We start from the raw sequence: 288,358 nt of genomic DNA on the forward strand, positions 1-288,358 counted from the left end.
AGTCGGCATTGTCCCTTTTGCATTTAATTCCGATGCAATTTCTGTGTTTCTTCGTCAATAAGAAGGTCCAAGGGATACAGTAAACCTGAAGTGAAGCATCGGAATCTATAACTAGTGTCACAGGAATGGTTCAAAACATAGACAGTAGGAAGAGTCATTCTTCTTGTACTTAAATCGGCATTGTGCCTTTTGTATTTAATTCCGATGCAATTTCTGTGCTTCATCGTCAATAAGAAGGTCCAAGAGATACAGTAAACCCGAATTGTAGCATCGGAATCTATAACTAGTGTCACAGGAATGGTTCAAAACATAGACAGTAAGAAGAGTCAGTCTTCTTGTGCTTAAGTCGGCATTGTGCCTTTTGTATATAATTCCGATGCTATTTCTGAGTTTCATCTGCAATAGGAAGGCCAGAGGGATACAGTAAACCTGAAGTGAAGCATCGGAATCTATAACTAGTGTCACAGGAATTGTTCAAACATAGACAGTAAGAAGAGTCAATCTTCTTGTATTTAAGTCGGCATTGTGCCTTTTGTATTTAATTCCGATGAAATTTCTTTGTTTCATCGTCAATAAGAAGGTCCAAGGATACAGTAAACCTGAAGTGAAGCATTGGAATCTATAACTAGTGTCACAGGAATGGATCAAAACATAGACAGTAAGAAAAGTCAATCTTCTTGTATTTAAGTCGGCATTGTGCCTTTGGTATTTAATTCCGATGAAATTTCTTTGTTTCATCGTCAATAAGAAGGTCCAAGGATACAGTAAACCAGAAGTGAAGCATCGGAATCTATAACTAGTATCACAGGAATTGTTCAAACATAGACAGTAAGAAAAGTCAATCTTCATGTATTTATGTCGGCATTGTGCCTTTTGTATTTAATTCCGATGAAATTTCTTTGTTTCATCGTCAATAAGAAGGTCCAAGGATACAGTAAACCTGAAGTGAAGTATCGGAATCTATAACTAGTGTCACAGGAATGGTTCAAAACATAGACAGTAGGAAGAGTCATTCTTCTTGTACTTAAGTCGGCATTGTGCCTTTTGCATTTAATTCCGATGCAATTTCTGTGTTTCTTCGTCAATAAGAAGGTCCAAGGGATACAGTAAAGCTGAAGTGAAGCATCGGAATCTATAACTAGTGTCACAGGAATGGTTCAAATCATAGACAGTAGGAAGAGTCATTCTTCTTGTACTTAAGTCGGCATTGTGAATTTTGTATTTAATTCCGATGCAATTTCTGTGTTTCATCGTTAATAAGAGGGTCCAAGAGATACAGTAAACCCGAATTGTAGCATCGGATCTATAACTAGTGTCACAGGAATGGTTCAAAACATAGACAGTAAGAAGAGTCAGACTTCTTCTGCTTAAGTCGTCATTGTGCCTTTTGTATTTAATTCCGATGCTATTTCTGTGTTTCATCTGCAATAGGAAGGCCAGAGGGATACAGTGAACCTGAAGTGAAGCATCGGAATCTATAACTAGTGTCACAGGAATTGTTCAAACATAGACAGTAAGAAGAGTCAATTTCTTGTATTTAAGTCGGCATTGTGCCTTTCGAATTTAATTCCGATGAAAATTCTTTGTTTCATCGTCAATAAGAAGGTCTAAGGATACAGTAAACCTGACGTGAATCATCGGAATCTATAACTAGTGTCACAGGAATGGTTCAAAACATAGACAGTAAGACGAGTCAGTCTCCTTGTACTTAATTCGACATTGTGCCTTTTGTATTTAATTCCGATGCAATATCTGTGTTTCTTTTTCAATAGCAAGGTCAGAGGTATACAGTAAACCTGAAGTTAAGCATCGGAATGTATAACTAGTATCACAGGAATTGTTTAAAACATAGACATTAGGTAAAGTCAGTCTTCTTGTACTTATGTCAGCTTTGTGCCTTTTGTATATAATTCCGATGCAATTTCTGTGTTGCATCGTCAGTTAGAAGGTCCAAGGGATACAGTAAACCTGAAGTGAAGCATCGGATTCCATAACTAGTGTCACAATAATTGTTCAAACATAGACAGTAAGAAGAGTCAGTCTTCTTGTACTTAAGTCGGCATTGTGCCCTTTGTATTTAATTCCGTTGACATTTCTTTGTTTCATCGTCAATAAGAAGGTCAGAGGGATCTAGTAAACCTGAAGTGAAGCATCGGAATCTATAACTAGTGTTACAGGAATGGTTCAAAACATAGACAGTAAGAAGAGTCAGTCTTCTTGTACTTAAGTCGGCATTGTGCCTTTTGTATTTAATTCCGACGCAATTTCTGTGTTTCATCTTCAAGAGGAAGATCAGAGGGATACAGTAAGCCTGAAGTAAAGCATCGGAATCTATAACTAGTGTCACAGGAATTGTTCAAATCATAGACAATAGGAAGGGTCAGTCTTCTTGTACATAAGTCGGCATTGTGCCTCTTGTGTTTAATTCCGATGCAATTTCTGTGTTTCATCTTCAATAGGAAGGTCAGAGGGATACAGTAAACCTGAAGTGAAGCATCGGAATCTATAACTAGTGTCACAGGAATTGTTCAAAGATAGACAGTAAGAAGAGTCAGTCTTCTTGTACTTAAGTCGGCATTGTGCCTTTTGTTCGTAATTCCGATGCAATTTCTGTGTTTCATCTTCAAAAGGAAGGTCAGAGGGATACTGTAAACCTGAAGGGAAGCAACGGAATCTATAAGCAGTGTCACAGAAATGGTTCAAAACATAGACAGTAGGAAGAGTCAGTCTTCTTGTACTAAAGTCGGCATTGTGCCTTTTGTATTTAATTCCGATGCAATTTCTGGTTTCATCGTCAATAAGAAGGTCCAAACGATACAGTAAACCTGAAGTGAAGCATCGGAATGTATAACTAGTGTCACAGGAATGGTTTAAAACATAGACAGTAAGAAGAGTCAGTCTTCTTGTACTTAAGTCGGCATTGTGCCTTTTGTATTTAATTCCGATGCTATTTCTGTGTTTCATCTGCAATAGGAAGGCCAGAGGGATACAGTGAACCTGAAGTGAAGCATCGGAATCTATAACTAGTGTCACAGGAATTGTTCAAACATAGACAGTAAGAAGAGTCAATTATTGTATATAAGTCGGCATTGTGCCTTTTGTATTTAATTCCGATGAAATTTCTTTGTTTCATCGTCAATAAGAAGGTCCAAGGATACAGTAAACCTGAAGTGAATCATCGGAATCTATAACTAGTGTCACAGGAATGGTTCAAAACATAGACAGTAAGACGAGTCAGTCTCCTTGTACTTAATTCGACATTGTGCCTTTTGTATTTAATTCCGATGCAATATCTGTGTTTCTTTTTTAATAGCAAGGTCAGAGGTATACAGTAAACCTGAAGTTAAGCATCGGAATGTATAACTAGTATCACAGGAATGGTTCAAATCATAGACAGTAGGAAGTGTCAGTCTTCTTGTACTTGAGTCGGCATTGTGCCTTTTGTATTTATTTCCGATGCAATTTCTGTGTTTCATCATCAATAAGAAGGTCAGAGGGATACAGAAAACCTGAAGTGAAGCATCGGAATCTATAACCAGTATCACAGAAATTGCTCTAAACATAGACAGTAGGAAGAGTCATTCTTCTTGTACTTAAGTCGGCATTGTGCCTTTTGTATTTAATTCCGATGAAATTTCTTTGTTTCATCGTCAATAAGAAGGTCCAAGGATACAGTAAACCTGAAGTGAAGTATCGGAATCTATAACTAGTGTCACAGGAATGGTTCAAAACATAGACAGTCGGAAGAGTCATTCTTCTTGTACTTAAGTCGGCATTGTCCCTTTTGCATTTAATTCCGATGAAATTTCTTTGTTTCATCGTCAATAAGAAGGTCCAAGGATACAGTAAACCAGAAGTGAAGCATCGGAATCTATAACTAGTATCACAGGAATTGTTCAAACATAGACAGTAAGAAAAGTCAATCTTCATGTATTTATGTCGGCATTGTGCCTTTTGTATTTAATTCCGATGAAATTTCTTTGTTTCATCGTCAATAAGAAGGTCCAAGGATACAGTAAACCTGAAGTGAAGTATCGGAATCTATAACTAGTGTCACAGGAATGGTTCAAAACATAGACAGTAGGAAGAGTCATTCTTCTTGTACTTAAGTCGGCATTGTGCCTTTTGCATTTAATTCCGATGCAATTTCTGTGTTTCTTCGTCAATAAGAAGGTCCAAGGGATACAGTAAAGCTGAAGTGAAGCATCGGAATCTATAACTAGTGTCACAGGAATGGTTCAAATCATAGACAGTAGGAAGAGTCATTCTTCTTGTACTTAAGTCGGCATTGTGAATTTTGTATTTAATTCCGATGCAATTTCTGTGTTTCATCGTCAATAAGAAGGTCCAAGAGATACAGTAAACCCGAATTGTAGCATCGGATCTATAACTAGTGTCACAGGAATGGTTCAAAACATAGACAGTAAGATGAGTCAGACTTCTTCTGCTTAAGTCGTCATTGTGCCTTTTGTATTTAATTCCGATGCTATTTCTGTGTTTCATCTGCAATAGGAAGGCCAGAGGGATACAGTGAACCTGAAGTGAAGCATCGGAATCTATAACTAGTGTCACAGGAATTGTTCAAACATAGACAGTAAGAAGAGTCAATTTCTTGTATTTAAGTCGGCATTGTGCCTTTCGAATTTAATTCCGATGAAAATTCTTTGTTTCATCGTCAATAAGAAGGTCCAAGGATACAGTAAACCTGACGTGAATCATCGGAATCTATAACTAGTGTCACAGGAATGGTTCAAAACATAGACAGTAAGACGAGTCAGTCTCCTTGTACTTAATTCGACATTGTGCCTTTTGTATTTAATTCCGATGCAATATCTGTGTTTCTTTTTCAATAGCAAGGTCAGAGGTATACAGTAAACCTGAAGTTAAGCATCGGAATGTATAACTAGTATCACAGGAATTGTTTAAAACATAGACATTAGGTAAAGTCAGTCTTCTTGTACTTATGTCAGCTTTGTGCCTTTTGTATATAATTCCGATGCAATTTCTGTGTTGCATCGTCAGTTAGAAGGTCCAAGGGATACAGTAAACCTGAAGTGAAGCATCGGATTCCATAACTAGTGTCACAATAATTGTTCAAACATAGACAGTAAGAAGAGTCAGTCTTCTTGTACTTAAGTCGGCATTGTGCCCTTTGTATTTAATTCCGTTGACATTTCTTTGTTTCATCGTCAATAAGAAGGTCAGAGGGATCTAGTAAACCTGAAGTGAAGCATCGGAATCTATAACTAGTGTTACAGGAATGGTTCAAAACATAGACAGTAAGAAGAGTCAGTCTTCTTGTACTTAAGTCGGCATTGTGCCTTTTGTATTTAATTCCGACGCAATTTCTGTGTTTCATCTTCAAGAGGAAGATCAGAGGGATACAGTAAGCCTGAAGTAAAGCATCGGAATCTATAACTAGTGTCACAGGAATTGTTCAAATCATAGACAATAGGAAGGGTCAGTCTTCTTGTACATAAGTCGGCATTGTGCCTCTTGTGTTTAATTCCGATGCAATTTCTGTGTTTCATCTTCAATAGGAAGGTCAGAGGGATACAGTAAACCTGAAGTGAAGCATCGGAATCTATAACTAGTGTCACAGGAATTTTTCAAAGATAGACAGTAAGAAGAGTCAGTCTTCTTGTACTTAAGTCGGCATTGTGCCTTTTGTACGTAATTCCGATGCAATTTCTGTGTTTCATCTTCAAAAGGAAGGTCAGAGGGATACTGTAAACCTGAAGGGAAGCAACAGAATCTATAAGCAGTGTCACAGAAATGGTTCAAAACATAGACAGTAGGAAGAGTCAGTCTTCTTGTACTAAAGTCGGCATTGTGCCTTTTGTATTTAATTCCGATGCAATTTCAGGTTTCATCGTCAATAAGAAGGTCCAAACGATACAGTAAACCTGAAGTGAAGCATCGGAATGTATAACTAGTGTCACAGGAATGGTTTAAAACATAGACAGTAAGAAGAGTCAGTCTTCTTGTACTTAAGTCGGCATTGTGCCTTTTGTATTTAATTCCGATGCTATTTCTGTGTTTCATCTGCAATAGGAAGGCCAGAGGGATACAGTGAACCTGAAGTGAAGCATCGGAATCTATAACTAGTGTCACAGGAATTGTTCAAACATAGACAGTAAGAAGAGTCAATTATTGTATATAAGTCGGCATTGTGCCTTTTGTATTTAATTCCGATGAAATTTCTTTGTTTCATCGTCAATAAGAAGGTCCAAGGATACAGTAAACCTGAAGTGAATCATCGGAATCTATAACTAGTGTCACAGGAATGGTTCAAAACATAGACAGTAAGACGAGTCAGTCTCCTTGTACTTAATTCGACATTGTGCCTTTTGTATTTAATTCCGATGCAATATCTGTGTTTCTTTTTTAATAGCAAGGTCAGAGGTATACAGTAAACCTGAAGTTAAGCATCGGAATGTATAACTAGTATCACAGGAATGGTTCAAATCATAGACAGTAGGAAGTGTCAGTCTTCTTGTACTTGAGTCGGCATTGTGCCTTTTGTATTTATTTCCGATGCAATTTCTGTGTTTCATCATCAATAAGAAGGTCAGAGGGATACAGAAAACCTGAAGTGAAGCATCGGAATCTATAACCAGTATCACAGAAATTGCTCTAAACATAGACAGTAGGAAGAGTCATTATTCTTGTACTTTAGTCGGCATTGTGCCTTTTGTATTTAATTCCGATGAAATTTCTTTGTTTCATCGTCAATAAGAAGGTCCAAGGATACAGTAAACCTGAAGTGAAGTATCGGAATCTATAACTAGTGTCACAGGAATGGTTCAAAACATAGACAGTCGGAAGAGTCATTCTTCTTGTACTTAAGTCGGCATTGTCCCTTTTGCATTTAATTCCGATGCAATTTCTGTGTTTCTTCGTCAATAAGAAGGTCCAAGGGATACAGTAATTCTGAAGTGAAGCATCGGAATCTATAAATAGTGTCACAGGAATGGTTCAAAACATAGACAGTAGGAAGAGTCATTCTTCTTGTACTTAAATCGGCATTGTGCCTTTTGTATTTAATTCCGATGCAATTTCTGTGCTTCATCGTCAATAAGAAGGTCCAAGAGATACAGTAAACCCGAATTGTAGCATCGGAATCTATAACTAGTGTCACAGGAATGGTTCAAAACATAGACAGTAAGAAGAGTCAGTCTTCTTGTGCTTAAGTCGGCATTGTGCCTTTTGTATATAATTCCGATGCTATTTCTGAGTTTCATCTGCAATAGGAAGGCCAGAGGGATACAGTAAACCTGAAGTGAAGCATCGGAATCTATAACTAGTGTCACAGGAATTGTTCAAACATAGACAGTAAGAAGAGTCAATCTTCTTGTATTTAAGTCGGCATTGTGCCTTTTGTATTTAATTCCGATGAAATTTCTTTGTTTCATCGTCAATAAGAAGGTCCAAGGATACAGTAAACCTGAAGTGAAGCATTGGAATCTATAACTAGTGTCACATTAATGGATCAAAACATAGACAGTAAGAAAAGTCAATCTTCTTGTATTTAAGTCGGCATTGTGCCTTTGGTATTTAATTCCGATGAAATTTCTTTGTTTCATCGTCAATAAGAAGGTCCAAGGATACAGTAAACCTGAAGTGAAGTATCGGAATCTATAACTAGTGTCACAGGAATGGTTCAAAACATAGACAGTAAGAAGAGTCAGTCTTCTTGTACTTAAGTCGGCATTGTGCCTATTGTATTTAATTCAGACGCAATTTCTGTGTTTCATCTTCAATAGGAGGGTAAGAGGGATACAGTAAACCTGAAGTGAAGCATCGGAATCTATAACTAGTGTCACAGGAACTGTTCAAACATAGACAGTAAGAAGAGTCAGTCTTCTTGTACTGAAGTCGGCATTGTGCCTTTTGCATTTAATTCCGATGCAATTTCTGTGTTTCATCTTCAATAGGAGGGTCAGAGGGATACAGTAAACCTGAAGTGTAGCATCGGAATCTATAACTAGTGTCACAGGAATTGTTCAAACATAGACAGTAAGAAGAGTCAGTATTCTTGTACTTAAGTCGGCATTGAGCCTTTTGTATTTAATTCCGATGCAATTTCTGTGTTTCATCTTCAATAGGAAGATCAGAGGGATACAGTAAACCTGAAGTAAAGCATCGGAATCTATAACTAGTGTCACAGGAATTGTTCAAATCTTAGACAGTTGGAAGAGTCAGTCTTCTTGTACTTGAGTCGGCATTGTGCCTTTTGTGTTTATTTCCGATGCAATTTCTGTGTTTCATCATCAATAAGAAGGACAGAAGGATTCAGTAAACCTGAAGTGAAGCATCGGAATCTATAACCAGTGTCACAGGAATGGTTCAAAGCATAGACAGTAGGAAGAGTTATTCTTCTTGTACTTAAGTCGGCATTGTGCCTTTTGAATTTAATTCCGATGCAATTTCTGTGTTTCATCGTCAAAAAGAAGGTCCAAGGGATACAGTAAACCTGAAGTGAAGCATCAGATTCTATAACTAGTGTCACAAGAATTGTTCAAACATAGACAGTAAGAAGAGTCAGTCTTCTTGTACTTAAGTTGGCATTATGCCTTTCGTACATAATTCCGATGCAATTTCTGTGTTTCATCTTCAAAACGAAGGTCAGAGGGATACTGTAAACCTGAAGGGAAGCAACGGAATCTATAAGCAGTGTCACAGAAATGGTTCAAAACATAGACAGTAGGAAGAGTCAGTCTTCTTGTACTAAAGTCGGCATTGTGCCTTTTGTATTTAATTCCGATGCAATTTCTGTGTTTCATCTTCAATAGGAAGGTCAGAGGGATACAGTAAACCTGAAGCGAAGCATCGGAATCTATAACTAGTGTCACAGAAATGGTTCAAAACATAGACAGTAAGAAGAGTCAGTCTTCTTGTACTTGAGTCGGCATTGTGAATTTTGTATTTAATTCCGATGCTATTTCTGTGTTTCATCTGCAATAGGAAGGCCAGAGGGATACAGTAAACCTGAAGTGAAGCATCGGAATCTATAACTAGTGTCACAGGAATTGTTCAAACATAGACAGTAAGAAGAGTCAATCTTCTTGTATTTAAGTCGGCATTGTGCCTTTTGTATTTAATTCCGATGAAATTTCTTTGTTTCATCGTCAATAAGAAGGTCCAAGGATACAGTAAACCTGAAGTGAAGCATCGGAATCTATAACTAGTGTCACAGAAATGGTTCAAAACATAGACAGTAAGAAAAGTCAATCTTATTGTATTTAAGTCGGCATTGTGCCTTTTGTATTTAATTCCGATGAAATTTCTTTGTTTCACCGTCAATAAGAAGGTCCAAGGATACAGTAAACCTGAAGTGAAGCATCGGAATCTCTAACTAGTGTCACAGGAATGGTTCAAAATCATAGACAATAGGAAGGGTCAGTCTTCTTGTACATAAGACGGCATTGTGCCTCTTGTGTTTAATTCCGATGCAATTTCTGTGTTTCATCTTCAATAGGAAGGTCAGAGGGATACAGTAAACCTGTAGTGAAGCATCGGAATCTATAACTAGTGTCACAGGAATTGTTCAAACATAGACAGTAAGAAGAGTCAGTCTTCTTGTACTTAAGTCGGCATTGTGCCTTTTGTACGTAATTCCGATGCAATTTCTGTGTTTCATCTTCAAAACGAAGGTCAGAGGGATACTGTAAACCTGAAGGGAAGCAACGGAATCTATAAGCAGTGTCACAGAAATGGTTCAAAACATAGACAGTAGGAAGAGTCAGTCTTCTTGTACTAAAGTCGGCATTGTGCCTTTTGTATTTAATTCCGATGCAATTTCTGTGTTTCATCTTCAATAGGAAGGTCAGAGGGATACAGTAAACCTGAAGCGAAGCATCGGAATCTATAACTAGTGTCACAGAAATGGTTCAAAACATAGACAGTAAGAAGAGTCAGTCTTCTTGTACTTGAGTCGGCATTGTGAATTTTGTATTTAATTCCGATGCTATTTCTGTGTTTCATCTGCAATAGGAAGGCCAGAGGGATACAGTAAACCTGAAGTGTAGCATCGGAATCTATAACTAGTGTCACAGGAATTGTTCAAACACAGACAGTAAGAAGAGTCAATCTTCTTGTATTTAAGTCGGCATTGTGCCTTTTGTATTTAATTCCGTGAAATTTCTTTGTTTCATCGTCAATAAGAAGGTCCAAGGATACAGTAAACCTGAAGTGAAGCATCGGAATCTATAACTAGTGTCACAGGAATGGTTCAAAACATAGACAGTAAGAAGAGTCAGTCTTCTTGTACTTAAGTCGCCATTATGCCTTTTGTATTTAATTCCGACGCAATTTCTGTGTTTCATCTTCAATAGGAGGGTCAGAGGGATACAGTAAACCTGAAGTGAAGCATCGGAATCTATAACTAGTGTCACAGGAATTGTTCAAACATAGACAGTAAGAAGAGTCAGTCTTCTTGTACTGAAGTCGGCATTGTGCCTTTTGTATTTAATTCCGATGCAATTTCTGTGTTTCATCTTCAATAGGAGGGACAGAGGGATACAGTAAACCTGAAGTGTAGCATCGGAATCTATAACTAGTGTCACAGGAATTGTTCAAACATAGACAGTAAGAAGAGTCAGTCTTCTTGTACTTAAGTCGGCATTGTGCCTTTTGTATTTAATTCCGATGCAATTTCTGTGTTTCATCTTCAATAGGAAGATCAGAGGGATACAGTAAACCTGAAGTGAAGCATCGGAATCTATAACTAGTGTCACAGGAATTGTTCAAATCATAGACAGTAGGAAGAGTCAGTCTTCTTGTACTTGAGTCGGCATTGTGCCTTTTGTATTTATTTCCGATGCAATATCTGTGTTTCATCATCAATAAGAAGGACAGAGGGATTCAGTAAACCTGAAGTGAAGCATCGGAATCTATAACCAGTGTCACAGGAATGGTTCTAAACATAGACAGTAGGGAGAGTCATTCTTCTTGTACTTAAGTCGGCATTGTGCCTTTTGTCTTTAATTCGGATGCAATTTCTGTGTTTCATCGTCAAAAAGAAGGTCCAAGAGATACAGTAAACCTGAAGTGAAGCATCGGATTCTATAACTAGTGTCACAAGAATTGTTCAAACATAGACAGTAAGAAGAGTCAGTCTTCTTGTACTTAAGTCGGCATTGTGCCTTTTCTATTTAATTCCGATGCAATTTCTGTGTTTCATCGTCAATAAGAAGGTCAGAGGGATACAGTAAACCTGAAGTGAAGCATCGGAATCTCTAACTAGTGTCACAGGAATGGTTCAAAATCATAGACAATAGGAAGGGTCAGTCTTCTTGTACGTAAGTCGGCATTGTGCCTCTTGTGTTTAATTCCGATGCAATTTCTGTGTTTCATCTTCAATAGAAAGGTCAGAGGGATACAGTAAACCTGAAGTGAAGCATCGGAATCTATAACTAGTGTCACAGGAATTGTTCAAACATAGACAGTAAGAAGAGTCAGTCTTCTTGTACTAAAGTCGGCATTGTGCCTTTTGTATTTAATTCCGATGCAATTTCTGTGTTTCATCTTCAATAGGAAGGTCAAAAGGATACAGTAAACCTGAAGTGAAGCATCGGAATCTATAACCAGTGTCACAGAAATGGTTCAAAACATAGACAGTAAGAAGAGTCAGTCTTCTTGTACTTGAGTCGGCATTGTGAATTTTGTATTTAATTCCGATGCTATTTCTGTATTTCATCTGCAATAGGAAGGCCAGAGGGATACAGTAAACCTGAAGTGAAGCATCGGAATCTGTAACTAGTGTCACAGGAATTGTTCAAACATAGACAGTAAGAAGAGTCAATCTTCTTGTATTTAAGTCGGCATTGTGCCTTTTGTATTTAATTCCGATGAAATTTCTTTGTTTCATCGTCAATAAGAAGGTCCAAGGATACAGTAAACCTGAAGTGAAGCATCGGAATCTATAACTAGTGTCACAGGAATGGTTCAAAACATAGACAGTAAGAAAAGTCAATCTTCTTGTATTTAAGTCGGCATTGTGCCTTTTGTACTTAATTCCCATGAAATTTCTTTGTTTCATCGTCAATAAGAAGGTCCAAGGATACAGTAAACCTGAAGTGAAGTATCGGAATCTATAACTAGTGTCACAGGAATGGTTCAAAACATAGACAGTAAGAAGAGTCAGTCTTCTTGTACTTAAGTCGGCATTGTGCCTTTTGTATTTAATTCCGACGCAATTTCTGTGTTTCATCTTCAATTGGTGGGTCAGAGGGATACAGTAAACCTGAAGTGAAGCATCGGAATCTATAACTAGTGTCACAGGAATTGTTCAAACATAGACAGTAAGAAGAGTCAGTCTTCTTGTACTTAAGTCGGCATTGTGCCTTTTGTATTTAATTCCGATGCAATTTCTGTGTTTCATCTTCAATAGGAGGGTCAGAGGGATACAGTAAACCTGAAGTGTAGCATCGGAATCTATAACTAGTGTCACAGGAATTGTTCAAACATAGACAGTAAGAAGAGTCAGTCTTCTTGTACTTAAGTCGGCATTGTGCCTTTTGTATTTAATTCCGATGCAATTTCTGTGTTTCATCTTCAATAGCAAGATCAGAGGGATACAGTAAACCTGAAGTGAAGCATCGGAATCTATAACTAGTGTCACAGGAATTGTTCAAATCTTAGACAGTAGGAAGAGTCAGTCTTCTTGTACTTGAGTCGGCATTGTGCCTTTTGTATTTATTTCCGATGCAATTTCTGTGTTTCATCATCAATAAGAAGGACAGAGGGATTCAGTAAACCTGAAGTGAAGCATCGGATTCTATAACCAGTGTCACAGGAATGGTTCAAAACATAGACAGTAGGAAGAGTTATTCTTCTTGTACTTAAGTCGGCATTGTGCCTTTTCTATTTATTTCCGATGCAATATCTGTGTTTCATCTTCAATTGGAAGGTCAGAGGGATACAGTAAACATGAAGTGAAGCATCGGAATCTATAATTAGTGTCACAGGAATGGTTCAAAACATAGACAGTAGGAAGAGTCAGTCTTCTTGTACTTATGTCGACATTGTGCCTTTTGATTTTAATTCCGATGCAATTTCTGTGTTTCATCGTCAATACGAAGGTCAGAGGGATACAGTAAACCTGAAGTGAAGCATCGGAATCTCTAACTAGTGTCACAGGAATGGTTCAAAATCATAGACAATAGGATGGGTCAGTCTTCTTGTACATAAGTCGGCATTGTGCCTCTTGTGTTTAATTCCGATGCAATTTCTGTGTTTCATCTTCAATAGGAAGGTCAGAGGGATACAGTAAACCTGAAGTGAAGCATCGGAAACTATAACTAGTGTCACAGGAATTGTTCAAACATAGACAGTAAGAAGAGTCAGTCTTCTTGTACTTAAGTCGGCATTGTGCCTTTTGTACGTAATTCCGATGCAATTTATGTGTTTCATCTTCAAAACGAAGGTCAGAGGGATACTGTAAACCTGAAGGGAAGCAACGGAATCTATAAGCAGTGTCACAGAAATGGTTCAAAACATAGACAGTAGGAAGAGTCAGTCTTCTTGTACTAAAGTCGGCATTGTGCCTTTTGTATTTAATTCCGATGCAATTTCTGTGTTTCATCTTCAATAGGAAGGTCAGAGGGATACAGTAAACCTGAAGTGAAGCATTGGAATCTATAACTAGTGTCACAGAAATGGTTCAAAACATAGACAGTAAGAAGAGTCAGTCTTCTTGTACTTGAGTCGGCATTGTGAATTTTGTATTTAATTCCGATGCAATTTCTTTGTTTCATCTTCAACAGGAAGGTCAGAGGGATACAGTAGACCTGATAAGAAGCATCGGAATCTATAACTAGTGTCACAGGAATTGTTCAAACATAGACAGTAAGAAGAGTCAGTCTTCTTGTACTTAAGTCGGCATTGTGCCTTTTGTATTTAATTCCGATGCAATTTCTGTGTTTCATCTTCAATAGGAGGGTCAGAGGGATACAGTAAACCTGAAGTGAAGCAACGGAATGTATAACTAGTGTCACAGGAATGGTTCAAATCATAGACAGTAAGAAAAGTCAATCTTCTTGTATTTAAGTCGCCATTGTGCCTTTTGTATTTAATTCCGATGAAATTTCTTTGTTTCATCGTCAATAAGAAGGTCCAAGGATACAGTAAACCTGAAGTGAAGTATCGGAATCTATAACTAGTGTCACAGGAATGGTTCAAAACATAGACAGTAAGAGGAGTCAGTATTCTTGTACTTAAGTCGGCATTGTGCCTTTTGTATTTAATTCCGATGCAATTTCTGTGTTTCATCGTCATTAAGAAGGTCAGAGGGATACAGTAAACCTGAAGTGAAGCATCGGAATCTATAACTAGTGTTACAGGAATGGTTCAAAACATAGACAGTAAGAAGAGTCAGTCTTCTTGTACTTAAGTCGGCATTGTGCCTTTTGTATTTAATTCCGACGCAATTTCTGTGTTTCATCTTCAATAGGAGGGTCAGAGGGATACAGTAAACCTGAAGTGAAGCATCGGAATCTATAACTAGTGTCACAGGAATTGTTCAAACATACACAGTAAGAAGAGTCAGTCTTCTTGTACTTAAGTCGGCATTGTGAGTTTTGTATTTAATTCCGTTCCAATTTCTGTGTTTCATCTTCAATAGGAGGGTCGGAGGGATACAGTAAACCTGATGTGTAGCATCGGAATCTATAACTAGTGTCACAGGAATTGTTCAAACATAGACAGTAAGAAGAGCCAGTCTTCTTGTACTCAAGTCGGCATTGTGCCTTTTGTATTTAATTCCGATGCAATTTCTGTGTTTCATCTTCAATAGGAAGATCAGAGGGATACAGTTAACCTGAAGTGACGCATCGGAATCTATAACTAGTGTCACAGGAATTGTTCAAATCTTAGACAGTAGGACGAGTCAGTCATCTTGTACTTGAGTCGGCATTGTGCCTTTTGTATTTATTTCCGATGCAATTTCTGTGTTTCATCATCAATAAGAAGGACAGAGGGATTCAGTAAACCTGAAGTGAAGCATCGGAATCTATAACCAGTGTCACAGGAATGGTTCAAAACATAGACAGTAGGAAGAGTTATTCTTCTTGTACTTAAGTCGGCATTGTGCCTTTTGAATTTAATTCCGATGCAATTTCTGTGTTACATCGTCAATAAGAAGGTCAGAGGGATACAGTAAACCTGAAGTGAAGCATCAGAATCTATAACCAGTGTCACAGGAATGGTTCTAAACATAGACAGTAGGAAGAGTCATTCTTCTTGTACTTAAGTCGGCATTGTGCCTTTTGTATTTAATTCGGATACAATTTCTGTGTTTCATCATCAAAAAGAAGGTCCAAGGGATACAGTAAACCGGAAGTGAAGCATCGGGTTCTATAACTAGTGTCACAAGAATTGTTCAAACATAGACAGTAAGAAGAGTCAGTCTTCTTGTACTTAAGTCGGCATTGTGCCCTTTCTATTTAATTCCGATGCAATTTCTGTGTTTCATCGTCAATAAGAAGGTCAGAGGGATACAGTAAACCTGAAGTGAGGCATCGGAATCTCTAACTAGTGTCACAGGAATGGTTCAAAATCATAGACAATAAGAAGGGTCAGTCTTCTTGTACATAAGTCGGCGTTGTGCCTCTTGTGTTCAATTCCGATGCAATTTCTGTGTTTCATCTTCAATAGGACGGTCAGAGGGATACAGTAAACCTGAAGTGAAGCATCGGAATCTATAACTAGTGTCACAGGAATTGTTCAAACATAGACAGTAAGGAGGGTCAGTCTTCTTGTACTTAAGTCGGCATTGTGCCTTTTGTACGTAATTCCGATGCAATTTCTGTGTTTCATCTTCAAAAGGAAGGTCAGAGGGATACTGTAAACCTGAAGGGAAGCAACGGAATCTATAAGCAGTGTCACAGAAATGGTTCAAAACATAGACAGTAGGAAGAGTCAGTCTTCTTGTACTAAAGTCGGCATTGTGCCTTTTGTATTTAATTCCGATGCAATTTCTGTGTTTCATCTTCAATAGGAAGGTCAGAGGGATACAGTAAACCTGAAGTGAAGCATCGGAATCTTTAACTAGTGTCCCAGAAATGGTTCACAACATAGACAGTAAGAAGAGTCAGTCTTCTTGTACTTGAGTCGGCATTGTGAATTTTGTATTTAATTCCGATGCAATTTCTGTGTTTCATCTTCAACAGGAAGGTCAGAGGGATACAGTAGACCTGATGTGAAGCATCGGAATCTATAACTAGTGTCACAGGAATTGTTCAAACATAGACAGGAAGAAGAGTCAGTCTTCTTGTACTTAAGTCGGCATTGTGCCTTTTGTATTTAATTCCGATGCAATTTCTGTGTTTCATCTTCAATGGGAGGGTCAGAGGGATACAGTAAACCTGAAGTGAAGCAACGGAATGTATAACTAGTGTCACAGGAATGGTTCAAATCATAGACAGTAAGAAAAGTCAATCTTCTTGTATTTAAGTCAGCATTGTGCCTTTTGTATTTAATTCCGATGAAATTTCTTTGTTTCATCGTCAATAAGAAGGTCCAAGGATACAGTAAACCTGAAGTGAAGTATCGGAATCTATAACTAGTGTCACAGGAATGGTTCAAAACATAGACAGTAAGAAGAGTCATTCTTCTTGTACTTAAGTCGGCATTGTGGCTTTTGCATTAAATTCCGATGCAATTTCTGTGTTTCTTCGTCAATAAGAAATTCCAAGGGATACAGTAAACCTGAAGTGAAGCATCGGAATCTATAACTAGTGTCACAGGAATGGTTCAAAACATAGACAGTAGGAAGAGTCATTCTTCTTGTACTTAAGTCGGCATTGTGCCTTTTGTATTTAATTCCGATGCAATTTCTGTGTTTCATCGTCAATACGAAATTCCAAGAGATACAGTAAACCCGAATTGTAGCATCGGAATCTATAACTAGTGTCACAGGAATGGTTCAAAACATAGACAGTAAGAAGAGTCAGTCTTCTTGTGCTTAAGTCGGCATTGTGCCTTTTGTATTTAATTCCGATGCTATTTCTGTGTTTCATCTGCAATAGGAAGGCCAGAGGGATACAGTAAATCTGAAGTGAAGCATCGGAATCTATAACTAGTGTCACAGGAATTGTTCAAACATAGACAGTAAGAAGAGTCAATCTTCTTGTATTTAAGTCGGCATTGTGCCTTTTGTATTTAATTCCGATGAAATTTCTTTGTTTCATCGTCAATAAGAAGGTCCAAGGATACAGTAAACCTGAAGTGAAGCATCGGAATCTATAACTAGTGTCACAGGAATGGTTCAAAACATAGACAGTAAGACGAGTCAGTCACCTTGTACTTAATTCGCCATTGTGCCTTTTGAATTTAATTCCGATGCAATATCTGTGTTTCTTTTTCAATAGGAAGGTCAGAGGTATACAGTAAACCTGAAGTTAAGCATCGGAATGTATAACTAGAATAACAGGAATTGTTCAAAACATAGACATTAGGTAAAGTCAGTCTTCTTGTACTTATGTCGGCTTTGTGCCTTTTGTATATAATTCCGATGCAATTTCAGTGTTTAATCGTCAGTTAGAAGGTCCAAGGGATACAGTAAACCTGAAGTGAAGCGTCGGAATGTATAACTATTGTCACAGGAATGGTTCAAAGCATAGACAGTAAGAGGAGTCAGTATTCTTGTACTTAAGTCGGCATTGTGCCTTTTGTATTTAATTCCGATGCAATTTCTGTGTTTCATCGTCATTAAGAAGGTCAGAGGGATACAGTAAACCTGAAGTGAAGCATCGGAATCTATAACTAGTGTTACAGGAATGGTTCAAAACATAGACAGTAAGAAGAGTCAGTCTTCTTGTACTTAAGTCGGCATTGTGCCTTTTGTATTTAATTCCGACGCAATTTCTGTGTTTCATCTTCAATAGGAGGGTCAGAGGGATACAGTAAACCTGAAGTGAAGCATCGGAATCTATAACTAGTGTCACAGGAATTGTTCAAACATACACAGTAAGAAGAGTCAGTCTTCTTGTACTTAAGTCGGCATTGTGAGTTTTGTATTTAATTCCGTTCCAATTTCTGTGTTTCATCTTCAATAGGAGGGTCGGAGGGATACAGTAAACCTGATGTGTAGCATCGGAATCTATAACTAGTGTCACAGGAATTGTTCAAACATAGACAGTAAGAAGAGCCAGTCTTCTTGTACTCAAGTCGGCATTGTGCCTTTTGTATTTAATTCCGATGCAATTTCTGTGTTTCATCTTCAATAGGAAGATCAGAGGGATACAGTTAACCTGAAGTGACGCATCGGAATCTATAACTAGTGTCACAGGAATTGTTCAAATCTTAGACAGTAGGACGAGTCAGTCATCTTGTACTTGAGTCGGCATTGTGCCTTTTGTATTTATTTCCGATGCAATTTCTGTGTTTCATCATCAATAAGAAGGACAGAGGGATTCAGTAAACCTGAAGTGAAGCATCGGAATCTATAACCAGTGTCACAGGAATGGTTCAAAACATAGACAGTAGGAAGAGTTATTCTTCTTGTACTTAAGTCGGCATTGTGCCTTTTGAATTTAATTCCGATGCAATTTCTGTGTTACATCGTCAATAAGAAGGTCAGAGGGATACAGTAAACCTGAAGTGAAGCATCAGAATCTATAACCAGTGTCACAGGAATGGTTCTAAACATAGACAGTAGGAAGAGTCATTCTTCTTGTACTTAAGTCGGCATTGTGCCTTTTGTATTTAATTCGGATACAATTTCTGTGTTTCATCATCAAAAAGAAGGTCCAAGGGATACAGTAAACCGGAAGTGAAGCATCGGGTTCTATAACTAGTGTCACAAGAATTGTTCAAACATAGACAGTAAGAAGAGTCAGTCTTCTTGTACTTAAGTCGGCATTGTGCCCTTTCTATTTAATTCCGATGCAATTTCTGTGTTTCATCGTCAATAAGAAGGTCAGAGGGATACAGTAAACCTGAAGTGAGGCATCGGAATCTCTAACTAGTGTCACAGGAATGGTTCAAAATCATAGACAATAAGAAGGGTCAGTCTTCTTGTACTTAAGTCGGCGTTGTGCCTCTTGTGTTCAATTCCGATGCAATTTCTGTGTTTCATCTTCAATAGGACGGTCAGAGGGATACAGTAAACCTGAAGTGAAGCATCGGAATCTATAACTAGTGTCACAGGAATTGTTCAAACATAGACAGTAAGGAGGGTCAGTCTTCTTGTACTTAAGTCGGCATTGTGCCTTTTGTACGTAATTCCGATGCAATTTCTGTGTTTCATCTTCAAAAGGAAGGTCAGAGGGATACTGTAAACCTGAAGGGAAGCAACGGAATCTATAAGCAGTGTCACAGAAATGGTTCAAAACATAGACAGTAGGAAGAGTCAGTCTTCTTGTACTAAAGTCGGCATTGTGCCTTTTGTAATTAATTCCGATGCAATTTCTGTGTTTCATCTTCAATAGGAAGGTCAGAGGGATACAGTAAACCTGAAGTGAAGCATCGGAATCTTTAACTAGTGTCACAGAAATGGTTCAAAACATAGACAGTAAGAAGAGTCAGTCTTCTTGTACTTGAGTCGGCATTGTGAATTTTGTATTTAATTCCGATGCAATTTCTGTGTTTCATCTTCAACAGGAAGGTCAGAGGGATACAGTAGACCTGATGTGAAGCATCGGAATCTATAACTAGTGTCACAGGAATTGTTCAAACATAGACAGGAAGAAGAGTCAGTCTTCTTGTACTTAAGTCGGCATTGTGCCTTTTGTATTTAATTCCGATGCAATTTCTGTGTTTCATCTTCAATGGGAGGGTCAGAGGGATACAGTAAACCTGAAGTGATGCATCGGAAACTATAACTAGTGTCACAGAAATGGTTCAAAACATAGACAGTAAGAAGATTCAGTCTTCTTTTACTTAAGTTTGCATTGTGCCTTTTGTATATAATTCCGATGCAATTTCTGTGTTTCATCGCCAATAAGAAGGTCCAAGGGATACAGTAAACCTGAAGTGAAGCAACGGAATGTATAACTAGTGTCACAGGAATGGTTCAAACCATAGACAGTAGGAAGTGTCAGTCTTCTTGTACTTGAGTCGGCATTGTGCCTTTTGCATTTATTTCCGATGCAATTTCTGTGTTTCATCATCAATAAGAAGGTCAGAGGGATACAGAAAACCTGAAGTGAAGCATCGGAATCTATAACCAGTATCACAGGAATGGTTCTAAACATAGACAGTAGGAAGAGTCATTCCTCTTGTACTTAAGTCGGCATTGTGCCTTTTGTATGTAATTCGGATGCAATTTCTGTGTTTCATCGTCGAAAAGAAGGTCCAAGGGATACAGTAAAACTGAAGTGAAGCATCGGATTCTATAACTAGAGTCACAAGAATTGTTCAAACATAGACGGTAAGAAGAGTCAGTCTTCTTGTACTTACGTCGGCATTGTGCCTTTTCTATTTAATTCCGATGCAGTTTCTGTGTTTCGTCGTCAATAAGAAGGTCCAGGGATATAGTAAACCTGAAGTGAAGCATCGGAATCTATAACTAGTGTCACTGAAATGTTTGAAAACATAGACAGTAAGAAGAGTCAGTCCTCTTGTGCTTAAGTCGGCCTTGTGCTTTTTGTATCTAATTCCGATGCAATTTCTGTGTTCATCGTAAATACGATGGTCAGAGGGATACAGTAAACCTGAAGTGAAGCATCGGAATCTGTAACTAGTGTCACAGGAAATTGTTCAAAACATAGACAGTAGGTAGACTCAGTCTTCTTGTACATAAGTCGGCATTGTGCCTTTTCTATTTAATTCCGATGCAATTTCTGTGTTTCGTCGTCAATAAGAAGGACCAAGGGATACAGTAAACCTGAAGTGAAGCATCGGAATCTATAACTAGTGTCAGAGGAATGGTTCAAAACATAGACAGTAAGATGAGTCAGTCTTCTTGAACATAAGTCGGCATTGTGCCTTTTGTATTTAATTCCGATGCAATTTCTGTGTTTCATCGTCAATAAGATGGTCCAAGGGATACAGTAAACCTGAAGTGAAGCATCGGAATTTGTAACTAGTGTCACAGGAATGGTTTAAAACATAGATAGTAATAAGAGTCAGTTTCCTTGTACTTAAGTCGGCATTGTGCTTTTTGTATTTAATTCCGATGCAATCTCTGTTTTTCATCGTCAATAAGAAGGTCAGAGGGATACAGTAAAAATGAAGTGAAGCATCGGAATCTGTAACTAGTGTCACGGGATTGGTCCTAAACATAGGGAGTAGGAAGAGTCAGACTTCTTGTACTTAATTCGGAATTGTGCCTTTTATACACAATTCCGATGCAATTTCTGTGTTTCATCGTCAATAAGAAGGTCAGAGGGATACAGTAAACCTGAAGTGAAGCATCGGAATCTATAACTAGTGTCAGAGGAATGATTCAAAACATAGACAGTAAGATGAGTCAGTCTTCTTGTACATAAGTCGGCATTGTGATTTTTGTATTTAATTCCGATGCAATTTCTGTGTTTCATCGTCAATAAGATGGTCCAAGGGATACAGTAAACCTGAAGTGAAGCATCGGAATTTGTAACTAGTGTCACAGGAATGGTTTAAAACATAGATAGTAATAAGAGTCAGTTTCCTTGTACTTAAGTCGGCATTGTGCTTTTTGTATTTAATTCCGATGCAATCTCTGTTTTTCATCGTCAATAAGAAGGTCAGAGGGATACAGTAAACCTGAAGTGAAGCATCGGAATCTCTAACTAGTGTCACGGGATTGGTCCTAAACATAGGGAGTAGGAAGAGTCAGACCTCTTGTACTTAATTCGGAATTGTGCCTTTTGTACACAATTCCGATGCAATATCTGTGTTTCATCGACAATAAGAAGGTCAGAGGGATACAGTAAACCTGAAGTAAAGCATCGGAATATATAACTAGTGTAACAGGAATGGTTCAAAACATAGTCAGTAAGAAGAATCAGTCTTCTTGTACTTAATCCGGCATTGTGCCTGTTGTATTTAATTCCGATGCTATTTCTGTGTTTCATCGTCAATAAGAAGGTCAGATGGATACAGTAAACCTGAAGTGAAACATCGGAATGTATTACTAGTGTCACAGGAATCGTTCAAAACATACACAGTAGGAAGAGTCCGTCTTCTTCTACTTGAGTCGGCATTGTGCCTTTTGTATTTATTTCCGATGCAATTTCTGTGTTTCATCATCAATAAGAAGGTCAGAGGGATACAGTAAACCTGAAGTGAAGCATCGGAATCTATAACTAGTGTCACAGAAATAATTCAAAACATAGACAGTAGGAAGAGTCAGTCTTCTTGTACATAAGTCGGCATTGTGCCTTTTCTATTTAATTCCGATGCAATTTCTGTGTTACGTCGTCAATAAGAATGTCCAAGGGATACAGTAAACCTGAAGTGAAGCATCGGAATCCATAACTAGTGTCAGAGGAATGGTTCAAAGCATTGACAGAAGGAAGAGTCAGTCTTCTTGTACTTAAGTCGGCATTGTGCCATTTCTATTTAATTCCGATGCAATATCTGTGTTACGTCGTCAATACGAAGGTCAGATGGATACAGTAAACCTGAAGTGAAGCATCGGAATCTATAGCTAGTGTCACAGGAATTGTTTAAATCATAGACAGTAAGAAGTGTCAGTCATCTTGTACTTAAGTCGGCATTGTGCCTTTTCTATTTAATTCCGATGCAATTTCTGTGTTTCATCGTCAATAAGAAGGTCAGATGGATACAGTAAACCTGAAGTGAAGCATCGGAATCTATAACTAGTGTCACAGGAATGGTTCAAAGCATAGACAGAAGGAAGAGTCAGTCTTCTTGTACTTAAGTCGGCATTGTGCCTTTTGTATTTATTTCCGATGCAATTTCTGTGTTTCATCGTCAATAAGTAGGTCAGAGGGATACAGTAAACCTGAAGTGAAGCATCGGAATCTATAACTAGTGTCACAGAAATGGTTCAAAACATAGTCAGTAAGAAGAGTCAGTCTTCTTGTACTTAAGTCGGCATTGTGCCATTTCTATTTAATTCCGATGCAATATCTGTGTTACGCCGTCAATACGAAGGTCAGATGGATACAGTAAACCTGAAGTGAAGCATCGGAATCTATAGCTAGTGTCACAGGAATTGTTCAAATCATAGACAGTGAGAAGTGTCAGTCATCTTGTACGTAAGTCGGCATTGTGCCTTTTCTATTTAGTTCCGATGCAATTTCTGTGTTTCATCGTCAATAAGAAGTTCAGATGGATACAGTAAACCTGAAGTGAAGCATCGGAATCTATAACTAGTGTCACAGGAATGGTTCAAAGCATAGACAGAAGGAAGAGTCAGTCTTCTTGTACTTAAGTCGGCATTGTGCCTTTTGTATTTAATTCCGATGCAATTTCTGTGTTTCATGGTCAATAAGAAGGTCCAAGGGATACAGTAAACTGAAGTGAAGCATCGGAATCTATAACTAGTGTCACAGGAATGTTTCAAATCATAGACAGTAAGAAGAGTTCAAACATCTTGTACTTAAGGCGGCATTGTGCCTTTTCTATTTAATTTCGTTGCATTTTCTGTGCTTCATCGTCAATAAGAAGGTCAGAGGGATACAGTAAACCTGAAGTGAAGCATTGGAATGTATAACTACTGTCACAGGAATGATTCAAATATAGACAGTGGGAAGAGTCAGTCTTCTTGTACTTAAGTCGGCATTCTGCCTTTTCTATTTAATTCCGATGCAATTTCTGTGTTTCATCGTCAATAAGAGGGTCAGATGGATACAGTAAACCTGAAGTGAAGCATCGGAATCTATAACTAGTGTCACAGGAATGGTTCAAAGCATAGACAATAGGAGGGGTCAGTCTTCTTGTACTTAAGTCGGCATTTAGACTTTTCTATTTAATTCCGATGCAACTTCTGTGTTTCGTCTTCAATAAGAAGGTGCAAGGGATACAGTAAACCTGAAGTGAAGCATCGGAATCTATAACTAGTGTCACAGGAATGTTTCAAAACATAGATAGTAAGAAGAGTCAGTCCTTTTGTACTTAAGTCGGCATTGTGCTTTTTGTATCTAATTCCGATGCAATTTCTGTGTTTCATCGTCAATAAGAAGGTCAGAAGGATACTGTAAACCTGAAGTGAAGCATCGGAATTTATAACTAGTGTCACAGGAATGGTTCCAAACATAGACCGTAGGAAGAGTGAGTCTGCTTGTAGTTAAGTAGGCATTGTGCCTTTTCAATTTAATTCCGATGCTATTTCTGTGTTTCCTCGTCAATAAGAAGGTCCAAGGGATACAGTAAACCTGAAGTGAAGCATCAGAATCTATAACTAGTGTCACAGGAATGGTTCAAAGCATAGACAGTAAGAAGATTCAGTCTACTTGTACTTAAGTCGGCATTGTGCCTTTTGTAATTAATTCCGATGCAATTTCTGTGTTTCATCGTCAATAAGAAGGTCCAAGGGATACAGTATACCTGAAGTGAAGCATCGGAATCTACAACTAGTGTCACAGGAATGGTTCAAATCATAAACAGTAAGCAGTGTCAGTCATCTTGTACTTAAGTCGGCATTGTGTCTTTTCTATTTAATTGCGATGCATTTTCTGTGTTTCTTCGTCAATAAGAAGGTCAGAGGGATACAGTAAACCTGAAGTGAAGCATTGGAATGTATAACTACTGTCACAGGAATGATTCAAACCATAGACAGTGGGAAGATCAGTCTTCTTGTACTTAAGTCGGCATTGTGCCTTTTCTATTTAATTCCGATGCAATTTCTGTGTTTCATCGTCAATAAGAAGGTCAGATGGATACAGTAAACCTGAAGTGAAGCATCGGAATCTATAACTAGTGTCAGAGGAATGGTCCAAATCATAGACAGTAGGAAGAGTCACTCTTCTTGTACTTAAGTCGGCATTGTGCCTTTTTTATTTACTTCCGATGCAATTTCTGTGTTTCATCGTCAATAAGAAGGTCAGAGGGATACAGTAAACCTGAAGTGAAGCATCGGAATCTATAACTAGTGTCACAGGAATGGTTCAAAACATAGACAGTAGGAAGAGTCAGTCTTCTTGTACTTAAGTCGCCATTGTGCCTTTTTTATTTAATTCAGATGAAATTTCTGTGTTTCATCGTCAATAAGAAGGTCAGAGGGATACAGTAAACCTGAAGTGAAGCATCAGAATCTATAACTAGTGTCACAGGAATGGTTCAACACATAGACAGTAAGAAGATTCAGTGTACTTGTACTTAAGTCCGCATTGTGCCTTTTGTATTTAATTCCGATGCGATCTCTGTGTTTCATCGTCAATAAGAAGGTCCAAGGGATACAGTATACCTGAAGTGAAGCATCGGAATCTATAACTAGTGTCACAGGAATGTTCCAAATCATAGACAGTAAGAGGAGTCAAACATCTTGTACTTAAGTCGGCATTGTGATTTTTCTATTTAATTCCGATGCATTTTCTGTGTTTCATCGTCAATAAGAAGGTCAGAGGGATACAGTAAACCTGAAGTGAAGCATTGGAATGTATAACTAGTGTCACAGGAATGGTTCAAAGCATAGACAATAGGAAGGGTCAGTCTTTTTGTACTTAAGTCGGCATTGTGCCTTTTCCATTTAATTCCGATGCCATTTTTGTGTTTCGTCGTCAATAAGAAGGACAGAAGGATACACTAAACCTGAAGTGAAGCATCGGAATCTATAACTAGTGTCACAGGAATGGTTCAAAACATAGACAGTAGGAAGAGTCAGGCTGCTTGTACATAAGTCGGCATTGTGCCTTTTCTATTTAATTCCGATGCAATTTCTGTGTTACGTCGTCAATAAGAATGTCCAAGGGATACAGTAAACCTGAAGTGAAGCATCGGAATCCATAACTAGTGTCAGAGGAATGGTTCAAAGCATTGACAGAAGGAAGAGTCAGTCTTCTTGTACTTAAGTCGGCATTGTGCCATTTCTATTTAATTCCGATGCAATATCTGTGTTACGTCGTCAATACGAAGGTCAGATGGATACAGTAAACCTGAAGTGAAGCATCGGAATCTATAGCTAGTGTCACAGGAATTGTTTAAATCATAGACAGTAAGAAGTGTCAGTCATCTTGTACTTAAGTCGGCATTGTGCCTTTTCTATTTAATTCCGATGCAATTTCTGTGTTTCATCGTCAATAAGAAGGTCAGATGGATACAGTAAACCTGAAGTGAAGCATCGGAATCTATAACTAGTGTCACAGGAATGGTTCAAAGCATAGACAGAAGGAAGAGTCAGTCTTCTTGTACTTAAGTCGGCATTGTGCCTTTTGTATTTATTTCCGATGCAATTTCTGTGTTTCATCGTCAATAAGTAGGTCAGAGGGATACAGTAAACCTGAAGTGAAGCATCGGAATCTATAACTAGTGTCACAGAAATGGTTCAAAACATAGTCAGTAAGAAGAGTCAGTCTTCTTGTACTTAAGTCGGCATTGTGCCATTTCTATTTAATTCCGATGCAATATCTGTGTTACGCCGTCAATACGAAGGTCAGATGGATACAGTAAACCTGAAGTGAAGCATCGGAATCTATAGCTAGTGTCACAGGAATTGTTCAAATCATAGACAGTGAGAAGTGTCAGTCATCTTGTACGTAAGTCGGCATTGTGCCTTTTCTATTTAGTTCCGATGCAATTTCTGTGTTTCATCGTCAATAAGAAGTTCAGATGGATACAGTAAACCTGAAGTGAAGCATCGGAATCTATAACTAGTGTCACAGGAATGGTTCAAAGCATAGACAGAAGGAAGAGTCAGTCTTCTTGTACTTAAGTCGGCATTGTGCCTTTTGTATTTAATTCCGATGCAATTTCTGTGTTTCATGGTCAATAAGAAGGTCCAAGGGATACAGTAAACTGAAGTGAAGCATCGGAATCTATAACTAGTGTCACAGGAATGTTTCAAATCATAGACAGTAAGAAGAGTTCAAACATCTTGTACTTAAGGCGGCATTGTGCCTTTTCTATTTAATTTCGTTGCATTTTCTGTGCTTCATCGTCAATAAGAAGGTCAGAGGGATACAGTAAACCTGAAGTGAAGCATTGGAATGTATAACTACTGTCACAGGAATGATTCAAATATAGACAGTGGGAAGAGTCAGTCTTCTTGTACTTAAGTCGGCATTCTGCCTTTTCTATTTAATTCCGATGCAATTTCTGTGTTTCATCGTCAATAAGAGGGTCAGATGGATACAGTAAACCTGAAGTGAAGCATCGGAATCTATAACTAGTGTCACAGGAATGGTTCAAAGCATAGACAATAGGAGGGGTCAGTCTTCTTGTACTTAAGTCGGCATTTAGACTTTTCTATTTAATTCCGATGCAACTTCTGTGTTTCGTCTTCAATAAGAAGGTGCAAGGGATACAGTAAACCTGAAGTGAAGCATCGGAATCTATAACTAGTGTCACAGGAATGTTTCAAAACATAGATAGTAAGAAGAGTCAGTCCTTTTGTACTTAAGTCGGCATTGTGCTTTTTGTATCTAATTCCGATGCAATTTCTGTGTTTCATCGTCAATAAGAAGGTCAGAAGGATACTGTAAACCTGAAGTGAAGCATCGGAATTTATAACTAGTGTCACAGGAATGGTTCCAAACATAGACCGTAGGAAGAGTGAGTCTGCTTGTAGTTAAGTAGGCATTGTGCCTTTTCAATTTAATTCCGATGCTATTTCTGTGTTTCCTCGTCAATAAGAAGGTCCAAGGGATACAGTAAACCTGAAGTGAAGCATCAGAATCTATAACTAGTGTCACAGGAATGGTTCAAAGCATAGACAGTAAGAAGATTCAGTCTACTTGTACTTAAGTCGGCATTGTGCCTTTTGTAATTAATTCCGATGCAATTTCTGTGTTTCATCGTCAATAAGAAGGTCCAAGGGATACAGTATACCTGAAGTGAAGCATCGGAATCTACAACTAGTGTCACAGGAATGGTTCAAATCATAAACAGTAAGCAGTGTCAGTCATCTTGTACTTAAGTCGGCATTGTGTCTTTTCTATTTAATTGCGATGCATTTTCTGTGTTTCTTCGTCAATAAGAAGGTCAGAGGGATACAGTAAACCTGAAGTGAAGCATTGGAATGTATAACTACTGTCACAGGAATGATTCAAACCATAGACAGTGGGAAGATCAGTCTTCTTGTACTTAAGTCGGCATTGTGCCTTTTCTATTTAATTCCGATGCAATTTCTGTGTTTCATCGTCAATAAGAAGGTCAGATGGATACAGTAAACCTGAAGTGAAGCATCGGAATCTATAACTAGTGTCAGAGGAATGGTCCAAATCATAGACAGTAGGAAGAGTCACTCTTCTTGTACTTAAGTCGGCATTGTGCCTTTTTTATTTACTTCCGATGCAATTTCTGTGTTTCATCGTCAATAAGAAGGTCAGAGGGATACAGTAAACCTGAAGTGAAGCATCGGAATCTATAACTAGTGTCACAGGAATGGTTCAAAACATAGACAGTAGGAAGAGTCAGTCTTCTTGTACTTAAGTCGCCATTGTGCCTTTTTTATTTAATTCAGATGAAATTTCTGTGTTTCATCGTCAATAAGAAGGTCAGAGGGATACAGTAAACCTGAAGTGAAGCATCAGAATCTATAACTAGTGTCACAGGAATGGTTCAACACATAGACAGTAAGAAGATTCAGTGTACTTGTACTTAAGTCCGCATTGTGCCTTTTGTATTTAATTCCGATGCGATCTCTGTGTTTCATCGTCAATAAGAAGGTCCAAGGGATACAGTATACCTGAAGTGAAGCATCGGAATCTATAACTAGTGTCACAGGAATGTTCCAAATCATAGACAGTAAGAGGAGTCAAACATCTTGTACTTAAGTCGGCATTGTGATTTTTCTATTTAATTCCGATGCATTTTCTGTGTTTCATCGTCAATAAGAAGGTCAGAGGGATACAGTAAACCTGAAGTGAAGCATTGGAATGTATAACTAGTGTCACAGGAATGGTTCAAAGCATAGACAATAGGAAGGGTCAGTCTTTTTGTACTTAAGTCGGCATTGTGCCTTTTCCATTTAATTCCGATGCCATTTTTGTGTTTCGTCGTCAATAAGAAGGACAGAAGGATACACTAAACCTGAAGTGAAGCATCGGAATCTATAACTAGTGTCACAGGAATGGTTCAAAACATAGACAGTAGGAAGAGTCAGGCTGCTTGTACTGATGTCGGCATTGTGCCTTTTCAATTTAATTCCGATCAAATTTCTGTGTTTCTTCGTCAATAAGGAGGTCCAAGCGAAACAGTAAACCTGAAGTGTAGCATCGGAATCTATAACTAGTGTCAGACGAATAGTTCAAAACATAGACAGTAAGATGAGTCAGTCGTCTTGTACATAAGCCGGCATTGTGCCTTTTGTATTTAATTCCGATGCAATTTTTGGTTTTCATCGTCAATAAGAAGGTCAGAGGGATACTGTAAACCTGAAGTGAAGCATCGGAATCTATAACTAGTGTCACAGGAATGGTTCAAAACATAGACAGTAGGAAGAGTCAGGCTGCTTGAACTTAAGTCGGCATTGTGCCTTTTCAATTTAATTCCGATGCAATTTCTGTGTTTCTTCGTCAATAAGGAGGTCCAAGCGAATCAGTAAACCTGAAGTGTAGCATCGGAATCTATAACTAGTGTCAGACGAATGGTTCAAATCATAGACAGTAAGATGAGTCAGTCGTCTTGAACATAAGTCGGCATTGTGCCTTTTGTATTTAATTCCGATGCAATTTTTGGGTTTTCATCTTCAATAAGAAGGTCACAGGGATACTGTAAACCTGAAGTGAAGCATCGGAATCTATAACTAGTGTCACAGAAATGGTTCAAAACACATTCAGTAAGGAGAGTCAGTCTTGTTATACTTAAGTCGGCATTGTGAATTTTGTATTTAATTCCGATGCAATTTCCGTGTTTCATCGTCAATAAGAAGGTCAGAGGGATACAGTAAACCTGAAGTGAAGCATCGGAATATATAACTAGTGTCACAGGAATAGTTCAAAACATAGTGAGTAAGAAGAGTCAGTCTTCTTGTACTTAAGTTGGCATTGTGCTTTTTCTATTTACTTCCGATGTAATTTCTGTGTTTCATCGTCAATAAGAAGGTCAGAGGGATACAGTACACCTGAAGTGAAGCATCGGAATCTATAACTAGTGTCACAGGAATGATTCAAATCATAGACACTAAGAAGAGTCAGTGTTCTTGTACTTAAGTCGGCATTGGGCCTTTTGTATTTAATTCCGATGCATTTTCTGTGTTTCATCGTCAATAAGAGGGTCAGAGAGATACAGTAAAGCTGAAGTGAAGCATCGGAATGGATAACTAGTGTCAGACGAGTGATTCAAAACATAGACAGTACGAAGAGTCAGTCTTCATGTACTTAAGTCGGCATTGCGCCTTTTCTATTTAATTCCGATGCAATTTCTGTGTTTCATCGTCAATAAGAAGCTCAGATGGATACAGTAAACCTGAAGTGAATCATCGGAATCTATAACTAGTGTCACAGGAATGGTTCAAAACATAGACAGTAGGAAGAGTCAGTCTTCTTGTACTTAAGTCGGCATTGTGCCCTTTGTATTTAATTCCGACGCAATATCTGTGTTTCATCGTCATTAAGAAGGTCCAAGGGATACAGTAAACCTGAAGTGAAGCATCGGAATCTATAACTAGTGTCACAGGAATGTTTCAAATCATAGACAGTAAGAAGAGTTCAAACATCTTGTACTTAATGCGGCATTGTGCCTTTTCTATTTAATTTCGTTGCATTTTCTGTGCTTCATCGTCAATAAGAAGGTCAGAGGGATACAGTAAACCTGAAGTGAAGCATTGGAATGTATAACTACTGTCACAGGAATGATTCAAATATAGACAGTGGGAAGAGTCAGTCTTCTTGTACTTAAGTCGGCATTCTGCCTTTTCTATTTAATTCCGATGCAATTTCTGTGTTTCATCGTCAATAAGAGGGTCAGATGGATACAGTAAACCTGAAGTGAAGCATCGGAATCTATAACTAGTGTCACAGGAATGGTTCAAAGCATAGACAATAGGAGGGGTCAGTCTTCTTGTACTTAAGTCGGCATTTAGACTTTTCTATTTAATTCCGATGCAACTTTTGTGTTTCGTCTTCAATAAGAAGGTGCAAGGGATACAGTAAACCTGAAGTGAAGCATCGGAATCTATAACTAGTGTCACAGGAATGTTTCAAAACATAGATAGTAAGAAGAGTCAGTCCTTTTGTACTTAAGTCGGCATTGTGCTTTTTGTATCTAATTCCGATGCAATTTCTGTGTTTCATCGTCAATAAGAAGGTCAGAAGGATACTGTAAACCTGAAGTGAAGCATCGGAATTTATAACTAGTGTCACAGGAATGGTTCCAAACATAGACCGTAGGAAGAGTGAGTCTGCTTGTAGTTAAGTAGGCATTGTGCCTTTTCAATTTAATTCCGATGCTATTTCTGTGTTTCCTCGTCAATAAGAAGGTCCAAGGGATACAGTAAACCTGAAGTGAAGCATCAGAATCTATAACTAGTGTCACAGGAATGGTTCAAAACATAGACAGTAAGAAGATTCAGTCTACTTGTACTTAAGTCGGCATTGTGCCTTTTGTAATTAATTCCGATGCAATTTCTGTGTTTCATCGTCAATAAGAAGGTCCAAGGGATACAGTATACCTGAAGTGAAGCATCGGAATCTACAACTAGTGTCACAGGAATGGTTCAAATCATAAACAGTAAGCAGTGTCAGTCATCTTGTACTTAAGTCGGCATTGTGTCTTTTCTATTTAATTGCGATGCATTTTCTGTGTTTCTTCGTCAATAAGAAGGTCAGAGGGATACAGTAAACCTCAAGTGAAGCATTGGAATGTACAACTACTGTCACAGGAATGATTCAAACCATAGACAGTGGGAAGATCAGTCTTCTTGTACTTAAGTCGGCATTGTGCCTTTTCTATTTAATTCCGATGCAATTTCTGTGTTTCATCGTCAATAAGAAGGTCAGATGGATACAGTAAACCTGAAGTGAAGCATCGGAATCTATAACTAGTGTCAGAGGAATGGTCCAAATCATAGACAGTAGGAAGAGTCACTCTTCTTGTACTTAAGTCGGCATTGTGCCTTTTGTATTTAATTCCGATGCAATTTCTGTGTTTCATCGTCAATAAGAAGGTCAGAGGGATACAGTAAACCTGAAGTGAAGCATTGGAATCTATAACTAGTGTCACAGAAATAATTCAAACATAGACTGTAGCTGTGGTCTCGCTGTTCTAGGCGCGCAGCCCGGAACCAAGCGACTGCTACGGTCGCAAGTTCGAATCCTGCCTCGGGCATGGATGTGTGTGATGTCCTTAGGTTAGTTAGGTTTAAGTAGTTCTAAGTTCTAGGGGACTGATCAACACAGCAGTTGAGTCCCATAGTGCTCAAAGCCACTTGAACCATTAGAAACCATAGACAGTAAGAAGAGTCAGTCTTCTTGTACTTAAGTCGGCATTGTGCCTTTTTTATTTACTTCCGATGCAATTTCTGTGTTTCATCGTCAATAAGAAGGTCAGAGGGATACAGTAAACCTGAAGTGAAGCATCGGAATCTATAACTAGTGTCACAGGAATGGTTCAAAACATAGACAGTAGGAAGAGTCAGTCTTCTTGTACTTAAGTCGCCATTGTGCCTTTTTTATTTAATTCAGATGAAATTTCTGTGTTTCATCGTCAATAAGAAGGTCAGAGGGATACAGTAAACCTGAAGTGAAGCATCAGAATCTATAACTAGTGTCACAGGAATGGTTCAACACATAGACAGTAAGAAGATTCAGTGTACTTGTACTTAAGTCCGCATTGTGCCTTTTGTATTTAATTCCGATGCGATCTCTGTGTTTCATCGTCAATAAGAAGGTCCAAGGGATACAGTATACCTGAAGTGAAGCATCGGAATCTATAACTAGTGTCACAGGAATGTTTCAAATCATAGACAGTAAGAGGAGTCAAACATCTTGTACTTACGTCGGCATTGTGATTTTTCTATTTAATTCCGATGCATTTTCTGTGTTTCATCGTCAATAAGAAGGTCAGAGGGATACAGTAAACCTGAAGTGAAGCATTGGAATGTATAACTAGTGTCACAGGAATGGTTCAAAGCATAGACAATAGGAAGGGTCAGTCTTTTTGTACTTAAGTCGGCATTGTGCCTTTTCCATTTAATTCCGATGCCATTTTTGTGTTTCGTCGTCAATAAGAAGGACAGAAGGATACACTAAACCTGAAGTGAAGCATCGGAATCTATAACTAGTGTCACAGGAATGGTACAAAACATAGACAGTAGGAAGAGTCAGGCTGCTTGTACTGATGTCGGCATTGTGCCTTTTCAATTTAATTCCGATCAAATTTCTGTGTTTCTTCGTCAATAAGGAGGTCCAAGCGAAACAGTAATTCTGAAGTGTAGCATCGGAATCTATAACTAGTGTCAGACGAATAGTTCAAATCATAGACAGTAAGATGAGTCAGTCGTCTTGTACATAAGCCGGCATTGTGCCTTTTGTATTTAATTCCGATGCAATTTTTGGTTTTCATCGTCAATAAGAAGGTCAGAGGGATACTGTAAACCTGAAGTGAAGCATCGGAATCTATAACTAGTGTCACAGGAATGGTTCAAAACATAGACAGTAGGAAGAGTCAGGCTGCTTGAACTTAAGTCGGCATTGTGCCTTTTCAATTTAATTCCGATGCAATTTCTGTGTTTCTTCGTCAAAAAGGAGGTCCAAGCGAATCAGTAAACCTGAAGTGTAGCATCGGAATCTATAACTAGTGTCAGACGAATGGTTCAAATCATAGACAGTAAGATGAGTCAGTCGTCTTGTACATAAGTCGGCATTGTGCCTTTTGTATTTAATTCCGATGCAATTTTTGGGTTTTCATCTTCAATAAGAAGGTCACAGGGATACTGTAAACCTGAAGTGAAGCATCGGAATCTATAACTAGTGTCACAGAAATGGTTCAAAACACATTCAGTAAGGAGAGTCAGTCTTGTTATACTTAAGTCGGCATTGTGAATTTTGTATTTAATTCCGATGCAATTTCCGTGTTTCATCGTCAATAAGAAGGTCAGAGGGATACAGTAAACCTGAAGTGAAGCATCGGAATATATAACTAGTGTCACAGGAATAGTTCAAAACATAGTGAGTAAGAAGAGTCAGTCTTCTTGTACTTAAGTTGGCATTGTGCTTTTTCTATTTACTTCCGATGTAATTTCTGTGTTTCATCGTCAATAAGAAGGTCAGAGGGATACAGTACACCTGAAGTGAAGCATCGGAATCTATAACTAGTGTCACAGGAATGATTCAAATCATAGACACTAAGAAGAGTCAGTGTTCTTGTACTTAAGTCGGCATTGGGCCTTTTGTATTTAATTCCGATGCATTTTCTGTGTTTCATCGTCAATAAGAGGGTCAGAGAGATACAGTAAAGCTGAAGTGAAGCATCGGAATGGATAACTAGTGTCACACGAGTGATTCAAAACATAGACAGTACGAAGAGTCAGTCTTCTTGTACTTAAGTCGGCATTGCGCCTTTTCTATTTAATTCCGATGCAATTTCTGTGTTTCATCGTCAATAAGAAGCTCAGATGGATACAGTAAACCTGAAGTGAATCATCGGAATCTATAACTAGTGTCACAGGAATGGTTCAAAACATAGACAGTAGGAAGAGTCAGTCTTCTTGTACTTAAGTCGGCATTGTGCCCTTTGTATTTAATTCCGACGCAATATCTGTGTTTCATCGTCATTAAGAAGGTCCAAGGGATACAGTAAACCTGAAGTGAAGCATCGGAATGTGTAACTAGTGTCACAGGAATGGTTCAAAACATAGACAGTAAGAAGAGTCAGTCTTCTTGTACTTAAGTCGGCATTGTGCCTTTTCAATTTAATTCCGATGCCATTTCTGAGTTTCATCTTCAATAGGAAGGTCAGAGGGATACAGTAAACCTGTAGTTAAGCATCGGAATCTATAACTAGTGTCACAGGAATTGTTCAAACATAGAGAGAAAAAAGAGTCAGTCTTCATGTACTTAAGTCGGCATTGTGAATTTTGTATTTAATTCCGATGCAATTTCTGTGTTTCATCCTCAATAGGAAGGTCAGAGGGATACAGTAAACCTGAAGTGAAGCATCATAAACTCTAACTAGTGTCACAGGAATGGTTCAAAGTCATAGACAATAGGAAGGGTCAGTCTTCTTTTACATAAATCGGCATTGTGCCTTTTGTGTATAATTCCGATGCAATTTCTGTGTTTCATCTTCAATAGGAAGGTCAGAGGGATACAGTAAACCTGAAGTGAAGAATCGGAATCTATAACTAGTGTCATAGGAGTTGTTCAAACATAGACAGTAAGAAGAGTCAGACTTCTTGTATTTAAGTCGGCATTGTGCCTTTTGTATGTAATTCCGATGCAATTTCTGTGTTTCATCTTCAATAGGAAAGTCAGAGGGATACAGTAAACCTGAAGTGAAGCATCGGAACCTATAACTAGTGTCACAGAAATGGTTCAAAACATAGACAGTAAGAAGAGTCAGTCTTCTTGTACTTAAGTCGGCATTGTGCTTTTTCTATTTAATTCCGATGTAATTTCTGTGTTTCATCGTCAATAAGAAGGTCAGAGGGATACAGTAAACCTGAAGTGAAGCATCGGAACCTCTAACTAGTGTCACAGGAATGGTTCAAAGTCATAGACAATAGGAAGGGTCAGTCTTCTTTTACATAAGTCGGCATTGTGCCTTTTGTTTATAATTCCGATGCAATTTCTGTGTTTCATCTTCATTAGGAAGGTCAGAGGGATACAGTAAACCTGAAGTGAAGCATCGGAATCTATATCTAGTGTCACAGGAATTGTTCAAACATAGACAGTAAGAAGAGTCAGTCTTCTTGTACTTAAGTCGGCATTGTGCCTTTTGTATTTAATTCCGATGCAATTTCTGTGTTTCTTTTTCAATAGGAAGGTCAAAGGTATACAGTAAACCTGAAGTGAAGCATCGGAATCTATAACTAGTATCACAGGAATGGTTCTAAACATAGAGATTAGGTAAAGTCAGTCTTCTTGTACTTAAGTCGGCTTTGTGCCTTTTGTATATTATTCCGATGCAATTTCTGTGTTTCATCGTCAGTTAGAAGGTCCAAAGGATACAGTAAACCTGAAGTGAAGCATCGGAATGTATAACTAGTGTCACAGGATTGGTTCACAACATAGACAGTAAGAGGTGTCAGTATTCCTGTACTTAAGTCGGCATTGTGCCTTTTGTATTTAATTCCGATGCAATTTCTGTGTTTCATCGTCAATAAGAAGGTCAGAGGGATACGGTAAACCTGAAGTGAAGCATCGGAATCTATAACTAGTGTCACAGAAATGGTTCAAAACATAGACAGTAGGAAGAGTCAGTCTTCTTGTACTTGCGTCGGCATTGTGCCTTTTGTATTTAATTCGGATGCAATTTCTGTGTTTCATCTTCAATAGGAGGGTCAGAGGGATACAGTAGACCTGGAGTGAAGCATCGGAATCTATAACTAGTGTCACAGGAATTGTTTAAACATAGACAGTAAGAAGAGTCAGTCTTCTTGTACTTATGTCGGCATTGTGCCTTTTGTAATTAATGCCGATGCAATTTCTGTGTTTCATCTTCAATAGGAGGGTCAGAGGGATAAAGTAAACCTGAAGTGAAGCATCGGAATCTATAACTAGTGTCACAGGAATTGATAAAACATAGACAGTAAGAAGAGTCAGTCTTCTTGTACTTAAGTCGGCATTGTGCCTTTTGTATTTAATTCCGATGCAATTTCTGTGTTTCATCTTCAATAGGAAGGCCAGAGGGATACGGTAAACCTGAAGTGAAGCATCGGAATCTATAACTAGTGTCACAGAAATGGTTCAAAACATAGACAGTAGGAAGAGTCAGTCTTCTTGTACTTGCGTCGGGATTGTGCCTTTTGTATTTATTTCCGATGCAATTTCTGTGTTTCATCATCAATAAGAAGGTCAGAGGGATACAGTAAACCTGAAGTGAAGCATCGGAATCTGTAACCAGTGTCACAGGAATGGTTCTAAACATAGACAGTAGGATGAGTCATTCTTCTTGTACTTAAGTTGGCATTGTGCCTTTTCTATTTAATTCCGATGCAATATCTGTGTTTCAGTTTCAATTGGAAAGTTAGAGGGATACATTAAACCTGAAGTGAGGCATCGGAATCTATAATTAGTGTCACAGGAATGGTTCAAAACAAAGACAGTAAGAAGAGTCAGTCTTCTTGAACTTAATTCGGCATTGTGCTTTTTCTATTTAATTCTGAATCAATTTCTGTGTTTCATCGTCAATAAGAAGGTCAGAGGGATACAGTAAACCTGAAGTGAAGCACCGGAATCTCTAACTAGTGTCACAGTAATGGTTCAAAATCATAGACAATAGGAAGGGTCAGTCTTCTAGTACATAAGTCGGCATTGTGCGTCTTGTGTTTAATTCCGATGCAATTTCTGTGTTTCATCTTCAATAGGAAGGTCAGAGGGATACAGTAAACCTGAAGTGAACCATCGGAATCTATAACTAGTGTCACAGGAATTGTTCAAACATAGACGGTAAGAAGAGTCAGTCTTCTTGTACTTAAGTCGGCATTGTGCCTTTTGTACGTAATTCCGATGCAATTTCTGTGTTTCATCCTCAATAGGAAGGTCAGAGGGATACAGTAAACCTGAAGTGAAGCATCGGAAACTCTAACTAGTGTCACAGGAATGGTTCAAAGTCATAGACAATAGGAAGGGTCAGTCTTCTTTTACATAAATCGGCATTGTGCCTTTTGTGTATAATTCCGATGCAATTTCTGTGTTTCATCTTCAATAGGAAGGTCAGAGGGATACAGTAAACCTGAAGTGAAGAATCGGAATCTATAACTAGTGTCACAGGAGTTGTTCAAACATAGACAGTAAGAAGAGTCAGACTTCTTGTATTTAAGTCGGCATTGTGCCTTTTGTATGTAATTCCGATGCAATTTCTGTGTTTCATCTTCAATAGGAAAGTCAGAGTTATACAGTAAACCTGAAGTGAAGCATCGGAACCTATAACTAGTGTCACAGAAATGGTTCAAAACATAGACAGTTAGAAGAGTCAGTCTTCTTGTACTTAAGTCGGCATTGTGCTTTTTCTATTTAATTCCGATGTAATTTCTGTGTTTCATCGTCAATAAGAAGGTCAGAGGGATACAGTAAACCTGAAGTGAAGCATCGGAACCTCTAACTAGTGTCACAGGAATGGTTAAAAGTCATAGACAATAGGAAGGGTCAGTCTTCTTTTACTTAAGTCGGCATTGTGCCTTTTGTTTATAATTCCGATGCAATTTCTGTGTTTCATCTTCATTAGGAAGGTCAGAGGGATACAGTAAACCTGAAGTGAAGCATCGGAATCTATATCTAGTGTCACAGGAATTGTTCAAGCATAGACAGTAAGAAGAGTCAGTCTTCTTGTACTTAAGTCGGCATTGTGCCTTTTGTATTTAATTCCGATGCAATTTCTGTGTTTCTTTTTCAATAGGAAGGTCAAAGGTATACAGTAAACCTGAAGTGAAGCATCGGAATCTATAACTAGTATCACAGGAATGGTTCAAAACATAGAGATTAGGTAAAGTCAGTCTTCTTGTACTTAAGTCGGCTTTGTGCCTTTTGTATATTATTCCGATGCAATTTCTGTGTTTCATCGTCAGTTAGAAGGTCCAAAGGATACAGTAAACCTGAAGTGAAGCATCGGAATGTATAACTAGTGTCACAGGATTGGTTCACAACATAGACAGTAAGAGGTGTCAGTATTCCTGTACTTAAGTCGGCATTGTGCCTTTTGTATTTAATTCCGATGCAATTTCTGTGTTTCATCGTCAATAAGAAGGTCAGAGGGATACGGTAAACCTGAAGTGAAGCATCGGAATCTATAACTAGTGTCACAGAAATGGTTCAAAACATAGACAGTAGGAAGAGTCAGTCTTCTTGTACTTGCGTCGGCATTGTGCCTTTTGTATTTAATTCGGATGCAATTTCTGTGTTTCATCTTCAATAGGAGGGTCAGAGGGATACAGTAGACCTGGAGTGAAGCATCGGAATCTATAACTAGTGTCACAGGAATTGTTTAAACATAGACAGTAAGAAGAGTCAGTCTTCTTGTACTTATGTCGGCATTGTGCCTTTTGTAATTAATGCCGATGCAATTTCTGTGTTTCATCTTCAATAGGAGGGTCAGAGGGATAAAGTAAACCTGAAGTGAAGCATCGGAATCTATAACTAGTGTCACAGGAATTGTTAAAACATAGACAGTAAGAAGAGTCAGTCTTCTTGTACTTAAGTCGGCATTGTGCCTTTTGTATTTAATTCCGATGCAATTTCTGTGTTTCATCTTCAATAGGAAGGCCAGAGGGATACGGTAAACCTGAAGTGAAGCATCGGAATCTATAACTAGTGTCACAGAAATGGTTCAAAACATAGACAGTAGGAAGAGTCAGTCTTCTTGTACTTGCGTCGGCATTGTGCCTTTTGTATTTATTTCCGATGCAATTTCTGTGTTTCATCATCAATAAGAAGGTCAGAGGGATACAGTAAACCTGAAGTGAAGCATCGGAATCTGTAACCAGTGTCACAGGAATGGTTCTAAACATAGACAGTAGGATGAGTCATTCTTCTTGTACTTAAGTTGGCATTGTGCATTTTCTATTTAATTCCGATGCAATATCTGTGTTTCAGTTTCAATTGGAAAGTTAGAGGGATACATTAAACCTGAAGTGAGGCATCGGAATCTATAATTAGTGTCACAGGAATGGTTCAAAACAAAGACAGTAAGAAGAGTAAGTCTTCTTGAACTTAATTCGGCATTGTGCTTTTTCTATTTAATTCTGAATCAATTTCTGTGTTTCATCGTCAATAAGAAGGTCAGAGGGATACAGTAAACCTGAAGTGAAGCATCGGAATCTCTAACTAGTGTCACAGTAATGGTTCAAAATCATAGACAATAGGAAGGGTCAGTCTTCTAGTACATAAGTCGGCATTGTGCGTCTTGTGTTTAATTCCGATGCAATTTCTGTGTTTCATCTTCAATAGGAAGGTCAGAGGGATACAGTAAACCTGAAGTGAACCATCGGAATCTATAACTAGTGTCACAGGAATTGTTCAAACATAGACGGTAAGAAGGGTCAGTCTTCTTGTACTTAAGTCGGCATTGTGCCTTTTGTACGTAATTCCGATGCAATTTCTGTGTTTCTTCTTCAATAGGATGGTCAGAGGGATACAGTAAACCTGAAGTGAAGCAACGGAATCTATAAGTAGTGTCACAGAAATGGTTCAAAACATAGACAGTAGGAAGAGTCAGTCTTCTTGTACCTAAGTCGGCATTGTGCCTTTTGTATTTAATTCCGATGCAAGTTCTGTGTTTCATCGTCAATAGGAAGGTAGGAGGGATACAGTAAACCTGAAGGGAAGCATCGGAATCTATAATTAGTGTCACAGAAATGGTTCAAAACATAGACAGTAAGAAGAGTCAGTCTTCTTGTACTTGAGTCGGCATTGTGCCTTTTGTATTTATTTCCGATGCAATTTCTGTGTTTCATCATCAATAAGAAGGTCAGAGGGATACACAAAACCTGAAGTGAAGCATCGGAATCTATAATCAGTATCACAGGAATGGTTCTAAACATAGACAGTAGGAAGAGTCATTCTTCTTGTACTTAAGTCGGCATTGTGCCTTTTGTATGTAATTCGGATGCAATTTCTGTGTTTCATCGTCGAAAAGAAGGTCCAAGGAATACAGTAAACCTGAAGTGAAGCATCGGATTCTATAACTAGAGTCACAAGTATTGTTCAAACATAGACAGTAAGAAGAGTCAGTCTTCTTGTACTTTAGTCGGCATTGTGCCCTTTGTATTTAATTCCGATGAAATTTCTTTGTTTCATCGTCAATAAGAAGGTCCAAATGATACAGTAAACCTGAAGTGAAGCATCGGAATCTATAACTAGTGTCACAGGAATGGTTCAAAACATAGCCAGTAAGAAGAATCAGTATTCTTCTACTTGAGTCGGCATTGTGCTTTTTCTACTTAATTCCGATGCAATATCTGTGTTTCATCTTCAATAGGAAGGTCAGAGGGATACAGTAAACCTGAAGTGAAGCATCGGAATCTATAACTAATGTCACAGGAATGGTTCAAAAAATAGACAGTAAGAAGAGTCAGTCTTCTTGTACTTAAGTCGGCATTGTGCTTTTTCTATTTAATTCCGATGTAATTTCTGTCTTTCATCGTCAATAAGAAGGTCAGAGGGATACAGTAAACCTGAAGTGAAGCATCGGAAACTCTAACTAGTGTCACAGGAATGGTTCAAAGTCATAGACAATAGGAAGGGTCAGTCTTCTTTTACATAAGTCGGCATTGTGCCTTTTGTGTATAATTCCGATGCCATTTCTGTGTTTCATCTTCAATAGGAAGGTCAGAGGGATACAGTAAACCTGAAGTGAAGCATCGGAATCTATAACTAGTGTCACAGGAATTGTTCAAACATAGACAGTAAGAAGAGTCAGACTTCTTGTATTTAAGTCGGCATTGTGCCTTTTCTATTTAATTCCGATGCAATTTCTGTGTTTCGTCGTCAATAAGAAGGTCCAAGGGGTACAGTAAACCTGAAGTGAAGCATCGGAATCTATAACTAGTGTCAGAGGAATGGTTCAAAACATGGACAGTAAGATGAGTCAGTCCTCCTGTACATAAGACGGCATTGTGCTTTTTGTATTTAATTCCGATGCAATTTCTGTGTTTCATCGTCAATATGAAGGTCCAAGGGATACAGTAAACCTGAAGTGAAGCATTGGAATTTGTAACTAGTGTCACAGGAATGGTTCAAAACATAGAGAGTAATAAGAGTCAGTTTTCTTGTACATAAGTCGGCATTGTGCTTTTTGTATTTAATTCCGATGCAATCTCTGTGTTTCATCGTCAATAAGAGGGTCAGAGGGATACAGTAAAACTGAAGTGAAGCATCGGTAATTTATAACTAGCGTCACGGGAAAGGTTCAAAACATAGGGAGGAGGAAGAGTCAGTCTTCTTGTACTTAATTCGGCATTGTGCCTTTTGTACATAATTCCGATGCAATTTCTGTGTTTCATCGTCAATAAGAAGGTCAGAGAGATACAGTAAACCTGAAGTGAAGCATCGGAATCTATAACTAGTGTAACAGGAATGGTTCAAAACATAGTCAGTAAGAAGAGTCAGTCTTCTTGTACTTATTTCGGCATTGTGCCTTTTGTATATAATTCCTTTGCTATTTCTGTGTTTCATCGTCAATAAGTAGGTCAGAGGGATACAGTAAACCTGAAGTGAAGCATCGCAATCTATAACTAGTGTCACAGGAATGGTTCAAAACATAGACAGTAAGAAGATTCAGTCTACTTGTACTTAAGTCGGCATTGTGCCTTTTGTAATTAATTCCGATGCAATATCTGTGTTTCAACGTCAATACGAAGGTCCAAGGGATACAGTATACCTGAAGTGAAGCATCGGAATCTATAACTAGTGTCACAGGAATGGTTCAAATCATAGACAGTAAGAAGTGTCAGTCATCTTCTACTTAAGTCGGCATTGTGTCTTTTCTATTTAATTCCGATGCATTTTCTGTGTATCTTCGTCAATAAGAAGGTCAGAGGGATACAGTAAACCTGAAGTGAAGCATTGGAAAGTATAACTACTGTCACAGGAATGATTCATAACATAGACAGTGGGAAGAGTCAGTCTTCTTGTATTGAAGTCGGCATTGTGCCTTTTTGATTTAATTCCGATGAAATGTCTGTCTTTCATCGTCAATAAGAAGGTCAGAGGGATACAGTAAACCTGAAGTGAAGCATTGGAATGTATAACTACTGTCACAGGAATGATTCATAACCTAGACAGTGGGAAGAGTCAGTCTTCTTGTACTGAAGTCGGCATTGTGCCTTTTTTATTTAATTCCGATGAAATTTCTGTGTTTCATCGTCAATAAGAAGGTCAGAGGGATACAGTAAACCTGAAGTGAAGCATCAGAATCTATAACTAGTGTCACAGGAATGGTTCAACACATAGACAGTAAGAAGATTCAGTTTACTTGTACTTAAGTCGGCATTGTGCCTTTTGTATTTAATTCCGATGCGATTTCTGTGTTTCATCGTCAATAAGAAGGTCCAAGGGATACAGTATACTTGAAGTGAAGCATCGGAATCTATAACTAGTGTCACAGGAATGTTTCAAATCATAGACAGTAAGAGGAGTCAAACATCTTGTACTTAAGTCGGCATTGTGATTTTTCTATTTCATTCCGATGCATTTTCTGTGTTTCATCGTCAATAAGAAGGTCAGAGGGATACAGTAAACCTGAAGTGAAGCATTGGAATGCATAACTAGTGTCACAGGAATGATTCAAAACATAGACAGTAGGAAGAGTCAGTCTTCTTGTACTTAAGTCGGCATTGTGCCTTTTCTATTTAATTCCGATGCAATTTCTGTGATTCATCGTCAATAAGAAGGTCAGGGGGATACAGTAAACCTGAAGTGAATCATCGGAATCTATAAAGAGTGGCACAGGAATGGTTCAAGACATAGCCAGTAGGAAGAGTCAGTCTTCTAGTACTTAAGTTGGCATTGTGCCTTTTTTATTTAATTCCGATGCAATTTCTATGTTTCATCGTCAATAACAAGGTCAGAGGAATACAGTAAACCTGAAGTGAAGCATTGGAATCTATAACTAGTGTCACAGGAATGGTTCAAAGCATAGACAATAGGAAGGGTCAGTCTTTTTGTACTTAAGTCGGCATTGTGCCTTTTCTATTTAATTCCGATGCAATTTTTGTGTTTCGTCGTCAATAAGAAGGTCAGAAGCATACACTAAACCTGAAGTGAAGCATCGGAATCTATAACTAGTGTCACAGGAATGGTTCAAAACATAGACAGTAGGAAGAGTCAGTCTGCTTGTACTTAAGTCGGCATTGTGCCTTTTCAATTTAATTCCGATGCAATTTCTGTGTTTCTTCGTCAATAAGTAGGTCCAAGCGAAACAGTAAACCTGAAGAGTAGCATCGGAATCTATAACTAGTGTCAGACGAATGGTTCAAAACATAGACAGTAAGATGAGTCAGTCGTCTTGTACATAAGTCGGCATTGTGCCTTTTGTATTTAATTCCGATGCAATTTTTGGTTTTCATCGTCAATAAGAAGGTCAGAGGGATACTGTAAACCTGAAGTGAAGCATCGGAATCTATAACTAGTGTCACAGAAATGGTTCAAAACACATTCAGTAAGGAGAAACAGTCTTCTTATACTTAAGTCGGCATTGTGCCTTTTGTATTTAATTCCGATGCAATATCCGTCTTTCATCGTCAATAAGAAGGTCAAAAGGATACAGTAAACCTGAAGTGAAGAATCGGAATATATAACTAGTGTCACAGAAATGGTTCAAAACATAGACAGTAGGAAGAGTCATTCTTCTTGTACTTAAGTCGGCATTGTGCCTTTTCTATTTAGTTCCGATGCAATTTCTGTGTTTCATCGTCAATGAGACGGTCAGAGGGATACAGTAAACCTGAAGTGAATCATCGGAATCTATAACAAGTGTCACAGGAATGGTTAAAAACATACACAGTATAAATAGTCAGTCTACATGTACTTAAGTCGGCATTGTGCCTTTTGTATTTAATTTTGATGCAATTTTTGTGTTTCATCGTCAATAAGAAGGTCCAAGGGATACAGTAAACCTGAAGTGAAGCATCGGAATCTATAACTAGTGTCACAGGAATAGTTCAAAACATAGTGAGTAAGAAGAGTCAGTCTTCTTGTACTTAAGTCGGCATTGTGCCTTTTGTATTTAATTCCGATGCATTTTCTGTGTTTCATCGTCAATAAGAGGGTCAGAGAGATACAGTAAAGCTGAAGTGAAGCATCGGAGTGGATAACTAGTGTCACAGGAATGATTCAAAACATAGACAGTAGAAAGAGTCAGTCTTCTTGTACTTAAGTCGGCATTGCGCCTTTTCTATTTAATTCCGATGCAATTTCTGTGTTTCATCGACAATAAGAAGCTCAGATGGATACAGTAAACCTGAAGTGAATCATAGGAATCTATAACTAGTGTCACAGGAATGGTTCAAAACATAGACAGTAGGAAGAGTCAGTCTTCCAGTACTTAAGTCGGCATTGTGCCTTTTGTATTTACTTCCGATTAAATTTCTGTGTTTCATCTTCAATAGGAAGGTCAGAGGGATACAGTAAACCTGAAGTGAAGCATCGGAATCTATAACTAGTGTCACAGAAATGGTTCAAAACACATTCAGTAAGGAGAAACAGTCTTCTTATACTTAAGTCGGCATTGTGCCTTTTGTATTTAATTCCGATGCAATATCCGTCTTTCATCGTCAATAAGAAGGTCAAAAGGATACAGTAAACCTGAAGTGAAGCATCGGAATCTATAACTAGTGTCACAGGAATTGTTCAAACATAGACAGTAAGAAGAGTCAGACTTCTTGTATTTAAGTCGGCATTGTGCCTTTTCTATTTAATTCCGATGCAATTTCTGTGTTTCGTCGTCAATAAGAAGGTCCAAGGGATACAGTAAACCTGAAGTGAAGCATCGGAATCTATAACTAGTGTCAGAGGAATGGTTCAGAACATAGACAGTAAGATGAGTCAGTCTTCCTGTACATAAGACGGCATTGTGCTTTTTGTATTTAATTCCGATGCAATTTCTGTGTTTCATCGTCAATATGAAGGTCCAAGGGATACAGTAAACCTGAAGTGAACCATTGGAATTTGTAACTAGTGTCACAGGAATGGTTCAAAACATAGAGAGTAATAAGAGTCAGTTTTCTTGTACTTAAGTCGGCATTGTGCTTTTTGTATTTAATTCCGATGCAATCTCTGTGTTTCATCGTCAATAAGAGGGTCAGAGGGATACAGTAAAACTGAAGTGAAGCATCGGTAATTTATAACTAGCGTCACGGGAAAGGTTCAAAACATAGGGAGGAGGAAGAGTCAGTCTTCTTGTACTTAATTCGGCATTGTGCCTTTTGTACATAATTCCGATGCAATTTCTGTGTTTCATCGTCAATAAGAAGGTCAGAGAGATACAGTAAACCTGAAGTGAAGCATCGGAATCTATAACTAGTGTAACAGGAATGGTTCAAAACATAGTCAGTAAGAAGAGTCAGTCTTCTTGTACTTATTTCGGCATTGTGCCTTTTGTATATAATTCCTTTGCTATTTCTGTGTTTCATCGTCAATAAGTAGGTCAGAGGGATACAGTAAACCTGAAGTGAAGCATCGCAATCTATAACTAGTGTCACAGGAATGGTTCAAAACATAGACAGTAAGAAGATTCAGTCTACTTGTACTTAAGTCGGCATTGTGCCTTTTGTAATTAATTCCGATGCAATATCTGTGTTTCAAAGTCAATACGAAGGTCCAAGGGATACAGTATACCTGAAGTGAAGCATCGGAATCTATAACTAGTGTCACAGGAATGGTTCAAATCATAGACAGTAAGAAGTGTCAGTCATCTTGTACTTAAGTCGGCATTGTGTCTTTTCTATTTAATTCCGATGCATTTTCTGTGTATCTTCGTCAATAAGAAGGTCAGAGGGATACAGTAAACCTGAAGTGAAGCATTGGAATGTATAACTACTGTCACAGGAATGATTCATAACATAGACAGTGGGAAGAGTCAGTCTTCTTGTATTGAAGTCGGCATTGTGCCTTTTTGATTTAATTCCGATGAAATTTCTGTCTTTCATCGTCAATAAGAAGGTCAGAGGGATACAGTAAACCTGAAGTGAAGCATTGGAATGTATAACTACTGTCACAGGAATGATTCATAACCTAGACAGTGGGAAGAGTCAGTCTTCTTGTACTGAAGTCGGCATTGTGCCTTTTTTATTTAATTCCGATGAAATTTCTGTGTTTCATCGTCAATAAGAAGGTCAGAGGGATACAGTAAACCTGAAGTGAAGCATCAGAATCTGTAACTAGTGTCACAGGAATGGTTCAACACATAGACAGTAAGAAGATTCAGTTTACTTGTACTTAAGTCGGCATTGTGCCTTTTGTATTTAATTCCGATGCGATTTCTGTGTTTCATCGTCTATAAGAAGGTCCAAGGGATACAGTATACTTGAAGTGAAGCATCGGAATCTATAACTAGTGTCACAGGAATGTTTCAAATCATAGACAGTAAGAGGAGTCAAACATCTTGTACTTAAGTCGGCATTGTGATTTTTCTATTTCATTCCGATGCATTTTCTGTGTTTCATCGTCAATAAGAAGGTCAGAGGGATACAGTAAACCTGAAGTGAAGCATTGGAATGCATAACTAGTGTCACAGGAATGATTCAAAACATAGACAGTAGGAAGAGTCAGTCTTCTTGTACTTAAGTCGGCATTGTGCCTTTTCTATTTAATTCCGATGCAATTTCTGTGATTCATCGTCAATAAGAAGGTCAGGGGGATACAGTAAACCTGAAGTGAATCATCGGAATCTATAAAGAGTGGCACAGGAATGGTTCAAGACATAGCCAGTAGGAAGAGTCAGTCTTCTAGTACTTAAGTCGGCATTGTGCCTTTTTTATTTAATTCCGATGCAATTTCTATGTTTCATCGTCAATAACAAGGTCAGAGGAATACAGTAAACCTGAAGTGAAGCATTGGAATCTATAACTAGTGTCACAGGAATGGTTCAAAGCATAGACAATAGGAAGGGTCAGTCTTTTTGTACTTAAGTCGGCATTGTGCCTTTTCTATTTAATTCCGATGCAATTTTTGTGTTTCGTCGTCAATAAGAAGGTCAGAAGCATACACTAAACCTGAAGTGAAGCATCGGAATCTATAACTAGTGTCACAGGAATGGTTCAAAACATAGACAGTAGGAAGAGTCAGTCTGCTTGTACTTAAGTCGGCATTGTGCCTTTTCAATTTAATTCCGATGCAATTTCTGTGTTTCTTCGTCAATAAGTAGGTCCAAGCGAAACAGTAAACCTGAGGAGTAGCATCGGAATCTATAACTAGTGTCAGACGAATGGTTCAAAACATAGACAGTAAGATGAGTCAGTCGTCTTGTACATAAGTCGGCATTGTGCCTTTTGTATTTAATTCCGATGCAATTTTTGGTTTTCATCGTCAATAAGAAGGTCAGAGGGATACTGTAAACCTGAAGTGAAGCATCGGAATCTATAACTAGTGTCACAGAAATGGTTCAAAACACATTCAGTAAGGAGAAACAGTCTTCTTATACTTAAGTCGGCATTGTGCCTTTTGTATTTAATTCCGATGCAATATCCGTCTTTCATCGTCAATAAGAAGGTCAAAAGGATACAGTAAACCTGAAGTGAAGCATCGGAATATATAACTAGTGTCACAGAAATGGTTCAAAACATAGACAGTAGGAAGAGTCATTCTTCTTGTACTTAAGTCGGCATTGTGCCTTTTCTATTTAGTTCCGATGCAATTTCTGTGTTTCATCGTCAATGAGACGGTCAGAGGGATACAGTAAACCTGAAGTGAATCATCGGAATCTATAACAAGTGTCACAGGAATGGTTAAAAACATACACAGTATAAATAGTCAGTCTACATGTACTTAAGTCGGCATTGTGCCTTTTGTATTTAATTTTGATGCAATTTTTGTGTTTCATCGTCAATAAGAAGGTCCAAGGGATACAGTAAACCTGAAGTGAAGCATCGGAATCTATAACTAGTGTCACAGGAATAGTTCAAAACATAGTGAGTAAGAAGAGTCGGTCTTCTTGTACTTAAGTCGGCATTGTGCCTTTTGTATTTAATTCCGATGCATTTTCTGTGTTTCATCGTCAATAAGATGGTCAGAGAGATACAGTAAAGCTGAAGTGAAGCATCGGAGTGGATAACTAGTGTCACAGGAATGATTCAAAACATAGACAGTAGAAAGAGTCAGTCTTCTTGTACTTAAGTCGGCATTGCGCCTTTTCTATTTAATTCCGATGCAATTTCTGTGTTTCATCGACAATAAGAAGCTCAGATGGATACAGTAAACCTGAAGTGAATCATAGGAATCTATAACTAGTGTCACAGGAATGGTTCAAAACATAGACAGTAGGAAGAGTCAGTCTTCCAGTACTTGAGTCGGCATTGTGCCTTTTGTATTTACTTCCGTTTAAATTTCTGTGTTTCATCTTCAATAGGAAGGTCCAAGGGATACAGTAAACCTGAAGTGAAGCATCGGAATATATAACTAGTGTCACAGAAGTGGTTCAAAACATAGACAGTAGGAAGAGTCATTCTTCTTGTACTTAAGTCGGCATTGTGCCTTTTCTATTTAGTTCCGATGCAATTTCTGTGTTTCATCGTCAATGAGACGGTCAGAGGGATACAGTAAACCTGAAGTGAAGCATCGGAATGTATAACTAGTGTCACAGGAATCGTTTAAAACATACACATTAGGAAGAGTCCGTCTTCTTCTACTTGAGTCGGCATTGTGCCTTTTCTATTTAATTCCGATGCAACTTCTGTGTTTCGTCGTCAATAAGAAGGTGCAAGGGATACAGTAAACCTGAAGTGCAGCATCGGAATCTATAACTAGTGTCACAGGAATGGTTCAAATCATAGACAGTGAGAAGATTCAGTCTACTTGTACTTAAGTCGGGATTGTGCTTTTTGTAATTAATTCCGATGCAATATCTGTGTTTCATCGTCAATACGAAGGTCCAAAGGGATACAGTATACCTGAAGTGAAGCATCGGAATCTATAACTAGTGTCACAGGAATGGTTCAAATCATAGACAGTAAGAAGTGTCAGTCATCTTGTACTTAAGTCGGCATTGTGTCTTTTCTATTTAATTCCGATGCATTTTCTGTGTTTCTTCGTCAATAAGAAGGTCAGAGGGATACAGTAAACCTGAAGTGAAGCATTGGAATGTATAACTACTGTCACAGGAATGATTCATAACATAGACAGTGGGAAGAGTCAGTCTTCTTGTACTGAAGTCGGCATTGTGCCTTTTTTATTTAATTCCGATGAAATTTCTGTGTTTCATCGTCAATAAGAAGGTCAGAGGGATACAGTAAACCTGAAGTGAAGCATTGGAATGTATAACTACTGTCACAGGAATGATTCATAACATAGACAGTGGGAAGAGTCAGTCTTCTTGTACTGAAGTCGGCATTGTGCCTTTTTTATTTAATTCCGATGGAATTTCTGTGTTTCATCGTCAATAAGAAGGTCAGAGGGATACAGTAAACCTGAAGTGAAGCATCAGAATCTATAACTAGTGTCACAGGAATGGTTCAACACATAGACAGTAAGAAGATTCAGTGTACTTGTACTTAAGTCGGCATTGTGCCTTTTGTATTTAATTCCGATGCGATTTCTGTGTTTCATCGTCAATAAGAAGGTCCAAGGGATACAGTATACTTGAAGTGAAGCATCGGAATCTGTAACTAGTGTCACAGGAATGTTTCAAATCATAGACAGTAAGAGGAGTCAAACATCTTGTACTTAAGTCGGCATTGTGATTTTTTTATTTCATTCCGATGCATTTTCTGTGTTTCATCGTCAATAAGAAGGTCAGAGGGATACAGTAAACCTGAAGTGAAGCATTGGAATGCATAACTAGTGTCACAGGAATGATTCAAAACATAGACAGTAGGAAGAGTCAGTCTTCTTGTACTTAAGTCGGCATTGTGCATTTTCTATTTAATTCCGATGCAATTTCTGTGTTTCATCGTCAATAAGAAGGTCAGGGGGATACAGTAAACCTGAAGTGAATCATCGGAATCTATAAAGAGTGGCACAGGAATGGTCCAAGACATAGCCAGTAGGAAGAGTCAGTCTTCTAGTACTTAAGTCGGCAATGTGCCTTTTTTATTTAATTCCGATGCAATTTCTATGTTTCATCGTCGATAATAAGGTCAGAGGAATACAGTAAACCTGAAGTGAAGCATTGGAATCTATAACTAGTGTCACAGGAATGGTTCAAAGCATAGACAATAGGAAGGGTCAGTCTTTTTGTACTTAAGTCGGCATTGTGCCTTTTCTGTTTAATTCCGATGCAATTTTTGTGTTTCGTCGTCAATAAGAAGGTCAGAAGCATACACTAAACCTGAAGTGAAGCATCGGAATCTATAACTAGTGTCACAGGAATGGTTCAAAACATAGGCAGTAGGAAGAGTCAGTCTGCTTGTACTTAAGTCGGCATTGTGCCTTTTCAATTTAATTCCGATGCAATTTCTGTGTTTCTTCGTCAATAAGTAGGTCCAAGCGAAACAGTAAACCTGAAGAGTAGCATCGGAATCTATAACTAGTGTCAGACGAATGGTTCAAAACATAGACAGTAAGATGAGTCAGTCGTCTTGTACATAAGTCGGCATTGTGCCTTTTGTATTTACTTCCGATGCAATTTTTGGTTTTCATCGTCAATAAGAAGGTCAGAGGGATACTGTAAACCTGAAGTGAAGCATCGGAATCTATAACTAGTGTCACAGAAATGGTTCAAAACACATTCAGTAAGGAGAGTCAGTCTTCTTATACTTAAGTCGGCATTGTGCCATTTGTATTTAATTCCGATGCAATATCCGTCTTTCATCGTCAATAAGAAGGTCAAAAGGATACAGTAAACCTGAAGTGAAGCATCGGAATATATAACTAGTGTCACAGAAATGGTTCAAAACATAGACAGTAGGAAGAGTCATTCTTCTTGTACTTAAGTCGGCATTGTGCCTTTTCTATTTAGTTCCGATGCAATTTCTGTGTTTCATCGTCAATGAGACGGTCAGAGGGATACAGTAAACCTGAAGTAAATCATCGGAATCTATAACAAGTGTCACAGGAATGGTTAAAAACATACACAGTATAAATAGTCAGTCTACATGTACTTAAGTCGGCATTGTGCCTTTTGTATTTAATTTTGATGCAATTTTTGTGTTTCATCGTCAATAAGAAGGTCCAAGGGATACAGTAAACCTGAAGTGAAGCATCGGAATCTATAACTAGTGTCACAGGAATAGTTCAAAACATAGTGAGTAAGAAGAGTCAGTCTTCTTGTACTTAAGTCGGCATTGTGCCTTTTCTATTTAATTCCGATGCCATTTCTGTGTTTCATCTTCAATAGGAAGGTCAGAGGGATACAGTAAACCTGAAGTGAAGCATCGGAATCTATAACTAGTGTTACAGGAATGGTTCAAATCATAGACAGTAGGAAGAGTCATTCTTCTTGTACTGAAGTCGGCATTGTGCTTTTGTATTTAATTCCGATGCAATTTCTGTGTTTCATCGTCAATAAGAAGGTCCAAGGGATACAGTAAACCTGTAGTTAAGCATCGGAATCTATAACTAGTGCCACAGGAATTGTTCAAACATAGAGAGAAAAAAGAGTCAGTCTTCATGTACTTAAGTCGGCATTGTGAATTTTGTATTTAATTCCGATGCAATTTCTGTGTTTCATCCTCAATAGGAAGGTCAGAGGGATACAGTAACCCTGAAGTGAAGCATCGGAATCTCTAACTAGTGTCACAGAAATGGTTCAAAGATATACAGTAGGAAGAGGCAGTCTTCTTATACTTAAGTCGGCATTGTGCCTCTTGAATTTAATTCCGATGCAATTTCTGTGTTTCATCGTCAATAAGAAGGTCCAAGGGATACAGTAAACTTGAAGTGAAGCATCGGAATGTATAACTAGTGTCACAGGAATGGTTCATAACATAGACAGTAAGAAGAGTCAGTATTCTTGTACTTAAGTCGGCATTGTGCATTTTCTATTTAATTCCGATGCAATTTCTGTGTTACATCGTCAATAAAAAGGTCAGAGGGATACAGCAAACCAGAAGCAAAGCATCGGAATCTATAACTCGTGTCATAGGAATGGTTTAAAACGTAGACAGTAGGATGAGTCAGTCTCCTTGTACTTAAGACGGCATTGTGCCTTTTGTATTTAATTCCGATGCAATTTCTGTGTGTCATCTTCAATAGGAAGGTCAGAGGGATACAGTAAACCTGAAGTGAAGCATCGGAATCTATAACTAGTGTCACAGGAATTGTTCAAACATAGACAGTAAGAAGAGTTAGTCCTATTGTACTTAAGTCGGCATTGTGACTTTTGTATTTAATTCCGATGCAATTTCTGTGTTTCATCTTCAATAGCAAGATCAGAGGGATACAGTAAACCTGCAGTGAAGCATTGGAATCTATAACTAGTGTCACAGAAAAGGTTCAAAACATTGACAGTAAGAAGAGTCAGTCTTCTTGTACCTAAGTCGGCATTGTGCCTTTTGTATTTAATTACGATGCTATTTCTGTGTTTCATCGTCAATAAGAAGGTCCAAGGGATACAGTGAACCTGAAGTGAAGCATCCGAATGTATAACTAGTGTCACACGAATGGTTCAAGGCATAGACAGTAGAAAGAGTCAATCTTCTTGTACCTGAGACGGCATTGTGCCTTTTGTATTAAATTCCGATGCAATTTCTTTGTCTCATCGGCAATGAGAAGGTCAGAGGGATACAGTAAACCGGAAGTGAAACATCGGAATCTATAACTAGTGTCACAGGAATTGTTCAAACATTGACAGTAAGAAGAGTCAGTCTTCTTGTACTTAAGTCGGCATTGTGCCTTTTGTATTTAATTCCGATGCAATTTCTGTGTTTCATCTTCAATAGGAAGGTCAGAGGGATACAGTAAACCTGAAGTGAAGCATCGTAATCTATAACTAGTGTCACAGAAATGGTTCAAAACATAGACAGTAAGAAGAGTCAGTCATCTTGTACTTAAGTCTGCAATGTGCCTTTTGTATTTAATTCCGATACAATTTCTGTGTTTCATCGTCAATAAGAAGGTCCAAGGGATACAGTAAACCTGAAGTGAAGCATCGGAATGTATAACTAGTGTCACCGGAATAGTTCAAAACATTGACAGTAGGAAGAGTTAGACTTATTGTACTTAAGTCGGCATTGTGCCTTTTGTATTTAATTCTGATGCAAATTTCTGTGTTTCATCGTCAATAAGAAGGTCCAAGGGATACAGTAAATTTGAAGCATCGGAATGTATAACTAGTGTCACAGGAATGGTTCGAAACATAGACAGTAAGAAGAGTCAGTATTCTTGTACTTAAGTCTGCATTGTGCCTTTTGTATTTAATTCCGATGCAATTTCTGTGTTTCATCGTCAATAAGAAGGTCAAAGGGATACAGTTAACCTGAAGTGAAGCATCGGAATCTATAACTAATGTCACAGGAATGGTTCATAACATAGACAGTAGGAAGAGTCAGTCTTCTTGCACTTAAGTCGGCATTGTGCCTTTTGTATTTAATTCCGTTGCAATTTCTGTGTTTCATCTTCAATAGGAAGGTCAGAGGGATACTGTATACCTGAAGAGAAGCATCGGAATCTATAACTAGTGTCACAGGAATTGTTCAAGAATAGACAGTACGAAGAGTCAGTCTTCTTGTACTTAAGTCGGCATTGTGCCTTTTGTATTTAATTGTGACTCAATTTCTGTGTTTCATCTTCAATAGGAAGATCAGAGGAATACAGTAAACCTGAAGTGAAGCATCGGAATCTATAACTAGTGTCACAGGAATGGTTCAAACATAGACAGTACGAAAAGTCATACTTCTTGTACTTAAGGTGGCATTGTGCCCTTTGTATTTAATTCCGATGCAATTTCAGTGCTTCACCGTCAATAAGAAGGTCCAAACGATACAGTAAACCAGCAGTGAAGCATCGGAATGTATAACTAGTGTCACAGCAATGGTTCAAAACATAGACAGTAGGAAGAGTCAGTCTTCTTGTCCTTAAGTCGGCATTGTGCCTTTTGTATTTAATTCCGATGCAATTTCTGTGTTTCATCGTCAATAAGAAGGTCCAAGGGATACAGTAAACCGAAAGTGAAGCATCGGAATGTATAACTAGTGTCACAGGAATGGTTCAAAGCATAGACAGCAGGAACAGTCTGTCTTCTTGTAATTAAGTCGGCATTGTGCCTTTTGTATTTAATTCCGATGCAATTTCTGTGTTTCATCTGTAATAGGAAGGTCAGAGGGATACAGTAAACCTGAAGTGAAGCATCGGAATCTATAACTAGTGTCACAGGAATGGTTCAAACATAGACAGTAAGAAGAGTCATTCTTCTTGTACATAAGACAGCATTGTGCCTTTTGTATTTAATTCCGATGCAATTTCTGGTTTCATCGTCAATAAGAGGGTCCAAGGGATACAGTAAACCTGTAGTTAAGCGTCGGAATCTATAACTAGTGTCACAGGAATTGTTCAAACATAGAGAGAAAGAAGAGTCATCCTTCTTGTACTTAAGTCGGCATTGTGCCTTTTGTATTAAATTCCGATGCTATTTCTGTGTTTCATCTTCAATAGGAAAGTCAGAGGGATACAGTAAACCTGAAGTGAAGCATCGGAATCTGTAACTAGTGTCACAGAATTGGTTCAAAACATAGACTGTAGGAAGAGGCAGTCTTCTTATACTTCAGTCGGCATTGTGCCTCTTGTATTGATTTCGGTGCAATTTCTGTGTTTCATCGTCAATAAGAAGCTCCAAGGAATACAGTAAACTTGAAGTGAAGCATCGGAATGTATAACTAGTGTCACAGGAATGGTTCATAACATAGACAGTAAGAAGAGTCAGTATTCTTGCACTTAAGTCGGCATTGTGCCTTTTCTATTTAATTCCGATGCAATTTCTGTGTTACATCGTCAATAAGAAAGTCAGAGGAATACAGTAAACCTGAAGTGAAGCATCGGAATCTATAACTAGTGTCACAGGAATGGTTCAAAACATAGACAGTAGGATGAGTCAGTCTCCTTGTACTTAAGACGGCATTGTGCCTTTTGTATTTAATTCCGATGCAATTTCTGTGTGTCATCCTCAATAACAAGGTCAGAGGGATACAGTAAACCTGAAGTGAAGCATCGGAATCTATAACTAGTCTCACAGGAATTGTTCACACATAGACAGTAAGATGAGTCAGTCTTCTTGTGCTTAAGTCGGCATTGTGCCTTTTCTATTTAATTCCGATGCCATTTCTGTGTTTCATCTTCAATAGGAAGGTCAGAGGGATACAGTAAACCTGAAGTGAAGCATCGGAATCTATAACTAGTGTCACAGGAATGGTTCAAATCATAGACAGTAGGAAGAGTCATTCTTCTTGTACTGAAGTCGGCATTGTGCTTTTGTATTTAATTCCGATGCAATTTCTGTGTTTCATCGTCAATAAGAAGGTCCAAGGGATACAGTAAACCTGTAGTTAAGCATCGGAATCTATAACTAGTGTCACAGGAATTGTTCAAACATAGAGAGAAAAAAGAGTCAGTCTTCATGTACTTAAGTCGGCATTGTGAATTTTGTATTTAATTCCGATGCAATTTCTGTGTTTCATCCTCAATAGGAAGGTCAGAGGGATACAGTAACCCTGAAGTGAAGCATCGGAATCTCTAACTAGTGTCACAGAAATGGTTCAAAGATATACAGTAGGAAGAGGCAGTCTTCTTATACTTAAGTCGGCATTGTGCCTCTTGAATTTAATTCCGATGCAATTTCTGTGTTTCATCGTCAATAAGAAGGTCCAAGGAATACAGTAAACTTGAAGTGAAGCATCGGAATGTATAACTAGTGTCACAGGAATGGTTCATAAAATAGACAGTAAGAAGAGTCAGTATTCTTGTACTTAAGTCGGCATTGTGCCTTTTCTATTTAATTCCGATGCAATTTCTGTGTTACATCGTCAATAAGAAGGTCAGAGGGATACAGCAAACCAGAAGTGAAGCATCGGAATCTATAACTCGTGTCACAGGAATGGTTTAAAACGTAGACAGTAGGATGAGTCAGTCTCCTTGTACTTAAGACGGCATTGTGCCTTTTGTATTTAATTCCGATGCAATTTCTGTGTGTCATCTTCAATAGGAAGGTCAGAGGGATACAGTAAACCTGAAGTGAAGCATCGGAATCTATAACTAGTGTCACAGGAATTGTTCAAACATAGACAGTAAGAAGAGTTAGTCCTATTGTACTTAAGTCGGCATTGTGACTTTTGTATTTAATTCCGATGCAATTTCTGTGTTTCATCTTCAATAGCAAGATCAGAGGGATACAGTAAACCTGCAGTGAAGCATTGGAATCTATAACTAGTGTCACAGAAAAGGTTCAAAACATTGACAGTAAGAAGAGTCAGTCTTCTTGTACCTAAGTCGGCATTGTGCCTTTTGTATTTAATTACGATGCTATTTCTGTGTTTCATCGTCAATAAGAAGGTCCAAGGGATACAGTGAACCTGAAGTGAAGCATCCGAATGTATAACTAGTGTCACACGAATGGTTCAAGGCATAGACTGTAGAAAGAGTCAATCTTCTTGTACCTGAGACGGCATTGTGCCTTTTGTATTAAATTCCGATGCAATTTCTTTGTTTCATCGGCAATGAGAAGGTCAGAGGGACACAGTAAACCGGAAGTGAAACATCGGAATCTATAACTAGTGTCACAGGAATTGTTCAAACATTGACAGTAAGAAGAGTCAGTCTTCTTGTACTTAAGTCGGCATTGTGCCTTTTGTATTTAATTCCGATGCAATTTCTGTGTTTCATCTTCAATAGGAAGGTCAGAGGGATACAGTAAACCTGAAGTGAAGCATCGTAATCTATAACTAGTGTCACAGAAATGGTTCAAAACATAGACAGTAAGAAGAGTCAGTCATCTTGTACTTAAGTCTGCAATGTGCCTTTTGTATTTAATTCCGATACAATTTCTGTGTTTCATCGTCAATAAGAAGGTCCAAGGGATACAGTAAACCTGAAGTGAAGCATCGGAATGTATAACTAGTGTCACCGGAATAGTTCAAAACATTGACAGTAGGAAGAGTTAGACTTATTGCCCTTAAGTCGGCATTGTGCCTTTTGTATTTAATTCTGATGCAAATTTCTGTGTTTCATCGTCAATAAGAAGGTCCAAGGGATACAGTAAATTTGAAGCATCGGAATGTATAACTAGTGTCACAGGAATGGTTCGAAACATAGACAGTAAGAAGAGTCAGTAATCTTGTACTTAAGTCGGCATTGTGCCTTTTGTATTTAATTCCGATGCAATTTCTGTGTTTCATCGTCAATAAGAAGGTCAGAGGGATACAGTTAACCTGAAGTGAAGCATCGGAATGTATAACTAATGTCACAGGAATGGTTCATAACATAGACAGTAGGAAGAGTCAGTCTTCTTGTACTTAAGTCGGCATTGTGCCTTTTGTATTTAATTCCGTTGCAATTTCTGTGTTTCATCTTCAATAGGAAGGTCAGAGGGATACTGTATACCTGAAGTGAAGCATCGGAATCTATAACTAGTGTCACAGGAATTGTTCAAGGATAGACAGTACGAAGAGTCAGTCTTCTTGTACTTAAGTCGGCATTGTGCCTTTTGTATTTAATTGTGACTCAATTTCTGTGTTTCATCTTCAATAGGAAGATCAGAGGAATACAGTAAACCTGAAGTGAAGCATCGGAATCTATAACAAGTGTCACAGGAATGGTTCAAACATAGACAGTACGAAAAGTCATACTTCTTGTACTTAAGGTGCCATTGTGCCCTTTGTATTTAATTCCGATGCAATTTCAGTGCTTCACCGTCAATAAGAAGGTCCAAACGATACAGTAAACCAGAAGTGAAGCATCGGAATGTATAACTAGTGTCACAGCAATGGTTCAAAACACAGACAGTAGGAAGAGTCAGTCTTCTTGTCCTTAAGTCGGCATTGTGCCTTTTGTATTTAATTCCGATGCAATTTCTGTGTTTCATCGTCAATAAGAAGGTCCAAGGGATACAGTAAACCGAAAGTGAAGCATCGGAATGTATAACTAGTGTCACAGGAATGGTTCAAAGCATAGACAGCAGGAAGAGTCTGTCTTCTTGTAATTAAGTCGGCATTGTGCCTTTTGTATTTAATTCCGATGCAATTTCAGTGTTTCATCTGTAATAGGAAGGCAGAGGGATACAGTAAACCTGAAGTGAAGCATCGGAATCTATAACTAGTGTCACAGGAATGGTTCAAACATAGACAGTAAGAAGAGTCATTCTTCTTGTACATAAGACAGCATTGTGCCTTTTGTATTTAATTCCGATGCAATTTCTGGTTTCATCGTCAATAAGAAGGTCCAAGGGATACAGTAAACCTGTAGTTAAGCGTCGGAATCTATAACTAGTGTCACAGGAATTGTTCAAACATAGAGAGAAAGAAGAGTCATCCTTCTTGTACTTAAGTCGGCATTGTGCCTTTTGTATTTAATTCCGATGCTATTTCTGTGTTTCATCTTCAATAGGAAAGTCAGAGGGATACAGTAAACCTGAAGTGAAGCATCGGAATCTGTAACTAGTGTCACAGAATTGGTTCAAAACATAGACTGTAGGAAGAGGCAGTCTTCTTATACTTCAGTCGGCATTGTGCCTCTTGTATTGATTTCGGTGCAATTTCTGTGTTTCATCGTCAATAAGAAGCTCCAAGGAATACAGTAAACTTGAAGTGAAGCATCGGAATGTATAACTAGTGTCACAGGAATGGTTCATAACATAGACAGTAAGAAGAGTCTGTATTCTTGCACTTAAGTCGGCATTGTGCCTTTTCTGTTTAATTCCGATGCAATTTCTGTGTTACATCGTCAATAAGAAGGTCAGAGGAATACAGTAAACCTGAAGTGAAGCATCGGAATCTATAACTAGTGTCACATTAATGGTTCAAAACATAGACAGTAGGATGAGTCAGTCTCCTTGTACTTAAGACGGCATTGTGCCTTTTGTATTTAATTCCGATGCAATTTCTGTGTGTCATCCTCAATAACAAGGTCAGAGGGATACAGTAAACCTGAAGTGAAGCATCGGAATCTATAACTAGTCTCACAGGAATTGTTCACACATAGACAGTAAGATGAGTCAGTCTTCTTGTACTTAAGTCGGCATTGTGCCTTTTGTATTTTATTCAGATGCAATTTCTGTGTTTCAACTTCAAAAGGATGGTCAGAGGGATACAGTAAACCTGAAGTGAAGCATCGGAATCTATAACTAGGGTCACAGAAATGGTTCAAAACATAGACAGTAGGAAGAGTCAGTCTTCTTTTACTTAAGTCGGCATTGTGCCTTTTGTATTTAATTCCGAAGCAATTTCTGTGTTTCATCGTCAATAAGAAGGTCCAAGGGATACAGTAAACCTGAAGTGAAGCATCGGAATGTATAACTAGTGTCACAGGAATGGTTCAAATCATAGACAGTAAGAAGAGACAGTCTTCTTGTACTTGAGTCGGCATTGTGCCTTTTGTATTAAATTCCGATGCAATTTCTGTGTCTCATCGGCAATGAGAAGGTCAGAGGGATACAGTAAACCAGAAGTGAAACATCGGAATCTATAACTAGTGTCACAGGAATTGTTCAAACATAGACAGTAAGAAGAGTCAGTCTTCTTGTACATAAGTCGGCATTGTGACTTTTGTATTTAATTCCGATGCAATTTCTGTGTTTCATCTTCAATAGGAAGGTCAGAGGGATACAGTAAACCTGAAGTGAAGCATCGTAATCTAAGTTTAGTGTCACAGAAAAGGTTCGAAACATAGACAGTAAGAAGAGTCTGTCTTCTTGTACTGAAGTAGGCATTGTGCCTTTTGTATTTAATTCCAATAAAATTTCATTGTTTCATCTTCAATAGGAAGGTCAGAGGGATATAGTAAACCTGAAGGGACGCATCCAAATCTATAAGTAGTGTCACAGAAATGGTTCAAAACATAGACAGTAGGAAGAGTCAGTATTCTTGTACTTAAGTCGGCATTGTGCTTTTTGTATTTAATTCCGATGCAATTTCTATGTTTCATCTTCAATAGGAATGTCAGATGGATACAGTAAACTTGAAGTGAAGCTTCGGAAACTATAACTAGTGTCACAGGAATGGTTTAAAACATAGACAGTAGGAAGAGTCATTCTTCTTGTACTAAAGTCGCCATTGTGCCTTTTGTATTTAATTCCGATGCAATTTCTGTGTTTCATCGTCAATAAGAAGGTCCAAGGGATACAGTAAACCTCCTGAATTGAAGCATTGGAATGTATAACTAGTGTCACAGGAATGGTTCAAAACATAGACAGCAAGAAGAGTCAGTCTTCTTGTACTTAAGTCCGCTTTATGCCTTTTGTATATAATTCCGATGCAATTTCTGTGTTTCATCTTCAATAGGAAGGTCGGAGGGATACAGTAAACCTGAAGTGAAGAATCGGAATCTATAACTAGTGTCACAGAAATGATTCAAAACATAGACAGTCAGAAGAGTCATTCTTCTTGTACTAAAGTCGCCATTGTGCCTTTTGTATTTAATTCCGATGCAATTTCTGTGTTTCATCGTCAATAAGAAGGTCCAAGGGATACAGTAAACCTCCTGAATTGAAGCATTGGAATGTATAACTAGTGTCACAGGAATGATTCAAAACATAGACAGCAAGAAGAGTCAGTCTTCTTGTACTTAAGTCCGCTTTATGCCTTTTGTATATAATTCCGATGCAATTTCTGTGTTTCATCTTCAATAGGAAGGTCGGAGGGATACAGTAAACCTGAAGTGAAGAATCGGAATCTATAACTAGTGTCACAGAAATGGTTCAAAACATAGACAGTAAGAAGAGTCAGTCATCTTGTACTTAAGTCGGCATTGTGCCTTTTGTATTTAATTCCGATACAATTTCTGTGTTACATCGTCAATAAGAAGGTCCAAGGGATACAGTAAACCTGAAGTGAAGCTTCGGAATCTATAACTAGTGTCACAGGAATAGTTCAAAACATTGACAGTAGAAAGAGTTAGACTTCTTGTACTTAAGTCGGCATTGTGCCTTTTGGATTTAATTCTGATGCAAATTTCTGTGTTTCATCGTCAATAAGAAGGTCCGAGGGATACAGTAAACCTGAAGCATCGGAATGTATAACTAGTGTCACAGGAATGGTTCGAAACATAGACAGTAAGAAGAGTCAGTATTCTTGTACTTAAGTCGGCATTGTGCCTTTTGTATTTAATTCCGATGCAATTTCTGTGTTTCATCGTCAATAAGAAGGTCAGAGGGATACAGTAAACCTGAAGTGAAGCATCGGAATCTATAACTAATGTCACAGGAATGGTTCAAAACATAGACAGTAGGAAGCGTCAGCCTTCTTGTACTTAAGTCTGCATTGTGCCTTTTGTATTTAATTCCGTTGCAATTTCTGTGTTTTTATCTTCAATAGGAAGGTCAGAGGGATACAGTAAACCTGAAGTGAAGCATCGGAATCTATAACTAGTGTCACAGGAATGGTTTAAACATAGACAGTAAGAAGAGTCATTCTTCTTGTACTTAAGTCGGCATTGTGCCTTTTGTATTTAATTCCGATGCAATTTCTGGTTTCATCGTCAATAAGAAGGTCCAAACGATACAGTAAACCTGAAGTGAAGCATCGTAATGTATAACTAGTGTCACAGGAATGGTTTAAAATATATACAGTAGGAAGAGTCGGTCTTCTTGTACTTAAGTCGGCATTGTGCCTTTTGTATATAATTTCGATGCAATTTCTGTGTTTCGTCTTCAATAGGAAGGTCAGAGGGATACAGTAAACCTGAAGTGAAGCATCGGAATGTATAACTAGTGTCATAGGAATGGTTCAGAACATACACAGTAAGAAGAGTCAGTCCTCTTGTACTTAAGTCGGCATTGTGCCTTTTCTATTTAATTCCGATGCCATTTCTGTGTTTCATCTTCAATAGGAATGTCAGAGGGATACAGTAAACCTGAAGTGAAGCATCGGAATCTATAACTAGTGTCACAGGAATGGTTCAAATCATAGACAGTAGGAAGAGTCATTCTTCTTGTACTGAAGTCGGCATTGTGCCTTTTGTATTTAATTCCGATGCAATTTCTGTGTTTCATCGTCAATAAGAAGGTCCAAGGGATACAGTAAACCTGTAGTTAAGCATCGGAATCTATAACTAGTGTCACAGGAATTGTTCAAACATAGAGAGAAAGAAGAGTCAGTCTTCTTGTACTTAAGTCGGCATTGTGAATTTTGTATTTAATTCCGATGCAAAATCTGTGTTTCATCTTCAATAGGAAGGTCAGAGGGATACAGTAACCCTGAAGTGAAGCATCGGAACCTCTAACTAGTGTCACAGAAATGGTTCAAAAGATATACAGTAGGAAGAAGCAGTCTTCTTATACTTAAGTCGGCATTGTGCCTCTTGAATTTAATTCCGATGCAATTTCTGTGTTTCATCGTCAATAAGAAGGTCCAAGGCATACAGTAAACTTGAAGTGAAGCATCGGAATGTATAACTAGTATCACAGGAATGGTTCATAACATAGACAGTAAGAAGAGTCAGTATTCTTGTACTTAAGTCGGCATTGTGCCTTTTGTATTTAATTCCGATGCAATTTCTGTGTTTCATCTTCAATAGGAAGGTCAGAGGGATACAGTAAACCTGCAGTGAAGCATTGAAACCTATAACTAGTGTCACAGAAAAGGTTCAAATCATTGACAGTAAGAAGAGTCAATCTTCTTGTACTTAAGTCGGCATTGTGCCTTTTGTATTTAATTCCGATGCTATTTCTGTGTTTCATCGTCAATAAGAAGGTCCAAGGGATACAGTGAACCTGAAGTGAAGCATCGAAATGTATAACTAGTGTCACAGGAATGGTTCAAGTCATAGACAGTATGAAGAGTCAATCTTCTTGTACCTGAGACGGCATTGTGCCTTTTGTATTTATTTCCGTTGCAATCTCTGTGTTTCATCATCTATAAGAAGGTCTGAGGGATACAGTAAACTGAAAAGATGCATCAGAATCTATAACTAGTGTCACAGAAATGGTTCAAAACATAGACAGTGATAAGAGTCAGTCTTCTTTTACTTAAGGCGGCATTGTGCCTTTTGTATTTAATTCCGAAGCAATTTCTGTGTTTCATCGCCAATAAGAAGGTCCAAGGGATACAGTAAACCTGAAGTGAAGCATCGGAATGTATAACTAGTGTCACAGGAATGGTTCAAATCATAGACAGTAAGAAGAGTCAGTCTTCTTGTACTTGAGTCGGCATTGTGCCTTTTGTATTAAATTCCGATGCAATTTCTTTGTCTAATCGGCAATGTGAAGGTCAGAGGGATACAGTAAACCGGAAGTGAAACATCGGAATCTATAACTAGTGTCACAGAAAAGGTTCGAAACATTGACAGTAAGAAGAGTCAGTCTTCTTGTACTTAAGTCGGCATTGTGCCTTTTGTATTTAATTCCGATGCAATTTCTGTGTTTCATCGTCAATAAGAAGGTCCAAGGGATACAGTAAACCTCCTGAAATGAAGCATCGGAATGAATAACTAGTGTCACCGGAATGGTTCAAAACATAGACAGTAAGAAGAGTCAGTCTTCTTGTACTTAAGTCGGCTTTATGCCTTTTGTATATAATTCCGATGGAAGTTCTGTGCTTCATCTTCAAAAGGAAGGTCGGAGGGATACAGTAAGCCTGAAGTGAAGAATCGGAATCTATAACTAGTGTCACAGAAATTGTTCAAAACATAGACAGTAAGATGAGTCAGTCATCTTGTACTTAAGTCGGCAATGTGCCTTTTGTATTTAATTCCGACACAATTTCTGTGTTTCATCGTCAACAAGAAGGTCCAAGGGATATAGTAAACCTGAAGTGAAGCATCGGAATGTATAACTAGTGTCACAGGAATAGTTCAAAACATTGACAGTAGGAAGAGTTAGACTTATTGTACTTAAGTCGGCATTGTGCCTTTTGTATTTAATTCTGATGCAAATTTCTGTGTTTCATCGTCAATAAGAAGGTCCAAGGGATACAGTAAATTTGAAGCATCGGAATGTATCACTAGTGTCACAGGAACGGTTCGAAACATAGACAGTAAGAAGAGTCAGTATTCTTGTACTTAAGTCGGCATTGTGCCTTTTGTATTTAATTCCGTTGCAATTTCTGTGTTTCATCTTCAATAGGAAGGTCAGAGGGATACTGTAAACCTGAAGTGAAGCATCGGAATCTATAACTAGTGTCACAGGAATTGTTCAAGCATAGACAGTACGAAGAGTCAGTCTTCTTGTACTTAAGTCGGCATTGTGCCTTTTGTATTTAATTCCAATAAAATTTCTTTGTTTCATCGTCAATAAGAAGGTCCAAGGGATACAGTAAACCTGAAGTGAAGCATCGGAATCTATAAGTAGTGTCACAGAAATGGTTAAAAGCATAGTCAGTAAGAAGAGTCAGTCTTCTTGTACTTAAGTCTTCATTGTGCTTTTTGTATTTAATTCCGATGCAATTTCTGTGTTTCATCTTCAATAGGAAGGTCAGAGGGATATAGTAAACCTGATGTGATGCATCGGAATCTATAAGTTGTGTCACAGAAATGGTTCAAAACATAGACAGTAGGAAGAGTCAGTATTCTTGTACTTAAGTCGGCATTCTGCCTTTTGTATTTAATTCCGATGCAATTTCTGTGTGTCATCGTCAATAAGAAGGTCAAAGGAATACAGTAAACCTGAAGTGAAGCATTGGAATGTATAACTAGTGTCACAGGAATGGTTCAAAACATAGACAGCAAGAAGAGTCAGTCTTCTTGTACTTAAGTCCGCTTTATGCCTTTTGTATATAATTCCGATGCAATTTCTGTGTTTCATCTTCAATAGGAAGGTCGGAGGGATACAGTAAACCTGAAGTGAAGAATCGGAATCTATAACTAGTGTCACAGAAATGGTTCAAAACATAGACAGTAAGAAGAGTCAGTCATCTAGTACTTAAGTCGGCATTGTGCCTTTTGTATTTAATTCCGATACAATTTCTGTGTTTCATCGTCAATAAGAAGGTCCAAGGGATACAGTAAACCTGAAGTGAATCATCGGAATGTATAACTAGTGCCACAGGAATAGTTCAAAACATTGACAGTAGGAAGAGTTAGGCTTCTCGTACTGAAGTCGGCATTGTGCCTCTTGTATTTTATTCTGATGCAAATTTCTGTGTTTCATCGTCAATAAGAAGGTCCAAGGGATACAGTAAACCTGAAGCATCGGAATGTATAACTAGTGTCACAGGAATGGTTCGAAACATAGACAGTAAGAAGAGTCAGTATTCTTGTACTTAAGTCGGCATTGTGCCTTGTGTATTTAATTCCGATGCAATTTCTGTGTTTAATCGTCAATAAGAAGGTCAGACGGATACAGTAAACCTGAAGTGAAGCATCGGAATCTATAACTAATGTCACAGGAATGGTTCAAAACATAGACAGTTGGAAGAGTCAGTCTTTATGTACTTAAGTCGGCATTGTGCCTTTTGTATTTAATTCCGATTCAATTTCTGTGTTTCATCTTCAATAGGAAGATCAGAGGGATACAGTAAACCTGAAGTGAAGCATCGGAATGTATAACTAGAGTCACAGCTATGGTTCAAAACATAGACAGTAGGAAGAGTCAGTCTTCTTGTACTTAAGTCGGCATTGTGCCTTTTGTATTTAATTCCGATGCAATTTCTGTGTTTCATCGTCAATAAGAAGGTCCAAGGGATACAGTAAACCTGAAGTGAAGCATCGGAATGTATAACTAGTGTCACAGGAATTTTTCAAAGCATAGACAGCAGGAAGAGTCTGTCTTCTTGTAATTAAGTCGGCATTGTGCCTTTTGTATTTAATTCCGATGCAATTTCTGTGTTTCATCTGTAATAGGAAGGTCAGAGGGATACAGTAAACCTGAAGTGAAGCATCGGAATCTATAACTAGTGTCACAGGAATGGTTCAAACATAGACAGTAAGAAGAGTTATTCTTCTTGTACATAAGTCGGCATTGTGCCTTTTGTATTTAATTCCGATGCAATTTCTGGTCTCATCGTCAATAAGAAGGTCCAAGGGATACAGTAAACCTGTAGTTAAGCATCGGAATCTATAACTAGTGTCACAGGAATTGTTCAAACATAGAGAGAAAGAAGAGTCATCCTTCTTGTACTTAAGTCGGCAATTTCTGTGTTTCATCTTCAATAGGAAAGTCAGAGGGATACAGTAAACCTGAAGTGAAGCATCGGAATCTGTAACTAGTGTCACAGAAATGGTTCAAAACATAGACAGTAGGAAGAGGCAGTCTTCTTATACTTAAGTCGGCATTGTGCCTCTTGTATTGATTTCGGTGCAATTTCTGTGTTTCATCGTCAATAAGAAGGTCCAAGGGATACAGTAAACTTGAAGTGAAGCATCGGAATGTATAACTAGTGTCACAGGAATGGTTCATAACATTGACAGTAAGAAGAGTCAGTATTCATGCACTTAAGTCGGCATTGTGCCTTTTCTATTTAATTCCGATGCAATTTCTGTGTTACATTGTCAATAAGAAGGTGAGAGGGATACAGTAAACCTGGAGTGAAGCATCGGAATCTATTACTAGTGTCACAGGAACGGTTCAAAACATAGACTGTAGGATGAGTCAGTCTCCTTGTACTTAAGTCGGCATTGTGCCATTTGTATTTAAATCCGATGCAATTTCTGTGTTTCAACTTCAATAGGATAGTCAGGGGGATACAGTAAACCTGAAGTGAAGCATCGGAATCTATAACTAGGGTCACAGAAATGGTTCAAACATAGACAGTAGGAAGAGACACTCTACTTGTACTTCAGTCGGCATTGTGCCTGTTGTATTTAATTCCAATGAAATTTCTTTGTTTCATCGTCAATACGAAGGTCCAAGGGATACAGTAAACCTGAAGTGAAGCATCGGAATCTATAACTAGTGTCACAGAAATTGTTCAAAACATAGTCAGTAAGAAGAGTCAGTCTTCTTGTACTTAAGTCGGCATTGTGCCTTTTGTATTTAATTCCGATGCAATTTCTGTGTTTCATCTTCAATAGGAAGGTCAGAGGGAAATAGTAAACCTGAAGTGAAGCATCGGAATCTATAACTAGTGTCACAGAAATGGTTCAAAACATAGACAGTAGGAAGAGTCAGTCTTCTTTTACTTAAGTCGGCATAGTGCCTTTTGTATTTAATTCCGAAGCAATTTCTGTGTTTCATCGTCAATAAGAAGGTCCAAGGGATACAGTAAACCTGAAGTGTAGCATCGGAATGTATAACTAGTGTCACAGGAATGGTTCAAATCATAGACAGTAAGAAGAGTCAGTCTTCTTGTACTTAAGTCCGCTTTATGCCTTTTGTATATAATTCCGATGCAATTTCTGTGTTTCATCTTCAATAGGAAGGTCCAAGGGATACAGTAAACCTGAAGCATCGGAATGTATAACTAGTGTCACAGGAATGGTTCGAAACATAGACAGTAAGAAGAGTCAGTATTCTTGTACTTAAGTCGGCATTGTGCCTTTTGTATTTAATTCCGATGCAATTTCTGTGTTTAATCGTCAATAAGAAGGTCACAGGGATACAGTAAACCTGAAGTGAAGCATCGGAATCTATAACTAATGTCACAGGAATGGTTCAAAACATAGACAGTTGGAAGAGTCAGTCTTCTTGTACTTAAGTCGGCGTTGTGCCTTTTGTATTTAATTCCGTTGCAATTTCTGTGTTTCATCTTCAATAGGAAGGTCAGAGGGATACAGTAAACCTGAAGTGAAGCATCGGAATTTATAACTAGTGTCACAGGAATTGTTCTAACATAGACAGTACGAGGAGTCAGTCTTCTTGTACTTAAGTCGGCATTGTGCCTTTTGTATTTAATTCCAATGAAATTTCTTTGTTTCATCGTCAACAAGGAGGTCCAAAGGATACAGTAAATCTGAAGTGAAGCATCGGAATCTATAACTAGTGTCACAGAAATGGTTCAAACATTGTCAGTAAGAAGAGTAAGTCTTCTTGTACTTAAGTCGGCATTGTGCCTTTTCTATTTAATTCCGATGCAATTTCTGTGTTTCATCGTCAATAAGAAGGCCAGAGGGATACAGTAAACCTGAAGTGAAGCATCTGAATGTATAACTAGTGTCACAGGAAGGGTTCAAAACATATACAGTAGGAAGAGTCATTCTTCTTGTACTTAAGTCGGCATTGTGCCTTTTGTATTTAATTCCGTAGCTATTTCTGTGTTTCATCGTCAAAAAGAAGGTCCAAGGGATACAGTAAACCTGAAGTGAAGCATCGGAATGTATAACTAGTGTCACAGGAATGGTTCAAAACATAGACAGTAAGAAGAGTCAGTCATCTTGTACTTAAGTCGGCTTTATGCGTTTTGTATATAATTCCGATGCAATTTCTGTGTTTCATCTTCAATAGGAAGGTCGGAGGGATACAGTAAACCTGAAGTGAAGAATCGGAATCTATAACTAGTGTCACAGAAATGGTTCACAACCTAGACAGTAAGAAGAGTCAGTCATCTTGTACTTAAGTCGGCATTGTGCCTTTTGTATTTAATTCCGATACAATTTCTGTGTTTCATCGTCAATAAGAAGGTCCAAAGGATGCAGTAAACCTGAAGTGAGGCATCGGAATGTATAACTAGTGTTACAGGAATAGTTCAAAACATTGACAGTAGGAAGAGTTAGACTTCTTGTACTTAAGTCGGCATTGTGCCTTTTGTATTTAATTCTGATGCAAATTTCTGTGTTTCATTGTCAATGAGAAGGTCCAAGGGATACAGTAAACCTGAAGCATCGGAATGTATAACTAGTGTAACAGGAATGGTTCAAAGCATAGACAGGAGGAAGAGTCAGTCTTCTTGTACTTAAGTCGGCATTGTGCCTTTTGTATTTAATTCCGATGCAATTTCTGTGTTTCATCTGTAATAGGAAGGTCAGAGGGATACAGTAAAACTGAAGTGAAGCATCGGAATCTATAACTAGTGTCACAGGAATGGTTCAAACATAGACAGTAAGAAGAGTCATTCTTCTTGTACTTAAGTCGGCACTGGCCTTTTGTATTTAATTCCGATGCAATTTCTGGTTTCATCGTCAATAAGAAGGTCCAAACGATACAGTAAACCTGAAGTGAAGCATCGAAATGTATAACTAGTGTCACAGGAATGGTTTAAAACATAGACAGTAGGAAGAGTCAGTCATCTTGTACTTAAGTCGGCATTGTGTTTTTGTTTTTAATTCCGATGCAATTTCTGTGTTTCATCGTCAATAAGAAGGTCCAAGGGATACAGTAAACCTGAAGTGAAGCATCGGAATGTATAACTAGCGTCACAGGAATTGTTCATAACATAGACAGTAAGAAGAGTCAGTATTCTTGTACTTAAATCGGCATTGTGCCTTTTGTATATAATTCCGATGCAATATCTGTGTTTCATCTTCAATAGGAAGGTCAGAGGGATACAGTAAACCTGAAGTGAAGCATCGGAATCTATAACTAGTGTCACAGGAATGGTTTAAAACATAGAGTGTAGGAAGAGTCGTTCTTCTTGTACCTAAGTCGGCATTGTGCTTTTTGTATTTAATTTCCATGCAATTTCTGTGTTTCATCGTCAATAAGAAGGTCCAAGGGATACAGTAAACCTCCTGAAGTTAAGCATCGGAATGTATAACTAGTGTCACAGGAATGGTTCAAACCATAGACAGTAAGAAGTGTCAGTCTTCTTGTACTTAAGTCGGCTTTATGCCTTTTGTATTTAATTCCGATGCAGTTTCTGTGTTTCATCGTCAATAAGAAGGTCCAAGGGATACAGTAAACCTCCTGAAATGAAGCATCGGAATGTATAACTAGTGTCACAGGAATGGTTCAAAACATAGACAGTAAGAAGAGTCAGTCATCTTGTACTTAAGTCGGCTTTATGCCTTTTGTATATAATTCAGATGGAATTTCTGTGCTTCATCTTCAATAGGAAGGTCGGAGGGATACAGTAAACCTGAAGTGAAGAATCGGAATCTATAACTAGTGTCACAGAAATGGTTCAAAACATAGACAGTAAGAAGAGTCAGTCATCTTGTACTTAAGTCGGCAATGTGCCTTTTGTATTTAATTCCGACACAATTTCTGTGTTTCATCGTCAATAAGAAGGTCCAAGGGATATAGTAAACCTGAAGTGAAGCATCGGAATGTATAACTAGTGTCACAGGAATAGTTCAAAACATTGACAGTAGGAAGAGTTAGACTTATTGTACTTAAGTCAGCATTGTGCCTTTTGTATTTAATTCTGAGGCAAATTTCTGTGTTTCATCGTCAATAAGAAGGTCCAAGGGATACAGTAAATTTGAAGCATCGGAATGTATAACTAGTGTCACAGGAATGGTTCGAAACATAGACAGTAAGAAGAGTCAGTATTCTTGTACTTAAGTCGGCATTGTGCCTTTTGTATTTAATTCCGTTGCAATTTCTGTGTTTCATCTTCAATAGGAAGGTCAGAGGGATACTGTAAACCTGAAGTGAAGCATCGGAATCTATAACTAGTGTCACAGGAATTGTTCAAGCATAGACAGTACGAAGAGTCAGTCTTCTTGTACTTAAGTCGGCATTGTGCCTTTTGTATTTAATTCCGATTCAATTTCTGTGTTTCATCTTCAACAGGAAGATCAGAGGGATACAGTAAACCTGAAGTGAAGCATCGGAATCTATAACTAGTGTCACAGGAATGGTTCAAACATAGACAGTACGAATTGTCATTCTTCTTGTACTTAAGGTGGCATTGTGCCCTTTGTATTTAATTCCGATGCAATATCTGTGCTTCACCGTCAATAAGAAGGTCCAAACGATACAGTAAACCAGAAGTGAAGCATCGGAATGTATAACTAGTGTCACAGCAATGGTTCAAAACATAGACAGTAGGAAGAGTCAGTCTTCTTGTACTTAAGTCGGCATTGAGCCTTTTGTATTTAATTCCGATGCAATTTCTGTGTTTCATCATCAATAAGAAGGTCCAAGGGATACAGTAAACCTGAAGTGAAGCATCGAGATGTACAACTAGTGTCACAGGAATGGTTCAAAGCATAGACAGCAGGAAGAGTCTGTCTTCTTGTAATTAAGTCGGCATTGTGCCTTTTGTATTTAATTCCGATGCAATTTCTGTGTTTCATCTGTAATAGGAAGGTCAGAGGGATACAGTAAACCTGAAGTGAAGCATCGGAATCTATAACTAGTGTCACAGGAATGGTTCAAACATAGACAGTAAGAAGAGTCATTCTTCTTGTACATAAGTCGGCATTGTGCATATTGTATATAATTCCGATGCAATTTCTGGTTTCATCGTCAATAAGAAGGTCCAAGGGATACAGTAAACCTGTAGTTAAGCATCGGAATCTATAACTAGTGTCACAGGAATTGGTCAAACATAGAGAGAAAGAAGAGTCATCCTTCTTGTACTTAAGTCGGCATTGTACCTTTTGTATTTAATTCCGATGCAATTTCTGTATTTCATCTTCAATAGGAAAGTCAGAGGGATACAGTAAACCTGAGGTGAAGCATCGGAATCTGTAACTAGTGTCTTAGAAATGGTTCAAAACATAGATAGTAGGAAGAGGCAGTCTTCTTATACTTAAGTCGGCATTGTGCCTCTTGTATTGATTTCGGTGCAATTTCTGTGTTTCATCGTGAATAAGAAGGTCCAAGGGATACAGTAAACTTGAAGTGAAGCATCGGAATGTATAACTAGTGTCACAGGAATGGTACATAACATAGACAGTAAGAAGAGTCAGTATTCTTGCACTTAAGTCGGCATTGTGCCTTTTCGATTTAATTCCGATGCAATTTCTGTGTTACATCGTCAATACGAAGGTCAGAGGGATACAGTAAACCTGAAGTGAAGCATCGGAATCTATAACTAGTGTCACAGGATTGGTTCAAAACATAGACAGTAGGATGAGTCAGTCTCCTTGTACTTAAGACGGCATTGTGCCTTTTGTATTTAATTCCATTGCAATTTCTGTGTTTCAACTTCAATAGGATAGTCAGAGGGATACAGTAAACCTGAAGTGATGCATCGGAATCTATAACTAGGGTCACAGAAATGGTTCAAACATAGACAGTAGGAAGAGACATTCTACTTGTACTTCAGTCGGCATTGTGCCTGTTGTATTTAATTCCAATGAAATTTCTTTGTTTCATCGTCAATAAGAAGGTCCAAGGGATACAGTAAACCTGAAGTGAAGCATCGGAATGTATAACTAGTGTCACAGGAATGGTTCAAATCATAGACAGTAAGAAGAGTCAGTCTTCTTGTACTTGAGTCGGCATTGTGCCTTTTGTATTAAATTCCGATGCAATTTCTGTGTCTCATCGGCAATGAGAAGGTCAGAGGGATACAGTAAACCGGAAGTGAAACATCGGAATCTATAACTAGTGTCACAGGAATTGTTCAAACATAGACAGTAAGAAGAGTCAGTCTTCTTGTACTTAAGTCGGCATTGTGACTTTTGTATTTAATTCCGATGCAATTTCTGTGTTTCATCTTCAATAGGAAGGTCAGAGGGATACAGTAAACCTGAAGTGAAGCATCGTAATCTATAACTAGTGTCACAGAAAAGGTTCAAAACATTGACAGTATGAAGAGTCAGTCTTCTTGTACTGAAGTAGGCATTGTGCCTTTTGTATTTAATTCCAATAAAATTTCTTTGTTTCATCGTCAATAAGAAGGTCCAAGGGATACAGTAAACCTGAAGTGAAGCATCGGAATCTATAAGTAGTGTCACAGAAATGGTTCAAAGCATAGTCAGTAAGAAGTGTCAGTCTTCTTGTACTTAAGTCTTCATTGTGCTTTTTGTATTTAATTCCGATGCAATTTCTGTGTTTCATCTTCAATAGGAAGGTCAGAGGGATATAGTAAACCTGAAGTGATGCATCGGAATCTATAAGTAGTGTCACAGAAATGGTTCAAAACATAGACAGTAGGAAGAGTCAGTATTCTTGTACTTAAGTCGGCATTCTGCCTTTTGTATTTAATTCCGATGCAATTTCTGTGTTTCATCGTCAATAAGAAGGTCCAAGGGATACAGTAAACCTGAAGTGAAGCATCGGAATGTATAACTAGCGTCACAGGAATGGTTCACAACATAGACAGTAAGAAGAGTCAGTATTCTTGTACTTAAGTCGGCATTGTGCCTTTTGTATTTAATTCCGATGCAATTTCTATGTTTCATCTTCAATAGGAATGTCAGAGGGATACAGTAAACTTGAAGTGAAGCATCGGAATCTATAACTAGTGTCACAGGAATGGTTTAAAACATAGACAGTAGGAAGAGTCATTCTTCTTGTACTAAAGTAGGCATTGTGCCTTTTGTATTTAATTCCGATGCAATTTCTGTGTTTCATCGTCAATAAGAAGGTCCAAGGGATACAGTAAACCTCCTGAATTGAAGCATTGGAATGTATAACTAGTGTCACAGGAATGGTTCAAAACATAGACAGCAAGAAGAGTCAGTCTTCTTGTACTTAAGTCCGCTTTATGCCTTTTGTATATAATTCCGATGCAATTTCTGTGTTTCATCTTCAATAGGAAGGTCGGCGGGATACAGTAAACCTGAAGTGAAGAATCGGAATCTATAACTAGTGTCACAGAAATGGTTCAAAACATAGACAGTAAGAAGAGTCAGTCATCTTGTACTTAAGTCGGCATTGTGCCTTTTGTATTTAATTCCGATACAATTTCCGTGTTTCATCGTCAATAAGAAGGTCCAAGGGATACAGTAAACCTGAAGTGAAGCATCGGAATGTATAACTAGTGTCACAGGAATAGTTCAAAACATTGACAGTAGAAAGAGTTAGACTTCTTGTACTTAAGTCGGCATTGTGCCTTTTGTATTTAATTCCGATGCAATTTCTGTGTTTCATCGTCAATAAGAAGGTCAGAGGGATACAGTAAACCTGAAGTGAAGCATCGGAATCTATAACTAATGTCACAGGAATTGTTCAAAACATAGACAGTAGGAAGAGTCAGTCTTCTTGTACTTAAGTCGGCATTGTGCCTTTTGTATTTAATTCCGTTGCAATTTCTGTGTTTCATATTCAATAGGAAGGTCAGAGGGATACAGTAAACCTGAAGTGAATCATCGGAATCTATGACTAGTGTCACAGGAATGGTTCAAACATAGACAGTAAGAAGAGTCATTCTTCTTGTACTTAAGTCGGCATTGTGCCTTTTGTATATAACTTCGATGCAATTACTGTGTTTCATCGTCAGTAAGAAGGTCCAAGGGACACAGTAAACCTCCTGAAGTGAAGCATCGGAATGTATAACTAGTGTCACAGAAATGGTTCACAACCTAGACAGTAAAAAGAGTCAGTCATCTTGTACTTAAGTCGGCATTGTGCCTTTTGTATTTAATTCCGATACAATTTCTGTGTTTCATCGTCAATAAGAAGGTCCAAAGGATACAGTAAATCTGAAGTGAAGCATCGGAATGTATAACTAGTGTTACAGGAATAGTTCAAAACATTGACAGTAGGAAGAGTTAGACTTCTTGTACTTAAGTCGGCATTGTGCCTTTTGTATTTAATTCTGATGCAAATTTCTGTGTTTCATTGTCAATGAGAAGGTCCAAGGGATACAGTAAACCTGAAGCATCGGAATGTATAACTAGTGTCACAGGAATGGTTCGAAACATAGACAGTAAGAAGAGTCAGTATTCTTGTACTTAAGTCGGCATTGTGCCTTTTGTATTTAATTCCGATGCAATATCTGTGTTTCATCGTCAATAAGAAGGTCAGAGGAATACAGTAAACCTGAAGTGAAGCATCGGAATCTATAACTAATGTCACAGGAATGGTTCAAAACATAGACAGTAGGAATAGTCAGTCTTCTTGTACTTAAGTAGGCATTGGGCCTTTTGTATTTAATTCCGATGCAATTTCTGTGTTTCATCGTCAATAAGAAGGTCCAAGGGATACAGTAAACCTGAAGTGAAGCATCGGAATGTATAAATAGTGTCACAGGAATGGTTCAAAGCATAGACAGGAGGAAGAGTCAGTCTTCTTGTACTTAAGTCGGCATTGTGCCTTTTGTATTTAATTCCGATGCAATTTCTGTGTTTCATCTGTAATAGGAAGGTCAGAGGGATACAGTAAACCTGAAGTGAAGCATCGGAATCTATAACTAGTGTCACAGGAATGGTTCAAACATAGACAGTAAGAAGAGTCATTCTTCTTGTACTTAAGTCGGCATTGTGCCTTTTGTATTTAATTCCGATGCAATTTCTGGTTTCATCGTCAATAAGAAGGTCCAAACGAGACAGTAAACCTGAAGTGAAGCATCGGAATGTATAACTAGTGTCACAGGAATGGTTTAAAACATAGACAGTAGGAAGAGTCAGTCATCTTGTACTTAAGTCGGCATTGTGTTTTTGTATTTAATTCCGATGCAATTTCTGTGTTTCATCGTCAATAAGAAGGTCCAAGGGATACAGTAAACCTGAAGTGAAGCATCGGAATATATAACTAGCGTCACAGGAATTGTACATAACATAGACAGTAAGAAGAGTCAGTATTCTTGTACTTAAGTCGGCATTGTGCCTTTTGTATTTAATTCCGATGCAATATCTGTGTTTCATCTGCAATAGGAAGGTCAGAGGGATACAGTAAACCTGAAGTGAAGCATCGGAATCTATAACTAGTGTCACAGGAATGGTTTAAAACATTGAGTGCAGGAAGAGTCATTCTTCTTGTACCTAAGTCGGCATTGTGCTTTTTGTATTTAATTTCCATGCAATTTCTGTGTTTCATCGTCAATAAGAAGGTCCAAGGGATACAGTAAACCTCCTGAAGTTAAGCATCGGAATGTATAACTAGTGTCACAGGAATGGTTCAAAACATAGACAGTAAGAAGTGTCAGTCTTCTTGTACTTAAGTCGGCTTTATGCCTTTTGTATTTAATTCCGATGCAATTTCTGTGTTTCATCTTCAATAGGCAGGTCAGAGGGATACAGTAAACCTGAAGTGAATCATCGGAATGTATAACTAGTGTCACAGGAATAATTCAAAACATTGACAGTAGGAAGAGTTAGGCTTCTTGTACTTAAGTCGGCATTGTGCCTTTTGTATTTAATTCCGATACAATTTCTGTGTTTCATCGTCAATAAGAAGGTCCAAGGGATACAGTGAACCTGATGTGAATCATCGGAATGTATAACTAGTCTCACTGGAATAGTTCAAAACATTGACAGTAGGAAGCGTTAGGCTTCTTGTACTTAAGTCGGCATTGTGCCTTTTGTATTTAATTCTGATGCAAATTTCTGTGTTTCATCGTCAATAAGAAGGTCCAAGGGATATAGTGAAGTTGAAGCATCGGAATGTATAACTAGTGTCACAGGAATGGTTCGAAACATAGACAGTGAGAAGAGTCAGTATTCTTGTACTTAAGTCGGCATTGTGCCTTTTGTATTTAATTCCGATGCAATTTCTGTGTTTCATCGTCAATAAGAAGGTCAGAGGGATACTGTAAACCTGAAGTGAAGCATCGGAATCTATAACAAATGTCACAGGAATGGTTCAAAACATAGACAGTAGGAAGAGTCAGTCTTCTTGTACTTAAGTCGGCGTTCTGCCTTTTGTATTTAATTCCGTTGCAATTTCTGTGTTTCATCTTCAATAGGAAGGTCAGAGGGATACAGTAAACCTGAAGTAAAGCATCGCAATCTATAACTAGTGTCACAGGAATTGTTCTAACATAGGCAGTACGAAGAGTTAGTCTTCTTGTACTTAAGTGGGCATTGTGCCTTTTGTATTTAATTCCGATGCACTTACTGTGTTTCATCGTCAATAAGAAGATCCAAACGATACAGTAAACCTGAAGTGAAGCATCAGAATCTATAACTAGTGTCACAGGAATGGTTCAAACATAGACAGTGAGAAGAGTCATTTTCTCGTACTTAAGTCGGCATTGTGCCTTTTGTATTTAATTCCGATGCAAATTCTGGTTTCATCGTCAATAAGAAGGTCTAAACGATACAGTAAACCTGAAGTGAAGCATCGGAATGTAAAACTAGTGTCACAGGAATGGTTTAAAACATAGACAGTAAGAAGAGTCAGTCTTCTTGTACATAAGTCGGCATTGTGCTTTTTGTATTTAGTTCCGATGCAATTTCTGTGTTTCATCGTAAATAAGAAGGTCCAAGGGATACAGTTAACATGAAGTGAAGCATCGGAATGTATAACTAGCGTCACAGGAATGGTTCATAACATAGACAGTAAGAAGAGTCAGTATTCTTGTACTTAAGTCGGCATTGTGCCTTTTGTATTTAATTTTGATGCAATATCTGTGTTTCATCTTCAATAGGAAGGTCAGAGGGATACAGTAAACCTGAAGTGAAGCATCGGAATGTATAACTAGTGTCACAGGAATGGTTTAAAACATAGAGTGTAGGAAGAGTAATTCTTCTTGTACTTAAGTCGGCAATGTGCCTTTTGTATTTAATTTCGATGCAATTTCTGTGTTTCATCGTCAATAAGAAGGTCCAAGGGATACAGTAAACCTCCTGAAGTGAAGCATCGGAATGTATAACTAGTGTCACAGGAATTTTTCAAAACATAGACGGCAAGAAGTGTCAGTCTTCTTGTACTTAAGTCGGCTTTATGCCTTTTGTATTTAATTCCGATGCAATTTCTGTGTTTCATCTTCAATAGGAAGGTCAGAGGGATACAGTAAACCTGAAGTGAATCATCGGAATGTATAACTAGTGTCACAGGAATAATTCAAAACATTGACAGTAGGAAGAGTTAGGCTTCTTGTACTTAAGTCGGCATTGTGCCTTTTGTATTTAATTCTGATGCAAAATTCTGTGTTTCATCGTCAATAAGAAGGTCCAAGGGATACAGTAAACCTGAAGCATCGGAATGTATAACTAGTGTCACAGGAATGGTTCGAAACATAGACAGTAAGAAGAGTCAGTATTCTTGTACTTAAGTCGGCATTGTGCCTTTTGTATTTAATTCCGATGCAATTTCTGTGTTTCATCGTCAACAAGAAGGTCAGAGGGATACTGTAAACCTGAAGTGAAGCATCGGAATCTATAACTAATGTCACAGGAATGGTTCAAAACAAAGACAGTTGGAAGAGTCAGTCTTCTTGTACTTAAGTTGGCGTTGTGCCTTTTGTATTTAATTCCGTTGCAATTTCTGTGTTTCATCTTCAATAGGAAGGTCAGAGGGATACAGTAAACCTGAAGTGAAGCATCGGAATCTATAACTAGTGTCACAGGAATTGTTCTAACATAGACAGTACGAAGATTCAGTCTTCTTGTACTTAAGTCGGCATTGTGCCTTTTGTATTTAATTCCGATGCAATTTCTGGTTTCATCGTCAATAAGAAGGTCTAAACGATACAGTAAACCTGAAGTGAAGCATCGGAATGTATAACTAGTGTCACAGGAATGGTTTAAATCTTAGACAGTAACAAGAGTCAGTCTTCTTGTACATAAGTCGGCATTGTGCTTTTTGTATTTAGTTCCGATGCAATTTCTGTGTTTCATCGTAAATAAGAAGGTCGAAGGGATACAGTTAACCTGAAGTGAAGCATCGGAATGTATAACTAGCGTCACAGGAATGGTTCATAACATAGACAGTAAGAAGAGTCAGTATTCTTGTACTTAAGTCGGCATTGTGCCTTTTGTATTTAATTCTGATGCAAATTTCTGTGTTTCATCGTCAATAAGAAGGTCCAAGGGATATAGTAAAGTTGAAGCATCGGAATGTATAACTAGTGTCACAGGAATGGTTCGAAACATAGACAGTGAGAAGAGTCAGTATTCTTGTACTTAAGTCGGCATTGTGCCTTTTGTATTTAATTCCGTTGCAATTTCTGTGTTTCATCGTCAATAAGAAGGTCAGAGGGATACTGTAAACCTGAAGTGAAGCATCGGAATCTATAACAAATGTCACAGGAATGGTTCAAAACATAGACAGTAGGAAGAGTCAGTCTTCTTGTACTTAAGTCGGCGTTCTGCCTTTTGTATTTAATTCCGTTGCAATATCTGTGTTTCATCTTCAATAGGAAGGTCAGAGGGATACAGTAAACCTGAAGTAAAGCATCGCAATCTATAACTAGTGTCACAGGAATTGTTCTAACATAGGCAGTACGAAGAGTTAGTCTTCTTGTACTTAAGTGGGCATTGTGCCTTTTGTATTTAATTCCGATGCACTTACTGTGTTTCATCGTCAATAAGAAGATCCAAACGATACAGTAAACCTGAAGTGAAGCATCAGAATCTATAACTAGTGTCACAGGAATGGTTCAAACATAGACAGTGAGAAGAGTCATTTTCTCGTACTTAAGTCGGCATTGTGCCTTTTGTATTTAATTCCGATGCAAATTCTGGTTTCATCGTCAATAAGAAGGTCTAAACGATACAGTAAACCTGAAGTGAAGCATCGGAATGTAAAACTAGTGTCACAGGAATGGTTTAAAACATAGACAGTAAGAAGAGTCAGTCTTCTTGTACATAAGTCGGCATTGTGCTTTTTGTATTTAGTTCCGATGCAATTTCTGTGTTTCATCGTAAATAAGAAGGTCCAAGGGATACAGTTAACATGAAGTGAAGCATCGGAATGTATAACTAGCGTCACAGGAATGGTTCATAACATAGACAGTAAGAAGAGTCAGTATTCTTGTACTTAAGTCGGCATTGTGCCTTTTGTATTTAATTTTGCTGCAATATCTGTGTTTCATCTTCAATAGGAAGGTCAGAGGGATACAGTAAACCTGAAGTGAAGCATCGGAATGTATAACTAGTGTCACAGGAATGGTTTAAAACATAGAGTGTAGGAAGAGTAATTCTTCTTGTACTTAAGTCGGCAATGTGCCTTTTGTATTTAATTTCGATGCAATTTCTGTGTTTCATCGTCAATAAGAAGGTCCAAGGGATACAGTAAACCTCCTGAAGTGAAGCATCGGAATGTATAACTAGTGTCACAGGAATTTTTCAAAACATAGACGGCAAGAAGTGTCAGTCTTCTTGTACTTAAGTCGGCTTTATGCCTTTTGTATTTAATTCCGATGCAATTTCTGTGTTTCATCTTCAATAGGAAGGTCAGAGGGATACAGTAAACCTGAAGTGAATCATCGGAATGTATAACTAGTGTCACAGGAATAATTCAAAACATTGACAGTAGGAAGAGTTAGGCTTCTTGTACTTAAGTCGGCATTGTGCCTTTTGTATTTAATTCTGATGCAAAATTCTGTGTTTCATCGTCAATAAGAAGGTCCAAGGGATACAGTAAACCTGAAGCATCGGAATGTATAACTAGTGTCACAGGAATGGTTCGAAACATAGACAGTAAGAAGAGTCAGTATTCTTGTACTTAAGTCGGCATTGTGCCTTTTGTATTTAATTCCGATGCAATTTCTGTGTTTCATCGTCAACAAGAAGGTCAGAGGGATACTGTAAACCTGAAGTGAAGCATCGGAATCTATAACTAATGTCACAGGAATGGTTCAAAACAAAGACAGTTGGAAGAGTCAGTCTTCTTGTACTTAAGTTGGCGTTGTGCCTTTTGTATTTAATTCCGTTGCAATTTCTGTGTTTCATCTTCAATAGGAAGGTCAGAGGGATACAGTAAACCTGAAGTGAAGCATCGGAATCTATAACTAGTGTCACAGGAATTGTTCTAACATAGACAGTACGAAGATTCAGTCTTCTTGTACTTAAGTCGGCATTGTGCCTTTTGTATTTAATTCCGATGCAATTTCTGGTTTCATCGTCAATAAGAAGGTCTAAACGATACAGTAAACCTGAAGTGAAGCATCGGAATGTATAACTAGTGTCACAGGAATGGTTTAAATCTTAGACAGTAACAAGAGTCAGTCTTCTTGTACATAAGTCGGCATTGTGCTTTTTGTATTTAGTTCCGATGCAATTTCTGTGTTTCATCGTAAATAAGAAGGTCGAAGGGATACAGTTAACCTGAAGTGAAGCATCGGTATGTATAACTAGCGTCACAGGAATGGTTCATAACATAGACAGTAAGAAGAGTCAGTATTCTTGTACTTAAGTCGGCATTGTGCCTTTTGTATTTAATTTTGATGCAATATCTGTGATTCATCTTCAATAGGAAGGTCAGAGGTATACAGTAAACCTGAAGTGAAGCATCGGAATCTATAACTAGTGTCACAGGAATGGTTTAAAACATAGAGTGTAGGAAGAGTCATTCTTCTTGTACTTAAGTCGGCAATGTGCCTTTTGTATTTAATTTCGATGCAATTTCTGTGTTTCATCGTCAATAAGAAGGTCCAAGGGATACAGTAAACCTCCTGAAGTGAAGCATCGGAATCTATAACTAGTGTCACTGGAATGGTTCAAAACATAGACTTCAAGAAGTGTCAGTCTTCTTGTACTTAAGTCGGCTTTATGCCTTTTGTATTTAATTCCGATGCAATTTCTGTGTTTCATCTTCAATAGGAAGGTCAGAGGGATACAGTAAACCTGAAGTGAAGCATCGGAATCTAAAACTAGTGTCACAGAAATGGTTCAAAACATAGACAGTAAAAAGAGTCAGTCATCTTGTACTTAAGTCGGCATTGTGCCTTTTGTATTTAATTCCGATACAATTTCTGTGTTTCATCGTCAATAAGAAGGTCCAAGGGATACAGTAAACCGGAAGTGAATCATCGGAATGTATAACTAGTGTCACAGGAATAGTTCAAAACATTGACAGTAGGAGGAGTTAGGCTTCTTGTACTTAAGTCGGCATTGTGCTTTTTGTATTTAGTTCCGTTGCAATTTCTGTGTTTCATCTTCAATAGGAAGGTCAGAGGGATACAGTAAACCTGAAGTGAAGCATCGGAATCTATAACTAGTGTCACAGGAATTGTTCTAACATAGACAGTACGAAGAGTCAGTCTTCTTGTACTTAAGTCGATATTGTGCCTTTTGTATTTAATTCCGATGCAATTTCTGTGTTTCATCTTCAATAGGAAGGTCAGAGGGATACAGTAAACCTGAAGTGAAGCATCGGAATCTATAACTAGTGTCACAGGAATGGTTCAAACATAGACAGTAAGAAAAGTCATTCTTCTTGTACTTAAGTCGGCATTGTGCCTTTTGTATTTAATTCCGATGCACTTTCTGTGTTTCATCGTCAATAAGAAAATCCAAACGATACAGTAAACCTGAAGTGAAGCATCGGAATGTATAACTAGTGTCATAGGAATGGTTCAAAGCATAGACAGTAGGAAGAGTCAGTCTTCTTGTACTTAAGTCGGCATTGTGCCTTTTGTATTTAATTCCGATGCAATTTCTGTGTTTCATCGTCAATAAGAAGGTCCAAGGGATACAGTAAACCTGAAGTGGAGCATCGGAACGTATAACTAGTGTCACAGGAATGGTTCAAAGCATAGACAGTAGGAAGAGTCAGTCTTCTTGTACTTAAGTCGGCATTGTGCCTTTTGTAATTACTTCCGATGCAATTTCTGTGTTTCATCTGTAATAGGAAGGTCAGAGGGATACAGTAAACCTGAAGTGAAGCATCGGAATCTATAACTAGTGTCACAGGAATGGTTCAAACATAGACACTAAGAAGAGTCATTCTTCTTGTACTTAAGTCGGCATTGTGCCTTTTGTATTTAATACCGATGCAATTTCTGGTTTCATCGTCAATGAGAAGGTCCAAGGGATACTGTGAACCTGAAGTGAAGCATCGGAATGTATAACTAGCGTCACAGGAATGGTTCATAACATAGACAGTAAGAAGAGTCAGTATTCTTGTACTTAAGTCGGCATTGTGCCTTTTGTAATTAATTCCGATGCAATATCTGTGTTTCATCGTCAATAAGAAGGTCCAAGGGATACAGTAAACCTGAAGTGAATCATCGGAATGTATAACTAGTGTCACAGGAATAATTCAAAACATTGATAGTAGGAAGAGTTAGGCTTCTTGTACTTAAGTCGGCATTGTGCCTTTTGTATTTAATTCTGATGCAAAATTCTGTGTTTCATCGTCAATAAGAAGGTCCAAGGGATACAGTAAACCTGAAGCATCGGAATGTATAACTAGTGTCACAGGAATGGTTCGAAACATAGACAGTAAGAAGAGTCAGTATTCTTGTACTTTAGTCGGCATTGTGCCTTTTGTATTTAATTCCGATGCAATTTCTGTGTTTCATCGTCAACAAGAAGGTCAGAGGGATACTGTAAACCTGAAGTGAAGCATCGGAATCTGTAACTAATGTCACGGGAATGGTTCAAAACAAAGACAGTTGGAAGAGTCAGTCTTCTTGTACTTAAGTTGGCGTTGTGCCTTTTGTATTTAATTCCGTTGCAATTTCTGTGTTTCATCTTCAGTAGGAAGGTCAGAGGGATACAGTAAACCTGAAGTGTAGCATCGGAATCTATAACTAGTGTCACAGGAATGGTTCAAACATAGACAGTAAGAAGAGTCATTCTTCTTGTACTTAAGTCGGCATTGTGCCTTTTGTATTTAATTCCGATGCAATTTCTGGTTTCATCGTCAATAAGAAGTTCCAAACGATACAGTAAACCTGAAGTGAAGCATCGTAATATATAACTAGTGTCACAGGAATGGTTCAAAACATAGACAGTAGGAAGAGTCAGTCTTCTTGTACTTAAGTCGGCATTGTGCCTTTTGTATTTAATTGCGATGCAATTTCTGTGTTTCATCTTCAATAGGAAGGTCAGAGGGATACAGTAAACCTGAAGTGAAGCATCGGAATCTATAACTAGTGTCACAGGAATCGTTCAAAACATAGACAGTAGGAAGAGTAATTCTTCTTGTACTTATATCGGCATTGTGCCTTTCGTATTTAATTCCGATGCAATTTCTGTGTTTCATCGTCAATAAGAAGGTCCAAGGGATACAGTAAACCTCCTGAAGTGAAGCATCGGAATGTATTATTAGTGTCACAGGAATGGTTCGAAACAGAAACAGTAAGAAGAGTCAGTCTTCTTGTAATTGAGTCGGCTCTATACCTTTGTATTTAATTCCGATGCAATTTCTGTGTTTCATCGTCAATAAGAAGGTCCAAGGACAACAGTAAACCTCAAGCATCGGAATGTATAATTAGTGTCACAGGAATGGTTCAAAACATAGACAGTAATAAGAGTCAGTATTCTTGTACTTAAGTCGGCATTGTGCCTTTTGTATTTAATTCCGATGCAATTTCTGTGTTTCATCGTCAATAAGAAGGTCAGAGGGATACAGTAAACCTGAAGTGAAGCATCGGAATCTATAACTAATGTCACAGGAATGGTTCAAAACATAGACAGTAGGAAGCGTCAGTCTTCTTGTTCTTAAGTCGGCATTGTGCCTTTTGTATTTAATTCTGATGCAATTTCTGTGTTTCATCTTCGATAGGAAGGTCAGAGGAATACAGTAAACCTGAAGTGAAGCATCGGAATCAATAATTAGTGTCACTGGAGTTGTTCAAACACAGACAGTAAGAAGAGTCAGTCTTCTTGTACTTATGTCGGCATTGTGCCTTTTGTATTTAATTCCGATGCAATTTCTGTGTTTCATCTTCAATAGGAGGCTCAGAGGGATACAGTAAACCTGAAGTGAAGCATCGTAATCTATAACTAGTGTCACAGGAATGGCTCAAACATAGACAGTAAGAAGATTCATTCTTCTTGTACTTAAGTCGGCATTGTGCCTTTTGTATTTAATTCCAACGCAATTTCTGTGTTTCATCGTCAATAAGAAGGTCCAAACCATACAGTAAACCTGAAGTGAAGCATCGGAATGTATAACTAGTGTCACAGGAATGGTTCAAAACATAGGCAGTAGGAAGAGTCAGTCTTCTTGTACTTATGTCGGCATTGTGCCTTTTGTATTTAATTCCGATGCAATTTCTGTGTTTCATCGTCAATAAGAAGGTCCAAGGGATACAGTAAACCGGATGTGAAGCATCGGAATGTATAACTAGTGTCACAGGAATGGTTCGAAACATAGACACTAAGAAGAGTCAGTCTCCTTGTACTTAAGTCGGCATTGTGCCTTTTGTATTTACTTCCGATGCAATTTCTGTGTTTCTTCTTCTATAGGAAGGTCAGAGGGTTTCAGTAAACCTGAAGAGAAGCATCGGAATGTATAACTAGTGTCACAGGAATGGTTCAAAACTTAGACATTAGGTAGTGTCAGTCTTCTTGTACTTAAGTCGGCATTGTGCCTTTTTTATTTAATTCCGATGCAATTTCTGTGTTTCATCGTCAATTAGAAAGTCCAAGGGACACAGTAAACCAGAAGTGAAGCTTCGGAATGTATAACTAGTGTCGCAGGAATGGTTCAAAGCATAGACAGTAAGAAGAGTCAGTATTCTTATACTTAAGCCGGCATTGTGCCTTTTTGTATGTAATTCCGATGCAATTTCTCTGTTTCATCGTCAATAAGAAAGTCAGAGGGATACAGTAAACATGAAATGAAGGATCGGAATCTATAACTAGTGTCACAGGAATTGTTCAAACATAGACAGTAAGAAGAGTCAGTCTTCTTGTACTTAAGTCGGCAATGTGCCTTTTGTATTTAATTCCGATGCAATCTCTGAGTTTCATCTTGAATAGGAAGGTTAGAGGGATACAGTAAACCTGAAGTGAAGCATCGGAATCTATAAGTAGTGTCACAGAAATGGTTCAAAACATAGTCAGTAAGAAGAGTAAGTCTTCTTGTACTTAGGTCGGCATTGTGCTTTTGTATTTAATTCCGATGCAATATCTGTGTTTCATCGGCAATAAGAGGGTCAGAGGGATACAGTAAACCTGAAGTGAAGCATCGGAATGTGTAACTAGTGTCACAGGAATGGTTCAAAACATAGACAGTAGGAAGAGTCAGTCCTCTTCTACTTGAGTCGGTATTGTGCCTTTTGTATTTATTTCCGATGCAATTTCTGTGTTTCATCATCAATAAGAAGGTCAGAGAGATACAGTAAACCTGAAGTGAAGCATCGGAATCTATAAGTAGTGTCACAGAAATGGTTCAAAACATAGACAGTAAGAAGAGTAAGTCTTCTTGTACTTAGGTCGGCATTGTGCTTTTGTATTTAATTCCGATGCAATTTCTGTGTTTAATCGTCAATAACAAGGTCCAAGGGATACAGTAAACCTCCTGAAGTTAAGCATCGGAATGTATAACTAGTGTCACAGGAATGGTTCAAAACATAGACAGTAAGAAGTGTCAGTCTTCTTGTACTTAAGTCGGCTTTATGCCTTTTGTATTTAATTCCGATGCAATTTCTGTGTTTCATCTTCAATAGGAAGGTCAGAGGGATACAGTAAACCTGAAGTGAAGCATCGGAATCAATAACTAGTGTCACAGAAATGGTTCAAAACATAGACAGTAAGAAGAGTCAGTCATCTTGTACTGAAGTCGGCATTGTGCCTTTTGTATTTAATTCCGATACAATTTCTGTGTTTCATCGTCAATAAGAAGGTCCAAGGGATACAGTAAACCTGATGTGAATCATCGGAATGTATAACTAGTGTCACTGGAATAGTTCAAAACATTGACAGCGGGAAGAGTTAGGCTTCTTGTACTTAAGTCGGCATTGTGCCTTTTGTATTTAATTCTGATGCAAATTTCTGTGTTTCATCGTCAATAAGAAGGTCCAAGGGATACAGTAAAGTTGAAGCATCGGAATGTATAACTAGTGTCACAGGAATGGTTCGAAACATAGACAGTGAGAAGAGTCAGTATTCTTGTACTTAAGTCGGCATTGTGCCTTTTGTATTTAATTCCGATGCAATTTCTGTGTTTCATCGTCAATAAGAAGGTCAGAGGGATACTGTAAACCTGAAGTGAAGCATCGGAATCTATAACAAATGTCACAGGAATGGTTCAAAACATAGACAGTAGGAAGAGTCAGTCTTCTTGTACTTAAGTCGGCGTTCTGCTTTTTGTATTTAATTCCGTTGCAATTTCTGTGTTTCATCTTCAATAGGAAGGTCTGAGGGATACAGTAAACCTGAAGTAAAGCATCGCAATCTATAACTAGTGTCACAGGAATTGTTCTAACATAGGCAGTACGAAGAGGCAGTCTTCTTGTACTTAAGTCGGCATTGTGCCTTTGGTATTTAATTCCGATGCACTTACTGTGTTTCATCGTCAATAAGAAGATCCAAACGATACAGTAAACCTGAAGTGAAGCATCAGAATCTATAACTAGTGTCACAGGAATGGTTCAAACATAGACAGTAAGAAGAGTCATTTTCTCGTACTTAAGTCGGCATTGTGCCTTTTGTATTTAATTCCGATGCAAATTCTGGTTTCATCGTCAATAAGAAGGTCTAAACGATACAGTAAACCTGAAGTGAAGCATCGGAATGTAAAACTAGTGTCACAGGAATGGTTTAAAACATAGACAGTAAGAAGAGTCAGTCTTCTTGTACATAAGTCGGCATTGTGCTTTTTGTATTTAGTTCCGATGCAATTTCTGTGTTTCATCGTAAATAAGAAGGTCCAAGGGATACAGTTAACCTGAAGTGAAGCATCGGAATGTATAACTAGCGTCACAGGAATGGTTCATAACATAGACAGTAAGAAGAGTCAGTATTCTTGTAATTAAGTCGGCATTGTGCCTTTTGTATTTAATTTTGATGCAATATCTGTGTTTCATCTTCAATAGGAAGGTCAGAGGGATACAGTAAACCTGAAGTGAAGCATCGGAATCTATAACTAGTGTCACAGGAATGGTTTAAAACATAGAGTGTAGGAAGAGTCATTCTTCTTGTACCTAAGTCGGCAATGTGCCTTTTGTATTTAATTTCGATGCAATTTCTGTGTTTCATCGTCAATAAGAAGGTCCAAGGGATACAGTAAACCTCCTGAAGTGAAGCATCGGAATGTATAACTAGTGTCACAGGAATTTTTCAAAACATAGACGGCAAGAAGTGTCAGTCTTCTTGTACTTAAGTCGGCTTTATGCCTTTTGTATTTAATTCCGATGCAATTTCTGTGTTTCATCTTCAATAGGAAGGTCAGAGGGATACAGTAAACCTGAAGTGAAGCATCGGAATCTATAAATAGTGTCACAGGAATGGTTCAAACTTAGACAGTAAGAAAAGTCATTCTTCTTGTACTTAAGTCGGCATTGTGCCTTTTGTATTTAATTCCGATGCACTTTCTGTGTTTCATCGTCAATAAGAAGATCCAAACGATACAGTAAACCTGAAGTGAAGCATGAGAATCTATAACTAGTGTCACAGGAATGGTTCAAACATAGACAGTAAGAAGAGTCATTTTCTTGTACTTAAGTCGGCATTGTGCCTTTTGTATTTAATTCCGATGCAATTTCTGGTTTCATCGTCAATAAGAAGGTCTAAACGATACAGTAAACCTGAAGTGAAGCATCGGAATGTATAACTAGTGTCACAGGAATGGTTTAAAACATAGACAGTAACAAGAGTCAGTCTTCTTGTACATAAGTCGGCATTGTGCTTTTTGTATTTAGTTCCGATGCAATTTCTGTGTTTCATCGTAAATAAGAAGGTCCAAGGGATACAGTTAACCTGAAGTGAAGCATCGGAATGTATAACTAGCGTCACAGGAATGGTTCATGACATAGACAGTAAGAAGAGTCAGTATTCTTGTACTTAAGTCGGCATTGTGCCTTTTGTATTTAATTTTGATGCAATATCTGTGTTTCATCTTCAATAGGAAGGTCAGAGGGATACAGTAAACCTGAAGTGAAGCATCGGAATCTATAACTAGTGACACAGGAATGGTTCAAACATAGACAGTAAGAAAAGTCATTCTTCTTGTACTTAAGTCGGCATTGTGCCTTTTGTATTTAATTCCGATGCACTTTCTGTGTTTCATCGTCAATAAGAAGATCCAAACGATACAGTAAACCTGAAGTGAAGCATCGGAATGTATAACTAGTGTCATAGGAATGGTTCAAAGCATAGACAGTAGGAAGAGTCAGTCTTCTTGTACTTAAGTCGGCATTGTGCCTTTTGTATTTAATTCCGATGCAATTTCTGTGCTTCATCGTCAATAAGAAGGTCCAAGGGATACAGTAAACCTGAAGTGAAGCATCGGAACGTATAACTAGTGTCACAGGAATGGTTCAAAGCATAGACAGTAGGAAGAGTCAGTCTTCTTGTACTTAAGTCGGCATTGTGCCTTTTGTAATTACTTCCGATGCAATTTCTGTGTTTCATCTGTAATAGGAAGGTCAGAGGGATACCGTAAACCTGAAGTGAAGCATCGGAATCTATAACTAGTGTCAAAGAAATGGTTCAAACATAGACAGTAAGAAAAGTCATTCTTCTTGTACTTAAGTCGGCATTGTGCCTTTTGTATTTAATACCGATGCAATTTCTGGTTTCATCGTCAATAAGAAGGTCCAAGGGATACTGTAAACCTGAAGTGAAGCATCGGAATGTATAACTAGCGTCACAGGAATGGTTCATAACATAGACAGTAAGAAGAGTCAGTATTCTTGTACTTAAGTCGGGATTGTGCCTTTTGTATTTAATTCCGATGCAATATCTGTGTTTCATCTTCAATAGGAAGGTCATAGGGATACAGTAAACCTGAAGTGAAGCATCGGACTCTATAACTAGTGTCACAGGAATGGTTTAAAACATAGAGTGTAGGAAGAGTCATTCTTCTTGTACTTAAGCCGGCAATGTGCCTTTTGTATTTAATTTCGATGCAATTTCTGTGTTTCATCGTCAATAAGAAGGTCCGAGGGATACAGTAAACCTGAAGCATCGGAATGTATAACTAGTGTCACAGGAATGGTTCGAAACATAGTCAGTAAGAAGAGTCAGTATTCTTGTACTTAAGTCGGCATTGTGCCTTTTGTATTTAATTCCGATGCAATTTCTGTGTTTCATCGTCAACAAGAAGGTCAGAGGGATACTGTAAACCTGAAGTGAAGCATCGGATTCTGTAACTAATGTCACAGGAATGGTTCAAAACAAAGACAGTTGGAAGAGTCAGTCTTCTTGTACTTAAGTTGGCGTTGTGCCTTTTGTATTTAATTCCGTTGCAATTTCTGTGTTTCATCTTCAACAGGAAGGTCAGAGGGATACAGTAAACCTGAAGTGTAGCATCGGAATCTATAACTAGTGTCACAGGAATGGTTCAAACATACACAGTAAGAAGAGTCATTCTTCTTGTACTTAAGTCGGCATTGTGCCTTTTGGATTTAATTCCGATGCAATTTCTGGTTTCGTCGTCAATAAGAAGGTCCAAACGATACAGTAAACCTGAAGTGAAGCATCGTAATGTATAACTAGTGTCACAGGAATGGTTCAAAACATAGACAGTAGGAAGTGTCAGTCTTCTTGTACTTAAGTCGGCATTGTGCCTTTTGTATTTAATTGCGATGCAATTTCTGTGTTTCATCTTCAATAGGAAGGTCAGAGGGATACAGTAAACCTGAAGTGAAGCATCGGAATCTATAACTAGTGTCACAGGAATCGTTCAAAACATAGACAGTAGGAAGAGTCAGTCTTCTTGTACTTGAGTCGGCATTGTGCCTTTTGTATTTTTTTCCGATGCAGTATCTGTGTTTCAACATCAATAAGAAGGTCAGAGGGATACAGTAAACTGGAAAGAAGCATCGGAATCTATAACTAGTGTCACAGGAATGTTTCAAATCATAGACAGTAGGAGGAGTCATTCCTCTTGTACTTAAGTCGGCATTGTGCCTTTTGTATTTAATTCCAATGAAATTTCTTTGTTTCATCGTCAATAAGGAGGTCCAAGGGATACAGCAAATCTGAAGTGAAGCATCGGAATCTATAACTAGTGTGACAGAAATGGTTCAAACATAGTCAGTAAGAAGAGTAAGTCTTCTTGTACTTAAGTCGGCATTGTGCCTTTTCTATTTAATTCCGATGCAATTTCTGTGTTTCATCGTCAATTAGAAGGTCAGAGGGATACAGTAAACCTGATGTGAAGCATCTGAATGTATAACTAGTGTCACAGGAAGGGTTCAAACATATACAGTAGGAAGAGTCATTCTTCTTGTACTTAAGTCGGCATTGAGCCTTTTGTATTTAATTCCGATGCAATTTCTGTGTTTCATCGTCAATAAGAAGGTCCAAGGGATACAGTAAACCTCCTGAAGTGAAGCATCGGAATGTATTATTAGTGTCACAGGAATGGTTCGAAACAGAAACAGTAAGAAGAGTCAGTCTTCTTGTAATTAAGTCGGCTCTATACCTTTGTATTTAATTCCGATGCAATTTCTGCGTTTCATCGTCAATAAGAAGGTCCAAGGACAACAGTAAACCTGAAGCATCGGAATGTATAATTAGTGTCACAGGAATGGTTCAAAACATAGACAGTAATAAGAGTCAGTATTCTTGTACTTAAGTCGGCATTGTGCCTTTTGTATTTAATTCCGATGCAATTTCTGTGTTTCATCGTCAATAAGAAGGTCAGAGGGATACAGTATACCTGAAGTGAAGCATCGGAATCTACAACTAATGTCACAGGAATGGTTCAAAACATAGACAGTAGGAAGCGTCAGTCTTCTTGTTCTTAAGTCGGCATTGTGCCTTTTGTATTTAATTCTGATGCAATTTCTGTGTTTCATCTTCGATAGGAAGGTCAGAGGAATACAGTAAACCTGAAGTGAAGCATCGGAATCAATAATTAGTGTCACTGGAGTTGTTCAAACACAGACAGTAAGAAGAGTCAGTCTTCTTGTACTTATGTCGGCATTGTGCCTTTTGTATTTAATTCCGATGCAATTTCTGTGTTTCATCTTCAATAGGAGGCTCAGAGGGATACAGTAAACCTGAAGTGAAGCATCGTAATCTATAACTAGTGTCACAGGAATGTCTCAAACATAGACAGTAAGAAGATTCATTCTTCTTGTACTTAAGTCGGCATTGTGCCTTTTGTATTTAATTCCAACGCAATTTCTGTGTTTCATCGTCAATAAGAAGGTCCAAACCATACAGTAAACCTGAAGTGAAGCATCGGAATGTATAACTAGTGTCACAGGAATGGTTCAAAACATAGGCAGTAGGAAGAGCAAGTCTTCTTGTACTTAAGTCGGCATTGTGCCTTTTGTATTTAATTCCGATGCAATTTCTGTGTTTCATCGTCAATAAGAAGGTCCAAGGGATACAGTAAACCGGAAGTGAAGCATCGGAATGTATAACTAGTGTCACAGGAATGGTTCGAAACATAGACACTAAGAAGAGTCAGTCTTCTTGTACTTAAGTCGGCATTGTGCCTTTTGTATTTACTTCCGATGCAATTTCTGTGTTTCTTCTTCTATAGGAAGGTCAGAGGGTTTCAGTAAACCTGAAGAGAAGCATCGGAATGTATAACTAGTGTCACAGGAATGGTTCAAAACTTTGACATTAGGTAGTGTCAGTCTTCTTGTACTTAAGTCGGCATTGTGCCTTTTTTATTTAATTACGATGCAATTTCTGTGTTTCATCGGCAATAAGAGGGTCAGAGGGATACAGTGAACCTGAAGTGAAGCTTCGGAATGTGTAACTAGTGTCACAGGAATGGTTCAAAACATAGACAGTAGGAAGAGTCAGTCCTCTTCTACTTGAGTCGGTATTGTGCCTTTTGTATTTATTTCCGATGCAATTTCTGTGTTTCATCATCAATAAGAAGGTCAGAGAGATACAGTAAACCTGAAGTGAATCATCGGAATCTATAACCAGTGTCACAGGAATGGTTCAAAACATAGACAGTAGGAACAATCATTCTTCTTGTACTTAATTCGGCATTGTGCCTTTTCTATATAATTCCGATGCAATTTCTGTATTTCATCGTCTAAAAGAAGGTCCACGGGATACAGTAAACCTCAAGTGAAGCATCGGAATCTATAACTAGTGTCACAGGAATTGTTCAAACATAGACAGTTAGAAGAGTCAGTCTTCTTGTACTTAAGTCGGTATTGTGCCTTTTGTATTAAATTCCCATGAAATTACTTTGTTTTATCGTCAATAAGGAGGTCTGAGGGATACAGTAAACCTGAAGTGAAGCATCGGAATCTATAACTAGTGTCACAGGAATGGTTGAAAACATAGACAGTAAGAAGAGTCAGTATTCTTGAACTTAAGTCGGCATTGTGCCTTTTTCTACTTAATTCCGATGCAATTTCTGTGTTTCATCTTCAATAGGATTGTCAGAGGGATACAGTAAACCTGAAGTGAAGCATCGGAATCTATAACTAGTGTCACAGGAATGGTTCAAAACATAGACAGTAGGAAGAGTAATTCTTCTTGTACTTAAGTCGGCATTGTGCCTTTTGTATTTAATTCCGATGCAATTTCTGTGTTTAATCGTCAATAACAAGGTCCAAGGGATACAGTAAACCTCCTGATGTGAAGCATCGGAACGTATTATTAGTGTCACAGGAATGGTTCAAAACATAGACAGTAAGAAGAGACAGTCTTCTTGTACCTAAGTCGGCATTGTGCCTTTTGTATTTAATTCCGATGCAATTTCTATGTTTCATCTTCAATAGGAAGGTCAGAGGGATACAGTAAACCTGAAGTGAAGCATCGGAATCAATATTTAGTGTCACAGGAGTTGTTCAAACATAGACAGTAAGAAGAGTCAGTCTTCTTGTACTTATGTCGGCATTGTGCCTTTTGTATTTAATTCCGATGCAATTTCTGTGTTTCATCTTCAATAGGAAGCTCAGAGGTATACAGTAAACCTGAAGTGAAGCATCGTAATCTATAACTAGTGTCACAGGAATGGCTCAAACATAGACAGTAAGAAGAGTCATTCTTCTTGTACCTAAGTCGGCATTGTGCCTTTTGTATTTACTTCCGATGCAATTTCTGTGTTTCATCGTCAATAAGAAGGTCCAAGGGATACAGTAAACCGGAAGTGAAGCATCGGAATGTATATCTAGTGTCACAGGAATGGTTCGAAACATAGACAGTAAGAAGAGTCAGTCTTCTTGTACTTAAGTCGGCATTGTGCCTTTTGTATTTAATTCCGATGCAATTTCTGTGTTTCTTCTTCTATAGGATGGTCAGAGGGTTACAGTAAACCTGAAGTCAAGCATCGGAATGTATAACTAGGGTCACGGGAATGGTTCAAAACTTAGACATTAGGTAGTGTCAGAATTCTTGTACTTAAGTCGGCATTGTGCCTTTTTTATTTAATTCCGATGCAATTTCTGTGTTTTATCTTCAATAGGAAGGTCAGAGGGATACAGTAGACCTGAAGTGATGCATCGGAATCTGTAACTAGTGTCACAGGAATTGTTCAAACATAGACAGTAAGAAGAGACAGTCTTCTTGTACTTAAGTCGGCTTTATGCCTTTTGTATTTCATTCCGATGCAATTTCTGTGTTTTATCTTCAATAGGAAGGTCAGAGGGATACAGTAAACCTGAAGTGAAGCATCGGAATCTATAACTAGTGTCACAGGAATTGTTCAAGCATAGACAGTAAGAAGAGTCAGTCTTCTTGTACTTAAGTCGGCATTGTGCCTTTTGTATTTAATTCCGATGCAATTTCTGTGTTTCATCTTCAATAGGAAGGTCAGAGGAATACAGTAAACCTGAAGTGAAGCATCGGAATCAATAATTAGTGTCACAGGAGTTGTTCAAACATAGACAGTAAGAAGAGTCAGTCTTCTTGTTCTTATGTCGGCATTGTGCCTTTTGTATTTAATTCCGATGCAATTTCAGTGTTTCATCTTCAATAGGAAGCTCAGAGGTATACAGTAAACCTGAAGTGAAGCATCGTAATCTATAACTAGTGTCACAGGAATGGCTCAAACATAGACAGTAAGAAGAGTCATTCTTCTTGTACTTAAGTCGGCATTGTGCCTTTTGTATTTAATTCCAACGCAATTTCTGTGTTTCATCGTCAATAAGAAGGTCCAAACGATACAGTAAACCTGAAGTGAAGCATCGGAATGTATAACTAATGTCACAGGAATGGTTCAAAACATAGGCAGTAGGAAGAGTCAGTCTTCTTGTACTTAAGTCGGCATTGTGCCTTCTGTATTTAATTCCGATGCAATTTCTGTGTTTCATCGTCAATAAGAAGGTCCAAGGGATACAGTAAACCGGAAGTGAAGCATCGGAATGTATAACTAGTGTCACAGAAATGGTTCGAAATATAGACAGTAAAAAGAGTCAGTCTTCTTGTACTTAAGTCGGCATTGTGCCTTTTGTATTTAATTCCGATGCAATTTCTGTGTTTCTTCTTCTATAGGAAGGTCAGAGGGTTACACTAAACCTGAAGTGAAGCATCGGAATGTATAACTAGTGTCACAGGAATGGTTCAAATCTTAGACATTAGGTAGTGTCAGTCTTCTTGTACTTAAGTCGGCATTGTGCCTTTTGTATTTAATTCCGATGCAATTTCTGTGTTTCATCGTCAATTAGAAGGTCCAAGGGATACAGTAAACCTGTAGTGAAGCATCGGAATGTATAACTAGTGTCACAGGAATGGTTCAAAGCATAGACAGTAAGAAGAGTCGGTATTCTTATACTTAAGTCGGCATTGTGCCTTTTTGTATGTAATTCCGATGCAATTTCTCTATTTCATCGTCAATAAGAAGGTCCAAACGATACAGTAAACCTGAAGTGAAGCATCGGAATGTATAACTAGTGTCACAGGAATGGTTGAAAACATAGACAGTAGGAAGAGTCAGTCTTCTTGTACTTGAGTCGGTATTGTGCCTTTTGTATTTATTTCCGATGCAATTTCTGTGTTTCATCATCAATAAGAAGGTCAGAGGGATACAGTAAACCTGAAGTGGATCATCGGAATCTATAACCAGTGTCACAGGAATGGTTCAAAACATAGACAGTAGGAAGAGTTATTCAACTTGTACTTAAGTCGGCATTGTGCCTTTTATATTTAATTCCGATGCAATTTCTGTGTTTCATCGTCAATAAGAAGGTCCAAACGATACAGTAAACCTGAAGTGAAGCTTCGGAATGTATAACTAGTGTCACAGGAATGGTTCAAAACATAGGCAGTAGGAAGAGTCAGTCTTCTTGTACTTAAGTCGGCATTGTGCCATTTGTATTTATTTCCGATGCAATTTCTGTGTTTCATCATCAATAAGAAGGTCAGAGGGATACAGTAAACCTGAAGTGAAGTATCGGAATCTATAACTAGTGTCACAGGAATGGTTCAAAACATAGACAGTAGGAAGAATCATTCTTCTTGTACTTAAGTCGGCATTATGCCTTTTCTATATAATTCCGATGCAATTTCTGTGTTTCATCGTCAAAAAGAAGGTCCAAGGGATACAGTAAACCTCAAGTGAAGCATCGGAATCTATAACTAGTGTCACAGGAATTGTTCAAACATATACAGTAAGAAGAAACAGTCTTCTTGTAATTAAGTCGGTATTGTGCCTTTTGTATTAAATTCCCATGAAATTACTTTGTTTCATCGTCAATAAGGAGGTCTGAGGGATACAGTAAACCTGAAGTGAAGCATCGGAATCTATAACTAGTGTCACAGGAATGGTTGAAAACATAGACAGTAAGAAGAGTCAGTATTCTTGAACTTAAGTCGGCATTGTGCCTTTTTCTACCTAATTCCGATGCAATATCTGTGTTTCATCTTCAATAGGAAGGTCAGAGGGATACAGTAAACCTGAAGTGAAGTATCGGAATCTATAACTAGTGTCACAGGATTGGTTCAAAACATAGACAGTAGGAAGAGTAATTCTTCTTGTACTTAAGTCGGCATTGTGCCTTTTGTATTTAATTCCGATGCAATTTCTGTGTTTAATCGTCAATAACAAGGTCCAAGGGATACAGTAAACCTCCTGAAGTGAAGCATCGGAATGTATTATTAGTGTCAGAGGAATGGTTCAAAACATAGACAGTAAGAAGAGACAGTCTTCTTGTACTTAAGTCGGCTTTATGCCTTTTGTATTTAATTCCGATGCAATTTCTGTGTTTTATCTTCAATAGGAAGGTCAGAGGGATACAGTAAACCTGAAGTGAAGCATCGGAATCTATAACTAGTGTCACAGGAATTGTTCAAACATAGACAGTAAGAAGAGTCAGTCTTCTTGTACTTAAGTCGGCATTGTGCCCTTTGTATTTAATTCCGATGCAATTTCTGTGTTTCATCTTCAATAGGAAGGTCAGAGGAATACAGTAAACCTGAAGTGAAGCATCGGAATCAATAATTAGTGTCATAGGAGTTCTTCAAACATAGACAGTAAGAAGAGTCAGTCTTCTTGTACTTATGTCGGCATTGTGCCTTTTGTATTTAATTCCGATGCAATTTCTGTGTTTCATCTTCAATAGGAAGCTAAGAGGTATACAGTAAACCTGAAGTGAAGCATCGTAATCTATAACTAGTGTCACAGGAATGGCTCAAACATAGACAGTAAGAAGAGTCATTCTTCTTGTACTTAAGTCGGCATTGTGCCTTTTGTATTTAATTCCAACGCAATTTCTGTGTTTCATCGTCAATAAGAAGGTCCAAACGATACAGTAAACCTGAAGTGAAGCATCGGAATGTATAACTAGTGTCACAGGAATGGTTCAAAACATAGGCAGTAGGAAGAGTCAGTCTTCTTGTACTTAAGTCGGCATTGTGCCTTTTGTATTTAATTCCGATGCAATTTCTGTGTTTCATCGTCAATAAGAAGGTCCAAGGGATACAGTAAACCTGAAGTGAAGCATCGGAATGTATAACTAGTGTCACAGGAATGGTTCGAAACTTAGACAGTAAGAAGAGTCTGTCTTCTTGTACTTATGTCGGCATTGTGCCTTTTTTATTTAATTCCGATGCAATTTCTGTGTTTCATCGTCAATTAGAAGGTCCAAAGGGTACAGTAAACCTGAAGTGAAGCATCGGAATGGATAACTAGTGTCACAGGAATGGTTCAAAGCATAGACAGTAAGAAGAGTCACTATTCTAATACTTAAGTTGGCATTGTGCCTTTTTGTATGTAATTCCGATGCAATTTCTCTGTTTCATCGTCAATAAGAAGGTCAGAGGGATACAGTAAACATGAAGTGAAGCATCGGAATCTATAACTAGTGTCACAGGAATGGTTCAAAACTTAGACATTAGGTAGTGTCAGTCTTCTTGTACATAAGTCGGCATTGTGCCTTTTTTATTTAATTCCGATGCAATTTCTGTGTTTCATCGTCAATTAGAAGATCCAAAGGGTACAGTAAACCTGAAGTGAATCATCGGAATCTATAACCAGTGTCACAGGAATGGTTCAAAACATAGACAGTAGGAAGAATCATTCTTCTTGTACTTAAGTCGGCATTGTGCCTTTTCTATATAATTCCGATGCAATTTCTGTGTTTCATCGTCAAAAAGAAGGTCCAAGGGATACAGTAAACCTCAAGTGAAGCATCGGAATCTATAACTAGTGTCACATTAATTGTTCAAACATAGACAGTAAGAAGAGTCAGTCTTCTTGTACTTAAGTCGGCATTGTGCCTTTTGTATTTAATTCCGATGCAATTTCTGTGTTTCATCTTCAATAGGAAGGTCAGAGGAATACAGTAAACCTGAAGTGAAGCATCGGAATCTATAATTAGTGTCACAGGAATTGTTCAAACATAGACAGTAGGAAGAGTCAGTCTCCTTGTACATGAGTCGGCATTCTGCCTTTTGTATTTAATTCCGATGCAATTTCTGTGTTTCATCTTCAATAGGTAGGCCAGAGGGATACAGTAGACCTGAAGTGAAGCATCGGAATCTGTAACAAGTGCCACAGGAATTGTTCAAACATAGACAGTAAGAAGAGTCAGTCTTCTTGTACTTAAAACGGCATTGTGCCTTTTGAATTTAATTCCGATTCAATGTCTGTGTTTCATCATCGATAGGAAGGTCAGAGGGTTACAGCAAACCTGAAGTGAAGCATCGGAATCTATAAGTAGTGTCACAGAAATGGTTCAAAACATAGACAGTAAGAAGAGTAACTCTTCTTGTACTTAAGTCGGCATTGTGCTTTTGTATTTATTTCCGATGCAATTTCTGTGTTTCATCATCAATAAGAAGGTCAGAGGGATACAGTAAACCTGAAGTGAATCATCGGAGTCTATAACCAGTGTCACAGGAGTGGTTCAAAACATAGACAGTAGGAAGAATCATTCTTCTTGTTCTTAAGTCGGCATTGTGCCTTTTCTATATAATTCTGATGCAATTTCTGTGTTTCATCGTCAAAAAGAAGGTCCAAGGGATACAGTAAAACTGAAGTGAAGCATCGGAATCTGTAACTAGTGTCACAGGAATTGTTCAAACATAGACAGTAAGAAGAGTCAGTCTTCTTGTACTTAAGTTGGTATTGTGCCTTTTGTATTAAATTCCCATGAAATTACTATGTTTCATCGTCAATAAGGAGGTCTGAGGGATACAGTAAACCTGAAGTGAAGCATCCTAATCTATAACTAGTGTCACAGGAATGGTTGAAAGCATAGACAGTAAGAAGAGTCAGTATTCTTGAACTTAAGTCGGCATTGTGCCTTTTGTATTTAATTCCGATGCAATTTCTGTGTTTCTTCTTCTATAGGATGGTCAGAGGGTTACAGTAAACCTGAAGTCAAGCATCGGAATGTATAACTAGTGTCACGGGAATGGTTCAAAACTTAGACATTAGGTAGTGTCAGAATTCTTGTACTTAAGTCGGCATTGTGCCTTTTGTATTGATTTCCGATGCAATTTCTGTGTTTCATCTTCAATAGGAAGGTCAGAGGAATACAGTAAACCTGAAGTGAAGCATCGGAATCAATAATTAGTGTCACAGGAGTTGTTCAAACATAGACAGTAAGAAGAGTCAGTCTTCTTGTTCTTATGTCGGCATTGTGCCTTTTGTATTTAATTCCGATGCAATTTCAGTGTTTCATCTTCAATAGGAAGCTCAGAGGTATACAGTAAACCTGAAGTGAAGCATCGTAATCTATAACTAGTGTCACAGGAATGGCTCAAACATAGACAGTAAGAAGAGTCATTCTTCTTGTACTTAAGTCGGCATTGTGCCTTTTGTATTTAATTCAACGCAATTTCTGTGTTTCATCGTCAATAAGAAGGTCCAAACGATACAGTAAACCTGAAGTGAAGCATCGGAATGTATAACTAATGTCACAGGAATGGTTCAAAACGTAGGCAGTAGGAAGAGTCAGTCTTCTTGTACTTAAGTCGGCATTGTGCCTTTTGTATTTAATTCCGATGCAATTTCTGTGTTTCATCGTCAATAAGAAGGTCCAAGGGATACAGTAAACCGGAAGTGAAGCATCGGAATGTATATCTAGTGTCACAGAAATGGTTCGAAATATAGACAGTAAAAAGAGTCAGTCTTCTTGTACTTAAGTCGGCATTGTGCCTTTTGTATTTAATTCCGATGCAATTTCTGTGTTTCTTCTTCTATAGGAAGGTCAGAGGGTTACACTAAACCTGAAGTGAAGCATCGGAATGTATAACTAGTGTCACAGGAATGGTTCAAATCTTAGACATTAGGTAGTGTCAGTCTTCTTGTACTTAAGTCGGCATTGTGCCTTTTGTATTTAATTCCGATGCAATTTCTGTGTTTCATCGTCAATTAGAAGGTCCAAGGGATACAGTAATCCTGAAGTGAAGCATCGGAATGTATAACTAGTGTCACAGGAATGGTTCAAAGCATAGACAGTAAGAAGAGTCGGTATTCTTATACTTAAGTCGGCATTGTGCCTTTTTGTATGTAATTCCGATGCAATTTCTCTATTTCATCGTCAATAAGAAGGTCCAAACGATACAGTAAACCTGAAGTGAAGCATCGGAATGTATAACTAGTGTCACAGGAATGGTTGAAAACATAGACAGTAGGAAGAGTCAGTCTTCTTGTACTTGAGTCGGTATTGTGCCTTTTGTATTTATTTCCGATGCAATTTCTGTGTTTCATCATCAATAAGAAGGTCAGAGGGATACAGTAAACCTGAAGTGAATCATCGGAATCTATAACCAGTGTCACAGGAATGGTTCAAAACATAGACAGTAGGAAGAGTTATTCAACTTGTACTTAAGTCGGCATTGTGCCTTTTATATTTAATTCCGATGCAATTTCTGTGTTTCATCGTCAATAAGAAGGTCCAAACGATACAGTAAACCTGAAGTGAAGCTTCGGAATGTATAACTAGTGTCACAGGAATGGTTCAAAACATAGGCAGTAGGAAGAGTCAGTCTTCTTGTACTTAAGTCGGCATTGTGCCATTTGTATTTATTTCCGATGCAATTTCTGTGTTTCATCATCAATAAGAAGGTCAGAGGGATACAGTAAACCTGAAGTGAAGTATCGGAATCTATAACTAGTGTCACAGGAATGGTTCAAAACATAGACAGTAGGAAGAATCATTCTTCTTGTACTTAAGTCGGCATTGTGCCTTTTCTATATAATTCCGATGCAATTTCTGTGTTTCATCGTCAAAAAGAAGGTCCAAGGGATACAGTAAACCTCAAGTGAAGCATCGGAATCTATAACTAGTGTCACAGGAATAGTTCAAACATATACAGTAAGAAGAAACAGTCTTCTTGTAATTAAGTCGGTATTGTGCCTTTTGTATTAAATTCCCATGAAATTACTTTGTTTCATCGTCAATAAGGAGGTCTGAGGGATACAGTAAACCTGAAGTGAAGCATCGGAATCTATAACTAGTGTCACAGGAATGGTTGAAAACATAGACAGTAAGAAGAGTCAGTATTCTTAAACTTAAGTCGGCATTGTGCCTTTTTCTACTTAATTCCGATGCAATATCTGTGTTTCATCTTCAATAGGAAGGTCAGAGGGATACAGTAAACCTGAAGTGAAGTATCGGAATCTATAACTAGTGTCACAGGATTGGTTCAAAACATAGACAGTAGGAAGAGTAATTCTTCTTGTACTTAAGTCGGCATTGTGCCTTTTGTATTTAATTCCGATGCAATTTCTGTGTTTAATCGTCAATAACAAGGTCCAAGGGATACAGTAAACCTCCTGAAGTGAAGCATCGGAATGTATTATTAGTGTCAGAGGAATGGTTCAAAACATAGACAGTAAGAAGAGACAGTCTTCTTGTACTTAAGTCGGCTTTATGCCTTTTGTATTTAATTCCGATGCAATTTATGTGTTTTATCTTCAATAGGAAGGTCAGAGGGATACAGTAAACCTGAAGTGAAGCATCGGAATCTATAACTAGTGTCACAGGAATTGTTCAAACATAGACAGTAAGAAGAGTCAGTCTTCTTGTACTTAAGTCGGCATTGTGCCCTTTGTATTTAATTCCGATGCAATTTCTGTGTTTCATCTTCAATAGGAAGGTCAGAGGAATACAGTAAACCTGAAGTGAAGCATCGGAATCAATAATTAGTGTCATAGGAGTTCTTCAAACATAGACAGTAAGAAGAGTCAGTCTTCTTGTACTTATGTCGGCATTGTGCCTTTTGTATTTAATTCCGATGCAATATCTGTGTTTCATCTTCAATAGGAAGCTCAGAGGTATCCAGTAAACCTGAAGTGAAGCATCGTAATCTATAACTAGTGTCACAGGAATGGCTCCAACATAGACAGTAAGAAGAGTCATTCTTCTTGTACTTAAGTCGGCATTGTGCCTTTTGTATTTAATTCCAACGCAATTTCTGTGTTTCATCCTCAATAAGAAGGTCCAAACGATACAGTAAACCTGAAGTGAAGCATCGGAATGTATAACTAGTGTCACAGGAATGGTTCAAAACATAGGCAGTAGGAAGAGTCAGTCTTCTTGTACTTAAGTTGGCATTGTGCCTTTTGTATTTAATTCCGATGCAATTTCTGTGTTTCATCGTCAATAAGAAGGTCCAAGGGATACAGTAAACCTGAAGTGAAGCATCGGAATGTATAACTAGTGTCACAGGAATGGTTCGAAACTTAGACAGTAAGAAGAGTCTGTCTTCTTGTACTTATGTCAGCATTGTGCCTTTTTTATTTAATTCCGATGCAATTTCTGTGTTTCATCGTCAATTAGAAGGTCCAAAGGGTACAGTAAACCTGAAGTGAAGCATCGGAATGGATAACTAGTGTCACAGGAATGGTTCAAAGCATAGACAGTAAGAAGAGTCACTATTCTAATACTTAAGTTGGCATTGTGCCTTTTTGTATGTAATTCCGATGCAATTTCTCTGTTTCATCGTCAATAAGAAGGTCAGAGGGATACAGTAAACATGAAGTGAAGCATCGGAATCTATAACTAGTGTCACAGGAATGGTTCAAAACTTAGACATTAGGTAGTGTCAGTCTTCTTGTACATAAGTCGGCATTGTGCCTTTTTTATTTAATTCCGATGCAATTTCTGTGTTTCGTCGTCAATTAGAAGATCCAAAGGGTACAGTAAACCTGAAGTGAATCATCGGAATCTATAACCAGTGTCACAGGAATGGTTCAAAACATAGACAGTAGGAAGAATCATTCTTCTTGTACTTAAGTCGGCATTGTGCCTTTTCTATATAATTCCGATGCAATTTCTGTGTTTCATCGTCAAAAAGAAGGTCCAAGGGATACAGTAAACCTCAAGTGAAGCATCGGAATCTATAACTAGCGTCACATTAATTGTTCAAACATAGACAGTAAGAAGAGTCAGTCTTCTTGTACTTAAGTCGGCATTGTGCCTTTTGTATTTAATTCCGATGCAATTTCTGTGTTTCATCTTCAATAGGAAGGTCAGAGGAATACAGTAAACCTGAAGTGAAGCATCGGAATCTATAATTAGTGTCACAGGAATTGTTCAAACATAGACAGTAGGAAGAGTCAGTCTCCTTGTACATGAGTCGGCATTCTGCCTTTTGTATTTAATTCCGATGAAATTTCTGTGTTTCATCTTCAATAGGTAGGCCAGAGGGATACAGTAGACCTGAAGTGAAGCATCGGAATCTGTAACTAGTGCCACAGGAATTGTTCAAACATAGACAGTAAGAAGAGTCAGTCTTCTTGTACTTAAAACGGCATTGTGCCTTTTGAATTTAATTCCGATTCAATCTCTGTGTTTCATCATCAATAGGAAGGTCAGAGGGTTACAGCAAACCTGAAGTGAAGCATCGGAATCTATAAGTAGTGTCACAGAAATGGTTCAAAACATAGACAGTAAGAAGAGTAACTCTTCTTGTACTTAAGTCGGCATTGTGCTTTTGTATTTATTTCCGATGCAATTTCTGTGTTTCATCATCAATAAGAAGGTCAGAGGGATACAGTAAACCTGAAGTGAATCATCGGAGTCTATAACCAGTGTCACAGGAGTGGTTCAAAACATAGACAGTAGGAAGAATCATTCTTCTTGTTCTTAAGTCGGCATTGTGCCTTTTCTATATAATTCTGATGCAATTTCTGTGTTTCATCGTCAAAAAGAAGGTCCAAGGGATACAGTAAACCTGAAGTGAAGCATCGGAATCTGTAACTAGTGTCACAGGAATTGTTCAAACATAGACAGTAAGAAGAGTCAGTCTTCTTGTACTTAAGTTGGTATTGTGCCTTTTGTATTAAATTCCCATGAAATTACTATGTTTCATCGTCAATAAGGAGGTCTGAGGGATACAGTAAACCTGAAGTGAAGCATCCTAATCTATTACTAGTGTCACAGGAATGGTTGAGAACATAGACAGTAAGAAGAGTCAGTATTCTTGAACTTAAGTCGGTATTGTGCCTTTTTCTATTTAATTCCGATGCATTTTCTGTGTTTCATCTTCAATAGGAAGGTCAGAGGGATACAGTAATCCTGAAGTGAAGCATCGGAATCTATAACTAGTGTCACAGGAATGTTTTAAAACGTAGACAGTAGGAAAAGTCATTCTTCTTATACTTAAGTCGGCATTGTGTCTTTTCTATTTAATTCCAATGCAATTTCTGTGTTTCATTGTCAATAAGACGGTCGAAGGGATACAGTAAACCTGAAGTGAAGCATCGGAATCTATAACTAGTGTCACAGGAATGGTTCAAATCATAGACAGTTGGAAGAGTCATTCTTCTTGTACTTAAGTCGGCATTGTGCCTTTTGTATTTAATTCCGATGCAATTTCTGTGTTTCATCTTCAATATGAAGGTCAGAGGGATACAGTAAACCTGAAGTGAAGCATCGGAATCAATAACTAGTGTCACAGGAATTGTTCAGACATAGACACTAAGAAGAGTCCGTCTTCTTGTACTTAAGTCGGCATTGTGCCTTTTGTATTTAATTCCCAAGCAATTACTGTGTTTCATCTTCAATGGGAAGGTCAGAGGGATACAGTAAACTTGAAGTGAAGCATCGGAATCTATAACTAGTGTCACAGAAATGGTTCAAAACATAGACAGTAGGAAGAGTCAGTCTTCTTGTACTTGAGTCGGCATTGTGCCTTTTGTATTTAATTCCGATGCAATTTCTGTGTTTCATCTTCAATAGGAAGGTCAGAGGGATACAGTAAACCTGAAGTGAAGCATCGGAACCTGTAACTAGTGTCACAGGAATTGTTCAAACATAGACAGTAAGAAGAGTCAGTCTTCTTGTACTTAAGTCGGCTTTATACCTTTTTTACTTAATTCCGAAGCAATTTCTGTGTTTCATCTTCAATAGGAAGGTCAGAGGGATACAGTAAACCTGAAGTGAAGCATCGGAATCTATAACTAGTGTCACAGGAATTGTTCAAACATAGACAGTATGAAGAGTCAGTCTTCTTGTACTTAAGTCGGCATTGTGCCTTTTGTATTTAATTCCGATGCAAATTTCTGTGTTTCATCTTCAATGGGAAGGTCAGAGGTATACAGTAAACTTGAAGTGAAGCATCGGAATCTATAATAAGTGTCACAGAAATGGTTCAAAACATAGACAGTAGGAAAAGTCATTCTTCTTGTACTTAAGTCGGCATTGTGCCTTTTCTATTTAATTCCAATCCAATTTCTGTGTTTCATTGTCAATAAGACGGTCGAAGGGATACAGTAAACCTGAAGTGAAGCATCGGAATCTATAACTAGTGTCACAGGAATGGTTCAAATCATAGACAGTAGGAAGAGTCACTCTTCTTGTTCTTAAGTCGGCATTGTGCCTTTTGTATTTAATTCCGATGCAATTTCTGTGTTTCATCGTCAATAAGAAGGTCAGAGGGATACAGTAAACCTGAAGTGAAGCATCGGAATGTATAACTAGTGTCACAGGAATGGTTGAAATCATAGACAGTAGGAAGAGTCAGTCTTCTTGTACTTGAGTCGGTATTGTGCCTTTTGTATTTATTTCCGATGCAATTTCTGTGTTTCATCATCAATAAGAAGGTCAGAGGGATACAGTAAACCTGAAGTGAATCATCGGAATCTATAACCAGTGTCACAGGAATGGTTCAAAACATAGACAGTAGGAAGAATCATTCTTCTTGTACTTAAGTCGGCATTGTGCCTTTTCTATATATTTCCGATGCAATTTCTGTGTTTCATCGTCAAAAAGAAGGTCCAAGGGATACAGTAAACCTCAAGTGAAGCATCGGAATCTATAACTAGTGTCACAGGAATTGTTCAAACATAGACAGTAAGAAGAGTCAGTCTTCTTGTACTTAAGTCGGCATTGTGCCTTTTGTATTTAATTCCGATGCAATTTCTGTGTTTCATCTTCAATAGGAAGGTCAGAGGAATACAGTAAACCTGAAGTGAAGCATCGGAGTCTATAATTAGTGTCACAGGAATTGATCAAACATAGACAGTATGAAGAGTCAGTCTTCTTGTACTTAAGTCGGCATTGTGCCCTTTGTATTTACTTCCGATGCAATTTCTGTGTTTCATCTTCAATGGGAAGGTCAGCGGGATACAGTAAACTTGAAGTGAAGCACCGGAAACTATAACTAGTGTCACAGAAATGGTTCAAAACATAGACAGTAGGAAGAGTCAGTCTCCTTGTACATGAGTCGGCATTCTGCCTTTTGTATTTAATTCCGATGCAATTTCTGTGTTTCATCTTCAATAGGTAGGCCAGAGGGATACAGTAGACCTGAAGTGAAGCATCGGAATCTGTAACTAGTGTCACAGGAATTGTTCAAACATAGACAGTAAGAAGAGTCAGTCTTCTTGTACTTAAGTCGGCATTGTGCCTTTTGAATTTAATTCCGATTCAATCTCTGTGTTTCATCATCAATAGGAAGGTCAGAGGGTTACAGTAAACCTGAAGTGAAGCATCGGAATCTATAAGTAGTGTCACACAAATGGTTCAAAACATAGACAGTAAGAAGAGTAACTCTTCTTGTACTTAAGTCGGCATTGTGCTTTTGTATTTATTTCCGATGCAATTTCTGTGTTTCATCTTCAATAGGAAGGTCAGAGGGATACACTAAACCTGGAGTGAAGCATCGGAATCTATAACTAGTGTCACAGAAAAGGTTCACAACATAGACAGTAAGAAGAGTCAGTCCTCTTGTACTTAAGTCGGCATTGTGCTTTTGTATTTATTTCCGATGCAATTTCTGTGTTTCATCATCAATAAGAAGGTCAGAGGGATACAGTAAACCTGAAGTGAATCATCGGAATCTATAACCAGTGTCACAGGAATGGTTCAAAACATAGACAGTAGGAAGAATCATTCTTCTTGTACTTAAGTCAGCATTATGCCTTTTCTATATAATTCCGATGCAAGTTCTGTGTTTCATCGTCAAAAAGAAGGTCCAAGGGATACAGTAAACCTGAAGTGAAGCATCGGAATCTATAAGTAGTGTCACAGAAATGGTTCAAAACATAGACAGTAAGAAGAGTAACTCTTCTTGTACTTATGTCGGCATTGTGCTTTTGTATTTATTTCCGATGCAATTTCTGTGTTTCATCATCAATAAGAAGGTCAGAGGGATACACTAAACCTGAAGTGAGTCATCGGAGTCTATAACCAGTGTCACAGGAATGGTTCAAAACATAGACAGTAGGAAGAATCATTCTTCTTGTACTTAAGTCGGCATTGTACATTTTCTATATAATTCTGATGCAATTTCTGTGTTTCATCGTCAAAAAGAAGGTCCAAGGGATACAGTAAACCTGAAGTGAAGCATCGGAATCTGTAACTAGTGTCACAGGAATTGTTCAAACATAGACAGTAATAAGAGTCAGTCTTCTTGTACTTAAGTTGGTATTGTGCCTTTTGTATTAAATTCCCATGAAATTACTATGTTTCATCGTCAATAAGGAGGTCTGAGGGATACAGTAAACCTGAAGTGAAGCATCGTAATCTATAACTAGTGTCACAGGAATGTTTGAAAACATAGACAGTAAGAAGAGTCAGTATTTTTGAACTTAAGTCGGCATTGTGCTTTTTTCTATTTAATTCCGATGCAATTTCTGTGTTTCATCTTCAATAGGAAGGTCAGAGGGATACAGTAAACCTGAAGTGAAGCATCGGAATCTATAACTAGTGTCACAGGAATGGTTCAAAACATAGACAGTACGAAAAGTCATTCTTCTTATACTTAAGTCGGCATTGTGCCTTTTCTATTTCATTCCAATGCAAATTCTGTGTTTCATTGTCAATAAGACGGTCGAAGGGATACAGTAAACCTGAAGTGAAGCATCGGAATCTATAACTAGTGTCACAGGAAAGGTTCAAATCATAGACAGTTTGAAGAGTCATTCTTCTCGTACTTAAGTCGGCATTGTGCCTTTTGTATTTAATTCCGATGCAATTTCTGTGTTTCATCTTCAATAGGAAGGTCAGAGGGATACAGTAAACCTGAAGTGAAGCATCGGAATCTATAACTAGTGTCACAGGAATAGTTCAGACATAGACACTAAGAAGAGTCAGTCTTCTTGTACTTAAGTCGGCATTGTGCCTTTTGTATTTAATTCCCAAGCAATTACTGTGTTTCATCTTCAATGGGAAGGTCAGAGGGATACAGTAAACTTGAAGTGAAGCATCGGAATCTATAACTAGTGTCACAGAAATGGTTCAAAACATAGACAGTAGGAAGAGTCAGTCTTCTTGTACTTGAGTCGGCCTTGTGCCTTTTGTACTTAATTCCGATGCAATTTCTGTGTTTCATCTTCAATAGGAAGGTCAGAGCGATACAGTAAACCTGAAGTGAAGCATCGGAACCTGTAACTAGTGTCACAGGAATTGTTCAAACATAGACAGTAAGAAGAGTCAGTCTTCTTGTACTTAAGTCGGCTTTATACCTTTTGTATTTAATTCCGATGGAATTTCTGTGTTTCATCTTCAATAGGAAGGTCAGAGGGATACAGTAAACCTGAAGTGAAGCATCGGAATCTATAACTAGTGTCACAGGAGTTGTTCAAACATAGACAGTATGAAGAGTCAGTCTTCTTGTACTTAAGTCGGCATTGTGCCTTTTGTATTTAATTCCGATGCAATTTCTGTGTTTCATCTTCAATGGGAAGGTCAGAGGTATACAGTAAACTTGAAGTGAAGCATCGGAATCTATAATAAGTGTCACAGAAATGGTTCAAAACATAGACAGTAGGAAAAGTCATTCTTCTTGTACTTAAGTCGGCATTGTGCCTTTTCTATTTAATTCCAATCCAATTTCTGTGTTTCATTGTCAATAAGACGGTCGAAGGGATACAGTAAACCTGAAGTGAAGCATCGGAATCTATAACTAGTGTCACAGGAATGGTTCAAATCATAAACAGTAGGAAGAGTCATTCTTCTTGTTCTTAAGTCGGCATTGTGCCTTTTGTATTTAATTCCGATGCAATTTCTGTGTTTCATCATCAATAGGAAGGTCAGAGGGATACAGTAAACCTGAAGTGAAGCATCGGAACCTGAAACTAGTGTCACAGGAATTGTTCAAACATAGACAGTAAGAAGAGTCAGTCTTCTTGTACTTAAGTCGGCATTGTGCCTTTTGAATTTAATTCCGATTCAATCTCTGTGTTTCATCGTCAATAAGAAGGTCAGAGGGACACAGTAAACCTGATGTGAAGCATCGGAATGTATAACTAGTGTCACAGGAATGGTTCAAAACATAGGCAGTAGGAAGAGTCAGTCTTCTTGTGCTTGAGTCGGCATTGTGCCTATTGTATTTATTTCCGATGCAATTTCTGTGTTTCATCATCAATAAGAAGGTCAGAGTGATACACTAAACCTGAAGTGAATCATCGGAGTCTATAACCAGTGTCACAGGAATGGTTCAAAACATAGACAGTAGGAAGAATCTTTCTTCTTGTACTTAAGTCGGCATTGTGCCTTTTGTATTTAATTCCCATGCAATTTCTGTGTTTCATCTTCAATGGGAAGGTCAGAGGGATACAGTAAACTTGAAGTGAAGCATCGGAATCTATAACTAGTGTCACAGAAATGTTTCAAAACATAGACAGTAGGAAGAGTCAGTCTTCTTGTACTTGAGTCGGCATTGTGCCTTTTGTATTTAATTCCGATGCAATTTCTGTGTTTCATTGTCAATAAGACGGTCGAAGGGATACAGTAAACCTGAAGTGAAGCATCGGAATCTATAACAAGTGTCACAGGAATTGTTCAGACATAGACACTAAGAAGAGTCAGTCTTCCTGTACTTAAGTCGGCATTGTGCCTTTTGTATTTAATTCCCATGCAATTTCTGTGTTTCATCTTCAATGGGAAGGTCAGAGGGATACAGTAAACCTGAAGTAAAGCATCGAAATCTATAACTAGTGTCACAGGAATGGTTCAAAACATAGACAGTAGGAAAAGTCATTCTTCTTGTACTTAAGTCGGCATTGGGCCTTTTCTATTTAATTCCAATGCAATTTCTGTGTTTCATTGTCAATAAGACGGTCGAAGGGATACAGTAAACCTGAAGTGAAGCATCGGAATCTATAACAAGTGTTACAGGAATTGTTCAGACATAGACACTAAGAAGAGTCAGTCTTCCTGTACTTAAGTCGGCATTGTGACTTTTGTATTTAATTCCCATGCAATTTCTGTGTTTCATCTTCAATGGGAAGGTCAGAGGGATACAGTAAACTTGAAGTGAAGCATCGGAATCTATAACTAGTGTCACAGAAATGTTTCAAAACATAGACAGTAGGAAGAGTCAGTCTTCTTGTACTTGAGTCGGCATTGTGCCTTTTGTAACTAATTCCGATGCAATTTCTGTGCTTCATCTTCAATAGGAAGGTCAGAGGGATACAGTAAACCTGAAGTGAAGCATCGGAACCTGTAACTAGTGTCACAGGAATTGTTCAAACATAGACAGTAAGAAGAGTCAGTCTTCTTGTATTTAAGTCGGCTTTATACCTTTTGTATTTAATTCCGATGCAATTTCTGTGTTTCATCTTCAATAGGAAGGTCAGAGGGATACAGTAAACCTGAAGTGAAGCATCGGAATCTATAACTAGTGTCACAGGAATTGTTCAAACATAGACAGTAAGAAGAGTCAGTCTTCTTGAACTTAAGTCGGCATTGTGCCTTTTTCTATTTAATTCCGATGCAATTTCTGTGTTTCATCTTCAATAGGAAGGTCAGAGGGATACAGTAAACCTGAAGTGAAGCATCGGAATCTATAACTAGTGTCACAGGAATGGTTCAAATTATAGACAGTAGGAAAAGTCATTCTTCTTATACTTAAGTCGGCATTGTGCCTTTTCTATTTCATTCCAATGCACATTCTGTGTTTCATTGTCAATAAGACGGTCGAAGGGATACAGTAAACCTGAAGTGAAGCATCGGAATCTATAACTAGTGTCACAGGAAAGGTTCAAATCATAGACCGTTTGAAGAGTCATTCTTCTTGTACTTAAGTCGGCATAGTGCCTTTTGTATTTAATTCCGATGCGATTTCTGTGTTTCATCTTCAATAGGAAGGTCAGAGGGATACAGTAAACCTGAAGTGAAGCATCGGAATCTATAACTAGTGTCACAGGAATAGTTCAGACATAGACACTAAGAAGAGTCAGACTTCTTGTACTTAAGTCGGCATTGTGCCTTTTGTATTTAATTCCCAAGCAATTACTGTGTTTCATCTTCAATGGGAAGGTCAGAGGGATACAGTAAACTTGAAGTGAAGCATCGGAATCTATAACTAGTGTCACAGAAATGGTTCAAAACATAGACAGTAGGAAGAGTCAGTCTTCTTGTACTTGAGTCGGCCTTGTGCCTTTTGTATTTAATTCCGATGCAATTTCTGTGTTTCATCTTCAATAGGAAGGTCAGAGGGATACAGTAAACCTGAAGTGAAGCATCGGAACCTGTAACTAGTGTCACAGGAATTGTTCAAACATAGACAGTAAGAAGAGTCAGTCTTGTTGTACTTAAGTCGGCATTGTGCCTTTTGTATTTTATTCCGATGCAATTTCTGTGTTTCATCTTCAATGGGAAGGTCAGAGGTATACAGTAAACTTGAAGTGAAGCATCGGAATCTATAATAAGTGTCACAGAAATGGTTCAAAACATAGACAGTAGGAAAAGTCATTCTTCTTGTACTTAAGTCGGCATTGTGCCTTTTCTATTTAATTCCAATCCAATTTCTGTGTTTCATTGTCAATAAGACGGTCGAAGGGATACAGTAAACCTGAAGTGAAGCATCGGAATCTATAACTAGTGTCACAGGAATGGTTCAAATCATAGACAGTATTAAGAGTCATTCTTCTTGTTCTTAAGTCGGCATTGTGCCTTTTGTATTTAATTCCGATGCAATTTCTGTGTTTCATCATCAATAGGAAAGTCAGAGGTATACAGTAAACCTGAAGTGAAGCATCGGAACCTGTAACTAGTGTCACAGGAATTGTTCAAACATAGACAGTAAGAAGAGTCAGTCTTCTTGTACTTAAGTCGGCATTGTGCCTTTTGAATTTAATTCCGATTCAATCTCTGTGTTTCATCGTCAATAAGAAGGTCAGAGGGACACAGTAAACCTGATGTGAAGCATCGGAATGTATAACTAGTGTCACAGGAATGGTTCAAAACATAGGCAGTAGGAAGAGTCAGTCTTCGTGTGCTTGAGTCGGCATTGTGCCTATTGTATTTATTTCCGATGCAATTTCTGTGTTTCATCATCAATAAGAAGGTCAGAGTGATACACTAAACCTGAAGTGAATCATCGGAGTCTATAACCAGTGTCACAGGATTGGTTCAAAACATAGACAGTAGGAAGAATCATTCTTCTTGTACTTAAGACGGCATTGTGCCTTTTCAATATAATTCTGATGCAATCTCTGTGTTTCATCGTCAAAAAGAAGGTCCAAGGGATACAGTAAACCTGAAGTGAAGCATCGGAACCTGTAACTAGTGTCACAGGAATTGTTCAAACATAGACAGTAAGAAGAGTCAGTCTTCTTGTACTTAAGTCGGCTTTATACCTTTTGTATTTAATTCCGATGCAATTTCTGTGTTTCATCGTCAATTAGAAGGTCCAAGGGATACAGTAAACCTGAAGTGAAGCATCGGAATGTATAACTAGTGTCACAGGAATGGTTCAAAACATAGACAGTAGGAAGAGTCTGTCTTCTTGTACTTAAGTCGGCATTGTGCCTTTTGTATTTAATTCCGATGCAATTTCTGTGTTTCTTCTTCTATAGGAAGGTCAGAGGGTTACAGTAAACCTGAAGTGAAGCATCAGAATGTATAACTAGTGTCACAGAAATGGTTCAAAACTTAGACATTAGGTAGTGTCAGTCTTCTTGTACTTAAGTCGGCATTGTGCCTTTTTTATTTAATTCCGATGCACTTTCTGTGTTTCATCGTCAATAAGAAGGTTTAAACGATACAGTAAACCTGAAGTGAAGCATCGGAATGTATAACTAGTGTCACAGGAATGGTTCAAAACATAGACAGTAGGAAGAGTCATTCTTCTTGTACTTAAGTCGGCATTGTGTCTTTTGTATTTAATTCCAATGCAATTTCTGTGTTTCATCGTCAATAAGAAGGTCCAAACGATACAGTAAACCTGAAGTGAAGCATCGGAATGTATAACTAGTCTCACAGGAATGGTTCAAAACATAGACAGTACGAAGAGTCAGTCTTCTTGTACTTAAGTCGGCATTGTGCCTTTTGTATTTAATTCCGATGCAATTTCTGTGTTTCATCGTCAATAAGAAGGTCCAAGGGATTCAGTAAACCGGAAGTGAAGCATCGGAATGTATAACTAGTGTCACAGGAATGGTTCTAAGCATAGACAGAAGAGTCAGTCTACTTGTACTTAAGTCGGCATTGTGCCTTTTGAATTTAATTCCGATGCAATTTCTGTGTTTCTTCTTCTATAGGAAGGTCAGAGGGTTACAGTAAACCTGAAGTGAAGCATCGGAATGTATAACTAGTGTCACAGGAATGGTTCAAATCTTAGACATTAGGTAGTGTTAGTCTTCTTGTACTTAAGTTGGCATTGTGCCTTTTTTATTTAATTCCGATGCAATTTCTGTGTTTCATCGTCAATTAGAAGTTCCAAGGGATACAGTAAACCTGAAGTGAAGCATCGGAATGTATAACTAGTGTCACAGGAATTTTTCAAAACTTAGACATTAGGTAGTGTTAGTCTTCTTGTACTTAAGACGGCATTGTGCCTTTTGTATTTAATTCCGATGCAATTTCCGTGTTTCATCTTCAATAGGAAGGTCAGAGGAATACAGTAAACCTGAAGTGAAGCATCGGAATCTATAACTAGTGTCACAGGAATTGTTCAAAACATAGACAGTAGGAAGAGTCAGTCTTCTTGTACTTGAGTCGGCATTCTGCCTTTTGTATTTAATTCCGATGCAATTTCTGTGTTTCATCTTCAATAGGAAGGTTAGAGGTATACAGTAAACCTGAAGTGAAGCATCGGAATCTGTAACTAGTGTCACAGGATTTGTTCAAACATAGACAGTAAGAAGAGTCAGTCTTCTTGTACTTATAGTCGGCATCGTGCCTTTTGTATTTAATTCCGATGCAATACCTGTGATTCATCTTCAATAGGAAGGTCAGAGGGATACAGTAAACCTGAAGTGAAGCATCGGAATCTATAAGTAGTGTCACAGAAATGGTTCAAAACATAGACAGTAAGAAGAGTAAGTCTTCTTGTACTTAAGTCGGCATTGTGCTTTTTTATTTAATTCCGATGCAATTTCTGAGTTTCATCGTCAATAAGAAGGTCAGAGGGATACAGTAAACCTGAAGTGTAGCATCAGAATGTATAACTAGTGTCACAGGAATGGTTCAAAACATAGACAGTAGGAAGAGTCAGTCTTCTTGTACTTGAGTCGGCATTATGCCTTTTGTATTTATTTCCGATGCAATTTCTGTGTTTCATCATCAATAAGAAGGTCAGAGGGATACAGTAAACCTAAAGTGAATCATCGGAATCTATAACCAGTGTCACAGGAATGGTTCAAAACATAGACAGTAGGAAGAATCATTCTTCTTGTACTTAAGTCGGCATTGTGCCTTTTCTATATAATTCCGATGCAATTTCTGTGTTTCATCGTCAAAAAGAAGGTCCAAGGGATACAGTAAACCTGAAGTGAAGCATCGGAATCTATAACTAGAGTCACAGGAATTGTTCAAACATAGACAGTAAGAAGAGTCAGTCTTCTTGTACTTAAGTCGCCATTGTGCCTTTTGTATTTAATTCCGATGCAATTTCTGTGTTTCATCGACAATTAGAAGGTCCAAGGGATACAGTAAAACTGAAGTGAAGCATCGGAATGTATAACTAGTGTCACAGGAATGGCTCAAACATAGACAGTAAAAAGAGTCATTCTTCTTGTACGTAAGTCGGCATTGTGCCTTTTGTATTTAATTCCAATGCAATTTCTGTGTTTCATCGTCAATAAGAAGGTCCAAACGTAACAGTAAACCTGAAGTGAAGCATCGGAATGTATAACTAGTGGCACAGGAATGGTTCGAAGCATAGACAGTAAGAGAAGTCAGTCTTCTTGTACTTAAGTCGGCATTGTGCCTTTTGTATTTAATTCCGATGCAATTTCTGTGTTTCTTCTTCTATAGGGAGGTCAGACGGTTACAGTAAACCTGAAGTGAAGCATCGGAATGTATAACTAGTGTCACAGGAATGGTTCAAAACTTAGACATTAGGTAGTGTCAGTCTTCTTGTACTTAAGTCGGCATTGTGCCTTTTTTATGTAATTCCGATGCAATTTCTGTGTTTCATCGTCAATTAGAAGGTCCAAGCGATACAGTAAACCTGAAGTGAAGCATCGGAATGTATAACTAGTGTCACAGGAATGGTTCAAAGCATAGACAGTAAGAAGAATCAGTCTTCTTGTACTTAAGTCGGCATTGTGCCTTTTGTATTTAATTCCGATGCAATTTCCGTGGTTCATCTTCAATAGGAAGGTCAGAGGAATACAGTAAACCTGAAGTGAAGCATCGGAATCTATAACTAGTGGCACAGGAATTTTTCAAACATAGACAGTAAGAAGAGTCAGTCTTCTTGTACTTAAGTCGCCATTGTGCCTTTTGTATTTAATTCCGATGCAATTTCTGTGTTTCATCTTCAATGGGAAGGTCAGAGGGATACAGTAAACTGGAAGTGAAGCATCGGAATCTATAACTAGTGTCACAGAAATGGTTCAAAACATAGACAGTAGGAAGAGTCAGTCTTCTTGTACTTGAGTCGGCATTCTGCCTTTTGTGTGTAATTCCGATGCAATTTCTGTGTTTCGTCTTCAATAGGAAGGTTAGAGGTATACAGTAAACCTGACGTGAAGCATCGGAATCTGTAACTAGTGTCACAGGAATTGTTCAAACATAGACAGTAAGAAGATTCAGTCTTCTTGTACTTGAGTCGGCATTGTGCCTTTTGTATTTAATTCCGATGCAATCCCTGTGATTCATCTTCAATAGGAAGGTCAGAGGGATACAGTAAACCTGAAGTGAAGCATCGGAATCTATAAGTAGTGTCACAGAAATGGTTCAAAACATAGACAGTAAGAAGAGTAAGTCTTCTTGTACTTAAGTCGGCATTGTGCTTTTGTATTTAATTCCGATGCAATTTCTGTGTTTCATCGTCAATAAGAAGGTCAGGGGGATACAGTAAACCTGAAGTGTAGCATCAGAATGTATAACTAGTGTCACAGGAATGGTTCAAAACATAGACAGTAGGAAGAGTCGGTCTTCTTGTACTTGAGTCGCCATTGTGCCTTTTGTATTTATTTCCGATGCAATTTCTGTGTTTCATCATCAATAAGAAAGTCAGAGGGATACAGTTAACCTAAAGTGAATCATCGGAATCTATAACCAGTGTCACAGGAATGGTTCAAAACATAGACAGTAGGGAGAATCTTTCTTCTTGTACTTCAGTCGGCATTGTGCCTTTTCTATATAATTCCGATGCAATTTCTGTGTTTCATCGTCAAAAAGAAGGTCCAAGGGATACAGTAAACCTGAAGTGAAGCATCGGAATCTATAACTAGTGTCACAGGAATTGTTCAAACATAGACAGTAAGAAGAGTCAGTCTTCTTGTACTTAAGTCGGTATTGTGCCTTTTGTATTAAATTCCATTGAAATTACTTTGTTTCATCGTCAATAAGGAGGTCTGAGGGATACAGTAAACCTGAAGTGAAGCATCGGAATCTATAACTGGTGTCACAGGAATTGTTCAAACATAGACAGTAAGAAGAGTCAGTCTTCTTGTACTTAAGTCGGTATTGTGCCTTTTGTATTAAATTCCCATGAAATTACTTTGTTTCATCGTCAATAAGGAGGTCTGAGGGATACAGTAAACCTGAAGTGAAGCATCGGAATCTATAACTAGTGTCACAGGAATGGTTGAAAACATAGACAGTAAGAAGAGTCAGTATTCTTGAATTTAAGTCGGCTTTGTGCCTTTTTCTATTTAATTCCGATGCAATTTCTGTGTTTCATCTTCAATAGGAAGGTCAGAGGGATATAGTAAACCTGAAGTGAAGCATCGGATTCTATAACTAGTGTCATAGGAATGGTTCAAAACATAGACAGTAGGAAGAGACATTCTTCTTGTACTTAAGTCGGCATTGTGCCTTTTGTATTTAATTCCGATGCAATTTCTGTGTTTCATTGGCAATAAGACGGTCGAAGGGATACAGTAAACCTGAAGTGTAGCATCGAAATCTATAACTAGTGTCACAGGAATGGATCAAAACATAGACAGTAGGAAGAGTAATTCTTCTTGTACTTAAGTCGGCATTGTGCCTATTGTATTTAATTCCGATGCAATTTCTGTGTTTAATCGTCAATAACAAGGTCCAAGGGATACAGTAAACCTCCTGAAGTGAAGCATCGGAATGTATTATTAGTGTCACAGGAATGGTTCAAAACATAGACAGTAAAAAGAGTCAGTCATCTTGTACTTAAGTCGGCTTTATGGCTTTTGTATTTAATTCCGATGCAATTTCTGTGTTTCATCTTCAATAGGAAGGTCAGAGGGATACAGTAAACCTGAAGTGAAGCATCGGAATCTGTAACTAGTGTCACAGGAATTGTTCAAACATAGACAGTAAGAAGAGTCAGTCTTCTTGTACTTAAGTCGGCATTGTGCCTTTTGTATTTAATTCCGATGCAATCTCTGTGTATCATCTTCAATAGGAAGGTCAGAGGGATACAGTAAACCTGAAGTGAAGCAACGGAATCTATAAGTAGTGTCACAGAAATGGTTCAAAACATAGACAGTAAGAAGAGTCAGTCTTCTTGCACTTAAGTCGGCATTGTGCTTTTGTATTTAATTCCGATGTAATTTCTGTGTTTCATCGTCAATTAGAAGGTCCAAAGGATACAGTAAACCTGAAGTGAAGCATCTGAATGTATAACTAGTGTCACAGGAATGGTTCAAAACATAGACAGTAGGAAGAGTCAGTCTTCTTGTACTTAAGTCGGCATTGTGCCTTTTATATTTAATTCCAATGGAATTTCTGTGTTTCTTCTTCTCTAGGAAGGTCAGAGGGTTACAGTAAACCTGAAGTGAAGCATCGGAATGTGTTACTAGTGTCACAGGAATGGTTCAAAACTTAGACATTAGGTAGTGTCAGTCTTCTTGTTCTTAAGTCGGCATTGTGCCTTTTTTATTTAATTCCGATGCAATTTCAGTGTTTCATCGTCAATTAGAAGGTCCAAGGGATACAGTAAACCTGAAGTGAAGAATCGGAATGTATAACTAGTGTCACAGGAATGGTTCAAAGCATAGACAGTAAGAAGAGTCAGTATTCTTATACTTAAGTCGGCATTGTGCGTTTTTGTATGTAATTCCGATGCAATTTCTGTGTTTCATCGTCAATAAGATGGTCAGAGGGATACAGTAAACCTGAAGTGAAGCATCGGAATCTATAACTAGTGTCACAGGAATGGTTCAAAGCATACACAGTAGGAAGAGTCATTCTTCTTGTACTTAAGTCGGCATTGTGCCTTTTGTATTTAATTCCCATCCAATTTCTGTGTTTCATCTTCAATAGGAAGGTCAGAGGAATACAGTAAACCTGAAGTGAAGCATCGGAATCTATAAGTAGTGTCACAGGAATTGTTCAAACATAGACAGTAAGAAGAGTCAGTCTTCTTGTACTTAAGTCGGCATTGTGCCTTTTGTATTTAATTCCGCTGCAATTTCTGTGTTTCATCTTCAATGGGAAGGGCAGAGGGATACAGTAAACTTGAAGTGAAGCATCGGAATCTATAACTAGTGTCACAGGAATGGTTCAAAACATAGACAGTAGGAAGCGTCAGTCTTCTTGTACTTAAGTCGGCATTGTGCCTTTTGTATTTAATTCTGATGCAATTTCTGTGTTTCATCTTCAATAGGAAGGTGAGAGGAATACAGTAAACCTGAAGTGAAGCATCGGAATCAATAATTAGTGTCACAGGAGTTGTTTAAACATAGACAGTAAGAAGAGTCAGTCTTCTTGTACTTATGTCGGCATTGTGCATTTTGTATTTCATTCCGATGCAATTTCTGTGTTTCATCTGCAATAGGAAGCTCAGAGGGATACAGTAAACCTGAATTGAAGCATCGGAATCTATAACTAGTGTCACAGGAATGGCTCAAACATAGACAGTAAAAAGAGTCATTCTTCTTGTACTTAAGTCAGCATTGTGCATTTTGTATTTAATTCCGATGCAATTTCTGTGTTTCATCGTCAATAAGAAGGTCCAAACGATACAGTAAACCTGAAGTGAAGCATCGGAATGTATAACTAGTGGCACAGGAATGGTTCGAAGCATAGACAGTAAGAAGAGTCAGTCTTCTTGTACTTAAGTCGGCATTGTGCCTTTTGTATTTAATTCCGATGCAATTTCTGTGTTTCTTCTTCTATAGGAAGGTCAGAGGGTTACAGTAAACCTGAAGTGAAGCATCGGAATGTATAACTAGTGTCACAGGAATGGTTCAAAACTTAGACATTAGGTAGTGTCAGTCTTCTTGTACTTAAGTCGGCATTGTGCCTTTTTTATGTAATTCCGATGCAATTTCTGTGTTTCATCGTCAATTAGAAGGTCCAAAAGATACAGTAAACCTGAAGTGAAGGATCGGAATGTATAACTAGTGTCACAGGAATGGTTCAAAGCATAGACAGTAAGAAGAATCAGTCTTCTTGTACTTAAGTCGGCATTGTGCCTTTTGTATTTAATTCCGATGCAATTTCTGTGTTTCATCGTCAAAAAGAAGGTCCAAGGGATACAGTAAACCTGAAGTGAAGCATCGGAATCTATAACTAGTGTCACAGGAATTGTTCAAACATAGACAGTAAGAAGAGTCAATCTTCTTGTACTTAAGTCGGTACTGTGCCTTTTGTATCAAATTCCCATGAAATTACTTTGTTTCATCGTCAATAAGGAGGTCTGAGGGATACAGTAAACCTGAAGTGAAGCATCGGAATCTATAACTAGTGTCACAGGAATTGTTCAAATATAGACAGTAAGAAGAGTCAGTCTTCTTGCACTTAAGTCGGTATTGTGCCTTTTGTATTAAATTCCCATGAAATTACTTTGTTTCATCGTCAATAAGAAGGTCAGAGGGACACAGTAAACCTGTAGTGTAGCATCAGAATGTATAACTAGTGTCACAGGAATGGTTCAAAACATAGACAGTAGGAAGAGTCAGTCTTCTTGTACTTGAGTCGGCATTGTGCCTTTTGTATTTATTTACGATGCAATTTCTGTGTTTCATCATCAATAAGAAGGTCAGAGGGATACAGTTAACCTAAAGTGAATCATCGGAATCTATAACCAGTGTCACAGGAATGGTTCAAAACATAGACAATAGGAAGAGACATTCTTCTTGTACTTAAGTCGGCATTGTGCCTTTTGTATTTAATTCCGATGCAATTTCTGTGTTTCATTGGCAATAAGACGGTCGAAGGGATACAGTAAACCTGAAGTGTAGCATCGGAATCTATAACTAGTGTCACAGGAATGGTTCAAAACATAGACAGTAGGAAGAGTAATTCTTCTTGTACTTAAGTCGGCATTGTGCCTATTGTATTTAATTCCGATGCAATTTCTGTGTTTAATCGTCAATAACAAGGTCCAAGGGATACAGTAAACCTCCTGAAGTGAAGCATCGGAATGTATTATTAGTGTCACAGGAATGGTTCAAAACATAGACAGTAGGAAGAGTCAGTCTTCTTGTACTTAAGTCGGCTTTATGCCTTTTGTATTTAATTCCGATGCAATTTCTGTGTTTCATCTTCAATAGGAAGGTCAGAGGGATACAGTAAACCTGAAGTGAAGCATCGGAATCTGTAACTAGTGTCACAGGAATTGTTCAAACATAGACAGTAAGAAGAGTCAGTCTTCTTGTACTTAAGTCGGCATTGTGCCTTTTGTATTTAATTCCGATGCAATCTCTGTGTATCATCTTCAATAGGAAGGTCAGAGGGATACAGTAAACCTGAAGTGAAGCAACGTAATCTATAAGTAGTGTCACAGAATTGGTTCAAAACATAGACAGTAAGAAGAGTCAGTCTTCTTGCACTTAAGTCGGCATTGTGCTTTTGTATTTAATTCCGATGTAATTTCTGCGTTTCATCGGCAATTAGAAGGTCCAAGGCATACAGTAAACCTGAAGTGAAGCATCTGAATGTATAACTAGTGTCACAGGAATGGTTCAAAACATAGACAGTAGGAAGAGTCAGTCTTCTTGTACTTAAGTCGGCATTGTGCCTTTTGTATTTAATTCCAATGGAATTTCTGTGTTTCTTCTTCTATAGGAAGGTCAGAGGGTTACAGTAAACCTGAAGTGAAGCATCGGAATGTATTACTAGTGTCACAGGAATGGTTCAAAACTTAGACATTATGTAGTGTCAGTCTTCTTGTACTTAAGTCGGCATTGTGCCTTTTTTATTTAATTGCGATGCAATTTCAGTGTTTCATCGTCAATTAGAAGGTCCAAGGGATACAGTAAACCTGAAGTGAAGCATCGGTATGTATAACTAGTGTCACAGGAATGGTTCAAAGCATAGACAGTAAGAAGAGTCAGTATTCTTATACTTAAGTCGGCATTGTGCGTTTTTGTATGTAATTCCGATGCAATTTCTGTGTTTCATCGTCAATAAGAAGGTCAGAGGGATACAGTAAACCTGAAGTGAAGCATCGGAATCTATAACTAGTGTCACAGGAATGGTTCAAAGCATAGACAGTAGGAAGAGTCATTCTTCTTGTACTTAAGTCGGCATTGTGCCTTTTGTATTTAATTCCCCTCCAATTTCTGTGTTTCATCTTCAATTGGAAGGTCAGAGGAATACAGTAAACCTGAAGTGAAGCATCGGAATCAATAACTAGTGTCACAGGAATTGTTCAAACATAGACAGTAAGAAGAGTCAGTCTTCTTGTACTTAAGTCGGCATTGTGCCTTTTGTATTTAATTCCGCTGCAATTTCTGTGTTTCATCTTCAATTTGAAGGTCAGAGGGATACAGTAAACTTGAAGTGAAGCATCGGAATCTATAACTAGTGTCACGGAAATGGTTCAAAACATTGACAGTAGGAAGGGTCAGTCTTCTTGTACTTGAGTCGGCATTGTGCCTTTTGTATTTTATTCCGATGCATATTCTGTGTTTCATCTTCAATAGGAAGGTCAGAGGGATACAGTAAACCTGAAGTGAAGCATCGGAATCTGTAACTAGTGTCACAGGATTTGTTCAAACATAGACAGTAAGAAGAGTCAGTCTTCTTGTACTTAAGTCGGCATTGTGCCTTTTGTATTTAATTCCGATGCAATCTCTGTGTTTCATCTTCAATGGGAGTGTCAGAGGGATACAGTAAACGTGAAGTGAAGCATCGGAATCTATAACTAGTGTCACAGAAATGGTTCAAAACATAGACTGTAGGAAGAGTCAGTCATCTTGTACTTGAGTTGGCATTGTGCTTTTGTATTTAATTCCGATGCAATTTCTGTGTTTCATCATCAACAAGATGGTCAGAGGGATACAGTAAACCTGAAGTGAATCATCGGAATCTATAACCAGTGTCACAGGAATGGTTCAAATCATAGACAGTAGGATGAATCGTTCTTCTTGTACTTAAGTCGGCATTGTGCCTTTTGTATCTAATTCCGATGCAATTTCTGTGTTTCATCGTCAAAAAGAAGGTCCAAGGGATACAGTAAACCTGAAGTAAAGCATCGGAATCTTTAACTAGTGTCACAGGAATTGTTCAAACATAGACAGTAAGAAGAGTCACTTTCTTGTACTTAAGTCGGTATTGTGCCTTTTGTATGTAATTCCGATGAAATTACTTTGTTTCATCGTCAATAAGGAGGTCTGAGGGATACAGTAAACCTGAAGTGAAGCATCGGAATCTATAACTAGTGTCACAGGAATGGTTGAAAACATAGACAGTAAGAAGAATCAGTATTCTTGAACTTAAGTCGGCATTGTGCCCTATTCTATTTAATTCCGATGCAATTTCTGTGTTTCATCTTCAATAGGAAGGTCAGAGGGATACAGTAAACCTGAAGTGAAGCATCGGAATCTGTAACTAGTGTCACAGGAGTGGTTCAAAACATAGACAGTAGGAAGAGTCATTCTTCTTGTACTTAAGTCGGGATTGTGCCTTTTGTATTTAATTCCCATCCAATTTCTGTGTTTCATCTTCAATAGGAAGGTCAGAGGAATACAGTAAACCTGAAGTGAAGCATCGGAATCTATAACTAGTGTCACAGGAATTGTTCAAACATAGACAGTAAGAAGAGTCAGTCTTCTTGTACTTAAGTCGGCATTGTGCCTTTTGTATTTAATTCCGATGCAATTTCCGTGTTTTATCTTTAATAGGAAGGTCAGAGGAATACAGTAAACCTGAAGTGAAGCATCGGAATCTATAACTAGTGTCACAGGAATTTTTCAAACAAAGACAGTAAGAAGAGTCAGTCTTCTTGTACTTAAGTCGGCATTGTGCCTTTTGTATTTAATTCCGATGCAATTTCTGTGTTTCATCTTCAATGGGAAGGTCAGAGGGATACAGTAAACTGGAAGTGAAGCATCGGAATCTATAACTAGTGTCACAGAAATGGTTCAAAACATAGACAGTAGGAAGAGTCAGTCTTCTTGTACTTGAGTCGGCATTCTGCCTTTTGTGTTTAATTCCGATGCAATTTCTGTGTTTCGTCTTCAATAGGAAGGTTAGAGGTATACAGTAAACCTGAAGTGAAGCATCGGAATCTGTAACTAGTGTCACAGGAATTGTTCAAACATAGACAGTAAGAAGAGTCAGTCTTCTTGTACTTGAGTCGGCATTGTGCCTTTTGTATTTAATTCCGATGCAATCCCTGTGATTCATCTTCAATAGGAAGGTCAGAGGGATACAGTAAACCTGAAGTGAAGCATCGGAATCTATAAGTAGTGTCACAGAAATGGTTCAAAACGTAGACAGTAAGAAGAGTAAGTCTTCTTGTACTTAAGTCGGCATTGTGCTTTTGTATTTAATTCCGATGCAATTTCTGTGTTTCATCGTCAATAAGAAGGTCAGAGGGATACAGTAAACCTGTAGTGTAGCATCAGAATGTATAACTAGTGTCACAGGAATGGTTCAAAACATAGACAGTAGGAAGAGTCAGTCTTCTTGTACTTGAGTCGGCATTGTGCCTTTTGTATTTATTTCCGATGCAATTTCTGTGTTTCATCATCAATAAGAAGGTCAGAGGGATACAGTTAACCTAAAGTGAATCATCGGAATCTATAACCAGTGTCACAGGAATGGTTCAAAACATAGACAGTAGGAAGAATCATTCTTCTTGTACTTCAGTCGGCATTGTGCCTTTTCTATATAATTCCGATGCAATTTCTGTGTTTAATCGTCAAAAAGAAGGTCCAAGGGATACAGTAAACCTGAAGTGAAGCATCGGAATCTATAACTAGTGTCACAGGAATTGTTCAAACATAGACAGTAAGAAGAGTCAGTCTTCTTGTACTTAAGTCGGTATTGTGCCTTTTGTATTAAATTCCCATGAAATTACTTTGTTTCATCGTCAATAAGGAGGTCTGAGGGATACAGTAAACCTGAAGTGAAGCATCGGAATCTATAACTAGTGTCACAGGAATTGTTCATACATAGACAGTAAGAAGAGTCAGTCTTCTTGTACTTAAGTCGGTATTGTGCCTTTTGTATTAAATTCCCATGAAATTACTTTGTTTCATCGTCAATAAGGAGGTCTGAGGGATACAGTAAACCTGAAGTGAAGCATCGGAATCTATAACTAGTGTCACAGGAATGGTTGAAAACATAGACAATAGGAAGAGACATTCTTCTTGTACTTAAGTCGGCATTGTGCCTTTTGTATTTAATTCCGGTGCAATATCTGTGTTTCATTGGCAATAAGACGGTCGAAGGGATACAGTAAACCTGAAGTGTAGCATCGGAATCTATAACTAGTGTCACAGGAATGGTTCAAAACATAGACAGTAGGAAGAGTAATTCTTCTTGTACTTAAGTCGGCATTGTGCCTATTGTATTTAATTCCGATGCAATTTCTGTGTTTAATCGTCAATAACAAGGTCCAAGGGATACAGTAAACCTCCTGAAGTGAAGCATCGGAATGTATTATTAGTGTCACAGGAATGGTTCACAACATAGACAGTAAGAAGAGTCAGTCTTCTTGTACTTAAGTCGGCTTTATGCCTTTTGTATTTAATTCCGATGCAATTTCTGTGTTTCATCTTCAATAGGAAGGTCAGAGGGATACAGTAAACCTGAAGTGAAGCATCGGAATCCGTAACTAGTGTCACAGGAATTGTTCAAACATAGACAGTAAGAAGAGTCAGTCTTCTTGTACTTAAGTCGGCATTGTGCCTTTTGTATTTAATTCCGATGCAATCACTGTGTATCATCTTCAATAGGAAGGTCAGAGGGATACAGTAAACCTGAAGTGAAGCAACGGAATCTATAAGTAGTGTCACAGAAATGGTTCAAAACATAGACAGTAAGAAGAGTCAGTCTTCTTGCACTTAAGTCGGCATTGTGCTTTTGTATTTAATTCCGATGTAATTTCTGTGTTTCATCGTCAATTAGAAGGTCCAAGGCATACAGTAAACCTGAAGTGAAGCATCTGAATGTATAACTAGTGTCACAGGAATGGTTCAAAACTTAGACATTAGGTAGTGTCAGTCTTCTTGTACTTAAGTCGGCATTGTGCCTTTTTTATTTAATTCCGATGCAATTTCAGTGTTTCATCGTCAATTAGAAGGTCCAAGGGATACAGTAAACCTGAAGTGAAGCATCGGAATGTATAACTAGTGTCACAGGAATGGTTCAAAGCATAGACAGTAAGAAGAGTCAGTATTCTTATACTTAAGTCGGCATTGTGCGTTTTTGTATGTAATTCCGATGCAATTTCTGTGTTTCATCGTCAATAAGAAGGTCAGAGGGATACAGTAAACCTGAAGTGAAGCATCGGAATCTATAACTAGTGTCACAGGATTGGTTCAAAGCATAGACAGTAGGAAGAGTCATTCTTCTTGTACTTAAGTCGGCATTGTGCCTTTTTTATTTAATTCCGATGCAATTTCAGTGTTTCATCGTCAATTAGAAGGTCCAAGGGATACAGTAAACCTGAAGTGAAGCATCGGAATGTATAACTAGTGTCACAGGAATTGTTCAAACATAGACAGTAAGAAGAGTCAGTCTTCTTGTACTTAAGTCGGCATTGTGCCTTTTGTATTTAATTCCGCTGCAATTTCTGTGTTTCATCTTCAATTTGAAGGTCAGAGGGATACAGTAAACTTGAAGTGAAGCATCGGAATCTATAACTAGTGTCACGGAAATGGTTCAAAACATTGGCAGTAGGAAGGGTCAGTCTTCTTGTACTTGAGTCGTCAGAGGGATACAGTAAACTTGAAGTGAAGCATCGGAATCTATAACTAGTGTCACGGAAATGGTTCAAAACATTGGCAGTAGGAAGGGTCAGTCTTCTTGTACTTGAGTCGGCATTGTGCCATTTGTATTTTATTCCGATGCATATTCTGTGTTTCATCTTCAATAGGAAGGTCAGAGGGATACAGTAAACCTGAAGTGAAGCATCGGAATCTGTAACTAGTGTCACAGGATTTGTTCAAACATAGACAGTAAGAAGAGTCAGTCTTCTTGTACTTAAGTCGGCATTGTGCCTTTTGTATTTAATTCCGATGCAATCACTGTGTATCATCTTCAATAGGAAGGTCAGAGGGATACAGTAAACCTGAAGTGAAGCAACGGAATCTATAAGTAGTGTCACAGAAATGGTTCAAAACATAGACAGTAAGAAGAGTCAGTCTTCTTGCACTTAAGTCGGCATTGTGCTTTTGTATTTAATTCCGATGTAATTTCTGTGTTTCATCGTCAATTAGAAGGTCCAAGGCATACAGTAAACCTGAAGTGAAGCACCTGAATGTATAACTAGTGTCACAGGAATGGTTCAAAACTTAGACATTAGGTAGTGTCAGTCTTCTTGTACTTAAGTCGGCATTGTGCCTTTTTTATTTAATTCCGATGCAATTTCAATGTTTCATCGTCAATTAGAAGGTCCAAGGGATACAGTAAACCTGAAGTGAAGCATCGGAATGTATAACTAGTGTCACAGGAATGGTTCAAAGCATAGACAGTAAGAAGAGTCAGTATTCTTATACTTAAGTCGGCATTATGCGTTTTTGTATGTAATTCCGATGCAATTTCTGTGTTTCATCGTCAATAAGAATGTCAGAGGGATACAGTAAACATGAAGTGAAGCATCGGAATCTATAACTAGTGTCACAGGAATGGTTCAAAGCATAGACAGTAGGAAGAGTCATTCTTCTTGTACTTAAGTCGGCATTGTGCCTTTTGTATCTAATTCCGATGCAATTTCTGTGTTTCATCGTCAAAAAGAAGGTCCAAGGGATACAGTAAACCTGAAGTAAAGCATCGGAATCTTTAACTAGTGTCACAGGAATTGTTCAAACATAGACAGTAAGAAGAGTCACTTTCTTGTACTTAAGTCGGTATTGTGCCTTTTGTATGTAATTCCGATGAAATTACTTTGTTTCATCGTCAATAAGGAGGTCTGAGGGATACAGTAAACCTGAAGTGAAGCATCGGAATCTATAACTAGTGTCACAGGAATGGTTGAAAACATAGACAGTAAGAAGAATCAGTATTCTTGAACTTAAGTCGGCATTGTGCCCTATTCTATTTAATTCCGATGCAATTTCTGTGTTTCATCTTCAATAGGAAGGTCAGAGGGATACAGTAAACCTGAAGTGAAGCATCGGAATCTGTAACTAGTGTCACAGGAATGGTTCAAAACATAGACAGTAGGAAGAGTCATTCTTCTTGTACTTAAGTCGGGATTGTGCCTTTTGTATTTAATTCCCATCCAATTTCTGTGTTTCATCTTCAATAGGAAGGTCAGAGGAATACAGTAAACCTGAAGTGAAGCATCGGAATCTATAACTAGTGTCACAGGAATTGTTCAAACATAGACAGTAAGAAGAGTCAGTCTTCTTGTACTTAAGTCGGCATTGTGCCTTTTGTATTTAATTCCGATGCAATTTCCGTGTTTCATCTTTAATACTAAGGTCAGAGGAATACAGTAAACCTGAAGTGAAGCATCGGAATCTATAACTAGTGTCACAGGAATTTTTCAAACAAAGACAGTAAGAAGAGTCAGTCTTCTTGTACTTAAGTCGGCATTGTGCCTTTTGTATTTAATTCCGATGCAATTTCTGTGTTTCATCTTCAATGGGAAGGTCAGAGGGATACAGTAAACTGGAAGTGAAGCATCGGAATCTATAACTAGTGTCACAGAAATGGTTCAAAACATAGACAGTGGGAAGAGTCAGTCTTCTTGTACTTGAGTCGGCATTCTGCCTTTTGTGTTTAATTCCGATGCAATTTCTGTGTTTCGTCTTCAATAGGAAGGTTAGAGGTATACAGTAAACCTGAAGTGAAGCATCGGAATCTGTAACTAGTGTCACAGGAATTGTTCAAACATAGACAGTAAGAAGAGTCAGTCTTCTTGTACTTGAGTCGGCATTGTGCCTTTTGTATTTAATTCCGATGCAATCCCTGTGATTCATCTTCAATAGGAAGGTCAGAGGGATACAGTAAACCTGAAGTGAAGCATCGGAATCTATAAGTAGTGTCACAGAAATGGTTCAAAACGTAGACAGTAAGAAGAGTAAGTCTTCTTGTACTTAAGTCGGCATTGTGCTTTTGTATTTAATTCCGATGCAATTTCTGTGTTTCATCGTCAATAAGAAGGTCAGAGGGATACAGTAAACCTGTAGTGTAGCATCAGAATGTATAACTAGTGTCACAGGAATGGTTCAAAACATAGACAGTAGGAAGAGTCAGTCTTCTTGTACTTGAGTCGGCATTGTGCCTTTTGTATTTATTTCCGATGCAATTTCTGTGTTTCATCATCAATAAGAAGGTCAGAGGGATACAGTTAACCTAAAGTGAATCATCGGAATCTATAACCAGTGTCACAGGAATGGTTCAAAACATAGACAGTAGGAAGAATCATTCTTCTTGTACTTCAGTCGGCATTGTGCCTTTTCTATATAATTCCGATGCAATTTCTGTGTTTCATCGTCAAAAAGAAGGTCCAAGGGATACAGTAAACCTGAAGTGAAGCATCGGAATCTATAACTAGTGTCACAGGAATTGTTCAAACATAGACAGTAAGAAGAGTCAGTCTTCTTGTACTTAAGTCGGTATTGTGCCTTTTGTATTAAATTCCCATGAAATTACTTTGTTTCATCGTCAATAAGGAGGTCTGAGGGATACAGTAAACCTGAAGTGAAGCATCGGAATCTATAACTAGTGTCACAGGAATTGTTCAAACATAGACAGTAAGAAGAGTCAGTCTTCTTGTACTTAAGTCGGTATTGTGCCTTTTGTATTAAATTCCCATGAAATTACTTTGTTTCATCGTCAATAAGGAGGTCTGAGGGATACAGTAAACCTGAAGTGAAGCATCGGAATCTATAACTAGTGTCACAGGAATGGTTGAAAACATAGACAATAGGAAGAGACATTCTTCTTGTACTTAAGTCGGCATTGTGCCTTTTGTATTTAATTCCGGTGCAATTTCTGTGTTTCATTGGCAATAAGACGGTCGAAGGGATACAGTAAACCTGAAGTGTAGCATCGGAATCTATAACTAGTGTCACAGGAATGGTTCAAAACATAGACAGTAGGAAGAGTAATTCTTCTTGTACTTAAGTCGGCATTGTGCCTATTGTATTTAATTCCGATGCAATTTCTGTGTTTAATCGTCAATAACAAGGTCCAAGGGATACAGTAAACCTCCTGAAGTGAAGCATCGGAATGTATTATTAGTGTCACAGGAATGGTTCACAACATAGACAGTAAGAAGAGTCAGTCTTCTTGTACTTAAGTCGGCTTTATGCCTTTTGTATTTAATTCCGATGCAATTTCTGTGTTTCATCTTCAATAGGAAGGTCAGAGGGATACAGTAAACCTGAAGTGAAGCATCGGAATCCGTAACTAGTGTCACAGGAATTGTTCAAACATAGACAGTAAGAAGAGTCAGTCTTCTTGTACTTAAGTCGGCATTGTGCCTTTTGTATTTAATTCCGATGCAATCACTGTGTATCATCTTCAATAGGAAGGTCAGAGGGATACAGTAAACCTGAAGTGAAGCAACGGAATCTATAAGTAGTGTCACAGAAATGGTTCAAAACATAGACAGTAAGAAGAGTCAGTCTTCTTGCACTTAAGTCGGCATTGTGCTTTTGTATTTAATTCCGATGTAATTTCTGAGTTTCATCATCAATTAGAAGGTCCAAGGCATACAGTAAACCTGAAGTGAAGCATCTGAATGTATAACTAGTGTCACAGGAATGGTTCAAAACTTAGACATTAGGTAGTGTCAGTCTTCTTGTACTTAAGTCGGCATTGTGCCTTTTTTATTTAATTCCGATGCAATTTCAGTGTTTCATCGTCAATTAGAAGGTCCAAGGGATACAGTAAACCTGAAGTGAAGCATCGGAATGTATAACTAGTGTCACAGGAATGGTTCAAAGCATAGACAGTAAGAAGAGTCAGTATTCTTATACTTAAGTCGGCATTGTGCGTTTTTGTATGTAATTCCGATGCAATTTCTGTGTTTCATCGTCAATAAGAAGGTCAGAGGGATACAGTAAACCTGAAGTGAAGCATCGGAATCTATAACTAGTGTCACAGGATTGGTTCAAAGCATAGACAGTAGGAAGAGTCATTCTTCTTGTACTTAAGTCGGCATTGTGCCTTTTTTATTTATTTCCGATGCAATTTCAGTGTTTCATCGTCAATTAGAAGGTCCAAGGGATACAGTAAACCTGAAGTGAAGCATCGGAATGTATAACTAGTGTCACAGGAATTGTTCAAACATAGACAGTAAGAAGAGTCAGTCTTCTTGTACTTAAGTCGGCATTGTGCCTTTTGTATTTAATTCCGCTGCAATTTCTGTGTTTCATCTTCAATTTGAAGGTCAGAGGGATACAGTAAACTTGAAGTGAAGCATCGGAATCTATAACTAGTGTCACGGAAATGGTTCAAAACATTGGCAGTAGGAAGGGTCAGTCTTCTTGTACTTGAGTCGGCATTGTGCCATTTGTATTTTATTCCGATGCATATTCTGTGTTTCATCTTCAATAGGAAGGTCAGAGGGATACAGTAAACCTGATGTGAAGCATCGGAATCTGTAACTAGTGTCACAGGATTTGTTCAAACATAGACAGTAAGAAGAGTCAGTCTTCTTGTACTTAAGTCGGCATTGTGCCTTTTGTATTTAATTCCGATGCAATCACTGTGTATCATCTTCAATAGGAAGGTCAGAGGGATACAGTAAACCTGAAGTGAAGCAACGGAATCTATAAGTAGTGTCACAGAAATGGTTCAAAACATAGACAGTAAGAAGAGTCAGTCTTCTTGCACTTAAGTCGGCATTGTGCTTTTGTATTTAATTCCGATGTAATTTCTGTGTTTCATCGTCAATTAGAAGGTCCAAGGCATACAGTAAACCTGAAGTGAAGCATCTGAATGTATAACTAGTGTCACAGGAATGGTTCAAAACTTAGACATTAGGTAGTGTCAGTCTTCTTGTACTTAAGTCGGCATTGTGCCTTTTTTATTTAATTCCGATGCAATTTCAATGTTTCATCGTCAATTAGAAGGTCCAAGGGATACAGTAAACCTGAAGTGAAGCATCGGAATGTATAACTAGTGTCACAGGAATGGTTCAAAGCATAGACAGTAAGAAGAGTCAGTATTCTTATACTTAAGTCGGCATTATGCGTTTTTGTATGTAATTCCGATGCAATTTCTGTGTTTCATCGTCAATAAGAATGTCAGAGGGATACAGTAAACCTGAAGTGAAGCATCGGAATCTATAACTAGTGTCACAGGAATGGTTCAAAGCATAGACAGTAGGAAGAGTCATTCTTCTTGTACTTAAGTCGGCATTGTGCCTTTTGTATCTAATTCCGATGCAATTTCTGTGTTTCATCGTCAAAAAGAAGGTCCAAGGGATACAGTAAACCTGAAGTAAAGCATCGGAATCTTTAACTAGTGTCACAGGAATTTTCCAAACATAGACAGTAAGAAGAGTCACTTTCTTGTACTTAAGTCGGTATTGTGCCTTTTGTATGTAATTCCGATGAAATTACTTTGTTTCATCGTCAATAAGGAGGTCTGAGGGATACAGTAAACCTGAAGTGAAGCATCGGAATCTATAACTAGTGTCACAGGAATGGTTGAAAACATAGACAGTAAGAAGAATCAGTATTCTTGAACTTAAGTCGGCATTGTGCCCTATTCTATTTAATTCCGATGCAATTTCTGTGTTTCATCTTCAATAGGAAGGTCAGAGGGATACAGTAAACCTGAAGTGAAGCATCGGAATCTGTAACTAGTGTCACAGGAATGGTTCAAAACATAGACAGTAGGAAGAGTCATTCTTCTTGTACTTAAGTCGGGATTGTGCCTTTTGTATTTAATTCCCATCCAATTTCTGTGTTTCATCTTCAATAGGAAGGTCAGAGGAATACAGTAAACCTGAAGTGAAGCATCGGAATCTATAACTAGTGTCACAGGAATTGTTCAAACATAGACAGTAAGAAGAGTCAGTCTTCTTGTACTTAAGTCGGCATTGTGCCTTTTGTATTTAATTCCGATGCAATTTCCGTGTTTCATCTTTAATACTAAGGTCAGAGGAATACAGTAAACCTGAAGTGAAGCATCGGAATCTATAACTAGTGTCACAGGAATTTTTCAAACAAAGACAGTAAGAAGAGTCAGTCTTCTTGTACTTAAGTCGGCATTGTGCCTTTTGTATTTAATTCCGATGCAATTTCTGTGTTTCATCTTCAATGGGAAGGTCAGAGGGATACAGTAAACTGGAAGTGAAGCATCGGAATCTATAACTAGTGTCACAGAAATGGTTCAAAACATAGACAGTGGGAAGAGTCAGTCTTCTTGTACTTGAGTCGGCATTCTGCCTTTTGTGTTTAATTCCGATGCAATTTCTGTGTTTCGTCTTCAATAGGAAGGTTAGAGGTATACAGTAAACCTGAAGTGAAGCATCGGAATCTGTAACTAGTGTCACAGGAATTGTTCAAACATAGACAGTAAGAAGAGTCAGTCTTCTTGTACTTGAGTCGGCATTGTGCCTTTTGTATTTAATTCCGATGCAATCCCTGTGATTCATCTTCAATAGGAGGTCAGAGGGATACAGTAAACCTGAAGTGAAGCATCGGAATCTATAAGTAGTGTCACAGAAATGGTTCAAAACGTAGACAGTAAGAAGAGTAAGTCTTCTTGTACTTAAGTCGGCATTGTGCTTTTGTATTTAATTCCGATGCAATTTCTGTGTTTCATCGTCAATAAGAAGGTCAGAGGGATACAGTAAACCTGTAGTGTAGCATCAGAATGTATAACTAGTGTCACAGGAATGGTTCAAAACATAGACAGTAGGAAGAGTCAGTCTTCTTGTACTTGAGTCGGCATTGTGCCTTTTGTATTTATTTCCGATGCAATTTCTGTGTTTCATCATCAATAAGAAGGTCAGAGGGATACAGTTAACCTAAAGTGAATCATCGGAATCTATAACCAGTGTCACAGGAATGGTTCAAAACATAGACAGTAGGAAGAATCATTCTTCTTGTACTTCAGTCGGCATTGTGCCTTTTCTATATAATTCCGATGCAATTTCTGTGTTTCATCGTCAAAAAGAAGGTCCAAGGGATACAGTAAACCTGAAGTGAAGCATCGGAATCAATAACTAGTGTCACAGGAATTGTTCAAACATAGACAGTAAGAAGAGTCAGTCTTCTTGTACTTAAGTCGGTATTGTGCCTTTTGTATTAAATTCCCATGAAATTACTTTGTTTCATCGTCAATAAGGAGGTCTGAGGGATACAGTAAACCTGAAGTGAAGCATCGGAATCTATAACTAGTGTCACAGGTATTGTTCAAACATAGACAGTAAGAAGAGTCAGTCTTCTTGTACTTAAGTCGGTATTGTGCCTTTTGTATTAAATTCCCATGAAATTACTTTGTTTCATCGTCAATAAGGAGGTCTGAGGGATACAGTAAACCTGAAGTGAACCATCGCATTCTATAACTAGTGTCACAGGAATGGTTGAAAATATAGACAATAGGAAGAGACATTCTTCTTGTACTTAAGTCGGCATTGCGCCTTTTGTATTTAATTCCGATGCAATTTCTGTGTTTCATTGGCAATAAGACGGTCGAAGGGATACAGTAAACCTGAAGTGTGGCATCGGAATCTATAACTAGTGTCACAGGAATGGTTCAAAACATAGACAGTAGGAAGAGTAATTCTTCTTGTACTTAAGTCGGCATTGTGCCTATTGTATTTAATTCCGATGCAATTTCTGTGTTTAATCGTCAATAACAAGGTCCAAGGGATACAGTAAACCTCCTGAAGTGAAGCATCGGAATGTATTATTAGTGTCACAGGAATGGTTCACAACATAGACAGTAAGAAGAGTCAGTCTTCTTGTACTTAAGTCGGCTTTATGCCTTTTGTATTTAATTCCGATGCAATTTCTGTGTTTCATCTTCAATAGGAAGGTCAGAGGGATACAGTAAACCTGAAGTGAAGCATCGGAATCAGTAACTAGTGTCACAGGAATTGTTCAAACATAGACAGTAAGAAGAGTCAGTCTTCTTGTACTTAAGTCGGCACTGTGCCTTTTGTATTTAATTCCGATGCAATCTCTGTGTATCATCTTCAATAGGAAGGTCAGAGGGATACAGTAAACCTGAAGTGAAGCAACGGAATCTATAAGTAGTGTCACAGAAATGGTTCAAAACATAGACAGTAAGAAGAGTCAGTCTTCTTGCACTTAAGTCGGCATTGTGCTTTTGTATTTAATTCCGATGTAATTTCTATGTTTCATCGTCAATTAGAAGGTCCAAGGCATACAGTAAACCTGAAGTGAAGCATCTGAATGTATAACTAGTGTCACAGGAATGGTTCAAAACATAGACAGTAGGAAGAATCAGTCTTCTTGTACTTAAGTCGGCATTGTGCCTTTTGTATTTAATTCCAATGGAATTTCTGTGTTTCTTCTTCTATAGGAAGGTCAGAGGGTTACAGTAAACCTGAAGTGAAGCATCGTAATGTATTACTAGTGTCACAGGAATGGTTCAAAACTTAGACATTAGGTAGTGTCAGTCTTCTTGTACTTAAGTCGGCATTGTGCCTTTTTTATTTAATTCCGATGCAATTTCAGTGTTTCATCGTCAATTAGAAGGTCCAAGGGATACAGTAAACCTGAAGTGAAGCATCGGAATGTATAACTAGTGTCACAGGAATGGTTCAAAGCATAGACAGTAAGAAGAGTCAGTATTCTTATACTTAAGTCGGCATTGTGCGTTTTTGTATGTAATTGCGATGCAATTTCTGTGTTTCATCGTCAATAAGAAGGTCAGAGGGATACAGTAAACCTGAAGTGAAGCATCGGAATCCATAACTAGTGTCACAGGAATGGTTCAAAGCATAGACAGTAGGAAGAGTCATTCTTCTTGTACTTAAGTCGGCATTGTGCCTTTTGTATTTAATTCCCATCCAATTTCTGTGTTTCATCTTCAATAGGAAGGTCAGAGGAATACAGTAAACCTGAAGTGAAGCATCGGAATATATAACTAGTGTCACAGGAATTGTTCAAACATAGACAGTAAGAAGAGTCAGTCTTCTTGTACTTAAGTCGGCATTGTGCCTTTTGTATTTAATTCCGCTGCAATTTCTGTGTTTCATCTTAAATGGGAAGGTCAGAGGGATACAGTAAACTTGAAGTGAAGCATCGGAATCTATAACTAGTGTCACGGAAATGGTTCAAAACATTGACAGTAGGAAGGGTCAGTCTTCTTGTACTTGAGTCGGCATTGTGCCTTTTGTATTTTATTCCGATGCATATTCTGTGTTTCATCTTCAATACGAAGGTCAGAGGGACACAGTAAACCTGAAGTGAAGCATCGGAATCTGTAACTAGTGTCACAGGAATTGTTCAAACATAGACAGTAAGAAGAGTCAGTCTTCTTGTACTTAAGTCGGCATTGTGCCTTTTGTATTTAATTCCGATGCAATCTCTGTGTTTCATCTTCAATGGGAGTGTCAGAGGGATACAGTAAACGTGAAGTGAAGCATCGGAATCTATAACTAGTGCCACAGAAATGGTTCAAAACATAGACTGTAGGAAGAGTCAGTCATCTTGTACTTGAGTTGGCATTGTCCTTTTGTATTTAATTCCGATGCAATTTCTGTGTTTCATCATCAACAAGATGGTCAGAGGGATACAGTAAACCTGAAGTGAATCATCGGTATCTATAACCAGTGTCACAGGAATGGTTCAAATCATAGACAGTAGGATGAATCGTTCTTCTTGTACTTAAGTCGGCATTGTGCCTTTTGTATATAATTCCGATGCAATTTCTGTGTTTCATCGTCAAAAAGAAGGTCCAAGGGATAGTAGTAAACCTGAAGTAAAGCATCGGAATCTTTAACTAGTGTCACAGGAATTGTTCAAACATAGACAGTAATAAGAGTCATTCTTCTTGTACTTAAGTCGGTATTGTGCCTTTTGTATGTAATTCCGATGAAATTACTTTGTTTCATCGTCAATAAGGAGGTCTGAGGGATACAGTAAACCTGAAGTGAAGCATCGGAATCTATAACTAGTGTCACAGGAATGGTTGAAAACATAGACAGTAAGAAGAATCAGCATTCTTATACTTAAGTCGGCATTGTGCGTTTTTGTATGTAATTCCGATGCAATTTCTGTGTTTCAAAGTCAATAAGAAGGTCAGAGGGATACAGTAAACCTGAAGTGAAGCATCGGAAACTATAACTAGTGTCACAGGAATGGTTCAAAACATAGACAGTAGGAAGAGTCATTCTTCTTGTACTTAAGTCGGCATTGTGCCTTTTGTATTTAATTCCGATGCAATTTCTGTGTTTCATCGTCAATACGAAGGTCCAAGGGATACAGTAAACCTCCTGAAGTGAAGCATCGGAATGTATTATTAGTGTCACAGGAATGGTTCAAAACATAGACAGTATGAAGTGTCAGTCTTCTTGTACTTAAGTCGGCTATATGCCTTTTGTATTTAATTCCGATGCAATTTCTGTGTTTCATCTTCAATAGGAAGGTCAGAGGGCTACAGTAAACCTGAAGTGAAGCATCGGAATCTATAACTAGTGTCAGAGGAATTGTTCAAACATAGACAGTAAGAGGAGTCAGTCTTCTTGTACTTAAGTCGGCATTGTGCCTTTTGTATTTAATTCCGATGCAATATCTGTGTTTCATCTTCAATGGGAATGTCAGAGGTATACAGTAAACTCGAAGTGAAGCACCGGAATCTATAACTAGTGTCACAGAAATGGTTCAAAACATAGACAGTAGGAAGAGTCAGTCGTCTTGTACTTGAGTTGGCATTGTGCCTTTTGTATTTAATTCCGATGCAATTTCTGTGTTTCATCGTCAATAAGAAGGTCAGAGGGATACAGTAAACCTGAAGTGAAGCATCGGAATCTATAAGTAGTGTCATAGAAATGGTTCAAAACATAGACAGAAGGAAGAGTCAGTCTTCTTGTACTTAAGTCGGTATTGTGCCTCTTGTATTTAATTCCGATGAAATTACTATGTTTCATCGTCAATAAGGAGGTCTGAGGGATACAGTAAACCTGAAGTGAAGCATCGGAATCTATAACTAGTGTCACAGGAATGGTTGAAAACATAGACAGTAAGAAGAGCCAGTATTCTTGAACTTAAGTCGGCATTGTGCCTTTTCCTATTTAATTCCGATGCAATATCTGTGTTTCCTCTTCAATAGGAAGGTCAGAGGGATACAGTAAACCTGAAGTGAAGCATCGGAATCCATAACTAGTGTCACAGGAATGGTTCAAAACATAGACAGTAGGAAGAGTCTTTCTTCTTGTACTTAAGTCGGCATTGTGCCTTTTGTATTTAATTCCCATCCAATTTCTGTGTTTCATCTTCAATAGGAAGGTCAGAGGAATACAGTAAACCTGAAGTGAAGCATCGGAATATATAACTAGTGTCACAGGAATTGTTCAAACATAGACAGTAAGAAGAGTCAGTATTCTTATACTTAAGTCGGCATTGTGCGTTTTTGTATGTAATTGCGATGCAATTTCTGTGTTTCATCGTCAATAAGAAGGTCAGAGGGATACAGTAAACCTGAAGTGAAGCATCGGAATCCATAACTAGTGTCACAGGAATGGTTCAAAGCATAGACAGTAGGAAGAGTCATTCTTCTTGTACTTAAGTCGGCATTGTGCCTTTTGTATTTAATTCCCATCCAATTTCTGTGTTTCATCTTCAATAGGAAGGTCAGAGGAATACAGTAAACCTGAAGTGAAGCATCGGAATATATAACTAGTGTCACAGGAATTGTTCAAACATAGACAGTAAGAAGAGTCAGTCTTCTTGTACTTAAGTCGGCATTGTGCCTTTTGTATTTAATTCCGCTGCAATTTCTGTGTTTCATCTTAAATGGGAAGGTCAGAGGGATACAGTAAACTTGAAGTGAAGCATCGGAATCTATAACTAGTGTCACGGAAATGGTTCAAAACATTGACAGTAGGAAGGGTCAGTCTTCTTGTACTTGAGTCGGCATTGTGCCTTTTGTATTTTATTCCGATGCATATTCTGTGTTTCATCTTCAATACGAAGGTCAGAGGGACACAGTAAACCTGAAGTGAAGCATCGGAATCTGTAACTAGTGTCACAGGAATTGTTCAAACATAGACAGTAAGAAGAGTCAGTCTTCTTGTACTTAAGTCGGCATTGTGCCTTTTGTATTTAATTCCGATGCAATCTCTGTGTTTCATCTTCAATGGGAGTGTCAGAGGGATACAGTAAACGTGAAGTGAAGCATCGGAATCTATAACTAGTGCCACAGAAATGGTTCAAAACATAGACTGTAGGAAGAGTCAGTCATCTTGTACTTGAGTTGGCATTGTCCTTTTGTATTTAATTCCGATGCAATTTCTGTGTTTCATCATCAACAAGATGGTCAGAGGGATACAGTAAACCTGAAGTGAATCATCGGTATCTATAACCAGTGTCACAGGAATGGTTCAAATCATAGACAGTAGGATGAATCGTTCTTCTTGTACTTAAGTCGGCATTGTGCCTTTTGTATATAATTCCGATGCAATTTCTGTGTTTCATCGTCAAAAAGAAGGTCCAAGGGATAGTAGTAAACCTGAAGTAAAGCATCGGAATCTTTAACTAGTGTCACAGGAATTGTTCAAACATAGACAGTAATAAGAGTCATTCTTCTTGTACTTAAGTCGGTATTGTGCCTTTTGTATGTAATTCCGATGAAATTACTTTGTTTCATCGTCAATAAGGAGGTCTGAGGGATACAGTAAACCTGAAGTGAAGCATCGGAATCTATAACTAGTGTCACAGGAATGGTTGAAAACATAGACAGTAAGAAGAATCAGCATTCTTATACTTAAGTCGGCATTGTGCGTTTTTGTATGTAATTCCGATGCAATTTCTGTGTTTCAAAGTCAATAAGAAGGTCAGAGGGATACAGTAAACCTGAAGTGAAGCATCGGAAACTATAACTAGTGTCACAGGAATGGTTCAAAACATAGACAGTAGGAAGAGTCATTCTTCTTGTACTTAAGTCGGCATTGTGCCTTTTGTATTTAATTCCGATGCAATTTCTGTGTTTCATCGTCAATACGAAGGTCCAAGGGATACAGTAAACCTCCTGAAGTGAAGCATCGGAATGTATTATTAGTGTCACAGGAATGGTTCAAAACATAGACAGTATGAAGTGTCAGTCTTCTTGTACTTAAGTCGGCTATATGCCTTTTGTATTTAATTCCGATGCAATTTCTGTGTTTCATCTTCAATAGGAAGGTCAGAGGGCTACAGTAAACCTGAAGTGAAGCATCGGAATCTATAACTAGTGTCAGAGGAATTGTTCAAACATAGACAGTAAGAGGAGTCAGTCTTCTTGTACTTAAGTCGGCATTGTGCCTTTTGTATTTAATTCCGATGCAATATCTGTGTTTCATCTTCAATGGGAATGTCAGAGGTATACAGTAAACTCGAAGTGAAGCACCGGAATCTATAACTAGTGTCACAGAAATGGTTCAAAACATAGACAGTAGGAAGAGTCAGTCGTCTTGTACTTGAGTTGGCATTGTGCCTTTTGTATTTAATTCCGATGCAATTTCTGTGTTTCATCGTCAATAAGAAGGTCAGAGGGATACAGTAAACCTGAAGTGAAGCATCGGAATCTATAAGTAGTGTCATAGAAATGGTTCAAAACATAGACAGAAGGAAGAGTCAGTCTTCTTGTACTTAAGTCGGTATTGTGCCTCTTGTATTTAATTCCGATGAAATTACTATGTTTCATCGTCAATAAGGAGGTCTGAGGGATACAGTAAACCTGAAGTGAAGCATCGGAATCTATAACTAGTGTCACAGGAATGGTTGAAAACATAGACAGTAAGAAGAGCCAGTATTCTTGAACTTAAGTCGGCATTGTGCCTTTTCCTATTTAATTCCGATGCAATATCTGTGTTTCCTCTTCAATAGGAAGGTCAGAGGGATACAGTAAACCTGAAGTGAAGCATCGGAATCTATAACTAGTGTCACAGGAATGGTTCAAAACATAGACAGTAGGAAGAGTCTTTCTTCTTGTACTTAGGTCGGCATTGTGCCTTTTGTATTTAATTCCGATGCAATTTCTGTGTTTCATTGCCAATAAGACGGTCGAAGGGACACAGTAAACCTGAAGTGAAGCATCGGAATCTATAACTAGTGTCACAGGAATGGTTCAAAACATAGACAGTAGGAAGAGTAATTCTTCTTGTACTTAAGTCGGCATTCTGCCTATTGTATTTAATTCCGATGCAATTTCTGTGTTTAATCGTCAATAACAAGGTCCAAGGGATACAGTAAACCTCCTGAAGTGAAGCATCGGAATGTATTATTAGTGTCACAGGAATGGTTCAAAACATAGACTGTAAGAAGAGTCAGTCTTCTTGTACTTAAGTCGGCTTTATGCCTTTTGTATTTAATTCCGATGCAATTTCTGTGTTTCATCTTCAATAGGAAGGTCAGAGGGATACAGTAAACCTGAAGTGAAGCATCGGAATCTGTAACTAGTGTCACAGGAATTGTTCAAACATAGACAGTAAGAAGAGTCAGTCTTCTTGTACTTAAGTCGGCATTGTGCCTTTTGTATTTAATTCCGATGCAATCTCTGTGTATCATCTTCAATAGGAAGGTCAGAGGGATACTGTAAACCCGAAGTGAAGCAACGTAATCTATAAGTAGTGTCACAGAAATGGTTCAAAACATAGACAGTAAGAAAAGTCAGACTTCTTGCACTTAAGTCGGCATTGTGCTTTTGTATTTAATTCCGATGTAATTTCTGTGTTTCATCGTCAATTAGAAGGTCCAAGGCATACAGTAAACCTGAAGTGAAGCATCTGAATGAATAACTAGTGTCACAGGAATGGTTCAAAACATAGACAGTAGGAAGAGTCAGTCTTCTTGTACTTAAGTCGGCATTGTGCCTTTTGTATTTAATTCCAATGGAATTTCTGTGTTTCTTCTTCTATAGGAAGGTCAGAGGGTTACAGTAAACCCGAAGTGAAGCATCGGAATGTATTACTAGTGTCACAGGAATGGTTCAAAACTTAGACATTATGTAGTGTCAGTCTTCTTGTACTTAAGTCGGCATTGTGCCTTTTTTATTTAATTCCGATGCAATTTCAGTGTTTCATCGTCAATTAGAAGGTCCAAGGGATACAGCAAACCTGAAGTGAAGCATCGGAATGTATAACTAGTGTCACAGGAATGGTTCAAAGCATAGACAGTAAGAAGAGTCAGTATTCTTATACTTAAGTCGGCATTGTGCGTTTTTGTATGTAGTTCCGATGCAATTTCTGTGTTTCATCGTCAATAAGAAGGTCAGAGGGATACAGTAAACCTGAAGTGAAGCATCGGAATCTATAACTAGTGTCACAGGAATGGTTCAAAGCATAGACAGTAGGAAGAGTCATTCTTCTTGTACTTAAGTCGGCATTGTGCCTTTTGTATTTAATTCCCATCCAATTTCTGTGTTTCATCTTCAATAGGAAGGTCAGAGGAATACAGTAAACCTGAAGTGAAGCATCGGAATCTATAACTAGTGTCACAGGAATTGTTCAAACATAGACAGTAAGAAGAGTCAGACTTCTTGTACTTAAGTTGGCATTGTGCCTTTTGTATTTAATTCCGCTGCAATTTCTGTGTTTCATCTTCAATTTGAAGGTCAGAGGGATACAGTAAACTTGAAGTGAAGCATCGGAATCTATAACTAGTGTCACGGAAATGGTTCAAAACATTGACAGTAGGAAGGGTCAGTCTTCTTGTACTTGAGTCGGCATTGTGCCTTTTGTATTTTATTCCGATGCATATTCTGTGTTTCATCTTCAATAGGAAGGTCAGAGGGATACAGTAAACCTGAAGTGAAGCATCGGAATCTGTAACTAGTGTCACAGGATTTGTTCAAACATAGACAGTAAGAAGAGTCAGTCTTCTTGTACTTAAGTCGGCATTGTGCCTTTTGTATTTAATTCCGATGCAATCTCTGTGTTTCATCTTCAATGGGAGTGTCAGAGGGATACAGTAAACGTGAAGTGAAGCATCGGAATCTATAACTAGTGTCACAGAAATGGTTCAAAACATAGACTGTAGGAAGAGTCAGTCATCTTGTACTTGAGTTGGCATTGTGCTTTTGTATTTAATTCCGATGCAATTTCTGTGTTTCATCATCAACAAGATGGTCAGAGGGATACAGTAAACCTGAAGTGAATCATCGGAATCTATAACCAGTGTCACAGGAATGGTTCAAATCATAGACAGTAGGATGAATCGTTCTTCTTGTACTTAAGTCGGCATTGTGCCTTTTGTATATAATTCCGATGCAATTTCTGTGTTTCATCGTCAAAAAGAAGGTCCAAGGGATACAGTAAACCTGAAGTAAAGCATCGGAATCTTTAACTAGTGTCACAGGAATTGTTCAAACATAGACAGTAAGAAGAGTCATTCTTCTTGTACTTAAGTCGGTATTGTGCCTTTTGTATGTAATTCCGATGAAATTACTTTGTTTCATCGTCAATAAGGAGGTCTGAGGGATACAGTAAACCTGAAGTGAAGCATCGGAATCTATAACTAGTGTCACAGGAATGGTTGAAAACATAGAGAGTAAGAAGAATCAGTATTCTTGAACTTAAGTCGGCATTGTGCCCTATTCTATTTAATTCCGATGCAATTTCTGTGTTTCATCTTCAATAGGAAAGTCAGAGGGATACAGTAAACCTGAAGTGAAGCATCGGAATCTATAACTAGTGTCACAGGAATGGTTCAAAACATAGACAGTAGGAAGAGTCATTCTTCTTGTACTTAAGTCGGCATTGTACCTTTTGTATTTAATTCCCATCCAATTTCTGTGTTTCATCTTCAATAGGAAGGTCAGAGGAATACAGTAAACCTGAAGTGAAGCATCGGAATCTATAACTAGTGTCACAGGAATTGTTCAAACGTAGACAGTAAGAAGAGTCAGTCTTCTTGTACTTAAGTCGGCATTGTGCCTTTTGTATTTAATTCCGATGCAATTTCCGTGTTTCATCTTTAATAGGAAGGTCAGAAAAATACAGTAAACCTGAAGTGAAGCATCGGAATCTATAACTAGTGTCACAGGAATTTTTCAAACATAGACAGTAAGAAGAGTCAGTCTTCTTGTACTTAAGTCGGCATTGTGCCTTTTGTATTTAATTCCGATGCAATTTCTGTGTTTCATCTTCAATGGGAAGGTCAGAGGGATACAGTAAACTGGAAGTGAAGCATCGGAATCTATAACTAGTGTCACAGAAATGGTTCAAAACATAGACAGTAGGAAGAGTCAGTCTTCTTGTACTTGAGTCGGCATTCTGCCTTTTGTGTTTAATTCCGATGCAATTTCTGTGTTTCGTCTTCAATAGGAAGGTTAGAGGTATACAGTAAACCTGAAGTGAAGCATCGGAATCTGTAACTAGTGTCACAGGAATGGTTGAAAGCATAGACAGTAAGAAGAGTCAGTATTCTTGAACTTAAGTCGGCATTGTGCCTTTTGTATTTAATTCCAATGGAATTTCTGTGTTTCTTCTTCTATAGGAAGGTCAGAGGGTTACAGTAAACCTGAAGTGAAGCATCGGAATGTATTACTAGTGTCACAGGAATGGTTCAAAACTTAGACATTAGGTAGTGTCAGTCTTCTTGTACTTAAGTCGGCATTGTGCCTTTTTTATTTAATTCCGATGCAATTTCAGTGTTTCATAGTCAATTAGAAGGTCCAAGGGATACAGTAAACCTGAAGTGAAGCATCGGAATGTATAACTAGTGTCACAGGAATGGTTCAAAGCATAGACAGTAAGAAGAGTCAGTATTCTTATACTTAAGTCGGCATTGTGCGTTTTTGTATGTAATTCCGATGCAATTTCTGTGTTTCATCGTCAATAAGAAGGTCAGAGGGATACAGTAAACCTGAAGTGAAGCATCGGAATCTATAACTAGTGTCACAGGAATGGTTCAAAGCATAGACAGTAGGAAGAGTCATTCTTCTTGTACTTAAGTCGGCATTGTGCCTTTTGTATTTAATTCCCATCCAATTTCTGTGTTTCATCTTCAATAGGAAGGTCAGAGAAATACAGTAAACCTGAAGTGAAGCATCGGAATCTGTAACTAGTGTCACAGGAATTGTTCAAACATAGACAGTAAGAAGAGTTAGTCTTCTTGTACTTAAGTCGGCATTGTGCCTTTTGTATTTAATTCCGATGCAATCTCTGTGTTTCATCTTCAATGGGAGTGTCAGAGGGATACAGTAAACGTGAAGTGAAGCATCGGAATCTATAACTAGTGTCACAGAAATGGTTGAAAACATAGACTGTAGGAAGAGTCAGTCATCTTGTACTTGAGTTGGCATTGTGCTTTTGTATTTAATTCCGATGCAATTTCTGTGTTTCATCTTCAATAGGAAGGTCAGAGGGATACAGTAAACCTGAAGTGAAGCATCGGAATCTGTAACTAGTGTCACAGGAATTGTTCAAACATAGACAGTAAGAAGAGTCAGTCTTCTTGTACTTAAGTCGGCATTGTGCCTTTTGTATTTAATTCCGATGCAATCTCTGTGTTTCATCTTCAATGGGAGTGTCAGAGGGATACAGTAAACGTGAAGTGAAGCATCGGAATCTATAACTAGTGTCACAGAAATGGTTGAAAACATAGACTGTAGGAAGAGTCAGTCATCTTGTACTTGAGTTGGCATTGTGCTTTTGTATTTAATTCCGATGCAATTTCTGTGTTTCATCATCAACAAGATGGTCAGAGGGATACAGTAAACCTGAAGTGAATCATCGGTATCTATAACCAGTGTCACAGGAATGGTTCAAATCATAGACAGTAGGATGAATCGTTCTTCTTGTACTTAAGTCGGCATTGTGCCTTTTGTATATAATTCCGATGCAATTTCTGTGTTTCATCGTCAAAAAGAAGGTCCAAGGGATACAGTAAACCTGAAGTAAAGCATCGGAATCTTTAACTAGTGTCACAGGAATTGTTCAAACATAGACAGTAAGAAGAGTCATTCTTCTTGTACTTAAGTCGGTATTGTGCCTTTTGTATGTAATTCCGATGAAATTACTTTGTTTCATCGTCAATAAAAAGGTCAGAGGGATACAGTAAACCTGAAGTGAAGCATCGGAATCTATAACTAGTGTCACAGGAATGGTTCAAAACATAGACAGTAGGAAGAGTCATTCTTCTTGTACTTAAGTCGGCATTGTGCGTTTTGTATTTTATTCCGATGCAATTTCTGTGTTTCATTGTCAATAAGACGGTCGAAGGGATACAGTAAACCTGAAGTGAAGCATCGGAATCTATAACTAGTGTCACAGGAATGGTTCAAATCATAGACAGTATTAAGAGTAATTCTACTTGTACTTAAGTCGGCATTGTGCCTTTTGTATTTAATTCCGATGCAATTTCTGTGTTTCATCGTCAATAAGAAGGTCCAAGGGATACAGTAAACCTCCTGAAGTGAAGCATCGGAATGTATTATTAGTGTCACAGGAATGGTTCAAAACATAGACAGTAAGAAGTGTCAGTCTTCTTGTACTTAAGTCGGCTATATGCCTTTTGTATTTAATTCCGATGCAATTTCTGTGTTTCATCTTCAATAGGAAGGTCAGAGGGCTACAGCAAAACTGAAGTGAAGCATCGGAATCTATAACTAGTGTCAGAGGAATTGTTCAAACATAGACAGTAAGAGGAGTCAGTCTTCTTGTACTTAAGTCGGCATTGTGCATTTTGTATTTAATTCCGATGCAATATCTGTGTTTCATCTTCAATGGGAATGTCAGAGGTATACAGTAAACTCGAAGTGAAGCATCGGAATCTATAACTAGTGTCACAGAAATGGTTCAAAACATAGACAGTAGGAAGAGTCAGTCGTCTTGTACTTGAGTTGGCATTGTGCCTTTTGTATTTAATTCCGATGCAATTTCTGTGTTTCATCGTCAATAAGAAGGTCAGAGGGATACAGTAAACCTGAAGTGAAGCATCGGAATGTATAACTAGTGTCACAGGAATGGTTCAAAACATAGACAGTAGGATGAGTCAGTCTTCTTGTACTTGAGTCGGCATTGTGCCTTTTGTATTTAATTCCGAAGCAATCTCTGTGTTTCATCTACAATAGGTACGTCAGAGGGATACAGTAAACCTGAAGTGAAGCATCGGAATCTATAAGTAGTGTCATAGAAATGGTTCAAAACATAGACAGAAGGAAGAGTCAGTCTTCTTGTACTTAAGTCGGTATTGTGCCTTTTGTATTTAATTCCGATGAAATTACTATATTTCATCGTCAATAAGGAGGTCTGAGGGATACAGTTAACCTGAAGTGAAGCATCGGAATCTATAACTAGTGTCACAGGAATGGTTGAAAACATAGACAGTAAGAAGAGTCAGTATTCTTGAACTTAAGTCGGCATTGTGCCTTTTTCTATTTAATTCCGATGCAATATCTGTGTTTCCTCTTCAATAGGAAGGTCAGAGGGATACAGTAAACCTGAAGTGAAGCATCGGAATCTATAACTAGTGTCACAGGAATGGTTCAAAACATGGACAGTAGGAAGAGTCTTTCTTCTTGTACTTAGGTCGGCATTGTGCCTTTTGTATTTAATTCCGATGCAATTTCTGTGTTTCATTGCCAATAAGACGGTCGAAGGGACACAGTAAACCTGAAGTGAAGCATCGGAATCTATAACTAGTGTCACAGGAATGGTTCAAAACATAGACAGTAGGAAGAGTAATTCTTCTTGTACTTAAGTCGGCATTGTCCCTTTTGTATTTAATTCCGATGCAATTTCTGTGTTTCATCGTCAATAAGAAGGACCAAGGGATACAGTAAACCTCCTGAGGTGAAGCATAGGACTGTATTATTAGTGTCACAGGAATGGTTCAAAACATAGACAGTAAGAAGAGTCAGTCTTCTTGTACTTAAGTCGGCTTTATGCCTTTTGTATTTAATTCCGATGCAATTTCTGTGTTTCATTTTCAATTGGAAGGTCAGAGGGACACAGTAAACCTGAAGTGAATCATCGGAATCTATAACTAGTGTCACAGAAATGGTTCAAAACATAGACAGTAAGAAGAGTCAGTCTCCTTGTACTTAAGTCGGCTTTCTGCCTTTTGTATTAAATTCCGATACAATTTCTGTGTTTCATCGTCCATAAGAAGGTCCAAGGGATACAGTAAACCTGAAGTGATGCATCGGAATGTATAACTAGTGTCACAGGAATGGTTCAAACATAGACAGTAGGAAGAGTCAGACTTCTTGTACTTAAGTCGGCATTGTGCCATTTGTATTTAATTCTGATGCAATTTCTGTGTTTCATCGTCAATAAGAAGGTCCAAGGGATACAGTAAACCTGAAGCATCGGAATGTATAATTAGTGTCACAGGAATGGTTTAAGACATAGACAGTAAGAAGAGTCAGTATTCTTGTACTTAAGTCGGCATTGTGCCTTTTGTATTTAAATCCGATGATATTTCTGAGTTTCATCGTCAATAAGGAGGTCAGAGGGATACAGTAAACCTGAAGTGAAGCATCGGAATCCCATAATTAGTGCCACAGGAATTGTTCAATTATAGACAGTAAGAAGAGTCAGTCTTCATGTACTTATGTCGGCATTGTGCCTTTTGTATTTATTTCCGATGCAATGTCTGTGTTACATCTTCAATAGGAAGGTCAGAGGCATACAGTAAACCTGAAGTGAAGCATCGGAATCTATAACTAGTGTCACAGGAATGGTTCAAACATAGACAGTAAGAAGAGTCATTCTTCTTGTACTTTAGTAGGCATTGTGCCTTTTCTATTTAATTCCGATGCAATTTCTGTGTTTCATCGTCAATAAGAAGGTCCAAACGATACAGTAAACCTGAAGTGAAGCAACGGAATGTGTAACTAGTGTCACAGGAATGGTTCAAAACATAGACAGTAGGAAGAGTAAGTCATCTTGTACTTAAGTCGGCATTGTGCCTTTTGTATTTAATTCCGATGCAATTTCTGTGTTTCATCGTCAAAAAGAAGGTCCAAGGGATACAGTAAAACAGAAGTGAAGCATCGGAATGTATAACTAGTGTCACAGGAATGGTTCGAAACATAGACAGTAAGAAGGGTCAGTCTTCTTGTACTTAAGTCGGCATTGTGCCTTTTGTATTTAATTCCGATGCAATTTCCTTGTTTCTTCCTCTATAGGAAAGTCAGAGGGTTACAGTAAACCTGAAGTGAAGCATCGGAATGTATAACTAGTGTCACAGGAATGGCTCGAAACATAGACAGTAAGAAGGGTCATTCTTCTTGTACTTAAGTCGGCATTGTGCCTTTTGTATTTAATTCCGATGCAATTTCTGTGTTTCTTCTTCTATAGGAAGGTCAGAGGGATACAGTAAACCTGAAGTGAAGCATCGGAATCTGTAACTAGTGTCACAGGAATTGTTCAAACATAGACACTAAGAAGAATCAGTCTTCTTGTACTTAAGTCGGCATTAAGCCTTTTGTATTTAATTCCGATGCAATCTCTGTGTTTCATCTTCAATAGGAAGGTCAGAGGGATACAGTAAACCTGAAGTGAAGCATCGGAATCTATAAGTAGTGGCACAGGAATTGTTCAAACATAGACAGTAAGAAGAGTCTGTCTTCTTGTACTTAAGTCGGCATTGTGCCTTTTGTATTTAATTCCGATGCAATTTCTGTGTTTCATCGTCAATAGGAAGGTCAGAGGGATACAGTAAACCTGAAGTGAAGCATCGGAAAGTATAACTAGTGTCACAGGTATGGTTCAAAACACAGACAGTAGGAAGAGTCAGTCTTCTTGTACTTGAGTCGGCATTGTGCCTTTTGTATTTATTTCCGATGCAATTTCTGTGTTTCATCGTCAATAAGAAGGTCAGAGGGATACAGTAAACCTGAAGTGAATCATCGGAATCTATAACCAGTGTCACAGGAATGGTTCAAAACATAGACAGTAGGAAGAATCATTCTTCTTGTACTTAAGTCGGCATTGTGCCTTTTGTATATAATTCCGATGCAAGTTTCTGTGTTTCATCGACAAAAAGACGATCCAAGGGATCCAGTAAACCTGAAGTGAAGCATCGGAATCTATAACTAGTGTCACAGGAATGGTTCAATTATTGACAGTAAGAAGAGTCATTCTTCTTGTACTTAAGTCGGTATTGTGCCTTTTGTATTTAATTCCGATGAAATTACTTTGTTTCATCGTCAATAAGGAGGCCTGGAGGATACAGTAAACCTGAAGTTAAGCATCGGAATCTGTAACTAGTGTCACAGGAATGGTTGAAAACATAGACAGTTAGAAGAGTCAGAATTCTTGAACTTAAGTCGGCATTGTGCCTTTTTCTATTTAATTCCGATGCAATTTCTGTGTTTCATCTTCAATAGGAAGGTCAGAGGGATACAGTAAACCTGAAGTGAAGCATCGGAATCTATAACTAGTGTCACAGGAATGGTTCAAAACATAGACAGTAGGAAGAGTCATTCTTCTTGTACATAAGTCGGCATTGTGCCTTTTGTATTTAATTCCGATGCAATATCTGTGTTTCATTGTCAATAAGGAAGTCTGAGAGATACAGTAAACCTGAAGTGAAGCATCGGAATCTATAACTAGTGTCACAGGAATGGTTGAAAGCATAGACAGTAAGAAGAGTCAGTATTCTTGAACTTAAGTCGGCATTGTGTCTTTTTCTATTTAACTCCGATGCAATTTCTGTGTTTCATCTTCAATAGGAAGGTCAGAGGGATACAGTAAACCTGAAGTGAAGCATCGGAATCTATAACTAGTGTCACAGGAATGGTTCAAAACATAGACACTAGGAAGAGTCATTCTTCTTGTACTTAATTCGCATTGTGCCTTTTGTATATAGTTCCGATGCAATTTCTGTGTATCATTGTCAATAAGACGGTCGAAGGGATAGAGTATACCTGAAGTGAAGCATCGGAATCTATAAGTAGTGTCACATAAATGGTTCAAAACATAGACAGTAAGAAGAGTCAGTCTTCTTGTACTTAAGTCGGCATTGTGCATTTGTATTTATTTCCGATGCAATTTCTGTGTTTCATCGTCAATAAGAAGGTCAGAGGGATACAGTAAACCTGAAGTGAAGCATCGGAAAGTATAACTAGTGTTACAGGAATGGTTCAAAACATAGACAGCAGGAAGAGTCAGTCTTCTTGTACTTGAGTCGGCATTGTGCCTTTTGTATTTATTTCCGATGCAATTTCTGTGTTTCATCATCAATAGGAAGGTCAGAGGGATACAGTAACCCTGAAGTGAATCATCGGAATCTATAACCAGTGTCACAGGAATGGTTCAAAACATAGACAGTAGGAAGAATCATCTTCTTGTACTTAAGACGGCATTGTGCATATTGTATATAATTCCGATGCAATTTCTGTGTTTCATCGTCAAAAAGAAGGTCCAAGGGATACAGTAAACCTGAAGTGAAGCATCGGAATCTATAACTAGTGTCACAGGAATTGTCCAAACATAGACAGTAAGAAGAGTCAGTCTTCTTGTTCTTAAGTCGGTATTGTGCCTTTTGTATTTAATTCCGATGAAATTACTTTGTTTCATCGTCAATAAGGAGGTATGAGGGATACAGTAAACCTGAAGTTAAGCATCGGAATCTGTAACTAGTGTCACAGGAATGGTTGAAAACATAGACAGTAAGAAGAGTCAGTATTCTTGAACTTAAGTCGGCATTGTGCCTTTTTCTATTTAATTCCGATGCAATTTCTGTGTTTCATCTTCAATAGGAAGGTCAGAGGGATACAGTAAACCTGAAGTGAAGCATCGGATTCTATAACTAGTGTCACAGGAATGGTCAAAACATAGACAGTAGGAAGAGTCATTCTTCTTGTACTTAAGTCGGCATTGTGCCTTTTGTATTTAGATCCAATGCAATTTCTGTGTTTCATTGTCAATAAGACGGTCGAAGGGATACAGTAAACCTGAAGTGAAGCATCGGAATGTATAACTAGTGTCACAGGAATGGTTCAAAACATAGACAGTAGGAAGAGTAATTTTCTTGTATTTAAGTCGGCATTGTGCCTTTTGTATTTAATTCCGATGCAATTTCTGTGTTTCATCGTCAATAAGAAGGTCCAAGGGATACAGTAAACCTTGTGAAGTGCAGCATCGGAATGTATTATTAGTGTCACAGGAATGGTTCAAAACATAGACAGTAAGAAGAGTCAGTCTTCTTGTACATTAGTCGGCATTGTGCCTTTTGTATTTAATTCCGATGCAATTTCTGTGTTTCTTCTTCTATAGGAAGGTCAGAGGGACACAGTAAACCTGAAGTGAAGCATCAGAATCTGTAACTAGTGTCACAGAAATGGTTCAAAACATAGACAGTAAGAAGAGTCAGTCTTCTTGTACTTAAGTCGGCATTGTGCTTTTGTATTTAATTCCGATGCAATTTCTGTTTTTCATCGTCAATAAGAAGGTCAGAGGGATACAGTAAACCTGAAGTGAAGCATCGGAAAGTATAACTAGTGTTACAGGAATGGTTCAAAACATAGACAGCAGGAAGAGTCAGTCTTCTTGTACTTAAGTCGGCATTGTGCCATTTGTAATTAATTCTGATGCAATTTCTGTGTTTCATCCTCAATAAGAAGGTCCAAGGGATACTGTAAACCTGAAGCATCGGAATGTATAATTAGTGTCACAGGAATGGTTCAAAACATAGACATTAAGAAGAGTCAGTATTCTTGTACTTATGTCGGCATTGTGCCTTTTGTATTTAATTCCGATGCAATTTCTGTTTTTCATCGTCAATAAGAAGGTCAGAGGGATACAGTAAACCTGAAGTTAAGCATCGGAATCTATAACTAGTGTCATAGGAATGGTTCAAAGCATAGACCGTAGGAAGAGTCATTCTTCTTGTACCTTAGTCGGCATTGTGCCTTTTGTATTTAATTCCCATGCAATTTCTGTGTTTCATCTTCAATAGGAAGGTCAGAGGAAAACAGTAGACCTGAAGTGAAGCATCGGAATCTATAACTAGTGTCACAGGAATTGTTCAAACATAGACAGTAAGAAGCGTCAGTCTTCTTGTTCTTAAGTCGGTATTGTGCCTTTTGTATTTAATTCCGATGAAATTACTTTGTTTCATCGTCAATAAGGAGGTCTGAGGGATACAGTAAACCTGAAGTGAAGCATCGGAATCTATAACTAGTGTCACAGGAATGGTCGAAAACATAGACAGTAAGAAGAGTCAGTATTCTTGAACTTAGGTCGGTATTGTGCCTTTTTCTACTTAATTCCGATGCAATTTCTGTGTTTCATCTTCAATAGGAAGGTCAGAGGGATACAGTAAACCGGAAGTGAAGCATCGGAATCTATAACTAGTGTCACAGGAATGGTTCAAAACATAGACAGTAGGAAGAGTCATTCTTCTTGTACTTAAGTCGGCATTGTGCCTTTTGTAATTAATTCCGATGCAATTTCTGTGTTTCATTGTCAATAAGACGGTCGAAGGGATACAGTAAACCTGAAGTGAAGCATCGGAATCTATAACTAGTGTCACAGGAATGGTTCAAAACATATACAGTAGGAAGAGTAATTCTTCTTGTACTTAAGTCGGCATTGTGCCTTTTGTATTTAATTCCGATACAATTTCTGTGTTTCATCGTCAATAAAAAGGTCCAAGGGATACAGTAAACCTGAAGTAATGCATCGGAATGTATAACTAGTGTCACAGGAATGGTTCAAACATAGACAGTAGGAAGAGTCAGACTTCTTGTACTTAAGTCGGCATTGTGCCATTTTTAATTAATTCTGATGCAATTTCTGTGTTTCATCCTCAATAAGAAGGTCCAAGGATACAGTAAACCTGAAGCATCAGAATGTATAATTAGCGTCACAGGAAGGGTTCAAAACATAGACATTAAAAAGAGTCAGTATTCTTGTACTTAAGTCGGCATTGTGCCTTTTGTATTTAATTCCGATGCAATTTCTGTGTTTCGTCGTCAATAAGAAGGTCAGAGGAATACAGTAAACCTGAAGTGAAGCGTCGGAATCTGTAACTAATGTCACAGGAATGGTTCAAAACATAGACAGTAGGAAGAGTCAGTCTTCTTGTACTTAAGTCGGCATTGTGCCTTTTGTATTTAATTCCGATGCAATTTCTGTGGTTCATCGTCAATAAGAAGGTCCAAGGGATACAGTAAACCTGAAGTGAAGCATTGGAATGTATAACTAGTGTCACAGGAATGGTTCGAAACATAGACAGTCAGAAAGGACAGTCTTCTTGTACTTAAGTCGGCATTGTGCCTTTTGTATTCTTTTACGATGCAATTTCTGTGTTTCTTCTTCTACAGGAACGTCAGAGGGGTACAGTAAACCTGAAGTGAAGCATTGGAATGTATAACTAGTATGACAGGAATGGTTTAAAACTTAGAAATTAGGTAGAGTCAGTCTTCTTGTACTTAAGTCGGCATTGTGCCTTTTTTGTTTAATTCCGATGCAATTTTTGTGTTTCATCGTCAATTAGAAGGTCCAAGGGATACAGTAAACCTGAAGTGAAGCATCGGAAACTAGTGTCACAGGAATGGTTCAAAACATAGACAGTAAGAAGAGTCAGTATTCTTATACTTAAGTCGGCATTGTGCCTTTTTGTATGTAATTCCGATGCAATTTCTGTGTTTCATCGTCAATAAGAAGGTCAGAGGGATACAGTAAACCTGAAGTGAAGCATCGGAATCCATAACTAGTGTTACAGGAATGGTTGAAGGCATAGACCGTAGGAAGAGTCATTCTTCTTGTACCTTAGTCGGCATTGTACCTTTTGTATTTAATTCCCATGCAATTTCTGTGTTTCATCTTCAATAGGAAGGTCAGAGGAATACAGTAAACCTGAAGTGAAGCATCGGAATCTATAACTAGTGTCACAGGAATTGTTCAAACATAGACAGTAAGAAGGGTCAGTCTTCTTGTACTTAAGTCGGCATTGTGCGTTTTGTATTTAATTCCGATGCAATTTCTGTGTTTCATCTTCAATGGGAAGGTCAGAGGGATACAGTAAACTTGAAGTGAAGCATCGGAATCTATAACTAGTGTCACAGGAATGGTTCAAACATAGACAGTAGGAAGAGTCAGACTTCTTGTACTTAAGTCGGCATTGTGCCACTTGTATTTAATTCTGATGCAATTTCTGTGTTTCATCGTCAATAAGAAGGTCCAAGGGAAACAGTAAACCTGAAGCATCGGAATGTATAATTAGTGTCACAGGAATGGTTCAAAACATAGACAGTAAGAAGAGTCAGTATTCTTGTACTTAAGTCGGCATTGTGCCTTTTGTATTTAAATCCGATGATATTTCTGTGTTTCGACGTCAATAAGAAGGTCAGAGGAATACAGTAAACCTCTAGTGAAGCATCGGAATCGATAACTAATGTCACAGGAATGGTTCAAAACATAGTCAGTAGGAAGCGTCAGTCTTCTTGTACTTAAGTCAGCATTGTGCCTTTTGTATTTAATTCCGATGCATTTTCTGTGTTTCATCTTCAATAGGAAGGTCAGAGAAATACAGTAAACCTGAAGTGAAGCATCAGAATCAATAATTAGTGTCACAGGAATTGTTCAAACATAGACAGTAAGAAGAGTCAGTCTTCATGTACTTATGTCGGCATTGTGCCTTTTGTATTTAATTCCGATGCAATTTCTGTGTTACATCTTCAATGGGAAGGTCAGAGGGATACAGAAAACCTGAAGTGAAGCATCGGAATCTATAACTAGTGTCACAGGAATGGTTCAAACATAGACAGTAAGAAGAGTCATTCTTCTTGTACTTAAGTCGGCATTGTGCCTTTTGTATTTAATTCCGATGCAATTTCTGTGTTTCTACGTCAATAAGAAGGTCCAAACGATACAGTAAACCTGAAGTGAAGCATCCGAATGTATAACTAGTGTCACAGGAATGGTTCAAAACATAGACATTAGGAAGAGTCAGTCTTCTTGTACTTAAGTCGGAATTGTGCCTTTTGTATTTAATTCCGATGCAATTTCTGTGTTTCATCGTCAAAAAGGTCCAAGGGATACAGTAAACCTGCAGTGAAGCATCGGAATGTATAACTAGTGTCACAGGAATGGTTCGAAACATAGACAGTAAGAAGGGTCAGTCTTCTTGGACTTAAGTCGGCATTGTGCCTTTTGGTATTTAATTCCGATGCAATTTCTGTGTTTCTTCTTCTATAGGAAGGTCAGAGGGATACAGTAAACCGGAAGTGAAGCATCGGAATCTATAACTAGTGTCACAGGAATGGTTCAAAACATAGACAGTAGGAAGAGTCATTCTTCTTGTACTTAAGTCGGCATTGTGCCTTTTGTAATTAATTCCGATGCAATTTCTGTGTTTCATTGTCAATAAGACGGTCGAAGGGATACAGTAAACCTGAAGTGAAGCATCGGAATCTATAACTAGTGTCACAGGAATGGTTCAAAGCATATACAGTAGGAAGAGTAATTCTTCTTGTACTTAAGTTGGCATTGTGCCTTTTGTATTTAATTCCGATACAATTTCTGTGTTTCATCGTCAATAAAAAGGTCCAAGGGATACAGTAAACCTGAAGTAATGCATCGGAATGTATAACTAGTGTCACAGGAATGGTTCAAACATAGACAGTAGGAAGAGTCAGACTTCTTGTACTTAAGTCGGCATTGTGCCATTTTTAATTAATTCTGATGCAATTTCTGTGTTTCATCCTCAATAAGAAGGTCCAAGGATACAGTAAACCTGAAGCATCAGAATGTATAATTAGCGTCACAGGAAGGGTTCAAAACATAGACATTAAAAAGAGTCAGTATTCTTGTACTTAAGTCGGCATTGTGCCTTTTGTATTTAATTCCGATGCAATTTCTGTGTTTCGTCGTCAATAAGAAGGTCAGAGGAATACAGTAAACCTGAAGTGAAGCGTCGGAATCTGTAACTAATGTCACAGGAATGGTTCAAAACATAGACAGTAGGAAGAGTCAGTCTTCTTGTACTTAAGTCGGCATTGTGCCTTTTGTATTTAATTCCGATGCAATTTCTGTGGTTCATCGTCAATAAGAAGGTCCAAGGGATACAGTAAACCTGAAGTGAAGCATTGGAATGTATAACTAGTGTCACAGGAATGGTTCGAAACATAGACAGTAAGAAAGGACAGTCTTCTTGTACTTAAGTCGGCATTGTGCCTTTTGTATTCTTTTACGATGCAATTTCTGTGTTTCTTCTTCTACAGGAACGTCAGAGGGGTACAGTAAACCTGAAGTGAAGCATTGGAATGTATAACTAGTATGACAGGAATGGTTTAAAACTTAGAAATTAGGTAGAGTCAGTTTTCTTGTACTTAAGTCGGCATTGTGCCTTTTTTGTTTAATCCCGATGCAATTTTTGTGTTTCATCGTCAATTAGAAGGTCCAAGGGATACAGTAAACCTGAAGTGAAGCATCGGAATCTAGTGTCACAGGAATGGTTCAAATTATAGACAGTAAGAAGAGTCAGTATTCTTATACTTAAGTCGGCATTGTGCCTTTTTGTATGTAATTCCGATGCAATTTCTGTGTTTCATCGTCAATAAGAAGGTCAGAGGGATACAGTAAACCTGAAGTGAAGCATCGGAATCCATAACTAGTGTCACAGGAATGGTTGAAAGCATAGACCGTAGGAAGAGTCATTCTTCTTGTACCTTAGTCGGCATTGTACCTTTTGTATTTAATTCCCATGCAATTTCTGTGTTTCATCTTCAATTGGAAGGTCAGAGGAATACAGTAAACCTGAAGTGAAGCATCGGAATCTATAACTAGTGTCACAGGAATTGTTCAAACATAGACAGTAAGAAGGGTCAGTCTTCTTGTACTTAAGTCGGCATTGTGCGTTTTGTATTTAATTCCGATGCAATTTCTGTGTTTCATCTTCAATGGGAAGGTCAGAGGGATACAGTAAACTTGAAGTGAAGCATCGGAATCTGTAACTAGTGTCACAGGAAAGGTTCAAACATAGACAGTAGGAAGAGTCAGACTTCTTGTACTTAAGTCGGCATTGTGCCACTTGTATTTAATTCTGATGCAATTTCTGTGTTTCATCGTCAATAAGAAGGTCCAAGGGAAACAGTAAACCTGAAGCATCGGAATGTATAATTAGTGTCACAGGAATGGTTCAAAACATAGACAGTAAGAAGAGTCAGTATTCTTGTACTTAAGTCGGCATTGTGCCTTTTGTATTTAAATCCGATGATATTTCTGTGTTTCGACGTCAATAAGAAGGTCAGAGGAATACAGTAAACCTCTAGTGAAGCATCGGAATCGATAACTAATGTCACAGGAATGGTTCAAAACATAGTCAGTAGGAAGCGTCAGTCTTCTTGTACTTAAGTCAGCATTGTGCCTTTTGTATTTAATTCCGATGCATTTTCTGTGTTTCATCTTCAATAGGAAGGTCAGAGAAATACAGTAAACCTGAAGTGAAGCATCAGAATCAATAATTAGTGTCACAGGAATTGTTCAAACATAGACAGTAAGAAGAGTCAGTCTTCATGTACTTATGTCGGCATTGTGCCTTTTGTATTTAATTCCGATGCAATTTCTGTGTTACATCTTCAATGGGAAGGTCAGAGGGATACAGAAAACCTGAAGTGAAGCATCGGAATCTATAACTAGTGTCACAGGAATGGTTCAAACATAGACAGTAAGAAGAGTCATTCTTCTTGTACTTAAGTCGGCATTGTGCCTTTTGTATTTAATTCCGATGCAATTTCTGTGTTTCTACGTCAATAAGAAGGTCCAAACGATACAGTAAACCTGAAGTGAAGCATCCGAATGTATAACTAGTGTCACAGGAATGGTTCAAAACATAGACATTAGGAAGAGTCAGTCTTCTTGTACTTAAGTCGGAATTGTGCCTTTTGTATTTAATTCCGATGCAATTTCTGTGTTTCATCGTCAAAAAGGTCCAAGGGATACAGTAAACCTGCAGTGAAGCATCGGAATGTATAACTAGTGTCACAGGAATGGTTCGAAACATAGACAGTAAGAAGGGTCAGTCTTCTTGGACTTAAGTCGGCATTGTGCCTTTTGGTATTTAATTCCGATGCAATTTCTGTGTTTCTTCTTCTATAGGAAGGTCAGAGGGATTCAGGAAACCTGAAGTGAAGCATCGGAATCTGTAACTAGTGTCACAGGAATTGTTCAAACATAGACAGTAAGAAGAGTCAGTCTTCTCGTACTTAAGTCGGCATTGTGCCTTTTGTATTTAATTCCGATGCAATTTCTGTGTTTCATCTTCAATAGGAAGGTCAGAGGGATACAGTAAACCTGAAGTGAAGCATCGGCATCTATAAGTAGTGTCACAGAAATGGTTAAAACATATACAGTAAGAAGAGTCAGTCTACTTGTACTTAAGTCGACATTGTGCCTTTGCATTTAATTCCGATGCAATTTCTGTGTTTGATCGTCAATAAGAAGGTCAGAGGGATACAGTAAACTTCAAGTGAAGCATCGGAATCTATAACTAGTGTCACAGGAATGGTTCAAACATAGGCAGTAGGAAGAGTCAAACTTCTTGTACTTAAGTCGGCATTGTGCCACTTGTATTTAATTCTGACGCAATTTCTGTGTTTCATCGTCAATAAGAAGGTCCAAGGGATACAGTAAACCTGAAGCATCGGAATGTATAATTAGTGTCACAGGAATGGTTCAAAATATAGACAGTAAGAAGAGTCAGTATTCTTGTACTTAAGTCGGCATTGTGCCTTTTGTATTTAAATCCGATGATATTTCTGTGTTTCATCGTCAATAAGGAGGTCAGAGGGATACAGTAAACCTGAAGTGAGGCATCGGAATCTATAACTAATGTCACAGGAATGGTTCAAAACATAGTCAGTAGGAAGCGTCAGTCTTCTTGTACTTAAGTTGGCATTGTGCCTATTGTATTTAATTCCGATGCAATTTCTGTGTTTCATATTCAATAGGAAGGTCAGAGAAATACAGTAAACCTGAAGTGAAGCATCAGAATCAATAATTAGTGTCACAGGAATTGTTCAAACATAGACAGTAAGAAGAGTCAGTCTTCATGTACTTATGTCGGCATTGTGCCTTTTGTATTTAATTCCGATGCAATTTCTGTGTTACATCTTCAATGGGAAGGTCATAGGGATACAGTAAACCTGAAGTGAAGCATCGGAATCTATAACTAGTGTCACAGGAATGGTTCAAACATAGACAGTAAGAAGGGTCAGTCTTCTTGTACTTAAGTCGGCATTGTGCCTTTGTACTTATTCCGATGCAATTTCTGTGTTTCATCGTCAATAAGAAGGTCAGAGGGATACAGTAAACCTGAAGTGAAGCATCGGAATGTATAACTAGTGTCACAGGAATGGTTCAAAACATAGACAGTAGGAAGAGTCAGTCTTCTTGTACTTGAGTCGGCATTGTGCCTTTTGTATTTATTTCCGATGCAATTGTTGTGTTTCGTCGTCAATATGAAGGTCAGAGGGATACAGTTAACCTGAAGTGAATCATCGGAATCTATAACCAGTGTCACAGGAATGGTTCAAAACATAGACAATAGGAAGAATCATTCCTTCTACTTAAGTCGGCATTGTGCCTTTTGTATATAATTCCGATGCAATTTCTGTGTTTCATCGTCAAAAAGAAGGTCCAAGGGATACAGTAAACCTGAAATGAAGCATCGGAATCTATAACTAGTGTCTCAGAAATTGTTCAAACATAGACAGTAAGAAGAGACAGTCTTCTTGTACCTAAGTCGGTATTGTGCCTTTTGTATTTAATTCCGATGCAATTTCTGTGGTTCATCGTCAATAAGAAGATCCAAGGGATACAGTAAACCTGAAGTGAAGCATCGGAATGTATAACTAGTGTCACAGGAATGGTTCGAAACATAGACAGTAAGAAAGGTCAGTCTTCTTGTACTTAAGTCGGCATTGTGCCTTTTGTATTTCTTTACGATGCAGTATCTGTGTTTCTTCTTCTACAGGAAGGTCAGAGGGGTACAGTAAACCTGAAGTGAAGCATCGGAATCCATAACTAGTGTCACAGGAATGGTTGAAAGCATAGACCGTAGGAGGAGTCATCCTTCTTGTACCTTAGTCGGCATTGTGCCTTTTGTATTTAATTCCGATGCAATTTCTGTGTTTCATCTTCAATAGGAAGGTCAGAGGAATACAGTAAACCTGAAGTGAAGCATCGGAATCTATAACTAGTGTCACAGGAATGGTTCAAAACATAGACAGTAGGAAGAGTCATTCTTCTTGTACTTAAGTCGGCATTGTGCCTTTTGTGTTTAATTCCGATACAATTTCTGTGTTTCATCGTCAATAAGAAGGTCCAAGGGATACAGTAAACCTGAAGTGAAGCATCGGAATGTATAACTAGTGTCACAGGAATGGTTCAAACATAGACAGTAGGAAGAGTCAGACTTCTTGTACTTAAGTCGGCATTGTGCCATTTTTAATTAATTCTGATGCAATTTCTGTGTTTCATCCCCAATAAGAAGGTCCAAGGGATACAGTAAACCTGAAGCATCTGAATGTATAATTAGCGTCACAGGAATGGTTCAAAACATAGACATTAAGAAGAGTCAGTATTCTTGGACTTAAGTCGGCATTGTGCCTTTTGTATTTAATTCCGATGCAATTTCTGTGTTTCATCGTCAATAAGAAGGTCAGAGGAATACAGTAAACCTGAAGTGAAGCATCAGAATCTATAACTAATGTCACAGGAATGGTTCAAAACATAGACAGTAGGAAGAGTCAGTCTTCTTGTACTTAAGTCGGCATTGTGCCTTTTGTATTTAATTCCGATGCAATTTCTGTGGTTCATCGTCAATAAGAAGGTCCAAGGGATACAGTAAACCTGAAGTGAAGCATCGGAATGTATAACTAGTGTCACAGGAATGGTTCGAAACATAGACAGTAAGAAAGGTCAGTCTTCTTGTACTTAAGTCGGCATTGTGTTTTTTGTATTTCTTTACGATGCAATTTCTGTGTTTCTTCTTCTACAGGAAGGTCAGAGGGGTACAGTAAACCTGAAGTGAAGCATTGGAATGTATAACTAGTATCACAGGAATGGTTTAAAACTTAGACATTAGGTAGAGTCAGTCTTCTTGTACTTAAGTCGGCATTGTGCCTTTTTTGTTTAATTCCGATGCAATTTCTGTGTTTCATCGTCAATTAGAAGGTCCAAGGGATACAGTAAACCTGAAGTGAAGCATCGGAAACTAGTGTCACAGGAATGGTTCAAAACATAGACAGTAAGAAGAGTCAGTATTCTTATACTTAAGTCGGCATTGTGCCTTTTTGTATGTAATTCCGATGCAATTTCTGTGTTTCATCGTCAATAAGAAGGTCAGAGGGATGCAGTAAACCTGAAGTGAAGCATCGGAGTCCATTACTAGTGTCACAGGAATGGTTGAAAGCATAGACCGTAGGAAGAGTCATTCTTCTTGTACCTTAGTCGGCATTGTGCCTTTTGTATTTAATTCCGATGCAATTTCTGTGTTTCTACGTCAATAAGAAGGTCCAAACGATACAGTAAACCTGAAGTGAAGCATCCGAATGTATAACTAGTGTCACAGGAATGGTTCAAAACATAGACATTAGGAAGAGTCAGTCTTCTTGTACTTAAGTCGGCATTGTGCGTTTTGTATTTAATTCCGATGCAATTTCTGTGTTTCATCGTCAAAAAGAAGGTCCAAGGGATACAGTAAACCTACAGTGAAGCGTCGGAATGTATAACTAGTGTCACAGGAATGGTTCGAAACATAGACAGTAAGACGGGTCAGTCTTCTTGGACTTAAGTCGGCATTGTGCCTTTTGTATTTAATTCCGATGCAATTTCTGTGTTTCATTGTCAATAAGACGGTCGAAGGGATACAGTAAACCTGAAGTGAAGCATCGGAATCTGTAACTAGTGTCACAGGAATGGTTCAAAACATAGACAGTAGGAAGAGTAATTCTTCTTGTACTTAAGTCGGCATTGTGCCTTTTGTATTTAATTCCGATACAATTTCTGTGTTTCATCGTCAATAAGAAGGTCCAAGGGATACAGTTAACCTGAAGTGATGCATCGGAATGTATAACTAGTGTCACAGGAATGGTTCAAACATAGACAGTAGGAAGAGTCAGACTTCTTGTACTTAAGCCGGCATTGTGCCATTTTTAATTAATTCTGATGCAATTTCTGTGTTTCATCCTCAATAAGAAGGTCCAAGGGATACAGTAAACCTGAAGCTTCGGAATGTATAATTAGTGTCACAGGAATGGTTCAAAACATAGACAGTAAGAAGAGTCAGTATTCTTGTACTTAAGTCGGCATTGTGCCTTTTGTATTTAAATCCGATGATATTTCTGTGTTTCAACGTCAATAAGAAGGTCAGAGGGATACAGTAAACCTGAAGTGAAGCATCGGAATCAATAATTAGTGTCACAGGAATTGTTCAAACATAGACAGTAAGAAGAGTCAGTCTTCATGTACTTATGTCGGCATTGTGCCTTTTGTATTTAATTCCGATGCAATTTCTGTGTTACATCTTCAATGGGAAGGTCAGAGGGATACAGTAAACCTGAAGTGAAGCATCGGAATCTATAACTAGTGTCACAGGAATGGTTCAAACATAGACAGTAAGAAGAGTCATTCTTCTTGTACTTAAGTCGGCATTGTGCCTTTTGTATTTAATTCCGATGCAATTTCTGTGTTTCTACGTCAATAAGAAGGTCCAAACGATACAGTAAACCTGAAGTGAAGCATCCGAATGTATTACTAGTGTCACAGGAATGGTTCAAAACATAGACATTAGGAAGAGTCAGTCTTCTTGTACTTAAGTCGGCATTGTGCCTTTTGTATTTAATTCCGATGCAATTTCTGTGTTTCATCGTCAAAAAGAAGGTCCAAGGGATACAGTAAAACTGCGGTGAAGCATCGGAATGTATAACTAGTGTCACAGGAATGGTTCGAAACATAGACAGTAAGAAAGGTCAGTCTTCTGGTACTTAAGTCGGCATTGTGCCTTTTGTATTTCTTTACGATGCAATTTCTGTGTTTCTTCTTCTACAGGAAGGTCAGAGGGGTACAGTAAACCTGAAGTGAAGCATCGGAATCTATAAGTAGTGTCACAGAAATGGTTCAAAACATATACAGTAAGAAGGGTCAGTCTTCTTGTACTTAAGTCTACATTGTGCCTTTGTATTTAATTCCGATGCAATTTCTGTGTTTGATCGTCAATATGAAGGTCAGAGGGATACAGTAAACTTGAAGTGAAGCATCGGAATCTATAACTAGTGTCACAGGAATGGTTCAAACATAGGCAGTAGGAAGAGTCAGACTTCTTGTACTTAAGTCGGCATTGTGCCAGTTGTATTTAATTCTGACGCAATTTCTGTGTTTCATCGTCAATAAGAAGGTCCAAGGGATACAGTAAACCTGAAGCATCGGAATGTATAGCTAGTGTCACAGGAGTGGTTCAAAACATAGACAGTAAGAAGAGTCAGTATTCTTGTACTTAAGTCGGCATTGTGCCTTTTGTATTTAAATCCGATGATATTTCTGTGTTTCATCGTCAATAAGGAGGTCCGAGGGCTACAGTAAACCTGAAGTGAGGCATCGGAATCTATAACTAATGTCACAGGAATGGTTCAAAACATAGTCAGTAGGAAGCGTCAGTCTTCTTGTACTTAAGTCGGCATTGTGCCTTTTGTATTTAATTCCGATGCAATTTCTGTGTTTCATATTCAATAGGAAGGTCAGAGAAACACAGTAAACCTGAAGTGAAGCATCAGAATCAATAATTAGTGTCACAGGAATTGTTCAAACATAGACAGTAAGAAGAGTCAGTCTTCATGTACTTATGTCGGCATTGTGCCTTTTGTATTTAATTCCGATGCAATTTCTGTGTTACATCTTCAATGGGAAGGTCATAGGGATACAGTAAACCTGCAGTGAAGCATCGGAATCTATAACTAGTGTCACAGGAATGGTTCAAACATAGACAGTAAGAAGGGTCAGTCTTCTTGTACTTAAGTCGGCATTGTGCCTTTGTATTTATTCCGATGCAATTTCTGTGTTTCATCGTCAATAAGAAGGTCAGAGGGATACAATAAACCTGAAGTGAAGCATCGGGATGTATAACTAGTGTCACAGGAGTGGTTCAAAACATAGACAGTAGGAAGAGTCAGTCTTCTTGTACTTGAGTCGGCATTGTGCCTTTTGTATTTATTTCCGATGCAATTTCTGTGTTTCATCTTCAATGGGAAGGTCAGAGGGATACAGTAAACTCGAAGTGAAGCATCGGAATCTATAACTAGTGTCACAGGAATGGTTCAAACATAGACAGTAGGAAGAGTCAGTCTTCTTGTACTTGAGTCGCAATTGTGCCTTTGTATTTATTCCGATGCAATTTCTGTGTTTCATCGTCAATAAGAAGGTCAGAGGGATACAGTAAACCTGAAGTGAAGCATCGGAATCTATGACTAGTGTCACATGAATGGTTCAAAACATAGACAGTAAGAAGAGTCAGTATTCTTATACTTAAGTCGGCATTGTGCCTTTTTGTATGTAATTCCGATGCAATTTCTGTGTTTCATCGTCAATAAGAAGGTCAGAGGGATACAGTAAACCTAAAGTGAATCATCGGAATCTATAACCAGTGTCACAGGAATGGTTCAAAACATAGACAGTAGGAAGAATCATTCCTATCGTACTCAATTCGGCATTGTGCCTTTTGTATATAATTCCGTTGCAATTTCTGTGTTTCATCGTCAAAAAGAAGGTCCAAGGGATACAGTAAACCTGAAATGAAGCATCGGAATCTATTACTAGTGTCACAGGAATTGTTCAAACATAGACAGTAAGAAGAGTCAGTCTTCTTGTACTTAAGTCGGTATTGTGCCTTTTGTATTTAATTCCGATGAAATTACTTTGTTTCATCGTCAATACGGAGGTCTGAGGGATACAGTAAACCTGATGTTAAGCATCGGAATCTATAACTAGTGTCACAGGGTGGTTGAAAACATAGACAGTAAGAAGAGTCAGAATTCTTGAACTTAAGTCGGCATTGTGCCTTTTTCTATTTAATTCCGATGCAATTTCTGTGTTTCATCTTCAATAGGAAGGTCAGAGGGATACAGTAAACCTGAAGTGAAGCATCGGAATCTAGAACTAGTGTCACAGGAATGGTTCAAAACATAGACAGTAGGAAGAGTCATTCTTCTTGTACTTAAGTCGGCATTGTGCCTTTTGTATTTAATTCCGATGCAATTTCTGTGTTTCATTGTCAATAAGGATGTCTGAGGGATACAGTAAACCTGAAGTGAAGCATCGGAATCTATAACTAGTGTCACAGGAATTGTTGAAACATAGACAGTAAGAAGGGTCAGTCTTCTTGTACTTAAGACGGCATTGTGCCTTTGTATTTATTCCGATGCAAATTCTGTGTTTCATCGTCAATAAGAAGGTCAGAGGGATACAGTAAACCTGAAGTGAAGCTTCGGAATCTATGACTAGTGTCACAGGAATGGTTCAAAACATAGACAGTAAGAAGAGTCAGTATTCTTATACTTAAGTCGGCATTGTGCCTTTTTGTATGTAATTCCGATGCAATTTCTGTGTTTCATCGTCAATAAGAAGGTCAGAGGGATACAGTAAACCTGAAGTGAAGCATCGGAATCCAAAACTAGTGTCACAGGAATGGTTGAAAGCATAGACCGTAGGAAGAGTCATTCTTCTTGTACCTTAGTCGGCATTGTGCCTTTTGTATTTAATTCCCATGCAATTTCTGTGTTTCATTTTCAATACGAAGGTCAGAGGAATACAGTAAACCTGAAGTGAAGCATCGGAATCCATAACTAGTGTCACAGGAATTGTTGAAACATAGACAGTAAGAAGGGTCAGTCTTCTTGTACTTAAGACGGCATTGTGCGTTTTGTATTTAATTCCGATGCAATTTCTGTGTTTCATCTTCAATGGGAAGGTCAGAGGGATACAGTAAACTAGAAGTGAAGCATCGGAATCTATAACTAGTGTCACAGGAATGGTTCAAACATAGACAGTAGGAAGAGTCAGACTTCTTGTACTTAAGTCGGCATTGTGCCACTTGTATTTAATTCTGATGCAATTTCTGTGTTTCATCGTCAATAAGAAGGTCCAAGGGATACAGTAAACCTGAAGCATCGGAATGTATAATTAGTGTCACAGGAATGGTTCAAAACATAGACAGTAAGAAGAGTCAGTATTCTTGTACTTAAGTCGGCATTGTGCCTTTTGTATATAAATCCGATGATATTTCTGTGTTTCAACGTCAATAAGAAGGTCAGAGGGATACAGTAAACCTGAAGTGAGGCATCGGAATCTATAACTAATGTCACAGGAATGGTTCAAAACATAGTCAGTAGGAAGCGTCAGTCTTCTTGTACTTAAGTCGGCATTGTGCCTTTTGTATTTAATTCCGATGCAATTTCTGTGTTTCATCTTCAATAGGAAGGTCAGAGAAATACAGTAAACCTGAAGTGAAGCATCGGAATCAATAATTAGTGTCACAGGAATTGTTCAAACATAGACAGTAAGAAGAGTCAGTCTTCATGTACTTATGTCGGCATTGTGCCTTTTGTATTTAATTCCGATGCAATTTCTGTGTTACATCTTCAATGGGAAGGTCAGAGGGATACAGTAAACCTGAAGTGAAGCATCGGAATCTATAACTAGTGTCACAGGAATGGTTCAAACATAGACAGTAAGAAGAGTCATTCATCTTGTACTTAAGTCGGCATTGTGCCTTTTGTATTTAATTCCGATGCAATTTCTGTGTTTCTACGTCAATAAGAAGGTCCAAACGATACAGTAAACCTGAAGTGAAGCATCCGAATGTATAACTAGTGTCACAGGAATGGTTCAAAACATAGACATTAGGAAGAGTCAGTCTTCTTGTACTTAAGTCGGCATTGTGCCTTTTGTATTTAATTCCGATGCAATTTCTGTGTTTCATCGTCAAAAAGAAGGTCCAAGGGATACAGTAAACCTGCAGTGAAGCATCGGAATGTATAACTAGTGTCACAGGAATGGTTCGAAACATAGACAGTAAGAAGACTCAGTCTTCTCGTACTTAAGTCGGCATTGTGCCTTTTGTATTTAATTCCGATGCAATATCTGTGTTTCATCTTCAATAGGAAGGTCAGAGGGATACAGTAAACCTGAAGTGAAGCATCGGAATCTAAAAGTAGTGTCACAGAAATGGTTCAAAACATATACAGTAAGAAGAGTCAGTCTTCTTGTACTTAAGTCGACATTGTGCCTTTGTATTTAATTCCGATGCAATTTCTGTGTTTGATCGTCAATAAGAAGGTCAGAGGGATACAGTAAACTTGAAGTGAAGCATCGGAATCTATAACTAGTGTCACAGGAATGGTTCAAACATAGGCAGTAGGAAGAGTCAGACTTCTTGTACTTAAGTCGGCATTGTGCCACTTCTATTTAATTCTGACGCAATTTCTGTGTTTCATCGTCAATAAGAAGGTCCAAGGGATACAGTAAACCTGAAGCATCGGAATGTATAATTATTGTCACAGGAATGGTTCAAAACATAGACAGTAAGAAGAGTCAGTATTCTTGTACTTAAGTCGGCATTGTGCTTTTTGTATTTAAATCCGATGATATTTCTGTGTTTCATCGTCAATAAGGAGGTCAGAGGGATACAGTAAACCTGAAGTGAGTCATCGGAATCTATAACTAATGTCACAGGAATGGTTCAAAACATAGTCAGTAGGAAGCGTCAGTCGTCTTGTACTTAAGTCGGCATTGTGCCTTTTGTATTTAATTCCGATGCAATTTCTGTGTTTCATATTCAATAGGAAGTTCAGAGAAATACAGTAAACCTGAAGTGAAGCATCAGAATCAATAATTAGTGTCACAGGAATTGTTCAAACATAGACAGTAAGAAGAGTCAGTCTTCATGTACTTATGTCGGCATTGTGCCTTTTGTATTTAATTCCGATGCAATTTCTGTGTTACATCTTCAATGGGAAGGTCATAGGGATACAGTAAACCTGAAGTGAAGCATCGGAATCTATAACTAGTGTCACAGGAATGGTTCAAACATAGACAGTAAGAAAGGTCAGTCTTCTTGTACTTAAGTTTGCATTGTGCCTTTGTATTTATTCCGATGCAATTTCTGTGTTTCATCGTCAATAAGAAGGTCAGAGGGATACAGTAAACCTGAAGTGAAGCATCAGAATGTATAACTAGTGTCACAGGAATGGTTCAAAACATGGACAGTAGGAAGAGTCAGTCTTCTTGTACTAGAGTCGGCATTGTGCCTTTTGTATTTATTTCCGATGCAACTTCTGTGTTTCATCGTCAATAAGAAGGTCAGAGGGATACAGTAAACCTGAAGTGAATCATCGGAATCTATAACCAGTGTCACAGGAATGGTTCAAAATAGACAGTAGGAAGAATCATTCCTCTTGTACTTAAGTCGGCATTGTGCCTTTTGTATATAATTCCGATGCAATTTCTGTGTTTCATCGTCAAAAAGAAGGTCCAAGGGATACAGTAAACCTGAAATGAAGCATCGGAATCTATAACTAGTGTCACAGGAATTGTTCAAACATAGACAGTAAGTAGAGTCAGTCTTCTTGTACTTAAGTCGGTATTGTGCCTTTTGTATTTAATTCCGATGAAATTACTTTGTTTCATCGTCAATAAGGAGGTCTGAGGGATACAGTAAACCTGATGTTAAGCATCGGAATGTATAATTAGTGACACAGGAATGGTTCAAAACATAGACAGTAAGAAGAGTCAGTATTCTTGTACTTAAGTCGGCATTGTGCCTTTTGTATTTAAATCCGATGATATTTCTGTGTTTCAACGTCAATAAGAAGGTCAGAGGGATACAGTAAACCTAAAGTGAGGCATCGGAATCTATAACTAATGTCACAGGAATGGTTCAAAACATAGTCAGTAGGAAGCGTCAGTCTTCTTGTACTTAAGTCGGCATTGTGCCTTTTGTATTTAATTCCGATGCAATTTCTGTGTTTCATCTTCAATAGGAAGGTCAGAGAAGTACAGTAAACCTGAAGTGAAGCATCGGAATCAATAATTAGTGTCACAGGAATTGTTCAAACATAGACAGTAAGAAGAGTCAGTCTTCATGTACTTATGTCGGCATTGTGCCTTTTGTATTTAATTCCGATGCAATTTCTGTGTTACATCTTCAATGGGAAGGTCAGAGGGATACAGTAAACCTGAAGTGAAGCATCGGAATCTATAACTAGTGTCACAGGAATGGTTCAAACATAGACAGTAAGAAGAGTAATTCTTCTTGTACTTAAGTCGGCATTGTGCCTTTTGTATTTAATTCCGATGCAATTTCTGTGTTTCTACGTCAATAAGAAGGTCCAAACGATACAGTAAACCTGAAGTGAAGCATCCGAATGTATAACTAGTGTCACAGGAATGGTTCAAAACATAGACATTAGGAAGAGTCAGTCTTCTTGTACTTAAGTCGGCATTGTGCCTTTTGTATTTAATTCCGATGCAATTTCTGTGTTTCATCGTCAAAAAGAAGGTCCAAGGGATACAGTAAACCTGCAGTGAAGCATCGGAATGTATAACTAGTGTCACAGGAATGGTTCGAAACATAGACAGTAAGAAGACTCAGTCTTCTCGTACTTAAGTCGGCATTGTGCCTTTTGTATTTAATTCCGATGCAATTTCTGTGTTTCATCTTCAATAGGAAGGTCAGAGGGATACAGTAAACCTGAAGTGAAGCATCGGAATCTATAAGTAGTGTCACAGAAATTGTTCAAAACATATACAGTAAGAAGAGTCAGTCTTCTTGTACTTAAGTCGACATTGTGCCTTTGTATTTAATTCCGATGCAATTTCTGTGTTTCATCGTCAATAAGAAGGTCAGAGGGATACAGTAAACTTGAAGTGAAGCATCGGAATCTATAACTAGTGTCACAGGAATGGTTCAAACATAGGCAGTAGGAAGAGTCAGACTTCTTGTACTTAAGTCGGCATTGTGCCACTTCTATTTAATTCTGACGCAATTTCTGTGTTTCATCGTCAATAAGAAGGTCCAAGGGATACAGTAAACCTGAAGCATCGGAATGTATAATTATTGTCACAGGAATGGTTCAAAACATAGACAGTAAGAAGAGTCAGTATTCTTGTACTTAAGTCGGCATTGTGCTTTTTGTATTTAAATCCGATGATATTTCTGTGTTTCATCGTCAATAAGGAGGTCAGAGGGATACAGTAAACCTGAAGTGAGGCATCGGAATCTATAACTAATGTCACAGGAATGGTTTAAAACATAGTCAGTAGGAAGCGTCAGTCTTCTTGTACTTAAGTCGGCATTGTGCCTTTTGTATTTAATTCCGATGCAATTTCTGTGTTTCATATTCAATAGGAAGGTCAGAGAAATACAGTAAACCTGAAGTGAAGCATCAGAATCAATAATTAATGTCACAGGAATTGTTCAAACATAGACAGTAAGAAGAGTCAGTCTTCATGTACTTATGCCGGCATTGTGCCTTTTGTATTTAATTCCGATGCAATTTCTGTGTTACATCTTCAATGGGAAGGTCATAGGGATACAGTAAACCTGAAGTGAAGCATCGGAATCTATAACTAGTGTCACAGGAATGGTTCAAACATAGACAGTAAGAAAGGTCAGTCTTCTTGTACTTAAGTTTGCATTGTGCCTTTGTATTTATTCCGATGCAATTTCTGTGTTTCATCGTCAATAAGAAGGCCAGAGGGATACAGTAAACCTGAAGTGAAGCATCAGAATGTATAACTAGTGTCACAGGAATGGTTCAAAACATAGACAGTAAGAAGAGTCAGTCTTCTTGTACTTAAGTCGGCTTTATGCCTTTTGTATTTATTTCCGATGCAACTTCTGTGTTTCATCGTCAATAAGAAGGTCAGAGGGATACAGTAAACCTGAAGTGAATCATCGGAATCTATAACCAGTGTCACAGTAATGGTTCAAAATAGACAGTAGGAAGAATCATTCCTCTTGTACTTAAGTCGGCATTGTGCCTTTTGTATATAATTCCGATGCAATTTCTGTGTTTCATCGTCAAAAAGAAGGTCCAAGGGATACAGTAAACCTGAAATGAAGCATCGGAATCTATAACTAATGTCACAGGAATGGTTCAAAACATAGTCAGTAGGAAGCGTCAGTCTTCTTGTACTTAAGTCGGCATTGTGCCTTTTGTATTTAATTCCGATGCAATTTCTGTGTTTCATCTTCAATAGGAAGGTCAGAGAAATACAGTAAACCTGAAGTGAAGCATCGGAATCAATAATTAGTGTCACAGGAATTGTTCAAACATAGACAGTAAGAAGAGTCAGTCTTCATGTACTTATGTCGGCATTGTGCCTTTTGTATTTAATTCCGATGCAATTTCTGTGTTACATCTTCAATGGGAAGGTCAGAGGGATACAGTAAACCTGAAGTGAAGCATCGGAATCTATAACTAGTGTCACAGGAATGGTTCAAACATAGACAGTAAGAAGAGTCATTCTTCTTGTACTTAAGTCGGCATTGTGCCTTTTGTATTTAATTCCGATGCAATTTCTGTGTTTCTACGTCAATAAGAAGGTCCAAACGATACAGTAAACCTGAAGTGAAGCATCCGAATGTATAACTAGTGTCACAGGAATGGTTCAAAACATAGACATTAGGAAGAGTCAGTCTTCTTGTACTTAAGTCGGCATTGTGCCTTTTGTATTTAATTCCGATGCAATTTCTGTGTTTCATCGTCAAAAAGAAGGTCCAAGGGATACAGTAAACCTGCAGTGAAGCATCGGAATGTATAACTAGTGTCACAGGAATGGTTCGAAACATAGACAGTAAGAAGACTCAGTCTTCTCGTACTTAAGTCGGCATTGTGCCTTTTGTATTTAATTCCGATGCAATTTCTGTGTTTCATCTTCAATAGGAAGGTCAGAGGGATACAGTAAACCTGAAGTGAAGCATCGGAATCTAAAAGTAGTGTCACAGAAATGGTTCAAAACATATACAGTAAGAAGAGTCAGTCTTCTTGTACTTAAGTCGACATTGTGCCTTTGTATTTAATTCCGATGCAATTTCTGTGTTTGATCGTCAATAAGAAGGTCAGAGGGATACAGTAAACTTGAAGTGAAGCATCGGAATCTATAACTAGTGTCACAGGAATGGTTCAAACATAGGCAGTAGGAAGAGTCAGACTTCTTGTACTTAAGTCGGCATTGTGCCACTTCTATTTAATTCTGACGCAATTTCTGTGTTTCATCGTCAATAAGAAGGTCCAAGGGATACAGTAAACCTGAAGCATCGGAATGTATAATTATTGTCACAGGAATGGTTCAAAACATAGACAGTAAGAAGAGTCAGTATTCTTGTACTTAAGTCGGCATTGTGCTTTTTGTATTTAAATCCGATGATATTTCTGTGTTTCATCGTCAATAAGGAGGTCAGAGGGATACAGTAAACCTGAAGTGAGTCATCGGAATCTATAACTAATGTCACAGGAATGGTTCAAAACATAGTCAGTAGGAAGCGTCAGTCGTCTTGTACTTAAGTCGGCATTGTGCCTTTTGTATTTAATTCCGATGCAATTTCTGTGTTTCATATTCAATAGGAAGTTCAGAGAAATACAGTAAACCTGAAGTGAAGCATCAGAATCAATAATTAGTGTCACAGGAATTGTTCAAACATAGACAGTAAGAAGAGTCAGTCTTCATGTACTTATGTCGGCATTGTGCCTTTTGTATTTAATTCCGATGCAATTTCTGTGTTACATCTTCAATGGGAAGGTCATAGGGATACAGTAAACCTGAAGTGAAGCATCGGAATCTATAACTAGTGTCACAGGAATGGTTCAAACATAGACAGTAAGAAAGGTCAGTCTTCTTGTACTTAAGTTTGCATTGTGCCTTTGTATTTATTCCGATGCAATTTCTGTGTTTCATCGTCAATAAGAAGGTCAGAGGGATACAGTAAACCTGAAGTGAAGCATCAGAATGTATAACTAGTGTCACAGGAATGGTTCAAAACATGGACAGTAGGAAGAGTCAGTCTTCTTGTACTAGAGTCGGCATTGTGCCTTTTGTATTTATTTCCGATGCAACTTCTGTGTTTCATCGTCAATAAGAAGGTCAGAGGGATACAGTAAACCTGAAGTGAATCATCGGAATCTATAACCAGTGTCACAGGAATGGTTCAAAATAGACAGTAGGAAGAATCATTCCTCTTGTACTTAAGTCGGCATTGTGCCTTTTGTATATAATTCCGATGCAATTTCTGTGTTTCATCGTCAAAAAGAAGGTCCAAGGGATACAGTAAACCTGAAATGAAGCATCGGAATCTATAACTAGTGTCACAGGAATTGTTCAAACATAGACAGTAAGTAGAGTCAGTCTTCTTGTACTTAAGTCGGTATTGTGCCTTTTGTATTTAATTCCGATGAAATTACTTTGTTTCATCGTCAATAAGGAGGTCTGAGGGATACAGTAAACCTGATGTTAAGCATCGGAATGTATAATTAGTGACACAGGAATGGTTCAAAACATAGACAGTAAGAAGAGTCAGTATTCTTGTACTTAAGTCGGCATTGTGCCTTTTGTATTTAAATCCGATGATATTTCTGTGTTTCAACGTCAATAAGAAGGTCAGAGGGATACAGTAAACCTAAAGTGAGGCATCGGAATCTATAACTAATGTCACAGGAATGGTTCAAAACATAGTCAGTAGGAAGCGTCAGTCTTCTTGTACTTAAGTCGGCATTGTGCCTTTTGTATTTAATTCCGATGCAATTTCTGTGTTTCATCTTCAATAGGAAGGTCAGAGAAGTACAGTAAACCTGAAGTGAAGCATCGGAATCAATAATTAGTGTCACAGGAATTGTTCAAACATAGACAGTAAGAAGAGTCAGTCTTCATGTACTTATGTCGGCATTGTGCCTTTTGTATTTAATTCCGATGCAATTTCTGTGTTACATCTTCAATGGGAAGGTCAGAGGGATACAGTAAACCTGAAGTGAAGCATCGGAATCTATAACTAGTGTCACAGGAATGGTTCAAACATAGACAGTAAGAAGAGTAATTCTTCTTGTACTTAAGTCGGCATTGTGCCTTTTGTATTTAATTCCGATGCAATTTCTGTGTTTCTACGTCAATAAGAAGGTCCAAACGATACAGTAAACCTGAAGTGAAGCATCCGAATGTATAACTAGTGTCACAGGAATGGTTCAAAACATAGACATTAGGAAGAGTCAGTCTTCTTGTACTTAAGTCGGCATTGTGCCTTTTGTATTTAATTCCGATGCAATTTCTGTGTTTCATCGTCAAAAAGAAGGTCCAAGGGATACAGTAAACCTGCAGTGAAGCATCGGAATGTATAACTAGTGTCACAGGAATGGTTCGAAACATAGACAGTAAGAAGACTCAGTCTTCTCGTACTTAAGTCGGCATTGTGCCTTTTGTATTTAATTCCGATGCAATTTCTGTGTTTCATCTTCAATAGGAAGGTCAGAGGGATACAGTAAACCTGAAGTGAAGCATCGGAATCTATAAGTAGTGTCACAGAAATTGTTCAAAACATATACAGTAAGAAGAGTCAGTCTTCTTGTACTTAAGTCGACATTGTGCCTTTGTATTTAATTCCGATGCAATTTCTGTGTTTGATCGTCAATAAGAAGGTCAGAGGGATACAGTAAACTTGAAGTGAAGCATCGGAATCTATAACTAGTGTCACAGGAATGGTTCAAACATAGGCAGTAGGAAGAGTCAGACTTCTTGTACTTAAGTCGGCATTGTGCCACTTCTATTTAATTCTGACGCAATTTCTGTGTTTCATCGTCAATAAGAAGGTCCAAGGGATACAGTAAACCTGAAGCATCGGAATGTATAATTATTGTCACAGGAATGGTTCAAAACATAGACAGTAAGAAGAGTCAGTATTCTTGTACTTAAGTCGGCATTGTGCTTTTTGTATTTAAATCCGATGATATTTCTGTGTTTCATCGTCAATAAGGAGGTCAGAGGGATACAGTAAACCTGAAGTGAGGCATCGGAATCTATAACTAATGTCACAGGAATGGTTTAAAACATAGTCAGTAGGAAGCGTCAGTCTTCTTGTACTTAAGTCGGCATTGTGCCTTTTGTATTTAATTCCGATGCAATTTCTGTGTTTCATATTCAATAGGAAGGTCAGAGAAATACAGTAAACCTGAAGTGAAGCATCAGAATCAATAATTAATGTCACAGGAATTGTTCAAACATAGACAGTAAGAAGAGTCAGTCTTCATGTACTTATGCCGGCATTGTGCCTTTTGTATTTAATTCCGATGCAATTTCTGTGTTACATCTTCAATGGGAAGGTCATAGGGATACAGTAAACCTGAAGTGAAGCATCGGAATCTATAACTAGTGTCACAGGAATGGTTCAAACATAGACAGTAAGAAAGGTCAGTCTTCTTGTACTTAAGTTTGCATTGTGCCTTTGTATTTATTCCGATGCAATTTCTGTGTTTCATCGTCAATAAGAAGGCCAGAGGGATACAGTAAACCTGAAGTGAAGCATCAGAATGTATAACTAGTGTCACAGGAATGGTTCAAAACATAGACAGTAAGAAGAGTCAGTCTTCTTGTACTTAAGTCGGCTTTATGCCTTTTGTATTTATTTCCGATGCAACTTCTGTGTTTCATCGTCAATAAGAAGGTCAGAGGGATACAGTAAACCTGAAGTGAATCATCGGAATCTATAACCAGTGTCACAGTAATGGTTCAAAATAGACAGTAGGAAGAATCATTCCTCTTGTACTTAAGTCGGCATTGTGCCTTTTGTATATAATTCCGATGCAATTTCTGTGTTTCATCGTCAAAAAGAAGGTCCAAGGGATACAGTAAACCTGAAATGAAGCATCGGAATCTATAACTAGTGTCACAGGAATTGTTCAAACATAGACAGTAAGAAGAGTCAGTCTTCTTGTACTTAAGTCGGTATTGTGCCTTTTGTATTTAATTCCGATGAAATTACTTTGTTTCATCGTCAATAAGGAGGTCTGAGGGATACAGTAAACCTGATGTTAAGCATCGGAATCTATAACTAGTGTCACAGGAATGGTTGAAAACATAGACAGTAAGAAGAGTCAGAATTCTTGAATTATGTCGGCATTGTGCCTTTTTCTATTTAATTCCGATGCAATTTCTGTGTTTCATCTTCAATAGGAAGGTTAGAGGGATACAGTACACCTGAAGTGAAGCATCGGAATCTATAACTATTGTCACAGGAATGGTTCAAAACATAGACAGTAGGAAGGGTCAGAATTCTTGTACTTAAGTCGGCATTGTGCCTTTTGTATTTAATTCCGATGCAATTTCTGTGTTTCATTGTCAATAAGGAAGTCTGAGGGATACAGTAACCCTGAAGTGAAGCATCGGAATCTACAACTAGTGTCACAGGAATGGTTGAAAACATAGACAGTAAGAAGAGTCACTATTCTTGAACTTAAGTCGGCATTGTGCCTTTTTCTATTTAATTCCGATGCAATTTCTGTGTTTCATCTTCAATAGGAAGGTCAGAGGGATACAGTACACCTGAAGTGAAGCGTCGGAATCTATAACTAGTGTCACAGGAATGGTTCAAAACATAGACTGTAGGAAGAGTCATTCTTCTTGTACTTAAGTCGGCATTGTGCCTTTTGTATTTAATTCCGATGCAATTTCTGTGTTTCATTGTCAATAAGACGGTCGAAGGGATACAGTAAACCTGAAGTGAAGCATTGGAATCTATAACTAGTGTCACAGGAATGGTTCAAAACATAGACAGTAGGAAGAGTAATTCTTCTTGTACTTAAGTCGGCATTGTGCCATTTGTAATTAATTCAGATGCAATTTCTGTGTTTCATCCTCAATAAGAAGGTCCAAGGGATACAGTAAACCTGAAGCATCGGAATGTATAATTAGTGTCACAGGAATGGTTCGAAACATAGACATTAGGTAGAGTCAGTCTTCTTGTACTTAAGTCGGCATTGTGCATTTTGTATTTCTTTACGATGCAATTTCTGTGTTTCTTCTTCTACAGGAAGGTCAGAGGGGTACAGTAAACCTGAAGTGAAGCATTGGAATGTATAACTAGTATCACAGGAATGGTTCAAAACTTAGACATTAGGTAGAGTCAGTCTTCTTGTACTTAAGTCGGCATTGTGCTTTTTTGGTTTAATTCCGATGCAATTTCTGTGTTTCATCGTCAATTAGAAGGTCCAAGGGATACAGTAAACCTGAAGTGAAGCATCGGAAACCAGTGTCACAGGAATGATTCAAAACATAGACAGTAAGAAGAGTCAGTATTCTTATACTTAAGTCGGCATTTTGCCTCTTTGTATGTAATACCGATGCAATTTCTGTGTTTCATCGTCAATAAGAAGGTCAGAGGGATACAGTAAACCTGAAGTGAAGCATCGGAGTCTATAACTAGTGTCACAGGAATGGTTCAAAGCATAGACCGTAGGAAGAGTCATTCTTCTTGTACCTTAGTCGGCATTGTGCCTTTTGTATTTAAATCCGATGATATTTCTGTGTTTCAACGTCAATAAGAAGGTCAGAGGGATACAGTAAACCTGAAGTGAAGCATCGGAATCTATAACTAATGTCACAGGAATGGTTCAAAACATAGTCAGTAGGAAGCGTCAGTCTTCTTGTACTTAAGTCGGCATTGTGCCTTTTGTATTTAATTCCGATGCAATTTCTGTGTTTCATCTTCAATAGGAAGGTCTGAGAAATACAGTAAACCTGAAGTGAAGCATCGGAATCAATAATTAGTGTCACAGGAATTGTTCAAACACGGACAGTAAGAAGAGTCAGTCTTCATGTACTTATGTCGGCATTGTGCCTTTTGTATTTAATTCCGATGCAATTTCTGTGTTACATCTTCAATGGGAATGTCAGAGGGATACAGTAAACCTGAAGTGAAGCATCGGAATCTATAACTAGTGTCAGAGGAATGGTTCAAACATAGACAGTAAGAAGAGTCATTCTTCTTGTACTTAAGTCGGCATTGTGCATTTGTATTTAATTCCGATGCAATTTCTGTGTTTCTACGACAATAAGAAGGTCCAAACGATACAGTAAACCTGAAGTGAAGCATCGGAATGTATAACTAGTGTCACAGGAATGGTTCGAAACATAGACAGTAAGAAAGGTCTGTCTTCTTGTACTTAAATCGGCATTGTGCATTTTGTATTTCTTTACGATGCAATTTCTGTATTTCTTCTTCTACAGGAAGGTCAGAGGGGTACAGTAAACCTGAAGTGAAGCATTGGAATGTATAACTAGTATCACAGGAATGGTTCAAAACTTAGACATCAGGTAGAGTCAGTCTTCGTGTACTTAAGTCGGCATTGTGCATTTTTTGTTTAATTCCGATGCAATTTCTGTGTTTCGTTGTCAATTAGAAGGTCCAAGGGATACAGTAAACCTGAAGTGAAGCATCGGAAACCAGTGTCACAGGAATGGTTCAAAACATAGACAGTAAGAAGAGTCAGTATTCTTATACTTAAGTCGGCATTGTGCCTTTTTGTATGTAATTCCGACGCAATTTCTGTGTTTCATCGTCAATAAGAAGGTCAGAGGGATACAGTAAACCTGAAGTGAAGCATCGGAGTCTATAACTAGTGTCACAGGAATGGTTCAAAGCATAGTCCGTAGGAAGAGTCATTCTTCTTGTACCTTAGTCGGCATTGTGCCTTTTGTATTTAAATCCGATGATATTTCTGTGTTTCAACGTCAATAAGAGGGTCAGAGGGATACAGTAAACCTGAAGTGAAGCATCCGAATGTATAACTAGTGTCACTGGAATGGTTCAAAACATAGACAGAAGGAAGAGTCAGTCTTCTTGTACTTAAGTCTGCATTGTGCCTTTTGTATTTAATTGCTATGCAATTTCTGTGTTTCATCGTCAAAAAGAAGGTCCAAGGGATACAGTAAACCTGCAGTGAAGCATCGGAATGTATAACTAGTGTCACAGGAATGGTTCGAAACATAGACAGTAAGAGGGGTCAGTCTTCTTGGACTTAAGTCGGCATTGTGCCTTTTGTATATAATTCCGATGCAATTTCTGTGTTTCTTCTTCTATAGGAAGGTCAGAGGGATACAATAAACCAGAAGTGAAGCATCGGAATCTGTAACTAGTGTCACAGGAATTGTTCAAACATAGACAGTAAGAAGAGTCAGTCTTCTCGTACTTAAGTCGGCATTGTGCCTTTTGTATTTAATTCCGATGCAATTTCTGTGTTTCATCTTCAATAGGAAGGTCAGAGGGATCCAGTAAACCTGAAGTGAAGCATCGGAATGTATAACTAGTGTCACAGGAATGGTTCAAACATAGACAGTAGGAAGAGTCATTCTTCTAGTACTTAAGTCGGCATTGTGCCTTTTGTATTTAATTCCGTTGCAATTTCTGTGTTTCATTGTCAATAAGGAGGTCTGAGGGATACAGTAAACCTGAAGTGAAGCATCGGAATCTATAACTAGTGTCACAGGAATGGTTCAAAACATAGACAGTAGGAAGAGTAATTCTTCTTGTATTTAAGTCGGCATTGTGCCTTTTGTATTTCATTCCGATGCAATTTCTCTGTTTTATCGTCAATAACAAGGTCCAAGGTATACAGTGAACCTGAAGTGAAGCATCGGAATGTATAACTAGTGTCACAGGAATGGTTCGAATCATAGACTGTAAGAAGGGTCAGTCTTCTTGTACTTGAGTCGGCATTGTGCCTTTTGTATTTAATTCCGATGCAATTTCTGTGTTTCTTCTTCTATAGGAAGGTCAGAGGGATACAGTAAACCTGAAGTGAAGCATCGGAATCTGTAACTAGTGTCACAGGAATGGTTCAAAACATAGACAGTAGGAAGAGTAATTCTTCTTGTATTTAAGTCGGCATTGTGCCTCTTGTATTTAATTCCGATGCAATTTCTGTGTTTCATCGTCAATAAGAAGGTCCAAGGGATACAGTAAACCTCCTGAAGTGAAGCATCGGAATGTATTATTAGTGTCACAGGAATCTTTCAAAACATAGACAGTAAGAAGAGTCAGTCTTCTTGTACTTAAGTCGGCTTTATGCCTTTTGTATTTAATTCCGATGCAATTTCTGTGTTTCATCTTCAATAGGAAGGTCAGAGGGATACACTAAACCTGAAGTGAAGCATCAGAATCTATAACTAGTGTCACAGAAATGGGTCAAACATAGACAGTAGGAAGCGTCAGTCTTCTTGTACCTAAGTCGGCATTGTCCATTTTGTATTAAATTCCGATACAATTTCTGTGTTTCATCGTCAATAAGAAGGTCCAAGGGATACAGTATACCTGAAGTGATGCATCGGAATGAATAACTAGTGTCACAGGAATGGTTCAAACATAGACAGTAGGAAGAGTCAGAGTTCTTGTACTTAAGTCTGCATTGTGCCATTTGTGTTTAATTCTGATGCAATTTCTGTGTTTCATAGTCAATAAGAAGGTCCAAACGATACAGTAAACCTGAAGTGAAGCATCGGAATGTATAACTAGTGTCACAGGAATGGTTCAAAACATAGACAGTAGGAAGAGTCAGTCTTCTTGTACTTAAGTCGGCATTGTGCCTTTTGTATTTAATTCCGATGCAATTTCTGTGTTTCATAGTCAATATAAAGGTCCAAACGATACAGTAAACCTGAAGTGAAGCATCGGAATGTATAACTAGTGTCACAGGAATTGTTCGAAACATAGACAGTAAGAAGGGTCAGTCATCTTGTACTTAAGTCGGCATTGTGCCTTTTGTATTTAATTCCGATGCAATTTCTGTGTTTCTTCTTCTATAGGAAGGTCAGAGGGTTGCAGTAAACCTGAAGTGAAGCATCGGAATGTATAAATAGTGTCACAGGAATGGTTCAAAACTTAGACTTTAGGTAGGGTCAGTCTTCTTGTACTTAAGTCGGCATTGTGCCTTTTATATTTAATTCCGATGCAATTTCTGTGTTTCAACGTCAATAAGAAGGTCCAAGGTATACAGTAAACCTGAAGTGAAGCATCGGAATGTATAACTAGTGTCACAGGAATGGTTCGAAACATAGACAGTAAGAGGAGTCAGTCTTCTTGTACTTAAGTCGGCATTGTCCATTTTGTATTTAATTCCGATGCAATTTCTGTGTTTCTTCTGCTATAGGAAGGTCAGAGGGATACAGTAAGCCTGAAGTGAAGCATCGGAATCTGTAACTAGTGTCACAGGAATTGTTCAAACATAGACAGTAAGAAGAGTCAGTCTTCTTGTACTTAAGTCGGCATTGTGCCTTTTGTATTTAATTCCGATGCAATCTCTGTGTTTCATCTTCAATAGGAAAGTCAGAGGGATACAGTAAACCTGAAGTGAAGCATCGGAATCTATAAGTAGTGTCACAGAAATGGTTCAAAACATAGACAGTAAGAAGAGTCAGTCTTCTTGTACTTAAGTCGGCATTGTGCTTTTGTATTTAATTCCGATGCAATTTCTGTGTTTCATCGTCAATAGGAAGGTCAGGGGGATACAGTAAACCTGAAGTGAAGCATCGGAATCTATAACTAGTGTCACAGAAATGGTTCAAACATAGACAGTAAGAAGAGTCAGCCTTCTTGTACTTAAGTCGGCATTGTGCCTTTTGTATTAAATTCCGATACAATTTCTGTGTTTCATCGTCAATAAGAAGGTCCAAGGGATACAATAAACCTGAAGTGATGCATCGGAATGTATAACTAGTGTCACACGAATGGTTCAAACATAGACAGTAGGATGAGTCAGACTTCTTGTACTTAAGTCGGCATTGTGACATTTGTATTTAATTCTGATGCGATTTCTGTGTTTCATCGTCAATAAGAAGGTCCAAACGAAACAGTAAACCCGAAGTGAAGCATCGGAATGTATAACTAGTGTCACAGGAATGGTTCAAAACATAGACAGTAGGAAGAGTCAGTCTTCTTGTACTTAAGTTGGCATTGTGCCTTTTGTATTTAATTCCGATGCAATTTCTGTGTTTCATCGTCAAAAACAAGGTCCAAATGATACAGTAAACCTGAAGTGAAGCATCGGAATGTATAACTAGTGTCACAGGAATGGTTCGAAACATAGACAGTAAGAAGGGTCAGTCTTCTTGTACTTAAGTCGGCATTGTGCCTTTTGTATTTAATTCCGATGCAATTTATGTGTTTCTTCTTCTATAGGAAGGTCAGAGTGTTACAGTAAACCTGAAGTGAAGCATCGGAATGTATAACTAGTGTCACAGGAATGGTTCAAAACTTAGGCATTAGGTAGAGTTAGTCTTCTTGTACTTAAGTCGGCATTGTGCCTTTTTTATTTAATTCCGATGCAATTTCTGTGTTTCATCGTCAATAAGAAGGTCCAAGGTATACAGTAAACCCGAAGTGAAGTATTGGAATGTATAACTAGTGTCACAGGAATGGTTCGAAACATAGACAGTAAGAAGGGTCAGTCTTCTTGTACTTAAGTCGGCATTGTGCCTTTTGTATTTAATTCCGATGCAAATTCTGTGTTTCTTCTTCTATAGGAAGGTCAGAGGGATGCAGTAAACCCGAAGTGAAGCATCGGAATCTGTAACTAGTGTCACAGGAATTGTTCAAACATAGACAGTAAGAAGAGTCAGTCTTCTTGTACTTATGTCGGCATTGTGCCTTTTGTATTTAATTCCGATGCAATCTCTGTGTTTCATCTTCTATAGGAAGGTCAGAGGGATACAGTAAACGTGAAGTGAAGTATCGGAATCTATAAGTAGTGTCACAGAAACGGTTCAAATCATAGCCAGTAAGAAGAGTCAGTCTTCTTGTACTTAAGTCGGCATTGTGCTTTTGTATTTAATTTCGATGCAAGTTCTGTGTTTCATCGTCAATAAGAAAGTCAGAGGGATACAGTAAACCAGAAGTGAATCATCGGAATCTATAACCAGTGTCACAGGAATGGTTCAAAAACTTAGACAGTAGGAAGAATCATTCTTCTTGTACTTAAGTCGGCATTGTGCGTTTTGTATATAATTCTGATGCAATTTCTGTGTTTCATCGTCAAAAAGAAGGTCCACGGGATACAGTAAACCTGAAGTGAAGCATCGGAATCTATAACTAGTGTCACAGGAATTGTTCAAACATAGACAGTAAGAAGAGTCAGTCTTCTTGTACTTAAGTCGGTATTGTGCCTTTTGTATTTAATTCCGATAAAATTACTTTGTTTCATCGTCAATAAGGAGGTCTGAGGGATACAGTAAACCTGAAGTTAAGCATCGGAATCTGTAACTAGTGTCACAGGACTTGTTCAAACATTGACGGTAAGAAGAGTCAGTCTTCTTGTACTTAAGTCGGCATTGTGCCTTTTGTATTTAATTCCGATGCAATCTCTGTGTTTCATCTTCAATAGGAAGGTCAGAGGGATACAGCAAACCTGAAGTGAAGCATCGGAATCTATAAGTCGTGTCACAGAAATGGTTCAAAACATAGACAGTAAGATGAGTCATTCTTCTTGTACTTAAGTCGGCATTGTGCTTTGTATTTATTTCCGATGCAATTTCTGTGTTTCATCGTCAATAAGAAGGTCAGAGGGATACAGTAAACCTGAAGTGAAGCATCGGAATGTATAACTAGTGTCACAGGAATGGATCAAACATAGACAGTAGGAAGAGTCATTCTTCTTGTACTTAAGTCGGCATTGTGCCTTTTGTATTTAGTTCCGATGCAATTTCTGTGTTTCATTGTCAATAAGGAGGTCTGAGGGATACAGTAAAAATGAAGTGAAGCATCGGAATCTATAACTAGTGTCACAGGAATGGTTCAAAACATAGACAGTAGGAAGAGTAATTCTTCTTGTATTTAAGTCGGCATTGTGCCTTTTGTATTTCATTCCGATGCAATTTCTGTGTTTCATCGTCAATAACAATGTCCAAGGTATACAGTGAACCTGAAGTGAAGCATCGGAATGTATAACTAGTGTCACAGGAATGTTTCGAATCATAGACTGTAAGAAGGGTCAGTCTTCTTGTACTTGAGTCGGCATTGTGCCTTTTGTATTTAATTCCGATGCAATTTCTGTGTTTCTTCTTCTATAGGAAGGTCAGAGGGATACAGTAAACCTGAAGTGAAGCATCGGAATCTGTAACTAGTGTCACAGGAATTGTTCAAACATAGACAGTAAGAAGAGTCAGTCTTCTTGTACTCAAGTCGGCATTGTGCCTTTCGTATTTATTTCCGATGCAATTTCTGTGATTCATCGTCAATAAGAAGGTCAGAGGGATACAGTAAACCTGCAGTGAAGCATCGGAATCTATAACTAGTGTCACAGGAATGGTTCATAACATAGACAGTAGGAAGAGTCATTCTTCTTGTACTTAAGTCGCCATTGTGCCTTTTGTATTTAATTCCGATGCAATTTCTGTGTTTCATAGTCAACAAGACGGTCGAAGGGATACAGTAAACCTGAAGTGAAGCATCGGAATGTATAACTAGTGTCACAGGAATGGTTCAAAACATAGACAGTAGGAAGAGTAATTCTTCTTGTATTTAAGTCGGCATTGTGCCTCTTGTATTTAATTCCGATGCAATTTCTGTGTATCATCGTCAATAAGAAGGTCCAAGGGATACAGTAAACCTCCTGAAGTGAAGCATCGGAATGTATTATTAGTGTCACAGGAATGGTTCAAAACATAGACAGTAAGAAGAGTCAGTCTTCTTGTACTTAAGTCGGCTTTATGCCTTTTGTATTTAATTCCGATGCAATTTCTGTGTTTTATCTTCAATAGGAAGGTAAGAGGGATACAGTAAACCTGAAGTGAAGCATCGGAATCTATAACTAGTGTCACAGAAATGGTTCAAACATAGACAGTAAGAAGAGTCAGTCTTCTTGTACCTAAGTCGGCATTGTCCATTTTGTATTAAATTCCGATACAATTTCTGAGTTTCATCGTCAATAAGAAGGTCCAAGGGATACAGTATACCTGAAGTGATGCATCGGAATGAATAACTAGTGTCACAGGAATGGTTCAAACATAGACAGTACGAAGAGTCAGTCTTCTTGTACTTAAGTCGGCATTGTGCCATTTGTGTTTAATTCTGATGCAATTTCTGTGTTTCATCGTCAATAAGAAGGTCCAAGGGATACAGTAAACCTGAAGTGAAGCATCGGAATGTATAACTAGTGTCACAGGAATGGTTCGAAACATAGACAGTAAGAAGGGTCAGTCATCTTGTACTTAAGTCGGCATTGTGCCTTTTGTATTTAATTCCGATGCAATTTCTGTGTTTCTTCTTCTATAGGAAGGTCAGAGGGTTACAGTAAACCTGAAGTGAAGCATCGGAATGTATAACTAGTGTCACAGGAATGGTTCAAAACTTAGACTTTAGGTAGGGTCAGTCTTCTTGTACTTAAGTCGGCATTGTGCCTTTTATATTTAATTCCGATGCAATTTCTGTGTTTCAACGTCAATAAGAAGGTCCAAGGTATACAGTAAACCTGAAGTGAAGCATCGGAATGTATAACTAGTGTCACAGGAATGGTTCGAAACATAGACAGTAAGAAGAGTCAGTCTTCTTGTACTTAAGTCGGCATTGTGCATTTTGTATTTAATTCCGATGCAATTTCTGTGTTTCTTCTTCTATAGGAAGGTCAGAGGGATACAGTAAGCCTGAAGTGAAGCATCGGAATCTCTAACTAGTGTCACAGGAATTGTTCAAACATAGACAGTAAGAAGAGTCAGTCTTCTTGTACTTAAGTCGGCATTGTGCCTTTTGTATTTAATTCCGATGCAATCTCTGTGTTTCATCTTCAATAGGAAGGTCTGAGGGATACAGTAAACCTGAAGTGAAGCATCGGAATCTATAAGTAGTGTCACAGAAATGGTTCAAAACATAGACAGTAAGAAGAGTCAGTCTTCTTGTACTTAAGTCGGCATTGTGCTTTTGTATTTAATTCCGATGCAATTTCTGTGTTTCATCGTCAATAGGAAGGTCAGGGGGATACAGTAAACCTGAAGTGAAGCATCGGAATCTATAACTAGTGTCACAGAAATGGTTCAAACATAGACAGTAAGAAGAGTCAGTCTTCTTGTACTTAAGTCGGCATTGTGCCTTTTGTATTAAATTCCGATACAATTTCTGTGTTTCATCGTCAATAAGAAGGTCCAAGGGATACAATAAACCTGAAGTGATGCATCGGAATGTATAACTAGTGTCACAGGAATGGTTCAAACATAGACAGTAGGAAGAGTCAGACTTCTTGTACTTAAGTCGGCATTGTGCCACTTGTATTTAATTCTGATGCGATTTCTGAGTTTCATCGTCAATAAGAAGGTCCAAACGAAACAGTAAACCTGAAGTGAAGCATCAGAATGTATAACTAGTGTCACAGGAATGGTTCAAAACATAGACAGTAGGAAGCGTCAGTCTTCTTGTACTTAAGTCGGCATTGTGCCTTTTGTATTTAATTCCGATGCAATTTCTGTGTTTCATCGTCAAAAACAAGGTCCAAGGGATACAGTAAACCTGAAGTGAAGCATCGGAATGTATAACTAGTGTCACAGGAATGGTTCGAAACATAGACAGTAAGAAGGGTCAGTCTTCTTGTACTCAAGTCGGCATTGTGCCTTTTGTATTTAATTCCGATGCAATTTATGTGTTTCTTCTTCTATAGGAAGGTCAGAGGGTTACAGTAAACCTGAAGTGAAGCATCGGAATGTATAACTAGTGTCACAGGAATGGTTCAAAACTTAGACATTAGGTAGAGTTAGTCTTCTTGTACTTAAGTCGGCATTGTGCCTTTTTTATTTAATTCCGATGCAATTTCTGTGTTTCATCGTCAATAAGAAGGTCCAAGGTATACAGTAAACCCGAAGTGAAGTATTGGAATGTATAACTAGTGTCACAGGAATCGTTCGAAACATAGACAGTAAGAAGGGTCAGTCTTCTTGTACTTAAGTCGGCATTGTGCCTTTTGTATTTTATTCCGATGCAAATTCTGTGTTTCTTCTTCTATAGGAAGGTCAGAGGGATGCAGTAAACCCGAAGTGAAGCATCGGAATCTGTAACTAGTGTCACAGGAATTGTTCAAACATAGACAGTAAGAAGAGTCAGTCTTCTTGTACTTAAGTCGGCATTGTGCCTTTTGTATTTAATTCCGATGCAATCTCTGTGTTTCATCTTCAATAGGAAGGTCAGAGGGATACAGTAAACCTGAAGTGAACCATCGGAATCTATAAGTAGTGTCACAGAAACGGTTCAAAACATAGCCAGTAAGAAGAGTCTGTCTTCTTGTACTTAAGTCGGCATTGTGCTTTTGTATTTAATTTCGATGCAATTTCTGTGTTTCATCGTCAATAAGAATGTCAGAGGGATACAGTAAACCAGAAGTGAATCATCGGAATCTATAACCAGTGTCACAGGAATGGTTCAAAAACCTAGACAGTAGGAAGAATCATTCTTCTTGTACTTAAGTCGGCATTGTGCGTTTTGTATATAATTCTGATGCTATTTCTGTGGTTCATCGTCAAAAAGAAGGTCCACGGGATACGGTAAACCTGAAGTGAAGCATCGGAATCTATAACTAGTGTCACAGGGATTGTTCAAACATTGACAGTAAGAAGAGTCAGTCTTCTTGTACTTAAGTCGGTATTGTGCCTTTTGTATTTAATTCCGGTAAAATTACTTTGTTTCATCGTCAATAAGGAGGTCTGAGGGATACAGTAAACCTGAAGTTAAGCATCGGAATCTGTAACTAGTGTCACAGGAATGGTTGAAAACATAGACAGTAAGAAGAGTCAGAATTCTTGAACTTAAGTCGGCATTGTGCCTTTTTCTATTTAATTCCGATGCAATTTCTGTGTTTCATCTTCAATAGGAAGGTCAGAGGGATACAGTAAACCTGAAGTGAAGCATCGGAATCTATATATAGTGTCACAGGAATGGTTCAAAACATAGACAATGAGAAGAGTCATTCTTCATGTACTTAAGTCGGCATTGTGCCTTTTGTATTTAATTCCGATGCAATTTCTGTGTTTCATTGTCAATAAGGAGGTCTGTGGGATACAGTAAACCTGAAGTGAAGCATCGGAATCTATAACTAGTGTCACAGGAATGGTTGATAACATAGACAGTAAGAAGGGTCAGTATTCTTGAACTTAAGTCGGCATTTTGCCTTTTGTATTTAATTCAGATGCAATTTCTGTGTTTCATTGTCAATAAGACGGTCGAAGGGATACAGTAAACCTGAAGTGAAGCTTAGGAATGTATAACTAGTGTCACAGGAATGGTTCAAAACATAGACAGTGGGAAGAGTAATTCTTCTTGTATTTAAGTCGGCATTGTGCCTTTTGTATTTAATTCCGATGCAATTTCTGTGTTTCATCGTCAATAAGAAGGTCCAAGGGATCCAGTAAACCTCCTGAAGTGAAGCATCGGAATGTATTATTAGTTTCACAGGAATGGTTCAAAACATAGACAGTAAGGAGAGTCAGTCTTCTTGTACTTAAGTCGGCTTTATGCCTTTTGTAATTAATTCCGATGCAATTTCTGTGTTTCATCTTCAATAGAAGGGTCAGAGGGATACAGTAAACCTGAAGTGAAGCATCGGAATCTATAACTAGTGTCACAGAAATGGTTCAAACATAGAGAATAAGAAGAGTCAGTCTTCTTGTACTTAAGTCCTCATTATGCCTTTTGTATTAGGTTCCGATACAATTTCTGTGTTTCATTGTCAATAAGAAGGTCCAAGGGATACAGTAAACCTGAAGTGATGGATCGGAATGTATAACTAGTGTCACAGGAATGGTTCAAACATAGACAGTGGGAAGAGTCAGACTTCTTGTACTTAAGTCGGCATTGTGCCATTTGTATTTAATTCTGATGCAATTTCTGTATTTCATCGTCAATAAGAAGGCCCAAGGGATACAGTGAACCTGATGCATCGGAATGTATAATTAGTGTCACAGGAATGGTTCAAAACATAGACAGTAAGAAGAGTCAGTATTCTTGTACTTAAGTCGGCATTGTGACTCTTGTATTTAATTCCGTTGCAATTTCTGTGTTTCATCGTCAATAAGAAGGTCAGAGGGATACAGTAAACCTGAAGTGAAGCATCGGAATCTATAACTAATGTCACAGGAATGGTTCAAAACATAGACAGTAGGAAGCGTCAGTCTTCTTGTACTTAAGTCGGCATTGTGCCTTTTGTATTTACTTCCGATTCAATTTCTGTGTTTCATCTTCAATAGGAAGGTCAGAGAAATACAGTAAACCTGAAGTGAAGCATCGGAATCAATAATTAGTGTCACAGGAATTGTTCAAACATAGACAGTAAGAAGAGTCAGTCTTCATGTACATATGTCGGCATTGTGCCTTTTGTATTTAATTCCGATGCAATTTCTGTGTTTCATCTTCAATACGAAGGTCAGAGGGATACAGTAAACCTGTAGTGAAGCATCGGAATCTATAACTAGTGTCACAGGAATGGTTCAAACATAGACAGTAAGAAGAGTCAATCTTCTTGTACTTAAGTCGGCATTGTCCCTTTTGTATTTAATTCCGATGCAATTTCTGTGTTTCATCGTCAATAAGGAGGACCAAACGATACAGTAAACCTGAGGTGAAGCATCGGAATGTATAACTAGTGTTACAGGAATGGTTCAAAACATAGACAGTTGGAAGAGTCAGTCTTCTTGTACTTAAGTCGGCATTGTGCCTTTTGTATTTAATTCCGATGCAATTTCTGTGTTTCATCGTCAATAAGAAGGTCCAAGCGATGCAGTAAACCTGAAGTGAAGCATCGGAATGTATAACTAGTGTCACAGGAACGGTTCGAAACTTAGACAGTAAGAAGGGTCAGTCTTCTTGTACTTAAGTCGGCATTGTGCCATTTGTATTTAATTCCGATGCAATTTCTGTATTTCTTCTTCTGTAGGAAGGTCAGAGGGTTACAGCAAACCTGAAGTGAAGCATCGGAATGTATAACTAGTGTCACAGGAATGGTTCAAATCTTAGACATTAGGTAGAGTCAGTCTTCTTGTACTTAAGTCGGCATTGTGCCTTTTTTATTTAATTCTGATGCAATTTCTGTGTTTCATCGTCAATAAGAAAGTCAAAGGGATACAGTAAACTTGAAATGAAGCATGGGAATGTATAACTAGTGTCACAGGAATGGTTCGATACATAGACAGTAAGAAGGGTCGGTCTTCCTGTACTTAAGTCGCCATTGTGCCTTTTGTATTTAATTCCGATGCAATTTCTGTGTTTCTTCTTCTATAGGAAGGTCAGAGGGATACAGTAAACCTGAAGTGAAGCATCGGAATCTGTAACTAGTGTCACAGGACTTGTTCAAACATTGACAGTAAGAAGAGTCAGTCTTCTTGTACTTAAGTCGGCATTGTGCCTTTTGTATTTAATTCCGATGCAATCTCTGTGTTTCATCTTCAATAGGAAGGTCAGAGGGATACAGTAAACCTGAAGTGAAGCATCGGAATCTATAAGTCGTGTCACAGAAATGGTTCAAAACATAGACAGTAAGAAGAGTCAGTCTTCTTGTACTTAAGTCGGCATTGTGCTTTTGTATTTATTTCCGATGCAATTTCTGTGTTTCATCGTCAATAAGAAGGTCAGAGGGATACAGTAAACCTGAAGTGAAGCATCGGAATGTATAACTAGTGTCACAGGAATGGTTCAAACATAGACAGTAGGAAGAGTCAGTCTTCTTGTACTTGAGTCGGCATTGTGCCTTTTGTATTTATTTCCGATGCAATTTCTGTGTTCCATCATCAATAAGAAGGTCAGAGGGATACAGAAAACCTGAAGTGAATCATCGGAATCTATAACCAGTGTCACAGGAATGGTTCAAAACATAGACAGTGAGAAGAATCATTCTTCTTGTACTTAAGTCAGCATTGTGCATTTTGTATTTAATTCCGATGCAATTTCTGTGTTTCATCGTCAAAAAGAAGGTACAAGGGATACAGTAGACCTGAAGTGAAGCATCGGAATCTATAACTAGTGTCAGAGGAATGGTAGAAAACATAGACAGTAAGAAGTGTCAGTATTCTTGAACTTAAGTCGGCATTGTGCCTTTTTCTATTTAATTCCGATGCAATTTCTGTGTTTCACCTTCAATAGGAAGGTCAGAGGGATACAGTAAACATGAAGTGAAGCATCGGAATCTATAATTAGTGTCACAGGAATGGTTCAAAACATAGGCAGTAGGAAGAGTCATTCTTCTTGTACTTAAGTCGGCATTGTGCCTTTTGTATTTAATTCCGATGCAATTTCTGTGTTTCATTGTCAATAAGACGGTCGAAGGGATACAGTAAACCTGAAGTGAAGCATCGGAATCTATAACTAGTGTCACACGAATGGTTCAAACCATAGACAGTAGGAAGAGTAATTCTTCTTGTACTTAAGTCGGCATTGTGCCTTTTGTGTTAAATTCCGATGCAATTTCTGTGTTTCTTCTTCTATAGGAAGGTCAGAGGGTTACAGTAAACCTGAAGTGAAGCATCGGAATGTATAACTAGTGTCACAGGAATGGTTCAAAACTTAGACATTAGGTAGAGACAGTATTCTTTCACTTAAGTCGGCATTGTGCCTTTTTTATTTAATTCCGATGCAATTTCTGTGTTTCATCGTCAATAAGAAGGTCAAAGGGATACAGTAAACCAGAAGTAAAGCATCGGAATGTATAACTAGTGTCACAGAAATGGTTCAAAACATAGACAGTAAGAAGAATCAGTCTTCTTGTACTTAAGTCGGCATTGTGCCTTTTGTATTTAATTCCGATGCAATCTCTGTGTTTCATCGTCAAAACGAAGGTCCAAGGGATACAGTAAACCTGAAGTGAAGCATCGGAATCTATAACTAGTGTCACAGGAATTGTTCAACCATTGACAGTAAGAAGTGTCAGTCTTCTTGTACTTAAGTCGGTATTGTGCCTTTTGTATTTAATTCCGATGAAATTACTTTGTTTCATCGTCTATAAGGAGGTCTGAGGGATACAGTAAACCTGAAGAGAAGCATCGGAATCTATAACTAGTGTCACAGGAATGGTTGAAAACATAGACAGTAAGAGGAGTCAGTATTGCTGAACTTAAGTCGGCATTGTGCCTTCTTCTATATAATTCCGATGCAATTTCTGTGTTTCACCTTCAATAGGAAGGTCAGAGGGATACAGTAAACATGAAGTGAAGCATCGGAATCTATAACTAGTGTCACAGGAATGGTTCAAAACATAGACAGTAGGAAGAGTCATACTTCTTGTACTTAAGTCGGCATTGTGCCATTTGTATTTAGTTCTGATGCAATTTCTGTGTTTCATCGTCAATAAGAAGGTCCAAGGGATACAGTAAACCTAATGCATCGGAATGTATAATTAGTGTCACTTGAATGGTTCAAGATATAGGCAGTAAGAAGAGTCAGTATTCTAGTACTTAAGTCGGCATTGTGCCTTTTGTATTTAATTCCGATTCAATTTCTGTGTTTCATCGTCAATAAGAAGGTCCAAGGGATACAGTAAACCTGAAGTGAAGCATCGGAATGTATAACTAGTGTCACAGGAATGGTTCGAAACATAGACAGTAAGAAGAGTCAGTCTTCTTGTACTTAAGTCGGCATTGTGTCTTTTGTATTTAATTACGAAGCAATTTCTGTGTTTCTTCTTCTACAGGAAGGTCAGAGGGTTACAGTAAACCTGAAGTGAAGCATCGGAATGTATAACTAGTGTCACAGGAATGGTTCAAAACTTAGACATTAGGTAGAGTCAGTCTTCTTGCACTTAAGTCGGCATTGTGCCTTTTTTATTTAATTCCGATGCAATTTCTGTGTTTCATCGTCAATTAGAAGGTTCAAGGGATACAGGAAACCTGAAGTGAAGCATCGGAAACTAGTGTCACAGGAATGGTTCAAGACATAGACAGTAAGGAGGGTCAGTCTTCTTGTACTTATGTCGGCATTGTGCCTTTTGTATTTAATTACGATGCAATTTCTGTGTTTCTTCTTCTACAGGAAGGTCAGAGGGTTACAGTAAACCTGAAGTGAAGCATCGGAATCTATAACTAGTGTCACAGGAATGGTTCAAAGCATAAACAGTAGGAAGAGTCATGATTCTTGTACTTAAGTCAGCATTGTGCCTTTTGTATTTAATTCCCATGCAATTTCTGTGTTTCATCTTCAATAGGAAGGTCAGAGGAATACAGTAAACCTGAAGTGAAGCATCGGAATCTATAACTAGTGTCACTGGAATTGTTCAATATAGACAGTAAGAAGGGTCAGTCTTCTTGTACTTAAGTCGGCATTGTGCTTTTTGTATTTAATTCCGATGCAATTAATGTGTTTCATCTTCAATGGGAATGTCAGAGGGATACAGTAAACTTGAAGTGAAGAATCGGAATCTATAACAAGTGTCACAGAAATGGTTCAAAACATAGACAGTAGGAGGAGTCAGTCTTCTTGTACTTGAGTCGGCATTGTGCCTTTTGTATTTATTTCCGATGCAATTTATGTGTTTCATCTTCAAAAGGAAGGTCAGAGGGATACAGTAAACCTGAAGTGAAGCATCGGAATCTGTAACTAGTGTCACAGGAATTGTTCAAACATAGACAGTAAGAAGTGTCAGTCTTCTTGTACTTAAGTCGGCATTGTGCCTTTTGTATTTAATTCCGATGCAATCTCTGTGTTTCATCTTCAATAGGATGTTCAGAGGGATACAGTAAACCTGAAGTGAAGCATCGGAATCCATAAGTAGTGTCACAGAAATTGTTCAAAACATAGACAGTAGGGAGAGTCCGTCTTCTTGTACTTAAGTCGGCATTGTGCCTTTTGTATTTAATTCCGATGCAATTTCTGTGTTTCATCGTCAATAAGAAGGTCCAAGGGACACAGTAAACCTGAAGTGAAGCATCGGAATGTACGACTAGTGTCACAGGATTGGTTCAAAACATAGACAGTAGGAAGAGTCAGTCTTCTTGTACTTGAGTCGGCATTGTGCCTTTTGTATTTAATTCCGATGCAATTTCTGTGTTTCATTGTCAATCAGACGGTCGAAGGGATACAGTAAACCTGAAGTGAAGTATCGGAATCCACAACTAGTGTCACACGAATGGTTCAAAACATAGACAGTAGGAAGAGTAATTCTTCTTGTACATAAGTCGACATTGTGCCTTTTGTATTTAATTCCGATACAATTTCTGTGTTTCATCGTCAATACGAAGGTCCAAGGGATACAGTAAACCTGAAGTGATGCATCGGAATGTATAACTAGTGTCACAGGAATGGTTCAAACATAGACAGTAGGAAGGGTCAGTCTTCTTGTACTTAAGTCGGCATTGTGACTTTTTTATTTAATTCCGATGCAATTTCTGTGTTTCTTCTTCTATAGGAAGGTCAGCGGGTTACAGTAAACCTGAAGTGAAGCATCGGAATGTATAACTAGTGTCACAGGAATGGTTCAAAACTTAGACATTAGGTAGAGTCAGTCTTCTTGTACTTAAGTCGGCATTGTGCCTTTTTTATTTAATTCCGATGCAATTTCTGTGTTTCATCGTCAATAAGAAGGTCAAAGGGATACAGTAAACCAGAAGTGAAGCATCGGAATGTATAACTAGTGTCACAGGAATGGTTCGAAACATAGACAGTAAAAAGGGTCAGTCTTCTTTTACTTAAGTCGGCATTGTGCCTTTTGTATTTAATTCCGATGCAATTTCTGTGTTTTATCGTCAATAAGAAGGTCAGAGGGATACAGTAAACCTGAAGTGAAGCATCGGAATGTATAACTAGTGTCACAGGAATGGTTCAAAACATAGACAGTAGGAAGAGTCAGTCTTCTTGTACTTGAGTCGGCATTGTGTCTTCTGTATTTATTTCCGATGCAATTTCTGTGTTTCATCATCAATAAGAAGGTCAGAGGGATACAGTAAACCTGAAGTGAAGCATTGGAATCTATAACCAGTGTCACAGGAATGGTTCAAAACATAGACAGTAGGATGACTCATTCTTCTTGTACTTAATTCGGCATTGTGCATTTTGTATATAATTCCGAGGCAATTTCTGTGTTTCATCGTCAAAACGAAGGTCCAAGGGATACAGTAAACCAGAAGTGAAGCGTCGGAATCTATAACTAGTGTCACAGGAATTGTTCAACCATAGACAGTAAGAAGAGTCAGTCTTCTTGTACTTAAGTCGGTATTGTGCCTTTTGTATTTAATTCCGATGAAATTACTTTGTTTCATCGTCAATAAGGAGGTCTGAGGGATACAGTAAACCTGAAGTGAAGCATCGGAATCTATAACTAGTGTCACAGAAATGGTTGAAAACATAGACAGTAAGAAGAGTCAGTATTCTTGAACTTAACTCTGCATTGTGCCTTTTTCTATTTAATTCCCATGCACTTTCTGTGTTTCACCTTCAATAGGAAGGTCAGAGGGATACGGTAAACATGAAGTGAAGCATCGGAATCTATAACTAGTGTCACAGGAATGGTTCAAAACATAGACAATAGGAAGAGTCATTCTTCTTGTACTTAAGTCGGCATTGTGCCTTTTGTATTTAATTCCGATGCAATTTCTGTGTTTCATTGTCAATAAGACGGTCGAAGGTATACAGTAAACCTGAAGTGAAGCATCGGAATCTATAACTAGTGTCACACGAATGGTTCAAAACATAGACAGTGGGAAGTGTAATTCTTCTTGTACTTAAGTCGGCATTGTGCCTTTTGTATTTAATTCCGATTCAATTTCTGTGTTTCATCGTCAATAAGAAGGTCCAAGGGATACAGTAAACCTGAAGTGAAGCATCGGAATGTATAACTAGTGTCACAGGAATGTTTCGAAGCATAGACAGTAAGATGGGTCAGTCTTCTTGTACTTAAGTCGGCATTGTGCCTTTTGTATTTAATTACGAAGCAATTTCTGTGTTTCTTCTTCTACAGGAAGGTCAGAGGGTTACAGTAAACCTGAAGGGAAGCATCGGAATGTATAACTAGTGTCACAGGAATGGTTCAAAACTTAGACATTAGGTAGAGTCAGTCTTCTTGTACTTAAGTCCGCATTGTGCCTTTTTTATTTAATTCCGATGCAATTTCTGTGTTTCATCGTCAATTAGAAGGTCCAAGGGATACAGTAAACCTGAAGTGAAGCATCGGAAACTAGTGTCACAGGAATGGTTCAAAACATAGACAGTAAGGAGGGTCAGTCTTCTTGTACTTATGTCGGCATTGTGCCTTTTGTATTTAATTACGATGCAATTTCTGTATTTCTTCTTCTACAGGAAGGTCAGAGGGTTACAGTAAACCTGAAGTGAAGCATCGGACTCTATAACTAGTGTCACAGGAATGGTTCAAAGCATAGACAGTAGGAAGAGTCATTCTTCTTGTACTTAAGTCGGCATTGTGCCTTTTGTATTTAATTCCCATGCAATTTCTGTGTTTCATCTTCAATAGGAAGGTCAGAGGAATACAGTAAACCTGAAGTGAAGCATCGGAATTTATAACTAGTGTCACAGGAATTGTTCAAACATAGACAGTAAGAAGGGAGAGTCTTCTTGTACTTAAGTCGGCATTGTGCTTCTTGTATTTAATTCCGATGCAATTTCTGTGTATCATCTTCAATGGGAAGGTCAGAGGGATACAGTAAACTTGAAGTGAAGCATCGGAATCTATAACTAGTGTCACAGAAATGGTTCAAAACATAGACAGTAGGAGGAGTCAGTCTTCTTGTACTTGAGTCGGCATTGTGCCATTTGTATTTATTTCCGATGCAATTTATGTGTTTCATCTTCAAAAGGAAGGTCAGAGGGATACAGTAAACCTGAAGTGAAGCATCGGAATCTGTAACTAGTGTCACAGGAATTGTTCAAACATAGACAATAAGAAGTGTCAGTCTTCTTGTACTTAAGTCGGCATTGTGCCTTTTGTATTTAATTCCGATGCAATCTCTGTGTTTCATCTTCAATAGGATGTTCAGAGGGATACAGTAAACCTGAAGTGAAGCATCGGAATCTATAAGTAGTGTCACAGAAATGGTTCAAAACATAGACAGTAGGAAGAGTCATTCTTCTTGTACTTAAGTCGGCATTGGGCCTTTTGTATTTAATTCCCATGCAATTTCTGTGTTTCATCTTCAATAGGAAGGTCAGAGGAATACAGTAAACCTGAAGTGAAGCATCGGAATTTATAACTAGTGTCACAGGAATTGTTCAAACATAGACAGTAAGAAGGGTCAGTCTTCTTGTACTTAAGTCGGCATTGTGCTTTTTGTATTTAATTCCGATGCAATTTCTGTGTTTCATCTTCAATAGGAAGGTCAGAGGGATACAGTAAACTTGAAGTGAAGCAATGGAATCTATAACTAGTGTCACAGAAATGGTTCAAAACATAGACAGTAGGAGGAGTCAGTCTTCTTGTACTTGAGTCGGCATTGTGCCATTTGTATTTATTTCCGATGCAATTTATGTGTTTCATCTTCAAAAGGAAGGTCAGAGGGATACAGTAAACCTGAAGTGAAGCATCGGAATCTGTAACTAGTGTCACAGGAATTGTTCAAACATAGACAGTAAGAAGTGTCAGTCTTCTTGTACTTAAGTCGGCATTGTGCCTTTTGTATTTAATTCCGATGCAATCTTTGTGTTTCATCTTCAATATAATGTTCAGAGGGATACAGTAAACCTGAAGTGAAGCATCGGAATCTATAAGTAGTGTCACAGAAATGGTTCAAAACATAGACAGTAAGAAGAGTCAGTCTCCTTGTACTTAAGTCGGCATTGTGCTTTTGTATTTAATTCCGATGCAATTTCTGTGTTTCATCGTCAATAAGAAGGTCAGAGGGATACAATAAACCTGAAGTGAAGCATCGGAATGTACAACTAGTGTCACAGGATTGGTTCAAAACATAGACAGTTGGAAGAGTCATTCCTCTTGTACTTAAGTCGGCATTGTGTCTTTTGTATTTAATTCCGATGCAATTTCTGTGTTTCATTGTCAACAAGACGGTCAAAGGGATACAGTAAACCTGAAGTGAAGCGTCGGAATCTATAACTAGTGTCACAGGAATTGTTCAAAACATAGACAGTAGGAAGAGTCAGTCTTCTTGTACTTAAGTCGGCATTGTGCCTTTTGTATTTAATTCCGATGCAATATCTGTATTTCATCGTCAATAAGAAGGTCCAAGGGACACAGTAAACCTGAAGTGAAGCATCGGAATGTATGACTAGTGTCACAGGAATGGTTCAAAACATAGACAGTAGGAAGAGTCAGTCTTCTTGTACTTGAGTCGGCATTGTGCCTTTTGTATTTATTTCCGATGCAATTTCTGTGTTTCATCATCAATAAGAATTTCAGAGGGATACAGTAAACCTGAGGTGAAGCATCGGAATCTATAACCAGTGTCACAGGAATGGTTCAAAACATAGACAGTAGGAAAAGTAATTCTTCTTGTACTTAAGTCGGCATTGTGTCTTTTGCATTTAATTCCGATGCAATTTCTGTGTTTCATCGTCAAAAAGAAGGTCCAAGGGATACAGTAAACCTGAAGTGAAGCATCGGAATCTATAACTAGTGTCACAGGAACTGTTCAAACATAGACAGTAAGAAGAGTCAGTCTTCTTGTACTTAAGTCGGCATTGTGCCTTTTGTATTTAATTCCGATGCAATTTCTGTCTTTCATCGTCAATAAGAAGGTCAGAGGGATACAGTAAACCTGAAGTGAAGCATCGGAATGTATAACTAGTGTCACAGGAATGGTTCAAAACATAGACAGTAGGAAGAGTCAGTCTTCTTGTACTTGAGTCGGCATTGTGTCTTCTGTATTTATTTCCGATGCAATTTCTGTGTTTCGTCATCAATAAGAAGGTCAGAGGGATACAGTAAACCTGAAGTGAATCATCGGAATCTATAACCAGTGTCACAGGAATGGTTCAAAACATAGAGAGTAGGATGAATCATTCTTCTTGTACTTAATTCGGCATTGTGCATTTTGTATATAATTCCGATGCAATTTCTGTGTTTCATCGTCAAAACGAAGGTCCAAGGGATACAGTAAACCTGAAGTGAAGCGTCGGAATCTATAACTAGTGTCACAGGAATTGTTCAACCATAGACAGTAAGAAGAGTCAGTCTTCTTGTACTTAAGTCGGTATTGTGCATTTTGTATTTAATTCCGATGAAATTACTTTGTTTCATCGTCAATAAGGAGGTCTGAGGGATACAATAAACCTGAAGTGAAGCATCGGAATCTATAACTAGTGTCACAGAAATGGTTGAAAACATAGACAGTAAGAAGAGTCAGTATTCTTGAACTTAACTCGGCATTGTGCCTTTTTCTATATAATTCCGATGCAATTTCTGTGTTTCACCTTCAATAGGAAGGTCAGAGGGATACGGTAAACATGAAGTGAAGCATCGGAATCTATAACTAGTGTCACAGGAATGGTTCAAAACATAGACAATAGGAAGAGTCATTCTTCTTGTACTTAAGTCGGCATTGTGCCTTTTGTATTTAATTCCGATGCAATTTCTGTGTTTCATTGTCAATAAGACGGTCGAAGGTATACAATAAACCTGAAGTGAAGCATCGGAATCTATAACTAGTGTCACACGAATGGTTCAAAACATAGACAGTGGGAAGAGTAATTCTTCTTGTACTTAAGTCGGCATTGTGCCTTTTGTATTTAATTCCGATACAATTTCTGTGTTTCATCGTCAATAAGAAGGTCCAAGGGATACAGTAAACCTGAAGTGATGCATCGGAATGTATAACTAGTGTCACAGGAATGGTTCAAACATAGACAGGAGGAAGATTCAGACTTCTTGTACTTAGTTCGGCATTGTGCCATTTGTATTTAATTCTGATGCAATTTCTGTGTTTCATCGTCAATAAGAAGGTCCAAGGGATACAGTAAACCTAAAGCATCGGAATGTATAATTAGTGGCACTTGAATGGTTCAAGATATAGACAGTAAGAAGAGTCAGTATTCTTGTACTTAAGTCGGCATTGTGCCTTTTGTATTTAATTCCGATTCAATTTCTGTGTTTCATCGTCAATAAGAAGGTCCAAGGGATACAGTAAACCTGAAGTGAAGCATCGGAACGTATAACTAGTGTCACAGGAATGGTTCGAAACATAGACAGTAAGATGGGTCAGTCTTCTTGTACTTAAGTCGGCATTGTGCCTTTTGTATTTAATTACGAAGCAATTTCTGTGTTTCTTCTTCTACAGGAAGGTCAGAGGGTTACAGTAAACCTGAAGTGAAGCATCGGAATCTATAACTAGTGTCACAGGAATGGTTCAAAGCATAGACAGTAGGAAGAGTCATTCTTCTGGTACTTAAGTCGGCATTGTGCCTTTTGTATTTAATTCCCATGCAATTTCTGTGTTTCATCTTCAATACGAAGGTCAGAGGAATACAGTAAACCTGAAGTGAAGCATCGGAATTAATAACTAGTGTCACAGGAATTGTTCAAACATAGACAGTAAGAAGGGTCAGTCTTCTTGTACTTAAGTCGGCATTGTGCTTCTTGTATTTAATTCCGATGCAATTTCTGTGTATCATCTTCAATGGGAAGGTCAGAGGGATACAGTAAACTTGAAGTGAATAATCGGAATCTATAACTAGTGTCACAGAAATGGTTCAAAACATAGACAGTAGGAGGAGTCAGTCTTCTTGTACTTGAGTCGGCATTGTGCCATTTGTATTTATTTCCGATGCAATTTATGTGTTTCATCTTCAAAAGGAAGGTCAGAGGGATACAGTAAACCTGAAGTGAAGCATCGGAATCTGTAACTAGTGTCACAGGAATTGTTCAAACATAGACAATAAGAAGTGTCAGTCTCCTTGTACTTAAGTCGGCATTGTGCCTTTTGTATTTAATTCCGATGCAATCTCTGTGTTTCATCTTCAATAGGATGTTCAGAGGGATACAGTAAACCTGAAGTGAAGCATCGGAATCTATAAGTAGTGTCACAGAAATGGTTCAAAACATAGACAGTAGGAAGAGTCATTCTTCTTGTACTTAAGTCGGCATTGTGCCTTTTGTATTTAATTCCCAAGCAATTTCTGTGTTTCATCTTCAATAAGAAGGTCAGAGGAATACAGTAAACCTGAAGTGAAGCATCGGAATTTATAACTAGTGTCACAGGAATTGTTCAAACATAGACAGTAAGAAGGGTCAGTCTTCTTGTACTTAAGTCGGCATTGTGCTTTTTGTATTTAATTCCGATGCAATTTCTGTGTTTCATCTTCAATAGGAAGGTCAGAGGGATACAGTAAACTTGAAGTGAAGCATCAGAATCTATAACTAGTGTCACAGAAATGGTTCAAAACATAGACAGTAGGAGGAGTCAGTCTTCTTGTACTTGAGTCGGCATTGTGCCATTTGTATTTATTTCCGATGCAATTTATGTGTTTCATCTTCAAAAGGAAGGTCAGAGGGATACAGTAAACCTGAAGTGAAGCATCGGAAACTGTAACTAGTGTCACAGGAATTGTTCAAACATAGACAGTAAGAAGTGTCAGTCTTCTTGTACTTAAGTCGGCATTGTGCCTTTTGTATTTAATTCCGATGCAATCTTTGTGTTTCATCTTCAATAGGATGTTCAGAGGGATACAGTCAACCTGAAGTGAAGCATCGGAATCTATAAGTAGTGTCACAGAAATGGTTCAAAACATAGACAGGAAGAAGAGTCAGTCTTCTTGTACTTAAGTCGGCATTGTGCTTTTGTATTTAATTCCGATGCAATTTCTGTGTTTCATCGTCAATAAGAAGGTCAGAGGGATACAATAAACATGAAGTGAAGCATCGGAATGTACAACTAGTGTCACAGGAATGGTTCAAAACATAGACAGTAGGAAGAGTCAGTCTTCTTGTACTTGAGTCGGCATTGTGCCTTTTGTATTTATTTCCGATGCAAATTTTTGTGTTTCATCATCAATAAGAAGGTCAGAGGGATACAGTAAACTTGAAGTGAAGCATCGGAATCTATAACTAGTGTCACAGGAATTGTTCAAACATAGACAGTAAGAAGAGTCAGTCTTCTTGTACTTAAGTCGGTATTGTGCCTTTTGTATTTAATTCCGATGAAATTTCTTTGTTTCATCGTCAATAAGAAGGTCTGAGGGATATAGTATACCTGAAGTGAAGCATCGGAATCTATAGCTAGTGTCACAGGATTGGTTCAAAACATAGACAGTTGGAAGAGTCATTCCTCTTGTACTTAAGTCGGCATTGTGTCTTTTGTATTTAATTCCGATGCAATTTCTGTGTTTCATTGTCAACAAGACGGTCGAAGGGATACAGTTAACCTGAAGTGAAGCGTCGGAATCTATAACTAGTGTCACAGGAATTGTTCAAAACATAGACAGTAGGAAGAGTCAGTCTTCTTGTACTTAAGTCGGCATTGTGCCTTTTGTATTTAATTCCGATGCAATTTCTGTGTTTCATCGTCAATAAGAAGGTCCAAGGGACACAGTAAACCTGAAGTGAAGCATCGGAATGTATGACTAGTGTCACAGGAATGGTTCAAAACATAGACAGTAGGAAGAGTCAGTCTACTTGTACTTGAGTCGGCATTGTGCCTTTTGTATTTATTTCCGATGCAATTTCTGTGTTTCATCATCAATAAGTAGTTCAGAGGTATACAGTAAACCTGAGGTGAAGCATCGGAATCTATAACCAGTGTCACAGGAATGGTTCAAAACATAGACAGTTGGAAAAGTCATTCTTCTTGTACTTAAGTCGGCATTGTGTCTTTTGTATTTAATTCCGATGCAATTTCTGTGTTTCATCGTCAAAAAGAAGGTCCAAGGAATACAGTAAACCTGAAGTGAAGCATCGGAATCTATAACTAGTGTCACAGGAACTGTTCAAACATAGACAGTAAGAAGAGTCAGTCTTCTTGTACTTAAGTCGGTATTGTGCCTTTTGTATTTAATTCCGATGAAATTTCTTTGTTTCATCGTCAATAAGAAGGTCTGAGGGATATAGTATACCTGAAGTGAAGCATCGGAATCTATAACTAGTGTCACAGGATTGGTTCAAAACATAGACAGTAGGAAGAGTCATTCTTCTTGTACTTAAGTTGGCATTGTGTCTTTTGTATTTAATTCCGATGTAATTTCTGTGTTTCATCGTCAACAAGACGGTCGAAGGGATACAGTAAACATGAAGTGATGCATCGGAATGTATAACTACTGTCACAGGAATGGTTCAAACATAGACAGGTGGAAGAGTCAGACTTCTTGTACATAGTTCGGCATTGTGCCATTTGTATTTAATTCTGATGCAATTTCTGTGTTTCATCGTCAATAAGAAGGTCGAAGGGATACAGTAAACCTAATGCATCGGGATGTATAATAAGTGTCACTTGAATGGTTCAAGATAAAGACAGTAAGAAGAGTCAGTATTCTTGTACTTAAGTCGGCATTGTGCCTTTTGTATTTAATTCCGATTCAATTTCTGTGTTTCATCGTAAATAAGAAGGCCCAAGGGATACAGTAAACCTGAAGTGAAGCATCGGAATGTATAACTAGTGTCACAGGAATGGTTCAAAACTTAGACATTAGGTAGAGTCAGTCTTCTTGTACTTAAGTCGGCAATGTGCCTTTTTAATTTAATTCCGATGCAATTTCTGTGTTTCATCGTCAATTAGAAGGTCCAAGGGATACAGTAAACCTGAAGTGAAGCATCGGAAACTAGTGTCACAGGAATGGTTCAAAACATAGACAGTAAGGAGGGTCAGTCTTCTTGTACTTTTGTCGGCATTGTGCCTTTTGTATTTAATTACGATGCAATTTCTGTGTTTCTTGTTCTACAGGAAGGTCAGAGGGTTACAGTAAACCTGAAGTGAAGCATCGGAATCTATAACTAGTGTCACAGGAATGGTTCAAAGCATAGACAGTAGGAAGAGTCATGCTTCTTGTACTTAAGTCGGCATTGTGCTTTTGTATTTAATTCCCATGCAATTTCTGTGTTTCATCTTCAATAGGAAGGTCAGAGGAATACAGTAAACCTGAAGTGAAGCATCGGAATCTATAACTAGTGTCACAGGAATTGTTCAAACATAGACAGTGAGAAGGGTCAGTCTTCTTGTACTTAAGTCGGCATTGTGCTTTTTGTATTTAATTCCGATGCAATTTCTGTGTTTCATCTTCAATAGGATGTTCAGAGGGATACAGTAAACCTGAAGTGAAGCATCGGAATCTATAAGTAGTGTCACAGAAATGGTTCAAAACATAGACAGTAAGAAGAGTCAGTCTTCTTGTACTTAAGTCGGCATTGTGCTTTTGTATTTAATTCCGATGCAATTTCTGTGTTTCATCGTCAATAAGAAGGTCAGAGGGATACAATAAACCTGAAGTGAAGCATCGGAATGTACAACTAGTGTCACAGGAATGGTTCAAAACATAGACAGTAGGAAGAGTCAGTCTTCATGTTCTTGAGTCGGCATTGTGGTTTTTTTGTATTTATTTCCGATGCAATTTTTGTGTTTCATCATCAATAAGAAGGTCAGAGGGATACAGTAAACTTGAAGTGAAGCATCGGAATCTATAACTAGTCTCACAGGAATTGTTCAAACATAGACAGTAAGAAGAGTCAGTCTTCTTGTAATTATGTCGGTATTGTGCCTTTTGTATTTAATTCCGATGAAATTTCTTTGTTTCATCGTCAATAAGAAGGTCTGAGGGATATAGTATACCTGAAGTGAAGCATCGGAATCTATAACTAGTGTCACAGGATTGGTTCAAAACATAGACAGTAGGAAGAGTCACTCCTCTTGTACTTAAGTCGGCATTGTGTCTTTTGTATTTAATTCCGATGCAATTTCTGTGTTTCATTGTCAACAAGGCGGTCGAAGGGATACAGTAAACCTGAAGTGAAGCGTCGGAATCTATAACTAGTGTCACAGGAATTGTTCAAAACGTAGACAGTAGGAAGAGTCAGTCTTCTTGTACTTAAGTCGGCATTGTGCCTTTTGTATTTAATTCCGATGCAATTTCTGTGTTTCATCGTCAATAAGAAGGTCCAAGGGACACAGTAAACCTGAAGTGAAGCATCGGAATGTATGACTAGTGTCACAGGATTGGTTCAAAACATAGACAGTAAGAAGAGTCAGTCTTCTTGTACTTGAGTCGGCATTGTGCCTTTTGTATTTATTTCCGATGCAATTTCTGTGTTTCATCATCAATAAGAAGTTCAGAGGGATACAGTGAACCTGAGGTGAAGCATCGGAATCTATAACCAGTGTCACAGGAATGGTTCAAAACATAGACAGTAGGAAAAGTCATTCTTCTTGTACTTAAGTCGGCATTGTGTCTTTTGTATTCAATTCCGATGCAATTTCTGTGTTTCATCGTCAAAAAGAAGGTCCAAGGGATACAGTAAACCTGAAGTGAAGCATCGGAATCTATAACTAGTGTCACAGGAACTGTTCAAACATAGACAGTAAGAAGAGTCAGTCTTCTTGTACTTAAGTCGGTATTGGGCCTTTTGTATTTAATTCCGATGAAATTTCTTTGTTTCATCGTCAATAAGAAGGTCTGAGGGATATAGTATACCTGAAGTGAAGCATCGGAATCTATAACTAGTGTCACAGGATTGGTTCAAAACATAGACAGTAGGAAGAGTCATTCTTCTTGTACTTAAGACGGCATTGTGTCTTTTGTATTTAATTCCGATGCAATTTCTGTGTTTCATCGTCAATAAGAAGGTCCAAGGGATACAGTAAACCTAATGCATTGGGATGTATAATAAGTGTCACTTGAATGGTTCAAGATATAGACAGTAAGAAGAGTCAGTATTCTTGTACTTAAGTCGGCATTGTGCCTTTTGTGTTTCATTCCGATTCAATTTCTGTGTTTCATCGTCAATAAGAAGGTCCAAGGGATACAGTAAACCTGAAGTGAAGCATCGGAATGTATAACTAGTGTCACAGGAATGGTTCAAGACTTAGACATTAGGTAGAGTCAGTCTTCTTGTACTTAAGTCGGCAATGTGCCTTTTTAATTTAATTCCGATGCAATTTCTGTGTTTCATCGTCAATTAGAAGGTCCAAGGGATACAGTAAACCTGAAGTGAAGCATCGGAAACTAGTGTCACAGGAATGGTTCAAAACATAGACAGTAAGGAGGGTCAGTCTTCTTGTACTTTTGTCGGCATTGTGCCTTTTGTATTTAATTACGATGCAATTTCTGTGTTTCTTCTTCTACAGGAAGGTCAGAGGGATACAGTAAACCTGAAGTGAAGCGTCGGAATCTATAACTAGTGTCACAGGAATGGTTCAAATCATAGACAGTAGGAAGAGTCATGCTTCTTGTGCTTAAGTCGGTATTGTGCCTTTTGTATTTAATTCCCATGCAATTTCTGTGTTTCATCTTCAATAGGAAGGTCAGAGGAATACAGTAAACCTGAAGTGAAGCATCGGAATCTATAACTAGTGTCACAGGAATTGTTCAAACATAGACAGTAAGAAGGGTCAGTCTTCTTGTACTTAAGTCGGCATTGTGCTTTTTGTATTTAATTCCGATGCAATTTCTGTGTTTCATCTTCAATGGGGAGGTCAGAGGGATACAGTAAACTTGAAGTGAAGCATCGGAATCTATAACTAGTGTCACAGAAATGGTTCAAAACATAGACAGTAGGAGGAGTCAGTCTCCTTGTACTTGAGTCGGCATTGTGCCTTTTGTATTTATTTCCGATGCAATTTATGTGTTTCATCTTCAAAAGGAAGGTCAGAGGGATACAATTAATCTGAAGTGAAGCATCGGAATCTGTAACTAGTGTCACAGGAATTGTTCAAACATAGACAGTAAGAAGTGTCAGTCTTCTTGTACTTAAGTCGGCATTGTGCCTTTTGTATTTAATTCCGATGCAATCTCTGTGTTTCATCTTCAATAGGATGTCCACAGGGATACAGTAAACCTGAAGTGAAGCATCGGAATCTATAAGTGGTGTCACAGAAATGGTTCAAAACATAGACAGTAAGAAGAGTCAGTCTTCTTGTACTTAAGTCGGCATTGTGCTTTTGTATTTAATTCCGATGCAATTTCTGTGTTTCATCGTCAATAAGAAGGTCAGAGGGATACAGTAAACCTGAAGTGAAGCATCGGAATGTATAACTAGTGTCACAGGAATGGTTGAAATCATAGACGGCAGGAAGAGTCAGTCTTCTTGTACTTGAGTCGGCATTGTGCCTTTTGTATTTATTTCCGATGCAATTTTTGTGTTTCATCATCAGTAAGAAGGTCAGAGGGATACAGTAAACCTGAAGTGAATCATCGGAATCTATAACCAGTGTCACAGGAATGGTTCAAAACATAGACAGTAGGAAGAATCATTCTTCTTGTACATAAGTCGGCATTGAGCCTTTTGTATGTAATTCCGATGCAATTTCTGTGTTTCATCGTCAAAAAGAAGGTCCAAGGGATACAGTAAACCTGAAGTGAAGCATCGGAATGTATAACTAGTGTCACAGGAATGGTTCAAAACTTAGACATTAGGTAGAGTCAGTCTTCTTGTATTTATGTCGGCATTGTGCCTTTTTTATTTAATTCCGATGCAATTTCTGTGTTTCATCTTCAATTAGAAGGTCCAAGGGATACAGTAAACCTGAAGTGAAGCATCGGAAACTAGTGTCACAGGAATGGTTCAAAACATAGACAGTAAGGAGGGTCAGTCTTCTTGTACTTATGTCGGCATTGTGCCTATTGTATTTAATTACGATGCAATTTCTGTGTTTCTTCTTCTACAGGAAGGTCAGAGGGTTACAGTAAACCTGAAGTGAAGCATCGGAATCTATAACTAGTGTCACAGGAATGGTTCAAAGCATAGACAGTAGGAAGAGTCATTCTTCTTGTACTTAAGTCGGTATTGTGCCATTTGTATTTATTTCCGATGCAATTTATGTGTTTCATCTTCAAAAGGAAGGTCAGAGGGATACAGTAAACCTGAAGTGAAGCATCGGAATCTGTAACTAGTGTCACAGGAATTGTTCAAACATAGACAGTAAAAAGTGTCAGTCTTCTTGTACTTAAGTCGGCATTGTGCCTTTTGTAATTAATTCCGATGCAATCTCTGTGTTTCATCTTCAATAGGATGTTCAGAGGGATACAGTAAACCTGAAGTGAAGCATCGGAATCTATAAGTAGTGTCACAGAAATGGTTCAAACATAGACAGTAAGAAGAGTCAGTCTTCTTGTACTTAAGTCGGCATTGTGCTTTTGTATTTAATTCCGATGCAATTTCTGTGTTTCATCGTGAATAAGAAGGTCAGAGGGATACAGTAAACCTGAAGTGAAGCATCGGAATGTATAACTAGTGTCACAGGAATGGTTCAAAACATAGGCAGTAGGAAGAGTCAGTCTTCTTGTACTTGAGTCGGCATTGTGCCTTTTGTATTTATTTCCGATGCAATTTTTGTGTTTCATCATCAATAAGAAGGTCAGAGGGATACAGTAAACCTAAAGTGAATCATCGGAATCTATAACCAGTGTCACAGGAATGGTTCAAAACATAGACAGTAGGAAGAATCATTCTTCTTGTACATAAGTCGGCATTGTGCCTTTTGTATGTAATTCCGATGCAATTTCTGTGTTTCATCGTCAAAAAGAAGGTCCAAGGGATACAGTAAACCTGAAGTGAAGCATCGGAAACTATAACTAGTGTCACAGGAATTGTTCAAACATAGACAGTAAGAAGAGTCAGTCTTCTTGTACTTAAGTCGGTATTGTGCCTTTTGTATTTAATTCCGATGAAATTTCTTTGTTTCATCGTCAATAAGAAGGTCTGAGGGATATAGTATACCTGAAGTGAAGCATCGGAATCTATAACTAGTGTCACAGGATTGGTTCAAAACATAGACAGTAGGAAGAGTCATTCTTCTTGTACTTAAGTCGGCATTGTGTCTTTTGTATTTACTTCCGATGCAATTTCGGTGTTTCATTGTCAACAAGACGGTCGAAGGGATACAGTAAACCTGAAGAGAAGCATCGGAATCTATAACTAGTGTCACAGGAATTGTTCAAAACATAGACAGTAGGAGGAGTCAGTCTTCTTGTACTTAAGTCTTCATTGTGCCTTTTGTATTTAATTCCGATGCAATTTCTGTGTTTCATCGTCAATAAGAAGGTCCAAGGGACACAGTAAACCTGAAGTGAAGCATCGGAATGTATGACTAGTGTCACAGGAATGGTTCAAAACATAGACAGTAGGAAGAGTCAGTCTTCTTGTACTTGAGTCGGCATTGTGCCTTTTGTATTTATTTCCGATGCAATTTCTGTGTTTCATCATCAATAAGAAGTTCAGAGGGATACAGTAAACCTGAGGTGAAGCATCGGAATCTATAACCAGTGTCACAGGAATGGTTCAAAACATAGACAGTAGGAAAAGTCATTCTTCTTGTACTTAAGTCGGCATTGTGCCTTTTGTATTTAATTCCGATGCAATTTCTGTGTTTCATCGTCAAAAAGAAGGTCCAAGGGATACAGTAAACCTGAAGTGAAGCATCAGAATCTATAACTAGTGTCACAGGAATTGTTCAAACATAGACTGTAAGAAGAATCAGTCTTCTTGTACTTACGTCGGCATTGTGCCTTCTGAATTTAATTCCGATGAAATTTCTTTGTTTCATCGTCAATAAGAAGGTCCAAGGGATACAGTAAACTTGAAGTGAAGCATCGGAATCTATAACTAGTGTCACAGGAATGGTTCAATGCATAGACAGTAAGACGAGTCAGTATTCTTGTACTTAAGTCGGCATTGTGCCTTTTCTATTTAATTCCGATGCAATTTCCTGTGTTTCATCTTCAATAGGCAGGTCACAGGGATACAGTAAACCTGAAGTGAACCATCGGAATGTATAACTAGTGTCACAGGAATGGTTCAAAACATAGACAGTAGGAAGAGTCATTCTTCTTGTACTTAAGTCGGCATTGTGCTTTTGTATTTAATTCCGATGCAATATCTGTGTTTCATCGTCAATAAGAAGGTCCAAGGGATACAGTAAACCTGAAGTGATGCATCGGAATGTATAACTAGTGTCACAGGAATGGTTCAAACATAGACATGAGGAAGAGTCAGACTTCTTGTACTTAAGTCGGCATTGTGCCTTTTGTATTTAATTCCGATTCAATTTCTGTGTTTCATCGTCAATAAGAAGTTCCAAGGGATACAGTAAACCTGAAGTGAAACATCGGAATGTATAACTAGTGTCACAGGAATGGTTCAAAGCATAAACAGTAGGAAGAGTCACGCTTCTTGTACTTAAGTCGGCATTGTGCCTTTTGTATTTAATTCCCATGCAATTTCTGTGTTTCATCTTCAATAGGAAGGTCAGAGGAATACAGTAAACCTGAAGTGAAGCATCGGAATTTATAACTAGTGTCACAGGAATTGTTCAAACATAGACAGTAAGAAGGGTCAGTCTTCTTGTACTTAAGTCGGCATTGTGATTTTTGTATTTAATTCCGATGCAATTTCTGTGTTTGGTCTTCAATGGGAAGGTCAGAGGGATACAGTAAACTTGAAGTGAAGCATCGGAATCTATAACTAGTGTCACAGAAATGGTTCAAAACATAGACAGTAGGAGGAGTCAGTCTTCTTGTACTTGAGTCGGCATTGTGCCATTTGTATTTATTTCCGATGCAATTTATGTGTTTCATCTTCAAAAGGAAGGTCAGAGGGATACAGTAAACCTGAAGTGAAGCATCGGAATCTGTAACTAGTGTCACAGGAATTGTTCAAACATAGACAGTAAAAAGTGTCAGTCTTCTTGTACTTAAGTCGGCATTGTGCCTTTTGTAATTAATTCCGATGCAATCTCTGTGTTTCATCTTCAATAGGATGCTCAGAGGGATACAGTAAACCTGAAGTGAAGCATCGGAATCTATAAGTAGTGTCACAGAAATGGTTCAAACATAGACAGTAAGAAGAGTCAGTCATCTTGTACTTAAGTCGGCATTGTGCTTTTGTATTTAATTCCGATGCAATTTCTGTGTTTCATCGTCAATAAGAAGGTCAGAGGGACACAGTAAACCTGAAGTGAAGCATCGGAATGTATAACTAGTGTCACAGGAATGGTTCAAAACATAGACAGTAGGAAGAGTCAGTCTTCTTGTACTTGAGTCGGCATTGTGCCTTTTGAATTTATTTCCGATGCAATTTTTGTGTTTCATAATCAATAAGAAGGTCAGAGGGATACAGTAAACCTGAAGTGAATCATCGGAATCTATAACCAGTGTCACAGGAATGGTTCAAAACATAGACAGTAGGAAGAATCATTCTTCTTGTACATAAGTCGGCATTGTGCCTTTTGTATGTAATTCCGATGCAATTTCTGTGTTTCATCGTCAAAAAGAAGGTCCAAGGGATACAGTAAACCTGAAGTGAAGCATCGGAATCTATAACTAGTGTCACAGGAATTGTTCAAACATAGACAGTAAGAAGAGTCAGTCTTCTTGTACTTAAGTCGGTATTGTGCCTTTTGTATTTAATTCCGATGAAATTTCTTTGTTTCATCGTCAATAAGAAGGTCTGAGGGATATAGTATACCTGAAGTGAAGCATCGGAATCTATAACTAGTGTCACAGGATTGGTTCAAAACATAGACAGTAGGAAGAGTCATTCTTCTTGTACTTAAGTCGGCATTGTGTCTTTTGTATTTACTTCCGATGCAATTTCTGTGTTTCATTGTCAACAAGACGGTCGAAGGGATACAGTAAACCTGAAGAGAAGCATCGGAATCTATAACTAGTGTCACAGGAATTGTTCAAAACATAGACAGTAGGAGGAGTCAGTCTTCTTGTACTTAAGTCGGCATTGTGCCTTTTGTATTTAATTCCGATGCAATTTCTGTGTTTCATCGTCAATAAGAAGGTCCAAGGGACTCAGTAAACCTGAAGTGAAGCATCGGAATGTATGACTAGTGTCACAGGAATGGTTCAAAACATAGACAGTAGGAAGAGTCAGTCTTCTTGTACTTGAGTCGGCATTGTGCCTTTTGTATTTATTTCCGATGCAATTTCTGTGTTTCATCATCAATAAGAAGTTCAGAGGGATACAGTAAACCTGAGGTGAAGCATCGGAATCTATAACCAGTGTCACAATAATGGTTCAAAACATAGACAGTAGGAAAAGTCATTCTTCTTGTACTTAAGTCGGCATTGTGCCTTTTGTATTTAATTCCGATGCAATTTCTGTGTTTCATCGTCAAAAAGAAGGTCCAAGGGATACAGTAAACCTGAAGTGAAGCATCAGAATCTATAACTAGTGTCACAGGAATTGTTGAAACATAGACTGTAAGAAGAATCAGTCTTCTTGTACTTACGTCGGCATTGTGCCTTCTGAATTTAATTCCGATGAAATTTCTTTGTTTCATCGTCAATAAGAAGGTCCAAGGGATACAGTAAACTTGAAGTGAAGCATCGGAATCTATAACTAGTGTCACAGGAATGGTTCAATGCATAGACAGTAAAACGAGTCAGTATTCTTGTACTTAAGTCGGCATTGTGCCTTTTCTATTTAATTCCGATGCAATTTCTGTGTTTCATCTTCAATAGGAAGGTCACAGGGATACAGTAAACCTGAAGTGAACCATCGGAATGTATAACTAGTGTCACAGGAATGGTTCAAAACATAGACAGTAGGAAGAGTCATTCTTCTTGTACTTAAGTCGGCATTGTGCTTTTGTACTTAATTCCGATGCAATATCTGTGTTTCATCGTCAATAAGAAGGTCCAAGGGATACAGTAAACCTGAAGTGATGCATCGGAATGTATAACTAGTGTCACAGGAATGGTTCAAACATAGACATGAGGAAGAGTCAGACTTCTTGTACTTAAGTCGGCATTGTGCCTTTTGTATTTAATTCCGATTCAATTTCTGTGTTTCATCGTCAATAAGAAGTTCCAAGGGATACAGTAAACCTGAAGTGAAGCATAGGAATGTATAAGTAGTGTCACAGGAATGGTTCGATACATAGACAGTAAGAAGGGTCAGTCTTCTTGTACTTAAGTCGGCATTATGCCTTTGTATTTAATTACGAAGCAATTTCTGTGTTTCTTCTTCTACAGGAAGGTCAGAGGGTTACAGTAAACCTGAAGTGAAGCATCGGAATGTATAACTAGTGTCGCAGGAATGGTTCAAAACTTAGACATTAGGTAGAGTCAGTCTTCTTGTACTTAAGTCGGCATTGTGCCTTTTTTATTTAATTCCGATGCAATTTCTGTGTTTCATCGTCAATTAGAAGGTCCAAGGGATACAGTAAACCTGAAGTGAAGCATCGGAAACTAGTGTCACAGGAATGGTTCAAAACATAGACAGTAAGAAGGGTCAGTCTTCTTGTACTTATGTCGGCATTGTGCCTTTTGTATTTAATTACGATGCAATTTCTGTGTTTCTTCTTCTACAGGAAGGTCAGAGGGTTACAGTAAACCTGAAGTGAAGCATCGGAATCTGTAACTAGTGTCACAGGAATGGTTCAAAGCATAAACAGTAGGAAGAGTCATGCTTCTTGTACTTAAGTCGCCATTGTGCCTTTTGTATTTAATTCCCATGCAATTTCTGTGTTTCATCTTCAATCGGAAGGTCAGAGGAATACAGTAAACCTGAAGTGAACCATCGGAATGTATAACTAGTGTCACAGGAATGGTTCAAAACATAGACAGTAGGAGTAGTCAGTCTTCTTGTACTTGAGTCGGCATTGTGCCTTTTGTATTTATTTCCGATGCAATTTATGTGTTTCATCTTCAAAAGGAAGGTCAGAGGGATACAGTAAACCTGAAGTGAAGCATCGGAATCTGTAACTAGTGTCACAGGAATTGTTCAAACATAGTAAGAAGTGTCAGTCTTCTTGTACTTAAGTCGGCATTGTGCCTTTTGTATTTAATTCCGATGCAATCTCTGTGTTTCATCTTCAATAGGATGTTCAGAGGGATACAGTAAACCTGGAGTGAAGCATCGGAATCCATAAGTAGTGTCACAGAAATGGTTCAAAACATAGACAGTAAGAAGAGTCAGTCTTCTTGTACTTAAGTCGGCACTGTGCTTTTGTATTTAATTCCGATGCAATTTCTGTGTTTCATCGTCAATAAGAAGGTCAGAGGGATACTGTAAACCTGAAGTGAATCATCGGAATCTATAACCAGTGTCACAGGAATGGTTCAAAACATAGACAGTAGGAAGAATCATTCTTCTTGTACATAAGTCGGCATTGTGCCATTTGTATGTAATTCCGATGCAATTTCTGTGTTTCATCGTCAAAAAGAAGGTCCAAGGGATACAGTAAACCTGAAGTGAAGCATCGGAATCTATAACTAGTGTCACAGGAATTGTTCAAACATAAACAGTAAGAAGAGTCAGTCTTCTAGTACTTAAGTCGGTATTGTTCCTTTTGTTTTTAATGCCGATGAAATTTCTTTGTTTCATCGTCAATAAGAAGGTCTGAGGGATATAGTATACCTGAAGTGAAGCATCGGAATCTATAACTAGTGTCACAGGATTGGTTCAAAACATAGACAGTAGGAAGAGTCATTCTTCTTGTACTTAAGTCGGCATTGTGTCTTTTGTATTTAATTCCGATGCAATTTCTGTGTTTCATTGTCAACAAGACGGTCGAAGGGATACAGTAAACCTGAAGTGAAGCATCGGAATCTATAACTAGTGTCACAGGAATTGTTCAAAACATAGACAGTAGGAAGAGTCAGTCTTCTTGTACTTAAGTGGGCATTGTCCCTTTTGTATTTAATTCCGATGCAATTTCTGTGTTTCATCGTCAATAAGAAGGTCCAAGGGACACAGTAAACCTGAAGTGAAGCATCGGAATGTATGACTAGTGTCACAGGATTGGTTCAAAACATAGACAGTAGGAAGAGTCAGTCTTCTTGTACTTGAGTCGGCATTGTGCCTTTTGTATTTAATTCCGATGCAATTTCTGTGTTTCATTGTCAATAAGACGGTCGAAGGGATACAGTAAACCTGAAGTGAAGCATCGGAATCCATAACTAGTGTCACACGAATGGTTCAAAACATAGACAGTAGGAAGAGTAATTCTTCTTGTACATAAGTCGGCATTGTGCCTTTTGTATTTAATTCCGATACAATTTCTGTGTTTCATCGTCAATACGAAGGTCCAAGGGATACAGTAAACCTGAAGTGATGCATCGGAATGTATAACTAGTGTCACAGGAATGGTTCAAACATAGACAGTAGGAAGGGTCAGTCTTCTTGTACTTAAGTCGGCATTGTGACTTTCTCATTTAATTCCGATGCAATTTCTGTGTTTCTTCTTCTATAGGAAGGTCAGAGGGTTACAGTAAACCTGAAGTGAAGCATCGGAATGTATAACTAGTGTCACAGGAATGCTTCAAAACTTAGACATTAGGTAGAGTCAGTCTTCTTGTACTTAAGTCGGCATTGTGCCTTTTTTATTTAATTCCGATGCAATTTCTGTGTTTCATCGTCAATAAGAAGGTCAAAGGGATACAGTAAACCAGAAGTGAAGCATCGGAATGTATAACTAGTGTCACAGGAATGGTTCGAAACATAGACAGTAAAAAGGGTCAGTCTTCTTGTACTTTAGTCGGCATTGTGCCTTTTGTATCTAATTCCGATGCAATTTCTGTGTTTCATCGTCAATAAGAAGGTCAGAGGGATACAGTAAACCTGAAGTGAAGCATCGGAATGTATAACTAGTGTCACAGGAATGGTTCAAAACATAGACAGTAGGAAGAGTCAGTCTTCTTGTACTTGAGTCGGCATTGTGTCTTCTGTATTTATTTCCGATGCAATTTCTGTGTTTCATCATCAATAAGAAGGTCAGAGGGATACAGTAAACATGAAGTGAATCATCGGAATCTATAACCAGTGTCACAGGAATGGTTCAAAACATAGACAGTAGGATGAATCATTCTTCTTGTACTTAATTCGGCATTGTGCATTTTGTATATAATTCCGATGCAATTTCTGTGTTTCATCGTCAAAACGAAGGTCCAAGGGATACAGTAAACCTGAAGTGAAGCATCGGAATCTATAACTAGTGTCACACGAATGGTTCAAAACATAGACAGTAGGAAGAGTAATTCTTCTTGTACTTAAGTCGGCATTGTGCCTTTTGTATTTAATTCCGATACAATTTCTGTGTTTCATCGTCAATAAGAAGGTCCAAGGGATACAGTAAACCTGAAGTGATGCATCGGAATGTATAACTAGTGTCACAGGAATGGTTCAAACATAGACAGGAGGAAGAGTCGGACTTCTTGTACTTAGTTCGGCATTGTGCCATTTGTATTTAATTCTGATGCAATTTCTGTGTTTCATCGTCAATAAGAAGGTCCAAGGGATACAGTAAACCTAAAGCATCGGAATGTATAATTAGTGTCACTTGAATGGTTCAAGATATAGACAGTAAGAAGAGTCAGTAATCTTGTACTTAAGTCGGCATTGTGCCTTTTGTATTTAATTCCGATTCAATTTCTGTGTTTCATCGTCAATAAGAAGGTCCAAGGGATACAGTAAACCTGAAGTGAACCATCGGAATGTATAACTAGTGTCACAGGAATGGTTCGAAACATAGACAGTAAGATGGGTCAGTCTTCTTGTACTTAAGTCGGCATTGTGCCTTTTGTATTTAATTACGAAGCAATTTCTGTGTTTCTTCTTCTACAGGAAGGTCAGAGGGTTACAGTAAACCTGAAGTGAAGCATCGGAATGTATAACTAGTGTCACAGGAATGGTTCAAAACTTAGACATTAGGTAGAGTCAGTCTTCTTGTACTTAAGTCGGCATTGTGCCTTTTGTATTTAATTCCGATGCAATCTCTGTGTTTCATCTTCAATAGGATGTTCAGAGGGATACAGTAAACCTGAAGTGAAGCATCGGAATCTATAAGTAGTGTCACAGAAATGGTTCAAAACATAGACAGTAAGAAGAGTCAGTCTTCTTGTACTTATGTCGGCATTAAGCTTTTGTATTTAATTCGGATGCAATTTCTGTGTTTCATCGTCAATAAGAAGGTCAGAGGGATACAATAAACCTGAAGTGAAGCATCGGAATGTACAACTAGTGTCACAGGAATGGTTCAAAACATAGACAGTAGGAAGAGTCAGTCTTCTTGTACTTGAGTCGGCATTGTGCCTTTTGTATTTATTTCCGATGCAATTTTTGTGTTTCATCATCAATAAGAAGGTCAGAGGGATACAGTAAACTTGAAGTGAAGCATCGGAATCTATAACTAGTGTCACAGGAATTGTTCAAACATAGACAGTAAGAAGAGTCAGTCTTCTTGTACTTAAGTCGGTATTGTGCCTTTTGTATTTAATTCCGATGAAATTTCTTTGTTTCATCGTCAATAAGAAGGTCTGAGGGATATAGTATACCTGAAGTGAAGCATCGGAATCTATAACTAGTGTCACAGGATTGGTTCAAAACATAGACAGTAGGAAGAGTCATACCTCTTGTACTTAAGTCGGCATTGTGTCTTTTGTATTTAATTCCGATGCAATTTCTGTGTTTCATTGTCAACAAGACGGTCGAAGGGATACAGTAAACCTGAAGTGAAGCGTCGGAATCTATAACTAGTGTCACAGGAATTGTTCAAAACATAGACAGTAGGAAGAGTCAGTCTTCTTGTACTTAAGTCGGCATTGTGCCTTTTGTATTTAATTCCGATGCAATTTCTGTGTTTCATCGTCAATAAGAGGGTCCAAGGGACACAGTAAACCTGAAGTGAAGCATCGGAATGTACGACTAGTGTCACAGGAATGGTTCAAAACATAGACAGTAGGAAGAGTCAGTCTTCTTGTACTTGAGTCGGCATTGTGCCTTTTGTATTTATTTCCGATGCAATTTCTGTGTTTCATCATCAATAAGAAGTTCAGAGGGATACAATAAACCTGAGGTGAAGCATCGGAATCTATAACCAGTGTCACAGGAATGGTTCAAAACATAGACAGTACGAAAAGTCATTCTTCTTGTACTTAAGTCGGCATTGTGTCTTTTGTATTTAATTCCGATGCAATTTCTGTGTTTCATCCTCAAGAAGAAGGTCCAAGGGATACAGTAGACCTGAAGTGAAGCATCGGAATCTATAACTAGTGTCACAGGAACTGTTCAAACATAGACAGTAAGAAGAGTCAGTCTTCTTGTACTTAAGTCGGTATTGTGCCTTTTGTATTTAATTCCGATGAAATTTCTTTGTTTCATCGTCAATAAGAAGGTCTGAGGGATATAGTATACCTGAAGCGAAGCATCGGAATCTATAACTAGTGTCACAGGATTGGTTCAAAACATAGACAGTAGGAAGAGTCATTCTTCTTGTACTTAAGTCGGCATTGTGTCTTTTGTATTTAATTCCGATGCAATTTCTGTGTTTCATCGTCAACAAGACGGTCGAAGGGATACAGTAAACATGAAGTGATGCATCGGAATGTATAACTAGTGTCACAGGAATGGTTCAAACATAGACAGGTGGAAGAGTCAGACTTCTTGTACTTAGTTCGGCATTGTGCCATTTGTATTTAATTCTGATGCAATTTCTGTGTTTCATCGTCAATAAGAAGGTCCAAGGGATACAGTAAACCTAATGCATCGGGATGTATAATAAGTGTCACTTGAATGGTTCAAGATATAGACAGTAAGAAGAGTCAGTATTCTTGTACTTAAGTCGGCATTGTGCCTTTTGTGTTTAATTCCGATTCAATTTCTGTGTTTCATCGTCAATAAGAAGGTCCAAGGGATACAGTAAACCTGAAGTGAAGCATCGGAATGTATAACTAGTGTCACAGGAATGGTTCAAAACTTAGACATTAGGTAGAGTCAGTCTTCTTGTACTTAAGTCGGCAATGTGCCTTTTTAATTTAATTCCGATGCAATTTCTGTGTTTCATCGTCAATTAGAAGGTCCAAGGGATACAGTAAACCTGAAGTGAAGCATCGGAATCTGTAACTAGTGTCACAGGAATTGTTCAAACATAGACAGTAAGAAGTGTCAGTCTTCTTGTACTTAAGTCGGCATTGTGCCTTTTGTATTTAATTCCGATGCAATCTCTGTGTTTCATCTTCAATAGGATGTCCAGAGGGATACAGTTAATCTGAAGTGAAGCATCGGAATCTATAACTAGTGTCACAGGAATTGTTCAAACATAGACAGTAAGAAGAGTCAGTCTTCTAGTACTTAAGTCGGTATTGTGCCTTTTGAATTTAATTCCGATGAAATTTCTTTGTTTCATCGTCAATAAGAATGTCTGAGGGATATAGTATACCTGAAGTGAAGCATCGGAATCTATAACTAGTGTCACAGGAATTGTTCAAAGCAAAGACAGTAGCAAGAGTCAGTCTTCTTGTACTTAAGTCGGCATTGTGCCTTTTGTATTTAATTCCGATGCAATTTCTGTGTTTCATCGACAATAAGAAGGTCCAAGGGACACAGTAAACCTGAAGTGAAGCATCGGAATGTATGACTAGTGTCACAGGATTGGTTCAAAACATAGACAGTAGGAAGAGTCAGTCTTCTTGTACTTGAGTCAGCATTGTGCCTTTTGTATTTAATTCCGATGCAATTTCTGTGTTTCGTTGTCAATAAGACGGTCGAAGGGATACAGTAAACCTGAAGTGAAGCATCGGAATCTATAACTAGTGTCACACGAATGGTTCAAATCATAGACAGTAGGAAGAGTAATTCTTCTTGTACTTAAGTCGGCATTGTGCCTTTTGTATTTAATTCCGATACAATTTCTGTGTTTCATCGTCAATACGAAGGTCCAAGGGATACAGTAAACCTGAAGTGATGCATCGGAATGTATAACAAGTGTCAAAGGAATGGTTCAAACATAGACAGTACGAAGGGTCAGTCTTCTTGTACTTAAGTCGGCATTGTGACTTTTGTATTTAATTCCGATGCAATTTCTCTGTTTCTTCTTCTATAGGAAGGTCAGAGGGTTACAGTAAACCTGAAGTGAAGCTACGGAATGTATAACTAGTGTCACAGGAATGGTTCAAAACTTAGACATTAGGTAGAGTAAGTCTTCTTGTACTTAAGTCGGCATTGTGCCTTTTTTATTTAATTCCGATGCAATATCTGTGTTTCATCGTCAATAAGATGGTCAAAGGGATACAGTAAACCAGAAGTGAAGCATCGGAATTTATAACTAGTGTCACAGGAATGGTTCGAAACATAGACAGTAAAAAGGGTCAGTCTTCTTGTACTTAAGTCGGCATTGTGCCTTTTGTATTTAATTCCGATGCAATTTCTGTGTTTCTTCTTCTATAGGAAGGTTAGAGGGATACAGTAAACCTGAAGTGAAGCATCGGAATCTGTAACTAGAGGCACAGGAATTGTTCAAACATAGACAGTAAGAAGAGTCAGTCTTCTTGTACTTAAGTCGGCATTGTGCCTTTTGTATTTAATTCCGATGCAATCTCAGTCTTTCATCTTCAATTGGAAGGTCAGAGGGATACAGTAAACCTGAAGTGAAGCAACAGAATGTATAACTAGTGTCACAGGAATGGTTCAAAACTTAGACATTAGGTAGAGTAAGTCTTCTTGTACTTAAGTCGGCATTGTGCCTTTTTTATTTAATTCCGATGCAATATCTGTGTTTCATCGTCAATAAGAAGGTCAGAGGGATACAGTAAACTTGAAGTGAAGCATCGGAATCTATAACTAGTGTCACAGGAATTGTTCAAACATAGACAGTAAGAAGAGTCAGTCTTCTTGTACTTAAGTCGGTATTGTGCCTTTTGTATTTAATTCCGATGAAATTTCTTTGTTTCATCGTCAATAAGAAGGTCTGAGGGATATAGTATACCTGAAGTGAAGCATCGGAATCTATAACTAGTGTCACAGGATTGGTTCAAAACATAGACAGTAGGAAGAGTCATACCTCTTGTACTTAAGTCGGCATTGTGTCTTTTGTATTTAATTCCGATGCAATTTCTGTGTTTCATTGTCAACAAGACGGTCGAAGGGATACAGTAAACCTGAAGTGAAGCGTCGGAATCTATAACTAGTGTCACAGGAATTGTTCAAAACATAGACAGTAGGAAGAGTCAGTCTTCTTGTACTTAAGTCGGCATTGTGCCTTTTGTATTTAATTCCGATGCAATTTCTGTGTTTCATCGTCAATAAGAGGGTCCAAGGGACACAGTAAACCCGAAGTGAAGCATCGGAATGTACGACTAGTGTCACAGGAATGGTTCAAAACATAGACAGTAGGAAGAGTCAGTCTTCTTGTACTTGAGTCGGCATTGTGCCTTTTGTATTTATTTCCGATGCAATTTCTGTGTTTCATCATCAATAAGAAGTTCAGAGGGATACAGTAAACCTGAGGTGAAGCATTGCAATCTATAACCAGTGTCACAGGAATGGTTCAAAACATAGACAGTAGGAAAAGTCATTCTTCTTGTACTTAAGTCGGCATTGTGTCTTTTGTATTTAATTCCGATGCAATTTCTGTGTTTCATCCTCAAGAAGAAGGTCCAAGGGATACAGTAGACCTGAAGTGAAGCATCGGAATCTATAACTAGTGCCACAGGAACTGTTCAAACATAGACAGTAAGAAGAGTCAGTCTTCTTGTACTTAAGTCGGTATTGTGCCTTTTGTATTTAATTCCGATGAAATTTCTTTGTTTCATCGTCAACAAGACGGTCGAAGGGATACAGTAAACATGAAGTGATGCATCGGAATGTATAACTAGTGTCAAAGGAATGGTTCAAACATAGACAGTACGAAGGGTCAGTCTTCTTGTACTTAAGTCGGCATTGTGACTTTTGTATTTAATTCCGATGCAATTTCTCTGTTTCTTCTTCTATAGGAAGGTCAGAGGGTTACAGTAAACCTGAAGTGAAGCAACGGAATGTATAACTAGTGTCACAGGAATGGTTCAAAACATAGACAGTAAGGAGGGTCAGTCTTCTTGTACTTATGTCGGCATTGTGCCTATTGTATTTAATTACGATGCAATTTCTGTGTTTCTTCTTCTACAGGAAGGTCAGAGGGTTACAGTAAACCTGAAGTGAAGCATCGGAATCTATAACTAGTGTCACAGGAATGGTTCAAAGCATAGACAGTAGGAGGAGTCAGTCTTCTTGTACTTGAGTCGGCATTGTGCCAATTGTATTTATTTCCGATGCAATTTATGTGTTTCATCTTCAAAAGGAAGGTCAGAGGGATACAGTAAACCTGAAGTGAAGCATCGGAATCTGTAACTAGTGTCACAGGAATTGTTCAAACATAGACAGTAAGAAGTGTCAGTCTTCTTGTACTTAAGTCGGCATTGTGCCTTTTGAATTTAATTCCGATGCAATCTCTGTGTTTCATCTTCAATAGGATGTTCAGAGGGATACAGTAAACCTGAAGTGAAGCATCGGAATCTATAAGTAGTGTCACAGAAATTGTTCAAACATAGACAGTAAGAAGAGTCAGTCTTCTTGTACTTAAGTCGGCATTGTGCTTTTGTATTTAATTCCGATGCAATTTCTGTGTTTCATCGTCAATAAGAAGGTCAGAGGGATACAGTAAACCTGAAGTGAAGCATCGGAATGTATAACTAGTGTCACAGGAATGGTTCAAAACATAGACAGTAGGAAGAGTCAGTCTTCTTATACTTGAGTCGGCATTGTGCCTTTTGTATTTATTTCCGATGCAATTTCTGTGTTTCATCGTCAAAAAGAAGGTCCAAGGGATACAGTAAACCTGAAGTGAAGCATCGGAATCTATAACTAGGGTCACAGGAATTGTTCAAACATAGACAGTAAGAAGAGTCAGTCTTCTTGTACTTAAGTCGGTATTGTGCCTTTTGTATTTAATTCCGATGAAATTTCTTTGTTTCATCGTCAATAAGAAGGTCTGAGGGATATAGTATACCTGAAGTGAAGCATCGGAATCTATAACTAGTGTCACAGGATTGGTTCAAAACATAGACAGTAGGAAGAGTCATTCTTCTTGTACTTAAGTCGTCATTGTGTCTTTTGTATTTAATTCCGATGCAATTTCTGTGTTTCATTGTCAACAAGACGGTCGAAGGGATACAGTAAACCTGAAGTGAAGCATCGGAATCTATAACTAGTGTCACAGGAATTGTTCAAAACATAGACAGTAGGAGGAGTCAGTCTTCTTGTACTTAAGTCGGCATTGTGCCTTTTGTATTTAATTCCGATGCAATTTCTGTGTTTCATCTTCAATAAGAAGGTCCAAGGGACACAGTAAACCTGAAGTGAAGCATCGGAATGTATGACTAGTGTCACAGGAATGGTTCAAAACATAGACAGTAGGAAGAGTCAGTCTTCTTGTACTTGAGTCGGCATTGTGCCTTTTGTATTTATTTCCGATGCAATTTCTGTGTTTCATCATCAATAAGAAGGTCAGAGGGATACAGTAAACTTGAAGTGAATCATCGGAATCTATAACCAGTGTCACAGGAATGGTTCAAAACATAGACAGTAGGAAGAATCATTCTTCTTGTACATAAGTCGGCATTGTGCCTTTTGTATGTAATTCCGATGCAATTTCTGTGTTTCATCGTCAAAAAGAAGGTCCAAGGGATACAGTAAACCTGAAGTGAAGCATCGGAATCTATAACTAGTGTCACAGGAATTGTTCAAAACATAGACAGTAGGAGGAGTCAGTCTTCTTGTACTTAAGTCGGCATTGTGCCTTTTGTATTTAATTCCGATGCAATTTCTGTGTTTCATCGTCAACAAGACGGTCGAAGGGATACAGTAAACATGAAGTGATGCATCGGAATGTATAACTAGTGTCACAGGAATGGTTCAAACATAGACAGGTGGAAGAGTCAGACTTCTTGTACTTAGTTCGGCATTGTGCCATTTGTATTTAATTCTGATGCAATTTCTGTGTTTCATCGTCAATAAGAAGGTCCAAGGGATACAGTAAACCTAATGCATCGGGATGTATAATAAGTGTCACTTGAATGGTTCAAGATATAGACAGTAAGAAGAGTCAGTATTCTTGTACTTAAGTCGGCATTGTGCCTTTTGTGTTTAATTCCGATTCAATTTCTGTGTTTCATCGTCAATAAGAAGGTCCAAGGGATACAGTAAACCTGAAGTGAAGCATCGGAATGTATAACTAGTGTCACAGGAATGGTTCAAAACTTAGACATTAGGTAGAGTCAGTCTTCTTGTACTTAAGTCGGCAATGTGCCTTTTTAATTTAATTCCGATGCAATTTCTGTGTTTCATCGTCAATTAGAAGGTCCAAGGGATACAGTAAACCTGAAGTGAAGCATCGGAATCTGTAACTAGTGTCACAGGAATTGTTCAAACATAGACAGTAAGAAGTGTCAGTCTTCTTGTACTTATTTCGGCATTGTGCCTTTTGTATTTAATTCCGATGCAATCTCTGTGTTTCATCTTCAATAGGATGTCCAGAGGGATACAGTAAACCTGAAGTGAAGCATCGGAATCTATAACTAGGGTCACAGGAATTGTTCAAACATAGACAGTAAGAAGAGTCAGTCTTCTTGTACTTAAGTCGGTATTGTGCCTTTTGTATTTAATTCCGATGAAATTTCTTTGTTTCATCGTCAATAAGAAGGTCTGAGGGATATAGTATACCTGAAGTGAAGCATCGGAATCTATAACTAGTGTCACAGGATTGGTTCAAAACATAGACAGTAGGAAGAGTCATTCTTCTTGTACTTAAGTCGGCATTGTGTCTTTTGTATTTAATTCCGATGCAATTTCTGTGTTTCATTGTCAACAAGACGGTCGAAGGGATACAGTAAACCTGAAGTGAAGCATCGGAATCTATAACTAGTGTCACAGGAATTGTTCAAAACATAGACAGTAGGAGGAGTCAGTCTTCTTGTACTTAAGTCGGCATTGTGCCTTTTGTATTTAATTCCGATGCAATTTCTGTGTTTCATCTTCAATAAGAAGGTCCAAGGGACACAGTAAACCTGAAGTGAAGCATCGGAATGTATGACTAGTGTCACAGGAATGGTTCAAAACATAGACAGTAGGAAGAGTCAGTCTTCTTGTACTTGAGTCGGCATTGTGCCTTTTGTATTTATTTCCGATGCAATTTCTGTGTTTCATCATCAATAAGAAGGTCAGAGGGATACAGTAAACTTGAAGTGAATCATCGGAATCTATAACCAGTGTCACAGGAATGGTTCAAAACATAGACAGTAGGAAGAATCATTCTTCTTGTACATAAGTCGGCATTGTGCCTTTTGTATGTAATTCCGATGCAATTTCTGTGTTTCATCGTCAAAAAGAAGGTCCAAGGGATACAGTAAACCTGAAGTGAAGCATCGGAATCTATAACTAGGGTCACAGGAATTGTTCAAACATAGACAGTAAGAAGAGTCAGTCTTCTTGTACTTAAGTCGGTATTGTGCCTTTTGTATTTAATTCCGATGAAATTTCTTTGTTTCATCGTCAATAAGAAGGTCTGAGGGATATAGTATACCTGAAGTGAAGCATCGGAATCTATAACTAGTGTCACAGGATTGGTTCAAAACATAGACAGTAGGAAGAGTCATTCTTCTTGTACTTAAGTCGGCATTGTGTCTTTTGTATTTAATTCCGATGCAATTTCTGTGTTTCATTGTCAACAAGACGGTCGAAGGGATACAGTAAACCTGAAGTGAAGCATCGGAATCTATAACTAGTGTCACAGGAATTGTTCAAAACATAGACAGTAGGAGGAGTCAGTCTTCTTGTACTTAAGTCGGCATTGTGCCTTTTGTATTTAATTCCGATGCAATTTCTGTGTTTCATCGTCAACAAGACGGTCGAAGGGATACAGTAAACATGAAGTGATGCATCGGAATGTATAACTAGTGTCACAGGAATGGTTCAAACATAGACAGGTGGAAGAGTCAGACTTCTTGTACTTAGTTCGGCATTGTGCCATTTGTATTTAATTCTGATGCAATTTCTGTGTTTCATCGTCAATAAGAAGGTCCAAGGGACACAGTAAACCTAATGCATCGGGATGTATAATAAGTGTCACTTGAATGGTTCAAGATATAGACAGTAAGAAGAGTCAGTATTCTTGTACTTAAGTCGGCATTGTGCCTTTTGTGTTTAATTCCGATTCAATTTCTGTGTTTCATCGTCAATAAGAAGGTCCAAGGGATACAGTAAACCTGAAGTGAAGCATCGGAATGTATAACTAGTGTCACAGGAATGGTTCAAAACTTAGACATTAGGTAGAGTCAGTCTTCTTGTACTTAAGTCGGCAATGTGCCTTTTTAATTTAATTCCGATGCAATTTCTGTGTTTCATCGTCAATTAGAAGGTCCAAGGGATACAGTAAACCTGAAGTGAAGCATCGGAATCTGTAACTAGTGTCACAGGAATTGTTCAAACATAGACAGTAAGAAGTGTCAGTCTTCTTGTACTTAAGTCGGCATTGTGCCTTTTGTATTTAATTCCGATGCAATCTCTGTGTTTCATCTTCAATAGGATGTCCAGAGGGATACAGTTAATCTGAAGTGAAGCATCGGAATCTATAACTAGTGTCACAGGAATTGTTCAAACATAGACAGTAAGAAGAGTCAGTCTTCTAGTACTTAAGTCGGTATTGTGCCTTTTGAATTTAATTCCGATGAAATTTCTTTGTTTCATCGTCAATAAGAATGTCTGAGGGATATAGTATACCTGAAGTGAAGCATCGGAATCTATAACTAGTGTCACAGGAATTGTTCAAAGCAAAGACAGTAGCAAGAGTCAGTCTTCTTGTACTTAAGTCGGCATTGTGCCTTTTGTATTTAATTCCGATGCAATTTCTGTGTTTCATCGACAATAAGAAGGTCCAAGGGACACAGTAAACCTGAAGTGAAGCATCGGAATGTATGACTAGTGTCACAGGATTGGTTCAAAACATAGGCAGTAGGAAGAGTCAGTCTTCTTGTACTTAAGTCGGCATTGTGCCTTTTGTATTTAATTCCGATACAATTTCTGTGTTTCATCGTCAATACGAAGGTCCAAGGGATACAGTAAACCTGAAGTGATGCATCGGAATGTATAACTAGTGTCAAAGGAATGGTTCAAACATAGACAGTACGAAGGGTCAGTCTTCTTGTACTTAAGTCGGCATTGTGACTTTTGTATTTAATTCCGATGCAATTTCTCTGTTTCTTCTTCTATAGGAAGGTCAGAGGGTTACAGTAAACCTGAAGTGAAGCAACGGAATGTATAACTAGTGTCACAGGAATGGTTCAAAACTTAGACATTAGGTAGAGTAAGTCTTCTTGTACTTAAGTCGGCATTGTGCCTTTTTTATTTAATTCCGATGCAATATCTGTGTTTCATCGTCAATAAGATGGTCAAAGGGATACAGTAAACCAGAAGTGAAGCATCGGAATTTATAACTAGTGTCACAGGAATGGTTCGAAACATAGACAGTAAAAAGGGTCAGTCTTCTTGTACTTAAGTCGGCATTGTGCCTTTTGTATTTAATTCCGATGCAATTTCTGTGTTTCTTCTTCTATAGGAAGGTTAGAGGGATACAGTAAACCTGAAGTGAAGCATCGGAATCTGTAACTAGAGGCACAGGAATTGTTCAAACATAGACAGTAAGAAGAGTCAGTCTTCTTGTACTTAAGTCGGCATTGTGCCTTTTGTATTTAATTCCGATGCAATCTCAGTCTTTCATCTTCAATTGGAAGGTCAGAGGGATACAGTAAACCTGAAGTGAAGCAACAGAATGTATAACTAGTGTCACAGGAATGGTTCAAAACTTAGACATTAGGTAGAGTAAGTCTTCTTGTACTTAAGTCGGCATTGTGCCTTTTTTATTTAATTCCGATGCAATATCTGTGTTTCATCGTCAATAAGAAGGTCAGAGGGATACAGTAAACTTGAAGTGAAGCATCGGAATCTATAACTAGTGTCACAGGAATTGTTCAAACATAGACAGTAAGAAGAGTCAGTCTTCTTGTGCTTAAGTCGGTATTGTGCCTTTTGTATTTAATTCCGATGAAATTTCTTTGTTTCATCGTCAATAAGAAGGTCTGAGGGATATAGTATACCTGAAGTGAAGCATCGGAATCTATAACTAGTGTCACAGGATTGGTTCAAAACATAGACAGTAGGAAGAGTCATACCTCTTGTACTTAAGTCGGCATTGTGTCTTTTGTATTTAATTCCGATTCAATTTCTGTGTTTCATTGTCAACAAGACGGTCGAAGGGATACAGTAACCCTGAAGTGAAGCGTCGGAATCTATAACTAGTGTCACAGGAATTGTTCAAAACATAGACAGTAGGAAGAGTCAGTCTTCTTGTACTTAAGTCGGCATTGTGCCTTTTGTATTTAATTCCGATGCAATTTCTGTGTTTCATCGTCAATAAGAGGGTCCAAGGGACACAGTAAACCCGAAGTGAAGCATCGGAATGTACGACTAGTGTCACAGGAATGGTTCAAAACATAGACAGTAGGAAGAGTCAGTCTTCTTGTACTTGAGTCGGCATTGTGCCTTTTGTATTTATTTCCGATGCAATTTCTGTGTTTCATCATCAATAAGAAGTTCAGTGGGATACAGTAAACCTGAGGTGAAGCATTGGAATCTATAACCAGTGTCACAGGATTGGTTCAAAACATAGACAGTAGGAAAAGTCATTCTTCTTGTACTTAAGTCGGCATTGTGTCTTTTGTATTTAATTCCGATGCAATTTCTGTGTTTCATCCTCAAGAAGAAGGTCCAAGGGATACAGTAGACCTGAAGTGAAGCATCGGAATCTATAACTAGTGCCACAGGAACTGTTCAAACATAGACAGTAAGAAGAGTCAGTCTTCTTGTACTTAAGTCGGTATTGTGCCTTTTGTATTTAATTCCGATGAAATTTCTTTGTTTCATCGTCAATAAGAAGGTCTGAGGGATATAGTATACCTGAAGTGAAGCATCGGAATCTATAACTAGTGTCACAGGATTGGTTCAAAACATAGACAGTAGGAAGAGTCATTCTTCTTGTACTTAAGTCGGCATTGTGTCTTTTGTATTTAATTCCGATGCAATTTCTGTGTTTCATCGTCAACAAGACGGTCGAAGGGATACAGTAAACATGAAGTGATGCATCGGAATGTATAACTAGTGTCAAAGGAATGGTTCAAACATAGACAGTACGAAGGGTCAGTCTTCTTGTACTTAAGTCGGCATTGTGACTTTTGTATTTAATTCCGATGCAATTTCTCTGTTTCTTCTTCTATAGGAAGGTCAGAGGGTTACAGTAAACCTGAAGTGAAGCAACGGAATGTATAACTAGTGTCACAGGAATGGTTCAAAACATAGACAGTAAGGAGGGTCAGTCTTCTTGTACTTATGTCGGCATTGTGCCTATTGTATTTAATTACGATGCAATTTCTGTGTTTCTTCTTCTACAGGAAGGTCAGAGGGTTACAGTAAACCTGAAGTGAAGCATCGGAATCTATAACTAGTGTCACAGGAATGGTTCAAAGCATAGACAGTAGGAGGAGTCAGTCTTCTTGTACTTGAGTCGGCATTGTGCCAATTGTATTTATTTCCGATGCAATTTATGTGTTTCATCTTCAAAAGGAAGGTCAGAGGGATACAGTAAACCTGAAGTGAAGCATCGGAATCTGTAACTAGTGTCACAGGAATTGTTCAAACATAGACAGTAAGAAGTGTCAGTCTTCTTGTACTTAAGTCGGCATTGTGCCTTTTGAATTTAATTCCGATGCAATCTCTGTGTTTCATCTTCAATAGGATGTTCAGAGGGATACAGTAAACCTGAAGTGAAGCATCGGAATCTATAAGTAGTGTCACAGAAATTGTTCAAACATAGACAGTAAGAAGAGTCAGTCTTCTTGTACTTAAGTCGGCATTGTGCTTTTGTATTTAATTCCGATGCAATTTCTGTGTTTCATCGTCAATAAGAAGGTCAGATTGATACAGTAAACCTGATGTGAAGCATCGGAATGTATAACTAGTGTCACAGGAATGGTTCAAAACATAGACAGTAGGAAGAATCAGTCTTCTTATACTTGAGTCGGCATTGTGCCTTTTGTATTTATTTCCGATGCAATTTTTGTGTTTCATCATCATTAAGAAGGTCAGAGGGATACAGTAAACTTGAAGTGAATCATCGGAATCTATAACCAGTGTCACAGGAATGGTTCAAAACATAGACAGTAGGAAGAATCATTCTTCTTGTACATAAGTCGGCATTGTACCTTTTGTATGTAATTCCGATGCAATTTCTGTGTTTCATCGTCAAAAAGAAGGTCCAAGGGATACAGTAAACCTGAAGTGAAGCATCGGAATCTATAACTAGGGTCACAGGAATTGTTCAAACATAGACAGTAAGAAGAGTCAGTCTTCTTGTACTTAAGTCGGTATTGTGCCTTTTGTATTTAATTCCGATGAAATTTCTTTGTTTCATCGTCAATAAGAAGGTCTGAGGGATATAGTATACCTGAAGTGAAGCATCGGAATCTATAACTAGTGTCACAGGATTGGTTCAAAACATAGACAGTAGGAAGAGTCATTCTTCTTGTACTTAAGTCGGCATTGTGTCTTTTGTATTTAATTCCGATGCAATTTCTGTGTTTCATTGTCAACAAGACGGTCGAAGGGATACAGTAAACCTGAAGTGAAGCATCGGAATCTATAACTAGTGTCACAGGAATTGTTCAAAACATAGACAGTAGGAGGAGTCAGTCTTCTTGTACTTATGTCGGCATTGTGCCTTTTGTATTTAATTCCGATGCAATTTCTGTGTTTCATCTTCAATAAGAAGGTCCAAGGGACACAGTAAACCTGAAGTGAAGCATCGGAATGTATGACTAGTGTCACAGGAATGGTTCAAAACATAGACAGTAGGAAGAGTCAGTCTTCTTGTACTTGAGTCGGCATTGTGCCTTTTGTATTTATTTCCGATGCAATTTCTGTGTTTCATCATCAATAAGAAGGTCAGAGGGATACAGTAAACTTGAAGTGAATCATCGGAATCTATAACCAGTGTCACAGGAATGGTTCAAAACATAGACAGTAGGAAGAATCATTCTTCTTGTACATAAGTCGGCATTGTGCCTTTTGTATGTAATTCCGATGCAATTTCTGTGTTTCATCGTCAAAAAGAAGGTCCAAGGGATACAGTAAACCTGAAGTGAAGCATCGGAATCTATAACTAGGGTCACAGGAATTGTTCAAACATAGACAGTAAGAAGAGTCAGTCTTCTTGTACTTAAGTCGGTATTGTGCCTTTTGTATTTAATTCCGATGAAATTTCTTTGTTTCATCGTCAATAAGAAGGTCTGAGGGATATAGTATACCTGAAGTGAAGCATCGGAATCTATAACTAGTGTCACAGGATTGGTTCAAAACATAGACAGTAGGAAGAGTCATTCTTCTTGTACTTAAGTCGGCATTGTGCCTTTTGTATTTAATTCCGATGCAATTTCTGTGTTTCGTCGTCAATTCGAAGGTCCAAGGGATACAGAAAACCTGAAGTGAAGCATCGTAATATATAACTAGTGTCACAGGCATGGTTCAAAACATAGACAGTAAGAAGAGTCAGTATTCCTGTACTTAAGTCGGCATTGTGCCTTTGGTATTTAATTCCGATGCAATTTCTGTATTTCATCGTCAACAAGACGGTCGAAGGGATACAGTAAACATGAAGTGATGCATCGGAATGTATAACTAGTGTCACAGGAATGGTTCAAACATAGACAGGTGGAAGAGTCAGACTTCTTGTACTTAGTTCGGCATTGTGCCATTTGTATTTAATTCTGATGCAATTTCTGTGTTTCATCGTCAATAAGAAGGTCCAAGGGATACAGTAAACCTAATGCATCGGGATGTATAATAAGTGTCACTTGAATGGTTCAAGATATAGACAGTAAGAAGAGTCAGTATTCTTGTACTTAAGTCGGCATTGTGCCTTTTGTGTTTAATTCCGATTCAATTTCTGTGTTTCATCGTCAATAAGAATGTCCAAGGGATACAGTAAACCTGAAGTGAAGCATCGGAATGTATAACTAGTGTCACAGGAATGGTTCAAAACTTAGACATTAGGTAGAGTCAGTCTTCTTGTACTTAAGTCGGCAATGTGCCTTTTTAATTTAATTCCGATGCAATTTCTGTGTTTCATCGTCAATTAGAAGGTCCAAGGGATACAGTAAACCTGAAGTGAAGCATCGGAATCTGTAACTAGTGTCACAGGAATTGTTCAAACATAGACAGTAAGAAGTGTCAGTCTTCTTGTACTTATTTCGGCATTGTGCCTTTTGTATTTAATTCCGATGCAATCTCTGTGTTTCATCTTCAATAGGATGTCCAGAGGGATACAGTAAACCTGAAGTGAAGCATCGGAATCTATAACTAGGGTCACAGGAATTGTTCAAACATAGACAGTAAGAAGAGTCAGTCTTCTTGTACTTAAGTCGGTATTGTGCCTTTTGTATTTAATTCCGATGAAATTTCTTTGTTTCATCGTCAATAAGAAGGTCTGAGGGATATAGTATACCTGAAGTGAAGCATCGGAATCTATAACTAGTGTCACAGGATTGGTTCAAAACATAGACAGTAGGAAGAGTCATTCTTCTTGTACTTAAGTCGGCATTGTGTCTTTTGTATTTAATTCCGATGCAATTTCTGTGTTTCATTGTCAACAAGACGGTCGAAGGGATACAGTAAACCTGAAGTGAAGCATCGGAATCTATAACTAGTGTCACAGGAATTGTTCAAAACATAGACAGTAGGAGGAGTCAGTCTTCTTGTACTTAAGTCGGCATTGTGCCTTTTGTATTTAATTCCGATGCAATTTCTGTGTTTCATCTTCAATAAGTAGGTCCAAGGGACACAGTAAACCTGAAGTGAAGCATCGGAATGTATGACTAGTGTCACAGGAATGGTTCAAAACATAGACAGTAGGAAGAGTCAGTCTTCTTGTACTTGAGTCGGCATTGTGCCTTTTGTATTTATTTCCGATGCAATTTCTGTGTTTCATCATCAATAAGAAGGTCAGAGGGATACAGTAAACTTGAAGTGAATCATCGGAATCTATAACCAGTGTCACAGGAATGGTTTAAAACATAGACAGTAGGAAGAATCATTCTTCTTGTACATAAGTCGGCATTGTGCCTTTTGTATGTAATTCCGATGCAATTTCTGTGTTTCATCGTCAAAAAGAAGGTCCAAGGGATACAGTAAACCTGAAGTGAAGCATCGGAATCTATAACTAGGGTCACAGGAATTGTTCAAACATAGACAGTAAGAAGAGTCAGTCTTCTTGTACTTAAGTCGGTATTGTGCCTTTTGTATTTAATTCCGATGAAATTTCTTTGTTTCATCGTCAATAAGAAGGTCTGAGGGATATAGTATACCTGAAGTGAAGCATCGGAATCTATAACTAGTGTCACAGGATTGGTTCAAAACATAGACAGTAGGAAGAGTCATTCTTCTTGTACTTAAGTCGGCATTGTGTCTTTTGTATTTAATTCCGATGCAATTTCTGTGTTTCATTGTCAACAAGACGGTCGAAGGGATACAGTAAACCTGAAGTGAAGCATCGGAATCTATAACTAGTGTCACAGGAATTGTTCAAAACATAGACAGTAGGAGGAGTCAGTCTTCTTGTACATAAGTCGGCATTGTGCCTTTTGTATTTAATTCCGATGCAATTTCTGTGTTTCATCGTCAACAAGACGGTCGAAGGGATACAGTAAACATGAAGTGATGCATCGGAATGTATAACTAGTGTCACAGGAATGGTTCAAACATAGACAGGTGGAAGAGTCAGACTTCTTGTACTTAGTTCGGCATTGTGCCATTTGTATTTAATTCTGATGCAATTTCTGTGTTTCATCGTCAATAAGAAGGTCCAAGGGATACAGTAAACCTAATGCATCGGGATGTATAATAAGTGTCACTTGAATGGTTCAAGATATAGACAGTAAGAAGAGTCAGTATTCTTGTACTTAAGTCGGCATTGTGCCTTTTGTGTTTAATTCCGATTCAATTTCTGTGTTTCATCGTCAATAAGAAGGCCCAAGGGATACAGTAAACCTGAAGTGAAGCATCGGAATGTATAACTAGTGTCACAGGAATGGTTCAAAACTTAGACATTAGGTAGAGTCAGTCTTCTTGTACTTAAGTCGGCAATGTGCCTTTTTAATTTAATTCCGATGCAATTTCTGTGTTTCATCGTCAATTAGAAGGTCCAAGGGATACAGTAAACCTGAAGTGAAGCATCGGAATCTGTAACTAGTGTCACAGGAATTGTTCAAACATAGACAGTAAGAAGTGTCAGTCTTCTTGTACTTAAGTCGGCATTGTGCCTTTTGTATTTAATTCCGATGCAATCTCTGTGTTTCATCTTCAATAGGATGTCCAGAGGGATACAGTTAATCTGAAGTGAAGCATCGGAATCTATAACTAGTGTCACAGGAATTGTTCAAACATAGACAGTAAGAAGAGTCAGTCTTCTAGTACTTAAGTCGGTATTGTGCCTTTTGAATTTAATTCCGATGAAATTTCTTTGTTTTATCGTCAATAAGAATGTCTGAGGGATATAGTATACCTGAAGTGAAGCATCGGAATCTATAACTAGTGTCACAGGAATTGTTCATAGCAAAGACAGTAGCAAGAGTCAGTCTTCTTGTACTTAAGTCGGCATTGTGCCTTTTGTATTTAATTCCGATGCAATTTCTGTGTTTCATCGACAATAAGAAGGTCCAAGGGACACAGTAAACCTGAAGTGAAGCATCGGAATGTATGACTAGTTTCACAGGATTGGTTCAAAACATAGACAGTAGGAAGAGTCAGTCTTCTTGTACTTGAGTCAGCATTGTGCCTTTTGTATTTAATTCCGATGCAATTTCTGTGTTTCGTTGTCAATAAGACGGTCGAAGGGATACAGTAAACCTGAAGTGAAGCATCGGAATCTATAACTAGTGTCACACGAATGGTTCAAATCATAGACAGTAGGAAGTGTAATTCTTCTTGTACTTAAGTCGGCATTGTGCCTTTTGTATTTAATTCCGATACAATTTCTGTGTTTCATCGTCAATACGAAGGTCCAAGGGATACAGTCAACCTGAAGTGATGCATCGGAATGTATAACTAGTGTCAAAGGAATGGTTGAAACATAGACAGTACGAAGGGTCAGTCTTCATGTACTTAAGTCGGCATTGTGACTTTTGTATTTAATTCCGATGCAATTTCTCTGTTTCTTCTTCTATAGGAAGGTCAGAGGGTTACAGTAAACCTGAAGTGAAGCAACGGAATGTATAACTAGTGTCACAGGAATGGTTCAAAACTTAGACATTAGGTAGAGTAAGTCTTCTTGTACTTAAGTCGGCATTGTGCCTTTTTTATTTAATTCCGATGCAATATCTGTGTTTCATCGTCAATAAGAAGGTCAAAGGGGTACAGTAAACCAGAAGTGAAGCATCGGAATGTATAACTAGTGTCACAGGAATGGTTCGAAACATAGACAGTAAAAAGGGTCAGTCTTCTTGTACTTAAGTCGGCATTGTGCCTTTTGTATTTAATTCCGATGCAATTTCTGTGTTTCTTCTTCTATAGGAAGGTTAGAGGGATACAGTAAACCTGAAGTGAAGCATCGGAATCTGTAACTAGAAGCACAGGAATTGTTCAAACATAGACAGTAAGAAGAGTCAGTCTTCTTGTACTTAAGTCGGCATTGTGCCTTTTGTATTTAATTCCGATGCAATCTCAGTCTTTCATCTTCAATTGGAAGGTCAGAGGGATACAGTAAACGTGAAGTGAAGCATCGGAATCTATAAGTAGTGCCACAGAAATGGTTCAAAACATAGACAGTAAGAAGAATCAGTCTTCTTGTACTTAAGTCGGCATTGTGATTTTGTATTTAATTCCGATGCAATTTCTGTGTTTCATCGTCAATAAGAAGGTCAGAGGGATACAGTAAACCTGAAGTGAAGCATCGGAATGTATAACTAGTGTCACAGGAATGATTTAAAACATAGACAGTAGGAAGAGTCAGTCTTCCTGTACTTGAGTCGGCATTGTGTCTTCTGTATTTATTTCCGATGCAATTTCTGTGTTTCATCATCAATAAGAAGGTCAGAGGGATACAGTAAACCTGAAGTGAATCATCGGAATCTATAACCAGTGTCACAGGAATGGTTCAAAACATAGACAGTAGGATGAATTCTTCTTCTTGTACTTAATTCGGCATTGTGCATTTTGTATATAATTCCGATGCAATTTCTGTGTTTCATCGTCAAAACGAAGGTCCAAGGGATACAGTAAACCTGAAGTGAAGCATCGGAATCTATAACTAGTGTCACAGGAATTGTTCAACCATAGACAGTAAGAAGAGTCATTCTTCTTGTACTTAAGTCGGTATTGTGCCTTTTGTATTCAATTCCGATGAAATTACTTTGTTTCATCGTCAATAAGGAGGTCTGAGGGATACAGTAAACCTGAGGTGAACCATCGGAATCTATAACTAGTGTCACAGGAATGGTTGAAAACATAGACAGTAAGAAGAGTCAGTATTCTTGAACTTAACTCGGCATTGTGCCTTTTTCTATATAATTCCGATGCAATTTCTGTGTTTCACCTTCAATAGGAAGGTCAGAGGGATACAGTAAACATGAAGTGAAGCATCGGAATCTATAACTAGTGTCACAGGAATGGTTCAAAACATAGACAGTAGGAAGAGTCATTCTTCTTGTACTTAAGTCGGCATTGTGCCTTTTGTATTTAATTCCGATGCAATTTCTGTGTTTCATTGTCAATAAGACGGTCGAAGGGATACAGTACACCTGAAGTGAAGCATCGGAATCTATAACTAGTGTCACACGAATGGTTCAAAACATAGACAGTAGGAAGAGTAATTCTTCTTGTACTTAAGTCGGCATTGTGCCTTTTGTATTTAATTCCGATACAATTTCTGTGTTTCATCGTCAGTACGAAGGTCCAAGGGATACAGTAAACCTGAAGTGATGCATCGGAATGTATAACTAGTGTCACAGGAATGGTTCAAACATAGACAGGAGGAAGAGTCAGACTTCTTGTACTTAGTTCGGCATTGTGCCATTTGTATTTAATTCTGATGCAATTTCTGTGTTTCATCGTCAATAAGAAGGTCCAAGGGATACAGTAAACCTAAAGCATCGGAATGTATAATTAGTGTCACTTGAATGGTTCAAGATATAGACAGTAAGAAGAGTCAGTATTCTTGTACTTAAGTCGGCATTGTGCCTTTTGTATTTAATTCCGATTCAATTTCTGTGTTTCATCGACAATAAGAAGGTCCAAGGGATACAGTAAACCTGAAGTGAAGCATCGGAATGTATAACTAATGTCACAGGAATGGTTCGAAACATAGACAGTAAGATGGGTCAGTCTTCTTGTACTTAAGTCGGCATTGTGCCTTTTGTATTTAATTACGAAGCAATTCCTGTGTTCCTTCTTCTACAGGAAGGTCAGAGGGTTACAGTAAACCTGAAGTGAAGCATCGGAATGTATAACTAGTGTCACAGGAATGGTTAAAAACTTAGACATTAGGTAGAGTCAGTCTTCTTGTACTTAAGTCGGCATTGTGCCTTTTTCATTTAATTCGGATGCAATTTCTGTGTTTCATCTTCAATTAGAAGGTCCAAGGGATAGAGTATACCTGAAGTGAAGCATCGGAAACTAGTGTCACAGGAATGGTTCAAAACATAGGCAGTAAGGAGGGTCAGTCTTCTTGTACTTATGTCGGCATTGTGCCTATTGTATTTTATTACGATGCAATTTCTGTGTTTCTTCTTCTACAGGAAGGTCAGAGGGTTACAGTAAACCTTAAGTGAAGCATCGGAATCTATAACTAGTGTCACAGGAATGGTTCAAAGCATAGACAGTAGGAAGAGTCGTTCTTCTTGTACTTAAGTCGGTATTGTGCCTTTTAGATTTAATTCCCATGCAATTTCTGTGTTTCAACTTCAATAGGAAGGTCAGAGGAATACAGTAAACCTGAAGTGAAGCATCGGAATTTATAACTAGTGTCACAGGAATTGTTCAAACATAGAAATAAGAAGGGTCAGTCTTCTTGTACTTAAGTCGGCATTGTGATTTTTGTATTTAATTCCGATGCAATTTCTGTGTTTGATCTTCAATGGGAAGGTCAGAGGGATACAGTAAACTTGAAGTGAAGCATCGGAATCTATAACTAGTGTCACAGAAATGGTTCAAAACATAGACAGTAGGAGGAGTCAGTCTTCTTGTACTTGAGTCGGCATTGTGCCATTTGTATTTATTTCCGATGCAATTTATGTGTTTCTTCTTCAAAAGGAAGGTCAGAGGGATACAGTAAACCTGAAGTGAAGCATCGGAATCTGTAACTAGTGTCACAGGAATTGTTCAAACATAGACAGTAAGAAGTGTCAGTCTTCTTGTACTTAAGTCGGCATTGTGCCTTTTGAATTTAATTCCGATGCAATCTCTGTGTTTCATCTTCAATAGGATGTTCAGAGGGATACAGTAAACCTGAAGTGAAGCATCGGAATCTATAAGTAGTGTCACAGACATTGTTCAAACATAGACAGTAAGAAGAGTCAGTCTTCTTGTACTTAAGTCGGCATTGGGCTTTTGTATTTAATTCCGATGCAATTTCTGTGTTTCATCGACAATAAGAAGGTCAGAGGGATACAGTAAACCTGAAGTGAAGCATCGGAATGTATAACTAGTGTCACAGGAATGGTTCAAAACATAGACAGTAGGAAGAGTCAGTCTTCTTATACTTGAGTCGGCATTGTGCCTTTTGTATTTATTTCCGATGCAATTTTTGTGTTTCATCATCAATAAGAAGGTCAGAGGGATACAGTAAACTTGAAGTGAATCATCGGAATCTATAACCAGTGTCACAGGAATGGTTCAAAACATAGACAGTAGGAAGAATCATTCTTCTTGTACATAAGTCGGCATTGTGCCTTTTGTATGTAATTCCGATGCAATTTCTGTGTTTCATCGTCAAAAAGAAGGTCCAAGGGATACAGTAAACCTGAAGTGAAGCATCGGAATCTATAACTAGGGTCACAGGAATTGTTCAAACATAGACAGTAAGAAGAGTCAGTCTTCTTGTACTTAAGTCGGCATTGTGTCTTTTGTATTTAATTCCGATGCAATTTCTGTGTTTCATTGTCAACAAGACGGTCGAAGGGATACAGTAAACCTGAAGTGAAGCATCGGAATCTATAACTAGTGTCACAGGAATTGTTCAAAACATAGACAGTAGGAGGAGTCAGTCTTCTTGTACTTAAGTCGGCATTGTGCCTTTTGTATTTAATTCCGATGCAATTTCTGTGTTTCATCGTCAACAAGACGGTCGAAGGGATACAGTAAACATGAAGTGATGCATCGGAATGTATAACTAGTGTCACAGGAATGGTTCAAACATAGACAGGTGGAAGAGTCAGACTTCTTGTACTTAGTTCGGCATTGTGCCATTTGTATTTAATTCTGATGCAATTTCTGTGTTTCATCGTCAATAAGAAGGTCCAAGGGATACAGTAAACCTAATGCATCGGGATGTATAATAAGTGTCACTTGAATGGTTCAAGATATAGACAGTAAGAAGAGTCAGTATTCTTGTACTTAAGTCGGCATTGTGCCTTTTGTGTTTAATTCCGATTCAATTTCTGTGTTTCATCGTCAATAAGAAGGTCCAAGGGATACAGTAAACCTGAAGTGAAGCATCGGAATGTATAACTAGTGTCACAGGAATGGTTCAAAACTTAGACATTAGGTAGAGTCAGTCTTCTTGTACTTAAGTCGGCAATGTGCCTTTTTAATTTAATTCCGATGCAATTTCTGTGTTTCATCGTCAATTAGAAGGTCCAAGGGATACAGTAAACCTGAAGTGAAGCATCGGAATCTGTAACTAGTGTCACAGGAATTGTTCAAACATAGACAGTAAGAAGTGTCAGTCTTCTTGTACTTAAGTCGGCATTGTGCCTTTTGTATTTAATTCCGATGCAATCTCTGTGTTTCATCTTCAATAGGATGTCCAGAGGGATACAGTTAATCTGAAGTGAAGCATCGGAATCTATAACTAGTGTCACAGGAATTGTTCAAACATAGACAGTAAGAAGTGTCAGTCTTCTAGTACTTAAGTCGGTATTGTGCCTTTTGAATTTAATTCCGATGAAATTTCTTTGTTTCATCGTCAATAAGAATGTCTGAGGGATATAGTATACCTGAAGTGAAGCATCGGAATCTATAACTAGTGTCACAGGAATTGTTCAAAGCAAAGACAGTAGCAAGAGTCAGTCTTCTTGTACTTAAGTCGGCATTGTGCCTTTTGTATTTAATTCCGATGCAATTTCTGTGTTTCATCGACAATAAGAAGGTCCAAGGGACACAGTAAACCTGAAGTGAAGCATCGGAATGTATGACTAGTGTCACAGGATTGGTTCAAAACATAGACAGTAGGAAGAGTCAGTCTTCTTGTACTTGAGTCAGCATTGTGCCTTTTGTATTTAATTCCGATGCAATTTCTGTGTTTCGTTGTCAATAAGACGGTCGAAGGGATACAGTAAACCTAAAGTGAAGCATCGGAATCTATAACTAGTGTCACACGAATGGTTCAAATCATAGACAGTAGGAAGTGTAATTCTTCTTGTACTTAAGTCGGCATTGTGCCTTTTGTATTTAATTCCGATACAATTTCTGTGTTTCATCGTCAATACGAAGGTCCAAGGGATACAGTCAACCTGAAGTGATGCATCGGAATGTATAACTAGTGTCAAAGGAATGGTTGAAACATAGACAGTACGAAGGGTCAGTCTTCATGTACTTAAGTCGGCATTGTGACTTTTGTATTTAATTCCGATGCAATTTCTCTGTTTCTTCTTCTATAAGAAGGTCAGAGGGTTACAGTAAACCTGAAGTGAAGCAACGGAATGTATAACTAGTGTCACAGGAATGGTTCAAAACTTAGACATTAGGTAGAGTAAGTCTTCTCGTACTTAAGTCGGCATTGTGCCTTTTTTATTTAATTCCGATGCAATATCTGTGTTTCATCGTCAATAAGAAGGTCAAAGGGATACAGTAAACCAGAAGTGAAGCATCGGAATGTATAACTAGTGTCACAGGAATGGTTCGAAACATAGACAGTAAAAAGGGTCAGTCTTCTTGTACTTAAGTCGGCATTGTGCCTTTTGTATTTAATTCCGATGCAATTTCTGTGTTTCTTCTTCTATAGGAAGGTTAGAGGGATACAGTAAACCTGAAGTGAAGCATCGGAATCTGTAACTAGAAGCACAGGAATTGTTCAAACATAGACAGTAAGAAGAGTCAGTCTTCTTGTACTTAAGTCGGCATTGTGCCTTTTGTATTTAATTCCGATGCAATCTCAGTCTTTCATCTTCAATTGGAAGGTCAGAGGGATACAGTAAACGTGAAGTGAAGCATCGGAATCTATAAGTAGTGCCACAGAAATGGTTCAAAACATAGACAGTAAGAAGAATCAGTTTTCTTGTACTTAAGTCGGCATTGTGATTTTGTATTTAATTCCGATGCAATTTCTGTGTTTCATCGTCAATAAGAAGGTCAGAGGGATACAGTAAACCTGAAGTGAAGCATCGGAATGTATAACTAGTGTCACAGGAATGATTTAAAACATAGACAGTAGGAAGAGTCAGTCTTCCTGTACTTGAGTCGGCATTGTGTCTTCTGTATTTATTTCCGATGCAATTTCTGTGTTTCATCATCAATAAGAAGGTCAGAGGGATACAGTAAACCTGAAGTGAATCATCGGAATCTATAACCAGTGTCACAGGAATGGTTCAAAACATAGACAGTAGGATGAATTCTTCTTCTTGTACTTAATTCGGCATTGTGCATTTTGTATATAATTCCGATGCAATTTCTGTGTTTCATCGTCAAAACGAAGGTCCAAGGGATACAGTAAACCTGAAGTGAAGCATCGGAATCTATAACTAGTGTCACAGGAATTGTTCAACCATAGACAGTAAGAAGAGTCAGTCTTCTTGTACTTAAGTCGGTATTGTGCCTTTTGTATTCAATTCCGATGAAATTACTTTGTTTCATCGTCAATAAGGAGGTCTGAGGGATACAGTAAACCTGAAGTGAACCATCGGAATCTATAACTAGTGTCACAGGAATGGTTGAAAACATAGACAGTAAGAAGAGTCAGTATTCTTGAACTTAACTCGGCATTGTGCCTTTTTCTATATAATTCCGATGCAATTTCTGTGTTTCACCTTCAATAGGAAGGTCAGAGGGATACAGTAAACATGAAGTGAAGCATCGGAATCTATAACTAGTGTCACAGGAATGGTTCAAAACATAGACAGTAGGAAGAGTCATTCTTCTTGTACTTAAGTCGGCATTGTGCCTTTTGTATTTAATTCCGATGCAATTTCTGTGTTTCATTGTCAATAAGACGGTCGAAGGGATACAGTACACCTGAAGTGAAGCATCGGAATCTATAACTAGTGTCACACGAATGGTTCAAAACATAGACAGTAGGAAGAGTAATTCTTCTTGTACTTAAGTCGGCATTGTGCCTTTTGTATTTAATTCCGATACAATTTCTGTGTTTCATCGTCAATACGAAGGTCCAAGGGATACAGTAAACCTGAAGTGATGCATCGGAATGTATAACTAGTGTCACAGGAATGGTTCAAACATAGACAGGAGGAAGAGTCAGACTTCTTGTACTTAGTTCGGCATTGTGCCATTTGTATTTAATTCTGATGCAATTTCTGTGTTTCATCGTCAATAAGAAGGTCCAAGGGATACAGTAAACCTAAAGCATCGGAATGTATAATTAGTGTCACTTGAATGGTTCAAGATATAGACAGTAAGAAGAGTCAGTATTCTTGTACTTAAGTCGGCATTGTGCCTTTTGTATTTAGTTCCGATTCAATTTCTGTGTTTCATCGACAATAAGAAGGTCCAAGGGATACAGTAAACCTGAAGTGAAGCATCGGAATGTATAACTAGTGTCACAGGAATGGTTCGAAACATAGACAGTAAGATGGGTCAGTCTTCTTGTACTTAAGTCGCCATTGTGCCTTTTGTATTTAATTACGAAGAAATTCCTGTGTTCCTTCTTCTACAGGAAGGTCAGAGGGTTACAGTAAACCTGAAGTGAAGCATCGGAATGTATAACTAGTGTCACAGGAATGGTTAAAAACTTAGACATTAGGTAGAGTCAGTCTTCTTGTACTTAAGTCGGCATTGTGCCTTTTTTATTTAATTCGGATGCAATTTCTGTGTTTCATCTTCAATTAGAAGGTCCAAGGGATAGAGTATACCTGAAGTGAAGCATCGGAAACTAGTGTCACAGGAATGGTTCAAAACATAGGCAGTAAGGAGGGTCAGTCTTCTTGTACTTATGTCGGCATTGTGCCTATTGTATTTAATTACGATGCAATTTCTGTGTTTCTTCTTCTACAGGAAGGTCAGAGGGTTACAGTAAACCTTAAGTGAAGCATCGGAATCTATAACTAGTGTCACAGGAATGGTTCAAAGCATAGACAGTAGGAAGAGTCGTTCTTCTTGTACTTAAGTCGGTATTGTGCCTTTTAGATTTAATTCCCATGCAATTTCTGTGTTTCATCTTCAATAGGAAGGTCAGAGGAATACAGTAAACCTGAAGTGAAGCATCGGAATTTATAACTAGTGTCACAGGAATTGTTCAAACATAGACAGTAAGAAGGGTCAGTCTTCTTGTACTTAAGTCGGCATTGTGATTTTTGTATTTAATTCCGATGCAATTTCTGTGTTTGATCTTCAATGGGAAGGTCAGAGGGATACAGTAAACTTGAAGTGAAGCATCGGAATCTATAACTAGTGTCACAGAAATGGTTCAAAGCATAGACAGTAGGAGGAGTCAGTCTTCTTGTACTTGAGTCGGCATTGTGCCATTTGTATTTATTTCCGATGCAATTTATGTGTTTCATCTTCAAAAGGAAGGTCAGAGGGATACAGTAAACCTGAAGTGAAGCATCGGAATCTGTAACTAGTGTCACAGGAATTGTTCAAACATAGACAGTAAGAAGTGTCAGTCTTCTTGTACTTAAGTCGGCGTTGTGCCTTTTGATTTTAATTCCGATGCAATCTCTGTGTTTCATCTTCAATAGGATGTTCAGAGGGATACAGTAAACCTGAAGTGAAGCATCGGAATCTATAAGTAGTGTCACAGACATTGTTCAAACATAGACAGTAGGAAGAATCATTCTTCTTGTACATAAGTCGGCATTGTGCCTTTTGTATGTAATTCCGATGCAATTTCTGTGTTTCATCGTCAAAAAGAAGGTCCAAGGGATACAGTAAACCTGAAGTGAAGCATCGGAATCTATAACTAGGGTCACAGGAATTGTTCAAACATAGACAGTAAGAAGAGTCAGTCTTCTTGTACTTAAGTCGGTATTGTGCCTTTTGTATTTAATTCCGATGAAATTTCTTTGTTTCATCGTCAATAAGAAGGTCTGAGGGATATAGTATACCTGAAGTGAAGCATCGGAATCTATAACTAGTGTCACAGGATTGGTTCAAAACATAGACAGTAGGAAGAGTCATTCTTCTTGTACTTAAGTCGGCATTGTGTCTTTTGTATTTAATTCCGATGCAATTTCTGTGTTTCATTGTCAACAAGACGGTCGAAGGGATACAGTAAACCTGAAGTGAAGCATCGGAATCTATAACTAGTGTCACAGGAATTGTTCAAAACATAGAGAGTAGGAGGAGTCAGTCTTCTTGTACTTAAGTCGGCATTGTGCCTTTTGTATTTAATTCCGATGCCATTTCTGTGTTTCATCTTCAATAAGAAGGTCCAAGGGACACAGTAAACCTGAAGTGAAGCATCGGAATGTATGACTAGTGTCACAGGAATGGTTCAAAACATAGACAGTAGGAAGAGTCAGTCTTCTTGTATTTGAGTCGGCATTGTGCCTTTTGTATTTATTTCCGATGCAATTTCTGTGTTTCATCATCAATAAGAAGTTCAGAGGGATACAGTAAACCTGAGGTGAAGCATCGGAATCTATAACCAGTGTCACAGGAATGGTTCAAAACATAGACAGTAGGAAAAGTCATTCTTCTTGTACTTAAGTCGGCATTGTGCCTTTTGTATTTAATTCCGATGCAATTTCTGTGTTTCATCGTCAAAAAGAAGGTCCAAGGGATACAGTAAACCTGAAGTGAAGCATCAGAATCTATAACTAGTGTCACAGGAATTGTTCAAACATAGACACTAAGAAGAATCAGTCTTCTTGTACTTAAGTCGGCATTGTGCCTTTTGTATTTAATTCCGATTCAATTTCTGTGTTTCATCGTCAATAAGAAGGTCCAAGGGATACAGTAAACCTGAAGTGAAGCATCGGAATGTATAACTAGTGTCACAGGAATGGTTCGATACATAGACAGTAAGAAGGGTCAGTCTTCATGTACTTAAGTCGGCACTATGCCTTTGTACTTAATTACGAAGCAATTTCTGTCTTTCATCTTCTACAGGAAGGTCAGAGGGTTACAGTAAACCTGAAGTGAAGCATCGGAATCTATAACTAGTGTCACTGGAATGGTTCAAAGCATAGACATTAGGAAGAGTCATTCTTCTTGTACTTAAGTCGGCATTGTGCCTTTTGTATTTAATTCCCATGCAATTTCTGTGTTTCTTCTTCTATAGGAAGGTCAGAGGGATACAGTAAACCTGAAGTGAAGCATCGTAATCTGTAACTAGAGGCACAGGAATTGTTCAAACATAGACAGTAAGAAGAGTCAGTCTTCTTGTACTTAAGTCGGCATTGTGCCTTTTGTATTTAATTCCGATGCAATCTCTGTGTTTCATCTTCAATAGGAAGGTCAGAGGGATACAGTAAACGTGTAGTGAAGCATCGGAATCTATAAGTAGTGTCACAGAAATGGTTTAAAACATAGACAGTAAGAAGAATCAGTCTTCTTGTACTTAAGTCGGCATTGTGCTTTTGTATTTAATTCCGATGCAATTTCTGTGTTTCATCATCAATAAGAAGGTCAGAGTTATACAGTAAACCTGAAGTGAAGCATCGGAATGTATAACTAGTGTCACAGGAATGGTTCAAAACATAGACAGTAGGAAGAGTCAGTCTTCTTGTACTTGGGTCGGCATTGTGTCTTCTGTATTTATTTCCGATGCAATTTCTGTGTTTCATCATCAATAAGAAGGTCAGAGGGATACAGTAAACCTGAAGTGAATCATCGGAATCTATAACCAGTGTCACAGGAATGGTTCAAAACATAGACAGTAGGATGAATCATTCTTCTTGTACTTAATTCGGCATTGTGCATTTTGTATATAATTCCGATGCAATTTCTGTGTTTCATCGTCAAAACGAAGGCCCAAGGGATACAGTAAACCTGAAGTGAAGCATCGGAATCTATAACTAGTGTCACAGGAATTGTTTACCTTAGACAGTAAGAAGAGTCAGTCTTCTTGTACTTAAGTCGGCATTGTGCCTTTGGTATTTAATTCCGATGCAATTTCTGTGTTTCATCGTCAATAAGAAGGTCCAAGGGACACAGTAAACCTGAAGTGAAGCATCGGAATGTATGACTAGTGTCACAGGAATGGTTCAAAACATAGACAGTAGGAAGAGTCAGTCTTCTTGTACTTGAGTCGGCATTGTGCCTTTTGTATTTATTTCCGATGCAATTTCTGTGTTTCATCATCAATAAGAAGTTCAGAGGGATACAGTAAACCTGAGGTGAAGCATCGGAATCTATAACCAGTGTCACAGGAATGGTTCAAAACATAGACAGTAGGAAAAGTCATTCTTCTTGTACTTAAGTCGGCATTGTGCCTTTTGTATTTAATTCCGATGCAATTTCTGTGTTTCATCGTCAAAAAGAAGGTCCAAGGGATACAGTAAACCTGAAGTGAAGCATCAGAATCTATAACTAGTGTCACAGGAATTGTTCAAACATAGACAGTAAGAAGAATCAGTCTTCTTGTACTTAAGTCGGCATTGTGCCTTCTGAATTTAATTCCGATGAAATTTCTTTGTTTCATCGTCAATAAGAAGGTCCAAGCGATACAGTAAACTTGAAGTGAAGCATCGGAATCTATAACTAGTGTCACTGGAATGGTTCAATGCATAGACAGAAGGCCGAGTCAGTATTCTTGTACTTAAGTCGGCATTGTGCCTTTTCTATTTAATTCCGATGCAATTTCTGTGTTTCATCTTCAATAGGAAGGTCACAGGGATACAGTAAACCTGAAGTGAACCATCGGAATGTATAACTAGTGTCACAGGAATGGTTCAAAACATAGACTGTAGGAAGAGTCATTCTTCTTGTACTTAAGTCGGTATTGTGCTTTTGTATTTAATTCCGATGCAATATCTGTGTTTCATCGTCAATAAGAAGGTCCAAGGGATACAGTAAACCTCAAGTGATGCATCGGAATGTATAACTAGTGTCACAGGAATGGTTCAAACATAGACATGAGGAAGAGTCAGACTTCTTGTACTTAGTTCGGCATTGTGCCATTTGTATTTTATTCTGATGCAATTTCTGTGTTTCATCGTCAATAAGAAGGTCCAAGGGATACAGTAAACCTAAAGCATCGGAATGTATAATTAGTGTCACTTGAATGGTTCAAGATGTAGACAGTAAGAAGAGTCAGTATTCTTGTACTTAAGTCGGCATTGTGCCTTTTGTATTTAATTCCGATTCAATTTCTGTGTTTCATCGTCAATAAGAAGGTCCAAGGGATACAGTAAACCTGAAGTGAAGCATCGGAATGTATAACTAGTGTCACAGGAATGGTTCGATACATAGACAGTAAGAAGGGTCAGTCTTCTTGTACTTAAGTCGGCATTGTGCCTTTGTATTTAATTACGAAGCAATTTCTGTGTTTCTTCTTCTACAGGAAGGTCAGAGGGTTACAGTAAACCTGAAGTGAAGCATCGGAATCTATAACTAGTGTCACTGGAATGGTTCAAAGCATAGACAGTAGGAAGAGTCATTCTTCTTGTACTTAAGTCGGCATTGTGCCTTTTGTATTTAATTCCCATGCAATTTCAGTGTTTCATCTTCAATAGGAAGGTCAGAGGAATACAGTAAACCTGAAGTGAAGCATCGGAATCTATAACTAGTTTCACAGGAATTGTTCATACATAGACAGTAAGAAGGGTCAGTCTTCTTGTACTTAAGTCGGCATTGTGCCTTTTGTATTTAATTCCGATGCAATTTCTGTGTTTCTTCTTCTATAGGAAGGTCAGAGGGATACAGTAAACCTGAGGTGAAGCATCGGAATCTGTAACTAGAGGCACAGGAATTGTTCAAACATAGACAGTAAGAAGAGTCAGTCTTCTTGTACTTAAGTCGGCATTGTGCCTATTGTATTTAATTCCGATGCAATCTCTGTGTTTCATCTTCAATAGGAAGGTCAGAGGGATACAGTAAACGTGGAGTGAAGCATCGGAATCTATTAGTAGTGTCACAGAAATGGTTCAAAACATAGACAGTAAGAAGAATCAGTCTTCTTGTACTTAGGTCGGCATTGTGCTTTTGTATTTAATTCCGATGCAATTTCTGTGTTTCATCGTCAATAAGAAGGTCAGAGGGATACAGTAAACCTGATGTGAAGCATCAGAATGTATAACTAGTGTCACAGGAATGGTTCAAAACGTAGACAATAGGAAGAGTCAGTCTTCTTGTACTTGAGTCGGCATTGTGTCTACTGAATTTATTTCCGATGCAATTTCTGTGTTTCATCATCAATAAGAAGGTCAGAGGGATACAGTAAACCTGAAGTGAATCATCGGAATCTGTAACCAGTGTCACAGGAATGGTTCAAAACATAGACAGTAGGATGAATCATTCTTCTTGTACTTAATTCGGCATTGTGCATTTTGTATATAATTCCGATGCAATTTCTGTGTTTCACCTTCAATAGGAAGGTCAGAGGGATACAGTAAACATGAAGTGAAGCATCGGAATCTATAACTAGTGTCACAGGAATGGTTCAAAACATAGACAGTAGGATGAGTCATTCTTCTTGTACTTAAGTCGGCATTGTGCCTTTTGTATTTAATTCCGATGCAATTTCTGTGTTTCATTGTCAATAAGACGGTCGAAGGGATACAGTAAACCTGAAGTGAAGCATCGGAATCTATAACTAGTGTAACACGAATGGTTCAAAACATAGACAGTAGGAAGAGTAATTCTTCTTGTACTTAAGTCGGAATTGTGCGTTTTGTATTTAATTCCGATGAAATTTCTTTGTTTCATCGTCAAAACGAAGGTCCAAGGGATACAGTATACCTGAAGTGAAGCATCGGAATCTATAACTAGTGTCACAGGAATTGTTCAACCATAGACAGTAAGAAGAGTCTGTCCTCTTGTACTTAAGTCGGCATTGTGCCTTTTGTATTTAATTCCGATGCAATTTCTGTGTTTCTTCTTCTATAGGAAGGTCAGAGGGATACAGTAAACCTGAAGTGAAGCATCGGAATCTGTAACTAGAGGCACAGGAATTGTTCAAACATAGACAGTAAGAAGAGTCAGTCTTTCTTGTACTTATGTCGGCATTGTGCCTTTTGTATTTAATTCCGATGCAATCTCTGTGTTTCATCTTCAATAAGAAGGTCAGAGGGATACAGTAAACGTGAAGTGAAGCATCGGAATCTATTAGTAGTGTCACAGAAATGGTTCAAAACATAGACAGTAAGAAGAATCAGTCTTCTTGTACTTAGGTCGGCATTGTGCTTTTGTATTTAATTCCGATGCAATTTCTGTGTTTCATCGTCAATAAGAAGGTCAGAGGGATACAGTAAACCTGATGTGAAGCATCAGAATGTATAACTAGTGTCACACGAATGGTTCAAAACATAGACAATTGGAAGAGTCAGTCTTCTTGTACTTGAGTCGGCATTGTGTCTACTGTATTTATTTCCGATGCAATATTTGTGTTTCATCATCAATAAGAAGGTCAGAGGGATACAGTAAACCTGAAGTGAATCATCGGAATCTGTAACCAGTGTCACAGGAATGGTTCAAAACATAGACAGTAGGATGAATCATTCTTCTTGTACTTAATTCGGCATTGTGCATTTTGTATATAATTCCGATGCAATTTCTGTGTTTCACCTTCAATAGGAAGGTCAGAGGGATACAGTAAAAATGAAGTGAAGCAACGGAATCTATAACTAGTGTCACAGGAATGGTTCAAAACATAGACAGTAGGAAGAGTCATTCTTCTTGTACTTAAGTCGGCATTGTGCCTTTTGTATTTAATTCCGATGCAATTTCTGTGTTTCATTGTCAATAAGACGGTCGAAGGGATACAGTAAACCTGAAGTGAAGCATCGGAATCTATAACTAGTATCACAGGAATGGTTCGAATCATAGACAGTAAGATGGGTCAGTCTTCTTGTACTTAAGTCGGCATTGTGCCTTTTGTATTTAATTACGAAGCAATTTCGTGTTTCTTCTTCTACAGGAAGGTCAGAGGGTTACAGTAAACCTGAAGTGAAGCATCGGAATCTATAACTAGTGTCACTGGAATGGTTCAAAGCATAGACAGTAGGAAGAGTCATTCTTCTTGTACTTAAGTCGGCATTGTGCCTTTTGTATTTAATTCCCATGCAATTTCAGTGTTTCATCTTCAATAGGAAGGTCAGAGGAATACAGTAAACCTGAAGTGAAGCATCGGAATCTATAACTAGTTTCACAGGAATTGTTCAAACATAGACAGTAAGAAGGGTCAGTCTTCTTGTACTTAAGTCGGCATTGTGCCTTTTGTATTTAATTCCGATGCAATTTCTGTGTTTCTTCTTCTATAGGAAGGTCAGAGGGATACAGTAAACCTGAGGTGAAGCATCGGAATCTGTAACTAGAGGCACAGGAATTGTTCAAACATAGACAGTAAGAAGAGTCAGTCTTCTTGTACTTAAGTCGGCATTGTGCCTTTTGTATTTAATTCCGATGCAATCTCTGTGTTTCATCTTCAATAGGAAGGTCAGAGGGATACAGTAAACGTGAAGTGAAGCATCGGAATCTATTAGTAGTGTCACAGAAATGGTTCAAAACATAGACAGTAAGAAGAATCAGTCTTCTTGTACTTAGGTCGGCATTGTGCTTTTGTATTTAATTCCGATGCAATTTCTGTGTTTCATCGTCAATAAGAAGGTCAGAGGGATACAGTAAACCTGATGTGAAGCATCAGAATGTATAACTAGTGTCACAGGAATGGTTCAAAACATAGACAATAGGAAGACTCAGTCTTCTTGTACTTGAGTCGGCATTGTGTCTACTGTATTTATTTCCGATGCAATTTCTGTGTTTCATCATCAATAAGAAGGTCAGAGGGATACAGTAAACCTGAAGTGAATCATCGGAATCTGTAACCAGTGTCACAGGAATGGTTCAAAACATAGACAGTAGGATGAATCATTCTTCTTGTACTTAATTCGGCATTGTGCATTTTGTATATAATTCCGATGCAATTTCTGTGTTTCACCTTCAATAGGAAGGTCAGAGGGATACAGTAAACATGAAGTGCAGCATCGGAATCTATAGCTAGTGTCACAGGAATGGTTCAAAACATAGACAGTAGGAAGAGTCATTCTTCTTGTACTTAAGTCGGCCTTGTGCCTTTTGTATTTAATTCCGATGCAATTTCTGTGTTTCATTGTCAATAAGACGGTCGAAGGGATACAGTAAACCTGAAGTGAAGCATCGGAATCTATAACTAGTGTCACACGAATGGTTCAAAACATAGACAGTAGGAAGAGTAATTCTTCTTGTACTTAAGTCGGAATTGTGCGTTTTGTATTTAATTCCGATGAAATTTCTTTGTTTCATCGTCAAAACGAAGGTCCAAGGGATACAGTAAACCTGAAGTGAAGCATCGGAATCTATAACTAGAGTCACAGGAATTGTTCAACCATAGACAGTAAGAAGAGTCTGTCTTCTTGTACTTAAGTCGGCATTGTGCCTTTTGTATTTAATTCCGATGCAATTTCTGTGTTTCTTCTTCTATAGGAAGGTCAGAGGGATACAGTAAACCTGAAGTGAAGCATCGGAATCTGTAACTAGAGGCACAGGAATTGTTCAAACATAGACAGTAAGAAGAGTCAGTCTTCTTGTACTTAAGTCGGCATTGTGCCTTTTGTATTTAATTCCGATGCAATCTCTGTGTTTCATCTTCAATAGGAAGGTCAGAGGGATACAGTAAACGTGAAGTGAAGCACCGGAATCTATTAGTAGTGTCACAGAAATGGTTCAAAACATAGACAGTAAGAAGAATCAGTCTTCTTGTACTTAGGTCGGCATTGTGCTTTTGTATTTAATTCCGATGCAATTTCTGTGTTTCATCGTCAATAAGAAGGTCAGAGGGATACAGTAAACCTGGTGTGAAGCATCAGAATGTATAACTAGTGTCACAGGAATGGTTCAAAACATAGACAATAGGAAGAGTCAGTCTTCTTGTACTTGAGTCGGCATTGTGTCTACTGTATTTATTTCCGATGCAATTTCTGTGTTTCATCATCAATAAGAAGGTCAGAGGGGTACAGTAAACCTGAAGCGAATCATCGGAATCTGTAACCAGTGTCACAGGAATGGTTCAAAACATAGACAGTAGGATGAAACATTCTTCTTGTACTTAATTCGGCATTGTGCATTTTGTATATAATTCCGATGCAATTTCTGTGTTTCACCTTCAATAGGAAGGTCAGAGGGATACAGTAAAAATGAAGTGAAGCATCGGAATCTATAACTAGTGTCACATTAATGGTTCAAAACATAGACAGTAGGAAGAGTCATTCTTCTTGTACTTAAGTCGGCATTGTGCCTTTTGTATTTAATTCCGATGCAATTTCTGTGTTTCATTGTCAATAAGACGGTCGAAGGGATACAGTAAACCTGAAGTGAAGCATCGGAATCTATAACTAGTGTCACAGGAATGGTTCGAAACATAGACAGTAAGATGGGTCAGTCTTCTTGTACTTAAGTCGGCATTGTGCCTTTTGTATTTAATTACGAAGCAATTTCGTGTTTCTTCTTCTACAGGAATGTCAGAGGGTTACAGTAAACCTGAAGTGAAGCATCGGAATGTATTACTAGTGTCACAGGAATGGTTCAAAACTTAGACATTAGGTAGAGTCAGTCTTCTTGTACTTAAGTCGGCATTGTGCCTTTTTTATTTAATTCCGATGCAATTTCTGTGTTTCATCGTCAATTAGAAGGTCCAAGGGACACAGTAAACCTGAAGTGAAGCATCGGAAACTAGTGTCACAGGAATGGTTCAAAACATAGACAGTAAGGAGGGTCAGTCTTCTTGTACTTATGTCGGCATTGTGCCTTTTGTATTTAATTACGATGCAATTTCTGTGTTTCTTCTTCTACAGGAAGGTCTGAGGGTTACAGTAAACCTGAAGTGAAGCATCGGAATCTATAACTAGTGTCACAGGAATGGTTCAAAGCATAGACAGTAGGAAGAGTCATTCTTCTTGTACTTCAGTCGGCATTGTGCCTTTTGTATTTAATTCCCATGCAATTTCTGTGTTTCATCTTCAATAGGAAGGTCAGAGGAATACAGTAAACCTGAAGTGAAGCATCGGAATTTATAACTAGTGTCACAGGAATTGTTCAAACATAGACAGTATGAAGGGTCAGTCTTCTTGTACTTAAGTGGGCATTGTGCTTTTTGTATTTAATTCCGATGCAATTTCTGTGTTTCATCTTCAATGGGAAGGTCAGAGGGATACAGTAAACTGGAAGTGAAGCATCGGAATCTATAACTAGTGTCACAGAAATGGTTCAAAACATAGACAGTAGGAGGAGTCAGTCTTCTTGTACTTGAGTCGGCATTGTGCCATTTGTATTTATTTCCGATGCAATTTATGTGTATCATCTTCAAACGGAAGGTCAGAGGGATACAGTAAACCTGAAGTGAAGCATTGGAATCTGTAACTAGTGTCACACGAATTGTTCAAACATAGACAGTAAGAAGTGTCAGTCTTCTTGTACTTAAGTCGGCATTGTGCCTTTTGTATTTAATTCCGATGCAATCACTGTGTTTCATCTTCAATAGGATGTTCAGAGGGATACAGTAAACCTGAAGTGAAGCATCGGAATCTATAAGTAGTGTCACAGAAATGGTTCAAAACATAGACAGTAAGAAGAGTCAGTCTTCTTGTACTTAAGTCGGCATTGTGCCTTTTGTATTTAATTCCGATGCAATTTCTGTGTTTCATCGTCAATAAGAAGGTCCAAGGGACACAGTAAACCTGAAGTGAAGCATCGGAATGTATGACTAGTGTCACAGGAATGGTTCAAAACATAGACAGTAGGAAGAGTCAGTCTTCTTGTACTTAAGTCGGCATTGTGCGTTTTGTATTTAATTCCGATGCAATCTCTGTGTTTCATCTTCAATAGGATGTTCAGAGGGATACAGTAAACCTGAAGTGAAGCATCGGAATCTATAAGTAGTGTCACAGGATTGGTTCAAAACATAGACAGTAGTAAAAGTCATTCTTCTTGTACTTAAGTCGGCATTGTGCCTTTTGTATTTAATTCCGATGCAGTTTCTGTGATTCATTGTCAACAAGACGGTCGAAGGGATACAGTAAACCTGAAGTGAAACATCGGAATCTATAACTAGTGTCACAGGAATTGTTCAAAACATAGACAGTAGGAAGAGTCAGTCTCCTTGTACTTAAGTCGGCATTGTGCCTTTTGTATTTAATTCCGATGCAATTTCTGTGTTTCATCGTCAATAAGAAGGTCCAAGGGACACAGTAAACCTGAAGTGAAGCATCGGAATGTATGACTAGTGTCACAGGAATGGTTCAAAACATAGACAGTAGGAAGAGTCAGTCTTCTTGTACTTGAGTCGGCATTGTGCCTTTTGTATTTATTTCTGATGCAATTTCTGTATTTCATCATCAATAAGAAGTTCGGAGGGATACAGTAAACCTGAGGTGAAGCATCGGAATCTATAACCAGTGTCACAGGAATGGTTCAAAACATAGACAGTAGGAAAAGTCATTCTTCTTGTACTTAAGTCGGCATTGTGCCTTTTGTATTTCATTCCGATGCAATATCTGTGTTTCATCGTCAAAAAGAAGGTCCAAGGGATACAGTAAACCTGAAGTGAAGCATCAGAATCTATAACTAGTGTCACAGGAATTGTTCAAACATAGACAGTAAGAAGAATCAGTCTTCTTGTACTTAAGTCGGCATTGTGCCTTCTGAATTTAATTCCGATGAAATTTCGTTGTTTCATCGTCAATGAGAAGGTCCAAGGGATACAGTAAAATTGAAGTGAAGCATCGGAATCTATGACTAGTGTCACAGGAACGGTTCAATGCATAGACAGTAAGACGAGTCAGTATTCTTGTACTTAAGTCGGCATTGTGCCTTTTCTATTTAATTCCGATGCAATTTCTGTGTTTCATCTTCAATAGGAAGGTCACAGGGATACAGTAAACCTGAAGTGAAGCATCGGAATGTATAACTAGTGTCACAGGAATGGTTCATAACATAGACAGTAGGAAGAGTCATTCTTCTTGTACTTAAGTCGGCATTGTGCTTTTGTATTTAATTCCGATGCAATATCTGTGTTTCATCGTCAATAAGAAGGTCCAAGGGATACAGTAAACCTAAAGCATCGGAATGTATAATTAGTGTCACTTGAATGGTTCAAGATGTAGACAGTAAGAAGAGTCAGTATTCTTGTACTTAAGTCGGCATTGTTCCCTTTGTATTTAATTCCGATTCAATTTCTGTGTTTCATCGTCAATAAGAAGGTCAAAGGGATACAGTAAACCTGAAGTGAAGCATCGGAATATATTACTAGTGTCACAGGAATGGTTCGATACATAGACAGTGAGAAGGGTCAGTCTTCTTGTACTTAAGTCGGCATTGTGCCTTTTGTATTTAATTCCGATGCAATTTCTGTGTTTCATCTTCAATGGGAAGGTCAGAGGGATACAGTAAACGTGAAGTGAAGCATCGGAATCTATAACTAGTGTCACAGAAATGGTTAAAAACATAGACAGTAGGAGGAGTCAGTCTTCTTGTACTTGAGTCGGCATTGTGCCTTTTGTATTTATTTCCGATGCAATTTATGTGTTTCATCTTCAAAAGGAAGGTCAGAGGGATACAGTAAACCTGAAGTGAAGCATCGGAATGTATAACTAGTGTCACAGGAATGGTTCAAAACATAGACAATAGAAGAGTCAGTCTTCTTGTACTTGAGTCGGCATTGTGCCTTTTGTATTTATTTCCGATGCAATTTTTGTGTTTCATCATCAATAAGAAGGTCAGAGGGATACAGTAAACCTGAAGTGAATCATCGGAATTTATAACCAGTGTCACAGGAATGGTACAAAACATAGACAGTAGGAAAAGTCATTCTTCATGTACTTAAGTCGGCATTGTGTCTTTTGAATTTAATTCCAATGCAATTTCTGTGTTTCATTGTCAACAAGACGGTCGAAGGGATACAGTAAACCTGAAGTGAAGCATCGGAATCTATAACTAGTGTCACAGGAATTGTTCAAAACATAGACAGTAGGAAGAGTCAGTCTTCTTGTACTTAAGTCGGCATTGTGCCTTTTGTATTTAATTCCGATGCAATTTCTGTGTTTCATCGTCAATAAGAAGGTCCAAGGGATACAGTAAACCTGAAGTGAAGCATCGGAATGTATGACTAGTGTCACAGGAATGGTTCATAACATAGACAGTAGGAAGAGTCAGTCTACTTGTACTTGAGTCGGCATTGTGCCTTATGTATTTATTTCCAATGCAATTTCTGTGTTTCATTGTCAATAAGACGGTCGAAGGGATACAGTAAACCTGAAGTGAAGCATCGGAATCTATAACTAGTGTCACACGAATGGTTCAAAACATAGACAGTAGGAAGAGTAATTCTTCTTGTACTTAAGTCGGAATTGTGCGTTTTGTATTTAATTCCGATGAAATTTCTTTGTTTCATCGTCAAAACGAAGGTCCAAGGGATACAGTAAACCTGAAGTGAAGCATCGGAATCTATAACTAGTGTCACAGGAATGGTTCGAAACATAGACAGTAAGATGGGTCAGTCTTCTTGTACTTAAGTCGGCATTGTGCCTTTTGTATTTAATTACGAAGCAATTTCGTGTTTCTTCTTCTACAGGAATGTCAGAGGGTTACAGTAAACCTGAAGTGAAGCATCGGAATGTATTACTAGTGTCACAGGAATGGTTCAAAACTTAGACATTAGGTAGAGTCAGTCTTCTTGTACTTAAGTCGGCATTGTGCCTTTTTTATTTAATTCCGATGCAATTTCTGTGTTTCATCGTCAATTAGAAGGTCCAAGGGACACAGTAAACCTGAAGTGAAGCATCGGAAACTAGTGTCACAGGAATGGTTCAAAACATAGACAGTAAGGAGGGTCAGTCTTCTTGTACTTATGTCGGCATTGTGCCTTTTGTATTTAATTACGATGCAATTTCTGTGTTTCTTCTTCTACAGGAAGGTCTGAGGGTTACAGTAAACCTGAAGTGAAGCATCGGAATCTATAACTAGTGTCACAGGAATGGTTCAAAGCATAGACAGTAGGAAGAGTCATTCTTCTTGTACTTCAGTCGGCATTGTGCCTTTTGTATTTAATTCCCATGCAATTTCTGTGTTTCATCTTCAATAGGAAGGTCAGAGGAATACAGTAAACCTGAAGTGAAGCATCGGAATTTATAACTAGTGTCACAGGAATTGTTCAAACATAGACAGTATGAAGGGTCAGTCTTCTTGTACTTAAGTGGGCATTGTGCTTTTTGTATTTAATTCCGATGCAATTTCTGTGTTTCATCTTCAATGGGAAGGTCAGAGGGATACAGTAAACTGGAAGTGAAGCATCGGAATCTATAACTAGTGTCACAGAAATGGTTCAAAACATAGACAGTAGGAGGAGTCAGTCTTCTTGTACTTGAGTCGGCATTGTGCCATTTGTATTTATTTCCGATGCAATTTATGTGTATCATCTTCAAACGGAAGGTCAGAGGGATACAGTAAACCTGAAGTGAAGCATTGGAATCTGTAACTAGTGTCACACGAATTGTTCAAACATAGACAGTAAGAAGTGTCAGTCTTCTTGTACTTAAGTCGGCATTGTGCCTTTTGTATTTAATTCCGATGCAATCACTGTGTTTCATCTTCAATAGGATGTTCAGAGGGATACAGTAAACCTGAAGTGAAGCATCGGAATCTATAAGTAGTGTCACAGAAATGGTTCAAAACATAGACAGTAAGAAGAGTCAGTCTTCTTGTACTTAAGTCGGCATTGTGCCTTTTGTATTTAATTCCGATGCAATTTCTGTGTTTCATCGTCAATAAGAAGGTCCAAGGGACACAGTAAACCTGAAGTGAAGCATCGGAATGTATGACTAGTGTCACAGGAATGGTTCAAAACATAGACAGTAGGAAGAGTCAGTCTTCTTGTACTTAAGTCGGCATTGTGCGTTTTGTATTTAATTCCGATGCAATCTCTGTGTTTCATCTTCAATAGGATGTTCAGAGGGATACAGTAAACCTGAAGTGAAGCATCGGAATCTATAAGTAGTGTCACAGGATTGGTTCAAAACATAGACAGTAGTAAAAGTCATTCTTCTTGTACTTAAGTCGGCATTGTGCCTTTTGTATTTAATTCCGATGCAGTTTCTGTGATTCATTGTCAACAAGACGGTCGAAGGGATACAGTAAACCTGAAGTGAAACATCGGAATCTATAACTAGTGTCACAGGAATTGTTCAAAACATAGACAGTAGGAAGAGTCAGTCTCCTTGTACTTAAGTCGGCATTGTGCCTTTTGTATTTAATTCCGATGCAATTTCTGTGTTTCATCGTCAATAAGAAGGTCCAAGGGACACAGTAAACCTGAAGTGAAGCATCGGAATGTATGACTAGTGTCACAGGAATGGTTCAAAACATAGACAGTAGGAAGAGTCAGTCTTCTTGTACTTGAGTCGGCATTGTGCCTTTTGTATTTATTTCTGATGCAATTTCTGTATTTCATCATCAATAAGAAGTTCGGAGGGATACAGTAAACCTGAGGTGAAGCATCGGAATCTATAACCAGTGTCACAGGAATGGTTCAAAACATAGACAGTAGGAAAAGTCATTCTTCTTGTACTTAAGTCGGCATTGTGCCTTTTGTATTTCATTCCGATGCAATATCTGTGTTTCATCGTCAAAAAGAAGGTCCAAGGGATACAGTAAACCTGAAGTGAAGCATCAGAATCTATAACTAGTGTCACAGGAATTGTTCAAACATAGACAGTAAGAAGAATCAGTCTTCTTGTACTTAAGTCGGCATTGTGCCTTCTGAATTTAATTCCGATGAAATTTCGTTGTTTCATCGTCAATGAGAAGGTCCAAGGGATACAGTAAAATTGAAGTGAAGCATCGGAATCTATGACTAGTGTCACAGGAACGGTTCAATGCATAGACAGTAAGACGAGTCAGTATTCTTGTACTTAAGTCGGCATTGTGCCTTTTCTATTTAATTCCGATGCAATTTCTGTGTTTCATCTTCAATAGGAAGGTCACAGGGATACAGTAAACCTGAAGTGAAGCATCGGAATGTATAACTAGTGTCACAGGAATGGTTCATAACATAGACAGTAGGAAGAGTCATTCTTCTTGTACTTAAGTCGGCATTGTGCTTTTGTATTTAATTCCGATGCAATATCTGTGTTTCATCGTCAATAAGAAGGTCCAAGGGATACAGTAAACCTAAAGCATCGGAATGTATAATTAGTGTCACTTGAATGGTTCAAGATGTAGACAGTAAGAAGAGTCAGTATTCTTGTACTTAAGTCGGCATTGTTCCCTTTGTATTTAATTCCGATTCAATTTCTGTGTTTCATCGTCAATAAGAAGGTCAAAGGGATACAGTAAACCTGAAGTGAAGCATCGGAATATATTACTAGTGTCACAGGAATGGTTCGATACATAGACAGTGAGAAGGGTCAGTCTTCTTGTACTTAAGTCGGCATTGTGCCTTTTGTATTTAATTCCGATGCAATTTCTGTGTTTCATCTTCAATGGGAAGGTCAGAGGGATACAGTAAACGTGAAGTGAAGCATCGGAATCTATAACTAGTGTCACAGAAATGGTTAAAAACATAGACAGTAGGAGGAGTCAGTCTTCTTGTACTTGAGTCGGCATTGTGCCTTTTGTATTTATTTCCGATGCAATTTATGTGTTTCATCTTCAAAAGGAAGGTCAGAGGGATACAGTAAACCTGAAGTGAAGCATCGGAATGTATAACTAGTGTCACAGGAATGGTTCAAAACATAGACAATAGAAGAGTCAGTCTTCTTGTACTTGAGTCGGCATTGTGCCTTTTGTATTTATTTCCGATGCAATTTTTGTGTTTCATCATCAATAAGAAGGTCAGAGGGATACAGTAAACCTGAAGTGAATCATCGGAATTTATAACCAGTGTCACAGGAATGGTACAAAACATAGACAGTAGGAAAAGTCATTCTTCATGTACTTAAGTCGGCATTGTGTCTTTTGAATTTAATTCCAATGCAATTTCTGTGTTTCATTGTCAACAAGACGGTCGAAGGGATACAGTAAACCTGAAGTGAAGCATCGGAATCTATAACTAGTGTCACAGGAATTGTTCAAAACATAGACAGTAGGAAGAGTCAGTCTTCTTGTACTTAAGTCGGCATTGTGCCTTTTGTATTTAATTCCGATGCAATTTCTGTGTTTCATCGTCAATAAGAAGGTCCAAGGGATACAGTAAACCTGAAGTGAAGCATCGGAATGTATGACTAGTGTCACAGGAATGGTTCATAACATAGACAGTAGGAAGAGTCAGTCTACTTGTACTTGAGTCGGCATTGTGCCTTTTGTATTTATTTCCAATGCAATTTCTGTGTTTCATTGTCAATAAGACGGTCGAAGGGATACAGTAAACCTGAAGTGAAGCATCGGAATCTATAACTAGTGTCACACGAATGGTTCAAAACATAGACAGTAGGAAGAGTAATTCTTCTTGTACTTAAGTCGGAATTGTGCGTTTTGTATTTAATTCCGATGAAATTTCTTTGTTTCATCGTCAAAACGAAGGTCCAAGGGATACAGTAAACCTGAAGTGAAGCATCGGAATCTATAACTAGAGTCACAGGAATTGTTCAACCATAGACAGTAAGAAGAGTCTGTCTTCTTGTACTTAAGTCGGCATTGTGCCTTTTGTATTTAATTCCGATGCAATTTCTGTGTTTCTTCTTCTATAGGAAGGTCAGAGGGATACAGTAAACCTGAAGTGAAGCATCGGAATCTGTAACTAGAGGCACAGGAATTGTTCAAACATAGACAGTAAGAAGAGTCAGACTTCTTGTACTTAAGTCGGCATTGTGCCTTTTGTATTTAATTCCGATGCAATCTCTGTGTTTCATCTTCAATAGGAAGGTCAGAGGGATACAGTAAACGTGAAGTGAAGCACCGGAATCTATTAGTAGTGTCACAGAAATGGTTCAAAACATAGACAGTAAGAAGAATCAGTCTTCTTGTACTTAGGTCGGCATTGTGCTTTTGTATTTAATTCCGATGCAATTTCTGTGTTTCATCGTCAATAAGAAGGTCAGAGGGATACAGTAAACCTGGTGTGAAGCATCAGAATGTATAACTAGTGTCACAGGAATGGTTCAAAACATAGACAATAGGAAGAGTCAGTCTTCTTGTACTTGAGTCGGCATTGTGTCTACTGTATTTATTTCCGATGCAATTTCTGTGTTTCATCATCAATAAGAAGGTCAGAGGGATACAGTAAACCTGAAGCGAATCATCGGAATCTGTAACCAGTGTCACAGGAATGGTTCAAAACATAGACAGTAGGATGAAACATTCTTCTTGTACTTAATTCGGCATTGTGCATTTTGTATATAATTCCGATGCAATTTCTGTGTTTCACCTTCAATAGGAAGGTCAGAGGGATACAGTAAAAATGAAGTGAAGCATCGGAATCTATAACTAGTGTCACATTAATGGTTCAAAACATAGACAGTAGGAAGAGTCATTCTTCTTGTACTTAAGTCGGCATTGTGCCTTTTGTATTTAATTCCGATGCAATTTCTGTGTTTCATTGTCAATAAGACGGTCGAAGGGATACAGTAAACCTGAAGTGAAGCATCGGAATCTATAACTAGTGTCACAGGAATGGTTCGAAACATAGACAGTAAGATGGGTCAGTCTTCTTGTACTTAAGTCGGCATTGTGCCTTTTGTATTTAATTACGAAGCAATTTCGTGTTTCTTCTTCTACAGGAATGTCAGAGGGTTACAGTAAACCTGAAGTGAAGCATCGGAATGTATTACTAGTGTCACAGGAATGGTTCAAAACTTAGACATTAGGTAGAGTCAGTCTTCTTGTACTTAAGTCGGCATTGTGCCTTTTTTATTTAATTCCGATGCAATTTCTGTGTTTCATCTTCAATGGGAAGGTCAGAGGGATACAGTAAACTGGAAGTGAAGCATCGGAATCTATAACTAGTGTCACAGAAATGGTTCAAAACATAGACAGTAGGAGGAGTCAGTCTTCTTGTACTTGAGTCGGCATTGTGCCATTTGTATTTATTTCCGATGCAATTTATGTGTATCATCTTCAAACGGAAGGTCAGAGGGATACAGTAAACCTGAAGTGAAGCATTGGAATCTGTAACTAGTGTCACACGAATTGTTCAAACATAGACAGTAAGAAGTGTCAGTCTTCTTGTACTTAAGTCGGCATTGTGCCTTTTGTATTTAATTCCGATGCAATCACTGTGTTTCATCTTCAATAGGATGTTCAGAGGGATACAGTAAACCTGAAGTGAAGCATCGGAATCTATAAGTAGTGTCACAGAAATGGTTCAAAACATAGACAGTAAGAAGAGTCAGTCTTCTTGTACTTAAGTCGGCATTGTGCCTTTTGTATTTAATTCCGATGCAATTTCTGTGTTTCATCGTCAATAAGAAGGTCCAAGGGACACAGTAAACCTGAAGTGAAGCATCGGAATGTATGACTAGTGTCACAGGAATGGTTCAAAACATAGACAGTAGGAAGAGTCAGTCTTCTTGTACTTAAGTCGGCATTGTGCCTTTTGTATTTAATTCCGATGCAATCTCTGTGTTTCATCTTCAATAGGATGTTCAGAGGGATACAGTAAACCTGAAGTGAAGCATCGGAATCTATAAGTAGTGTCACAGGATTGGTTCAAAACATAGACAGTAGTAAAAGTCATTCTTCTTGTACTTAAGTCGGCATTGTGCCTTTTGTATTTAATTCCGATGCAGTTTCTGTGATTCATTGTCAACAAGACGGTCGAAGGGATACAGTAAACCTGAAGTGAAGCATCGGAATCTATAACTAGTGTCACAGGAATTGTTCAAAACATAGACAGTAGGAAGAGTCAGTCTCCTTGTACTTAAGTCGGCATTGTGCCTTTTGTATTTAATTCCGATGCAATTTCTGTGTTTCATCGTCAATAAGAAGGTCCAAGGGACACAGTAAACCTGAAGTGAAGCATCGGAATGTATGACTAGTGTCACAGGAATGGTTCAAAACATAGACAGTTGGAAGAGTCAGTCTTCTTGTACTTGAGTCGGCATTGTGCCTTTTGTATTTATTTCTGATGCAATTTCTGTATTTCATCATCAATAAGAAGTTCGGAGGGATACAGTAAACCTGAGGTGAAGCATCGGAATCTATAACCAGTGTCACAGGAATGGTTCAAAACATAGACAGTAGGAAAAGTCATTCTTCTTGTACTTAAGTCGGCATTGTGCCTTTTGTATTTCATTCCGATGCAATATCTGTGTTTCATCGTCAAAAAGAAGGTCCAAGGGATACAGTAAACCTGAAGTGAAGCATCAGAATCTATAACTAGTGTCACAGGAATTGTTCAAACATAGACAGTAAGAAGAATCAGTCTTCTTGTACTTAAGTCGGCATTGTGCCTTCTGAATTTAATTCCGATGAAATTTCGTTGTTTCATCGTCAATGAGAAGGTCCAAGGGATACAGTAAAATTGAAGTGAAGCATCGGAATCTATGACTAGTGTCACAGGAATGGTTCAATGCATAGACAGTAAGACGAGTCAGTATTCTTGTACTTAAGTCGGCATTGTGCCTTTTCTATTTAATTCCGATGCAATTTCTGTGTTTCATCTTCAATAGGAAGGTCACAGGGATACAGTAAACCTGAAGTGAAGCATCGGAATGTATAACTAGTGTCACAGGAATGGTTCATAACATAGACAGTAGGAAGAGTCATTCTTCTTGTACTTAAGTCGGCATTGTGCTTTTGTATTTAATTCCGATGCAATATCTGTGTTTCATCGTCAATAAGAAGGTCCAAGGGATACAGTAAACCTAAAGCATCGGAATGTATAATTAGTGTCACTTGAATGGTTCAAGATGTAGACAGTAAGAAGAGTCAGTATTCTTGTACTTAAGTCGGCATTGTTCCCTTTGTATTTAATTCCGATTCAATTTCTGTGTTTCATCGTCAATAAGAAGGTCAAAGGGATACAGTAAACCTGAAGTGAAGCATCGGAATATATTACTAGTGTCACAGGAATGGTTCGATACATAGACAGTGAGAAGGGTCAGTCTTCTTGTACTTAAGTCGGCATTGTGCCTTTTGTATTTAATTCCGATGCAATTTCTGTGTTTCATCTTCAATGGGAAGGTCAGAGGGATACAGTAAACGTGAAGTGAAGCATCGGAATCTATAACTAGTGTCACAGAAATGGTTAAAAACATAGACAGTAGGAGGAGTCAGTCTTCTTGTACTTGAGTCGGCATTGTGCCTTTTGTATTTATTTCCGATGCAATTTATGTGTTTCATCTTCAAAAGGAAGGTCAGAGGGATACAGTAAACCTGAAGTGAAGCATCGGAATGTATAACTAGTGTCACAGGAATGGTTCAAAACATAGACAATAGAAGAGTCAGTCTTCTTGTACTTGAGTCGGCATTGTGCCTTTTGTATTTATTTCCGATGCAATTTTTGTGTTTCATCATCAATAAGAAGGTCAGAGGGATACAGTAAACCTGAAGTGAATCATCGGAATTTATAACCAGTGTCACAGGAATGGTACAAAACATAGACAGTAGGAAAAGTCATTCTTCATGTACTTAAGTCGGCATTGTGTCTTTTGTATTTAATTCCAATGCAATTTCTGTGTTTCATTGTCAACAAGACGGTCGAAGGGATACAGTAAACCTGAAGTGAAGCATCGGAATCTATAACTAGTGTCACAGGAATTGTTCAAAACATAGACAGTAGGAAGAGTCAGTCTTCTTGTACTTAAATCGGCATTGTGCCTTTTGTATTTAATTCCGATGCAATTTCTGTGTTTCATCGTCAATAAGAAGGTCCAAGGGATACAGTAAACCTGAAGTGAAGCATCGGAATGTATGACTAGTGTCACAGGAATGGTTCATAACATAGACAGTAGGAAGAGTCAGTCTACTTGTACTTGAGTCGGCATTGTGCCTTTTGTATTTATTTCCAATGCAATTTCTGTGTTTCATCATCAATAAGAAGATCAGAGGGATACAGTAAACCTAAGGTGAAGCATCAGAATCTATAACCAGTGTCACAGGAATGGTACAAAACATAGACAGTAGGAAAAGTCATTCTTCATGTACTTAAGTCGGCATTGTGCCTTTTGTATTTAATTCCGATGCAATTTCTGTGTTTCATCGTCAAAAGGAAGGTCCAAGGGATACAGTAAACCTGAAGTGAAGCATCAGAATCTATAACTAGTGTCACAGGAATTGTTCAAACATAGACAGTAAGAAGAATAAGTCTTCCAGTACTTAAGTCGGCATTGTGCCTTCTGAATTTAATTCCGATGAAATTTCTTTGTTTCATCGTCAATAAGAAGGTCCAAGGGATACAGTAAACTTGAAGTGAAGCATCGGAATCTATAACTAGTGTCACAGGAATGGTTCAATGCATAGACAGTAAGACGAGTCAGTATTCTTGTACTTAAGTCGGCATTGTGCTTTTGTATTTAATTCCGATGCAATATCTGTGTTTCATCGTCAATAAGAAGGTCCAAGGGATACAGTAAACCTTAAGTGATGCATCGGAATGTATAACTAGTGTCACAGGAATGGTTCAAACATAGACATGAGGAAGAGTCAGACTTCTTGTACTTAGTTCGGCATTGTGCCATTTGTATTTAATTCTGATGCAATTTCTGTGTATCATCGTCAATAAGAAAGTCCAAGGGATACAGTAAACCTAAAGCATCGGAATGTATAATTAGTGTCACTTGAATGGTTCAAGATATAGACAGTAAGAAGAGTCAGTATTCTTGTACTTAAGTCGGCATTGTGCCTTTTGTACTTAATTCCGATTCAATTTCTGTGTTTCATCGTCAATAAGAAGGACCAAAGGATACAGTAAACCTGAAGTGAAGCATCGGAATGTATAACTAGTGTCACAGGAATGGTTCGATACATAGACAGTAAGAAGAGTCAGTCTTCTTGTACTTAAGTCGGTATTGTGCTTTTTGTATTTAATTCGGATGAAATTTCTTTGTTTCATCGTCAATAAGAAGGTCTGAGGGATATAGTATACCTGAAGTGAAGCATCGGAATCTATAACTAGTGTCACAGGATTGGTTCGAAACATAGACAGTAGGAAGAGTCATTCCTCTTGTACTTAAGTCGGCATTGTGTCTTTTGTATTTAATTCCGAAGCAATTTCTGTGTTTCATTGTCAACAAGACGGTCGAAGGGATACAGTAAACCTGATGTGAATCATCGGTATCTATAACTAGTGTCACAGGAATTGTTCAAAACATAGACAGTAGGAAGAGTCAGTCTTCTTGTACTTAAGTCGGCATTGTGCCTTTTGTATTTAATTCCGATGCAATTTCTGTGTTTCATCGTCAATAACAAGTTCCAAGGGATACAATAAACCTGAAGTGAAGCATCGGAATGTATGACTAGTGTCACAGCAATGGTTCAAAACATAGCCAGTAGGAAGAGTCAGTCTTCTTGTACTTGAGTCGGCATTGTGCATTTTGTATTTACTTCCGATGCAATTTCTGTGTTTCATCATCAATAAGAAGTTTAGAGGGATACAGTAAACCTGAGGTGAAGCATCGGAATCTATAACCAGTGTCGCAGGAATGGTTCAAAACATAGACAGTAGGAAAAGTCATCCTTCTTGTACTTAAGTCGGCATTGTGCCTTTTGTATTTAATTCCGATGCAATTTCTGTGTTTCATCGTCAAAAAGAAGGTCCAAGGGATACAGTAAACCTGAAGTGAAGCATCAGAATCTATAACTAGTTTCACAGGAATTGTTCAAACATAGACAGTAAGAAGAATCAACCTTCTTGTACTTAAGTCGGCATTGTGCCTTCTGAATTTAATTCCGGTGAAATTTCTTTGTTTCATCGTCGATAAGAAGGTCCAAGGGATACAGTAAACTTGAAGTGAAGCATCGGAATCTATAACTAGTGTCACAGGAATGGTTCAATGCATAGGCAGTAAGACGAGTTAGTATTCTCGTACTTAAGTCGGCATTGTGCCTTTTCTATTTAATTCCGATGCAATTTCTGTGTTTCATCTTCAATAGGAAGGTCACAGGGATACAGTAAACCTGAAGTGAAGCATCGGAATGTATAACTAGTGTCACAGGAATGGTTCAAAACATAGACAGTAGGAAGTGTCAGTCTTCTTGTACTTGAGTCGGCATTGTGCCTTTTGTATTTATTTCCGATGCAATTTCTGTGTTTCTTCATCAATAAGAAGGTCAGAGGGATACAGTAAACCTGAAGTGAAGCATCGGAATCTATTACCAGTGTCACAGGAATGGTCCAAAACATAGACAGTAGGAAGAATCATTCTTCTTGTACTTAAGTCGGCATTGTGCCTTTTGTATTTAAATTCGATGCTATTTCTGTGTTTGATCGTCATAAAGAAGGTCCAAGGGATACAGTAAACCTGAAGTGAAGCATCGGAATCTATAACTAGTGTCACAGGAATGGTTGAAAACATAGACAGTAAGAAGAGTCAGTATACTTGAACTTAAGTCGGCATTGTGACTTTTTCTATTTAATTCCGATGCAATTTCTGTGTTTCATCTTCAATAGGAAGGTCAGAGGGATACAGTAAACCTGAAGTGAAGCATCGGAATCTATAACTAGTGTCACAGGAATGGTTCAAAACATAGATAGTAGGAAGAGTCATTCTTCTTGTACTTAAGTCGGCATTGTGCCTTTTGTATTTAATTCCGATGCAATTTCTGTGTTTCATCGTCGATAAGAAGGTCGAAGCGATACAGTAAACCTGAAGTGAAGCATCGGAATCTATAACTAGTGTCACAGGAATGGTTCAAAACATAGACAGTAGGAAGAGTCAGTCTTCTTCAACTTAAGTCGGCATTGTGCTTTTGTATTTAATTCCGATGCAATTTCTGTGTTTCATCGTGAATAAGAAGGTCCAAGGGAGACAGTAAACCTGAAGTGAAGCATCGGAATGTATAACTAGTGTCACAGGAATGGTTCAAAGCATAGACAGTAAGACGAGTCAATACTCTTGTACTTTAGTCGGCATTGTGCCTTTTGTATTTAATTCCGATGAAATTTCTTTGTTTCTTCGTCAATAAGAAGGTCCAAGGGATACAGTAAACCTGAAGCGAAGCATCGGAATCTATAACTAGTGTCACAGGAATGGTTCAAAGCATAGACAGTAAGACGAGTCAGTATTCCTGTACTTAAGTCGGCATTGTGTCTTTTCTATTTAATTCCGATGCAACTTCTGTGTTTCATCTTCAATAGGAAGGTCACAGGGATACAGTAAACCTGAAGTGAAGCATCGGAATCTATAACTAGTGTCACAGGAATTGTTCAAACGTAGACAGTAAGAAGAGTCAGTCTTCTTGTACTTAAGTCGGTATTGTGCCTTTTGTATTTAATTCCGATGAAATGTCTTTGTTGCATCGTCAATAAGAAGATGTGAGGAATGTAGTAAACCTGAAGTGAAGCATCAGAATCTATAACTAGTGTCACAGGAATGGTTCAATGCATAGGCAGTAAGACGAGTTAGTATTCTTGTACTTAAGTCGGCATTGTGCCTTTTCTATTTAATTCCGATGCAATTTCTGTGTTTCATCTTCAATAGGAAGGTCACAGGGATACAGTAAACCTGAAGTGAAGCATCGGAATGTATAACTAGTGTCACAGGAATGGTTCAAAACGTAGACAGTAGGAAGAGTCATTCTTCTTGTACTTAAGTCGGCATTGTGCTTTTGTACTTAATTCCGATGCAATATCTGTGTTTCATCGTCAATAAGAAAGTCCAAGGGATACAGTAAACCTGATGTGAAGCATCGGAATGTATAACTAGTGTCACAGGAATGGTTCAAAACATAGACAGTAGGAAGTGTCAGTCTTCTTGTATTTGAGTCGTCATTGTGCCTTTTGTATTTATTTCCGATGCAATTTCTGTGTTTCTTCATCAATAAGAAGGTCAGAGGGATACAGTAAACCTGAAGTGAAGCATCGGAATCTATTACCAGTGTCACAGGAATGGTCCAAACATAGACAGTAGGAAGAATCATTCTTCTTGTACTTATGTCGGCTTTGTGCCTTTTGTATTTAATTCCGATGCAATTTCTGTGTTTCATCGTCAATAAGAAGGTCCAAGGGACACAGTAAACCTGAAGTGAAGCATCGGAATGTATAACTAGTGTCACAGGAATGGTTCAAAGCATAGACAGTAAGACGAGTCAATATTCTTGTACTTCAGTCGGCATTGTGCTTTTGTATTTAATTCCGATGCAATATCTGTGTTTCATCGTCAATAAGAAGGTCCAAGGGATACAGTAAACCTTAAGTGATGCATCGGAATGTATAACTAGTGTCACAGGAGTGGTTCAAACATAGACATGAGGAAGAGTCAGACTTCTTGTTCTTAGTTCGGCATTGTGCCATTTGTATTTAATTCTGATGCAATTTCTGTGTATCATCGTCAATAAGAAAGTCCAAGGGATACAGTAAACCTAAAGCATCGGAATGTATAATTAGTGTCACTTGAATGGTTCAAGATATAGACAGTAAGAAGAGTCAGTATTCTTGTACTTAAGTCGGCATTGTGCCTTTTGTATTTAATTCCGATTCAATTTCTGTGTTTCATCGTCAATAAGAAGGTCCAAGGGATACAGTAAACCTGAAGTGAAGCATCGGAATGTATAACTAGTGTCACAGGAATGGTTCGATACATAGACAGTAAGAAGGGTCAGTCTTCTTGTACTTAAGTCGGCATTGTGCCTTTTGTATTTAATTACGAAGCAATTTCTGTGTTTCTTCTTCTACAGGAAGGTCAGAGGGTTACAGTAAACCTGAAGTGAAACATCGGAATGTATAACTAGTGTCACAGGAATGGTTCAAAACTTAGACATTAGGTAGAGTCAGTCTTCTTGTACTTAAGCCGGCATTGTGCCTTTTTTATTTAATTCCGATGCAATTTCTGTGTTACATCGTCAATTAGAAGGTCCAAGGGATACAGTAAACCTGAAGTGAAGCATCGGAAACTAGTGTCACAGGAATGGTTCAAAACATAGACAGTAAGGAGGGTCAGTCATCTTGTACTTTTGTCGGCATTGTGCCTTTTGTATTTAATTACGATGCAATTACTGTGTTTCTTCTTCTACAGGAAGGTCAGAGGCTTACAGTAAACCTGAAGTGAAGCATCGGAATCTATAACTAGTGTCACAGGAATGGTTCAAAGCATAGACAGTAGGAAGAGTCATTCTTCTTGTACATAAGTCGGCATTGTGCCTTTTGTATTTAATTCCCATGCAATTTCTGTGTTTCATCCTCAATAGGAAGGTCAGAGGAATACAGTAAACCTAAAGTGAAGCATCGGAATCTATAACTAGTGTCACAGGAATTGTTCAAACATAGACAGTAAGAAGGGTCAGTCTTCTTGTACTTAAGTCGGCATTGTGCCTTTTGTATTTAATTCCGATGCAATTTCTGTGTTTCATCTTCAATGTGAAGGTCAGAGGGATACAGTAAACCTGAAGTGAAGCATCGGAATCTATAACTAGTGTCACAGAAATGGTTCAAAACATAGACAGTAGGAGGAGTCAGTCTTCTTGTACTTGAGTCGGCATTGTGCCTTTTGTATTTATTTCCGATTCAATTTATGTGTTTCATCTTCAAAAGGAAGGTCAGAGGGATACAGTAAACCTGAAGTGAAGCATCGGAATCTGTAACTAGTGTCACAGGAATTGTTCAAACATAGACAGTAAGAAGTGTCAGTCTTCTTGTACTTAAGTCGGCATTGTGCTTTTGTATTTCATTCCGATGCAATTTCTGTGTTTCATCGTCAATAACAAGTTCCAAGGGATACAATAAACCTGAAGTGAAGCATCGGAATGTATGACTAGTGTCACAGGAATGGTTCAAAACATAGCCAGTAGGAAGAGTCAGTCTTCTTGTACTTGAGTCGGCATTGTGCATTTTGTATTTATTTCCGATGCAAATTCTGTGTTTCATCATCAATAAGAAGTTCAGAGGGATACAGTAAACCTGAGGTGAAGCATCGGAATCTATAACCAGTGTCACAGGAATGGTTCAAAACATAGACAGTAGGAAAAGTCATCCTTCTTGTACTTAAGTCGGCATTGTGCCTTTTGTATTTAATTCCGATGCAATTTCTGTGTTTCATCGTCAAAAAGAAGGTCCAAGGGATACAGTAAACCTGAAGTGAAGCATCGGAATCTATAACTAGTGTCACAGGAATTGTTCAAACATAGACAGTAAGAAGGGTCAGTCTTCTTGTACTTAAGTCGGCATTGTGCCTTTTGTATTTATTTCCGATTCAATTTATGTGTTTCATCTTCAAAAGGAAGGTCAGAGGGATACAGTAAACCTGAAGTGAAGCATCGGAATCTGTAACTAGTGTCACAGGAATTGTTCAAACATAGACAGTAAGAAGTGTCAGTCTTCTTGTACTCAAGTCGGCATTGTGCTTTTGTATTTCATTCCGATGCAATTTCTGTGTTTCATCGTCAATAACAAGTTCCAAGGGATACAATAAACCTGAAGTGAAGCATCGGAATGTATGACTAGTGTCACAGGAATAGTTCAAAACATAGCCAGTAGGAAGAGTCAGTCTTCTTGTACTTGAGTCGGCATTGTGCATTTTGTATTTATTTCCGATGCAAATTCTGTGTTTCATCATCAATAAGAAGTTCAGAGGGATACAGTAAACCTGAGGTGAAGCATCGGAATCTATAACCAGTGTCACAGGAATGGTTCAAAACATAGACAGTAGGAAAAGTCATCCTTCTTGTACTTAAGTCGGCATTGTGCCTTTTGTATTTAATTCCGATGCAATTTCTGTGTTTCATCGTCAAAAAGAAGGTCCAAGGGATACAGTAAACCTGAAGTGAAGCATCGGAATCTATAACTAGTGTCACAGGAATTGTTCAAACATAGACAGTAAGAAGAGTCAGTCTTCTTGTACTTAAGTCGGTATTGTGCTTTTTGTATTTAATTCCGATGAAATTTCTTTGTTTCATCATCAATACGAAGGTCTGAGGGATATAGTATACCTGAAGTGAAGCATCGGAATCTATAACTAGTGTCACAGGATTGGTTCGAAACATAGACAGTAGGAAGAGTCATTCCTCTTGTACTTAAATCGGCATTGTGTCTTTTGTATTTAATTCCGAAGCAATTTAAGTGTTTCATTGTCAACAAGACGGTCGAAGGGATACAGTAAACCTGATGTGAAGCATCGGTATCTATAACTAGTGTCACAGGAATTGTTCAAAACATAGACAGTAGGAAGAGTCAGTCTTCTTGTACTTAAGTCGGCATTGTGCCTTTTGTATTTAATTCCGATGCAATTTCTGTGTTTCATCGTCAATAACAAGTTCCAAGGGATACAATAAACCTGAAGTGAAGCATCGGAATGTATGACTAGTGTCACAGGAATGGTTCAAAACATAGCCAGTAGGAGAGTCAGTCTTCTTGTACTTGAGTCGGCATTGTGCATTTTGTATTTATTTCCGATGCAATTTCTGTGTTTCATCATCAATAAGAAGTTCAGAGGGATACAGTAAACCTGAGGTGAAGCATCTGAATCTATAACCAGTGTCACAGGAATGGTTCAAAACATAGACAGTAGGAAAAGTCATCCTTCTTGTACTTAAGTCGGCATTGTGCCTTTTGTATTTAATTCCGATGCAATTTCTGTGTTTCATCGTCAAAAAGAAGGTCCAAGGGATACAGTAAACCTGAAGTGAAGCATCAGAATCTATAACTAGTTTCACAGGAATTGTTCAAACATAGACAGTAAGAAGAATCAACCTTCTTGTACTTAAGTCGGCATTGTGCCTTCTGAATTTAATTCCGATGAAATTTCTTTGTTTCATCGTCAATAAGAAGGTCCAAGGGATACAGTAAACTTGAAGTGAAGCATCGGAGTCTATAACTAGTGTCACAGGAATGGTTCAATGCATAGGCAGTAAGACGAGTTAGTATTCTTGTACTTAAGTCGGCATTGTGCCTTTTCTATTTAATTCCGATGCAATTTCTGTGTTTCATCTTCAATAGGAAGGTCACAGGGATACAGTAAACCTGAAGTGAAGCATCGGAATGTATAACTAGTGTCACAGGAATGGTTCAAAACATAGACAGTAGGAAGTGTCAGTCTTCTTGTACTTGAGTCGGCATTGTGCCTTTTGTATTTATTTCCGATGCAATTTCTGTGTTTCTTCATCAATAAGTAGGTCAGAGGGATACAGTAAACCTGAAGTGAAGCATCGGAATCTATTACCAGTGTCACAGGAATGGTCCAAAACATAGACAGTAGGAAGAATCATTCTTCTTGTACTTAAGTCGGCATTGTGCCTTTTGTATTTAAATTCGATGCAATTTCTGTGTTTCATCGTCAAAAAGAAGGTCCAAGGGATACAGTAAACCTGAAGTGAAGCATCGGAATCTATAACTAGTGTCACAGGAATGGTTGAAAACATAGACAGTAAGAAGAGTCAGTATACTTGAAATTAAGTCGGCATTGTGCCTTTTTCTATTTAATTCCGATGCAATTTCTGTGTTTCATCTTCAATAGGAAGGTCAGAGGGATACAGTAAACCTGAAGTGAAGCATCGGAATCTATAACTAGTGTCACAGGAATGGTTCAAAACATAGACAGTAGGAAGAGTCATTCTTCTTGTACTTAAGTCGGCATTGTGCCTTTTGTATTTAATTCCGATGCAATTTCTGTGTTTCATCGTCAATAAGAAGGTCGAAGCGATACAGTAAACCTGAAGTGAAGCATCGGAATCTATAACTAGTGTCACAGGAATGGTTCAAAACATAGACAGTAGGAAGAGTCAGTCTTCTTCAACTTAAGTCGGCATTGTGCTTTTGTATTTAATTCCGATGCAATTTCTGTGTTTCATCGTGAATAAGAAGGTCCAAGGGAGACAGTAAACCTGAAGTGAAGCATCGGAATGTATAACTAGTGTCAAAGGAATGGTTCAAAGCATAGACAGTAAGACGAGTCAATATTCTTGTACTTCAGTCGGCATTGTGCCTTTTGTATTTAATTCCGATGAAATTTCTTTGTTTCTTCGTCAATAAGAAGGTCCAAGGGATACAGTAAACCTGAAGCGAAGCATCGGAATCTATAACTAGTGTCACAGGAATGGTTCAAAGCATAGACAGTAAGACGAGTCAGTATTCCTGTACTTAAGTCGGCATTGTGCCTTTTCTATTTAATTCCGATGCAACTTCTGTGTTTCATCTTCAATAGGAAGGTCACAGCGATACAGTAAACCTGAAGTGAAGCATCGGAATCTATAACTAGTGTCACAGGAATTGTTCAAACGTAGACAGTAAGAAGAGTCAGTCTTCTTGTACTTAAGTCGGTATTGTGCCTTTTGTATTTAATTCCGATGAAATGTCTTTGTTGCATCGTCAATAAGAAGATGTGAGGAATGTAGTAAACCTGAAGTGAAGCATCGGAATCTATAACTAGTGTCACAGGAATGGTTCAATGCATAGGCAGTAAGACGAGTTAGTATTCTTGTACTTAAGTCGGCATTGTGCCTTTTCTATTTAATTCCGATGCAATTTCTGTGTTTCATCTTCAATAGGAAGGTCACAGGGATACAGTAAACCTGAAGTGAAGCATCGGAATGTATAACTAGTGTCACAGGAATGGTTCAAAACGTAGACAGTAGGAAGTGTCAGTCTTCTTGTACTTGAGTCGGCATTGTGCCTTTTGTATTTATTTCCGATGCAATTTCTGTGTTTCTTCATCAATACGAAGGTCCGAGGGATACAGTAAACCTGAAGTGAAGCATCGGAATCTATTACCAGTGTCACAGGAATGGTCCAAAACATAGACAGTGGGAAGAATCATTCTTCTTGTACTTATGTCGGCATTGTGCCTTTTGTATTTAATTCCGATGCAATTTCTGTGTTTCATCGTCAATAAGAAGGTCCAAGGGACACAGTAAACCTGAAGTGAAGCATCGGAATGTATAACTAGTGTCACAGGAATGGTTCAAAACATAGACAGTAAGACGAGTCAATATTCTTGTACTTCAGTCGGCATTGTGCTTTTGTATTTAATTCCGATGCAATATCTGTGTTTCATCGTCAATAAGAAGGTCCAAGGGATACAGTAAACCTTAAGTGATGCATCGGAAAGTATAACTAGTGTCACAGGAGTGGTTCAAACATAGACATGAGGAAGAGTCAGACTTCTTGTACTTAGTTCGGCATTGTGCCATTTGTATTTAATTCTGATGCAATTTCTGTGTATCATCGTCAATAAGAAAGTCCAAGGGATACAGTAAACCTAAAGCATCGGAATGTATAATTAGTGTCACTTGAATGGTTCAAGATATAGACAGTAAGAAGAGTCAGTATTCTTGTACTTAAGTCGGCATTGTGCCTTTTGTATTTAATTCCGATTCAATTTCTGTGTTTCATCGTCAATAAGAAGGTCCAAGGGATACAGTAAACCTGAAGTGAAACATCGGAATGTATAACTAGTGTCACAGGAATGGTTCGATACATAGACAGTAAGAAGGGTCAGTCTTCTTGTACTTAAGTCGGCATTGTGCCTTTTGTATTTAATTACGAAGCAATTTCTGTGTTTCTTCTTCTACACGAAGGTCAGAGGGTTACAGTAAACCTGAAGTGAAACATCGGAATGTATAACTAGTGTCACAGGAATGGTTCAAAACTTAGACATTAGGTAGAGTCAGTCTTCTTGTACTTAAGCCGGCATTGTGCCTTTTTTATTTAATTCCGATGCAATTTCTGTGTTACATCGTCAATTAGAAGGTCCAAGGGATACAGTAAACCTGAAGTGAAGCATCGGAAACTAGTGTCACAGGAATGGTTCAAAACATAGACAGTAAGGAGGGTCAGTCATCTTGTACTTTTGTCGGCATTGTGCCTTTTGTATTTAATTCCGATTCAATTTCTGTGTTTCATCGTCAATAAGAAGGTCCAAGGGATACAGTAAACCTGAAGTGAAGCATCGGAATGTATAACTAGTGTCACAGGAATGGTTCGATACATAGACAGTAAGAAGGGTCAGTCTTCTTGTACTTAAGTCGGCATTGTGCCTTTTGTATTTAATTACGAAGCAATTTCTGTGTTTCTTCTTCTACAGGAAGGTCAGAGGCTTACAGTAAACCTGAAGTGAAGCATCGGAATCTATAACTAGTGTCACAGGAATGGTTCAAAGCATAGACAGTAGGAAGAGTCATTCTTCTTGTACATAAGTCGGCATTGTGCCTTTTGTATTTAATTCCCATGCAATTTCTGTGTTTCATCTTCAATAGGAAGGTCAGAGGAATACAGTAAACCTAAAGTGAAGCATCGGAAACTATAACTAGTGTCACAGGAATTGTTCAAACATAGACAGTAAGAAGGGTCAGTCTTCTTGTACTTAAGTCGGCATTGTGCCTTTTGTATTTAATTCCGATGCAATTTCTGTGTTTCATCTTCAATGTGAAGGTCAGAGGGATACAGTAAACCTGAAGTGAAGCATCGGAATCTATAACTAGTGTCACAGAAATGGTTCAAAACATAGACAGTAGGAGGAGTCAGTCTTCTTGTACTTGAGTCGGCATTGTGCCTTTTGTATTTATTTCCGATTCAATTTATGTGTTTCATCTTCAAAAGGAAGGTCAGAGGGATACAGTAAACCTGAAGTGAAGCATCGGAATCTGTAACTAGTGTCACAGGAATTGTTCAAACATAGACAGTAAGAAGTGTCAGTCTTCTTGTACTTAAGTCGGCATTGTGCTTTTGTATTTCATTCCGATGCAATTTCTGTGTTTCATCGTCAATAACAAGTTCCAAGGGATACAATAAACCTGAAGTGAAGCATCGGAATGTATGACTAGTGTCACAGGAATGGCTCAAAACATAGCCAGTAGGAAGAGTCAGTCTTCTTGTACTTGAGTCGGCATTGTGCATTTTGTATTTATTTCCGATGCAAATTCTGTGTTTCATCATCAATAAGAAGTTCAGAGGGATACAGTAAACCTGAGGTGAAGCATCGGAATCTATAACCAGTGTCACAGGAATGGTTCAAAACATAGACAGTAGGAAAAGTCATCCTTCTTGTACTTAAGTCGGCATTGTGCCTTTTGTATTTAATTCCGATGCAATTTCTGTGTTTCATCGTCAAAAAGAAGGTCCAAGGGATACAGTAAACCTGAAGTGAAGCATCGGAATCTATAACTAGTGTCACAGGAATTGTTCAAACATAGACAGTAAGAAGAGTCAGTCTTCTTGTACTTAAGTCGGTATTGTGCTTTTTGTATTTAATTCGGATGAAATTTCTTTGTTTCATCGTCAATAAGAAGGTCTGAGGGATATAGTATACCTGAAGTGAAGCATCGGAATCTATAACTAGTGTCACAGGATTGGTTCGAAACATAGACAGTAGGAAGAGTCATTCCTCTTGTACTTAAGTCGGCATTGTGTCTTTTGTATTTAATTCCGAAGCAATTTCTGTGTTTCATTGTCAACAAGACGGTCGAAGGGATACAGTAAACCTGATGTGAAGCATCGGTATCTATAACTAGTGTCACAGGAATTGTTCAAAACATAGACAGTGGGAAGAGTCAGTCTTCTTGTACTTAAGTCGGCATTGTGCCTTTTGTATTTAATTCCGATGCAATTTCTGTGTTTCATCGTCAATAACAAGTTCCAAGGGATACAATAAACCTGAAGTGAAGCATCGGAATGTATGACTAGTGTCACAGGAATGGTTCAAAACATAGCCAGTAGGAGAGTCAGTCTTCTTGTACTTGAGTCGGCATTGTGCATTTTGTATTTATTTCCGATGCAATTTCTGTGTTTCATCATCAATAAGAAGTTCAGAGGGATACAGTAAACCTGAGGTGAAGCATCGGAATCTATAACCAGTGTCACAGGAATGGTTCAAAACATAGACAGTAGGAAAAGTCATCCTTCTTGTACTTAAGTCGCCATTGTGCCTTTTGTATTTAATTCCGATGCAATTTCTGTGTTTCATCGTCAAAAAGAAGGTCCAAGGGATACAGTAAACCTGAAGTGAAGCATCAGAATCTATAACTAGTTTCACAGGAATTGTTCAAACATAGACAGTAAGAAGAATCAACCTTCTTGTACTTAAGTCGGCATTGTGCCTTCTGAATTTAATTCCGATGAAATTTCTTTGTTTCATCGTCAATAAGAAGGTCCAAGGGATACAGTAAACTTGAAGTGAAGCATCGGAGTCTATAACTAGTGTCACAGGAATGGTTCAATGCATAGGCAGCAAGACGAGTTAGTATTCTTGTACTTAAGTCGGCATTGTGCCTTTTCTATTTAATTCCGATGCAATTTCTGTGTTTCATCTTCAATAGGAAGGTCACAGTGATACAGTAAACCTGAAGTGAAGCATCGGAATGTATAACTAGTGTCACAGGAATGGTTCAAAACATAGACAGTAGGAAGTGTCAGTCTTCTTGTACTTGAGTCGGCATTGTGCCTTTTGTATTTATTTCCGATGCAATTTCTGTGTTTCTTCATCAATAAGTAGGTCAGAGGGATACAGTAAACCTGAAGTGAAGCATCGGAATCTATTACCAGTGTCACAGGAATGGTCCAAAACATAGACAGTAGGAAGAATCATTCTTCTTGTACTTAAGTCGGCATTGTGCCTTTTGTATTTAAATTCGATGCAATTTCTGTGTTTCATCGTCAAAAAGAAGGTCCAAGGGATACAGTAAACCTGAAGTGAAGCATCGGAATCTATAACTAGTGTCACAGGAATGGTTGAAAACATAGACAGTAAGAAGAGTCAGTATACTTGAACTTAAGTCGGCATTGTGCCTTTTTCTATTTAATTCCGATGCAATTTCTGTGTTTCATCTTCAATAGGAAGGTCAGAGGGATACAGTAAACCTGAAGTGAAGCATCGGAATCTATAACTAGTGTCACAGGAATGGTTCAAAACATAGACAGTAGGAAGAGTCATTCTTCTTGTACTTAAGTCGGCATTGTGCCTTTTGTATTTAATTCCGATGCAATTTCTGTGTTTCATCGTCAATAAGAAGGTCGAAGCGATACAGTAAACCTGAAGTGAAGCATCGGAATCTATAACTAGTGTCACAGGAATGGTTCAAAACATAGACAGTAGGAAGAGTCAGTCTTCTTCAACTTAAGTCGGCATTGTGCTTTTGTATTTAATTCCGATGCAATTTCTGTGTTTCATCGTGAATAAGAAGGTCCAAGGGAGTCAGTAAACCTGAAGTGAAGCATCGGAATGTATAACTAGTGCCACAGGAATGGTTCAAAGCATAGACAGTACGACGAGTCAATATTCTTGTACTTCAGTCGGCATTGTGCCTTTTGTATTTAATTCCGATGAAATTTCTTTGTTTCTTCGTCAATAAGAAGGTCCAAGGGATACAGTAAACCTGAAGCGAAGCATCGGAATCTATAACTAGTGTCACAGGAATTGTTCAAACGTAGACAGTAAGAAGAGTCAGTCTTCTTGTACTTAAGTCGGGATTGTGCCTTTTGTATTTAATTCCGATGAAATGTCTTTGTTGCATCGTCAATAAGAAGATGTGAGGAATGTAGTAAACCTGAAGTGAAGCATCGGAATCTATAACTAGTGTCACAGGAATGGTTCAATGCATAGGCAGTAAGACGAGTTAGTATTCTTGTACTTAAGTCGGCATTGTGCCTTTTCTATTTAATTCCGATGCAATTTCTGTGTTTCATCTTCAATAGGAAGGTCACAGGGATACAGTAAACCTGTAGTGAAGCATCGGAATGTATAACTAGTGTCACAGGAATGGTTCAAAACGTAGACAGTAGGAAGAGTCATTCTTCTTGTACTTAAGTCGGCATTGTGCTTTTGTACTTAATTCCGATGCAATATCTGTGTTTCATCGTCAATAAGAAAGTCCAAGGGATACAGTAAACCTGATGTGAAGCATCGGAATGTATAACTAGTGTCACAGGAATGGTTCAAAACATAGACAGTAGGAAGTGTCAGTCTTCTTGTACTTGAGTCGGCATTGTGCCTTTTGTATTTATTTCCGATGCAATTTCTGTGTTTCTTCATCAATAAGAAGGTCAGAGGGATACAGTAAACCTGAAGTGAAGCATCGGAATCTATTACCAGTGTCACAGGAATGGTCCAAAACATAGACAGTAGGAAGAATCATTCTTCTTGTACTTAAGTCGGCATTGTGCCTTTTGTATTTAATTCCGATGCAATTTCTGTGTTTCATCGTCAATAAGAAGGTCCAAGGGACACAGTAAACCTGAAGTGAAGCATCGGAATGTATAACTAGTGTCACAGGAATGGTTCAAAGCATAGACAGTAAGACGAGTCAATATTCTTGTACTTCAGTCGGCATTGTGCTTTTGTATTTAATTCCGATGCAATATCTGTGTTTCATCGTCAATAAGAAGGTCCAAGGGATACAGTAAACCTTAAGTGATGCATCGGAATGTATAACTAGTGTCACAGGAATGGTTCAAACATAGACATGAGGAAGAGTCAGACTTCTTGTACTTAGTTCGGCATTGTGCCATTTGTATTTAATTCTGATGCAATTTCTGTGTATCATCGTCAATAAGAAAGTCCAAGGGATACAGTAAACCTAAAGCATCGGAATGTATAATTAGTGTCACTTGAATGGTTCAAGATATAGACAGTAAGAAGAGTCAGTATTCTTGTACTTAAGTCGGCATTGTGCCTTTTGTATTTAATTCCGATTCAATTTCTGTGTTTCATCGTCAATAAGAAGGTCCAAGGGATACAGTAAACCTGAAGTGAAGCATCGGAATGTATAACTAGTGTCACAGGAATGGTTCGATACATAGACAGTAAGAAGGGTCAGTCTTCTTGTACTTAAGTCGGCATTGTGCCTTTTGTAATTAATTACGAAGCAATTTCTGTGTTTCTTCTTCTACAGGAAGGTCAGAGGGTTACAGTAAACCTGAAGTGAAACATCGGAATGTATAACTAGTGTCACAGGAATGGTTCAAAACTTAGACATTAGGTAGAGTCAGTCTTCTTGTACTTAAGCCGGCATTGTGCCTTTTTTATTTAATTCCGATGCAATTTCTGTGTTACATCGTCAATTAGAAGGTCCAAGGGATACAGTAAACCTGAAGTGAAGCATCGGAAACTAGTGTCACAGGAATGGTTCAAAACATAGACAGTAAGGAGGGTCAGTCATCTTGTACTTTTGTCGGCATTGTGCCTTTTGTATTTAATTACGATGCAATTACTGTGTTTCTTCTTCTACAGGAGGGTCAGAGGCTTACAGTAAACCTGAAGTGAAGCATCGGAATCTATAACTAGTGTCACAGGAATGGTTCAAAGCATAGACAGTAGGAAGAGTCATTCTTCTTGTACATAAGTCGGCATTGTGCCTTTTGTATTTTATTCCCATGCAATTTCTGTGTTTCATCTTCAATAGGAAGGTCAGAGGAATACAGTAAACCTAAAGTGAAGCATCGGAATCTATAACTAGTGTCACAGGAATTGTTCAAACATAGACAGTAAGAAGGGTCAGTCTTCTTGTACTTAAGTCGGCATTGTGCCTTTTGTATTTAATTCCGATGCAATTTCTGTGTTTCATCTTCAATGTGAAGGTCAGAGGGATACAGTAAACCTGAAGTGAAGCATCGGAATCTATAACTAGTGTCACAGAAATGGTTCAAAACATAGACAGTAGGAGGAGTCAGTCTTCTTGTACTTGAGTCGGCATTGTGCCTTTTGTATTTATTTCCGATTCAATTTATGTGTTTCATCTTCAAAAGGAAGGTCAGAGGGATACAGTAAACCTGAAGTCAAGCATCGGAATCTGTAACTAGTGTCACAGGAATTGTTCAAACATAGACAGTAAGAAGTGTCAGTCTTCTTGTACTTAAGTCGGCATTGTGCTTTTGTATTTCATTCCGATGCAATTTCTGTGTTTCATCGTCAATAACAAGTTCCAAGGGATACAATAAACCTGAAGTGAAGCATCGGAATGTATGACTAGTGTCACAGGAATGGTTCAAAACATAGCCAGTAGGAAGAGTCAGTCTTCTTGTACTTGAGTCGGCATTGTGCATTTTGTATTTATTTGCGATGCAATTTCTGTGTTTCATCATCAATAAGAAGTTCAGAGGGATACAGTAAACCTGAGGTGAAGCATCGGAATCTATAACCAGTGTCACAGGAATGGTTCAAAACATAGACAGTAGGAAAAGTCATAATTCTTGTACTTAAAACGGCATTGTGCCTTTTGTATTTAATTCCGATGCAATTTCTGTGTTTCATCGTCAAAAAGAAGGTCCAAGGGATACAGTAAACTTGAAGTGAAGCATCGGAATCTATAACTAGTGTCACAGGAATTGTTCAAACATAGACAGTAAGAAGGGTCAGTCTTCATGTACTTAAGTCGGTATTGTGCTTTTTGTATTTAATTCGGATGAAATTTCTTTGTTTCATCGTCAATAAGAAGGTCTGAGGGATATAGTATACCTGAAGTGAAGCATCGGAATCTATAACTAGTGTCACAGGATTGGTTCGAAACATAGACAGTAGGAAGAGTCATTCCTCTTGTACTTAAGTCTGCATTGTGTCTTTTGTATTTAATTCCGATGCAATTTATGTGTTTCATTGTCAACAAGACGGTCGAAGGGATACAGTAAACCTGATGTGAAGCATCGGTATCTATAACTAGTGTCACAGGAATTGTTCAAAACATAGACAGTAGGAAGAGTCAGTCTTCTTGTACTTAAGTCGGCATTGTGCCTTTTGTATTTAATTCCGATGCAATTTCTGTGTTTCATCGTCAATAACAAGTTCCAAGGGATACAATAAACCTGAAGTGAAGCATCGGAATGTATGACTAGTGTCACAGGAATGGTTCAAAACATAGCCAGTAGGAAGAGTCAGTCTTCTTGTACTTGAGTCGGCATTGTGCATTTTGTATTTATTTCCGATGCAATTTCTGTGTTTCATCATCAATAAGAAGTTCAGAGGGATACAGTAAACCTGAGGTGAAGCATCGGAATCTATAACCAGTGTCACAGGAATGGTTCAAAACATAGACAGTAGGAAAAGTCATCCTTCTTGTACTTAAGTCGGCATTGTGCCTTTTGTATTTAATTCCAATGCAATTTCTGTGTTTCATCGTCAAAAAGAAGGTCCAAGGGATACAGTAAACCTGAAGTGAAGCATCAGAATCTATAACTAGTTTCACAGGAATTGTTCAAACATAGACAGTAAGAAGAATCAACCTTCTTGTACTTAAGTCGGCATTGTGCCTTCTGAATTTAATTCCGATGAAATTTCTTTGTTTCATCGTCAATAAGAAGGTCCAAGGGATACAGTAAACTTGAAGTGAAGCATCGGAATCTATAACTAGTGTCACAGGAATGGTTCAATGCATAGGCAGTAAGACGAGTTAGTATTCTTGTACTTAAGTCGGCATTGTGCCTTTTCTATTTAATTCCGATGCAATTTCTGTGTTTCATCTTCAATAGGAAAGTCACAGGGATACAGTAAACCTGAAGTGAAGCATCGGAATGTATAACTAGTGTCACAGGAATGGTTCAAAACATAGACAGTAGGAAGTGTCAGTCTTCTTGTACTTGAGTCGGCATTGTGCCTTTTGTATTTATTTCCGATGCAATTTCTGTGTTTCTTCATCAATAAGAAGGTCAGAGGGATACAGTAAACCTGAAGTGAAGCATCGGAATCTATTACCAGTGTCACAGGAATGGTCCAAAACATAGACAGTAGGAAGAATCATTCTTCTTGTACTTAAGTCGGCATTGTGCCTTTTGTATTTAAATTCGATGCAATTGCTGTGTTTCATCGTCAAAAAGAAGGTCCAAGGGACACAGTAAACCTGAAGTGAAGCATCGGAATCTATAACTAGTGTCACAGGAATGGTTGAAAACATAGACAGTAAGAAGAGTCAGTATACTTGAACTTAAGTCGGCATTGTGCCTTTTTCTATTTAATTTCGATGCAATTTCTGTGTTTCATCTTCAATAGGAAGGTCACAGGGATACAGTAAACCTGAAGTGAAGCATCGGAATCTATAACTAGTGTCACAGGAATGGTTCAAAACATAGACAGTAGGAAGAGTCATTCTTCTTGTACTTAAGTCGGCATTGTGCCTTTTGTATTTAATTCCGATGCAATTTCTGTGTTTCATCGTCAATAAGAAGGTCGAAGCGATACAGTAAACCTGAAGTGAAGCATCGGAATCTATAACTAGTGTCACAGGAATGGTTCAAAACATAGAGAGTAGGAAGAGTCAGTCTTCTTCAACTTAAGTCGGCATTGTGCTTTTGTATTTAATTCCGATGCAATTTCTGTGTTTCATCGTGAATAAGAAGGTCCAAGGGAGACAGTAAACCTGAAGTGAAGCATCGGAATGTATAACTAGTGTCACAGGAATGGTTCAAAGCATAGACAGTAAGACGAGTCAATATTCTTGTACTTCAGTCGGCATTGTGCCTTTTGTATTTAATTCCGATGAAATTTCTTTGTTTCTTCGTCAATAAGAAGGTCCAAGGGATACAGTAAACCTGAAGCGAAGCATCGGAATCTATAACTAGTGTCACAGGAATGGTTCAAAGCATAGACAGTAAGACGAGTCAGTATTCTTGTACTTAAGTCGGCATTGTGCCTTTTCTATTTAATTCCGATGCAACTTCTGTGTTTCATCTTCAATAGGAAGGTCACAGGGATACAGTAAACCTGAAGTGAAGCATCGGAATCTATAACTAGTGTCACAGGAATTGTTCAAACGTAGACAGTAAGAAGAGTCAGTCTTCTTGTACTTAAGTCGGTATTGTGCCTTTTGTATTTAATTCCGATGAAATGTCTTTGTTGCATCGTCAATAAGAAGATGTGAGGAATGTAGTAAACCTGAAGTGAAGCATCGGAATCTATAACTAGTGTCACAGGAATGGTTCAATGCATAGGCAGTAAGACGAGTTAGTATTCTTGTACTTAAGTCGGCATTGTGCCTTTTCTATTTAATTCCGATGCAATTTCTGTGTTTCATCTTCAATAGGAAGGTCACAGGGATACAGTAATCCTGAAGTGAAGCATCGGAATGTATAACTAGTGTCACAGGAATGGTTCAAAACGTAGACAGTAGGAACAGTCATTCTTCTTGTACTTAAGTCGGCATTGTGCTTTTGTATTTAATTCCGATGCAATCTCTGTGTTTCATCTTCAATAGGATGTTCAGAGGGATACAGTAAACCTGAAGTGAAGCATCGGAATCTATAAGTAGTGTCACAGAAATGGTTCAAAACATAGACAGTAGGAAGAGTCATTCTTCTTGTACATAAGTCGGCATTGTGCCTTTTGTATTTATTTCCGATGCAATTTCTGTGTTTCTTCATCAATAAGAAGGTCAGAGGGATACAATAAACCTGAAGTGAAGCATCGGAATCTATTACCAGTGTCACAGGAATGGTCCAAAACATAGACAGTAGGAAGAATCATTCTTCTTGTACTTAAGTCGGCATTGTGCCTTTTGTATTTAAATTCGATGCAATTTCTGTGTTTCATCATCAAAAAGAAGGTCCAAGGGATACAGTAAACCTGAAGTGAAGCATCGGAATCTATAACTAGTGTCACAGGAATGGTTGAAAACATA

This window comes from Schistocerca serialis, chromosome 5, assembly GCF_023864345.2.
Source record: "Schistocerca serialis cubense isolate TAMUIC-IGC-003099 chromosome 5, iqSchSeri2.2, whole genome shotgun sequence".
Taxonomy (NCBI): Eukaryota; Metazoa; Arthropoda; class Insecta; order Orthoptera; family Acrididae; genus Schistocerca; species Schistocerca serialis.